This window comes from Cebidichthys violaceus, unplaced genomic scaffold, assembly GCF_023349555.1.
Source record: "Cebidichthys violaceus isolate CVI_PGR_0920_01 unplaced genomic scaffold, fCebVio1.0.p SCAF_10, whole genome shotgun sequence".
NCBI lineage: Eukaryota > Metazoa > Chordata > Actinopteri > Perciformes > Stichaeidae > Cebidichthys > Cebidichthys violaceus.
Window position 1 is genome coordinate 10498943 of NW_027176263.1, and position 287142 is coordinate 10786084.

Genomic DNA, 287142 nt, shown 5'->3' on the forward strand with positions numbered 1-287142 from the left:
TAAAGAACCTTTAAAAAAGTATTTTGACATTGTCTTCATACGAAAGGACTAATCCATCATTACTTGACAGAAACTGTTTGAGATTTTAGGAAATAAACTTATTGGCTTTCTTGCAAAGTCATAGATGACAAAGATTCTTGTCTTCAAGATTCAACGCATTAAGTCTTGTGAGAGTTCGAGAGTTGGTGGCACATGGGAGAAGTTCTTCTTCAGGGCTCTCTGCCAGAAAGGGTTGATTTAAGCCCAAACCCTGATCTTTTCCTGAACCTGACCAAATAGGTTTGTTGCATACCTAAGGAGATTTCTGGCAGAAAGCCCTGAAGACAAACATCTTCCATGTGCAAGTCGGTGAAGACAAGACTCCATTGTACCACAACTTGTCGTTTTTACACTTTGTTTTTGTTTTTTATGGATTTTGTTGCCTTCGGACAGAGCCATGCTAGCTGTTTTCCTCTGTTTCCAGTCCTTATGCTAAGCTAAGCTAATTGGCTGCTGGCGCGAGCTTCTTATTTAGCATACACCAAAATGTTGAATTATTCCTCCAAGTAAGTAGTTTAGCGTGCAAGTGGTTATGGTCATCAAAAAGACTCCCCCACTTGCAGTTATGAATGAAATCCAAAGATATGTGTGTTCAGGGATAACCCTATAACTCAAGCCTCTTCAGAAAACTGACCCCTTAAAAGGCAGCAGTGCCCTTTGAGCCCCTTCACCCTTCCTCACAGGAACATACACACAGAAACACACAGTCCTTACTCTCATTAGCAATTAGGATTCATTAGAAATTGGAAATTCAATTAGTGGTTTCAGTCTGTCTGAAAGCCAACCACACAGGCAGAGTGGTGTCTAACGCCTGTTAGCAAAAAAGAGTTTGGAATGGAAATGCTGTTGTGGCCGTTCTCCACACCCTTCTATCATTTGTCTTAACCAAACCCGCCCAGAAATAAAAATTACTCAAATGCAAGGGGATTTTCAATTATTTTTTTCCTCCTGTCTCTCTTCCACTCTTCCACTTCTTTTTTTGCAAGTGGAAAAGCAGCACGCTTTGCGGAATTCAGTCACCCACGCACTCTGTCAGGACACTTGATTCCAATTAGATATTTTTCTTTGCTTTCTTGTTCTAGCCTGTCTGGGCCTCCTGCTTTTATCCCTCCCTCTGCCCTCCCTACTCCCTCACTGTTGAACTCTCCCCTCCTCTCTCCATTTCCTCGCTTGTGTCCTCATTCTCTCAATCTCTATCACAATATGTAGTTTTGTGAACCTCAGTACCCTGCTTTGCTTTCATGTATTCACTCATACGCAGATTTCTCACAGTCCGACATCCTGTGACCCATTTTAAACTTTGACACTGTCATATACAACACATCAGCGCTGTAAAACACTGCGGCAAAACTGTTACAGCGGACAAAAGGGACCAAATTCCACAATGATAAAGAAGATATTTAGAAGTTGCTTTAGAAGTTTGCAAACCGCCTTTGTTTTTCTCCTAGGCAGTGAATATTTATTAACCTATGGATCCATTTGATTACAGTGTGAGGTCAGCTCCGTACTGTGAAGGTCCTCCCACACATTCACTAATGACAGCCTAACCATGGAGAGCATACAATACATTTCACCCAGAGTGCAGTAGCCACATGTTAATTCATCCAAATTACTGTAATTATAACATTCCACAATCCTTTATGTGTTACTTCTCCCTTCATGTGCTGTTGTTTTTTTGTATTTGGAAATACGTTTAGCGTCCAGCAACATTAACTGTTCAGCTGACTCATATAGACTACACACAGCCCGAATACAGGAAAGTAGAAAGAAAACTCTCTCTGTGTTATTATTAGCTTAAGAAAGACGGTCAGTTACATTTCTGCAAAGACTATAGGGTAAGCACACTGAAAGGCTGTCGTTGTGAACGGCATCTTTCTTTTGTAGCCGACCACAGAGAGATGATTTAGAGGGCATCGCTTCAGCCTTAATTGTTTCCAAGCAGGGGGTTCCTGTGCCGCGTTCAGCCCTTCACTTCACGACTGAGGCCTCGAGTTTCTGCTCCATGTTGCATGGATGTTTCTAGGAGTCAGGCTATTGAATGTGTCAGCCACATCCATCATGTAGTTGTACAACTCTGGAAAATTCTGTCTTACAGTTTGCAATTTCATGGCTAACCACAATAATAGAATAATAAGAATGTCTAGTGCATTTGATATTTTCAGAGTTATATCATTAGAGTTTGGTGATGGAGAGCTTGCAATTGAATTTGTTATTGAGCTGGAAAGGTTGCGTTTCTTATGCAATTGCTTGATGGTGGCCTAAATTAATTTCTATTGGAAAAGCTGAGCTTCAGAGTCACCTCTGGTCGCCCACCTTCAATTAGTCGTGATTCTGGATGGGATTATGTTACTGATGGGCCAGCTGAGGTAGTGAGCTCTAATTAGGGCTTATACTCAGGGGACAGATTAGTACTGAGAATGCATGATGGGGGAGGTATATGCAAGCGTGTTTATTCTTCACCTTCAGTTGAACATACAGACTCCAGAATAGCTGGCGTTGAGCAGTAACAGCTCCGCCGGGCTGTATGTATTGTGCACCGCCCTTAGCAATGAAAAGTACTTACTGCTCACTTGGGGCCAAACCATTTATCACCCGGAAAAGAGGGAAGGATGAAAACATACCCCCTGGTCAAGGAGAGAATACATTCAGTAAGTCAAAAAATCATCAGATTGCCTCCCAAAACCCAAAACACATCCACCTCATCCGGAAGATAATATCTAATGTTGTGCATTTGGGCTGGATGTAGATAGCAGATGGGCCTGCAGATGCACCTCTGTTATGTACTTTCCAGATGACAAGATTTACCCACAGACTCAAAACTCAATCGTACTGTAAAGCAACCTATCTCCAGTTAAATTACTTTTGGAAGATGGCAGGCAAAACTATATTGCAAAGATAGTAGAAAAACAGTCTGTGGTCAGATTTGAGTTGAAAACATGCATGGCAGAAATGTGCAGGGGAAATAAAATTACAGTTATATTCTATTAAATATTCAGGGCATTTGGCTTTCCTTTTAACTTGCTAAAAGAAAATAAAATTCATGAAATCAAACCAGGAATGATTAAATAATTGTGTTCACTATAAAATATTAATGTTCTCCTGCAGCCCTTTATGCAAATAGATGAAGCTAAGAAGGAAATGAGAACGATTCCAAGGCCCTCTAACAAGTCTTTCAGGATTTTGGAAGTCCCAGAGGTTGGAAGTTTGACTATAACTGGATATCATTTAATCTAAATATGGAGCATGTGTCTTTAGCCAACCATTACAATTTTGCCCTAAGAATCTTGTCTCGATGCACTTCAAGCAAACGAGAGAAAATGTTGCACTGACAGACGTGTTATCGGTGAAAGTTTGGACCACACAGAATAATCCTTCATGGCTCTTCAAGGACGGAGCCATGCAGGCATGAAAGATCTACAACTGGAAGAGAAGACTAGCCTTGCATCCCGCCTTTTAAAAAGCACTCGCTCTCCTTGAGTGTCTCCAGAGTGGGGCAGACCTCTTAGAGGGGTCAAGGAAAAAAACACAGGGACGCTTGGGGGGTGGGGGTTAACCTTACTGGAGGTACCTATCATTCACCGAAGATGTTGGCACCTTAGTATACATACACACACATGCACAACATGCATAAAGAAATCACCCACACACACACTTGCCTATCCTCTCTTCATGACAGGAGGTCTCTAATGAATGTGGCACTCCGAAGACCCTTGAGAGGAAGCAAGGCCGCTCTCACTCCTACCACTGACTCTGCAGGGCACAGAGAGGCCCTCGCATGTCTGCATTTTACAAGATAACCAGATTGAAAAGTCGTCTCCAGACAAGTGTGCTCTGTCAAGGGCTGAGGGCCGTTTTTATGTCTCCCTGTCGCTGTCTGACGGAGACGCGGAAGGTCGGCTCTGAAGGAGTGCTTGTTCACGGCTATTACAGTTGCTGGTACAGTGATGGGGCCCTTCGTCTTGACAATACCCACATTATCCATCTCTCTCTTTCTCTGCCTCTACTGATGTGTGCCAGGCACTCTGTCTTGATACCCAACACACACTGTCAGCGTGTTATGGCCCCACTCAAGTGACTATATAAATTCAGATTATGGAAGAATTATTCTGGTCTGTCTGGCAATTAAATACGCTCATGTGTGGCTTGCCAGGGCAGCCAGCCAAGCTCTCATCGGCACCGGTCCCAGTCCGATCTAATTCTACGAAGCGCCTCCCTTTGTCTGTGGTAATGCACTTTTATCAGAAGGGAATGTGTCTCATTGGATTGAAATATCTCTTTCCATTCCTGCTTCCTGAAACCTTCTGTACAACAGCAAAGGCATGGAGGATCTCTTTTGGTCTGTGTGGCCGCGTTGGTAAATCCAAACAAGATGAGGCTGTCTCACGGTCATCTGAAGTTTGTGTGATCTCCAATTCATTTAATTGTTATTTAATACTCATAGTGGCTTATTCCCCTGAAAGATAAAACGCGATGTTCTCCGCCTTGACTCCTCTTTTGCGGAACTGGAGAGAGTGGCTGGCTGTGCATAAAACTGTAAAAATCTATTGAAGGGCCAAGTGGATATTCAGACACGGTGCAGGTTACCCGTGGCCTCTGGGTGTGTAGAAGATACATGTTTAATATGGAGTGGAGTGACAGTGAACACTGGTGGAAGAGGCCCAGACTTCAGAGACGGGAGACATCACGTCAGAGCTCTCCTCACCACAGTGGGAGCCACTAACGAAGGCTCGCCCCCACCAACATGCTCATAATGCGCACTCACTCTCACACCATCACCTTCAGAGGGGACCCACCACCTTGCAGCAGAGCCTGGCAGCTCGCCAGCAGAGAGGGAAGAGGGGGTTTTAAGTGCGGAGCCTGGCCTGGCCTCATCCAAAACGCAGAGACCACTTAAAACACATTCCTGCAGCTATTCAACACAGCGGCTCAATACAACTCAGCAGCTGAGGTCTTCCAAACTCCGAGAGCAGTTGAACTGGTTGGGGTCGGGGTGCAGAAGGCTGATACAGTGCGGGGGGCTGTGGGATTAAGCTATTACCTTAACCACAGGAAGTTGATGAAATACGATACCCACTAATTCCATCAAACCGCTTGTTGAGCTGTGTGTTCCTGAACAGGTCTTTTGCTGAACTCTTATCTCATATCTTAAAGTTTCAAGATAACATTATAGACCACTATCATCTCATTATTAAGGCTTGCAAAGAATCATCAGATGAGCAAATATTGAGGTGAGACACTTTGATTGCAAACCTGGAAGCCGTCCCTGTGGTACATGATGTCCTCGTCTTTAAAATTGAAGCGGTGAGCATTTTAATGATAGCATAAAACTTCTATGTCCATGACAAGTAGAAGCTTGTAACATTTAGATCCATGTGTAGCTTGCAGCCATGTACAATGACACACCTAATAGTTAAGTAAAGTCGGCCGGATTCACAAGCTTTTAAAGGAATCCTTTTTTTGCACCATCTTGCTTCGTAAATACGATAGGGGTTGTATGCCATTGATTTCACAATGAAAAAGTAGAGGATGATGGTCAGTAATACCTCAGAAAAATAGGTACCTCAGGTAGACTATGAAGATTCTTATTACAGTAAGTAATTGCCTATTGTTTCTAATTCTAATTGAGAACAGCTGAGGCTAATGATGGCATTAGTTTGCAACTATTTGGTTACAAACCAAAATAATTGACATTACAATTTTGAATTGAGAGCGCTAGATGAAAAGTCATGGGATCGCCACCATATTCAAATAGATCCTGAAGGGGACTTAAGTTAATGGCAATCCATCATGTTGTTGTCAAGCCCTGTGACTAAAAAACAAAAGTGTCAACCTCATGGTGGCACTAGAGGTAAAAGTCAGGTCATCACCAAAGTCATCCAATTATCATCACCATGAATCTGGTCAACATTTCATTGCTATCCATTCAATATTTACATTGTTTACATTTCACTTTGTTGAAAATCTCTACATTTTTCAATGTAACCGTTTTCTCCCAATGGCTCCCTAATATCACCATTTTTGTGATTTTGTGACTCGTAATGTCTTGTAATGTAGCGGTTAACAACTCACCTCCTCCGCTTGTAGCTGGACACCCCATTGTTAACAGAGACAGGTGAGAACCAGCTTCATGATACCAGTAACACAGGATCCCCAATGTTAGGTTTGATCAAGTGAGTACCCAAAGACCCATTGACTATATTTAATTTTTTCCGGTGTTGCCAGCAGGTATCTGGGCCATGCCTTCCTTTCAACATTCCATTGAAACACCTTTATATGCATTGTTATTTTACCTCCTTATCAAACAAATGGTCTCACTTTGCGGTTTACATAGAGGCTTACATGTTGTCGATCGTCATTATCATTTCTGACGATTAAGTCACATGAGGACACACAGAGAGGACAGTGAAAAATCTCCATCTTGTTAGGGAACCTATCTAATGAACTGATGCGACCACTTGGTATTAAAAGCCTCTGCGATTGCTCACATGAATAGTGCATTCAGTTTGTAAGAGAATTCTTCAGGGCAAAGCATTTAAATGATTCAACCTTGATGTTTGAATATAACGGGAAACTGAGGTCCCTATTTTGAAGCAAAAAGAAAGAAAGAGAGAAAGTCCCTCTGGTTAATCTGACAGGAGTGCTTATAATGAGTAGGACAGATAACACATGGGAGCATGTGGAAAGAATCACAATCACAGACTCAAACACACGCAAGCGCAGGCACACAAACTTCCTGTCACAAACACTTCTTCCACACGCTTAAACACATGCAATATGAAATTCAACCCCTCCAAACACATCCATATACACCAGCATTTATATATCCTGTTTTACCGCACAACTCGCCTCTTACACAAACAAACTCTTGACTCTTTCTCTAAAATGACTTGTTACTTACTGTATAGTAATTTGCTCACACACACAAACAGACACACACACACACACAAACACACATGCACACTGGCCTCCTTTCGTCCTGCACTGGAGCATGGACAGGCCAAAGCTCACTTTTCAAGAGGGGATGCTTTGAGTTCCAGAGGGGTGCACATGAAAGAGCAGCAGAATATAAAGGAGTGCCCAAGGATACACTGCAGTGCTCAATGTGAGGACAATTTAGCCCTGATGGAAAACCCGCATCAAAGGCCTGGCCTCCATAATTGCACATTCCCCAACAAACACTGTGCCATTTGAAGAGTGGGCCAGACCTCCGGACTCCTGAGACCTGTTCCTATGCACAGACACAGGCAGCCCCATTCCTTTCACCTTGCTGTACTCTCTATCTCAATGTCTTGCTAAAAGATTAGAGAAATGCTTTCATTCCAAAAGTGCCCACGATTTCTCTTTGAATGTCAACATACTGCCGGAGGCCGAGTCAAATGGCCCTCAAATGTTCTCGTCTCTTTTGTTAAAGGTCGTTAAGTCATTGTTATCGTCATGGTGAGTCACTGTTCAAAATGACAAGACTCAGACTTAAAGACTCATCAGATGAACTTTACTTGTCGTATGATGTCTTTAAAGCTCTTTTGTAGGGTGAACTTTAGGTTGCAGTGTGCTAGCATCACCAATAAGAACACTTAAGTGTCTTGGTTACATAAGCAGCTCACAAATTAATGACTGCACCACTCTGCTGAGACTCCAAAACAAGTTCCTGCTTTCCTGACTAATTCTAATGATATTATGATGATCTGTTTAAACTCGTGGGTTTAAGAATCCATTGTGGAGTATATAGCTCTCTGTGTACTTGCCTGTAGATGATGGTAAAAGAAATTGTTTTAAAACTAAAGGTTTCTTACTCCCTTGAGCCCTGCCTGCAGGTCATTTTTTCCTCCTGCATGGCGGTTCAGCCACCAGAATGCAGTTTCAGAGATCGTAAAACTAGCTTGGATATCTTTACTGTGATGCAGGTGGGAGACCTCTGGACATTGTGGAATGTCTTGGCTCTGCTGCGAAGGAAACCGTTAGTAAAAGAAAAAGCAACTATCTGTTAGAGTTGACGTGAACATGATTCATCTTCAAGAAAATCAGACTTATACTTCTGTGCACACCTTGTTTTGTGTGTTAAATCCTTTTCATGTAGACCATTTGCATTGTTATCACCAGAAATAAAGTGGTGGATAAGACAGTGACCTGTGTCCTTGTTCTACTTCTGTTCTGGGTCTGCATGTAGTGAACTGGCTTCCTTTTGCTCTGTCACCATCCATTTTGATCAATGTACCGATGTTTGCAATAAATCTCTCCTAACTCTGCTCACACAGCAGCAGAAAACCAACGTGGTTGAGCAGACACTGACAGTTCTGTCCATGAGAGCCTGTGAGTGCTTACTCCAGGACTTCTGATGGTTTTATGTTTCGTCTAGACTTTAATAAGTGGTTGTTTTCCTGAAAGCACACCCCAAATCTCCCTTGAAAGTCCTATGTCGGTGCTTTAGTAATAAAATACTATATGTTGTTGAGCCGGTCTCAAATAAACATGCTCCTAATAGACCCGAGTGTGGCAAACCTACAGAATGTGTCATGTCATCAGAAATGTCACTCGGTGTGTGCGTGTGTGTGTGAGTTTCTACATCCTTGCACATGCTTTGAAGAGGTTTTTTTGAAGTACACATCACATAAGGGTGTACTACAGTGTAGACAACAAAAAGAAAAGGACTTCTTTATTATAAACTTTCTATGTTTTTAACTTTTGAACATTTGGAGAACATGGGGCTGCATAAACAAACCTGCTATTGATATTGAGCAACTGAAGTACGACCTCTGATATATTGTTTCATAGCTTTACAGCAAGACAATGAAACTTTTGAAAGAAGAACTATTCCTCTAAATATTATTATTATTTATATTATTATTATTATCCCATAAGTATCACTTGTTGATGCTTTTCAGCAAAGGTTATAGTCTTGCTTTAATTAGCTTTCATTTCAAAGCAGTTTTGGAAGATGAAGCATGCATATTTTTTGATGACAATGGCAAAGTTGATTTTTTTTTTTCAAAGGTATTGTAAAATGGAAATTAATAGCTAAGACATCCATGAGCAGTTTTGAGAGCAGACATGAAGCTGTGATTTAGAGCAATACTTTTTGGTTATATGTAAAAGTTGTTATTATTCAAATCTGATTATGGGTTTTACTTGCACTTCCTGGGCAATGAAAGAAAAGTAGCTGTTACTTTGGTGCTCAGGTTGAATACTGTAACTGACTGTTTATCTAAAATATAACCCTACAGCCCACTAACAGTAGTTTATAAATCATTGGGGCCATTATAGACACACTGATACACATACTTCTACCATCTGTGGCTCACCTGTGACCCAGTCCTATTGTAGGTTCTAACCAGATGGACCATCAGATAGCCCATCTCCAGAGACTCTGTAAATGTATAGGCCTAGGTCCCCCATTCAGTGCTGACCTATCATTAACCTGGGAGGATTTTCCTCAGTTGTCAATGAAAAGCATTTGAGTGGGTCAGATTGAATTTCTTCTTTTCTGACATTCAAGTTCAAAGCAATCACATCTAGTGGGTAGAAAGGTCCAAGAAAATAATAGAATTTAAGAGCTGCTTTGACATTTTTCAATAGAACCACGATGGGGTTATGATGAAGCATAATGACCATTTCCTTGCCGCTCTAGCTTTAAGGAGAAAAGAAGAAAAAAAACGACTAAGCTCGTCCAAGTTTTATTCCTTCTTGGCTTCGGGGAAACCTGTTGAGGTGCTAACAACAAGACGCAGACTGTCCACAGACTCGGTTTTGACAAGTCCACAGTCTCCATTTCACTCAGAGGTTAGATCACTGTCAAGATGAAAGCAGAGAGGGAAAAGGGGAGGCCTTTGGTGTTAATCGGGTGCTGATTGGCAGCATGGGAGCCTTTAAGAGTTTGTAAAACGTGTAAAAAAAAGTCATTATCCCTGAACACTACTGCATTTCCTTGTTATTGTTGTCAGTGGCAGCACTGAGATCAGGTGAAAGATGTACTGTAGCTTCATCTTTATCCTCTTTAGTTTAGCAACACCTATAGGAAAGATAAGGTGCTCCCGTTTCTTTCAACTCAACAGACTATATATATATATATATATATATATATATATATATATACACACACACGCACACACACACACATCCTTTAGTGTGTTTCCTATCGGCGCCAGTCCCCAGATGTCAGTCAACCATTGCTGTGGGAAACCACCCAGTGGCTTGAAGCTTATGCCGCACTTCCAACTTTTAAATCCCTTTTAAAAACTGCAGCAGGTTAATCAAATTTAAGACTGACTGTGCTGTAGTAACACAGACCTGAGGACTAAAAGGATGTCTTCCTATGCTAAACCAAACCACCCAGCTGAACACTGTGACTGAACCTTAGCGGGGACAGGAAGATCTCACTCCTTCATGCCCAAATAAAGCCCCTCTCCAATAAATATGTCCTCGAGATCTTTTAGGAAACGGGACACAAGTTGGGTAATTGGAGGGGTGGCAGGGGTTAAACACTTCCCTCAACGATTCAATCTGTCACTCCACACAGCTGCATGCTGGGACTAAAGCCTGGACCAGAACGTGGGAGTCCATCAGAGCCTTTCCAAGGACACTAAACTGTAGACACCCCAGAGAGGCTGCCACTGCCGCCTCAGGAGAAACACACAAACCAGCTGTTTGACACACACAATCCATCACCTCAGTCTTCACATCCCTGTGCTGATGTCTATTGAAGTTATCATGCCATTACTATACTAAAATCTCAAATAAAAATGGGATCCCTCAATCAAAACCCCACAACACATTTTCTCAATAATCCATGTCCACCAAAACTAAAGTAATTTACAATCGACTGACATCAGAGAATTTTCCTCTTAATGCTGTTGGGGCCTCACAATGATTGAAGTCTCGTTCTTGTAGCTTAAGTCGGCCTGTTTAACCCCAGGCCTTTGCAGGATATGGCATGAATTACATGCACACACCGCACTGCTCAGATTGTAATCTATTGATAATATACAGTCAATTTCCACCCTGTTATGAACAGCTGATTGGTGCAGAGTTAGTCGAGCTGTCCACGCCTTCCTTCAGCATCACACTACTTAATGAATGTGGTGCAGTATAAACAGTCAAGTAATGAAGCTTCTCATCCAGATGCTCTGCATAGTTTTCTCCTCCCCACTCCTTTGTCTCACCGACTAATCATTGTTTCATTTATAATTAGGCAAACACAGTTCTTTGTATACACAATTATACATTTGTAAATTACAGTTTGATTAGTTTTCCATTGAGATGTCGCAAGAAAGCAATGAAGATGGCTAAGGAGGGAGGGGGCCGTCACATATTTGCTGCTGTCTTTCAACACTAAATGAGGGGTGTTTTCTGTTTTTGGCAGTTTGTTTAACTGCTTATATGATTGGATTGCTCATTAATTCTCATTCTGTCACGTCCCAGCATTAATCATTTATTTTAACTGAGCCTTTAAACTGCCACCCTCAACATCTGTCTAATGATTTAATGTTGACATATTACACAGTGAGTTGTTTTTCTGCATCTGATATATTCTGACGCTTTGATGCAAAGAAGCGCTGTAATTCATTTTTAACCAAATTAGTGCTCCGTGTCATATTAGATTTGATATGGTGACGCTCGGGCACATTGAGGAGCGAGGAGCGGCTCTGTCCAGAAGAGTGTGTATGGCCCTTTACTACGGTTCTTTTGCATTAATAATGTACCAAATCATTGATGGCAAAAGTACTCTCTATTTGTAGGACACACAATGACAAGCCAGACTGCTTAGTAAGACGTGAGAATGTCCAAGATCCTTATCATTATTAGCATTAGCTCCCCCCCCCCCCCCCTTCCCACTGCAGCACACCACTTATCTTGATAAGATGTCAACTATGCATTAGCATGAGGCCGTAGTAAAGAAACGTCAATCTTTGCTGTTTTTTTTAGCTTCGTACTGTTCGGCATGTGTTATTGAGCTATGATTTCCCAACTCTGCGGCCACTAGCCTCAATAGCCACAAGCTGACTGCTGGTCACCACACCTATAGGAAACACGCCCACAGGACGTGCTTTATGCCTCAAAATATTGAAAATGTTGTCCACATTCATGTGTTGGATAAACAAATATTTCACTGGCCAAACTTATGTTAAACATTCAGAGTTGTTTTTGCAAAAGAAATGTCACGTGCTTTGCTGTAACTCTGGCGAAACTAAACATCTTTGTAATTGTAAGTTTACTTTTTGCTTAAGCCAAGTTCACGCTGCATGACTTTCAAAGCCATCCGATCGCTGCGCTGTTCACACGACACAACTTGCTATCTTGTAATCGTGAGTCTTTAAGTCGTTGTGGTTTTCAGGGGGCTCCAATTGGCGAGTGGGAAATCAGTGGTTAAGTCGTGTAGCGTGAACTAGACATAAAATGCAAACTTTCTCTCCTCAACCTTTCTCCTATGAAATGTACAAATGCTCCTTCATTCATCTCACCCCATTTATCTCTGCAAATCGTAGTTATTTCACATGCACTTTTCTGTAATATGCAAACTTTTTGTCCTCACAACCAGTCTGGCATTTCCAGACAGGTTTTGTTACACAAAATTTAAAATGCTCATAAAACAGGTGGAAACTCACTCCATTTTATGGCAGATGAGGGAGTTAGAAAAGTGGACACAGAGTCACAGAGGCACAGCACGTTAATGTCAACTCTGGTTACTAAATATTACATTCATCATCAACTAATTTGCGTTTCCATTTTGTGGGAACGATGCTGCTACATGTTTTATTGTCAAGATGAGTTCTCAATGGTAAAGGAATACTACACCTGCATCGGAACAAAACATCGCCAATGTACATAAATAAAATGGCAAATACATGTATTCTCGTACATTTTTGGCAATGGTTGATAATGTAATGTAAATGCCGTTGATTTGATCATTTACCACTACTTCACGCTTGCATGTTCCAGCTTTAAGACCAGTGCATGAATGGTTTGACACAGGGGGAGGATGTAGGCCAGCTGTGGTTCTGATCCAGCCATTCATTTGTGTGGGTCCAGACAGATCAGTGTGAGGGAGGGTTTGCTGCTGTGAGGCTACTCCACCTAATCCCAGGCTGCATTACTCAACCAGTCCAGTCAAACAGCACACAGACGCGGGGACTTCCCCTTCCCTCCAAAGACGTAGAGAAATACTGTATTGCCTCATGCAACGCTGAGGTAATATGATTACTTCAGCAAAGTCTAACCTGAATATCGTCTTAAGTGTCCAAACCACACTGAGAGTGTACTGTATGAAAAGCTAAATTTTTTGTCCTAAGACATTTTTAAGCGATGATACTTATGATACTTGTATTATTGTTGCATCTAAATACATCTCACAGTGTTGTGTAGCAAAGATTTTTCCCGGTTGTAACATTAGCCTGCTGGGAATTCTCAAACAAAAAGCATTACCTTGACTCTTGCCAAGAGTATCGTACAATGCTTTTAAGTCATTTTCATGTTTTCCCCAATAGATACCAATCAAACCTTCTTGAGGGAAAATCCATCACATGGGTGTGAAGCAGCTCCGCGAGGTACAGTCTCTTGCACGCAACTCTAAAATTACTGGTATCCGCTGTTACTGGCACGCCTTCAACACCTTCAGGGTGTCATTTCTAAACGGCCCAGAACACTGTGGGTAACAATGTTCGTAGGATGAAACATGGCTCATAAAATCCACCACCTCTCATCATATGCAGTTCACAGGGGCATAATTGAACGTAAGTGCCGTTCTTTTACTCTATTTGTAGCTTAAATCATGTGACGGAGCAGAGAAGTCACAGTTGAAAAGTAACCCTTTCCATGAAGAAATGTGACACTTAACAAAACTTCCACATCGGATGTTTTCTGTATCTAATACATGTAATACCTCTTCAGTGGCAGAATGAGGGGAAGAAACTGTGTAAAAAAGTACAAACTGGATCTGCACTGACATATTTCCCTCGATAGATAAATATGAACTTGAAGCAAAGCGTTGGGTCTATCTCTGAAAACAAACAGGGCCATATATTTCACTTGGAATAACAAAGTCAGCTGTATCAACACTGGTCCTCCTACTGCAGCCAGCCACCTCAAGTGAGAAGCCATCGAGTCTGAGAACCGTCCTCTGAGTGCATTTGAGCATTGTCTTTCAGCTGAGTGGGAAAGTGAACTAATCATGATTTGATATCATTGACTATCTGGTGTAATGACCGATCTCAACTCGGCACAAATGAAAAACGTCCAGAGAAAATAAAACAATCTACAAAGAGACACAGCTGAAGAGCACTTTATGGCTGTTATGATTTGATGGCGGTATTATTTTAGTGAGGACTGCTTCACTTTTTACTCACAAATAATCAACTGCTGTTTGCACTGGCACAGCTGTTTGCATTGCCTTTGTTCAGCTGTCTGTGCACTCCCTCCCTTTTTCCCAGTTTGATAACATAATACTCTGAGTATGTTGCTAAAGGGTTATAAAATGAGAGGGAGCCGCTATCTGCTCTTTGATTGAGCAACAGCAGATTCAAACACATCCCATAAAACCTGGAACATTTTACCAGCCAATGTTTTCTCTCTCTCATACATCCTGAAGACGTGGAGCATGCAGCGGAGTTGAAAGGCTCAGAGAAGTATTTTCTTTTTAGGCAGAATCAACCACCTCAAATAGATTCATTTGTTGAGTCTTTGATGAGCATTTGTCATTTAAAAACCATGTCAACCATGCGAAAGAGATACAATCTGAAAAGATACAATTTCTAATTGGCGATGCTTTCAAGGAAACACCTTAAAAATCATGTTAATAGAATTTATTTGCATATCAAATAGCACTATGCTAGATATTTTTCTTAATCAACATAAACATTGGAAAATGTATATCAAACATTTGTGCAAACTGTTCACTTTCAACAAAAACGTTCACTATCGGGGTACCTGTTTAAGGTCTGTCTTTGTGCTACCTTAAATGACCAAAAAAGAGCTTAAAAAACATCAGTAGCAGAAGAGTTTTTTTCTGTAGGCAACACCATAATTTTACGAGACTGCTTTGCATTAAGAATATTCAACTTTTTACTGCGAGTCAGAAAGATTCTTATCTGTCCTATCATTACGTCTCCCCCTTCCCACCACAACATACCACTTATCTTGATAAGCTGTCAGCTTCAAATCAGCATCCAGGATGCGGCCGACCTAAAGGCATGCTAATCTTCGCTTCTTCTTTTTTTTCTCTTCATACTGCTTTCTGCATTTGTTATTGTCTTATAATTTCCCAACACTGGGGCCACTGGCCTTAAGCCACAACCCAGCTGACTGCTGGTCACCACAGCTATAGGAAACACACCCACAGGACATGCTTTATGCCTCAAAATATTGAAAATATTATCCACATCTGTGTGTTGGGTAAACAAATATTCCACTGGCCAAAAAATGCATCAACTACAGTATAATGGGAGTTGCTGACTTCTCTCTAACTCTGGTATATGTCATGACAGTCTGTTGCTGCTCCCCACTTGTTTCTTACTTCCATGTTATAAGTGACACTGACAAATGATGCCATCTTGCTGGGACGTGTTTTGCCTTTTTGTTTGTAGGATAGAAATGTTCACACTAAGCCTTCAGGACGTAGTTCATTAGTTTTTTCCTTCAATATCTACTCCTGCCTAAGCATAACTCCCTTTTAAATGATAATGTTTTGGCACTTGGTTAAGGTCAGGGAAAGATCATGATCTCGGTTAAAGTAAAGAAACAGACAATACTGATTTGAAGCACGATTAACCTTAACCTTTAGTGTTTTAGTAGCCCAAACCTAAAAACACATGGGACACAGGTGTACAACCCCAGTTACCAGAGCCATACTTTGTACCACTTACCTACAAATTCTGTGCTATACAAGAAAATACCACTTCCTGGATTGGGGAACACTTCCAGTGAATGAATTCAAAGTTTGGCAGAGCAAATAGTATAAAAACTTATTTTGTAGTAGACGGGTCTGCTCCTGGATGTGCTTGACTGAGGGGAGATGAGGCTGATACACAGAAATAGCTTTTTATCTAGAAGGTCAAAGAATTGTGACCCAGCAGATCCACCTTTGACCTCACAAAATCATTGTCATTGTCAAGACCGTCTAGTCGTCTGCGTGCCATCAGTGAGGCTGCTGCAACAACATACGTTGATTGATGACAGTGAAATTTATATTATAGAGTCTTTGCGAGTGAGTTGTTAATGTACGCACATCTAGACTAAACACATACTGTAAGAAAATTGGTACAAATACTCAGACTTTGGGGGCTGCTGCAGCCCTCATACAAGCATGACGGCGTGCTTAGTAACAGACCTGCAGGCTATAGTCTGTGTTTTGTTTCAATCATCAAAGCTATTGGGTTGAGGGTCTCCTCTCTGGGCCTATCACTCAGCAACACTCATGGCCACTCGGACCCTGACATTTTACTCCGGGCTGCTGAGAGGAGCGGGCGTTGGGGCTGAAGAAACGTCTCCCCAGCCTTGCTCTGCACTGCCGGGGGTCACTCTGCCATTCTTCTGTTACACAAAAGACTTCTTCAAGTGCCTGTCTGACAATGGCTTTTAGATCACTGGAGCGTAATGATTGCTGGTTAACGTGAATGCACTCCGCATTAATTGAGCCAGAATTAATATGAAGTTTTTAGCGTTTTTTTATGAGTTGGCCAGGAAACTTGTTAATGGTGTCCAGTAACCATGACTAAATGTTCATGTTGCCCTTCATTAATTTATTTTATGCATAGCAGACATTTTTGTGGTGGATGATAGTTAAGACTGAACTGGCTGGTCGCAGACTGGGACTCATTAATGAGCACTACCTCTCACTTTCAACCCAGAGAACTAACATAATGTCACTCCCAAGCTCCTCATAATGAACGGCACAAACCACATGTCCACAATAGCAGTAAAGCATGATTTCACAAGACAAGTCTTTAACTTAGCACAAAGGAATGTCAGATGTGCTGACACAAAAGATCTCCCTTCTCCCCCCCTTGATTTACATAAAGCATAACGCACTGAGGGAGATGAGACTTTCAAGCATTTGCACACCACATTAAAACGCGTTCAGGGATTCTGATTAGGACAGAATGAAAAACATTATCAAATAAAAATAATTAAAGCAAGGTTTGGAGTCTATGGTTTCCAGACTGTTTTTGTTTAGCCGTCATCGTAAACAGAGTTAGCTGTGTCTGTCAGTGAATTAGGAAAACACTGGGCCCCTTCTGCTGCCGACCTCGATTCACAGATCCTGTGAGACTTGCCAGCGGTTCGCTCTCTTTCAGCACAAGTCGACTCAGCCACTGACAGACAGGCACCCTCATGTCAAAACACTGTCTGCTGCTGCCAGCCTATAGGCAGCCCCAGACAGCATGCAGCAAGGCACAGTCACCCTCAGCCTCACTAACATATTAATGTCTTTGTGTATGACAACATATGCAATATATTTAAAAAGCTATATGGCTCGTCATTGTAAGGCAACAAAGCAGCCAAGCCTTGTCAACAGTCCTCTGATATACAGCCTTTATTTCTTAGCTCCTCTTTCCAAGACTACTTTCACTTAAAAGTTTAATCGGTTAACTTGTCACGTTCAGCTCATCAATTTTCACTGTTGGGTTTTTTCCTGTCACGTGTGCTGCTAATTGGAACACTTTGCATTGGTGTTTTGGACCATTTAGTGTGGAGTAACCACAAGAAGACCGAACCAGGCAGAGATGCCAGTTTGTTGCAAACCGACACCTCTTCAAAGGGCCGCGAGTCTGCCATGCATGCAGAGGTATCCTCTTTCTGACCTGAGCACAGAAGGCAAGACTCGCTCTCACACTTTGAGCTGACTGGATGTTTAGCTTGACAGTGCTACAAAGGAATAAATAGCAACATGTTTTAGACACGCTCAAGTGTCTACATACTAGACTTACTTAAGGATGAATTAATAGAGCAGAGTACTGGAATAAATGTGCAGTCTTCATCTATTTTTTTCTGTTTTTTGTACCTGTGTGCACTGAAAGCAGCCAGATAAATGCAGCACTTTTTCTGGGTCTCTATTTTATTCCCACTCTAACCAATGGAACGCTCTGAGGTATAGGAAGAGGGAAATTATGAGGCTGAACATTCTCATTTCTCACTTGGATGCAACTCTGTTGTGCACAGAATTTCCCTGCCTTCACGTGATGTAGGAAAATGATGTAGCCAACATGTTCGACTGCAGGAACATGGAGGATTTGCTCGAGAATAGGGGAATTGGCCATTTTCTATCAGTAACAGTGAGAGTTGAACTCATTTCCAGGCTAGCTAAAAATAATTGAAAAATAAATATGTAGAATAAAAGAAGAACTGGGTACAGGAATAATAGTGTGCTGATATTTTTTTCATCTTTTTGTGCAGAATATTTTTACCCAGAACCTACAAAAAAATTATGTGTGTGTCCTTTAGCTACAGTAAAAAGGTGAAAAACTATTTTTACCAAGTTACATTGAACTATAATTAACTATTTGACTGCACGCCTTTTGAATTGAACTTGTGTATGATTAATAACTACAACCTTGGACTCGATTTAGGTTTTGCTCAGCCAATAAGATTAAGAAGAACAAGACATCGACAGCGGGAAAACTGTTGTAATGTAATACTCCAGTCTAACCAGATAGTTATTTGTTATTTTCTCGTACACCAACAAAGCAAGCAGCCTGCAGACTACAACCCACTGAGCCAAACTGATAATTTGAAGTATTACACATTACAGTACAGTATGTTGTCCGTATGACACCCACGCATGCTTTGCCGACATGCTATTTGTCATCATGTGTGGAAAATATTGCTCCCACTGACAGCTTTATGACTACTTCACACAGCATTTCGAGAGGCATGGCCAAGAAAAAAAAGCGATGGCAATAAAACCCTCCTGTTGCCCATTAAGTTATAGTGAAATTTAACCGTGCTGAGGTTTACCATTGATCGTGTGTCCTGGCTCCTATCGTATAGACTGAACAGAAGCATGACATTTTCTCTGTCTTCACAAACTGTCTGAAAGATATCTAATTTTTCTACAACACAAGATATGGTAACAACATATAAGGTCTAAGTCTGTCAGCTCAAGTAAAAAAAAAAATGAACAGTCAGATGTTAGTATTGCAGCTTCCATAACTTGGCTGAGGCTGCACATTATTCAGTTGCATGCTTGTTTAATAGCTCACACCTGTCTGCAAACACAGTTTAAAATAAAATGAACGACTTTCCTTATTGGCCTGATTAACATATTTGGCCGCCAGAAGACATTAAAACCAGATTATAATTGAATTAGCAGTTTCATCAACTCATTGGGAAACTATGATCGCTGTATCCTGAAAGTAAGTGTGCCAACAAACTAGTGGAGGAACACAAACACACACACACACACTGAGCATTCGTTAAAAAAGACTGGAAACAGTTATCTCACTATACACTTTGCTTCTCATTAACATGGATAAAAGATGGATTGGACAGACCTGGCTAGCTGTTTTATGCTAAGCTAGGCTAATTGCCCGCTGACTGCATAGCTCATATTTAATGCACAGATATGAGAGTGGTATCAATCATCTCATCCATCGCCCCCAAGAAAGAGAATCATCATTTAAATAATTTTTTAAAAGCTGTGACGGATGAGTGTTTCAGTGTAGAAAAGTTTGGACTAAGGAAACTGAGGATTCAATACATACAGCAACAGTCGGCTCTGTTATTACACTTGTATATCAAGTGTCAGACATTTTAAACTAGCAGCACATTCACAATGGGAATGGAAGTAGGCTCATTAGTATAACATTAACAGGTAGTTGACATGCTCCAGTGAAGTGGACCCGTCCAATATTCAGCTTTGCCATGTGTCTCGTAAGTGAGCTGTTCCCACATCTGTCCATGTTCTCTGTGACTGCTCCACTTCTCCTGCAGCACAGTTAGACACACGTCTATAAACAAACCAAATATTGTCCCTCCCTTGTTAGTTGACACTGTATAATCTAATTGTCAGTATATTGACTCTCTAACTGTTGGCATTGGGTCTAAGCCAAGCCCTAAATATGACAAAAAAAGTAGTTTATTGTTGTATAAAATTCACAGAACACACTTCAACTATATTATAATGAACTGCTGTGAGGAAAAGCATGAAGTAAACATTCTGACAGGCTTCCTCTATTGCATTTAAACATCATATTGGTAATATATTTACTTCCGAACACCACATATTACTTTTTAATGTCATACATCCAGTTTCCTGAAATAACATTGTGGCTTTCAATCTGCAAACGTACAAAAACAACATCAATTCAAACCGCCTCACTCAAGGGTGAGAAGATTGAACATGAAAACATATATCAGCTCGCGAATGCCTGTTCTATCTCAAGACTCATTCCTGGTGTGTGATCACACTTTCAGTACGTGTGTGTGTGTGTGTGTGTGTGTGTGTGTGTGTGTGTGTGTGTGAGAGCCGGTGGATTTTGTTTACTTTAGAGGAAAGTGAATTGCCGGGGTCGGCTATATTAAAACTGACAGGCCCATTTGGAAGCAATCATCAAATGTGTCATGGAACAACCGCTACGTCATGGTGCAAAGGACGTCAAGACTTTGCCAGCATCAATATTTTCCTTCAAGACTGGCAATGAGCGTCGTTTTGACTGGGCTTATGAACATCAAGTTCTTCTTGACAAGTCTACAGGTCATTCTTTCTGAGGGTTTGCAATATGAGGAATAATTGTCTCTCTTTCATTCCTCTCACACGTGATCCAAAGTGTAACGCGATCAACAAACAGTGACAAAAAAGAGGAAGAGTTTTATCAGTGTCACCTCCTCCAGATAGGAAGTTCAGGTAATTAGCTACACTCACCTCAAGCGAGGGCCAATATCCTGTTTGAAGAGAGCACTGTTCTGACTCACTGATCCTGGGGGCAACACACACAGGCCCTCCGAACTCTGGGAGACCACCTTGGATGGTGTGATGGCCAAAGGATCTAATCTTCCTGCCTGAATAGTTTGCGTCCTCCCACCTGAGACTTTGTCACGTTGATCAATGACTTAAGCCGTAAACATTCCTCGGCACACCAGCTTGTTCTCGAACCTTTTCCAGTGCAGGGACAAATCTAATCGAACATCCTTTGACTCTTTACAGCGAAACAACTGTGCTATGACATATTGCGCACTCACACGAAAATCTCTTAATCACATGATCACAAGGGTCAGCCCAGCTCTATAAGACCTGGTATTGTTAGCCAGGTGGAAACGCTATGCTGGTGAGTAGAAGGCCACTAGCCTAAGCAGGGATAATCTGATTTGTCTCACTGACTGCAGCCCTCTGGCCTCCCCTCCCTTCGGAGGATCAAACACCTCCCTGGCCATTAAGGATGTGCGAGGACACACACAGACTGATGATCCATTCACAGGTTCGTAACGCGGAGTCCTGATCCAGTCGTCTCTTATGACGCTGTCGATGTGCATGCTCACAAGTAAATCCCTGTAGGCCCCCAGTGTCATGGACATACACAATACCACTTTGGGAAGGAAAAAAAAGAGAAAGAAAGACAACTAGAATAAACATGACATAAATGAGTCACCCGCAGCATCACCACAGCAATTAAGCGCAGTTTGAACCAATGAAAATCAAAACCCATGCTCTCAACCTAACCCTCTATAATCCAATTTTTACTTAACCTCCACATAGCAGCTGGACTCCCTGCACACTAACCACATTGAGGTACTTACCACAAACACACTCAGACATCAAAATACCATCACCTCACAGAAAGGTCTCTCGAATAAATGTTGAAAATAACAAAGCGGCCACCTTTAACAGCGGAAAATAATATTTATCTGAGCGCCCGGTTGCTGATACCATCTGTAACACGCTCTGTAAAAGCAGCTCCCATAAACACGCCATGTAAACACTGTGATACTTTTAAATGGGACGAACACCAAACTACAGGGAGAGCCTCCCGATCTGTCCTCTTCAGATGTGCTTCTTCACCTCACACGTTTTTCACTCACACGCAGATGGACTGACTTTACTATATGTTATAGAGAGCAGCAAATGTGGTGAGGCTCCTTCTCCATCATTGAAAAATCCAGAATCTATGAGTATGCAAATATTTTTCATTTCAAGTTTAACTGCTGGTCACAAGATGTCTCCTACTTCCATTCTCGGTGTCTGTGTGCTGGAGTTTTCAGGTTTCTACATAACTTTTGCTGCTCAGATTTAAGGTGAGCTCAGAGAAATCTCTTCTGTATTCATGCGAAGACAACCTACTAGTGTCAAACTCTGCACATACAACGTTCTGCACAGTGAAGCTGTGAAGATGTAGCAACAAAAAGCAAAACTCATTTATGAGCGGAGGGGGACTTTAAACTTGCTCCCCATTGTTTTCACTATCAACAGTCTTCATCATCAGACTAAATCGAGTCCAAGGTTGTAGTCAGAAGAGGTGTAACGTCTGACATATACATCACTTCCTCCATGTCTCGATGCAGGAAATTGAATTTACCTTTACTGTCACACGGTGCTTTTTCTTGTTTGTCACTGTTGACTGTCCAAAACAGAAGTCCTTGTTGATGCAACATAGCCAAGTCACTTTTGGATATAAGAACATAAGAGGATATTATTCTGTTTTCTGTCTTTTGGAGTCAGACAATAATGTCATTAAAATAAATGGGATCAAATTTAAATAGAAGGTCGGTAACGAAATCTTTTTAGGAGAGAGTTCACCACAGATTTTACTAAAGGTAGGGGTCCTTTGATCGCTAAGCATCTAATCCACCGCATTCTTGTTAGGGGTCCGAGTCTGAATTCAGGCAGGCTTCAATGCCACGCACTGCGATAGGAGGGGTTGCAAAAGGCTGAGGTAATTGGATTGGAATACGGCATTGAGTGTCAGACAACAAAAGATATCCATCTCTCTCATGGCCGTTCAGCTCTTTTGTTGCTGGCTGGAATGTATTTGGTCATTCACTCTAGTCTTCGAAGCCCAGCGAGGACAGAAGAACAGGGACGGGCCACCAGGACTGGCTCAGACTGGTGGTCTCTCACATATGCGGGCCACTGGAGTCACAGAGCCTGTACAGATGCTGTGTGAGGATGTGTGAACCACGGATCCCCCAAAGCCCAGGGGTCATTTGTGTGATCATTACCATAATCACATTAAGGCTGCAGGAGATTAGCACCATGGCCTCAGAGGAGAAACCCTGTCTGTGCTTCATGAGGACTACAGACCATGATTACAGGGAACAGTGAACATGCTGCTTAGATACCAAGTAGCTGTATGATAGACGGGCAAACTGGCAGTCAAGTGGAAGAGAAGGATCAAGCAAGGAGCAATCCTTCCTCGGCTTGTCGTTTGCACAACATGTAGTTTTTGCCAAAATATAGACACATATGAAACCTATTTTAAAAATGGCACTTTTTAAAACGGTGTATGTACATTCTGTACATTGTGTATGAATGTGTAAACCCAGAAAACAACTTTATTGGTTAATCCTGTGGTGCTAAACTGAAGGTCGGGTCAGACATTTTCTCTCTGAAAAACGTAATGTATCTTTCTTGCTGACCAACAGGATTATATTATAAATGGTCCTTTTTCTTGTATTGATGTTCAGCACCACCATCACTCTCCCACCAACCCCATCATCTCAATACAAGCACCACCTCTGGGCAGGTCATGGGGGCACGGCAGACGGGATCCTGTCACATTCCCCCCCTCAAACCATCTACAATCTCTAGACTCAATTTTGGCTTTTGCCATCAAGGAGAGAAAAAAAAAGAATCTCCCAAGGGTAAAAAACGACTCCAATTAACCCTAATTACCCTGAAAGAGCATTTCAATAAGGCCTGTAACCTGAGATGTCTATCAGTTCAGTGACTGAGTCGGGCGGAGAGGAAGCCGTACCTTTCATCTTGAAGTTGAACCACAGGAAACGTGACATTTGAATATTGACAGCAGTGATTGAAGATGGTGGAAATAACACTTAGAGGCTTACCTCTGAATATAAATACATTTTACACCTACTACTACTACTACTACTACAAAACAAGGTATTACAAGACAAGTGCCTAAGAACATCCGGGGCTATTCCTGCAGAAGCTACCATACACATCTTGCTGAGGCATCTAAACTAAAGATAAGATAAGCTATGTGCTTTGCTACTTCGGTGAAAACAGTGAACTAGACCTTGGTTACTTGTACAGTTTCTAACAAAAACAGAGAGGAAAAATGCCACACCTTTCTGCTTATCGGGTCCAAACGCATACAGGAGAGATGCGTGACACCCTCATAAAGAGCTATAAAGTGTGGTGGCGAAACATTACATAGTTACTGATTGATACGGTTTTCTCTATGCAATGCCACAGTTCCCAACTGTGTTTCCTTGATTGTGACCCATTGCATGACCTGTGTAATTGGTCCACACAAATCACTAACCACAGGGGCAGAGGGGGTTCCCATCCTCTCATATGAATGTGTGCGTGTGTGTGTAGTCACTGATCCAGTTCACAGATTACCTTCTTGCAGAGGTACACCCGGCCGCAATTGCCCTTTGACTCCAAAAGGATACCCGGGAAATAATATCTTTCAGCAGTCTGTAAGCGTATGTTTCTCTCAGTTTAAGCTACGAATCTGGTCAGCGGGGGTTTCATTCAGACTAATATCCGCCCTGGCATTAAGTTTGGCTGTAAACTACAGGCTGATGGTTTGAAACGGCCTTAGATTGCAAGTAATTTAAAATGTGTGACATTCCCCTGGCAGGCATAAAACCTGCAGGTCTGCCACTCTGGGGCACTGTTGTGTGCACTCCTGATGACAGCATGTTATTCACGTTTACATTCAGAGTTTATTCATATTCCTAAAATGTTAGTAATTTATGTTTGAAATAGAAAAATATCCAGAAAATGTGCAGATATTAAGCATTTTTTTGTAATGGAATATGGTGCTCTTTATTCAAGGCTTTTATTGCATGAGGAAAGATGTCTGACATACCATGCATTTAACCAAATACCCTTGACTCACTGGCCCACTGGCCTTGCTGCGCTGCACACTCATTTTGCGGTCCCTGTGATTTACCATGTTGCCTAATAACACAACTGTAGAGGAGAGTTAAACTCGTTCTACCCATCTTTTAAAACTGACATAAATCTTAATGAGGTAAAACAATAGCATAAATTGTGGTGAGTATAGCAGGCAACCCTTGCGGGATGTAGAGAGATAATGTATTTTTAGAGGTAAATTGATGCTTTTCTCATAATCTAATTCATTTATGTTGAGGTTTGTGGTCGTGATGACTTATTATCATCAATATGACTGCAAGTCATATTTTATAGTCCAATTTTACTTTCCACCACATCTCTGCCAAAGAGTTCCTACGGTCGATGTTGTGAGTGCACGACTATCCTCATAACGAAAGAGGGGCGGGCTCACTGTGCCCCGCTCATGAATATGGAGTCTGCAGGGCTCCGCAGACACTCCCTCCCCGCTGAACTTGTGTATCCACCTCCAGCTCAGGCCAGCAGTCAGTCAGTCAGTCAGTCAGTGGGCTCGGCTGCCGCGTGGTCACTCTGTAAACTTTCTTCAAACAAGTGGGAAACTGTCGGACAACGAAGAAGAGCAGACGCTCGCACAGTTTGAGGGACATACTAGAAAGAGGTCGTCTATGACTCGGGAACCTGTGCTCCGCTGATCAAAGTGTTGTTTCCCCCACTCGTGCATGTTTAAACCAGAGGAGAGCTCTGGTGCCGTGTGTCGGCCAGACGACCAGTAACGAACGAGTGGCAACAGCAGTCCGGAGGCATGATTCTGAGACGGGGCTCAGTCGTTGCTGCCTTTTTACTCTGCTTTCTGGCGAAGGTACGTGGACTACTTTGGGGGGGGGGACGGGGGGACGACAGCGGGAAGAGGTCACTCAGTTCATCTGTTTGGATGCGCTTTGATTGCATGTGTCGCCTTTTTTTACGTGCACGGGCTATGCTAACATTATATGTCACCATGCAAAAGTGTGTCCAGTTAGCCTGCTGCAAAGTGCGATCCATGTGTGATCAACCTACGGCAGAACAGCTCCGTTTAGTATTCCAACTGTTTGTTTTAAATATGTATTTATATCGAGGTCAAAGTGTTCCATTGCATTCACTCTTCTGTCCTCAACAGGTGTCAGAGGGATCGGGACAATTCGAGTTGCAAATCTTGTCGATGCACAATGTGAACGGAGAGCTGCTGAACGGCATGTGTTGTGACGGCTCGCGGAACACGGCGGATAGAAAATGCACGCGGGACGAGTGCGATACGTTTTTCAAAGTTTGCCTGAAGGAATACCAGTCGAGGGTTTCTGCCGCGGGGCCCTGCAGCTTCGGAATGGGATCTACGCCAGTCCTCGGAGGAAATACCTTTCTTTTCAAGAGCTCTGTCAGGAATGACAAATCCAGGATAGTTTTGGCCTTCAGTTTTGCCTGGCCGGTGAGTTGGAGACCTATAAAAACAAAAAGAAAATCTGTCTTCTTTCTCTCGTTTGTTTGCAGGGCAGTTATGTGCAATTACTGTCCGTCAGTCATTCTCACGCCACGAAAAGTGGATCTTTTGTGAATTATCCTTTTGAGGAAGGACCCCCTGGTCTACTCATTATTTGCGCCAATTAACCAGGTGCAGGTATTTTTCTCCATTATACCTAGACCTGTCCGTGTTTATCTAAATAGTATTTAAGGTGTTAAAACGGCGTTGTACGTTAGATCAATATAAAAAACCTCAGTTTTCACAATGCAGTGGGTAAATTATGTCCTCCAGTTAAATACTACTAGACGTCCATCAATACTAATAACAATAGCCTATTTCAAAAGAGAGATTCATCTAAGCGTATTCCCTGCACCATAAATCGGTTGGACATTACTTTTGACAATGCTCCTCGTAAACAGTTTTCCCTTGTCTGGTTTGATTCAACAAATCAAAAGGTGGGCGAGCTGCGTTCTCCACAGATTTCCTCCTCTTCTTCTTCTTCTTCTTCTTCTTCTTCTTCTTCTTCTTCTTCTTCTTCTGGCTCATGTTGCACAGTTCAGTAACTCCAGAGTGAAACCTCACTTTCTGCTTTCCTTAAGTGTCAGCTCTTCTTCACAGAGTAAATAAATGGGCCTGACGGGCCGTGGGAGAGTCGTAGGTCTGTGAGAGAGATGATTTGCCATGCTGGAGCAACTTTCGATGTAGTGAAAAAAAAAAGGACTGTGCACAGACTGACTGGCCCCACAGCTTGGCCCGCAAACTCCTCCACCGATGGGGGGGGGGCACACAGTCCGCTGGTATGTGTGTGTCCAATTACATCAAGGCCTATTTTTACCTCAATCTGGATGGAAGTTCTTGTTGTAATTTCAGGCTGCGATGGGCCTCAAATTGACCGAATACGTGAAAGACCTGGACCATCATGTGATTGCTTTTTAAGTCGTTCGTTGTTATGAGTGTTACCTGTGGGGCAGATCATTTAGATGCGTGTTCTCGCTATGATCTGATAGCCAGTAAAAACAATGTTCTCAGCAGGGCAGTGTGCAATTTGATATGGTCAGTATTTTTTATTTGCTCTCCACTTAGACGCTGGCGCCTCACACCTTTTTTTTTTTTCTTTTTTTTTTAAAGACAAAGGTTTCTGTTTATGTTCACGCCATGGCAGCACTAACTTGGCATGAACGCTCTGAGCCAGATTAGATTCATCTTTCTGGTTGAAAACCCTTCCTACTTGAAAACAGCACTTGTTGACATTGAAATGAAACCTGGTGCCATTTCAAGTTTTAGGACTCATTTCTTTTCTGACATATGATGAAATGTGTGCTAAATGGCTGGCCTACATGCCCTGTGTCTATGGAGGATGCTGTTGTCGGAGAGAGGGGGTTTTATATCCAAAGACATTTGTAGAAAATGATGCACTGTGTTGTCAATGTATCAATTAAGACATTTCACTTCAAGAGGAATAAAGTGAATACAACTCTAATGTAGAAAACAGGAGTTTGGAGCCTCTCGTTAGATTCTCTCATCCTTCGCTTCAAGTGCTTTACTTCAGTGCACATTAACAATTGTCAGGTTAGGTATGATATCACTCTTTGTCCTTTTCATCAGTTGATTGGCTGTTGTGGACAGATGGCAGTGTGGTGCATTTGGGTTGTTGGGTACTCTGAGTTCATGAAGGTTTTTTTTTTTTACCCCCCTTCATCCTCTCTTGTGAGCTGTATGAAGTTGGCCTCTTGTCCAGCCCAAGGGCTTTGTTTAAGTCACGCTCGGTTGGACCCCAGGCATTTCATCGCTTTAACCTTGCCACCCACAGTAACTGCTGCACTTAATGAGGCTACACACATGTGCTCAGATCAGGTAGGGCAACAGCCAGGCATCCATCCCAATGCCGTCGGCTGAACATCTTTACATTAGCACGTCGTCGGCTTTAGAGCCCTGTATGGATTCGCCAATGTTTGCTTCGTGCTTTTATTCCACAGAGAAGTGAGGGCCCACACAGTGTATCAAGCAGGGACAATGGTGTGCCCTCAGTGACTACAGTGAGGATTACAGAGCATAATAGAAGCACTGCAGCTGTAATGCCAGCGCAGGGCAAGCAACAGGAAGCAGTTGTAGTAGACTCAGCAGTGGTGAAGTTGCCTCTGTGGCTACCTCAGCATATTTGCCCAATGTTGCACCTTCACAAGGAAAGAGAGGACCCTTCTTTATTGGATTGGGTAAATCCTTCAGAGGTTAGATTGCACTTTTATGAGCGCTTGTCTGCTCACTTACCAACTGTTTCTTTCTTGAGTAATCTCTTGTCTTGCATCTCAAGTCCTAGTTGATCCGGCATCCCATAAATCTGCACGGGTCATATTTTAATTATGCTCATGTTTTAATAGCGTAATCATCCTCCATCTTTAACTAAAAACAAGACTGGAGTGTTCTCACAGACCTGAGACGTGTAGGTAGGCATCGCTGTGATCGACTTGTTGACGAGCCGGAGCGGTATTGAGACCTGACATCAGGTGAGTCGCAAACAAAACTCAGCTCAGCCTTGAGGGTAAGCGCTGCCGGCAGCTGTGGGGGTAATGACATGTTTGCTTTATATAGTGTGTTCTGATGTGGCAGTTAAGTGCAAATTACTCAAGTAAAAGAGGGAAAAGAAATGTGTTCTTTCTTTTTTTTCCCCCCTCCCTTCCTCACCCCGTCGGTGTACTTGCCGTGTTGTGTCAGTGTGACGTTGCATAACGGCTTCTTGAAGCCTGAAGCTTTTCTGCGTAACACAGTTGTTGCAAGCTGTATGGAAATCGTGACGTGCATAGGCAATTTAATTTGGAATCACCCGTGCCCCGTTTTTGTTTCCCTCAATGGTAATAGTGACCCTTGCAAAAGACCAATGACTGGCTGCATGTTTAGTTAAATGCTTGATAGGACTTTCATGTTTTGGTCTCTTTTGCCTTCCGAGTGATCCTGCCATGTCTGTAGTTTTAGTTGGCAAATGGTGAGATTCTTTCGTCAGGGTGAGGTTCTATCGTGTCCCTGGGCTGACGTACTTCTATTTAATAGTCTGTTGATTGTACAGTCTTTTTCCAACACTTTGTTGTGATGGAAATGTCTTGCCAAACAATGCATTCCTTCCCTCCCTCCCAGTCCATCAGTGGAGCCAGTGGCTTTGATGGTGATTATGAGAGTTGTCTTTTTATGACCAAGCCTGGGTTTTATGGCAAACAGGGGTGTGCTACCTAGCAGTCCCAATCATTGGTTAGATCTCAGTTTGATACTATTGAAGTGATTGACTCAGGGAAACTGATACAGAAGGTCAACATCCCTTTTGACTGAACTGTTTACATTTCCTGTGTGCTGAGTGAGTGTAGGCCCAGACCAGTCTAATCTGTCGTGCCTTGCCCACATTTGGACCTTTGGCTTTCGCCTGTTATTTCGTGAGACATGCCTCACTTGCCTTGTAATGGTACATCAGATGGCTCCATTTTCAGCTGAGGGCAGGATGTGTGTGTGTGTGTGTGTGTGTGTGTGTGTGTGTGTGTGTGTGTGTGTGTGTGTGTGTGTGTGTGTGTGTGTGCGTGTGCGTGTGCGTTAGTATTGGGAAAATTCCCCTACTGAGAGGATTCAGTAGTGTTCTTTGGCAAGTTATTGTGATTGAAACTGGAATGATCTTTATCGCATATGTTACTTGTCTGTTGGACAGTGTCTGCTTGGCCAGGAAAGATAAGAAGACATATGGCCACACTTATTGGACGTGTGTGTGTGTGTGTGTGTGTGTGTGTGTGTGTGTGTGTGTGTGTGTGTGTGTGTGTGTGTGTGTGTGTGTGTGTGTGTGTGTGTGTGTGTGTGTGTGTGTGTGTGTGTGTGTGTGTGTGTGTGTGTGCGTGCGCTCTCTAGTTCAAAGAGAAGTTGTGAGTCAGCTGGGAGCTTGGGAAAAAGTGAACCTGGCAGTGGCAGACGGTTCCAAGCTGATAACCGCCAAAGAGTTATGGAGTGTTATTGAATGAGGACTCGGGCAGTATCTCACTTTCTGGAAGCAGTTATTTGGTCTGGAACTAAACATCCTAATAATGGGGAGGCTACTTGTTAGATCAAGCCGCGATGACATTAATGTTGGAAAACACGAAGCCTGTGGATCATCAGATGTAGTTAACTTGATGTGAACAGTAGATTGAATGGTAGTTATTGTCTAAGGCTACTATGTTTTTTATGTTTTAGTGTGTGGGCCTTAATCATGTTTATGTGGTGCTAATACGTGATCAGTAGCTTCCATGTTGAGGAAAGGACAAATCGTGGAAGATCTGGGTGTGTTCCGTTGTTGCAGACCGTTAAGCTTTATGCCTTTTCTCCTCAGTTGCTCCTAACGTAACTGCATGTAAACTGATAGTGTGCTCTTCAAAACTGCTCAGATTGTTTGGGAGGTCACTGAAGGCACTTAAATGTAGTAGAATACAAATTCTATTCAACTTCTCCTGATCATCATTTTAGTCACTACATCGATTTTAATGTCGCAATAATGACTAATATTAACATTCTGCGTGTGTTCAGGGATGTTGCCACCCGAGTTCCCGTTTTTAGGATGAGCTCACCACCACGCCCACTGTGCTGTGTCATATACGTGGGATTTGTTTTGGGTGGCTCTCTTGAATAGATTTGCCCCAACCCACAAATGTTTCAAAATTATTATGAAGACACGCAGGTGGGTGTGCAGATCCGGTAGTGATGCATTCAAGTGCAATTGCGCAGGCTGAGGTGAACAACAAAGCCAGAGGTCTCTTTTCATTGGTGTTAATATAACTAGTTGTAGGTTGGGTTGTGATGGTAGGTGAGTAGGAGTCACATTACCGCTGACTCACTCACTCAGTCCAGCTCTGTGTCAAGTGATTGCAGCCAGTTGTGAGTCAGGATAAACTGTAAAGACTGCGTTGCTGATGGGAACTGTCTTTCAAATAACAGCTGCCCTGATTTCAGTGAAACTCTGGCACGGGATGAGACAAATGTCTCCTGGAAAGATGGAAAGTTGAATGGCTGGCAAAAAAAAAAAAAAGGTAAGGCGATGAGAAGTGGTCCAGGAGTGAGTCACACCTCGTTCTCTTTCAGTGGAAAGTGAACAGGGGTTTCCTTCGAGCGAGGTTTGTTTACCATGAAGTCATCGCAGCAAAGAGGGCCGCAGTGGCAATGCAGAATTTCTGAAATGCCTCTACGCTGCTGCTAGGGGCAAGCATGTGAGCGAATATAACAAGTAGGCGGTTTTTTTCTAGTGGCTGATTGAGCACTGTGAGTGAATTGCACTTTCTCACAATCGCATACTTTCTCTCTGACCCTGTCATGCGCGCTTGCAGACGCATTGTTCGCTCCCTCACGACTGTGGCACAGGGCAGCGCGAGCGCGTAAGCTGATATCGGTGTGAGCGCTACCGACCCTGAATCAGACAAAGCGATTTTGGGAGTGCTGAAATCTAAACAGGCCCTCCAGAATGTAGCGCTCATTCAGTCTCTCTCTCTCTCTCTCTCTCTCTCTCTCTCTCTCTCTCTCTCTCTCTCTTCTCTTTCTCTTTCTCTTTCTCTGCCTTTCTGCCTCGCCATCCGACACATGCACTTTTCTGTATTTTTGTACATGTCTTGACTTTGCCTATAAGGCATCCTTAAGCCCTTTGTTTTGATTATTTACCATTCATAGCACATGGCACTTGGGGTTTATAAATTAGCATAACATAGAAAATCCCATATACATTGCAAAGTAGAACTGAACAAGTGCTTTCTCATCCACTGGCTTCTCTCAGCTCCGCATTAAAAAATATGTGAAAAACTGTTTTTTTGTGGCATTGCAGGTTGAAGCAGCCTTTTCTACGTGCCATTTGTTTTATTTTTCTTCCAGTCATTAGTCCAGTGCAGCGCTGCTATTTCTGGCTTGTTTTTGGTGCATCAGTCACCCTCCTGCTGGGTGGGTGTCCAGCTAGGCCAGACCACTGCCACTAATCGTTGAGATGCAGAGACCTCTGCACCGCCGCAAGCTTATCCTCTCTTAATCAGATCAACAGGACCATTGTTATAAGTTAAAAGCTTCTGTCCTAGGTCCCGCTGTTTCTTAACGAGAGGGAGATGAAAATTCATTGGCTGGTGAGGTTGTGGGAAACCTGAATGTTGTGAATTTATTTCTCCTTTTGCCTTTTAAGTATTAAACAATATGTTTATAAAGGAAATCATCCCTTTATCTAATTAAAACCAGACCATAATGACTACCTGAAATGTGATTTATGTTGAAGGGGAATCGTGTGGGAATCTGGTTCCAGTTGGTATAGGCTGTTAACTGTTCTGTGGTTTTCTGCACAATAAGATTTATGAAATATTTATCATCGAATAGTAATGTTTTATGATACAGTTATTGCTTGGTGATCCTGCTCTTGGCTAACCCTCCTTGTATCTCCTCTTGTCTTCCTCAGAGGTCCTACACTTTGATAGTGGAAGCCTTGGACTCAAACAACGAAACCAGCGGTGAGTATTTTGTCCTTGTCTGGCATCTCCATCTTGCCTTCTTCTCTCTTTTCTGTGCCCCCCCCCCTCCCCTCTCCCCCTCTTCCTCCCTCAAGGCAACGTCTGGGAGGAGTCGTGTTGAAGGTCAGAAAAGGAAGTTTATTCTTCCTGAACCCCCTGCCCTCTTCCACATGGTCCACTGGGTGTGTGTGTCTGTGTCTGTGTTAAGACAGTGTGTTGACAGGTGCCTGTAAGGCGGGAGAGCAGGACAGGGAAGCGAGGGGGGAAGAAGAAGAAGAAGAAGTGGGGACAGGGCAGACGGAGGGGGGAGTGCAGACAGAGTGAGGGAAGAGTGGAGAGGTAGAGGAGAAGAGGGGAGGAGTACCGCGCTGCCCCCCCCCCCCCCCCCCCCCCCCAATGAAAATGTTTTCATTTAGCCGATGACTGATGGCAGGTGCTGCCAGCCGGGGTCGGGGTCTGTCTCACCGCCATTGAAGCGTGAAACCCAGAGTTCATCCGGCCGCCCGGCACTGCACCCAGCCTGCAGTCACAATGACGGGGGGGCCAAGGCCTCTGAGCTGTGTGGTCCCGCAGGTTACAGTTACCTCTGGCACAGGTGGGCTGCTGCAGACTAAGCTCAGAGCGGAAGACCTTTGGGTGTCTGTGTCCCCCCCCCCCCCCCCCCCCCCTCCTGTGAACGTGGGAAGACAGCGTTGTTAACATGCTGGTTGCTGGGGGTTCGGTTTCTTTCGTCACCTATGCTGGGATTCCTGCTGGTTGGCGGTCATATTGGCGACAGCATGGTGATTCCAGCTGGGGGAGGGCCCTATGCCATGCTTGTTTATGCAGGTCCGTTCAAGGTCAACAAGGTTTCGGTCTTTTCTGCTGTATTTGCCGCTCCCCAGAGAGCTATTAGGGCATTGGTGTGAAAAGCCCCCTGAATGTACACAGTCAATGCTGGTTAAGCCCCTCTGAGCTCCACCAGGCTAGCTCACTGCTCTGATAGCTTCACAGCTGTGACTATCCTGACCGGTGCTTAGATGCCAACTGGTTCCTAATCACAATTAAAAGCTTGATTTTTTTATTTATTTTTTCCAGACCACTTTTCTTTGAGTGTGTATATCCAGTGTTTGAGAAAAGTAGTCCCCTTTTTACAGTTTGAAAATGTAGATTTTCTCAATACAAAATGAATTTGAGGCTTGAGCATGACCTCTCTAAGCTTTACAAAATGTGTTTGATTTATGTTCAGCTCCGAGCCAGGCAGCAGGTAGTAAGGATGTGCTACTCCTGACACTGCAGGTCAGCAGTTGGTAGAGAAATGCCACACAGCTGAGCTCTGGATTCCAGACCACTGCGAAATGTTACCGGGCACTGTGATTTCAGTATGGCCTGTGCCCCCCCCCCCCCCCATCCTATACACACCACGCACAGTAAATAAATGACAGCAGGTCGTACCTCGCTTCATTGCGTTGCATCATACTCCACAGAGAAGCGATTCACCCAGCGGTCAGCCACCTCTGCTCATGTGACTGCAGTAAATAGCTGCTTTGACATATTTTTCATTCTCTCCCAGGTGGAAGATTTAGATATTGAGTGTTTCATGTGCGAGTGAATGAGTGGTGCGAATGTGTGCATGTGTGCAGTGTAGTGTCTGGAGGCTGGTGTGTGTGTGTGTGTGTGTGTGTGTGTGTGTGTGTGTGTGTGTGTGTGTGTGTGTGTGTGTGTGTGTGTGTGTGGCTCATTACAGCCCTTGGCTCCCAGGTCAGTCAGTCCTTGCCCGTTTGACAGAGCCGTGACCTCTTCATGTTTGAAGAAGTCTGTTTCTGGTCTGTGTGTTTTTTAAGTCTCCTTTTAGTATTGCACAATCACAACCTCAGCTGTGCCTTTGCTCCCCATTCTGAAGTGTAGACAAGAGATTTGTAAGTGTGCGAAAAAGAGTTGACTCAAGATCTTTTTGACTGCTGTTAGGACAAGAATGTATGTTGGGAAAAAAAAAGTGCTGATGGCACACTGGCAGGCTTCCCAGCAGTGACTATGGCATCGGTGTCCTCGCGCTGTAATTTATGGCGGCTGCGGTTCCGTCCTCGCCTGAGCAGATGCAGAGGGCAGCATCTGAGACCAGTAATATCCTCAAGCTGTAAACCTGAGAATCAGAAACCAACCAGCGAGAGTTGGAGAGTGAGCGTGAGAGAAAAAAGCAGTCAAGAGTGCTCATTACAGGCAGCCTTTTCCTTTTTTCTGCATTTCCTCCTTGTACTTTTCTTCCTCTCTAGTTGCTTTAATTACATATAATCTGCTATCTAACAGATCTTCTGCAATTTGTGTCTGAATTTTTGGGGCATTTTTGGGTTCCCACTGTGTGATTGCGGCAAACATCGCAACTCCCAAATGTGTAATGTACAATGCTGTGCTCCACTATTCTCTCCCCTGGCGAAAACATTGAATGAACACTAACACAGTGGAGGAAAAGCATGCACTTTGTTATGTTGATCATGTCAAAATGTATGTTTTAGGTGCAGATGGGAGGTTGATAGAGAAAGCTTCTCACTCCGGCATGATTAACCCCAGCCCGCAGTGGCAGAAGCTGACTCACAACGGCCCCGTGGCCCAGTTTGACTACCAGATCCGGGTCAGCTGTGATGAGCACTATTACGGCTTCGGCTGCAACAAGTTTTGTCGGCCCAGGGACGAGTTCTTTGGGCATTACACATGCGACTACAATGGAAACAAGACCTGTCTGGAAGGCTGGTCCGCACCTGACTGCAACACAGGTAAGCCCTGCTGAAATGGCAGCATGCAGTCATATGTGACATCACTTCAGATTGGAAACGCTGAGCAAAACAGCAGCTCGAGACAGATTAGTATTTATGACTATGAATGAGACTTCTAAAACTAGCAGCCAGACTGTAATCGGTGATTCATGCTGATACGCTGTCTGTTGCGTGGCTTGAATTGAATGGAAGGCTTTGTTTCTGAACTCTCGCAGCATTTTTCCCTTTTCTTTTCCATTCAGATAAATCTTTTCATTGCCTGTATGACCAGGAATAAAACTTGAGTTCCCAGGAATTCAGCAGTAGTCAATTTCTTATTAATTGTTTTACATTGGTTGTTTGTTGACAGCAGTCTTAGTTCTTGCAGCCTGAAATGTCATAGAGGGTAGTAATTACATAATTTATTGCTATCATTAAAACGTGCTGAAAGAAATGGCGCCAAGTTTGAATGTAGTTACCGAGCAGTGATAATTATTCTTCGTCCTCCAGCTATATGCCGACAAGGCTGCAGCACCGAACATGGATCGTGTAAGGAGCCAGGTGGATGCAAGTAAGTGTCTTCATGATTTATAATGATGTTACTGCATTTTTAGATTGTAAACTGTCAAAGTTGGTTTGCTCAAGTGCTTTTACTCACTATGGAGTATGGTGCCAGAGGCCTGTGGTGTGGATCAGTCCGATACGTAGGGATTGTGTCCAAGCACCAGTTCTGTCGTGGCGTGGCTCTTTTCCCTGTATGTGCCCGGTTCTCTGGCCAAGAGATGGTATCAGACATCAGCACCAGGGCTTTAGCAGAGATGCAGGCTGAGCTGCTTGTAAATCTCTCATGGAGCTTTGGACCGGAGCTGCCAGTCTGAGAAAAGGGAGAGGCTCCACTGCCAAGACTCCCATGTTGGAAATGTGTTTCCCCTCTAATGAGGCAAGCGTTATCAGTCTAATCGTACGTAACGTTAGGATGAGCCTTAAAGTGTATTGTTTGTGTAGCTAATGGCTTCCTAATGCTGTTTATGCACACAGCCAGAGGAAAAGCCAGGCACAGATGGATATCAGAGCCGGGGCATTGTGTGCAGTAACCGCTGTATCTCATCCTCATCCTGGAGGAGGCCCCTGCTCTGCCCGGCTTTTCCCACAGCTCAGGCGTTAGTTGCTTTCTTAGTTGTCCGATTTGGCCATAAATCAAGCACAGGGACGATCAGGTTTGCTCATATTCTACAGCTGTGTTGTTGTTTTTCCCAAGCGTTTGACTTCATCAGGTTTCTTGTAAGTGCTTGTGTGGCCACTGGCAGAACAAGAGCTTGAATTGCTTTAGTCTCTGCACAGGTGTGGCCATATTTAAAGAGCTGGGTTTAACTCTGTTTATATGCACTCTGCCAACAAACTCTCCAAGCAAGCTCTACTACTGTTGTAGTCAGTGAGCAGGTTCCCATCACTGAGCTAAACAACAGCCGTACATAGCAACATTGCCACCGCTTATGATGCTCTGTGGGATTTTCTTTTAGTCTGGAGTTTTTAGCGCTACCCGCAGCTTTCATTGTTTCTAATAGAGTAAGAACCGTGCACCTGTGGACCAAGATTAGTAGAAAAATGGTTTGAAAAGCATTAGCTGCACAGCCACAACACATAGATTCTGGAAAGAGGTCCGTTTTCATGTCCAGGGCTAAAATCTTTGTGTTATGTCACATTCCCCAGTAATTTGGCTGTGTAATAACTGTAAATGATTTGGGATCCTGCTGGGGAATCCTGCTCCACTTCTCATGGAGAGGATTAGCACACTTTTAAGAATAGCCTCTTTAATCACAGACCGAGGTTTACTTAACCACGCGTTTATTTTTACAGTCCGTCCGTTTCTTGGGGCTAATCAGCGCGCCGCTCCCCCAGAGGGACACTTGTTTCCTGTCGTAGGCTCCACAGCAGCAACTGTATCGTCACCGCGCCACTTTTTAAAGAGCCTTATCAGTCCGGCTGGATTGCCGTCTTAATTATGAAGCCCGGGAAGTGAAGGTCGGCATTATCGGTGTAATTGTGGACCTGGACATTTCAGCGGTCAGCCAGCTGAGTTCCCCTCCTTGGCCTCGGGGCACAAGCCTGACTCCTGACTCATGGGAACCAGGATGAGCAGCAGTGTAACAGCCGAACGCTCCTCTATGCAAGGGGGCTGCCAAGCCACAGGCAGAGTTGTAAAAGGGAGCGTCTGGCCGCATGCAAATGTTAGCTGTGCAACAGGTCCCGTCGGAGCTGTAATTTAGTGTTATTTTTTTTTCTTTTTTGTTTGGTAAAATGCTAAATTACTCCTCTGTTTCCCTTGTTTAAAAGCTGTTGCATAAACACCCTGCTGCTTAAGATTCATTTGTGGTCTTTTAAGACGCAGCCCAGTTGTTTGTGAGGGCAAGAATAGTGGCTCTTTGTTTGTTTCATTTGTGCAACTCCTTGCTGCATATGCTAATGTTTAGTTCATTAAATTCAGATTATTGCTTGTGAAGGAATTTGGAATAAACAGAAGATCAAGATATTAGCATTTTTTAGATACCGCAGGGATTATCTGACCTGGTTGTGAATGTTTCCCTGAATGTTCTGCATGTATTGCTGTGGCGTGTGTGTGTGTGTGTGTGTGTGTGTGTGTGTGTGTGTGTGTGTGTGTGTGTGTGTGTGTGTGTGTGTGTGTGTGTGTGTGTGTGTGTGTGTGTGTGTGTGTGTGTGTGTGTGTGTGTGTGTTGTATTTGGGCTGATCTTTATTTTAATGTCCCACTTCTGAGGCTGACGGCATGGCTCTCTGTGTGTCTTGCAGGTGTCTGTATGGCTGGCAGGGCCAGTACTGTGACAAGTGCATCCCCCACCCTGGCTGTGTTCATGGCACCTGTGTAGAGCCCTGGCAGTGCCTGTGCGACACCAACTGGGGCGGCCATCTTTGCGATAAAGGTTAATTCTTATCTCTTGTTTCAGTTGCAGTCATTATATGAGCGACCGTGTTGTGACAAAACAAGCTAAAGCTGTGTGAAACTGCTCCTTTTGCAGATCTGAACTACTGTGGAACTCACCAGCCATGCCTGAATGGAGGGACGTGTATCAACACAGGACCTGACAAGTACCAGTGTACCTGCGCTGAGGGCTACTCAGGAGCAAACTGTGAGAGAGGTGAGTGTCTGTGATTTTATGCTAAATTAATTTAAGTTAAATTTCTTTCTTTTTCTTGCCAAGTTATTATTTTACAAATGCAGTTTAATTGTCGTGAGTGCTTGTCAGCTTGTGAAAATAGTTTAACGTCTTCTGTAGCCCTGTGGTCAGCTTTCTAAAGTCTGAGAAAATTTCTTTTAATTTAAATTAAAAAAAAAAATCTCAAGTTGCATTATGAGAAATGAGCGTAACTAATAACGGGGACTGAGAATCAGAATATGTTGTCCTCTGCTGCTTCGACCGTTCTTTGTGCTATGCTGAATCACCTGACTGTCCCTTTAAGGCTTCTACATTGTCGTTTCCTGAAGCAAGTCATATTGCTCTGGTTAAATCTTATTTTTAACATTTTGTTGGCAAACAAAATAGAGGCTCCTAGATTGCCAGAACTTCTCTTTTTTAGTTTATTCTCATGGGGTCCCAAACTCATGCTTAGAGTTATAATAAGTGGGTAGGTGCTGGGCTTCCTGAGCTTACAGACAAAAGGTCAGAGGTGCCTTGAGTTTGTAATCAAAGGAGGTGGTAACTCGGCAATAATCTTGTTTCCACTCCAGCATGAGTGGCCCCCAAGTCAGGTAATCCACCGGTTTGATCTTCAGGGGCCGGTCATCCCTCCGCTCCTCGTGCACTCGAGACAGATGGGTGTGGTGCTAAGGTTCAGCTGCTGCAAACACTTACCATGGAGATGATGGTTTTTCCTCATTAAATCTGAGCCTCGCGGGGTGCTGACAGCTTAACTGCAGAGATGTCAGGAAACCGTGCCCTTCGTAACAGGAGGTCTTCAGATCGGGGGATACGTCAGGCTATTGTAACAGAGGCCCCAGGGTGCAGCGCTGCATCCTCTCCCCACGGCATACTGATCACCTCCAACCAGCTAGTTATTCCCAGAGTGAATCATTCATTTTTGATTCATTTGAGACCCACTCATCCTTAACTCGTCCATAAAGGAGAAACTCCCGGGCAGAGACCCCCTCCCCTCTCTCCCGCTCGCCCTCCGAGTAGTCTCTCATCTTTTGCCGCCTCTCCGAAGAAGAATGGCGGGGAGTCAGAGGGAAGTCACGGTGCGTTGGTCAGGTCAACTTAGCATGAAAGATGATTTCCTGGTGGTGTGGTCTGCCAGGCGGGTAATGAGAGTGAGATGGGGGGATTTTGAGCGGGCTTTTTGGGGTAGGGAGGAGGAGAGGAGCAGGTGACGGGTGAGGGAAGCCGAACTCTGGGTATGATCTGCTGACAGAGGTCCCGGGCAGAGGGGTGCGGTTTTGCAGGAACAAGAGTCGGAATCCGAAATGCATTTTTGCATCTGATTTGTTTTTCTTTTGAATAATGGGGCAAATGCAGTCCATATTGACGAAACGAGTACCCAAGAACATTCCGTCTCTTTCTAGCGGAACATGCCTGCCTGTCCAATCCATGCTCCAATGGAGGGAGCTGTTCGGAAACCAGCCAAGGCTACGAATGTCAGTGTGCGCCGGGCTGGAGCGGCCCCTCCTGCATCATCAGTAAGACTGCACTCTACCTGCACACATTGAATGTCAGTGCCCTCATAGAGAGGATCATTTTGAATAACCAGAATTGACTTCTTCTGCTCAGATGTAGACGACTGCTCTCCAACCCCCTGCAATCACGGAGGAACCTGCCAGGATCTGGTTAACGGTTTCAAATGTCACTGTCCCTCACAGTGGACGGGGAAGACGTGTCTGATAGGTGAGCCACACAGCCTCATTTCCTCTTTCCACCATGTGATACCTGTCAACTGCACATGCAAATGCAACTAACCCTTTCTCCCCCTCTCTAGATGCCAACGAATGCGAAAGCAAGCCTTGCGTCAATGCCAACTCATGCCGCAACCTGATTGGTGGATACTTCTGCGAGTGTGTCCCCGGTTGGACGGGGCAGAACTGCGACACCAGTGAGTTGAAGGCTGTCAGCTGCAGCTGCGGAGCGGGACACCTGTCCTGCTCCTGCTTCCTTTTATTTATTTCCGTTCAGTCAGTGCAGGCTGGTTTAAAGCTGTAATATGAATGCGTAAAGCAAACAGTTGGACAAGTGCAGCCTTTTGCTGCCGTGTAAATAAATCTGCTCTATCATTATTTGTCCTGTGTGTGTGACTGTGGTGAGAATCCCAGGACTAGTTTCAATTGGCAGCCGACAGGATTGCTCAATACTCTTGTGTTGCACTGATTCTGAAGCCCCCATTATCCAACTCTATTACCTCTGACAAAGGCTTTTAAAGGCCTCTGGCATGGGAAACATAAAGCAGAGACTTGTTTTTAAAGACTATTCAGTCAAGCTGTTCAGAACTAATCCTCATATTTGTTTTCCCGTGCAGATATAAACGATTGCAAGGACCAGTGCCAGAATGGAGGAACTTGCAAGGTACGTGTTGGGTCAGAAACCCATCTAGCTTTATCTGGCATGGCTGCTTTGTTTGCCAGCTTGTTTGTGTGTTTTATTGTCTTTTCTTGACGAAGCCCGAGACATCGACCGTGGTTGTATAAATAGCCGCTGTAAACTGTTCTCTCCAAAACGACAGTGGAATTGTTGTGGAATTCCTCTCTGAAATCAAATCTGAGTGGAGTGGGTTCATAAGGGTTTCTAAGGGAGGGACACACAAGTTCCTTGACCACACTAGATTGAATTACCCTAAACATTATTGTGTTGAGCTCGTGCCAGGAAAATGTGTTGAATTATTGCAGAGCTGTGACGCTGTCCCTCCAAAGTTGGCGCGGCCCCCCCCCCCTCTCTTTCCCTTGCTCTTCGTGTTGTTCTCTGGTTTGACAGTTATTGTTTGGACTCCACCCTGTCAACACAGTTCATCAAATGTGTGACAGCATGAGGTTAACCCTGGTTCCTTTTGTCTCTCAGGACTTGGTAAACGGCTATCGTTGCATGTGCCCCCCTGGCTTCGCCGGCGAGCACTGCGAGAGGGACATCGACGAGTGTGCGAGCGCGCCTTGCCTGAACGGCGGCCGCTGTCAGGACGAGGTGAACGGCTTCCAGTGCCTGTGCCTGGCTGGCTTTTCAGGAAATCTCTGCCAGGTGACACACTACTCAACTCCCCCACCCCCCCACGGGTTCCCTTTCTGCTAGCATTGCTGTATCTTTGGGTTTGTTGTAAAGTTTTCCTGCCCCACCCTCTTAAATGGCTGTTGTTCCACAGTCCTCTTATTTTAAAAGGGAGTGCTTTGTTGAAGCTGCTCCTGGCTACAGCGGGATACATTCCTCAGTGCTGAAGCCCAGACTCAGAGGACGGCTCCTAGGTCTCTGCCTTGTTTTCCCCCCCTTCCTCCAAGTGCTCTCTCTCTCTCTGTGTGTGTGTGTGTGTGTGTGTGTGTGTGTGTGTGTGTGTGTGTGTGTGTGTGTGTGTGTGTGTGTGTGTGTGTTGTTTCCTGGCACGGCCTGTAGGGAGGATGCTGCGGGTTTTTGCTCTGCTCAGTGTAGCAGAAATCATGTCGGCTATCAGGTTCTCAACTCTCTCTATTCAATACATTTCTGCCCTAGCTGGATATCGATTACTGCTCCCCCAACCCGTGTCAGAACGGAGCGCCCTGCTTCAACCTGGCCACAGACTACTTCTGCGCTTGCCCGGAGGACTACGAAGGCAAAAACTGCTCTCACCTCAAAGACCACTGTCGCATCACCACGTGTAAAGGTACGTCTGCTGCCTGCCATAACCATAATGTTTTTTTGTAAGGTGATCTGCCCCAGCGCGCTGTAGTAAAATGCTGAATAAGGCCAGGTCTTCACCATTTGCCTGAATACTTTGCCCACATTTTCCCATGAGGGCAATACCTATATTTTAGTTTTGTGAGCTGAAGTTTCTTGGCCAAGGTGAGCAGAGATTTTCTTTTTTTTTTGAGTGTAGCTCCCTTGATGAATCCCCCCCCTCAAACTCCTCAGCAAAGCTTTTCCAATGATTCTCCCCTCCTCGCAGTTCCTTGAAAATCTGGCAAAAGGCTGATCGCACTGTGTGTGTTCTCTGTAATGACTTGGTGGGCTACCTCTTCTTTCTTCCCCCTCAACGAATGTGCACATTTTTCTGTGTGTGTGTAATTAAGTGAATGGACCAACCACGAAGTCAGATACCAGACGGTGAGATTCTTTCTGCTCTTGGCAAGAATTAAGTGATTACGGGGAGAAACTTCACCGCGCTCCCCTAACCTGATCAGACAGGGGGAAAGGAAGGGATTTCAGTGCAGAGTGAAAAAGATCACTCTGAATTGCTTATGAAAGCATAACAGCTTAACGTTGTTTCTCCTATCATTAATTTTTTTCACATTCTTACACCAATACTTTTTTTCTCAGGGGACAGGGATTTTTTTTTTTTTACCAACTTGTTGCCGTTGTCACCTGTAGAGACTAGCAGACCGTTGCTCTCATTGAGTATCAGTGATAAATTAAATTCCATTCCTCCTTTATCACTTTTATGATTTGGAGCGAGTGTTTGTTTGAACATGGTTTGCCAAATGTTTCACTTTCTAACTGTGAATTCTCTTCGCAGTGATTGACAGCTGCACAGTCGCAGTGGCGTCCAACAGCACGCCGGGAGGAGAGCGCTACATTTCGTCGAATGTGTGTGGACCTCACGGCCGCTGCCGGAGCCAGGCTGGAGGCCAGTTCAGCTGCGAGTGCCAGGAAGGCTTCAGAGGCACCTACTGCCACGAGAGTAAGATCAGACTGTTGATGTACACACAGACACAATATAGAATACTGATTGTGATTTACCAGTTTGGCCTCTGCAAAAACACTCTCAATCTCACATTTGTATTGTCTTTTTCTTTAAAAAAAAAAAAAAAAAACAGACATCAATGACTGTGAGAGTAACCCATGTCGCAATGGAGGCACCTGCATCGACAAAGTCAGCGTGTACCAGTGCATCTGTGGCGACGGTTGGGAGGGCGACCACTGCGAGATCAGTGAGTACGACTGCCCGTCTTGTGACCTCAAAACTCACCCACACCTCCCTCGTGGGACAGTTTAACCCATGTTTCAACATAAAAGGTGATGATGTGTTTGATATGCCGCCCATAAATCACACAACCATCCGATGTCTCCACCAGACATCGACGACTGCAGCACCAACCCCTGTCATAATGGAGGAACATGTCGAGACCTGGTGACTGATTTCTTTTGCGAATGCAAGAATGGCTGGAAGGGAAAGACGTGCCACTCCCGTAAGAACCCTTCTTTTTTTTCCACACCCGTGTAGTCTGTCTGTGCAGGTTCATGGTATGTGCTTATGGCTGTACATAATTACCCAAATCTTTTATGCAGTGTGTGTGTGTTTATGCATTGTCATGTGAGTGTAGATTTGTAATGCTCCCTCCAGGCGAAAGTCAGTGCGATGAAGCCACATGTAACAACGGAGGCACCTGCCACGACGAGGGCAACACGTTCCAGTGCAAGTGTTCCCCAGGGTGGGAGGGTACGACGTGTAACATAGGTGAGTCACTGCGGTTTGGTTCAATGTTTCGTATTCTCTCTCACACACACGCACACACACACACACACAGAGGATTGCTTTGTGGGAGAGCTCCGTCTCAGATATTAATCAGATCTGTCAGATCTGCGAGGTCCACAAACAGTTTTTGTCCCTTCACTCTGTCAGCGCTCCTTCTCCTCCCATCTCCCTGCTTGCCCATTTCTCCCGTCTCCCGTGAGTGCCGAAAGATATCCGCTTAAAATGCCTGATTGCACTGACAATACACTTCAAAGGCGTGGAATGCAGATTCCCTCAGAGAAAATGGAAACCCGACAGAAAAAAGTCAAACCAACAACCAGTTTCCTGTCACTGTTTAAGGTTTAGGAGCACAGATTTTACTGATAATCTTCTTTTATAATTGGTGGAAAAAACTCACTGACAGAACTTTTTTTTTTTTTTTTCCTCTCTCAGCCAAAAACTCAAGTTGTCTGCCAAACCCGTGTGAGAATGGCGGTACCTGTGTGGTGACGGGGGAGTCGTTTACCTGCGTCTGCAAGGAAGGCTGGGAGGGTCCCACGTGCACCCAGAGTAAGTGCTCCTTAAATTGTGGATGGGATAAAGGTGGACAGTTATTGCTATTAAATGATGATGAACCTCCTGCTACCTAGTCCTGCATCTAATTAAGTCTGACTCTCCCATCCCATCTGTACCTTTTTTTTGTTTTATCTTTTTCCTCTCTCCCTGGCTGCTGCTGGCCATGAGAGGAGAAAGGGGGAGGGGGGGAGAAAGGGGCTCAGGAAAGTGGAGACAGATGTTTCTCCCCCTCCTCCTCGTCCAACACACACCCGTCTCTGCCCTCTCGTTGTTGCATTCCTGTCCAAACAGTGACATGTCTGCTTGTTCTACAGCCCTCCTCCATATCCCTGGGATCCATGCCCTTGTACGCATGTACTCCAAAACAGAAATTCCCCAATTTTTGTAAGGGAGGGAGAAACAGCCGGGATGGGAATCTGGGTGTGGAGGTGTTGTCGGTGGCGATGGTGGTGGTTGTGGGGGGAAGCTGGAACTCATTCTTGAGTGTGAGAGTCGACTCGATTGTTTGCTCTATGTTGTTAATAAGGCAGAGCAATCAGGCGGTGCATAGTCCAGGCCCGACCGGCCCAACACGCCTTTGCACACACAAGCTCAGACGTGCTCTTTCGCACGTGAGAAAAAACAACAACAACACACTCACTAATTTCTGTCTCTCTTTCCCTGCCTTTCTCTATTTTTTTTTCTCTCTCTCTCTCTCAGATACCAACGACTGCAGTCCCCACCCATGGTAAGTCGAACCCAAACATTTCCTGTAGATTTATACAGACGTAAACAGGGTGCTCCTCCTGTGTCGTAGACTCTCACCTGCAGGTTTTCTCTTTTGCCACATCAATGCTGAGAACCAGGCGCACACCCTTTCCTGTCATTCCTGGGATGCATTCAGCTAACACTCTTTTGTCAACTCTGGCACCGCTGTTATTTAACCAACATACCAGTGGAGCTCACTCCCAAACACATGCACACTTGTCAAATAAAGAGAACAAGTCTGATTGCCTTAATTGCCTATAAGAAGTTATATATGACTGGGGAGAAAATTCCAGCCTGAAATGCGTTGATATAAATGAAGAGATCAGTCTGTGAAACAAGCCTGGGGCATCCTGATATACAAACTGACATCTCACTCCTTTTTTTTTTTTTTTTTTCTGCAGCTACAACAGCGGAACCTGCGTGGACGGGGATAACTGGTACCGCTGCGAGTGCGCCCCAGGCTTCGCAGGTCCAGACTGTCGGATCAGTGAGTATTAATTCTGCCTCCCACTCCTCCCTGATCCCTGTTTGAGCCGTAAGTAAGAGCAGGCTCGGGCCGCGGGACCATCACAGTCGCTCCAAATGGAGGGTCTAGCCAGCCAATTATCTGTGCATTGGGCTGCAGGCCAGGCCGAGCCATTTCGGTGTCACTCCACCGGGCCCTGCTGCTGTCCCCGGGGGAAACCGGCTTAGCAGGCCAACAGCTAATCAGCAATGCTCTCTGACACTGATTACACAGATTGTTTTCCCTCTTAAAGGCTTTCAGATGGCCACATTCTTTCCCATTGCAAACCCTTTGTTCTGCTAAGTCCAGCCTTTAGCTCCAGCATACCTGCTAATGATGCTGCTTTTTAATAAAGCTGCATGGGGCAAAAACGTCCAGGACTGATTTAAAGCATGTTTGCTTGTTTTTTGTTAACTGCCGTGTATGTACTGTTCAAATGACACATGACCCGCAGTGAATTTAGCCTAGGAATTAGATTTGTGTGCCGACTGCTTAACCCAATATTTGTGTGCTGTCTGGCTGTGCTCTCTATTCCAAAAAGGGAACCGTGTCTTACCTCTCGCTCTTCTCCTTTGTGACAGATATTAATGAGTGCCAGTCCTCTCCGTGTGTATTTGGCTCATCCTGTGTGGATGAGATCAACGGATATCGCTGCCTGTGTCCACCAGACAGGACTGGACCCCACTGTCAAGAAGGTAAAAGTCTTCACAAGATGATGAAGGACAAATCCACATTGCAAGCACACCTTTTCTGATATATATTTCTAATACTATGGTTGTGTTTATCACAGTGACAAGGAAACCATGCTCTGTTAATGGACACGTCACCCCTGATGGACTCAAATGGGACGAAGACTGCAACACCTGCCACTGTTTGAATGGGAAAGTTGTGTGCACAAAGGTTTGTCTAAACACACCTTATCCATTAAACGTAGAAGTCAGAAAAGTGAAGTATTTTGTACAGTTGTAAAACACAATGTTGTGGTTCCCTAATGGGAGGATTGCTGTGGAGAACCGTGCGATAAATACTCCTAGACTCAAAGGGTGTGTAGGCAGTTGCACCTCAGACCTCACGATCTTCAGAGATCTCAGGTAGGGCCATGTCGGGCCACAACAACACTCACAGGGAGGAGTTGGCTCGGGAGTGTCAAATTCTATACAGAGATGATTCAGTTTGTTTTGAAAAGAAACACAATGGCACTGTGGGAAATGGGTGTCAGATGACCGCGCAGAATCTCCCAAAGTCACACTTGGTGAAGATTGGGTGATATACAGTAGAGGCCTGGAGTATTGCTATCATTATCATGCCCGTCTAACCACCAGATGAACAATGGCACCTCACTGATGCGGCTCCCCTCGGGGAGAAAATGCATCATGGGGTGAAAATGATCTAGGGCTGTAAGGCACTGGCTACCATGTTAAACATAGTCTGATATGGGAACGCGATTATATTCGGGTTTTGCTGACAGGAGCTCATGTGATTTTACATGGATGACGGAAGCATATCCCTTGACATGCAATAGTGAGAAATTAATCTTTACAGAGTCACTATTATCCTTGACTGGGAGAACTGATGCCATGATTACATTTTTGTAGTCTGTTTAGAGTCTGAACACCAGAGATTCAATACCCAGCCCAAAACCAACATATTGAACTAACAGACCTTTTTCAGCTCTAGTCCTAATATTTCTATTTTACTTTAATACTTTAAAGAAAAGTCTGACATTAGTTAACGTTGTTTGCCCTGTCATGCTTTTCTCTCCAGATGTGGTGTGGCCCTACATCATGCCACCTGGGTGCCAAAGGTCGAGGTGGGTGTCCTTCAGGCCAGAGCTGCATCCCCATCAGGGAGGGCCACTGCTTTGTGAAGCCCTGCCTCGGTCTCGGAGAGTGCTGGCGCTCCAACCCTCCCCCTCGTCCCACCAAATGCCACCCCAGCTCCAGTTACCAGGACAACAGCTGCGCCAACATCACCTTCACCTTCAACAAGGAGACCATGCCTCAAGTGAGTTACCTAGGCACCAGGGAGGGAGAGATTGAATTAAAAGGTTCTGGGGTCATTTTTCATGCCTCTCCCCCACCACCACTCTTAAATGAATGGGAGCAGAGAACTGTGAAAGATCAGGTTTTCAGAAGTGCTCAACCATCCCTCCTGGGCAAAAGGATTTCTAGTCTTAAGACCTCTGAACAATTCAGTCATGTATTTAAATGTGTTCCAGGAGGGAAAAAATGTGGGGATATTTCAGTTTTTTTTCTCTCCCTTTTTTTGTTGTTGACTGCATCCAAGTTTTGTGTTCCTGTGAATCAGGCATTCACAACTCCACGCCAATCCCCTCTTAACCTGACCGCACTGCAAGATTAATTTTAGGATCATATGGATTTGAGCTAAACAGGACCACTGGCGACTCTGTCACCACATAGGATCATCACTCGCCAGTTGCTTAACAAGCATGACAGCAGATTGTGACAAGCGTATGAGCCTGTGGTCTTTAATCTAAATGAGGTGGATCCCAACCATGTTGAACCTCCTGCCAAAATGCAGACCTAGCTCTTCCTTTTTCTTCTTGATTGTCGTCTATTTTTCCATGTGCGTTAACATTTGCTTCATTTCTTCTTTCGTGTCCAGAGCTTGACTGTGGAGGATGTGTGTAAGCAGCTGAGGCGCTTGTACGTAGTGAAGAATTTCTCCTCAGAGCATTCTGTGTCCATAACCTGTGACCCCTCATTCTCAGCCAGCAACGAAATCCACGTCTGCATCGTAAGTACCTCCCACTCCCAGTCTGCCATATGTTTGTCTGCCTCTATTCACGCATACTAAAAACAAATCCCCTTTGATTTATAGCCTGCAGCATGCACTCTTAGCAGCATTAAGACATGCTTTAATGGGATATGTGGTGGATTTAGGCTTTGTTGTTTTCTGTCATCAGTAGACGGCAAGTAAACACGATTAATGGCAGACAAGATAGAGAACTTAAACCAACAGATTTCAAAACTCACTTTCTTCTTGGCCCTTCTAGTCTACGGAGGATCATTGTTTGGACCGGAGCCCCATTAAAGAGATCACAGACAGGATAATCGACCTGGTTAGCAAACGCAACGGGAACAACACCATCATCGCCGCCATCGTAGAAGTGCGTGTGCCAAGCTCCAGCAAAACTGGTATGAACTGCTTTCAGACTTTTGTTCGTTGCCTGTGAAGTTTCCCAGACTTGCACACAGTGGGTGGGAGGATTCTGCTTTTTTGAGAAGATCAGATTAGATAGAGCCAAGCCTTGAATGTGACAGCAATGTGGAGCACTGAAGAAGGACTTTCATGTGTGAAAAATATATCTCCGGCATGATTCGGGCCGCCCAAGTCTGCCATGTCATGTCTGTTGTAATGGAGCTAAAAAGACTCTAGCCAGAATGGAAAAAGCAGAGCTGCTTGGCTACCTGGCCTTAGATTGGCTCGTACTGCGACTGGCTGGACTTCTAGTAAGACTCCCGCATGTGTCCGCCATTCATCAATACGGTGACAGCAGACTGCCGCCACGGCCAAATAGAAGCAGCCTCCTGCCTTGTCCAGGGCTCAGAGGTCAGGTTGCACTGGCAAAAGCATGCTAATAATTTAGCAAGCTTGACATAGTGATTTAATACTACCTTTTTATGAGTATTGTTTGGCTGACAATTAATTATTTTCACTTTTTACATTTGTTGCACCTCCTATAATCTGTGTACGTCTTCTTTTCTTGCGTCAGACTACCTAGTGCCCCTCCTCAGCTCCATCTTCATCGTCATCTGGGTCCTCGTGCTGGTCTCCATTTTTCTGTGGTGCATGCGCCGCCGGCGAAAACAGAGCAACCACAACGGGACGTCGGCCACCGGCTCCGAAGACAACACGACCAACAACGTGCGGGAGCAGCTCAACCAGATCAAAAACCCTATAGAGAAGCACGTGGGCCTCACGGTGGCCATCAAAGACTACGAAAACAAGAACTCCATCATTGCCAAAATAAGGACAAATCATCCCGAGGGGGATGAGGACGACAAGGAGAGGCACTTACAGAAGGGCCGCTTCGCCAAACAGCCAGCATACACACTGGTGGAGAGGGACGAGAAGACGCCCATCTCCAATCCCAACTCCACGTCCAAACACCCTAATTGGACTAATAAACAGGACAACAGAGACTTGGAGACAGCAAACAGCATAAACAGGATGGACTACATTGTATAGCAGACAGCTGTGTTGCTGTGCAACCAAGCCTTATGCCTTCACACCCCGGTGGTGGGTGAAACGGGGGAGCTTTGGCATGTGTAGTTAGCATACTGTCGTGTCAGTCGTGACCCCACAGTATTTTCAGATATTCCCCGTGTTAATTTAAGTTTTGACAAGCTGGCTTACACTGGCAGTGACAGTTGCTTTGGTTGGCTGGAAACACAAGGCGCTGGTATACATTTCACTGTAGAACTAGTTGCAAAAGTGTCCTCCTCTGCATTTCATTTCTCTTCATTTTTTTATTTTTTTTTTATTTAGTGGACACATGGAAAGGGCTCCTGGTGTAATTGTTGTACAATGACTAAAACTACCCGACGTGTTCAACGCTAGAGCTAATTATTTTTAGAATGTGTTTGAGTTCTTTCTAGTTCTGTTTGGAGAAAGTGCCTTTTCAGCTTTAGACTTCAGCAACTGTCAAATGAGAAAAAAGATCAACTTTATTATTTATTTTTATTTTTTTTGGGGGGGGGGGGGGGGGGGGGGGGGTCAGGGTTCAATGTCAGCAGTTGCTGCCAATATGAAGAATTTATGTCAATTTAGAACATGTAGATATGTAAATTTGTTTTATTAATCATTGTGTATATTTGATTTATTAACTTAATAATCAAGAGCCTTAAGATATCATTCCTTTTTATTTATATGTTCTGTCTAGTTTGAAGGTTTTGATAGCTGTGGAAGCCTACAATTTCTTTCAATGACTTAATTTTTCAATGCATTCTATAAAAGCCAAATTTCAAAGACGACAAAGGATGGGCACTTTTGGCCTGAAACACTTTTTTTTTTCTTTTTTTTTCACACGTTTGACATTTCATTAATTGTTGCCAGGACCTTGAGAGAAGACAAGTGAGGTTAGGACAACAAAAGGGTTAGGGTTAGGTTGCTGCATGGGACGGACTTGGTGGCAGACATATTGCTTGCCACTAATGGATAAATACTTAAGGGAACAAAAATCCTTCAGCGGCTTCAGTTTAACCCATTGACATATTTCAAAGGCTGTCGAAATCCACCAACTTGCAAGGCAAGTCACAACAATATGACACACCAGAATTCCCATCTGCTTTAGTCAGCGTAAAATCATAAGCTAGATGGGGAGTACTTGAACGGTAGGGGGGCAATGGGAACACTGTAGAATCGGATAAAATACACTGCCTTGCTCTGCAAGAATCTGCTTCATTTCCGTGCAAATTCGTTTCCTTTTAAAAAATGAGGCTCTTAAAGACAAACATGTTTTATCTCATTTGTTAACCCTTTGAGATCATGGCAACATTTTGTTCTATTTTTGACTTTGTGTTATGAACTTGAGAATTATGTGTTGATCTGGCAATATATTTTTGAAAGTCATATTTATTAAATATTTTGTATGAAAAGAGAATTAAAGTTGTCTTTGTTCTGGAGAGCGAGTGAAGCGTCTGTCTGTGATGTATCAAGCCAAACATGTCAGAGGTTTCTCATGCAGCAGGCGTGGGAACTGCTGCTGGAGAGACATCATAGACGGGATGAGCAAGATCTCTGTCCAAATGTGTTTACAGCTAATTACGTTGTAGCAGGCCATCCTCATATTAAGTCAATCGTGGAGACAAAAATACCCTTCTCCCCATGATCCTCAGACAATGTTTCCCTTGTTTAACTAAAACCTTTTAAACTAGCAGGCCTGAATAGACGACGCTGTAGAGTTGAACTGATGTTAAGATGTACTTCTCCTCAGAATCTGTTTTAAAGGATTAAATCCAAAACGAGAGATTATCAACACCTTGATGTTAAACCATATAAGGACTTAAAATGGTAGGGTCAGCTTCACTAATCCACCATGTTGTCTCTGTCTTGATAAGAACTGGCTCCTGTGAGTGACTCATCTCAGGTTACACCCACTAATGCAGACGGAGAAGCACCGCTTTATTATAGTAACATCACTGCTGGACAGGCCTTCGCTGTCAAATTGCCATGAGCATCAGCCAGTCTGGACAGTATGGGAGGAGAACAACGTGCACAGAAAATTATCCACAAAGAGTCAGAGATTTATTTTTTGCAGGGAATTTTTTATTTATATCATAAAATGTCTTAACCAGTAAAATAAAAAAATAAATCCAGAGTAATGTATTCAGGCAACATCATGTCATTAAGTGGAACATCTTGGGCTTTACATGGGGGTGTGAGCGACCGTTGGCCCCTAGTTGGCCCATGCTCTATCTGGGCCAGGGCCAAGTGAGTGATCCAAACGAGTATCGAGTGTTGGGGCAACGACCGCAGCTGCATTTTAACCTGTGAGACCGTAAACGCCCCGCTACTCCCAAATAAAAACCACTAATATTTCAATACTCTTCATACATCCTCACATATTTGGTCCAAGTTCAATATACAAGCTGCATAATACCCCCAAATTTAAAGATACATTTCAGGTGCTTAGCAACTAAGTATTGAGCAAATTGTATATGAATGAAATCCAACTACATAAGTACATTTTTGAGAATGTGGTGATGAAATAAATCTGGAAACGGCAATCAATCACACCAGAGCTTCAGTGGGGAAACTGGACAGTTTTCAGACACGTAGGAGCCAGTATTTCAGACTAAAAGCCATGACGTACTGCATGGCTCCTGCCTGTCTGAAATCCCCAATCTTTAACACAAAACCAAATCTAAACTCCAATTAAAGGTTTTTGACTTTCATTTGCGAGCCTCTCTTGACCACCACTACTTAAGGGTGGAGGCAAAGTCTGTTTCAAGTATTTGACAAAGCGTAACTCAAACGCTCATGTATCAATTGCCATAATGTGTTCAGCAATTCATCTGTGTGTGTGTGTGTGTGTGTGTGTGTGTGTGTGTGTGTGTGTGTGTGTGTGTGTGTGTGTGCACTAAATGTACAGCACATGCGAAAAGAATAGACATTGTAATAAAATGTGACACATGTACAAATGCATGTCATATGAGGTAAACACGTAGCCTGACACAATATCATCTCTGTGGCGTCAGGCATCTTTACTGTAGCTTGTCTCTCCCCCTCAGGACCTCTTCAGTCGTCCTAATCTAGAGGCTCTGGGCACGCTCCCCCCCTCTCCGAGTGTGGATCTGGAACTAATAGAGGAGCCTGAGGATGCAGGCTTGACAGATAGGCCCCTCAGACTTGCGGCCAGCCTGTTTTGGTTTGTCTGTGCCGTGTTATTGCTTGTGAGGGGGAGCCTCTGGGCCCGTTTTTCTGGAGTAAGCAGCTCTACTTCCAGTGTGGTTTTCTTGCGCTCGGTGACTGGGAAAGCCTTGGACTCTGCCTTGGCTTCGACTAGAGGAAGAGGCGGCAGAGGAAGAAGGTCACGCTTGGATGTTTGTGCGGCGCACTCGGTGGAGTGAGTTTGCATTGTGGCTGGAGGTCTTCCAAGGCACGTCCTCTTGGCCCTCCGCGGGTGAGGGTCTTCCCCTGCATCGCTTGGCTTGCACCTCTTGCTCTTTCTTGTCTCCTGACTGATTTCATGTTGGCAGAAAACTACTGAGGCCCCATTTGGGTTGATGCTGTCTGGAGGACTGTTCTCAGTCTGCTGCTCCTGGGTTAGGCCCTGCTTTCGAGTATTCACAATCTGAGCTTCCTTTAAGGCACTGGGACAAGGCATCTTGTGGTCTGCCTCTGGGAGGGCCTTCTGTCCAGAGCTGGATACAGTCTCTTTGGGGCTTGATTCTGACTCTGCAGCTCTAAGTTCCCCTCTTTGGTTTTCGAGACAGGCTCTGAGGTCAATCTTCTGTTTCCCCACGCTGGAACCATAGAGCTCTTGCTGGACTCTAGCTTGTTTGGCTCTGAAAAAGTTAAAGGACAAGAGGACATGAACAGATACTTGAGTGTCCTCTCTGACCGGTGGGGCTGGAAAGTTCTGCATTAGATCATACTTACATCTTTTGAAGCACAGTCTTCTTTGTTTTTGTGGGGCTGTTTAAAGGCTCTAGGGTTTCTCCCACTCTGGAAAAATATTCCGATCGGCTTTGTTCGCTCAGTTGAGTCTAGAGAGGACAAACAGATCGGTGTAAACAAAAAATATTATTCCTGGCATCCCCTGGAAAGGTCTGGCTTCACAGCAGACTGCTGTCATCATCTGGCATTGTCGGACATTAAAAAACATTCACTGGATTGCTATAAAAATGATAAGATAATGAATACAATTTAAAGTAAAAATATTCCAAAATGATAAACAGATTTATAGTTTATATCCTCTTCTGATTCTCCTAAATTCCAAATAGTTTTGTCTTTTCATTATTGAACTGAACTATGATACATGACAAGAGGAATGTCTTAGTAACAACCCCTAGCTGGCACAAATAATTAGTCCCCTCACTTAATGCTGTCCAAAGCAACCATCTCAAAGGCTTTAGAAAATAATCACCAGCTTGTCATAGAGTGGCGTGTGCTTCTTAGTCAATGCTGTCTGAGTGACGCTTGCAGCCTGAGGCAGGATTACTAAACGATGAAACCATGTTGACAAGTTAAAACAGCGATTAAAGAACGATCCTTCATCAGATGATGGGGCAAGGCAGAGGAAAAATACAACTGAGACATCTGAATTGGAAAATGCAAAAAAGGGGGGTAAAAAGCTCCTCAGAGGACAGAAGATAAGACAAACTCAAGTTAGTGAACGTAGCCTTGTGGCTAGTAGACTGTAGCAGCGCTTTGAGTTGCAGGTTCAAAGTTCAATAAACCCACATACTGAGGGGGCCCACTGAGGCAGAACAGGGAACGGGCCAAAGATTGGATCTCACCAACGTGTGCCCTCAACAGGCCACTAATGAAGGTTAATCACAGGTCTTTTCCTTGGCTGACCGAGAACAGACTCTTGATTTATGAGAGAACCAGAGACGCTGGTGGTAAATTGAGCAGAACTTAAAAGGTTGAGAGCCCGACAATTTATCGGAAATTAATTGAATCAAAATAGTTGGTGGGAGAGTAGCTCTGGTTTAGAAATTGAGCCAAAGTACATGTTTTACCAGAATAAGCAGCATACAGCTGAAGAGCTTCGTGATTTGAGCTACATGCTAAAGTCAGCATGCTAACATGCTCGCAGTGACAATGCTAACATGTCTAATAGGTATGATGCTTACCATGTTCACCATTATTGGCTTGGTAGCATGCTAAATCAAATGCTAATCAGCTCTAAGCATAGGGTGCAGCTGAGGCTGATGTCATTTGCTTTGCAGGTATTTGGTAATAAACCAAAGTAAGACTCATTACTCAAAGATTTGATTTTGATTACATTTTGACCTGATGATGGCAACAGATGAAAAGTTAAAGAGATAGCCAAAGTTATTACAATATTGCTGCGGTTAACACAAGCCTATGATATTGTAATGTTTTGTTCTACAGTATAAAATACGTCAGTAGATACACACTTTCGAGAATTCTGAAGTTTTTACATGTTAAAAAGGCAGTTGCTAACAAGTGGCTAAAAGAGACTACAGAAGACTGACAGACTGTATGACTGCAATGTGCCCAAATACCCTGTTGTGTTTGTATCTGCCGTACGCCGGCCTACACAAGGTGCGGACCCTCTAACTGCAGCAATGAATTGCTGAGGAATGTGTCAATCACGATGCACCTGCGGCCGCCTCGTTACCCCGCCTTCAGCCCTTAATGAGCGGTGCCTACGACTGTCTTTGGAGAAACAAATCAAAACAAATGCAACGTGAAGTTAAGGAAATACTGCGGCTTGTCTAAACTACCAAAATGATCTGAATGATTTAAATCGAAAAAGAGGCGGACTATTGAAGGAGCAAGTACTCCAACAGGGATTCGTTGTGCCCTTATATTGCTTATATAGCGCCGCTAGCGCAACTAACGTGACGGAGGAGACAGCAGGTGCTTTGGCTCAGATGGCAGATGTGAGAAGGTATGTGCTTTATGTGCTCTCTTGTCGTTAAAGTTGCTGTTGAAATTTGCTTCCGCACATTTCCTGAGCATGCGTGTGTTTTTGACGCACATAAAAAATCGGGAGATTTGCATATTATTTCGTTTGATGCACTGGAATTGTATTATTTGGGAAATAGCAAAACATGACGCTGTAAATAATTTGGAGCCAGGTTATTGGAGTTATTTTGCAGAACTGTTTAGTGTGTTATTTGTCCATGGATCAGTGAAATGCTCCAATACTTAAATACTGTTGACATTGTGGGCACACCGGCGTTGCTTTTTGCTTTATGTATGCAATATTTGCGATTTTGTGTTGTTTATGGTATGGTACATTGCAAATAAGTACATGCACCGGTGCTTGGAGTGGATGTTGAGGTATTTCACTAAAGTGAACGATTGGACCTATTGGTGCACTTGATGAAAGGACAGGGTTTCACCAAAGTCATTAGGATTCATCCTCTAGCCACCATGGACGTCTGCCCCGTATGGCAATCCATCCGGTAGTTGTTAAAATATTTCAGTCTAGACCGACAGCCAGTCATTTCCATTCATTGAGCCATGCTTCTAACAAGGCTAACACACTTTGCAGTGGGAAAATACAACCAGACAGAAGTTAAATCTTCAAAATTTTGAGGTTGGGGCGAGTGTGTTGATTTAGTTTTTTTTCAGATCATTATTTTTCCATAAACTGGTTGGTAAAATGATCAATGTGCACTCTAAGGCTAGAGAAAGCAATGTGGTACGCTCTAACCTCCACCAGTTGCTGTGAACACAGAGAAAGAAAATCATGAATGTGCTCTCCCACATGTCATGGTACCAGTGACAACGTATGAACCAACAGACATGGGGGGAGGAGTAATTGTCCCGAGCTGCAAGGGCAAGCTGTGGCATTGTGGCTTTGCACGGGGTGTTGAGACCTATCTGCACTCTGGTGTGTGGAATAAAAAGGCCAGACGGAGAGAGGGTAGTGAATAAGGAGGCTGGGCAACAGGGAAGTAGGCGGAGACGACAAGAAAAAAGGGACAAGATACTAGAATGAATTGGAGAAAGAAAGAGCTTTTAGAAAGGAGTACAACAAAAGAAGAGGAACCCCACAGAGTCATATCGCCTGACCTCCAGCATGCCCACAAACACAAGAATCCTCACACAGGAAGTTCTCCACAGGCTGCCCTTTGTGTAGAGATGGAGTCATGCTAGAGTGTGGGCAGAGGCTCAGTCTTTACGCTCTCTCTCTGAGTTTCGGCTAGCCTTGGATTTGGATTTGGGACAGTGACACACATTCAAAGTTGCATTTGCCTACGCGCTCACACACCCACCCCAACAACAACAATTCTGAGAAAGATGTGGGTGCCATCATTTGCATTGTAATGCCTTGATATGTATTCTCATCTGTTTAATATGAATAAATGCTGTTTGAAAATGAACTTGAAAGAAAAATCAACAAGAAGCCTTATGGGAGGTTCTCTGGGAAAGTTGTGTGCCTTTTTAGTTCCTGTCGGCACAACTTCAAACGAGCAAGAGAGAGAGAGAGAGTGAAAGGACAGAGTGATGGGAAGGAAGAAGCATGAAGAGAAGAAGAGGTTGGATATACATAGAAAGAAGAAGGAGGAAGACGGATAGAAAGTCAGACAGAGAGAGAAATGGGGCATGAATTATTATCACCAGGGGTCGGACAATCTGAATATAGCAACTAGTGAAGAAAGTAGAGCGATTAAACATGGAGAGAGAGTAAGCTGGTAAATGAATAAACATTATAATTATCACAAGCCATGTGGATAAAACAGTAAAGTATTGTGTGGGAACCGAGGTGATCTAATCTTGCATGAAATGATGCAAACTCCCAATAGCTGGAGCGCTTCTCATGAAATAGGAGGGGGAGATGGTGACAAAAAAGAACTTCTACGATTTAACCCGCCCTCACCGCCAGCTAGTCTGCTCGCCCCCACACAAAACGGCAAAGCACTTCGCGTGAAGCAACACGTAGAGCAGACCAAAAGTGCCCTCCCCGGCTGCGGAGCCTCCGAAACAACATGGCTCGACCACGGGAGCTGCAACAAGACGGCACATCTGGATGTCAGATTATAGAGATAAACCTGGCAAAAGGGCAAGGAGAGCAGAGCGAATTAATCATTTGGTTTAAAAGGATACCAGTGATAGCTTGCCCCAACTCTGAGCGACTCCTGGAAACAACTTCAAAAAGATAACCGAATACAGGCTCCATAAAATACAGGGAATGAACAGTTTCTCCTCTATCATCTAAGATTAGGTAGGAACACAGACGGATTATCTAGGTTATCTTTTGAGACCGCTGCTTTTGAAAGTAATGCACTGATAGGGCCAAATAGTCTCTGAGTAGTCTTAAAAAGAGCTTATTTAGTATTTTGTGCGATGGGGACATATAGTAGGGGTTTGCTTTATATCTGCTGCATTAATGCCCATGGTACAATAACAACTTTGCAGGGTGAAAACATTCGGTTTTTAGTAACTCAGAATAACCGTTTTTCTTGCAGCTTGACAACCTTGCATTTTTTTGTTTATCTAATGGGTTTTTTAAGGATTTAAAAAAAAACAAAGAGGTCAGGGATGTTTCTCAGCACATCGTGCAAGCATTGTAAACTTTTAGTTGACGTTAAAGCATGCAAAGCTCTGATCAACCATCAACTCATTTCTGCTTGTGATCTGCCACAGTGGATCATTTGTTCTTGGATTACTCTCTTTGTATCTCATCCAACACACATTAAACCAACAAGATGACATCCTATAAATCCAGTTATTCACTCATCTGTCACAAGATAATGATTCATACCACTTGAAATAATTGAATCCCTAAAAGTATTCGAGTTATACAAATTTAATTAATCTTTCCACAGGAAAGCCTTTGAACAGCTCTATGATGATACAACTAAGTATACAAAATCTTTAAACTGGCACCAAGAAACAACAACGCTGTTTAACTGTCAGGGCAGAAAATACCTCCTGCAGAGATGTTCGTGAAACTAGTTCACAAATTCCTCCCCTCTCCTTCCTCCCACCCTGCTCCCACAGAGGAAACATGCCCTGTTTGTCTAAGCTCACCACATCTTCCCTGAAACAAAGTCAACAAACATGCATGGGCACATACTTGTCTCAAATAGAGGACCGTTCTTATTCCTGAACAATGACAAACGTTTTTGGATCCACCCATGTCTAAGGATTAAGACGAGCTGTTAACTGTTTGGACTAACTTCGTGCAAATCAACGAAAGCAGCTTAAGACAGGATGGAATGAAGGGACATGATCGTGTGCTGTAAAGAGATCTTAGCCATGTATTGGGCCTTGTTGGAGAGCAGATCAGCAGACACTGGAGGCTTGGGAAAGCACTGCTGCTAGCTGTTGCGAGCTGTGAAGAACAGAGGCGTGCTGAGGTCATGAGTAAACACACAGACTTGTCCACAGCTCAGAAGAGGGGGGGGACTGGAAACACATCTGCTCTGCCTTTGATCCAAACGTCTGCGGCCCAGCACGCCGCTCACCTCAGCTGCCCACTCTGTGCCTGACTAGAAAACATCGGTCGCAATCCTAAACACTAGCTCTTCCTTCCCATGCTGCCCTCCTCACTGTTGGCGCTGACTCACAATAGGAGCGACGCTTTATGAGGGACTTTAATCTTCAAAATGTCAAGAAGAAGACAAACATTGTCGAAGAGATGCCTTTTGTTTGCTTCCCATGCAAACGCAGTACTTTCAGTGGCCCCACGTCTGCAGAGCAAGTCAGTTCTAGGTTGTAACAGGCCGAGTACATCAGGCTGATATTCGTCTTTTCGTAGATCAAATATCCTTCATGCTCAAACCTTGTCTCATGGTTGAACAGCGTCTGAAACCTTCTAGTTTCCAACATCGACGACAACAACTGCTGTAACTCTTGGAAACTGACATTTCCGGTACTGCAAGCCCGTCGGCCCGTCTGGTCCGAAGTTGACTCCACGCCAGGCCTAAGCATCGGCAAATGATTTATTCCCTTTAAGGAATAACTCAGTGCGTAGGTTGTGTGCTTAACATTAGCGATATTCAGTGTGTGATCAAGAGGAAGACAGTACCCGTGTGTGTGCACTTAATGATACAACACCACAAGACCCAAAACAAGTTCCCATGTCTTGCTAGTCACTTTCTGATTAAAGTGAAGAGAGTTAGCCCTGAAGTTAGCCTGACCTCTTAAGGGGAACCAGCTATTCTCATTTAAGTGACAAGCCTCTCCTCCAAGTTCTGCTCGACCTCGCCGACGTAGTTGGGCGACATGTTGTCAACACTGGTTTGTTTTGAGCGTACCTCCACCTTTTAAACTGAACTTGTCCACCTCAGGCATCAAAAGCAACATGTAAAACAAAAATTTACATATTATCACTTTTTAAGGTTGTTATGGCGAACGTGTTAGAAAATTAGCTGGTATAAAATTCACTATCCCTTTAGCTCTGTTGATACTGCCATCAGCTCCTGAGGAAAATATCTGTAGCCTCAACCCAAAAATGTAGGTTTCTGTATTGACTTTAAGTACTAAAAATCAACAATAATTGGTTTCCTAGTTCCTTCTACACTACTGTCAATGACTAAATCTTACCATCTCGTCTCCTAACTGAACCACAGCTGAAAATATGACTAATAAGAGCTCACATACTGCATGCCCAAGCGTGGGACCGAGATGCTGGCTTTCACAGCACAAAAGGCCAACCATGATGTCACGTTAGTTCCCTCACAACATAACCCCCTGACCTTATGAGAAGTGCTAACTTGATGAGTTTACATTTCCACTGCGGTTAAGGATTTTTGTTCACCAAGTCACACAAACTAAATCCTAACAACAAAACCTCCTTAAATACAGGGAAATTTGGCTTTTTTTGGGACTAGCAGGCTCATGCTGTCAAGAGTTGTGGAATAAAAGACCCTTTCTTAAACATATGATCAACTTTGACATTGAACTCCAAAGGTCCCATTATTTTTAGACAGCAACATTAGTATGCCTTGCATCAGTTGTGACTCACTGCAAGTTTTTTTTTCATTTAGATTTTGAACTTTCTTGGCAACACTGAAATTGCAAAAACTCAGTTTCTGACAAATTAGAACAGAGCGAAGAATGTAAACAAATAATTGTTTTTGTCGTGTGAAAAACTATAGCCCTGCTGTCTGGTATCTTTCCCCTACAAACCACGTTCGAGGTTGGGCTAGTGAGAGCCCCACCACAAGTCTCCCACCCTCCAGCTCCCTCTGCATGTACTGTATGAGGCCAGAGAACCACATCCTGAGGAGAGGAACGCAATCGACAGCAATGCCTCCTTGAAATGGAAAATTGGTTACACAATCTGAACTTTTCACTGACGACTGTGTTGCTCCACTAAAAATATTACAATCACTGCTTTCATTGGAAGCCAAACTGTGGAGAGTGCAGAGACATTTCAAAGGGAAACAATAGCAAAAAACCCCATAGAAAAACAGCAGCCCACTGATCATGGGATGTGATGGGAGAGATGTCTAGTCCTTGATGTGAGTGCCAAGGTGAGAGGCTCCTCCACCATTTCCTACAATACTCTTGGGAGTTTGGATTCGAATGAGCACTGGCCAAAGGATAGTTGTCCGTAAAATGAATGCACAAAAAAGAACTACAGTAGAAGGTCTTATGACATGGGCAGTGCGCATTAATATAACTTAGAGTCTTGCAGGGAAATACCCAGTGAACCCAATTTTATCTGAATCCAATCAATCAAGGCACATGCCAGTTGATTGCACACAATCACATTAACTGAATTCCCCCTTTAAAATCCCAATGTTTGTTGTTGTAGCTCACTGTTATGCTGTAAAACCGGAGAATAGGATGTATCAATTACATAGTGAATATTAAGTGTTTACACTTGGAGCAAGCTAGTTAAATGATGAATGTTATGTTCTGTTCTGACAATGTCAACATTGACTGCAGTGCCACAATGAGCTCGGATAAAAGTTGAGTTCTAGAAGTATTGAGACTATAAAATTAGTTTTGGCTATATTTTTCGACTACCCATACATTTTGAGGTTTACAAAAATCCCATGTTTGAGAACAACTAGAAATTGTACAGCTGGGGTGAATTGGCAGAATGTGGGAGCAGGAACTTTTTTGGATAAAGGGTGACTCTGCACCTTTTGGACCCCACCTCACTCCATCCAACCCCGAGCCATCCTCTCTTTCCTCCTCACGGGGTCTGTGAACCCCTCCCCCACACCCCTCACGTTACTAAGGATCAGCATAATAAAGTGAGAGCACAATTTGGCAACACATCCCTATAATAACACACAGACCCATGCAGGAATTTTTGCCAGGCGACTGGAAGAGGAAATAGAGGAGTATAAACAGCACTCACCGCGGCCATGCTCAGGTTTCCATGGTGCGCTGCGGCGTCCTCTGGACAGCTCGCACACACAACATAGCGTTCAGGAAACACACGCAAATCTGAAGGCAGGCAAAGAAACAACACAGACCATGCTAGTTAATAATGTGGGCTCACCTCTAATTATGAGTCAAAGTCAGACAGATGGAAATGTGGTTGAGATTTGAATTCACATCTACAAACACCAAGTATTTATTGTCCCTCAGAACAGGGAGAAAAGGGCAGTTTACAGATAACTGTTGAGCTTTATGAGCCACGTAAATAGCATGAAATATTAGACAATTTTATGTTGACAACGGCTCTTGGGAGTAATAAGACTGTTTTATCTGCTTCAAACGCAAAGACCATTTACAACAACAATACTATTACATGTATTATATCATGATAAATAACTGACTTCAACATATCACCTCAACTGGACAGCCAAAATAGCCAATATCTGACTGATATATGGCCCGTTACATAGCCTCCTGTATGTTAATTACTTGCATAGAAAGTCCAAAATTCATTACATTACTCTGTCCTCTGCATCCCTTCCTGTGGGAACAAATTGCGGGACCATTACGACCGACATGCTATAGTATTCTTCATCTTGCATTCTTGATCCACTGAGCTTACCACCCTCTGTTCAAAGGGTTTACAGCTGTGGGGAATCTAGTCCGTAAAAGCTCATATTCCTCCTCAGTGGCCATTTTTTAATACATTGGTTTTGCTTCACTTGTGTGGATTTATAAATGCAGCCAATAGACACACTTTGGTTAAGCAGAAACAGAACTTGCATATACCACACACTTGCATTAGTGTACACACACCTTGTGTGGAGTATGTAAGGAGGATAAAGGGACTTTCACATGTACAATTCTTGTGCCCTCAAATCGATTGCGTTGCCGTCGCGGTGGGCAAGCGTTCCCAAGCGCCTATTTATCACGATTCACATGATCAAAATAGTTCAACTTTCGGAACGCTGCAGAACGCACCGCATGTCATATGATGAGGAACAACTAATCACTGCTGGCAGATATCTTTTCTTTTATCCATAAATATCAGTCTGTAAATAAATGAATGTGAAGAGAATTTAATAATTTTAGTTTAAACACACACACCGTGGATAAAAGGATGAAAGCAGCATGCTGTCTTTTTCCCCATGTTTTTAGACGTAACATGTGAACAGCCCCTAAGGATGTCTATGTCTGTGAGAAGGTTTGGATGTCAGTCGATTGCTCGACTACTTGCGAGATTACCATGACATTTGCAGTATTCTTGGCCTTTTAAGATGATTTCACAACATTCATCTATATAGAAAAGACATAAAACTAACAGAAATTCCCCCTCTACCCAAGTGAAATTCAAAGTTTACAAAAATGATATCTATCTCCAATCTAATTTCAAAGTCTTGAAATTTGCTGAGCACATTTATTCACTGAATATTATAAACCCGCCACCCCGTTTTAATGATTTTATGGCTGTTCCTGTGATGCCAACCGTAGGACAAATTTCATAGTTTTTGTCCCACTGATAATAGCAAAAATATCGGTATTGTGATCATTTGTGTTGTTGGGTGAAATAAAACCAAGCTAAATTAGAAAATACAACAGCATTCTGAATGGCTAATTATAGTAATAGTTTTGGAAAGTCCCAGTGTGTTTTAGCCTCATAGTCTTCCAAGTAGCATCTAAAAGGGTACCATGCCATTTGCCATGTATAACGAAAGATTTTAACCATCTGTTTTATAGCTGATTTACATGACCTGACCACTAACTCAGCTACCTACAGCTAACTCATTGGACCAAATTACACAACCTTTGACCTCAGGAGACTGGGTCTAATTTGATGCGTAACGGACCTGCTGAGAGAAGCCGTCATCTCAGTCTGCAGCAGGTCAGAGCTGCCTTAACATCCAAGCCCCTAGGGAACAGATATTAACTTTACTGACAGGAAGAGAGCCATGTTGGTCCCATGAAAAGGTGGCCACGGGTCACAGGCACTAGATGGGCCGTGGAGATAGATTCTCACTGCCCTCCAATCTCTCTCTCTCTCTCCCACTCTCAGTAGCCTCTCCAGGGAACCACTTAATGGCTGCCTGTTCTCAACATCACCCCGAGCAGGTAGGGACAGGACATAAAAACAAGTGAAGGGGAAAAAATCAACATACAGACCACAGATGACTTGCTCGGGCTGTGGGAAATTTGGCTGAGTACGAGCCATCGAGCCATCTATTTCTGATTAATTTAACTGGAAATTGATTCTTTGAAAAACATGGTTACCTACCCCCATAGAGCTGCTTGGTAACACATCTGAGGTTGATGTGCCGCTTCAGAAAATTGGCCACCAGGTTGAAGTTTTTCCCTTTTTAAAAAACAAACAAAACAGAACATGTGACACCATTTCCAAGACTTGAAGATAAAGTAGAAAAAGTGGTTAATCAAGGGACGCACTATACACACATGTACCCAATAAAAAGCCCTTCATGTGATGAGCTCCACAACTGGTACTACTCCCATCACATACTGTAGAAGCACACTTGGCCATGCTGAACTTTAAGTGAATACAGGACGAGAGCTCAGACTCTTATACAGCCGTTCTACTTCTTCAACACAAAAAAATACTGCTCATTCCTACACATTATTGTGCCGTTAGCTCTATATGGCTCTTTGTGCTTAAAATACATCCCATCAATTTCCTGCTAATCTTAAACTCAGCCTACTACAAAGCCTACAGCCAACTCATCCATGGAGTGAGTAACGACTCATTCTGTTTTAAGTTAACTGACCTCCCAGTTTGGAGCAAGCTGAGAAACCACCTCTGCTCTATTTGTCATGGAATGTTTGTCATGCTATGTAAGATGTGCGGGGCAGAAAAAGAAGCCTGTTGCCTAATCTGGTAGGAATTTGTTGACTAAAAGCAAGAGTCTGGCCAACACGCTATCCAGTGGTTCTTTGTAAACAGTTCTGGGAAGGTGACGGAGCCTGCTCACCCTTTGGTACCGTCTTGGTACTCTTTTCCGCGTCTTGTTAAAGTGAATGTAAAACTATACCCTGCTTGACCACCAACTCTATTATTTCTTTTTCTTATTTGGCATCCTCATAAAGCTGTTGCCGTGTGAAAGCATCATTAACTGCTGACTACGGGGATTTTAGTATTTTAACATCAATTAAAGGATTACATGTTTTCCATAGTCCTGACCTCTTGCACTCAGCTCAGAACTCCCTGGATAATGTCAAATATGCACTGTCATCAAGCTAAAAACGAGGGCTGTCTTTGTCTCTGAAAAGCTGACATTTTGGAAGTGGGGAGGTTTTCACTCAGCAACAACTCTTGACAGTCGCTCATGGATAAAACTTAAAATAAAGCCTCCTTTTAAATGTTGCTCTACAATTAGGACAGGTATGCCCCACACGGTGCGTTCGTTGACGACACACAGAGCAGACGGCATGTTAACAGCATTGGCCCACACACAAATGTGAGGGGCGCCTTTGGGAACATCCCCCTTTTGCCGTGAGATGATGTCATCTCAGCGCCATCTCAAAGCACTAAATTATCATCTTCAAAAAGAAGCCGCCTTGTGATTTTTTGGGGGGATAATGACATGCAATTACAGAGACAGTGTGTCACAAAAGTGCCACAGGTATATACTTATACGTATATTGTGATTAATGTCACCGCCATGGCTTTCTTTGTGTTTGTGTTTGTGGCGGAATTAGCAAACATAATTCATACTTGCAAAAACATAAAAACATATAAATGATTGGAAGACAAAATGATTACAAAAGTCAATCAAATCTATTTCAAACAAACCAACCTCAGTCTGTGAGACTAAGAAAAGAAAAAAAGAACTTACAATTAGAAGTTTAGTATAATTCAAATTAAACTAACGTGAGAACTCAATGGGCTTTCAAAATATGGATACCAGTTTGTTACTATGATGCTATAGGACAATAGGGTAAAATTGGTACCTAGGTGACAGGCTACGCTTGTCAGTTTAGCATTTATGGGAACATGTTTGATCCTTAAAAGCTATTAAATAGAAATTTTGCCTCCAGCTAAATTCCCAATAGACAGCTTTGTGAACATGCATTAAAGTCTCCTGGAGACAGACCAAAGACAAGTCTCTAATCTTATAATTCTAGACATCTAATTAGGGACTGACATTTACCTATAGCTCTGAAGATACAAAACCAGTAGGGCTCCAGGAGCCTTACATTGGACACACCTGCCCTGCAGTAGTAGGGCCATGGGACAGCTTCAGGTGAATGATAAATAGGGATTTATAGGAATCATTTTACATCCTCTGTTTTGTCAACCAATGGCTCAGGTAGCTCAGCTTAATTCTACAGCACAGTCAGTAATGGCTCTGTACCATATCACATTGAAATATTATTGCACTGCAAGAAAACAGTGACAAACTTTCATCTTTAATTTGAGTGTTAACATCCATGTTTGATTCATAGTGTCGTAATTATCTTTTTTTGTCCATGACAATTTAATAAGTAAACGTAAACTAGGGATGCACAGATACCACTTGTCTCCAGACCCAGTACAAGTACTTACATTTGTGTACTTGCCGATACCGAGTACTGATATGTGTACTTAATAATACCATTACAGTTCTAACAATGACTGTGAAAACATGTTTTATTTCTATTAGGGGATCCTCACTTTCTGATTGTTACAAATGTAATATACAACATGATGCTGTTGCTGCCTTTTTAACATTCAATGTGGTACAAACAGAGCATAGTTCTTTGCAGTAGAGATGTTAATAATTATTAAAAACTGTGCTATCAGTTGAACATTTTAAAGAAATATTGAAAATAAAATAAAAAGCTGAGTAAAACTCAGAAGAGCAGCTTATCACTTATTGGAGAGTAGCTGGTCCACCTTAAGGTTACCTGAGTTGTTGCCAACTTTAGGGTTAACCTCCTTCACTTAAAAGCAGCAGGTGGCTGACAAGACACAGGAACTTAGCTTGGGTCTCTTCATGGGTGTTATGGTTCATATTTAGTTTGCAAATCATTTGCTGAAGGACATAATATAGTGGTGCTCTTGCAGGCTTCTTTTGCAGCCATCTTCAGTTTTGGTTGGTTGGGGGGTCTTCGGAGCTTAAGTTTTGATCTTAAGCAAGTGCAACACATGTTGGATTGAATCTACATGGCTACTAAGTGACAATAGAAATGTGTCAAAGTCCAAATTAGTATGGACTGTATGCTGTACAGTGTGGATGTCTTGTTGAACCAGGAGACTTCAGTCAGACCCTTTTAAATACTTGATGTACACAAAGTATGTAGTAATACTGGATAAGCCACCAAGCTTTAAATAGAGGGCTCGATTAATCCCAAAGGGTAATTGCATTTACACACTGCATGGTATGTTGAGCATGTTTGCAGTTAACAATAGCAGCATTCCTTTACTGGAAAAAACCCTTATATTCTATCATTCTTTAAATAGCAAAGAAGTGGTCATCTATCGCCCATTCTGGATATCTACCCAGAGAGGAATGCAGATCTGTAACTCTGTTTTGTTTTCTCTGCCCATTCTGGGTCCAGGAGGGAAGCGTCTTTCATTGCACAGTCGCTTTGATTTTGTCCGTTAGACTCTTGGGCCTCATGTCTAGCGCTACAACTATTCTCGCTGCTTTCCCTGGTGGGCTGAGCTTGCCAATTCCCAGGACAAGTTTGACAGCGATGTCTGGACACAGAGTTGGGAACCAGTGCAACGCCATGGCCCGAGACATCAGCTGTTGCTCCAACTTTATAACGTCCTGCACAGCGCAGAGTTGCTCTTGGCCCGCTGCCCGGGTTCTCTCGTGCTAAGCTTACATTCATGTTTCTCTCACACAAACAGTTTGCTAGTGCCTCCTCTGGGAATGAGTGGCCCCTTTCTGTGGCAACTGTGGCCTACAGTGGTGCAATAACCAAATCTGCAGTAGAGCCTTCAAAGCGTTTCAGTTGTACTTCCTGCAGGAGAAGATGGTCTTGCTTAATTGTTTTGAAACCTGATGCACAACAATATCCTGGCAGGTCAAACCGTAAACAAACCAGCACGGCATGTTTTCAGAAATGTGGTAGATAATAACGTAACCGCTTGTATGGAGATACTTATACCATCGTGTAATACACCGCAGGACAACTGCAGAAAAAGGACACAGACTCTACAGGGCTGGTGCCAAGGCTAGAATACTGTAGTTTTGAGACACACACACACACACACACACACACACACACACACACACACACACACACACACACACACACACACACACACACATCCCTTCAGCTTTCACCGCTTCCTGGGAAAACAATGAGAGGAAAGAAAAGTCAACAAACCAAAAAGGCATCCAGAGTGACTAGGACTGTAAAATGGAACAGACAGGGGTGAGAAGCATTCAGACCAGGGTCAAAGGTAAGGCCCCATGGAACAGACTTCATTAACTTCAGTTATATCCTGAGGAGATCATTAAAACATAGCTTACTTCTTCTCGCCATCCGCATTCCTGGCGGCCCATGCTGTTGTGACTCCATAAGAATTTCTGCTCTGATATGGAGAATTTTCTGGAGTTCCTATCAGGTCCTTTCCTGTATTATCTTGGCCACAGTGGGTCCTTTTTAACAGGAATACTTAAGTTCACTTAAGTTACTCTGAGCTTTCTTCAGTAACCTGTCAAGAAACCTGTTTAACACAGCTAGACTTCTATTGGCTGAAACCAATATCTTGGGCTAAGTCTATGTTGGCAGATGTGCATGGTGATACTTACCACACGCAAGGAAAGTATCATCATGGCAGCAGTACCAACAGATGGAAGGAAAGATAACTGACGTATCGTAGTAATGCAATTGTGTATTCAAAATATTTCATTCAAAAGCCTTTAATAAGCTGGTTCCCACAGATGAATGGACAATTATTTTGAGGAAAAACAAGGAGCCTCTCTTAGTTCAAATCTTTCCACCAAAAATGAAAAAATAACTCTTCAGGCTGCAGTATTATATATCTTCAATACACAAAAATGATGCCAGCACTGTTTAAAAAGCATGGCCCTGAGAAGGAGAGAAATCTGATCACCCACAAACTGCATGTAAATGCAGGTTTTACAGTAACCTGGTTGTTACAGTGCGTGTAAAGGCATTCTCTGATTTCCGGCGGTAACCTGATTTCTCTCATTAACTACGGTTCTAGGATGCATGTAAATGTAGTGACTGTGTGTCAGGAGAGCTGCAATTCCCACGCAACCCCTTTATGAACAGGAGTTGAATCAGCAGGACAGTCAGACATCAGTGCCTGAGAATCCTGCTCTTTTGACATCTCTGCTTTGATGTGGACCCCCTCCCTCCGTCCTCAAGTGTGGGGGGGAGAGTTGGGGCTTAGAGCAAGAGAGAAGGGTGGAGTGGTGAAGGATGAGAGAGCTTGAGGAAGTTACCCATATGTAAGTGGGGGCTTTCCTGGAAGGACATCACTCTCTGTGTAACTACGGCTGTAGCAGAGCACTGTGCCTCATCATCCTGCACAACGTCCACCTGAAACAATATTTGCACATGAGTGTTCAATTTAACATTTGGGTGACCCCTTCATCGCAGTTACAAAATACGCCGCAGCATGGTAGCTCAGGCCAGCCCATAATGCAGCATGTGACTAAAGTGGTGGGGAGCATTTTGGAGCACAGAGCAATTATCGAGAGAGAGAAAAAAAAAACTATTTCTCAGAAACATAATCTGATGAGAGAAATGCAGTCACAATAAAAAAAATGTCATATTTAATCATCATTATATCTTAATTAGCCCAAGAGACCACAAAGTGCTGCCACTGTTTATATTTCAGAGCATTCAGAATGAGGAGGATGCAAACTGCTTATTTTGCATTAAGTTGCAAAATGCAGAGCAGTTTGTGGACTTGAGTTATGCACTGTGCCGGCCTTTTAAACCTCAGATCAAGGTCTCATTGGAAGCAGGCTGTCTCTGCCTGCTGGGCCCACTCCAATTTTGCTAGCCTGTGTTTATAAATCCAAATAGGTGAACCATGGCACACATGGCAAAGCTAGGTTTTGCTTCAAGTGACTAATGATAAACGGCCGGTAAAGCAATGAAGAACATTCTGCGTTGAATTGACTGAAGTGTCAGTCTGAATTTTATCTTATTATTTATTTTATGTAAATGATATAATGCACTAGAGGTGTAGAAATTCCTTGATTGTAAGATGTGTCGCAATGTGGACGTGAAGGATTCCGCATCAATGCAGTGACAGAGCATAATCGGGAGTTTGGTTTCATTTCAGCTCAGTGTGAGTCTTTACTGCGTTTTTTTTTTTTTCCTTCACTGTTGAGCTTGTTTTTCTCCTCTCTCTCTCCTATGATCTCTGTGTTTCACTGAGGGCTGTTATCATTGTTAACCCTGTTGGTAGATGCAGTGACTGACTTAAACCAAGCAATAGTGGAAGGCTAATTCATTCAGTGCCATAGGCATTCAGTCCTACGGCTGCTATGTGAAAACCTTATTTTTATAGATTGCAGCACACTTGTAGTGCACTGTAGAAATATATATGTTTGTTTTTGTTATGTTTATGTACTGAGGAGGGTCAAACAGATACTGGCTTTTTATATTATAGACTATTGTAGTTTGAATTTTAGAAGTACTTTCTAAATAAAAAAAAAAAAGGGAGTTCAGTTTTATATGACTGCTTGTATTAATTAATGGAAAAAGTGGAGTAATATAGAAAATTGAGAATGCAAAACATTAGGACGCATTGAGAATCGTTGTGCATTCAAATCATTGACAGGGCCATCCTAGGCTGGCCTTATCTGACCACTCAAGGTACATTTGGCACACAGCACAACAATGACATCTGTCCACAGGAACCACCACAGAGCTCATAAGAGCACATGACACAGGCCCAGCTCTCTCAAAGTGAGGCAAAGAGCAGAGAGAAACAACAACATCCTCTGAAACCTCTCAGTGATCACTACAACAAGGCCTTCTGGACATGCTGAACACTTAGCATGAGCTCAAGAGACTGTGTGCCATCTCCCAGACCAGATTGTGGTGAATGGGAACAGTCACATGAATGTGATCCGTGCTCAGGCTCAGGCCCTAATTATATGGGAAAAGAGTGTAGTGTGACAGCCATGGTGGGGATTGTGGTTGCGTCCTAAGAGGCTGCAGCTGACCCCGTGGAGAAGGAGAAGGAGAGAAAGTGAAAACATAAAGAGACGACATGAGGAGAGCAGACAAGAGCTGACATGGAGGACAGAGGCAGAAGAGAAGTGGAGAGAGTGGATAAATGTGGAAAAATGCAAAGGGGAAAGATAAAGAACGAAAGTGTGTGTGTGTGTGTGTGTGTGTGTGTGTGTGTGTGTGTATATAGTGTGCAATAATAGGAAGGGGGAGGGTTAACATTGGAGTCAGACTGTCCTATGTGTTGCTGCCGAGTAAGGCCAGGGGCTTACAGAAAGGATTTAAAGAGCCACAGCAACACCACAAAGCACCAGGGGAAAGGGGGTTGCCCAGCAGGGGCCAGGAGAGGGAGGGCGAGCGGGGAGAGGGGAGAGGGGCAGGACTGGCTACTCTGATCAGGATCCATTTTCAGCCTGGGCCTTGGAATTCCTTTGTTCCTGTCACAGGTCTCCGTTTCCCCCTCGCCTTAATCCCAGCCTGCCTCACGCCCAGTAACACAGAGCAGGGCAGGTAACTCTGCCACATGCATGCCTCTCTATTTACAGACCAGTCCCCACATAACAGCGACTTACATAAATAGTAATAGCTGTGTGGTGGCACTGAGAAGAAGCAACGTGGGCTAATACAGGGTTGTCACCACAGTACTTCTGTGTCTTCAGAAAAGTTCTGTGAACTGTCAAAGTATGAGGCTGAAAGGTTGGCATGTACCAATTCTCCCTAAAATGGACATCCAACACACATTTTTTGTCTTTTGTACACAGAAAGTCTGAATAGCTTTTCCAAATTTGCCAAACTGTTCGACCTGGGTGCTGTAGGCCTTCGAAGAGCCAGAGAAGCAAAACAAAGCTAAATCTACGCGGCACTGACGGGGAAGCGCAAAAATGAACCGTCTCCCTTGTAGTCTCTACACATCCTGCGCATTCTTCATTGGGAGGGAGATGGTCATTCGTAAACACATTCTCCAACAGTAAAGCTATCCAGCAACACTTGTGCTTTTCCCGCAATGGCCGTGGCCAGGCCGCCTTAAGCCCCCTTCATAGGGCTGCCAAGAGGAGTCAGTGGTACACTGTGCAGCACTCGCAAAGCCCTCTCCCACGGCTATTAGTGACCATTCATCTGGGGAGCCTGGGAAAATGCCTCTCCAGCCTGCCGTGGCCATGGGGAAACAGGCTGGCAGGTGTTCCCTCCCCCTAAGCCCTGGCACCTGTGCAGAGAGAGGAAGAAGGAACCAGCCCTGCCATGGGCTAAAATGCTCTCTAGGTACCACTTTGCCAGGGCTCCTCTAACTCCTCTGACTGGTAGGAGGCCACTTAAACAACAGGCTAAGCTACACCCGAGCTCTACCTCACATGGAGACATCAATGTGGCTGTATCGATTCAAATAGTAGATGTAAGACATCTGGTAATGTGCTTTGGCAATTTGAAAAGGCGTGCTAACTAAACCCGTGTAAAATGGGCCTTCTCAGTTTACACTCTGCACATACACACAAATATATACCATTATGGAGTACAAAATCAATATCCCCTTGAGGTAAAACAATACTAGACCGAGAGCAAATAAAAAGAGAGCACACAATCACCAGTTTCAGTATCTAATTTAATGCAAAAAGTAGAAGTATATCAGTGAGACAATCGCTTGTACATCATGTCGTGTCTATGAGGGCCATGTCTGATGTGAAAAGGTTTTCTTCCTAGGCTTGTTTCCTGCAGAGCAATGGCATCTTCATGAGGACAAGTGTGACACTCATGCTGTCTTAGAGCAGAACCACCAGCATCTTTACTCGAATATCGTATCAGATAACAAAAAAATGTATTGCTCAAAGCATAGAGAAAACCTATTATCCACTGATTTTCAATCTGTAATTACTCTGAGAAATGTGGGTGTGTTCAACACGGTCTCCCATCAAGAATGCAGCCCTCTCCCAAACTCTCCTTCCCTGTGCTTCTAAAGTCTAGCATGTCCATTCTGCTTGTCCAGAGCCAAAATGTTTGGTGGGAAAAGTTCCCTATGTTCATCTCTCCAAAAACATAAATAAATCACATCACTATGAGCTAATCATGAAGTCTCATGTAGCCTGGGTAAAAAAAAAAGAAAAAGAGGGGGGCTGGGGGTTGACAGTTGGAAATTGGCCACTGCAGCAGAGATACAAAGAAAAGGCTTGGATTTATGTTGGCAGAAGACATGGTGTAAGCCTCTCTGTGACATGTTCACTGGGTGCTATACACACACATATGCACCCAACACAGCATACATACATAAATACAATAACCCATAGGGATAACTCGGATACAAACACTTGCACTGAAGGGCCTTGGAATGCTAAAAGCTGTTGATGGCTCATTGGAAGTGCCAACAGCTGAGGCGGTTACGCTGTTCTTACTGCTGTCTGTTGGCGGAAGCCCCTGTGATTTCACACTGGCACCAGCTCAAACACCGCCTCATACAAGACCCACAATTCCCCCTCTAATACCATCCCACACATAGCACCACACTCCATCCGCCTATTCTTGGCCCAGACATCAGTACCACTCCGCCTGACACCTTTCTCTCAAGTGCAGCAACAACATGAATGAGCACGTGTTTCAGCACATACACAAGTCTCGGTCCAGGATATCCACCTTAAATCTGCTCTCAAATAACGTAATGCTGCACAGACACACATAGATGCAAATAGGTCCACTGCTGAAACAGATACACGCAGAAAACCAGCTTCCACTCCCTGCTTTGGACGGTCTGAAAGTCCTGTGAGGATTAGCATGTTAGCGTTTGACCTGCTTGCTGAATAGACGACCCCAATACTTAATACCTACCCTGAGGTTTGCTGGGCTCCCCTCCATAAGCCTATAGTCCGTCCTTCCCTTTTTATGGCTCCTGCCTGCCTGCTTACTTCTCACAGTCACAGTCTCCACCTTTACTGCTCTGCCGCCTCCCTCACATGGGACAATGAAAAGACCAAGAATGTGATTACACTCACTTAAGACCTTTTAATAGGACTAGAGCACATGAACTGTGTGGGCCTGTTTGAGGCACCATACCTTTTCATGTTCTGAGTGTGGAAAATTCTCCAGTATGGTATGGAGTCATGTTCCACTGGTTACTTTCTTTTTGGCAAAGCTGCAAGGAGCTTAATCATTTTTACATGCATATTTCCCTGCTGAAATTCTGATAGTCCCCTTGTTCCCCCAGTGGAGTGAATGTGTGGGTGTAAGTGTGTGTGTGTGTGTGTGTGTGTGTGTGTGTGTGTGTGTGTGTGTGTGTGTGTGTGTGTGTGTGTGTGTGTGTGTGTGTAGCCTCAGTCTATGATCTCCATCATTAGACATGTCTGTCTCTCTTCAGTCTGTCATGGGGAATATGAGACAGGCTTTTCAGTAACCGTACACTGTCAGCCTGTTCACACCTAGCCCAGGGGGTAGGATATATCTCTCCAACACACTCTGGCAACTTTTGATTCTCACTGCTTCTGACGTGTATCAGCACCTGTGTGCAATGCGCACACACGTGCATGCAACCGGTTTGCCCGTTTATGATGACTATAATTTTGGCAAGAAAATGTCAACGGTTTAATAACATGTACACAAACATCTGTGTATGAAAACAAATGCACACGTGTATGCACAGTTTTAGCGGACGAGAGGAGTAAAGTGGAAGGGAGTAGCGTGAGAGGCAGAGCTGCAGCCACAGGAGAAACTTTATGGAACCAACTGCCCTGTAATCCCACTCTCAGTTAGGCCTGCCCTGCTGAGTGAGCCCAGTTTAACTGCCCTTAACTGCTACCTGTGACAAACCTGTCTGCCTTACAACACGCAGCTGAGGTTCCTCTGAAACTAGACTTTCAGTGCTTCAAAGGAATGTGTGTGTGTGTGGCTGAGGGAATACTTGCATTGGATAAATAGGGATGAATTGAATTGGCTTATTCACAGTGGAGCATAATTTATTGCTTTTTCCTCTCTGTGTAATTGGTTGTATGTGTGTCAGGGCAACTGTTTTTTGGTGTCATCCAGTTACAGATAAACACAGGTGTGCCAACACCACATTAAGGTTCACAAACATTAGCCATTTACGTGGACTTATATTTTGTGCCAAGTTAAACAGTGCAACACAATATGAAAACTCCTATCAGCTCTTGCCTCCAAGTCACACCCTGGGCGTAGAGAGCTGCCACCATGTCCCAACTAGTTATGTTGTCTTTCCTCCCACACTCTCCTTAAAATGGTAGCTATGAAACACTTTTTTTTAGTACTGTTTTGTAACTCCATTCCCATCCTCCTCCGACCTCAGTGAACAATTTCCAGGCACACAGGCATATCTCTGCACTGAGGTCCAAGTGAATTAAAACGAGTTTTGAGTTCATCGCCAAAGTAAACAACTTTACTTATTTAAGAGTTGATGATAGAAACACCTAAGGCATGGAAAGGGAAGACAAAGATGACTACATTCCAAAGGAATGAGCAACAGTGAGTTCAAAACATAATGAATATAACTTGGACCAATAACAATTAAACTAATGCTCAAGGTAAACACATAAAAAAGCAATGTCAAATACAGTAACTGGTCGTAAAGCAATAAACTACTATTAAGACTATTTGGCTCTAGGGCGGTGTAATGAGGGTCACAAGATGGTGTGTTACCTTTCACAAAAAAGGCTGAAGCAGGTGCCAGCTCCTTCTTCTGTTTGGGCTGTCTTCTATTGTGGAGGGACTCTGTGTACTGCTTAACCCTCTGGTCCACAGCATCTCGAACCAGGGCTGTAACCTCCTAAAGACAGCGTGCAGATATTTCAGCACAGCAAATTGTTGTTGGACTGCTGAGACAACTCAAGTTGTTTTTGGACTTTCCAACTAAAGATTAATGATGAACACAGGCAGACAACAGGACAGTAGAAGTCTAGAGTGAAAGGTCAGTAAGGCAACACAAGTGGTCAGTTGGAGAGATTAGAACAGTTTTGCAACAATGAAAACCCCCAAGAAGAACAGGCCGAAGGCTCAAAGTCATTTTGGATTCCACGCTGCTGCTGACTTTTGATAAGGCCCCCAGCTGAACAAAAGCCACATATTCACTAACGCACTTATTCACATGCACGCCCTTCTCCCTGTGTCTGTACCTGAATGTGGTCCGCAGTAAACCAGCCGGCTTCCTCTTGGCCGCCCAGGGGCAGAACGTGGAGATCCACCAGCACAGCAAAGTTCCCACACTGTAACACAAAGAAGAAGGACAGCCACAGATTGCTGAGGGGCATTGAGCTCACAGACAACAAAGGAAATCAGAGTGTGGGTGATTGACAGCAAGACAAACCACAACGACCCCCCGTGTCCTCAAACATCACCCCAGGCCTCTCACAGCAGTCCCCTCCCTCCTGTTTCTCTGTCTAGCTATCTCTTTACCAATCTCTGTACAAAAAAGAGTATGGCCCTCTCTGTCTCCTCATATTTCCCCGCTCTCAGCGTAAAAAAGTATGTTCTTTTTTATAAGCTTACGGTCACTGCCTCAGGTCACAACAGGCTGCACACAAAAAAGTCTGAAGATGTTCTACATAAATTAGGATTATCTTCTTTGTATCAGAGTGGTGGTAAAACTCCTCAGATCTACCATAAAGCACTCTGCAATGTTTCTGCACTTCTGCACTACAACTTTTGAGTGCTGTAGAAAGCTGAGTAGAGGGCTGCAGAGTGGATTCCTGAAGCGCTACGTCATTGTGTCAATGACAATCAGCTACAAGGGACAGGGAGGCCAGAAATGCCGCGGCTGGTTAAGTTGCTGTTACATCTTTCTCATGCTAGCCTGATTATAGTTTACACATGAGCGCAAAAGCTGCCCGCTGCAGAGAGCAAATGGATGTGGGTCTCGTGTGAACTTCGCCTCTCCCTGGACAAGGGAAGTAATGGATGGACTGAGACCACCCACAACATGACACAGAGGAGCAACAAGTACTGCCCTAAAACCCACAGTGATAATGCCGCAAAAAGCATTGAACTGAGTGGGGTAGCAAAAACAAAGTCATATAAAGACAAAACCAGAACCAGATTCCGGGCTCACCGCGTAGAACTGGAAAGGAGTGTGTACAAATAGAAGAAGTTATTCATTTAGTAACAGGGAATACTAAAAGCTTTGTTTTGGGCCAGGTTCGTCCCCTGGGTCGAAGCATTGCAGACAGAATGACTAAACTCTACAATCCAGACTTGAGGGATGTTCCTACGGCTCGTTCTCAGGATGACGCGAGAGAAAGAATCCACAGGGTGTGTAAGGGAAGGCCTCCGCTACTTGGGTCCTAATTCTAGACACAAGCCTACACTTCCAAACTCTCTCCAGTTGTCTCCTCCTCTTGTTTAAAAAGAGTTTTATTCATTGTTATAAAACTGTAGTTGGGCTGGGAACCTTTCATCAAGTGACGTTAAAAGGCTAAATACTGGCTCTGAGCAGATCAAGCTGACAAATGTTTTTCTTCTTCTTTTTTTCCCATGAGAGCATTTTCCTTTGTCATTGTCTTTCTGCAATAATAATTGAAGTGAAGCTGTGTTCTTACTTGTACTTGCAGGTCAACTAAAGGAGAGGGCGCCCCCATATGACTGATCAGTGAATGTTTCGGTAAATTTCAGTCATAGCTGGCACTGTTCTTCTGCGGGATATGTCAAGTCCAAAAGCCCTAATGTGTGCCATCATGTACTTAAGTAAGTCTCTGCATCAGACTTTACCAAGACTAATGGGAAATGAATGTCATTCTAAGTCTCTTATAGGCAATGCATTAAGCTGTGATCTTCTGTTTTATCAAACCACATCTTGCAATATTCTACAACAAAACAGACTACAGAAGTCCAAACATCAAGATGTGATAAGCACAAACTAAGAAACTTAGCAAATTATAAACAATAATTGTTACAAGAAAACATGCTTTCACAAAGACAACAATATGCCATGGACTAGAACAGAGCCCTCCTTTATGTGCAAGCTCCTCATGTATAAAATGTATGCATGTTGCCTGTCAGAATCAGCTCGTCCCTACAGATCAGTATTCTCTCCATCCTGTGCCCTTTGTCTCACAGCGGTCCACGGATGACTGGTGGCCTCAGCTGACTGCCTCCAACAATTACCAGTGTGTGGGAAAGCCTAGCAACAGAGGGTCAGACCTTGTCAATCACAACACAGGGACCGACTGATGGATGAGCCCCGCGGTGGTTTCTTGGGGTTAGACACACACCGGAATGGTTTTGGTATCTTGACTTTATTCTCAGATTTTTGAGACCTCAGAATAGCTTACGGATGAATATAGCAACGCTGCTACTGTACATGAGTTACCAGTTCATCGGGTATAAATTTAAATTTATAAAGTTATAATATTGACAAAGTGTCAGAGAAATGTAAATTTACCTCCATGGAAATGTTGTGTGCATAGTTGATGGTGTTGTGGCATCGGAATGCTTTATAATGAGGTGTTTCTGATATTCTATCCCCTGGGACGGCACTTGTGTAAATCCTGATAAGGACCACAAGATCAGTCTTCCAGGGTACATGGCTCCAAATTACACAAGCTAATGCAAGCTCAAAAGAGCGACACACAGGGTTAATTTGATCAATATCCTGGAATGAAGGGAGCAGTGTAGGAAGTGCAGCCCTTATGGAGACGCAGGAGGGTGAATCCTCTAAAGTGGTTTCAGAGCTTCTGATTGAGTCTGTGTTTTGGGCTGAAAGCCAGACATCTAGCAAGCCTTAGACTAACTTCCTTTTATCACATTAGAGCAGCAGACAAACTGGGAACTGGACATTAATTATAAACATTGGTCTGCCTCTTACACAAAAACAGCATGTGATTCCCTGGGCTTCTAGAGAAATAAGGGGATTTTGTTAGGAAAGCTAATCCAATTACACTAATAAGAAAAAAATTAATTTGCTCAGCAAAACTGTGGATTTGGTGGAGGGCCAAATTTCCAAGGCTGTGCTGTTTATGTGCAGCCATCCGAGCGTCTATAAAGGACGTTTGTGTTGACTGTGGCAGATAAGACACAAAAGCAGTAGAATCTAATTTTACACAAAAGGCTCCGACTACAATCACATCATGTGGTCCAAATTTGTCAACTCCCAACACAAAGAGTGACCGGTGGATCTCTAGTCTGAACTCTGCCATGAACTCTGACCCCGGTGACTCTTTAGTGAGATCTCTGTAAGCAGCCTAACACTTTAGAGAGGCTGCAGTACAGATCACAAGAACCGCGTCTTCCTTGGGCAAAGCAAATTGAAAGTGCTGGGGAAAAAAATCCAATATGCTCCATGAAAGAGTGAAAACAAAAAAATAAAAAATGCAACATTAACAACTTCAGTCTCTCAGCAAATACCACCACGTGCCTTTCTCTATAACACAATCTCTATAGTACCATCAGCAGGACACTGACGGATTTCATTAACTTCATATATTCATTTATCAAATTCATGAGCTCTCCTACTTTGTGTTCTTTGCTTTGACGCATTTAAGGCAATACTCTGCGCAACTGTCGCTGTTGTTGTAAAGAAAGGTTTGATAAAGGGCCGAATTCTAGAGGAAGTTACTCCTTTCATACATGCTAAAGTGGGCCAGCACTGCTTTGTTCTCTGTCTTGCACGGGTCTTTTAGAGTTATGAACAGAGCCTGAAGGCTGAATGAGAGGCGGCAAGGAGCGCTACTTAATACCAAATCCTTTATTGTGCCATCTTTTGTATGCTGTCACACAGGGAATGAAAAGGACCGAGTCTTCCTGCAAGCTTAGCTCAACTTCGCTATCCTAATTCTCCCCACTGCCAATCTGATAACCAAGACCTGTTGGAGAAAAAAGGGTTAACAAAGACAAAAACATGAGAAACATTTGAGACCGAAGCTGCTCACAGTCCACAGCACAACATGAGAAAATTCCTTCATATTTTCTGTCTGTAAATAAACAAACCCTGACTCAAACCCACCGACAGCTACTTTCCCTTTCTGGTCTATATCACTCTCAGTTCCCAAAACACTCCACCTTCCCTTATCTCTCCCCCAGACCCTGCTCTCCATCCTCCCGCCTGTGCTGCTCCAAGTTGGGCACGGGGCCCAAACTCTTTGAGCAGCTTCACCCACCTCCCCACCTTGCTGCCCTTTGCCATTGCTATCGCGCCGTATAAGAACCAGACCTTCTCGGACTGCACTTAGCTCAGAGGCTAACACTAACCAGCCGCAGATGTTTACATTGGGAAAGAAGGGGCAGCAGATGCGGTCTCACTCTATAAAACTTGCATCTCTCCTACTCTCCCTTTGTCTCTCTCTTTTCCTGACTTTCTCTCTTTCTGCAAGTCTGCAAAGAACCCAGGGGAGCTCTTTAGATCTGTCGGTGTGACAATCTTGCTCTCAGGCTTTATTCGCCCTCATTCCCAAGCTCTCACTGTACTGTGAGTCACCTGGGTTTCCCCTTTAAAAAAAGAAAAGAAAAGAAAAGAAAGTTCTCTTTTCCAATTTTTCTAACAGCAAGATACTGAGCGGTGGAGCTTGAGAGTTGATTATTATTGTAGCAAATGTAAATTACAGATAGTTTGCAGAAGTGTTTTGTGTGCAAAGCTCCCTTCAATCAGGTGGATGTTAGCACACCTGAGTTATTTCTATTTGATGATAAAAAAGAGACACAACCCTGGAGTGGAATTCCAGCAGCAAGAACAGACAGGAATATCTCCAAGTAACACTCAGTAAACAAAACTCTAAATTGTTAGAGAGACAAATGTGTTTGGCCACATTAGGACATGCACATTTTGTACAGCAATGTAGGGCAGTGCTGAGATGAATGGTAGCTGTTATTTATTTTTTTTATTCTTGTCACTTTCATTTCCACAAGTTGGAAAGTGTCAAAATGTTTCCAATCAGACTGCAATGATTTTGCACAGAGGCAAGATGTGTGGTCCGATATGAGCTCATCTGCAAAGCGACAACAACACTAAACAGCACATAAACCTCTGACATTAAACTGCTCTGTGATACCTCAATCTATTCATTGTTAAAAAACACTTTGTTCTCCATCTCAGCATACTACAGTAGATGGTTAGAAAGTCAGCAGTGCATATTGCTAATAGAAGGCAGATTGCAGGGCTCTGCAGCGGTAATGTCCTGGCAGACAGCAACCGCTTCAGTGGATCAGTGTTTTAGCCTGCAGGCCCGTTTTTGGGGAGGTCTGAGAAGTGGCGGGTCACTATATAGTCTTAAGCCTATTTAAGAAGGAGCATACCAGCTCCTCCTGCAGTTTCACAGACCAGGGAGGGAGCTGCTTTGAAAACATTTTAGGAGAAAGAAACATAACAAAAACGCCGCTGTACAGCCTACTAAACATGTTTTGGTGAATCCAAGAACTTGACTCATAATTGCAAAAATGATCCTTGCTCTATGCAAACTGTTAAACTGAGTTTGCAACATGCCTTTGTGAAAACAATGTCTCTGTGCAGATGTTTGTTCTTTAAAATTCTTGGAAGTTAATTTGATTATTAAAAAACACGGAAGCAGTGGTGTTTGTTTTGCGAAAGAGGAGCCCAGGGAAGTGCCTTGAATGCTATTGTTTAGACTAATCCCTTCTAACATACTTGTTTGTGGTTAGTTGGTTAAGCATGTTAGAGGCTGTGTCTATTTTTCTCAGGCAGAGTAACACAACAGTATCATTATGTGCCCAGTGGGAAGGAACCCTCCGTGAACCTCCAGGGTTTTACTCTCCCACAACCAGCTGGGGGGGCGGTGGGGTAGCCTGAATGCAGGCATGCATATGAAACAAATAAAGGGAGTGAATGCAATATCTGGTCAACTAGGCACACATGGCATTATGGAGGATGTGAGAGATCAGTGCAAATGTCTGCAGCCCTCATCCAAAACTCTCAATAAATGAAACGTCAACAAAAGAGAGACCAGCGGCTTTTCCTGCACTTAACAAAAACATCTGATGTGCATTATTCCTGACAGAGCATCAGACTGAGGATGAACGGCTTGGCTTTTTAATAGAATGAGTTTCCCCTGCTCTGTATGGCTGTGTCCATTAACAAAAGTCTCTCAGGGAAGCAGTCAGTTGAGATTTGCAAAAGGTGACCAGAAACTCTGAATAACGTGTTCTAAAGGATGGATGACGACGTCAAAATGTGGAGGCAAGACACTTGAAACATGTATCTGTACTTCCCTCTAGTGGCCAAAGAATTACTGAGAAGGACAAAACAATGAACATAGAGGGCAATGCAGCATAATATTCAGCATATATTCCTGTGTTGCATTTTTTTTTCAGCTGGTTTAACACCAGTTGCTGTAAGTAGTATCTGTAGCAGTTGTTAGTAAGAATAATAATACAAAATGTTGTTCATTATGAATGCTGGCAATACCAACTAAAAAGCTTTAATCAAATGCAGATTCATCCTATTTTGTAGGCTTAGAAGTATCTTGTGATCATTTTATGTGGGAAAACATTTTGTTTTAAGTGAGGCTTTGTGATCACTGAAAAGCACCCAACCCTTCTTTGCTTATAGATGTTCACAAGATACCTAAGAATATGACTAAAGTTTTTGATTATGATTTTGATAATAACCTTTGATTTTGGTCATCAGTTTTTGGGGATTTGATCATCTTCCTTTGTTAATGCGTTTGAGCCAAACTGGAGGCACAAAATTGCAATAAATAGGTCATAAACTCTTAACTTAATATCAGTATTTACGATAATGCGTGGGTGCATCAGCGCTGAATAAAATTGACTGAGGAAGGTCCTGAGGAAATAAAATTAAAACATTTTTTAAGTTTTTAGAAGTTGCCAAAAACACTTCAGAAAAATACATTAAATGTAAATGTTGAGTTAAACAATAACTTCTTGAAAATTTGCTTTTTAATGCATTTTTCTCTATGTATGTTCAATCTCAGCTTTATTCAAAAAGGCACACAAAACTAATGTAAAGCCTGACGTTTTAATAGCTGTTGCACATAAATAGTGAACATTTGAATATTACACAATGCTGTTTAATATAGCACTGTAACATACATTATATTACTTTAATTCAACACTGCACTAAAAGAGTCTGTATGCTGTATATTCAATTTTCTCTTACCTTAATGGCAAATTTGAGAGGAGCCATTGAAGTGAACACAGCAGTCAGCTTACACCTGAAAACAAGTTTATAATCATAGATTACACTACACGTGGTAGCCTAGAAATAACACAACATATAATACAGATTAGTTTATTATCTTTGTAAGAGATTAACACGACACTTAGTAGTCTATGGTACTCCACATTGAACCGACCTTACCGTGCTATTCATCACTTTCAGAGATACATTGGTAGGTTTGGTAATAGCAAATGACACGTGGATGACACTACAAATGTGTAATAAACAAATGTGTGGCATACAACGGCATCACAACAGACTTCCTACACATACCGCCAGAAGTTTTGAATCGGTTAGCAGTTGAGGCGACGGGAGATGACGTCACATTTGGTTTTGTAGTCCAACAACTGCAAAATCCAGTATGATGTCACAGCTTTTTTAAGATGGTGAAACAGTTTGGGAAACTGTAGCAAAGATGACTGTCAATCTCTGCGTAGTGGAGTAATAGATTTAAGTAGAATATCTCTCGTGAGAACAGCCATCTTTAAGATTGGCGAGAGAATGCGACTGTTTGTCTAAAAGGACCCCGCTAGAGTGCGACGCTGTTTGTGCTACCAAGGAAACGAGGCTCGCAGTGAAAGAGCCTGTGTTGAGCTCTAAAAAATATGTTGTTTAATTGTATCTATATATTATTTTTGATCATACAATAGCCAAGATAATAGGAAATTGATATTATTTGATGTGTTTTGGTAGAAGATATAAATGGTGCATTCCACATTTGTTTCATTTTTGTCAGGCAATGCAAAAAGCCTTCTTATCAGAGTCGAGGCTCGTGGCAGGCAAAGGTGATTACCATGGAGGATGATTAAGTGTCATTTCCTATCAAATTTCGCTAAATAGCTGCCGCTCAATAAGTAAACGCTAACGTTATGACACGCAACCTTTTGTCGACACTGTCTTGTGAAACTGCTTTGAGAAGTTTCTGCGTCAGTAATGTCTCGAGTCGTCAAGAAATCTCCGTCTCTTTGCACGGATCTACCATTGGACAACACTGTCATTTGTAACAAGCTTAATTTGCTGAGGCAGCTTCTGAAATCGTGCTTCGGTCCAACAGGTAGACTTAAACAAGTTCACAACAACATCGGAGGACACGTTGTAACCACCTCCACCTCTTCCGTTCTCCTTCCAGCCGTTTCCTCCTCGCAGTCTTTTATCAATCTGATAAAAACCTCCATTCTCAACCACGTTTCTCGCTTCAGTGACTGTGGTTTGTTTGCTGCCATTCTCTGTTTATCTCTTATTGAGCAAGCGAAACAGTTGGGTCTCCGTGGCAGTGTGGCTATCGGAGTGAACAAGCACTTGCTGGGATTGTGCACCAGTTACCTGCAACGAGAAGACTGTGGTTGTAAAGTGAAGCTCGACTTCTGCAGCAGTCAGAACTTGATCACATTAGCTTTCAGTATTATCTCCAGCAAACCAGCATGTGTGCTAACAGAGTCGGAGGCGCTTCACATCAGCAAACTAGCTGTACAGGCTTTTTTGCTGACTGTTCCCTGTAACAGCCCAGGTGAAGTCAGTCTTGGCCAAACAGTGACCGTCTCTGTTGAAGGCCACCCTGTGCTAAACTCTGCAGTGTTTCCAGGTTTACTGGTGGACACGCCTGACGTCTTATGCGTCGACAAGTCAGAGAACCAGCATTCAAATCCACTGCGCTTGGTGTTGTTCAGTGCTTCTCTTGCTGGAGACCTTTCTGAACTGGGAGATGGGATAATTGACGTGCACCCGGGTGTAGACACAGACTTGCAGATACTGGATCAGCTCCTGGAGCTCGTGAAACAGGTGGTCAAAGATGAGGTGAAGCTCTTTGTGTGCCAGAAGGTCATACACCCAGTGGTGCAGCAATACCTGAAGAGTCATGGTGTCGTAGTGATAGAAAGACTGGGAATCACTCTCATGGAGCCACTTACTCAGCTGACAGGTAGGCCTCTAAATCTGCTAAGTCCATTGTTAACTATTAATATCATATAAACAAGCTCTTAAGAGACATCCCAACGTTTTCAAAGATGTCAAATAGTTTGAATATTTCACTCAATATGTGTGAGACCCGCAAAAGCTTCATTTAAGCACTGTAACAAGTAGATGCAGAATTTATATGTATGTATGATTTAGATTTGACAACTGTGAAGCTACTTAAATGCTACTAAATGCTTTACAATTTCTGCATTCTTTCACATGTGAAAATGTAAATACGAATATTGTGTTGTCTAGGTATATCTTGTGCTGTTACTTTACACTGTGTGAGGTCATCCTAAATTTCTGTCCGCTTTAACCAATAGGTGCTCAACCTGTGGCCACATTGCACACCACAATCCCAGCCAAGGCCTACGGGAAGGTGAAGGATCTCAGTATTCTGCAGTTTGGATCCAAGACAATGCTGCATTTACAACCTCTTGGGGAGTCGTCAATCTGCACGATGATCCTCTGCCACAGGAACGAGACTATGTTAAGTGAGCTGAAGGTAAGATACAGTGAGGAGTGTTAGAGAAAGAAAGAGAGACTATTTTGGTCACCCATGCACAAGAAGCAGACATTTTTCACCAATACGGACAGGTGAGAAATTAAATTATTCTGCAGCACCTTTTGTTAAAAGCATCCATCAACTGGCATCAGTGTTTTTGTTTATTTAAACGTATTTAAAAATGCATAATCGGTGCTTTCACACACAGACATCAGCTTGGAATGTCCATTAATGTGAGGCCAATGTGACGGATGAACTGATGTGTTAATTTTTGTTTGTGTGACCGTTAAAGGTGGCGTGCCAGAAGACTGAGCATGTGTTGAGGCTCACTTTGAGAGAACCGTCTGCCTTACTTGGAGGTGGCTGTACAGAGACCCACTTAGCTGCTTACGTCAGACACAAGGTGAGATCCAATATCTATGTGTTTTCAGCAACATTTCTGCTCTTGTTTCAAACTTTCTGCACATTCAAAACATATCCTGCATATTTGTGCTCTCTGACAAGTTGAGACTAAAATTCTTATATTTTGATTAAAATGTAATATGAGAATAAAGTCATAATATGTAAAGAAATAAAACTACCTGCCCCTTCAGCCCATCTGACAGACACATAACCTCATGTGGGACTCTTGGGTCTCTGAGTGAGATTAAGTTTAGGGTAATGGATGTCCGCTGCTCGGAGCGCACTGCAGCTGATGAAATGATCATTGGTTGTAGAACGCAAAGATCAAATAGCAATAAATAAGTGCAGAACAGATCATCAATAGTTTTTAATAACATCTTCTAATATTGAAGATATTTCACAACTACAACAATTTTAGTTTTCATATAATTTTATGTTTAATGCCTTCTTCGGCAGTGTAGTGCCTCACCCGACACATCTTCACCACCACAGTTAGCTGTCTTATTGATTTGCTGTCAGTGTCAAGCGGTTTCACATCATTCAGATGCAGAGAGACGGCGACATATTTACTGAGGTCTGGACCTCGGTGACCTCATGGTTGGCCAGGCCCATGATTACAACATGGCGTCATTTTGGTATATTTTCATCTCAGAGCATGAAGGAAGTCACAGAGACCGTATCGGCCCTCGGGTGCTCACGGACGGAGCACCTTCGTGGCGTGGACGGTTTCTGTCGCTCTCTGGAGTCTGTGGCCGCAGCGCTGGAGCACGACGGCGGGGCTTCTGTGATGGATCTGACTCATGCTCACCACTGGACTCACCCTGCACATGTCACGAAAGAACACACGGAGGATAGCTCGGGCTTCTGTGGCTGTGGACTGATGGAAAGTAGCCCAAATCAGAGGTGGACTTACCTAAACACTAATCACCCACAGTTCTCACCTGCACCTCTGTCTAGAGATACAGCTGTGCAGCCACGTGTGCTTGACTCCTTCACGGCTAAACTCAATGCCTTACAGGTTGCTGTAGAAACTGCTAATCTTGCACTGGATGTGCGATATCTAATTCAAGATATGAACTAGCAGAATAGGCATTTTATCCAGAGTGTAACTCTAGTTTGTGATGATCAAAATGAGGAATGAATGCTGTTTTTCAAAAGTAATATTCCATTTAGACACTAGGTGTTGGCATTGCCTTGTGTAAGAATCAGATTGAATCCTAGTGTGAGTCAGTGGAAATGCCTTGGGGTTTACCTCTTTGTTGATGATGATATATGATGTTTGAGAGAGTATACAAATTTAGTGAATACAAATAATTCAGCTCTTTATCAGATGATCAACGTTTCTCTAAAGAGTGCAGCAGGAATGAGTCCTTAAACCCGAAAATGAGAATCAGATCTAACAGGATGTAACTATTTCTGTGCCTTCCTGTATATTATTTGAAGGCTGCTGGAAACGGTCAGACTCATGTGACACAGATACAGGAAACCGACTCAGACAGTTTATGGCCTAACGTTAGCTTTTTACTTCTGCCAATTGCATTAATGCTTCAAAATTCATAAAAGTGGCGTTCATTTGTGAAGAATGTGTAACTATCATAAACTTGTGTTTGCCACAGATCTTATTTTCTTACTTCTGGGGTTATCCTACAAATATACGTCATCCCTGCTCCACTTTGATACAAACCGGCATGTTTCTGCTGCAATTGTCTTTGGTCAACACTAGGAGGTGCTGCAAGGTTGCCACATATTTTAGCCAACATAGTACCCAAAAAAATATCCACCCTTTTTTACATTACATTATGTTACATCAAAGTATTACCAGTCTAAACCTGCTGATTTGGTAAAATCACAACCAGACAACTATGAAAATACAAAGACCAACCTCCGGCAATTATGTTTCACAAATGTCTCCCCGATCTAACCCTAACCCCCAATCATTCCCAACATTCAGACAAATTGAAATCGGGGCCAAGTTACATTCAGAGTAATGCAATTTTAAGTTTTTTTGCAGTTTGCACATTTTGTATCTGCATAAAAATAAACTTGAATATCTTATCACAAAATATATTCATATGAAAACCAAGTGTCAAGCTTCTTCCGTAGCAGTTTTAATAGAAAGAGTTGAACAATTAATCTGTACATTATGCTTTTGGATAATGACTGCAAGCGAAACCAAAACAGATTTTGTTTTGCCGTAAAATGAGCATAATTTCCGTTTACAAATACAATAGAAACAGGAAACGGACTCTCACACTGTGGTTGTTGCTGGTTCGATTTATTGTCTGCCCTTACAAGATGACAGTCAGGTTCTTTGTCTCTCAGAAGACGAATGGGATCAAAGCCCTTCGTAACTTGGGATAGTCTTTGAATTTCTCTTGGTAAAACCTGTAACAGAGGAGCAGAAGATAACTGTCACTCAGATATAGCACGGTAATGTAGGTCATTTGGCAGACGTGTATGCATGTACTGTCAGTTTATTCATGTTTTAGGCACCTGTGATGGTGATAGGCTCTGGGTCCAATAAAACACAGGCTAAACACAGCGAATGAGAGTGCTGGAAGGGACCAGGTGGCTACAGCATAGCCAAACCACTCCACTATCTCTCCTAAGTAGTTGGCACCAGACACGTATTCAAACAGACCTCCTGTAGGAGAGTGAGAAGAGCGGGTCACTACCGGCACAGAGTGGATCAGAGGTTATTCAGGTGTGTTCTCTTGTTTCTTACCTGTAGGTATCTTGTAAACTACTTCCCCTGGTTTCCTCAGGGTGCGTAGAATATAGTCACTGTGTACGTTGATGGCCATTCCAATGTAAAACAGCAGCAAACCTAGAAAATCAATGTATCTTATTGATTTTTAAAATCTCAATCATTTTAAATGTTAATGTTTGAGGCACATAAAATGAAACATGTTTTTAGGTATTTCATATTTAAAACATGAAATATTTTCGAAAGCAAAGAATAAATATTGCTCCTACCAGTTTTATAGCGATAGTCAGCTGACCATTCATTATCAAGCTGGGCACAGTGCAGCAGATAGTGTCCCTGCAGTAAACCGTTCAGAGAGCAGAATAAGCCTGCTGGCAGCACCACACCCAGTGGGAAAGGTTTTCCTCTGGTCAGTAGTGAATAGACAAATGTCCTATGATTGGTGAAGAAATAGTAGATACAGCAGGTGGAAAGAGGAGGGGGATAATAGTGCATTTTATCCAGAACAGGATAAAATGCACTATTATCCCCCTCTCAACAGACATGAGACTTTGTGTGAATGATTTAGCATGCAAGTGCAGGCAAAAAAAAAAAAGGCGCCATTAAGCCTCATTCTTCATGGTTGCCAATATATTTCTCACCGTGTTTTAGCCTTCAGATTATAGCAGCAGGAAATCTCCTTTTAAAACTCCTTTTTCTGTGTCTCCATTTTAAAAGGTTTTTCTTTCTTGGTTCTAGCTTTCACTTACAAACTGGCTGTATACATACTGTACATCTAGCTATACTATGGCAACACGATGATTAGAGATAATACCACATTTTTGTTTCCTGTCAAGTACAAATGTATAAGTTGCAATCATTATTACTGTACATTGAGATCAGGAGGTTTTAGTTATTAAAAGGTTAAAGTTATTCAGTTTGAATCCAGTTTCACTGGTGAATCAGTGCTATAATAAATCAATATGGAGAGTGAATCTTGTGTAAGAATGCCTTTGATGCTCATACTGTACACAAACAATATAACAAGATAATATACTACATGCATAAGACAATATAAAACTAAATATATTAGTAAATATGAGAAAAACTACAAACCCTAAGCAAAGCAGTGTGACAAGTGAACAACTGTGAAAAAGCTGTCCTGACTGTTACAATCTTGTATAGTTGCTTGTATTTTGAATGACATTAATCACGGCTATATATCTCAAAGCATACATCTTTTTACTCTTCCCTTCACACACGATTTCATACATGAAATGGTTAAAACTAGGCTCCCGTCTTTGCTTTTACCTTTGAAAGTAGTGCAGGCAAAAGGTCCCAAGCAGCAGGTACTTTCCCGTACTGGAGGGTTTGTGCCTGGTGAGCGTTAGAAGCAGGGGGATCAGGAGAGCTGGCATCTCCTGGAGGAACCAAGCCAGTCTGGCTGGGACCGTCCTAGCTGGAGAAGGGAGTCCCATGTGGCGCCCATAGGAGGTCTGTGTCTTCTTGTGAAGGACCAATTGTCCGAGTCCAATCAGGATCATCCCACAGCTGAGATAGGTGACCAAGTCCCCATAGCAGTGCATCTCGCCGTGTTGCTACACTATATTCTACAAAGGATGTCTACATCAGTAGTGTATGCAGTGCTGCACTGCAAACATGTTTTACAACCATACAAGGTTGAACATTGCACATTTCACAACCAAACGAATGTGCCAATAAGTAAGAGGCTACAAACCCCATTCAACTTCGGAGGAATAAACATAAATTTAAGGCAATGATTAAACGATGAAATGCATATACCAAGTCAGTAGTTTTCTATGATTGTAAATAGTTGAAGAACAAGACACCAGAGCAGACACGCTTTTCAGTACATTTTACTTGTTTTGTAACATGAATCCACGGCCTTATCTGAAGAGCCTTTTGGGATGCTTTGTCAGTGGAACCTGAGATAAAAAAAACTCCATTGAGGGAGTAGTTAAGTAGTATATTTTAGGTTTGTGACATGTAACTTCCCATTCTCTAAGCAAAAACAAAAACCATTTCTGAAAGACAAAGATCCATAAACAGAACATGAACAGTGTTGAGGTTCAGCCTTTTTCTCTCTACAGGGAGAGAACACCACTCCCTGCTGGAGAAAGGAGATAACAGTTGGTGCTATTTTCGACCAACACATGAGGGGGACAGGTCACACACTCCTGGAGTGCTGGGTGAGCTGGACACATTGTTGGACTCTAGGAAAGCAGGAGGCTACATGTGGGAAAACAAAAACTGAAAGTACACAAACTAAAATAAGACTAAAAGTGAGAATACACTTAATATGTATATGTGCAACAGTGATAAAAGGCACAATAGCACAGTGTGTCATGCTTTACTAGTTTCCCTTGAATTAGCGTCAGAGGTCAAGTGAGTCTGAGGATTCATCTTTCAGTCAAACATCGCAGCTTAATACTAAGTCCCTCTCATGGTGCCAAGAGGGACGAACCAATGTCAAGAGGACTGCATCAGTAAAAGTCCGTCAGTGATATTCAAATATCAAAAGACAGGACAGCAGATATTGTGTGCTGCCTGTCATATTGTCATTGACAACCCATACTGGCACTATGGATCATCAGGTTTTTGCATTCAGCTTTTGTATGCAGTTTGTTAATCTTTGAAAATAATATAATTTCAGGCAGCAGGACCCCATAGCATATTAAAAAAGAAACTTTCTTTTCTTCTGTTCTTAAAAGTGATCCTCGTGCTTGACATTTCATTAAGTAAATATCAGTTTTTTAATAGATGTAATAGTCTCTTTTCTGGATAGATTCCTAAACCTTATAGAAAAGCATGATGACTTTGTGCTGATCTTAAAACTCGGGCCATCTATTACTTGTTTTTATCTTACCTTGTCTAAATGATACTCCTACAGCCTCGAGTAACTGAAGTGAAATCTTATACACTCAGAGGCAAACCTTTAAATAAGGATGACTTATATTTTCCCAATAAGTTTTGGCATTCTTAAATCAAAATGTATCAACACAAAAAGATGTAAATTACTACCTGGTAAACAGATCCAATAACATTTCCAACAACTTAAGCCGATCAGGTAGGACTTTAAACATTTTGGTCAAACCGAAACAAAAGCTTTGCTGCTCTTACAGAACCAAAAGTGTAACAAAAGACATTTCAAGTCTAGCAAAAAAAAATGTTCACTCGAATCTCCTGACAATTCAACTACAGAGATTCAAGGTGACAGTGTAAACAAGGACTAGAGGTGTCAATGTTGGAGTCATTTACACAATATCCGGCTTTGATTACATTTCTGAATTACCCGCAACTGGATTCTGGCCCCCTGCAAAACATATCTCTCATGCTACAGGCATAGAATTGGAATCTGGAAGAAATGTATTGGGCAGATGATGTTGATGGCTTCAGCGCTTAACCGACCACACTGCTTTTGTTCAAATCTACACACTACTTGAGTAAATACTATCACGTCTAATAAAACTACTGAAAAAGGGAGAAATAAAAGGAATAAAATATGAATTAAAGATAATATTTGATAAACTAAGAGTAATAACGTTTTTGGTTTTGTACAGTAGGGGAGTTAGTGAGAGTTTTTGGGTGCAGCCCTTTGTTAGCAACTACAACATGTTGGTTAACTACACCTATGACACTGTCTTCAGAGTTTATGTAGCATGAAGCAGTCAGTCAAAATACTCATTCCATTTTTATCTGGCAAAATTTCAAAATGCTCATTAAGATCCGCAATTTTATTTTCATTCCTTTTTTGAGGCAAATTACATGATCGCCAAGAGCCCAAATGTAATGATTGCATTATTACAACTCAAATCCATTGCTTTGTCAGGAAAACAAAATGGGTCTAAACCCAAGTAAGATCTCCCCCTCCCAACTCTTACTCCGAGACATAATAATAGTCACTCTTCCTATCTTCTCTAACCATTTGCACCTCCATAATCTCAAAACTGCACTTCAAGCTAAATATTTCAACTATAAGCTCTGAGACACACTTCAAACTGAGAGGAGGGTGGAGAAAGGCGGAGGAGAGCTGAGGGAGAGACAGAGAAAGAAGACTATATTGGCTTTGAGTGTCTAGGTCCTTCCTGCAAATAGTGGGCATAACTGGGGGGGGGGGTCTGGGTCAGGTTATGGCGATAGATAGTAAGGGCAGGACGACGGCGGCGCTGCAGTGGCCCTTGCGGAAGTCAACCTCAATGAGCGATGAGAGCCCCAGCAGCGTAACTCACGGAGCTGTCCTGCCAGTTCCTGCACTCACTTGATTGGGCGTAGTTCAGGAAAGAAAAGTTCATTTCTAAACCAGACTTCCTCAGCTCAGCCACAGCCTGCAAAACAGTAACAGCTGCACTTAGTCAGGCAATAAAGATAGAATGTCTCATTCTCACAACTAACCCTTTTTTCTTTACAGTTCTTCACTGACAATTGATTTTTCACTAAACCTGTCCCCCAATTAAAGCTTATCAACTGTATCTATACATGGCCTGTCAAGCTTTAGATTTCCTCACATGTTGAAGCACTGTGCATTAAAGCTGCAGTAAGGGCCGTAACTCTATATATAAAGAGTTTGGACGGTAGTGTCTTAACTTATCCTTTACAAAACCAAAAACACAAGCACAGGAGCGTAAGGCATGGATAAAACCGTTAATATTATTATGAACTGCGTGTGCGAGAAGCTTGACGTAGAGGCGTAGCATCAGTAACTAAGGAAGGCAGAGCATGCAAACAGTCAATTGAACTTTCATCAACGTGTCTACATGACGTTAAATAGGAAAACAACTGGTGAGGCTCTTCTTCTGTGGTACTTACATTTAGAAGCACTCCAATCGGGTGACGCCCACAGATGGTGTTGCGGTACTTCTTCAAGTAGTTGGTGAAAGACATGGGATCCAGCTGTTCTATAATGCCCATCCCCTTCACAAGCCGAGAAAAAGTCATGTTTCGGTTTTGTTATGCCATGTTTCTCGATGGAATTGTTTAGTTTGATTATTTAATCTCTGGAAAGCAGTCATTTAAAAAGAAAATACTATCCATGTCCTCTCTGCCCTTCTGTATTCCAATTTCCTTGAACATTGTGTATTTTTAGCAGATACATGAAGGTAAATAGTCACATTAGGAGCACATGAGGTATAAGAATTAACAATTTTGTTATGAGTGTGGCTCATTTTGGTTTATCTATTTAATGTGTACTTCATTCCCATAACAACTGTGCATGTGGCTGATGATAATCTTTACATAATGATCTCACATTTGAATCAAATACATCTCAGTGGTTACCATTTTATCCAGATGCTCGATAGACCTGTAGATCTCTCCTTGAGATTCATCATAGTACGTGTAGCGGAACCGCTGACCTTCAAAAGAGAAATACAAAGATCAGATCCCAAACTGCTTGGGATATGCTGGCAGAATACTCTTTTCAGAATACTCTTGTTTTCAGTGCTTTTCTTTGTCGATACCTACCCCAGTGGCAGAAGTCGGATGAGATAATGAAAAGGTTGGAAGGGTCTGCCAGGTACTTGCTGAGCAGCTTCCCATATTCCTGTTCCTTAGACTCACTCAGGGCACCCACAAGCACAGGGACGATGCTAAACTCGTCTTTGTGGCTGCAACATCAGATTATTGAACGAACAACTTGAGTACAATAACTGCACCTGCTTGTCAGAATGATGTTCAATGGGCATGGGTGGAAATAAAATCTGCATTAATACAGTTTTATTTTCCATAGAGCATCTATCATTGAAAACGAATGTCAGACTGCCGGCCTACTGCATGATAAGCTATTACTCGGGAGCTGATCCTTTGTACCCTATATGCAACACCTACATTACTAATATTTCTTGTCAGTCAACACCACATGTTTTTGTTCAGTTTGATTATGTCATGCGTTTGATCTAATGTGCTCAGTTCACTTCATACTACCTGGTCCCTGCTTTTCTGAACCAAGAATATACCTTTGACTCCTTCCAACCTAACAGAGGGCCGTTATGCATATCCCACGTCCCATGTGTCCTTCTGGTTAACAATGTGTATAGAAAGTTAATGAAAAGAATGAACAGAACATATGATACACATTTCGGCCAATGATGTCACACTATTCCACCGATCTACAAGTGACTTAACATGCCAAATAATGCTGGAATTTGATAGCAAAGACAGGGAAGAAGAAGAAGAATGCTAGCAAGTAAACATAAACGTCAACAATGCAGGATTTAAAATCCTTCTATAACAAAACAAAAAGAATCGGCTTTGCAAATGTTTTGAGGAAGGAAATGCATTCACCACATTTGTTGGAGCTCAAGGATTCACACAATGTGTTTTTGTTGAGAAACACTGAATGTAAACATAACTTTTGTTTTGTTTAGAAGAAAACTTCACAGGGCACCTTTAAGAAAAAGCTTCCTCCCGTGAGGCCGTTCCCTCTGTAAGTGTATGGGGTTGATTCTTTAGTTCAATGAATGCCACTTCTATATGCATTACCTCTCCATGGCTTTAGCAGTGTAAGGCAAGTGCATTTCAATACTGTGCTCATCTTCATCTGTTTGCAGACTCATCCGCTCAAACAACCCAGTTTTCCAGAGGTCAGCATAAACTGTAAAACAGAGGTGAGTTTCACTTTAATTTGTGCATGTTATGATGACAGTGTCTACTGATTAAGTCGTTTTTTGGAGCTGCACACTCATTTAATTTGGGTATCCTAATAAGTGTCTAGCTAAGAAAAACCTCATCATTGACAAAGCCAATATATTAATAGTGAGGTAACTGTCTGGCCCCTGGTGGATGGCTAACAGTGTATCACCTCCCAAGACGGCTTGAGGCCTGTATGTTGGAGCTCTGGTCAGACTAGACTATATCAATCACAACAAAGAAAGGGTAATTCTGGGTTGTTTTGGGGGTTTTCAGGTTTTTTTAGTGTTACTGGAAAAAAGGTGTTTGTCTCATTCGGTTTTGGCAGCGTTTGGAAACACGCACTATATTCTACACTAAACAAACCTGAACAGCAATCCAAAGTGGTTATGTTACTACCTCACATGACCCTTAAAAGGCTGTCCTAAATAATTAACTCATTAGCATGCGATAACATCTGAGATTGAGCGACACACACACGCACACAAAAAAGTAGAAATCACAATGTCATGAGTGAAAACAGTGAATACCCTTGTGGTCGATTCTCAGGTCATAGAGAGGTGTTCTATAGATCTCTGCAGGTGACAGGGCACAGCGGGAGAGGGGCACATGGTGTGAAGGTCCCAGGATGAACACCCTACGACTGAAGGGCAACAGGATTTTATCTCACTGACTCTATTCACAAAAGGCACACCACCAGCACTATATTCTACTATCTAAACTAACATCTGTGCACTCTGTGGGGGGAAATTTAAGATCAGAAAAAGTAACACAAAGCATTTCTTATGTAAGGAATAGAGATGAAAACTGAATGACTTACGTAACAGAGGGATCAACCTGCTTGTAGGCATGTGCTGCACAAGCACCACAGTAGGTATACCCAGCATGCCTGCAAACATAAACATGTCAAATTAGAATGAGTCAGCATCACAGATGCATTTTTACATGTTCAGATCAAACGTGATCTTACGGCGCTATGATGGCTCTTGCGGGTCTGATTGTGGACTCTGCTTTGGACAGCCAGCCTTCTAGTTGTGCGTTCAGCTGGGATCCTGAAAAGGTAGAATTTAAAAACAAAAAATCAAAAATAACTTTATTTCAGATTACTGGGTTAAAAGGAGCAACTCTTACTGCTCTCTCTGTGCTTCCTTTCAAGACTAAGAATGGCATAGCGGGCCAGCACTAAAAACATAAATGTCTGATAAATACAAATAGGATTTGATAAGACAGCAACACTACTAGTATGGATCACTAAAATCAAGATAATATGTCACTGTAATAATCCCAGAGGGGGTGAATCCAAATGTGGCAAAAGTGGTTGATTTAATCTTGTCATTAAAAATATTATTGTTATTGTGAGTATAAAATTTAGATAAACTAGAATGATAAAGTGTACATTTTAGGTAAAACATCATTTCACTGTCAATCTAGAGCCACATGTGTTCTGGTCCAGGTCAAACTAACTTTATTTAAAATCCCACTCAGTTTTAACCGTGTTACACACTACCTACATCACCAGTGTTAGTCTTTACTGGTGGCCAGTTAACGTCATGTCAACACCAATCAAACACAGCTGACTAACGTATACAATTAAGTCTGCAGGAAAAACAAACAACCGACATGATTAGTGATGTAAAAACGAACACCGTGATCATCGTACATTAACGTAAATGTTTAAGAACATATTTTTGTGTACGATTATCATTAGAGTAACTTTTGTTCAGTCGGAAACGGTTATTACAAACAATGCAATAAGGCCATCTTAAAGGGGGTAAACAGGCAGGGTTTCGGTGTTTAATAACAAGAAATGGGGGAAGGGGAGCAACATGAACCTCGTCTGCCCTGCCCAGTCCTTTGTTTCATGGCAGCAAGTATTCCTGCACCTAACGCTCACTTCATCGGGTCAGAGATCAGCCAAACCACAAAAATACTAGCGGCTTCACTTTGGGTAACAAGCTATTTTGGGTAATGTCTTATTGTGTATATATGTGTATATATATATATATATGTCTTCTTCTAGCCAGACAGCAGGAAACGTAGGCCAGGAAGTTCTGCAATATTAGCCAAGTTCGCTATTGTCAAGTTGAAAGCTTTGATTTCTTGTCAAACATGCTGAGCAGCATATATCTGTTGGTTTTAGAAGATTTACATCGACCAGCCGGGGAGAAGTGCTGAATAAGCTCAACCCATAACAGAGATGAGGCTGTCAATAACAGCTAGTGTCAGCTAGTCGACTTCTCATCAGATGGATTAATCACCTTAGCCATCACTATCAGCTGTGACAATCCACCAATTCGACAGTTTTTTTCATCCTCAAGATAATGACGGTTATAAAACAAAAAGCCAACAAAAGCAATAACACAGACTACCGTGACACAAACAGCTAGCACACCACTTGCTAACACGGACGGTGTTCTGGTGACAGTTACCCGAAGCAGAGTACCAGCTCCCGGCGTGACTTGCTTCTCTGCACACCACTCGATTCGACATCTTGGTTCCCAAGCCGCCTATCTTGGTTTGCTTAACTCTTGTCAGGCGAAAAAAAGTAAAATTGCAAGAGCCAGTGTCAGCTAACCAAGAGGAGACACGATCCCAGCTAGCTGACTTGCTCGTAAAGACAAAGGGTAGTTCAGAGAGACAGCTGAGCTAACGTTAGCTCAGTGTTAGCTCAGTGTTGGCTAACGTTAGCTGGCTAACAAGCTCAGTGGTCCGTCAGCTGGTTGTGTTGATGCCGGTTAACGAGTCAGCTGGAGAGAGAAGCTAACGTCAGTTAGTCAGACAGTCTGGCGCTATTATCATGCAAATTTGGAAAGGCACAAAATACAAATATTTTGAATGTGCCGATATCGTATAGCCAGAAGAGAAATTACAGAAATTACACAACAGCTGTCACAGTCGGAATCAGAGGATTATTGGTTTGTCTTCTTCTTCGTCTTCTGGTTGGCATCTAGTTTATTGGTGCATTGCCGCCGCCTTCTGCTCCGGAGTGAGGAGCAGAAACAAGACTAGGCAATGTATCCCTCTAAAAATGAAAACAAATGAAATAAAAAATAGACCGACTATAAAATGCTAGCCCCTGACAACCACCGTTGCACTATATCCCTGCTTATCCTTCCTATCCTTTAAAAAAACCGTTTCCCTTAAGAAAGATAACAGAACCCTAACCTTTGCTCTCTCACGCATGCTCAGTGATCCTTTTAGTGTGCATTCCTGCACCTATAGTTCCTCTTCATCTCTCTCTTCGTCTCATACTCCCTACAACTCAAAACTACGTGCTCAACTCCTCTTCCTGACATCCCTCACACAAGCCTGTCTGGTGTTTCCCTATAATTTGCAGTGTTTTGTTTAGCGCACAATGCCCCAATTTTATTTATAAATATATAAATATATTTCTTTTCTTTAAAGCCCTGACCTCCCTTATTTGTTATTCTTGTGGCTGACTGAAGGACTTCATACAGTATATCTTGATGACTGTTTGAATGAAAAAACCTTAAACTTGCTAAGGCTGAGAATGAGTCTGAGCCTATCAACTCCTTTTCATGTCTAGTTTTTTCCACCCTTTGTAGTGCAGCCAACACTGCCAGCATCTCCACTGTGTAAACCTCCCTGCAACGTTAGCGGAAGTTTAGGAAAATAACCTCCCAGAAACATTGGCGGAAGTTTGACAAAATAACTTCCCATGAACGTTTTCTTTGTGGTTTTCTCCAGGCCCTGGTAGACTTCACAGACTTCCAGATCTACCAGGAGCTGATCAAGGACCGTCTACAACAGAAGTGCATCAGAGATGCTTCTTCCTCCTCCTCCTCCTCCTCCTCCTCCTCCTCCTCCTCCTCCACGATCACCTCCAGCTCCTCTCAAAGCTCAATAAAGTCCATCAATCTCTGCAGAAAGTTTTGTTGACTTGTGTTTCTTAATTGTTGAACCATTTCAGAACTTATACAATGTATCTTTTGACTAAATGTAAAACCAATTGTTAAACTAAACTCATCAAATCAACTTCTTTTGAGAGGTTGTTCACACACTTCCCAGCATGCATGGTGTGTGGGTTAAAATTCTCCACAGAACCTCGTTCTTACAAATTTGGGAAACGTTATAATGAAGAGTTGTTATTTATCTTTTTCTATAACTGTGACAGGGTTTGGATCAGCCAATCAGATTGCTTACAACTAAACTCAGATCACACTATACACTGTTGATATTTAGAGCTTTACAAAATACAGGATAATCTAGAGGAGGTGAAAATTGTCAAAATAACATTGTTTGTAAAAAAGAAAATAGATTAATAAATATTGATTAAATAGTTGATGAATATAGTGTATACATCAAGTGATGTTATATTTCTTCTCTCTGAATTCTCTGACAAGCCAAAATATAATATTACTAATCTCAACTGATTATTTAGGTTGTGAGTTTTAAGACACAGTTTGGGGCATTTTTACCACAATAATAACAGGGATTAATATATGATAAAGATGTGAATCGTACCACCTTAACAGAAGTAACAACACAGGAGAGTCAGAAGGTGTAAAGAGAGCTCAGTCAGTACACATCTACAAAGTCCTGACAAGAGAACTAATTAGACAACAAAATAAAGAAGATGTGTGGTTGAACCAGACTTCACTAAATAAACCAGAGGCTCATAAATGACAACAAATTACCAGTCTAAGAAGTTTACAATCCAGAAAAGGTTAAAGGGCTTTTTAAACCTCATCACACCTAAATTGAAGTGTCATGTTGCACCTTTGTCATAGATATGTTAACGTCCTCAGTTGTACTTTATCATTAATATACAACATAAGTTAAGTGACTGGATCTTTAAAATGGTGTATTAAGTTTGGCTTGGCTCGCAAAGTCTGGTAGTGTTGGAAAACGACAACGCGCATGCTCAGAGCTCGTTGCAGGTGGACACCATTTTGTTTGTTTTTGTTTTCATTTGATTGGCAATTTGCTCAAGTAAGTGTTGCTGACGTCACCTTGTCACCTTGACAGGTTTGATAGAAAGTTGAGAGTCGTGAGGTCTGGAGTTATTTCTTCTGCAGGACTGAGCTAAAGGGCTTCATTTCGAGAGAGGAGCTTGAAGAGATAACACCAGCTGAGGAGATTTAGTTATGAAGCTAACTTTCTTTTCTTTTTTTCAACACTGCTAATGCTAGTTAGCTAATTAATTGGACTCACTTCAGCCACGGTTTTCATCTGGTCTGCAGACTTTTGAAGCTAGCTGAGGACCCAGAAGGAAAGCTACGAACAGTAAGAGCTAATATAACTACTTCTTATTTGTGTTGTGCTGTGTTGTGTTGTGTCATCTTTGAGCTGATATGTTTGTTGTGACCGTGGTGTTATGTAGACAAATATGAGGTGTCTTTTGCTAACTTTATTAGCCGAACATTAGCATAACACTGAGTATACACGACTTAGACCATACTGACATTACTGACATAGTAATACCATAAAGGAGAGATTCATAGACGATAAAGGGATGACACATAACTCCCTCTTAAGACCCTGTGTAACCTTTTATGAGCCTCTGGTGGAAGAATAGTCAGGTGAAATAAAGAGGACATTTGTAAATGTTTGACAAACGGCCCAACAATGAGAATCTCTCTTTAACATAGACCTGACTACGAGCAATAGAAATAAAGCTTACACATAGTCAAACACCCCCAACAGACTTTACATACAAGAGACTGATTAACCTGCAGGGCATGTGACCCAAAGAGCCCTGAGGACATCATGAAGACACAGACGTGGGACACACATGTCAAACATTTGCAAGATGAACAGAAACTCATCACATTCCTTATTAATGAAGTACAAATTCTCTCTAACTTTTACAGAGAATAAAGTTGTCTTAATCGTGACTGGACTTGAGAAGATGATCTGATATCACCAAGGAGGAACTGTCCTATTGCCTTGAGAAGACCTAAGTGGAGGAGCAGAGGGACACACTCAGTCGGGTCCCAACGGATGAATTCCTTCTGCAAGATCTGAGCATCAGAGAGGCTTCTTCCTCCTCCTCATCCTCCACGTTCACCACCAACTCAACATCAAACAGATTCCTTCATATTTGAGATCGCAGTGGATTTGTGGGATTTTTAACACAATTTTCTCATCAGACACTTTTCTCATTTGTATTATTTGTTTTGCAGTTTGCCAGTAGCTTTCTGTTATTATTAGTTTAAAAGAGGAATGCTAAAGGTTTAACATAGATAAAGATAACAACTTGTTCAAACTTAGAAATATCAATTATCATCATTCAAAGTAAAACCTTTAGTTGTAGCAACAAACCAAGCCAGTCCTCGTACTTCACCGACAGTGATCATTCATAATGTACAACGTCTCGTTTTGATTCAGTACAAAGTGAGAAATAATTCTTGACACTAAAGCTGAACTAAACAGTTGTAGGTTTAACTTCATATCACACATTTTTCTACATTAAACTTTCAATTCACTGTTGATATAAAGCTTTAGGAAATAAAGGAGCACAAAGGACTATTGAGAAAAGGTTAAAAGTTGCTTTATGTGAACAGAAGAATTACTAATTTGAACTGATCATTTGCCTGTTTGTGAGTGTTAATAAACAGTGCCGGCCATTTTGACACATAACATGATGGGTGTTATTTTTTCCACAATAATAAGAGGTTTAATTACTCATAAAGATGTGACTCGTACCACCTTAACAGAAGTCAGAAGGTGTAAAGAGAGCTCAGTCAGTACACATCTGCAAAGTCCTGACGAGAACTAATAGACAACAAATGAAAGAAGATGTGTGGTTGAACCAGACTTCACTAAATAAACCAGAGGCTCATAAATAACAACAAATTACCAGTCTAAGAAGTTTACAATCCAGAAAAGGTTAAAGGGCTTTTTAAACCTCATCACACCTAAATTGAAGTGTCATGTTGCACCTCTGTCATTGAAATGTTGGAGACAAAAGTAGTTCCAGAAACGTATTAATTTTATTCTTCAAATAAAGAAAATATGTCACATTGTGATCCACTTTTAAGCTACTCAGCTCAATATACTGTCTTGGTATTAAGCGTCAGAACAAGCATAACTTCTTTATATTTGAATAACAGATTGTGAATATAAGATTGTTTTGAAAAACATCAACTGTGCATGACTGTGGATTATAACAACTCATACTGAGCACACAGATGTTTAAAGATACGAGATAAAGTATTAATCATTATTGAAATAAGGTTTTAGGTAAATCGTACAAATACTGATCAGCCTTCAACGTTGCAGCTGCAGGTTTTTTTTCATCACTAGATGCCGCTTGATCGTACACCCTGATGACGTCACGTTTGTAAAAACCCAAACCTCTCTGAACGAATAGCACTCTCGCCGGGTGCGGTGGCGCGCGCCTGTAATCCAAGTTACCGGGAGGCTGAGGCTGGAGGATCGTTTGAGCTCAGGAGCTCTGAGCTGCAGCGGACTATGAAGATCGGGTGTCCGCACTAAGTTCGGTATCGATATGGTGCTCCTGGGGGAGCCCGGGACCACCAGGTCGCTTAAGGAGGGGTGCACCGACCCAGGTCGGAGACGGAGCAGGTCAAAGCCCCCGTGCCGCTCAGTAGTGGGATCGCGCCTGTGAATAGACACTGTAGTACAGCCTGAGCAACACAGCGGGACCCAGTCTTTTCATACTCTGTCTACTGTTCAACAAACAGCTGATACAACGACGCTACATGTTACAGCAGTTTCATCACTGCTTCTTTATATTCCAGTTCCAATGAAAACATTCAGAAACCAGTTGTGTTTGTTTGTCCTACAGCGCCTCCACCTGGAGGAGAGGAGCAATGAGCATCAATCACAGAAGTCAGTGCAGCACCACAGATACAGCAAAGTAACGGGGCGCTTTATAACGTTCAATGAACGTTCAATGCACCTGAAATATTCAACCTCAATCTTTATAAGACCTCTTACATTTCAATCATCTAATTTCCTCAGTTCATCCTGTTTTCCTCATATTTACCAGAGACAAGATTCCTGCTGTATTTTCAGCGTCAAACTATGTTTTGTAGTTGCTGTAATCTGGACTTTATCACATCAATTAGCCAAAAGGATCCATAATCAAGGATCATATTCAGAGGGATGTGAGATGTGCAGGAAGGAACAGGAGAGATGAAACAAAGATACCATGACTTAGATTTGGAGACACTGGCCTTAACAGTATGCTTCTAAAGATAGGAAAACATGAAACAGGCAAATGTGACTGTTGTGGGCAAGAGGAAACAATAGAACATATTTGTGACATTGTTCAATGTCACAAATATGAGCAAGAAAGAAGGCAGCTGATTCGAAACCTCGGCAAGATGGAGGTACGTTTTGATGTAGTAGATATTCTGCAAAAGAACTCAATGTTATCAAGTACTATTTCAGTATCCTAGACTAACTAATATTATTAAGAAAATATGAGCCTGTTGTTTTGTTTTGTGTTTTGTCCCTTTTTCTTTATTTTTTTCTTTTATATATATATAAAGTATATATATATATATATATATATATATATATATATATATATATATATATATATATATATATATATATATATACTATAAGTACTAGACGTCCTGATCCACACTCCATACCAGTTGGTGGCGGTAATGCACCAATTCATTGTTTGCCAACCGCCAATAAACCTCAAAAAAGAAAGAAAGAAAGAAAGGTTGCAAAAAGTCAAAATGGCGACGGCCTAATCCAAGATGGTGACCCCCTAAACGCTGAACTCGAGGCTTCAAAACGTGAGTCCACAAACCAATGGCTGACGTCACGACGTCTAGGTCCACTTCCTGTATACAGTCCGGGTCTGAACGGAACGGAATGGCGAGGACAACTACTAGGCGTACACACTTCAAAAGCGACTAACTCTGAACGTAACGAACGCTAATGTCGGCCAAAATAATGACAAGTAAAAGCAAAGACAGCGGTGAAGTTATTAAAAACTACCATAAACAGGCGTTTGAGTATGTATCGAAGGCACTGAGGATCGACGAACATGACACAGGTTTGTTTATAGTGTGACATATTTATTGTGTCGTATGGCAGCTTGTAATAAACACACACTCTTCTATGTAATGCTAGGAGATAAAGAGGAGGCTGTACAGTGGTACAAGAAGGGGATTTCTGAGCTTGAAAGGGGGATTGCTGTAGAGATCACGGGACAAGGTAGTATACATATATGTACATTTGATTGCACACAGTGTGAAATGCGTTAGCCTTATACACCACGTTATGTTGGCAGGAGAGCAATATGACAGAGCAAAAAGACTGCAAGATAAAATGGTCGCCAATCTCACCATGGCAAGAGATAGGCTTGCTCTTTTGGGTAAGTGACATGGTTGTTTATTAACATCGCCAAGTTTAGACTAGTCATCTAAATCTGGACAGAGATGCCGAATATGAATTCTCTTCCTGCTTCACAGAGGCAACAATGGCATCTAAAAGGAGCAGTAATCCACTGAAGACCTCAAATCATGATCTTCCACAACCAAAGCCTGTGCCTAAGAGCCGGCCTGCAGCACGAGGTGTGTCCACTAACACCAGGCCCTCCACTTTTGTTAGACCCCCATCCAGATCCACTGATCCAAAGGTGAGTTTTAAATTCCATTTAGTTGCCCAGTAGTATGTTAGTTAAAGATGTCTGATCGTGATGAAGTGTGTACTGCTCTCTGGATATTTGTGTTCCTGCTAAGGTGACCCCACGGGTTGGAAAAGCTCAAAATGGAAAACCCACAGCCGTGAAACAGCCTCCAAAGAGGGATATGAAAAACTTCAAGAATGTGGACAGCAAACTGGCCAACTTGATTATGAATGACATTGTTGACAGGTATTTAGAAGCAATGCTATTATAACACCTGCACATTGCACCGGAAATTAAATAATTGAAAACAATTCACCTTTGCTGCAGTTTAATTTGCTTTCTGTGTTCATTGCAGTGGCGCGTCTGTTTCCTTTGAAGACATTGCAGGACAGGACTTGGCCAAGCAAGCACTCCAAGAGATTGTCATTCTCCCAGCCTTAAGACCAGAGGTGATCACTCATTAATATCTTTTCTCAGCTTACTATAGTTATACTTTTTCAGATTTACTTTTAACATTTATTTAACATTATGCCATTCAGCTCTTTACCGGCCTGAGAGCTCCTGCACGTGGTTTGCTTTTATTTGGCCCGCCTGGAAATGGGAAAACCATGCTGGTAAGTCAAATGTTCTTTTCAACACAGCAAACACATTCGTCCAGATCAAACTGCTTCAGTATTATGATTTGAAATGCAACCCTGGCTTTCTCTACTAGGCCAAAGCAGTCGCTGCAGAGTCAAACTCCACGTTCTTCAACATCAGTGCAGCCAGTTTGACGTCTAAATATGTAAGAACACACTTTTAGTGCTCTTTTTGTCTGGAGTAGGTCTCCACACTACACTACATTTATTTAATTTTTTTAACCTTTCTTGTCTTCGCCATCACAGGTAGGAGAGGGAGAGAAGCTTGTACGAGCGCTGTTTGCAGTTGCCAGAGAATTGCAACCCTCTGTCATCTTTATCGGTTTGTATTACCCATGTCTATTTATTGACTAAATGTGACCCAAACACTAATTGTATCTCCAAAATTGCAGTTCATAAATAAACCGGTCATTTTTCTAAATTATTTTCTATTCAGATGAAGTTGACAGCTTGCTCTGTGACAGGAGGGAGGGAGAACATGAGGCCTCTCGTCGATTAAAAACCGAGTTCCTCATTGAGTTCGATGGGGTAAGAGCAGCCTCTGAAATGTGATCACTAACCTGCTCCAGAGCGCTAAAGTCACTTGTTATGTCAGAGAGCTACGGTTTTATTTTCACGACGATGCTTCTTGGTTTCAGGTGCAGTCAGGAGGGGATGACAGGGTGCTCGTAATGGGAGCGACCAACAGGCCTCAGGAGCTCGATGAAGCGGTACTGAGGTACATGCTGCAGCTCCACATGCTGCACAATTAATATGCATTTCTTTTGTTACAAGCTCACTACAGTTTTCCTCTCCCTTTAATCTTACAGACGCTTTGCAAAAAGGATTTATGTGGCATTGCCTGATGCAGAGGTATTTACGCTGGAACCGTTTTCACAGTTTTTATACTATGATCAGTGTCTTTGTTCGCTTTGAAATGTGAATGTTGCATTTTTAAAGTTCATTTATATATAGGATGTAACGCTCGTTCCTCCAGACAAGATGCACGCTGCTGAAAAACCTTTTGGAAAAGCATGGGAATCCATTGAGCACAAACGAGCTGTCCTATCTCGCTAAGTGAGTTTGATATTTAAATGCCATACAGCCTTTACAGCATTATTTTTCTGTGTATATGCATTCATTCCTTGATATTTGACTTGATAGAAATAGTGCAGGATATTCAGGAAGTGATCTCACGTCATTAGCCAAAGATGCTGCGCTTGGGCCAATTAGAGGTAATATGTCCTCCAAACATTATGGTATCGTTGGTGTGTATTTCAGCCTCCGTGACGATCTAAATCTGCAGCTTTTTTAATCTGAAAATCCTCTCTTACACAGAGTTGGGTCCAGACCAAGTCCGAAGTATGGCTGCTAGTGAGGTATTGCTATATTCACAATACTACAGATATTTCCTTTCTGCCTATTTAAGAACCAGTATGTTACAGTATTTATTTGTGTTTGTCTGTACACAGATGCGTAACATCAAGATGAAGGACTTTGAGGATTCCCTGAAGCGCATTAAGCCCAGTGTTAGCTCTTCGACTCTTACTATGTATACCAAATGGAACAAAGATTTTGGGGACACAACAGCTTTTTGAACTTGATTTGAACTTGTTCAAAATTAACTAACGTTGATTTTTCTGTTTCGACCTTTGGTTACGGGATGTCATTAACATAAATGAACATAAAAACATGGAACAAACCCAGAACAAACTCTTTGTAGCTTAGTACAGCTATGTGTAAATATGACATTTGGAAACATTTCCTGTTTTTTGGGGAAGGCTTTGCTAGTTAGATTTATTTTTTAACTGTATTGTTAAACTCCTAAAACACTGTTTTGTTATTTGAAATTGTATTATTTATTCTCAAGAATTGTTTTACAAAATTACAAGTGATCTTTCTCTTGCCTCAAGAGGGCAGCAAGTTTATGTAGATCCTGACATTACCGCTAGAGCTAGATCATTTTACACACCGATTAGTTACCTGATGTTTTCACATGTTGATGATATTGATCACCAAGTGCTCTCTGTACATGTGCACATGCAAGTGTGATAATTGGGAGAAGATTTGCTAAATTTGATGAATTTGTATCATAACAATGTTTTTTTTTTTCTTCTTTTCTTCCCATTTGCATTCATAGCTTTTAGATACAACTATTTTTATTGTCTTTGAAAGTAGGAGACCTAATGAATTGTTGAGTTGGCCCACTAGAGTTGTATTGAGCAGAACTGCAATAGCCTCCTGCTTTCCTCATGCATCAATAAATACAATCATTTAAAGTTTCTCCAGCTTTATTTATTTATCAGGTACTAATTGTAATATCGTACGCAGATAAGTGCTTAACTGCTTGTTTTTTTAAAAATAATTTTTTGCCACCCAAAGAGCAAACGCATCACATCGCTCTCTTTTAAATAAATCAACAATAATAGCTTAATACAGTTTTTCAAAACATCCTCTCATCTGTAGGTAGATGGTGCCGCTGGTCTCTTTTCACCTGTTTTCTACAACTCCTTCCTGCAGCTCAAACTCCATTTAGAATCAGTCAACGTTTTGCCTGCAACCACTGATGCGTGGAATGCAGTTAATTGCTATCAATGAGAGTGAAATCTGTTCGGCTGTGTTGAGCAATAGATTGGATTAAGTTTGCAGTTTGGGGTTATGTCAGATTGTTGCACTTTGGAAGCCTCTGGAGTTGTTGACAAGTGAGGTTACATTGTTCAAGACCCCATAACAAGCCACCATCTAATAACAAGGCTACAGACTCAGCTCGGATGGGTCACCAGCTGCCAGGGCATGGTTTAGTAAATGCTTGCGGTATCGAGCTTTATTTTAGAGCTCTCCAAACTCTTCTAATGAAAAGTGGAACATCAATCCCACCTCTCTCTCTCTCTCCCAAAGGCCCTTCCTTTGGTCAACTGGTGGTGTTGCCTGTGGTTTGTGTGGCCCGGCAGCTGCATCATCTTTCCCTGCAGATGTTTACAGACTCTGCAAATGCAAACATTTTCTGCAATTAATAAAGGTTGTCCTATGAGTTTTGTTTTCCAAACCGCTTGACTTTCTCATGCGAAGAAATTAAAAAAGGAGTTCAACATGCAAAACTCTCGCCCCAGAGCTGCAACCACACCTAGGTCTACTCTCTTTTCCTCAGGGGAGAGATGTTGGATGGTGTGTGTGTTTTTTAACTTGTCATGACTGAAGAGCTTCTTTCATGACACCAGACAGGAATGAGAGTGTTGGGGGTTAGGGTTTAGTCATCACCTTTTTTCTCTGTTTGCTCTTCAGTGAGAGCATCCTGCACAGTAAACAAATGGTCTTTATGGCAGACTAGTTGCAAGACCATTTAGTTATGTTATTATCACACCTTTCATCTCACATGTCGGAACATAAACTAAATACCTGCGGGTGGCGAAATGAGCTAATCACATTCTTACAAGTAATTACTTTAAAAATAATCTGTAATTACTGTAGAGAGCAATTATTATATGTACACAATGGGCTTTAAATTTTCAAGTTGACAGAAGACAGAGCATTATTGAGGTGGTTTGAACCTCGGAGATGATTGACAGCTTCCCTTTTTGGTTGCGTGTCAGAAGCCTGCACCTCCACAGTGGCTCATTGATGATTTGACCACTACATCCACTCAAGGGAAAACAGAAAAGGTGATCATTCGATACCTCCAGTGAAATAGCCCACCCTGTAGAGAGTAGAATAATAGTCAACACAATGAGGACCTCTGACTGACCGAGCAAACAGTGTGAGTGTTTCTTCAAGTGGCCCTTTATGAAAACAGCATGTGGATGGGAGCGTTTTGTTTCGAGTAAATGCACGTGTCTCACTTCAAATCTGTTGGGATTATTCTTTGAGTTTGTGATGGTATTATTCATAACCCTGACATAACTTGTCAATTGGCCTGCCTTACAGTAGTATATTAGCTGCTTAAAGACAGACTGTGTGCAGCAACATGTCAGAGGGTGGCTGTGAGCATGGTTATATTTAAGAAAAGCCTGATTGTAAATTGTGGAAGTGGGGGAAAGGGATTTCCTTAAAAATGTTGGATTCGGCCCCTTTATCACCCTTAGTTAGAAGATGTGGTTCAGGGCTTACACAGTGGAAAGCCTTCAGGGCTGAGTATGTCCATTCTCCAGCACTGGCTGCTACTGTTCCACTGGTCTGCACACCCAATACATAACATCATTTACTATGAGAGTGTTATCTTTCTCTCTCAGGGGAAGCTTCAAGCCAAGTCTAATCTTGTATCCAATGGCAACATCTGTCCTTTATGAAAACATTTATTTTCCTTGCTCGCTGTTTATTTATGGTGTGTGAGGGTGGAAAAAGTTGGGTGTTGGTATATATATATATATATATATATATATACACACACGAATGTAGTCCTTTACTAAGAATGTATCTATACATTTGTGGAATTAGCAGGCTCTTAGACTGAGCTACAGGTTACATATTATAAAATTTAAATAATGGTCAGATATGACACGTGGGAGTATTTGGAAGAACTTCAATGAAGTAACTTAAATCACACTTGTGAAAGTATGCCGTCAACTCTCAGTTTTAGACACAATGTATCGAAGCTAAAATGTTTTTGCTGCCTGATTTGTATTCGTGGAAAGAGTTTACAGTAACCACCTGACTCTCTGTTAGATTTTCACTATAGTGGAATGATAGGTTGTGGTAAGGTCAGTAATAGCTAGTCTTACAACCCAGCAGTCTAATTTGGGACGTCAGCACCATTTTACAAGGTGTAGCGGGAAAAGAGCTTGTGGAAAAGCCACTTTTTAAAATTATTGAAGTATGTAGATGATTGATCAGTAGAGGGAGGGGATTATTTTAAGCCACTGAGGATTTTAGATAAGTGTTTTCTTTGTTTTTTAAAAAACCTCTTTAGAGTGAGTTTATCAATGTCTGCATGTGAACCCATGTATTTCCTCTCCCACTGCAGCCTACAGACACAAAGCTGTAAAAGGCAGAGATGGACAGAGTGGAGCCATAACTCTGTCATGCGCAGGCATGACAGAGTTATGGCTCCACTCTGTCCATGACCTGCAAAGCCATTACTCTCAATAACCTCTGAGGTGATACGGGGTCAAACCCTTATCTTTGACATCAGAGAAATTGTGCAGATGTACTGGACTTGATATTAGTCAGTGCAGCTTGTCAACACACTCTCTAAATAGGTCTGCATTCAGTCTCACATCCAGGTGGCCCTCTGAACAAAACATAAAATAAGAATAATTTTTACTAGGACACACTTATGTCCTAGTGTGGACAAATATCCCCCCAGATGGTGCTCAGGATACATATTGGCCCTGGACTGAGGACATGTTGAGACGTGGGTTTGATGCAGGGAGTGGCGGAGAGATGATGCTCAGGGGAACCGTGCACTGTCAAGGTGAGCTGCAGGCTGCCCCACGGTGCATTCTTTCAGCTCGTGTAAAGCAAAAATACTTGATGAAAAGTGAAAGTGCAGTGAGGACTGAGCATTTTGCTCTCTCTGTCATTCCGCTCCTCCCTTGTCCTCCACTTTTTCATCCCTTTGTTGCCCTTCCCTCGGGTCATTCATGTGAGGACAGGAGTGATGGTTCAGCTCCACCTCTGACCTCGGTCAGGTTCACTGTGCAGCAACTAAACAACAAGCCCAGTCCCATCTCATACTCTCATACAGCCTTAGAGTCCAGGATTAAAAACAACTGATATGCAAAAAAGATAACCTGATGATGATGATATTATATATCATCTTATAGTTGAGGATAGTAATATGTGTTACTCACCTGTCTCTCGTTGACAGTGAGGTGAACTTCAACTGCACTTTAGACTCACACAGGACATCATGAATTATCAACTTTTTATACAACCACTTAAAGCACTGAGGCCAGACTGGGGGACTTATAATATCTGAGCTGATATTGTGGATCAGTCGTAGGCTGTGTCTGAATTTCACTTCCTATTTGCTATATAGTGCACTTTATGGTTAACCTTTTTATATTAAGTGTCAAAATTAAGAGTATGGAAATGTATCCACTGCCCTCAAAATGTCCACAATGTGATGAAAAAGTAGTGTCCATAGCATGTACACTGATGACACGAAATGATAAGAAGTAAGTGTCCAAAATCTCAAATTACTGCCCAATATAGGGTGAATGGTTGACCGTCTACCAGGAGTAATGAATGAGTTAACAAGGGAGTTAATATGGATCATGTTGCTATCTTGGTTTTTGGCCTTCGCCATCTTAGCTTTTGGCAACCAGAAGTGACACGAGAGGGTGGAGACCAAATGTTGAATAAAACATTGTTGGGTGACCAAAAAGGTTAACTTTAATGAACTAAAAACACACTGTGAAATGGTTAAGGTTGTCAGACGTAAATATATAAAACTCCCAGATTGGACAACTTTGTGTTTGCAATCTCTCAATCACAACGTAGCCATAAAAAAGCCATAGAATAGTTTTTCAAAAAAAGTTTTGAAAAAATCATAGTATATTATGTTGAAAAGTGTCCTAAAAAGTCTGAGTGTAGTATGTTAAAAAAGTCATAAAAGGTCATAGCAAAGTATGTAAACAAAAAGTCATTATAAAGTCATAGTTTTGTATGTCGTAAAAAGTCATGAAAAACGACTCTTTATTATGTCAAAAAAAGTCATAGTATAGTATTTTGAAAAAAGTTGTAAAAAAGTCATAGTATAGCATGTAGAAAAAAAGTAATAAAAAAGACTCTTTATTATGTCAAAAAAAGTCATAGTATATAGTATGTTGAAAAATCATAAAAGAGTTGAAGTATAGTATGTCGGAGAAATTCATAAAGAAGTCATAGTATAGCATGTAGAAAAAAGTTGAAAAAAGACACTTTTTTACGTTGAAAAAATCCATAGTATAGGATGTTGAAGAAATCATTAAAAAGTCATAGTATAGTGTCGAAAAAAGTCATAAAAAGACACTGTATTATGACGAAAGAAATCGTAGTATAGCATGTTGAAAAATCATAAAAGAGTCATAGTATATTACGTCAAAGAAATTCATTAAAAAGTCATAGTATAGCATGTAGAAAAAAGTTGAAAAAAGTCATAGTATAGTTTTTTTGAAAAAAACATTAAAAAGTCATAGTATAGCATGTTGAATAATGTCATAAAAAAGTAATATTATAACATGTAAAGTGTGAACATTTTTTATAATGAAGTGATAGTATAGCATGTAAAAAAACAAATATAAAAGTAATTTTATAGTATGTCTAAAAATGTCAAAAGGTCATAATATAGTATGTTGAAAAGTCATAAAAATGTTGTGAAAAAGTAAAAGTACAGCATGTTGAAAAAAGTGTTGTCTTATATCAAGTAAGAAGTAGGGTCATTTTCTTATAGATTTACATAGAGAGTAGCCCTGAGGTACGATGTTAGAAGACAAGACCACCAGTCGAATGTTCCGATTATGTCACACCACATCACAACACCACAGCACGAGAGCCGTACAGGCAGTTACATCGCAGAGTTTCTGAAAACAAAAGGACCCAGCCATAGTGACAGACAACTTTACTTAAGGCACTTTATTTCATATGATGTTTATGGCATCTACATGTAAGTTAAGAGTGGTCAGTGGCACAATAAGAAAAGAATACAGGATGTATTTTATTTTCAAATGAAGTTGTGGCAAGTGCATTTTAGTAAAAAAGTGCTCAGTGACACAGTGAGAATACAATATGCACTTTATTTCCATATAGTTGTTTATGGCAAGTGCATTTCAGTTCAGTGTGTTCTCTGCTGAGTGACTATGTGAAATACAAATACATTTTTAAGTAGTTTTGGTGCAATTTTTCTGCTGTATTATCAATATGTTATGTTCGTATTAGACTATCCTGGTGGTATACAGCAAGTTGTATTTCCAGATCTATCTTTATATTTTCATTAAAAAAAAACAGAATATTGCAATATTTATCATGTCGTATCCCGATATATCGCAATATATCATATAGTGACACGTGTATTGTGATACGTATCGCATCGTGAGAAGCTTGCCAATACAGCCCTAGTGAAAATGTCAGATTCTTAGAAAATACAGTGATAGTGATTTTTGGTCATGCAGCATAGCACTAGAATATATATTTTTTAAATCTAGCCTACTCTTGCAAGATTCTCAAGATTACCAAACCTAACTTTAAAGCCATTTTCTCATACCTGGCCGTTAGAGTAAACAGAAATTAAAAAGCAGATTAACAACATTAGATAACGCATTGTGTAATGTTACATTACCATAACAGCAGCGCTGCAGAAATTACTTTTAACATGGGGGCAATGAAGATTTCTTTTTTTTTGAGATCTACTAACAGAAACACGTTCTGTGTGTTGATAATCCCAATATATAATGCTTTGGTGGGGACAAAAAGTAAACAGTCAGAGTCACAGGTTTGCAGATTGCTGAACATGTTGGTATGCGCGTGACCTCAATAAAACATAGAAAGTAAGGTTGTTGATAGATGTGAAATATGACGTGTAATACACCTTCAATCCACTCAAACTTTTTACATTGTTCATTCCCTCATTTAAAGTGATCCCCAGTAGATTTCAAGTATACCTGTTTATAATGGTTTATTCAACAAACTGTGTTCTCAACAATTTCATTACACATTAGTGTCCATTTGTGCTTGACATCAAAATCTATCAAAAACGTCTTGGTGAAAGGAGTCAATGGAGAGGTTGAGTTTCATCATGATGTTTCAAAGCAGACTGTCCTGCCACACGCCAAGGAACAGGCCTGGAGCTCTTTCAACATCTCTGTGTCCAACAGGATCTCAGTGTCTCAAATCACACGTGATGTGTTTTTTGGTAATCTTTACTTTGTGGTACTCTGTGTCACCGTATGCCTCTGTGTGGTAACTTCAAGTGATTAACAAGATTCCATGCAAGCATATTGACATTTGGTTTGTGGAATGCACTCTGTAGTTTGTGTCACCAGGAATGGCTGCCATGATAGTACATCTCACCCCTGTATCAGGGGCTTGAGCCTTGGACTTGAAACTGGACTTGTTGTCTAGGAGGAGCCATCCTTGACCTCTCTCACACGACCTGTAAAACAGAGACCACGAGGTGTGCGCTGGGGGATGGGACTGGGAACGAGGTCACCCCGAGTTGTCGTTTTGAAAATCTATCACGTCATCTTTCACAGTGATTCTGGATTGAACTTTGACACGGTTAACATAGACTGAGGCAAACTAAACTTTCTACATGCAGCATATGTCACTGAGGATAAACGTGTAAGGGCTGAATCACAGGAAAAGCTGCATCTGAAAACCACCTTTAAACTGATGCCATTTTGACTACCTCATGTGGAAGAGGAAGAAAACCTGTAAATGACTGCAGTGATTATTAGATGTCTTAGTTGGGGATTTTGATATATCATAGGGTAGCGCAGCACCAAAGGTTATAAAGTTTAATGTGCACCATTGCAGCATCCTGTGTAAATCACTGTGTAATTAAAGTAAAGTGTGAATTAACCTCTGCAATGTGCCCAGTGGTACTACTGATAACTGCCATCCGTATTGCAGTAATCCAAGCCTGGCAGCCACAGAGCTTGTTACCACAGTGAGAGGTGTATTTAAAGATCTTGAAAGAGAATTAATAAGCATGAATGAAGAGCATGTGTGTCACAAGTGGCTGCTTTTTGTGATTAAGGATTTTCATAACGCTAAACAACATTTCGACGATGTGCAAAAGAGTCGCTTGCAGCGATGAACCTACAGAGAATTATCAAATGAATCTGCAGCTTCCATCGACTTTAAGGAGTTCCCAAAATCTTGCACTCCAACAGGTGTCATGCACGCAGGGAGGAAAGGATCACGGTACTACCCTTGATCAGATAAATAACTGGGCTGATATAACAACAGGGGGCATTATTTATGGGACATATGCCACTGTGATCCTCAAAGGATGAGTGACTTTATAGTATCTTTCCTCCCTATCCTTTCATTACTCAGATTTATTAGTAAATCATAAATTTGAACTGTATTTCAAAACGGATTGGGATGAGCAATGGTTTTAATTTAGACAGTGAAGGTCAGGAGAGCGTCTATTTGGTCTGTTGGCTCATCTGTTCTATCAGCGGCAGACATTGTTAACATACAATACCATGCAGCTGGTATTTTAAGTGGAAGCCCAGATCTTGCCAGGTGTTCTGCAGATGGGCGTTGAACTCTTAAGTGAGTCACTATACAAACTGTCTGGTATGTTGACCAGGTGGTCATGGAAGTTACTCCTTTTAAGTAAGACCAGGCTTTGGAAAGTTAAACCTTCACATCTGGAAATGAACTAGAGAAAGTAGCTGAACACAATTTGTGTGATCAATAAACCAAAATCAAAATGTATTGGGGTTTCCATGACGGAGCACCATGGAAACTTTGGAAATGTATTCACTGACTTGCCAGGAGTTACATGAGAAAATGTATACCACTTTATATTATGAATAATTATGTGTCTGAAGTGTTTTGCTGCCTTCCATCCAAAGGCTGCTGGCATACTCCAACCCAAACTCTCTGTGACCTTAATGTGAATTACTGCAATGTGTAAAGTGCTTTTTAATCTAGGGTAATTTAACTGTTTTAGTGCATTCACATTTATATAATGTTCCAGTTCCTCTAAATATTTAGAAATTCAGTAATTGATAACCACAAAGGCTTTGAAGGGGCCACATTCACCCAGCGGTCAGAAGGTCAGTTTAAAAATGGTTTTGTTCCTTCTTAATTTGGCTCAAACAGGCATGAGTCATGGGTCATCAGAGTGTCATCTCTAAGGATAACTAGCTGAGGGAGAGGATAATGGTGCGGCCCACTAGCTTTCTGCACAAGGGTCAACTCAGCGACCCTGATGGGGCATCCGGACAGCTGAGAACATCCATGCTGTTAACGGGGTCACGCTTTTTTAAGGAGATTTGAAACGCTTGTTTGATATGACTTTGATCCTGACTGACAGTTTCGAGAGTGTTTACCCCTTTCTGCCATCTACAGAGGCACCCATGTGTTACAACACATCAGGTTGAGGGACAGGTGGGCTCCATAGAGATCTGCAGTGTGATAGGTTGTCAGTTTCTCAGGCTCCTGCAGCTGTAGCTCCTCAGAGGAGCTAGGTCACTAATCTCCTCAATCCCAAGGAGGCCAGAGGAAAGAACCCAGAGCACAAACCTTTCACTCAGACCAAGGAGGCGGATGCAAAATCAGTACTCTCTCCACTGTGTCAAACAGGGCTGCTGGCTACTCTAAGTAAGCGTCAGTGGAAGCAGAAGCCACAGCCTGTAAGACGTTAAACAGTTGGCCATGCAGAAAGGATGTCAATTACAGATCCTTGGAAATCTCTGTGTGCGCTTTAGTTCTCCTTAGGAAAAGATCCCCGTTTTCTGCATCTGATTTTGACAAAACATCCCCTCGTGTCAAAACTGATGTGCAGACCCCTTTGGGAATAGTGTGTATTCAACCCTCAATAAGACCTACTTGCATAAGTTACCTGCTTAAACAAACTCTCTGGAGGAGGAATTGCAAACTGGACACAGTGCCCAAATAAATGTTTGCATGTGGTTCAGAGCCAAAGATCTTGAGCCACAAAACCAATCCACATCGCTCATTGGGCTCGACACAGAGCCTGTGTTCACTACTTGCTTTTAAATGCATACTGAACCATTCATCTATTCTTTTCCTATGGGGTATTTTACAAAAAGCATGCCAGACAACAGTGCAGCTCCTTTCTACTGAATATAATAGTTGCAGATAAAACTAATGACACCAAGTGTTCTTTTCCTGTGTTGAAGTTCAACAGGACAGCAAAACAAAAGCTCTGTAAAACCATGCAGTTGATTTTAACACATTTTAAGCAGTAACCTCTTGCTTTGTAAGAGCAAAGAAATGTTAAGGTGCAGGGGGAAGAGGAAAAACAGTCCAGGCTTTGTACTTGTGGTAAAGTCACTGCATGAACTGTGCGCTTCACTGAGGGATTTTTACAAACTTTTCACTTATGAGGCGCATTTCACAAATCTCAGAGCCATAAAAATCTCTAAAGTGGGGTTATCACACTGTACCAGGTCTTACCCCACATATAAAGCCTAATATTCATATCATCCAAATTATATCTGTTGACTTAATAACTCTTAACTTTCCTGTACTTTTTATCTGCAACATCATGCACGTGTTGTATTAATTGCATCATCTGTAGCTTGTACGGTAACATGAAGAGTTGGGCCCACTTCTAAGATCCAATATTTCTCCTAAGGGATTCAAACCCTTTGAGAAGGAGGTGGGAACATGCTGTGGGCAGGCAGAAGTGGTTTATAGGGTTCTGTTACTGGACCTATGCCATCTTCACCTGCAAGCCAGCTGAATGTCTTTAAAACAGGCATTTGTTTTACTTTTTACATTAAATCATCTTATCTATACTTGTGTTGAGCTGCTTTGAGCTTTGTATGTTTAGAAGTCATAAGTCCACCAGCCTCTATAGAGGCAACAAATAAAATAGGCCAGATTTTGACAAACCTCCTTGAACAAACTTTGTCACAAATTTTCTTTTGACAACTGTAGGCCAAAATCTTGCGTCTTTAAATAGCTGTGAACTAAAAGGCTGTATAGAATTTTTTACTGCTGTGAAGGACAAACTTCACCAATATCATGCAGAAGATTGAACCAAAAAATGACAGGCAAGCCATTTACCTCCACACTGTGTGGAGCCTTAATACAAGCAGTCCCTGTGTGTCTCGTTTAGTGACAGGGAGAGAGAAAGTGTGTAGACCGTTTTTAAGCAGATCCTGTATTGGTCTCTTGACCTGGTGTATGTCCTCTGTGAAGAGAGGCTTTGTTGCCCTCAGACAGCTCGCAGCCTTTAACACACACCTTCATAACAGTATCTGTGTCTGTGATTTTCCGTTTGGAAAATTGTGAGCTTTTAACCTCACATCCCAGGCTTCACTCGACACACTGTTACGTCCCTTTTCTATTGGTCCAAGGGAGGGTTAGGGACTAACACGAAGCAACCCAAATGATAAACAAATAGACCATGAACCATCAACAATATTTATTTTGCTCACATACAGTTAAATCAGACTGAGTCTCAACACAGAGTGGGAGAGAATGGGACAGGTGTGGTCATGCCAAACAATTGAAACCAATATAACAAAACGTGGCCTAACTAACCTCTGATATCAAACAAACAAAATGGCTGCTCTAGTCTGAGTCTTCCTGTTTTTATCTTTGGCTCCCCCTCTGCCGATTGGCCAGCCTGCAGTTGGTGCAACCCACCGAGCAACACAACCGGCCCCTACAGGTGGAACCCAATCAACTGATTGACACCTGTTAGGAACATGAGAGAGAGAAAAAGACAGAAGGGCAGGAGGGGATAAAATACAACACGTAACAATCATCATAAGCCTAATGATACAGTGCCCCACTATGGCTGCACTGTGACCGCCAAAATTCACACACACGTGCCAAAGCAGCCAAGCTATTCTTGATATCATCCTGTAGGATGCAAACAGCTGAGCATTGCACGGTGTAGAGTACGTGTAAGGAAACGTGAAAATGTGTAAGGATGGATGTTTGCCAGAAACAGAGCATGTCTGGACGACTATGGTCCTACCTTCACACTCCTTAGCACCTGCTGAATGCAGGTTCCTGCTTGGCCTTTGACCTGTTATCTTAGCAGCAGCATAATCTCAGTAGCAGCTGTCCTCAACACTGGCGGCACGAGAATCGCTTGCTGCCAGACAGTCTAATCTCCTCACTTTCACTGTACAATGATGGCATTCTTAACAACTGTAGGTATGAGGATCATTCATGAAAATTGCATGAACAATGACACCATGACTTCACATTAAAGACAATCACACTTGTCATGCAGCAAAGACTAGCATCTCAACATCTGGCACTGTGAGTTGACATTGCTGTGAGGACTTCTGGACGATACCTCCCACAACCATTATCACATTATCCACTTTGACCAGAAGACCCATACCACAGAGGCATCAGAAAACCTCTCAGTCTCTCTGGGCTGCATACACAGGGATCACTGCAGAGCGGAAGCTGGGTCGTGTGGCGTCTCTGGGTGGTGGTGAGCGATGACTGAGTTTAGTGTTTGCAGTTGTGACAGTTGGGTCAGAGGTTCACTTTCCCCTCAGCTCCGTCACTCTCTCCAGACTGGCTTTCAGAGGCTCAAAGCAAAGGTTTGATGAGGAGGACTCGGAAGCACCGAGGCATCTGGCAGTGCCGGCGGCCCTTCCCTCCACATCCTGAGGGCCAGCAGAGCTGCTCTGTGGCGGCCTGAGGAGGAAAACAAGGTGCACACTGTGATCTGAACACAGACTGAGAGGGGGGCGGTTCAGGTTACCCCTTCTGCAGGTTTGTTGCTACAGAGAAGCTCACTGTGAAGAGGAGAAGGGTGGAGGAGGGGAGATGTGGTGCAATTGTAAGTTTACACACAACAAAAGGGTTTTAAATCAATAAAATTGAATCAGCATGTCTTAGTGAAATCCCCAAACTCTCCTCTAATAAATTATATAATACTATAAATCATATGGGAGGGTTCCACACGCTCTTTGAGTGCCAGGTGTTCTCACACTGACATCAGAGCACAGTGAATTTGACAGTGCACACATTAGCTCACTCAGTCTTAATTAAACTTTATATGATCCTTCTGGCCTTATGTACATTTAGATGAATGTGTTCTAGTGCTAAGTCATCACCTGCATGACCCTTTTTCCAAATGGAAGTGATTAGTTGAAACTAGAACATGCCTCTCCGGAGAGGAGATGTCGGTTAGTGAACAGGACTAATGGTTTGAATGGTTAGGATGACGTAAATTGTTACCAAACTGTACAGCTTGTTCACCACCGCTGCCTCCAGACAATATAGAGTGACAAGATGTTTCTCCATGTTGGTCTGTAGGGCATTTTGGGAAATATGCTTAATGGCTTTCTTGCAGAGAGTTAAATGAGAAAAAGTGATACTGCTCTTATATCTGTACAGTATGAAGCTGTTTCCAGTATTTGTGCTAAGCTAAGCTAAGCTAACTGGATGCTGGCTTTAAATATTTCCATATTTATTAAAATAATTTTAGTAACCCAAGTTGCCTATATCAATACTGAAGTAGCTGATGGTAAACTGTGCTAAGCTGTAGCAAATTTGGACATTTCATATACCACAAATGAGTGAATGACTTTGTTTTCATCAATGTTTTTTTTTTACTTTAACATCCACAGAATGTTACAAATGCCTTCGGTTGAGAATTGCACATAGTGTGTAACTTTAAACCTTATTCTTGAGGAAAATTTAAACTGTGTTTAAACCAACATTTAAACCAACTTCCAAGTTTGCTGCTGAACACAATTACATTCATATACAAATATTATTGGGAATCTGCAGCAGGAAAATAAATGATTAACAATCACATAGGAGGCACTTTTCAATTGGATAAATAGTTAAAGCATCGGTGTAGTTTTGGACTCTGCTGAGGGCCTAATGTGTGTTTGTGTGAGACGAGTCTTAGAGGAACCCCCCCTCCTAAAAATAATTTACATTAGTGGACTGGCTGACTAGACATTTCCCCTTTGGCTTGGATTTTCACCCAAAATCTCTATCTGCTTAGTTGCTAAGAAAAAGACAGGATTACAGGTGTAATCATTTGAACAGTGAGTGGTGAGGTATTAGTGTCTGCGTCTAAGCTGGATTTAAAATGAACTGACTGGACGTTCCCATTGGTGTAACAAAGTTGTGTCTACTGAAAGCAGAGGAGAGCAGAGCTACTGTAGAGGACATAGGATTCATGCCTTAGTATCAAAACTCCGGCCATGGAAATAACGTTGAAGGATTTTCCTGTGAAGGTTGTGAATATTCCATGGAGGAATAATAACCTCAGTAATATGAATACAGAACCCCCTCTGTCCGAACAAGGAGAAACCTTCATTGGAGTCTATCTGTTAGTGTTGGGTAAGTCAACCATCAAGACATTATCCAGTGTGCATCATAATGTCAATGAAACAACAAACAAAAACAACTGTTGTTCCTCATAATTCTAGAGGCCAGTGAACCGCTGACACAGACAGTTTGGTCTGTGTTGGTGGAACTAATGCAGTCGAGGGATTTTGAGTAACACACACTGAATTATAAAAAGACAAGGGATCTCTTGGCTTTTTGCCGCTGTTCTCTAACGAAAGAGTAGTACCGCTACTCTGGTCTCTGTTCTATAATTATTAAGTTTTACTTAGTAGTTTTGCAGCTAACACAATGATAGGGGTCAGGAGCTAGGAACTGTTCGATGCAACATATTATAACATTGCACTCTGCTCGACTTAACTCTACTGCATAAAGCACTACTTTAATGTGTTCTATTATGCTATGCTGTACTGTACTCTCCTCTTATATACCCATTGACTGTACTTTGCTATACTCTATTATACTCTAATCTATTGCTACTATATTACACTACACTAAACTGCACTAAATGCCACTATACTATATACTACACTGTATATAAACTTAAAAACTATGTGGTTATAATTCCAGGTGATACAATAATGCTGTACTCTACTATTCTGCATTATGCTATATACTCTAATTTTATGTAATTCAATATAATATAATACAACATTATATAAACACTTTTCTAAGCTATACTAAAATGTTGTTATGTTTGTACACTCTGATATCTATACAAATCTATTACTATACTATAATATAACTCTACTCTGTTGTACTTTACTATACAATACTCTCCCTGAATTTGCTCTTATACTACGCTGTACTTACTCCAAACAACTCTACTCTGTTCTACTCTTTTTTTATTATACTATAAAGTGATGTGATTCAGATGTATACTCTACACAAATCTGCTACTATACTTGACTATACTATATACAACTCTACTCTGTTCTAATCTACTCTACTTTATACCAAATGATATGTGGGTAACTAAATATTCCCTGAATGTGCTGCATATTTGTTTCTCTGTAGGATGGCTGTCCTGGTTTGGAAACAGTTTAGTGATGTTTGTCCTGTACAGACAGCGAGCCTCGCTTCAGTCAACAGATTTCCTCACTTTAAATCTTGCCATCTCTGATGCGAGCATCTCCATATTTGGCTACTCCAGAGGGATCCTGGAAATTTTCAATATCTTCAAGGATGATGGGTATTTAATCAACTGGATCTGGACCTGCCAGGTAAAAGCCACATTAAGACAATACTTAATTTTAAAGAGTTAAATTTAATAGAATAACTTATTATTTTAATAATATATATATATATATATATATATATATATATATATATATATATATATATATATATATATATTCCCAACCAAATTTTTAATTGCTTTGCCATTTACAGCATTAACAATTAGTCAAATCCCAGGAACGCTGGTTGAAAATGGCCAAATTAATGAAGTACATTACAAGAATCTGTGGAAGTCTTACAGTAAAGTGGGTGAGTGTGTGTGTGTGTGTGTGTGTGTGTGTGTGTGTGTGTGTGTGTGTGTGTGTGTGTGTGTGTGTGTGTGTGTGTGTGTGTGTGTAATGGATTATGCTAGTAGCCATGTGGGCTGGAGGTTAAATCTATAATAAGATTACCATTGTGGAGGCCTTTAAATGGGGAAACTCTTTGAGCAGCATGGTACCTGTCAAACACAAAACAAATAAGAACTGCAGACACGATTGCATGACTTGATCACATGCTCTTATGTTACTGAACAGATGAGTTGTTCCGTGTAATTTAAGAGAATTTCTAGGTTTTTCTCCTCCCACCGTCTCAGCTTGAAATTAAATAGTTGTCATACTTTAGCCTGGAATTCATCCAAGGTATGTTTCTTGCTCAAGGCTAGCTGTGGTGGAAACTGAGATCTCCGTGAGTGAACGAAAACAAGCAGGTGTAACCAGAATACTTTCAGTCTCAGGAGTGTAAACCCCAAAAACTTGGATGAGAGAGATATTGTAAATCAATGTCTGCTGCTCTTAAGTTTCAGTACAGCCACTGAAATGATCTCATCTCTCCGGCATCCAATCTCAGGTTTTTTAGGTGTAGGAGAAATATTGGCATAGCAGCAGTACGCCCCTCTCATTTCACCTTCCCCTGGGAGAGTGTCGGAAGTAAATAAGGGGAAAGTAAGAGGCAACAGAAATAGGAGGGAAGAAACAGGAAGGTGAATCAGACAGGCATGTGAGGAGCATTAGCAGATTACTGTATGGAGCATGATGGGACATGAGCAGTTGCAAGCTGTGCCAGATCCCAGTGTTTTGCACCCACATTATTGACATTATTGAATATGACACCGTCTTATGGGACCTTTTGATGCTGCAAAGTGGAGTACAGGGAAAGGATTTTCAAAGCAGTGTACAAGAGTGTATACAAAAATACTCTGATTTTAAGTCATTACTTTTCTGATACTTATTCTATGATCCAATGTCTTTCCTCGCAAGCCAAGACAGACAGTAGAGGTGAACCACTATACTGTGAGATGATCCGAGAGGATACAATTTCAAGAAGCCACCGTCTTAAATTCTTTCAAAAAGTTTAAAATTTGCTGAATTAAAATCACATTGATTCAGACTTTTGCAGACCAGTAATCTGCCAAATGTGAAGGTGAAAAAAAACGTGATGACTGACAGTAATAGGATCAGGACTAAGGAAGATCAAGAGAGCAATTAGTAAGGGACCTTAAGTGATCCATGTCACCTGGAAATGGCACAGCAAGGACCTGAGCGTCGCACAGTTGGAGCCAGACTGAAACACAGTAGCATAATTCCCTTTAAGGAGAGCTCTGATTAAAAGATAGTCTTCTCAAACAATGAACTGAATGTTAAAAAGCTTCAAGGTTTAATGCATTTGGCAGTCATTGAACTGTTTTCTCTGCCAGATTTTTGTAGAAATCAAAGTCAAATCTATTAACAGCTATAACGAAATTGCCAAATGCTGATCGTGCACGTTACAAAGCTAGCAGCTCACATCAGAGGAAATGCTCTGGGTCTGGAACATATCGGCTAAAAGACAGGAAGCGTGTCTATCAGTCCAAAGCAAAACAATCTCAACAGACAAAGGTCTGGAACTATTGGGTAGACAATGGATCTAAGCCCCGAGGCGTCAAAGACCATTCCAAGACATGATTCACTAACCCCTCTCTCGGTTTTCTTCCAGGTAGATGGTTTCTTCACTTTGCTCTTCGGCCTTGCGAGTATCAACACATTGACCGTTATCAGCGTCACCAGATACATCAAGGGATGTCACCCAAACAAAGGTGAGATCTATACTCTCTGAATTTAACTGAGAAAACATAAAGAAAGCTTCAGACCAGCGTCTGTGCCCGCCTCACATTTCAGCAGTTCTTATCTAACGGAAAAGTATGCTTTTCAGTGCTATTAAAACCTTATTACCGACTTCAGCTGTGGAAATTACTACCACTTGTCTCCAGCAGTTTCATTTACATCTAGCCAACATGTCATTAAGTTAGCTTGAGGTGACATTTTCTATTTTTGGGTGTAAGTGATGCTGAAGAATGTCTTAATTATATGGAAATTAGGTTGAGCAACTGCCTCTTTTGTCAGCATGGCATAAGAGTTTTCACTGTGTTTGTGGCTGATCATAAAATGTGTGTGTTTTTTTTTTTTACATTGGTGGTTAAACTATGAACATTGGTGGGATATCATCAAATGTATTATGTGCCAGAGTGCTGCTCCAACTACTGCAAACAGCAACAGATAGCGATGTAAATCAGAAAAATAAAAAAGCTACATTACTGTATTTTAGGTCCAAATTAATATAATTCAGGCCAGGTAAACTTGCAGGAATCCAAGTAACAATACAAGGTAATTCAGCAAAACAAAGCTGAGTATCCCACAAAAAAAAAGAATCCTCTGTCACAAACTGTAATGCACCTCTTGTGGTATATTGACACAAGATATGTGAGCGCTGCTCAGAAATTGATTTTCTTTCTTGCGCAAAGCTTTGCATACTTGGTCAACAGAGGTCCTTTTCAGTCACAGATGTTTGCAAAGGCTGTTAATATAAGAAAAGAACTCATTGTTCAATAAATGTCACAGTCTTGACATTCATAACAAGTCAAGAATGCTGCATCTTTAAGTGCCTCTCACTTTTTCTGCCCTGCATTCGCCAAAGTCATAACATTTAACCTTTCAAACTGCAAACACTCACAATGTCTGTTCCATAACCTGGGGACATTATGTTGTATTCATGTTCCTTGTTGTGTGTTTCTGCAGCTTACTGTATCAGCCTTAACACCATTGCCGTATCGCTCATCTGCATTTGGACCGGAGCAATGTTTTGGTCTGTTGCTCCACTGCTGGGCTGGGGCAGCTACACCGGTCTGTTCTCACACACTAACCCAACAGAAGTAAGGAGTATACAACTTCAATTTTGAAAACATGGATCTGACCTCTGTGTCTTCTGTTTCTTAGATCGAGGTTATGGCACCTGTGAGGTGGACTGGTCCAAAGCCAATTACTCCACCATCTACAAGTCCTACATAATCTCCATCCTCATCTTCTGCTTTTTCATCCCTGTGATGATCATGCTCTTCTCCTACGTCTCCATCATCAACACAGTGAAAAGCACTAATGCCATGTCAGCTGATGGTTTCCTCACCACCCGTCAAAGGAAGGTGGAGAGAGATGTCACAAGGGTAGGACAAATACAGTTTGTTTCTGAGGTTTTTTTTATTGGAGAGACTTGATTGAAAAATTAAAATGAGACTCTTTAAAGATCTACTTTAAAGTGCCCCGTCTGTAATAATCCTCCTCTCACGGTATTCCAATTGTTCCCTTGTGTTCCTCTCCAGATATCCATTGTAATCTGCACAGCTTTCATCATGGCCTGGTCCCCATATGCAGTGGTGTCTATGTGGTCAGCCTGGGGCTTCCATGTGCCAAGCACCACCAGCATCATCACCCGTCTCTTCGCCAAGTCTGCCAGCTTCTACAACCCGCTCATCTACTTCGGCATGAGCTCCAAGTTTCGCAAGGACATCTCTGTGCTGCTGCCGTGCACACGAGAGCGCAAGGAGGTGGTGCATCTGCAACACTTTAAAAACATCAAACCCAAGGCTGAGGCCCCGCCCCCACCTGCATTACTTTCTGTCCAGAAGCTGGAGGCGAAATATGCCGTGTCCAATCCTGACAGCGACTCAGGTGTAAACAGCCCTCCTCAGACTCCTCCAACTGACCCACAGGGGGTCTTCCACACTGACCTGCCCTCACACATTGAAACATCAGAGTACTGGTGTGATAGGCTTTGAGGACCAATGCTTGAATTACAAGGGGAGATTGAGAGTATTTTTGTATTTTTTGGTCTTACCCATGTTAATAAACTGTATGTGTAACCTATGTTATTAAATTGTTTTCTGAATTTTATTTCACACTTGTTGAAACAAGAGTTTTCACCTCCAGTACTCATTCAATTCATCCAATCCAGCAACATATAGTATGGAGCAACGCATAACTGATTTACCTGAATCTTCACTGAATATCTCCAGCTGATGGGACGTGCAGTAGTGAGACAGATGTAAGATAACATCTGGAAACACTGAACTACCCTCAGCTCAACTGAAGCATGAGATGGCACAAAATTCTACAATACCACCCACTGCCCCTGAAGGCACTCATGCCATCAGATCTCCCATATATATGCATCGTTCCCTGATAAATGCCAGACTTTACTTTGTCCACCTGCCTACAATTGTGTCATTTTATGTCTCTATTCTCTGAAGCATCCTATGTGTTGGTGTGTGTGTGTGGGGGCTCTATTTTTTACAGAAATCCTAAAACTCTTCTACTGTTCCATGGGTGTGGTGGATGTATTTCTGCTTTCAAGCTTTCTAACTCATGGCCTTGTTGAAAGAGAAATGAGTCACCCTGAAACAACACCTGATCTTCTTTTTTTTCTAGCAACATCAAGGCAATTATCTACTTGAGCCATGAAGGCTTAATCTTTAAAAAAAGAAAAAAAAGAAAAGTTCCTGAGGTGGTTTCTGCTTTTCTGCAAATACCATAATCACACGCACAATGAGTTCTTTTACAGCAGCCCTAAAACCTTTAAATCAAAATGGTAATCAGCTTCAACATAAACATCCACATAGTGCATAATAGCAGCAGTTTGTGTGCCAATCTGCATTGACTAACAGTGTGTGTGTGTGTGTGTGTGTGTGTGTGTGTGTGTGTGTTGGGGGGGCTGTGGGGGTGCACATTTAGTGTAGACCACAGCCGCAGACAAAAGCCACAAACCCCAAAGTGACAGTGGATGTGACTTGAAGCATCTGTTTCTCAAACAGGTGTTTATTGGTCTACTTGGTGGAGGAGGAGAGATTACTCTGGTGAGAGTTTACACACTGCTCTTAGTTGATTTAATTCTCAGTCAGATGATGGGATGAGTGAGTTGCAGAACATTTTACCAGAATCATTGCTCGGTTTTCTTCCCTTAACATAACAGACAATATGCAGCTCAAAGTGCCAACAGAAAGCAAATCCATTGCGGGCATGCTGAAACTATGAATAAATGTGTTGGCTTCTTCTGTATAAAAAAAAGACATGTCAAGCAAATAAAAGGATGCTTGCACTGCCATGTTGCTGAGCGCCAGGTCTTCCCTGACATCCTGTCATCCTCTATTGATGGCCCCGGGTTACTGATCTTCTTCTGCCTGGTTGAGGGCTGGGTGCCTGAAGTGGGACGGGCAAAGAGGGGGAAACTCTGGCCCCGTCCCGTTCTCCGCGTTTAATGAGCGCTCCGATCATGCAGGAGTAAAAGTCCAGGTGGAACAGTTCAGCGCCTGTACACACGCCCGCTGGTTCAACGTTGCTTTTCAATGAAAGAGTGAGGATTTCAGGGGAAAACTGCGCAGGGAATTACTTTATTGTAACGCCTGGAGGATTATTTCCCCTTCGCAGGTAAGTTTTACCTTAATCGCTTTACGATGATGAGGAATTTAAACAGACAGCTACAATTCAAATCCACATATGGACTGCGTTTGCTGCTGCGTGGCGTGAATGAATTACCAACTGTTTTTAAATGGTGCGTGATTGCGACTCATTAATATAAATTGCAAGCACATTTGAGTACTTTTGATAATCAGGTCTGTAAAACATTTTAACAAACACAACGCGAGATTTTGGCATTTTTATCACTTTTTATTAACTTTTTCGCAATTTTTGACTGTGGTTTAATATCATCCGACCTTGTGAGATTTGACAGGCTGTCCAAATAAGCGAATCGCTGCTAACATTCAGTGTTTGTTTTAGGCAACTTTCTGTTTATTTTTTCTAATGTTTCCCATTTTTCTAACACTCCCTTCCTCTTTCTTAAAGCTAGGTTTTTAGCTAAATGAATTCAGCCACGTTATCATCATTCATACTGTAGCCTACAGCCTCTCAGTGCTGATTATAAAATATGATCTTTGGGAAGTGATCCAGCTTTTATTTTTTTTATATTTCTATCTGGCTAGCCCAAGCCTTTATTTTTAAATGACTCATTTTGCCTGTGTAATAGTCAGCAAACCGGAGAGGTGAATTCTTCAGCTTTTATTTTTATTTCATGCACATTATGTTTGACAACTCTTTGTTTATTCTTCCTGACATTTCTGCATGGTTTGATGGAGCCTGATTAAGCACAGGTGGTCTCTATACAACATGTCCAGCAGCAGACGACAGGCTCTGGCTTGCAGTCAAGCCGGTGCCAAGAATTAAAGTATTCAGCCTGTTCTGGGCTTGATAAACAAATACTGTCCCAGCAGCCCCAACCCAAAAAGGTACAGAAATGACCTTGTAGAGACATGTTGGCTTTTCGCTGTGTCTGATCTCTCCTATGGTTCTTTAGTGTGCTTGTTGCTACAACACTTGGCACATCAAATATGCTTACAGTACATTTTTGACACCTGTGAATGCTGGGATTTAACACTCCCTGGCACTGGGTGAGTGTAAATACTTGCTCACTGCAGGCGTGCCATCACTCAGGAACACTATGAAACCAAGTTCTACAGGTCATGAATCTTGATACTTAAATAAACCTCAGTCCCCTCCTGTGCTTACCCTTGTTTCATTTACACTGGCCACCCCGGACAAGGAATGTGGGTGCCGCTGAAATGGAGGAGGATCAAAATACAGTCCTTGTGTTTTGGCGTGACGGTGTATGGCCCTAAAGTTCACCATTACTGATGAAAAAGCTGGAAATAATCACATGAATTTCAGTGCGTTATCAGTGCTTATCAACAGCCAGCCTTCAAACACTTCTAAGTGTGTCACAGGTGTGTGTGGTGGTCCCTGCTTGGAGAACCCATTGTGTGCTGTCCTTTGAAACAGGCACAGACAGCTACTGTACATCCTGTTTGCTTTTTAGCCACCGTATACCTGTGACACTCCTGCCAGGCGTGATTTTCACCCTATATTATCAGATTTCTAGTTGTTACGCACCAAAAATCAGCGGAAATTTGCCCTGCAGGAGCTGAAAATGTTCATATCACTTCAACAGCAGTCCAGCAGACTTTGCACAACACTGCTTGGCCTTGTAATCTTAGTAAAGGTTGTTTTGTGCACGTAATCCACAGTTGAGGGAATGCTATTCCGAATTGAATTGCGCATTAATTCCTCAAACTATGTGACCGTCTGAACTGCTGGGTTTGAAAGTGACTGAGGCCTCTGCACAGATGCTTTCATCTTTTGAAGTGGCTGTGCAAATCCCTTTGCTTGTTTTTTTACACAGTTTTTCATGGTTAACAGTTTGTTTGATTTGTGTCCCTACCCAGCAGAAATTAGATGCAGGAGATGTTCAGTTTGGTGAACATTAAAGCATTCTGGCCCTACAAAGGCCAGCTGAAGCTGTGCTATAGATACCACACATGCCTTATCTAAAGTTTAACGCAGGTGTATGCAAAATATACAACACCCACATCGTTTTTGTTTATTGTGGTGGTAAGGTGGTGCGTCTCTGTTTGCTTTATCCTTTAGTTGAATGTGTGTGTGGGTGTGTGTCTGCGAGTACCCTCGGGATCTATTATCTTCTGTACAGGAAACTCCCTACAGTGTTTGTCAAAGGATATCATTTGATCCACGTTTCACTGCTTGGAGAAGGAGGCAGTCAGAGGCTCACACTGAGAACACATATTAAGAGGTCTGAAATTATTGTAATTTTTTTGCACATTTCATGTGGTTCTGCAATGATGTCCAGCCTTCCTTAAATGACACTTCAGAGGAACAGAGTCACAGAGCGAAGGTTTCTTTACACTGGGGAACATGGTGTTCACAGTTTAGATTTCCTCGCAGGTGTATGACAGATCAGTTTTGTAGTTTTCATTATCCAGTGAAGCACGCTGACTCACCTCTCATACGCTGCAGGTCGGTCTCCTGTACTGTAGATGTATCTGTCCCAGCTTGTTCCCAACCTCAGCTTTCTTACCCCGCAAGGACAAATTGTAGTCCTGACTGTGCAGCAGTGATCCATCTGCCTGTCAAAGCACAACACTGGAAAAATCATGTCAGTGCTCATGAATGTCAGATAAATATGTAGAGCTGCTTTGGGGAAAGTCCTATCTCTGCCAACTGCAGCTATATTAATTTCACCTTAACACGATATGTTGGTTTGTGATGTGTATTCACTCACAAAATGCCATCATTAGATGAGAAATCATACACTTCAGTACACAACAAGCACCTCATGCACACTTTATGTACAGTAGAAGCTGCAATAGAGAACTGTGCATGGAAATAACTGATAGCGGTAACTGCAACAAATCATTTTATTACACCGCACACTTGTGCTCACCAGCCTGGCAGGACTGTGATGCTTTATACCATTGTGATGAAGATCCAGCACGGGATGCAGTTTCACTGTTATGATACAGTATGATATATTTCTTAAGTTTCAAAGGAATGGTTCAATATTTTGTGAAATGCACTTATTCACTTTCTTGAAGAGAGTAAGATGAAAAGATTAATATGAATTATTATTATTAGCATAAAGACTAGATACAGGGGCAAACGTATAACCTGGCTGTAGCCAAAGGTTTTTTTAAAAACGGCCCACCGTCACTCTTTAAAGCTGGTCTAAAAACGCTTTTTTACTCCGTACAAAAACCAAAATGTGTAAAAACAACACGCTGTGGTTTTAAGCGAGGTTATGTGCCAGACCATTTCTTGGCTAGGCACAGTGAATTCCTAGGGTTCTGTGGTCACCTCCAAGTTACGAGACGACCTGCGGAGACTGCACTACAGTAAGTCACTGCACCCGGCCAAGTGATAGTGCTTGAGTGAATGAACATAACCTCCCTTAAAACCACAACATGATGTTTTACACTTTCTGTGTGAATTAAAAAAAAGAAAATATGAAGTGTTAATTAGTGAGCTTTAGAGGGGCAGATTTTGTTATAGAGCCAGGCTAGCTGTTTCCCAGTTTCCAGTCTTGCTAAGCTAGGCCAACAAGTTGCTTGCTCTAGCTTCATATTCCACATTCAGACAAACAGAATTTGATTAGTAGAATAGTGATTTTTTTTCACTGCCCCATCTGTGCTCTATTGACTGATTGACTCATTTTATTAGATGATAAATATAGTATGTATAACTAAAAGTATGTATAACTGCACTCCAGCAGTTACAATCGTAGAACATAAGAATGCAATAATGCCTGTGACTCAATGCCATTTCTTTGTATAAAACCTAAAAAAAGTTTTGCTCTATTCACACATTCACACCTGACAACTCACTGGAGCTGTTGAAGGTAAAACGCCTTGCTCAGGGGCATCAGTAGTTGTATTAAGGTTGGGACTCTTCACACCCAGATTTATCCTCCTCGACACTAGCCAGATCAGATTGCCAGTTTCCAGCCCAAATATAACTTAAAACGCACCCAATTTAATAAAAAACAGCCCAAATCATATCTCTGTCTGTCAGAAATCCGCGTAAAACCGTAAAACCATTACATGCCCAATAGAAAACACATCATAAGCATGCAAAGCTATATATCTACATCAAATAACCAGAGAGAAAATGTTAGATGAATTATGAGCTATTGCAACCCACAAAGAATGCCGTTAGATCACCACATACACAAATTGCCATGTCAATGTCAGCGATGATGATGTCGAGTTAAGTAGATCCTCCGTTATCCCTCATGACAATTGAATACAATCAAAATATGTCTCAAATTAAATGAGACAATAATATAAATGAGTGGACACAACAAAGTTCAAAACCCTGCCAAATATTGACAAAAGCAGCCCAAATTTGATCTACTAGCCCAACGCTACGTAATCAACGTAATCAACGTAATCAAAAGCCCAATCTGGCAACACTTCCTGGGGTCAACTGGGGACCTTCTAATCATAGATTGGAAAATAAACAGGTGTATTTCTACATTGCATTTTCAATGGTAGTCTAATATTTCATATTGCTAACAGGCACAGTCTGAACTGCATCACATCTGACCCTGCCTCAGAGGTCGCTGTATGATCACATGTTCCCACTTGATCAGATTGAACCTGCTGGAGTGTGGCGGCAGTGACAGACGTGATGCCGCCCTCGTGGGAGGTACAGCATTCCTCTGTTAACTGGGAGGCCTCATTCATCACCTCCATCCCAGCGCCTCGGCACAGAGCAGGGACTAGGGTTGCTTTCATATTTAATTCATCTTCCAGCCAGTGTAAGACTTCCTCTGGCTGTCTGTTTTAATTCAGACATTGCTGTTTTAGCATTATCATTACAACAACAAACCTGCAGTGTCTGACCCACTTGTGTTCCAGTTAACACAGGCTACCCTTTAAATTAATAACTTTTGAATCACAATGACAGACACAAAAATAAATGTTCTCTGTCTACTGTAAACAGCCTGTATTTCAAAATGGGATCCAGCTTGATGTAGTTGTTAGTGTCAAACAAAGAAGCCATCTGATTGAACACAGGTCCCCATTCCTTACACATTTAACTGTGTCTGTGTGTGCTCTCTAATTGAGTCTGACTCCATAGATAGAGGGAGGGCTCTTACATACCGTTTTGTTTCAGCCCAGATGTTCGCTGTGGAGCTTCTTATTGGCAAATAGTTTCAGCCATTTGTAATCCAAATAATTGGAACAAGAAAGGGTGCGCTACAATGGTGCAATCCATTTTTGATTTGACTGATCTCAAAAGTAGGTGCGACAACGTAAGTTATAATAAATGTTATTTAAATGTTTACTTGGCCACGTTTGGTTTTGTGGATGCTGGAGGAGTCATTCAGCTCCGTGTTACAATCCACAGTCTGTCTGCTATTCATCCAAAAATCTCTGGAAAGTGTATCCCAGAAGCACAAGTTTACTCTGTCTTGTTTCCAGCTGACACTACACTCTCAGAAATGTTGAATAAAGTGACCAAAGTTACTTTCAGCGAGTAAGCAGGAAGCAGGAAATGGGTTTCAGAGGATGACAGTGAAAATTCTGCTGCTTCTCTTCTCTCTAAGGTTGGGAGGTTAAACAAGGACATCTGGCTGACCTGCTGAAGCGCCACACCACCCATCATGATCAGAGCATCCCTCACGGCCATTTGTCTCGGTGAGCAACCCGTCTGTCTGTCTGCAGGAGTACGCTGGTTTTAAATATATCATCCGACACTACAACGTTTTTTATTTTCCCAAATACTCCCTGAGAGTCAGATTTCTGTACATTCACACAGCATCAAACAGCAGCATCCTCAGTCACAGAGGTTTTGTGTGTACAGTGAACACACTGATGATTACATTACTTTGTCTGCTATTATGTGAAACTCCCTCTGCCTCACCCGCAGCACTGCTCCTGTCCTGTGCTTGCTGGGCCAAGCCTAACGGATCAAAGAACAAGAAACCAAAGCAAGGTAGACATCATCACAAGCAAGCCTTTAATCTCCATCTGTCCCGGTGTTATTGTCTCCACTGCAATCTCTTTTAATTCACTTATTCCAAAAATATAGACTTTCTAAATCACGTCATTATGTAAAAGCTTTCAAGATTAATTTATAGGCTGGAACCAGAACAAAAAAAATAGACCTTTTGATAGGCAAAATGCACTTCCTGAATGCGTTTTCATTTTTCCTTGAGAAATAAACAATTCTTTGATTATCAAAATAGTTGCAGATAATTTTCCTGCCAATTGATTCATCAATTCATTGACTAATTCTTCCAGCTCTAACTAAACTTCTATGAAAACATTGTATATATGTCACTTTAGCATCTACACAACTATCCTGACCTGTCTAATATTCTGTCTTCCCCCATCCTGCTCTACTTCTTCTTCTCTCCACAGTTGTTCCAGCCATAGAGTGTGATGTCAGAGCAGGAAAGATCAATCTTCCAGAGTTCATAGCCAAATGTCCCGCACACTGTAAGGAGACGAAGCAGCAAGTCTATGGGACAGGCGTGTTCGCCTCCATCTCCAGCATCTGCAACGCAGCCATCCACAGGTTAACAGTGGAGTGATGAATGTCAAATAAAGTGCTTTATGGCAGTCAAAGTAGCCTTTTGATATATATATATATATATAATATCAAATAAAACATTTTGTGTCCACAGTGGCGTCATCACTAACACAGGAGGAAAGGTGATAGTTAGGAAGATGGCGGGGCAGAACATCTACAAAGGCAGTAATTCCAATGGAGTGCGCTCTCTGTCTCTACCCAAGTGGAGAGAGTCGTTCGTCATCTCAGGTATTAATAATGAAGTAAACCATGTTAAACACAGTTATTTAGAGTCAGCCCTCCAACCAACAGCTGGATCTGCTGTGTTTCAGTGGGGAAGCCCAAGAAAGGAGTGATCTACCCATCTACTCTGGACTACGTCCCCTCAAGACCAACCTACGTGAAAACGAGTGAGAGGACGGTTATTTATACACTCACATCATGCATCTTTCACGTTAATAGGAATTTAGGAGCATTACATTTAGTTTAGACAGTCTGATTAGGATCCAGTAAGCAATGAACAAAAATATTTGCTTCAAACATGAAATGTTTTAAATGTTTTTATCAACAGCATTTCTATTTACAATTATTTAGAAATTTACAAATGAAATGATAGTTATTGAAATGCTGTTGAAACAAAGGTTAAATGTAAAGTAGACATCTTAAAACTTTCACTTTTCAAACAGTTTTTGCTCAGTTTAAACTCAGACATCTGGTACACATTCTGAGAACAAAAGGTTACTACGTACCCAATTGTCCCTGCGTTTGAGTCTGGCATGTTGAACTGCGCTCAGAATGAATGGGGAGCCATAGTGCTGCAGTCTGGTGAAGAATGTCAAGAATGCATTACAACACAGAGGTTACTGTAGACGCTCTTCCTCCCTGTCCATCCATCTTGTACACGACCGCCTTAATCAGTCTCCTTTCAGGTCAAAAGGAGGCCATATCCCCCGCGGTCACCACAGCGCTGCCTATGACTACAGCACCTGAACCCACCACAGCTACTACACCTGAGCCGCCCACCACCACCACCACACTGGCTCCAACCACTACCACCACCACCACAACTACTACCAAGCCTCGTGCTGCTGTCCATAAAGTTAGGGATGCAGGTGATTTAAACAAACACACACTTAAATCATTTTTGCATACATATGTACAAAAAGCTAATTCTTTTCTCTAAGTCAATGGATCTGTGTATGCGAGGTGCAGGATTGTGTATTTAATTGGATGCAGGATGCTGTTAATGATCCAATAATACCGATCCACACAGAAAGATCCACTGCAGCCAGTATGCCGCCTAGCTGACGTCTAACTAACATTAGCAGCTTATAACTAGAAATGCTGTTAGCCAAAACAAGCTTTCATTTGTGTGACACGGAGTGATGAAGACGAATGATTGCAGCTGGTAATTACAAGTCACAACTGCAATTATGACAAATTACAGCTGGTCTGTGATGAAGTTTGCACGGTGCTGCTCAGTTGCTTGACTGACTTCACTGTACACTTGATCACCAGACCTTTCATCACTCTTATTAAATGAAAACATTATCAGACGGTAATCACTGCGAGTCATCGGCCCTGTTTTGGATGGAAATGCAGCTACAGTGAGTAGACAATGCTGCAATATCTTAAGGTATGTGTGTAAATGAGATGGGCGGCGTGCCAGACAACCTCCCGACCATCTCTCTCTTTTTCATTTTCTGTAACATTATCTCTCTCCTCTCCATATTGGCACCCCATTTGTCTTTCTTCTATTCAGGCAGCAGTCACCCATACCTTGCCTCAAGTAAGTGAAACAAAGCAGAAGAGGGGTCAACACTGTTTTTTTTGTTGGGGGGGTGGGGGGTGGCATGAGGGTACGGGGGGTGTTGCTTTGCACTGGGATGTATGCAGGAATAAATGTCTACATCAAGCATGGGGTGTTTGCGGTACATTAGTCATTTGGGAAAAGTGTGCATTAAAATGAATCGTGTATTTTGTAGTAAAGGTTTCGATGTTAGTTTAACAGCACAACTTGTGTATCTAATAATGGAAATCAGTTCACTTGTTTTAAGCCAAAAAACTGAAAACAGAAAAAGCATGACCCGGGTTATTGGTTTATACTTAATCCAAAACCAAGATGTTGTATTTACATTAAAATGTGTTTGTCTAAATTTGCCCACACTCACACTGGAATAGGACAGTCACAGAATGAGCAAGGAAAGAGGCCCAGCCAAGGTTTGTCAATACTTTTACTGATTCTGCTGCTCCTGGAAAGTCTTTCACAGCTCATATAACAAAACTAAACCATGACATTTCTTCAAAGTATTCAGAGGAAGTGCCTATCCAAATAGATTCCCACAACGTGCCAGTGCAGGTAAACCAAGCTTTAAACTTCCTGATGTCTTTTTTTCATTCTACCTTAACCATAAAACCATCTCAACATTTGCTCTGTCTTCCTTTTGTACCGATACATGTAAACTCTGCATGGCATCTCTGTGCGGTACATGCACTGCTGCTTTAAAAGGCTTTTACTAGTTTTCTAACACAGTGCCGGACCAGATTGTTCTATTGAAGTGGAACATCTGTTCTGTTGTCTTTCAAGGTCAATTTTTAACCCAGTGTTTTTAGTGTGCTCCATGTTTACGGTCAGTGCACATACAAAAGATGAGTGTCGTTACATGTTGCCTCGTAATAAATACGTTTGTCTCCACATCTTGGGCCCAGGTCTGCGCAGACCGGAGGCAGGGTCGCCTGTCAGGAGACAACCATCCTCTCCAGTTGGCCCAGGTCAGCCTCATCATTAACACACACAGAAACAGAGTAACAAACAGGTGGGACTGACAGGGAATGTGGGTCAAGGGCTTCAGGGGGGGACAGATGACTTTGTTGGAACAAGAATCCCGAAAACAAAGACTGCTGTAAGTCTGACCCTCGTATCCAAACCCATAAGCCCCTGTGATCTTCACCCCAGGGTCACCACTAATCCACTCCATCAAGCGTCTCATCTAACATTCCTTTCACGATAACCACTGTTCTCTGTCATCGGGCACATCCTCTTGTTCCTGCTTTCATTTTCTAAGATGAAAAGGCAAATAAAGCTGAGTTAAGGCCTGTAAATACGCCCAGCATATCTCCTTTTGTTTTTGATATCATGCTGCGGAGAAAATGCCTTCAACTTCACTCAAAGCGAAACAGCTGGGCTACATTTGTGGATGGAGCACCCGAACTGAAACTCTCTTCTGCCCCCCCCTCTCTCCTTTTCCGTTCTTATTCTATCTGCCTGTTTCTCATTGCTACAAACAGCTTTTAACAGGGTTCAGCCAGCTCCACCCGAGAGGACTCCAACCATGAGCCAGTCAAACCCTGGTAAGTATCTCCAGACCTTGAGCAGGATATCCCAAACTGTCCCAGCAGTTCTCTACACTGACGTAGAGAAGTAGACTGGTCTGATCAAACAGGAACCAGGGCAAAACAAACCTGGTTGTTTCATAAAGCATCACTAATGTTTACCCTCTGTGAGATGCTTTGGTTCAAAGTGTGGTCACTCTCCAGAAATACAATTACATATTTCCATTGAACCCCATATGAAAAATTGAGCATGTCAGTACGCCTCAGAGATGAGCAATGATGTGATATCATCATCCTGAATTCATCTTGCACCCCATCTCCACTATTCTGAGTCACCAGCAAACTCTCAACTCTCTCTTTTAGATAAGACCACGATAAGAAAGGCGCTCCGTCGGTACTGTAATAACATCTTATGACAGATCCCATCTGGGCTGGCTTTTTCCCCTCCCTTGTAAAAGCTTGCAGAGAGGGAGAGAGAGATCAAAGCAGCAGCACCAAGTGGCGCGGTGCTGCTCCCAGAGAGACCTATATGACCCGATCCACAGCGCTGCAGGATCTGGGCCCAATCTCCAGCCTGTCAAGAATAAATAGAAAGCTCTCGACATTCAACCCAGGCTCGGTTTGGCTCGCTGAAGAATACGCTTCTGTTTTTGCTTCTGTGGAATGCAAAACCATATCCCTAAAATTAGACAGGGCTGTATCCATTTAAATGACAGTTGATTGTATGATAGGATTTCTATTATGCAGTGTAAGCTGTTTCAAGCTAGTGCATCATTATTCTGGCTAACCTGTTTCTGCTGAGCATATTTAAAGTATCTGATCAGTGCAGAGAACAACTATTCAGATCGGCAGCTTGTGGATAATAATGTGAGACTTTATAGAACCCCCTAGGGAAATTCTTCAAGCTTAAAGTCAGAGATCAGAGGTGAGGATCAGCTACACAGCAGCACCACTGGAGCCGGCAGGGATTCAATTTCTTTTTCGACGACACTCCAGCAGGGTCTAAGTTTGCCGGCTTTGGAGTTTATGAGTTGAAGGGTTTTCTCCCCAGTTGCTTTGCCACCCGGCAAAGCACCCGGTTCACATTTACTGCTCAGCTTTCTGGAAATGTTATGACCCTGTTTAGCATTTGTAATGAGATATGCCCACTTGACAACCACAAAGATTCATAAAAAAAAACCCTCTGTAACACATGTTGAGATTATTTTCGTTGGTGTGAAAATGTTTTATGACTTTCAGAGAAATTGCTTATTACCAACTCTCCTGCAAACATATGGCAGACTGAGCTGCAACCCAAAGTGAGGATCAGTGTCCCCGATCCCAGTGACCACTGAAGTGGCTATGATCAGGAGAGTTAAACTCAATCCTTTTAGAGCACCTGTTTCATCAGAAAAAATAACACCACTGTCTGCTGTATAGCGCTGGGCCTTGGACCAGCAGCAGATTAGGCTAATCTCTGCGTCCTACTATCTACACTGTCCCTAGTTTGACACCAACTTTAGAATAATACTCTCATGCTTCGCTGAGCCACTGGCTGGTCTCTCCCAGCCCAACCCGGTCAACAAAGGCCCTGCTCTCTTGCAGCCACTGGATGGGAATCTCAGAGCCCAGGCTGTGTGTTTGTGTAAGCTGCCAATCCACCACAGGGAGGGGTTAACTGAAGTGAATTGTCATGGCTCAGTCAGTTTAGACAGATGCCATGCACTGTTATGGTTTTGCTCAGCTGTTTGGGCTTCTGGTGTTCAATCACATTTCGATTAACTTCATGCCATGCAAGAGTCTGGCCAATTAAAGCTCCTGATGTATTTGCCACATTTCAAGTTTAAACTTTGAGTCTGTGTCAACAAACTGTGTTGCCAAGAGCAGCAGGGAGAAAACAGAAACATTTGAAAACTTATTTTCCCTGAGAGGTGGGTCTCCTCTGTCTCTCTCTCTACCTTTGAGAGAGTGAGGCTAAACTTCACTAAAACAACCTGTAGTCAGCTCAGTCACTGTCTGACCGACTACTGTATGCTTAGTGTCAGACTGGAGGCTGAACATCTTGTGCATACCCCACTAATAACATGGCAGGTTTGGTGGAGGTCACAAGTATGCTCCTCCTCTATGTGTGTCCTGAACACAGCTTTCTAATCTTCCCCTGCACAGCTTTTCCCAGAAGGGATTGGGCGCCGCCCTCCTTACCTCGTCCTGATTGGTTCCCAGGAGCTCGACAACCAGCAGGTACACCAACTACAAAATACGATACTCCTTCTTTAATATTCATAAGCTTATTCTAATACAAATGTGAATGTTTTCTTTAAATGCTACCGTCAGCACGCTAACATTTTCACAACATGATGTATTAAGAGAGGTTACTCTTCTAAAAATACATCATTTTTTCAAAATGCCAATGCCAACATGCAGGTGTAATGTTTACCATGTTAAAGTCACGGTTCACCTCGTATCATTGGTTTAAGTCACGAATGGGATCAGCAGAAAAAAAGGGAGCAAATATAACTTTTAGAGATGCCCGATCACAATTTTTTTGCCAATTGCCAATCGTGTCTGGGCCATATCTGCTGATACAGTTTTTGGCGTTGTTTTGTTTTGTTATAGCAGCTGGTGTACAAGGCTCCAGATTAAACTTTTTTATCCTCATCAACTGTTATTCTTTTATTTTCTAACAAATTTGTATTGATTAAAAAAAACCTTGGCATTAGTAGTTTTAAATTGTGCATTACAAGCCGCCTAAAGCTAGGGTGAGTATGTTCAGGTCATAATTCCCTTCCTAATATCTATTTCATATTGCTGTGAAAACTCTCCCTCAAATGACTGTATTTACTGAAGTTTCTCGCCAAAAACTACATTTTACAAGTTTACATTGGAACACATCATGATAACGTTATAATTCAACTTTTCCCAATACTCTCTTTTACTAAGTAAAGCTTGAACGCACCATAAAGTCACTGAGTACGATAACTGTTAGTAGCGCTTCTCTGCCCATTTCAACACAAATTTATTGTTCCCAATGTAACATTATCATAACCACAGATCCGTTATCGACACTCAACTATCATTATTGCCATCTTAGTTAACTATTTTTAACATTTGTTAATTAGCACTAAATACAAAGTCCAGCAGAGGCCTATGGGTGTATCATTGGTCTTAAGTCAGCATTAAATACCTCTTGTAACTGCTGATGCCTCCACCTTTTCTGCTGTACGTTCAGATGTTAGTTACGCAGCTCCAGACTCAGGATACACGTGGAGTGAGACGGACACACCTGAGATTACAGGTAAATCACAGTCTAAGGTAGCACCACGCCACATTTTGGTGTGTGCTGCCCCCCCCTTCATAGCGGCAGGTTACTACACCTTGCGTCCATTTTTGTTGCATGTGCAAACGTAGCATGCCCGTGTCACTGATAGAGTGAGGTATCTGCTGACCATGTATGTTTTGACTTGGCTCCATCTGGGAGTACATGCAATGTGTCTCTCGGGACGTTGTCTTAACACGTCATCTGCCTGCCATGTGAGAGAGTCCTGTGAAGTGCAGAGGAGAAGAGCATTATATTATTATTGTGTGCATGCGGGAGAGAGAGAGAGAGACACTGTGAGTGATAATTCTGCACAAAGTCATTGTTTTCACTGGTATGGGATTGTTTGTGTGACCAATCACAACCATGGAAATGTGTGGTTTTACCCTCTGAGGTTCATTGTGGGAATACTAACAGGTGTCACAACATCCTCCTCTAGCTCGGGATCACAGGCCTGATATCTCAGAATATGAGCGCTGGTTTTATAACTTTGGACCGTACCGTAAGTGCTTTTCTATTCTTTTTACTGGGAACTAACAAGTCTTGGGGTTCAGGTTTTTATATATTGTCATATGTACGGATTGCAATTTTGTAGATGTCAAACCTGTTTGAGTGTTTTCTCTCAGTGACACACATTCCCAGACACGACCACACTCATATTACCATTTTATGTTCTAACACAGGGCTAGTTTAGTTTCTTTCTTGTTTCATTTAGTGATTAAATGGGCCGTGTCAATGTCATTTTGACTTGTCTAACTCTCGGCAAGAAATCAAATACACGTATTTCGCAAAATGTTGAACTATTCCATTAAGTGCCGAAATGGACATCAGAGCAAATTTGATTTGTTTTTAGTCACAGTCTTAACATTAGAAAATACAAACCTCCTACAATATGGCTCTTTGACAAAACACACAAAAGAGCATGCAAAGAAGCCCTCTCTTTCAGATGACCGTCCATGGTTCCATCTGTTTGATGACACAGCCGCAAAAATACCATGGAGCTGATGGGAGCAGGCTGTAACACCATGACGTGTTTACATTTGATTCACGCGTCACGGTCTCACTGACGATGTCTTCACTTTTAGTGCCTCGCTCCACTGACACAGATGGCCACCGTAAAGTGCCATTGGATACAACCCAAACTAGAGGTGAGCAGTGGCTACAAACACCTGTTCATCTCCAGGAAAGCATCAGACACATCAAATAGCATCGACAAAACAATCCTACTCCTTTTCTGTCATTCGCTCTGCTATTCAGTGAGTTGTAAGGTTTTCCTAACTGCTGCAGCTTTAGCCTTCTAATAATGAGTAGAGCTTACAAAAAAGATGACAAAGAAATCAACCTTTCGACGTAGTCACCATGGTGAGTGTCGTTAGTTTGTTACTTGCTGCTTTGTGGTAGAAATGTGTTAATGCTGAGCTTGTATGATATCGTCTATGCAGTGGAGCCAGTGGATGCTTGGAAGCCAGACACAAATCCTTATGAATCAGGTAAGACCGCTTGCACTACTCCTCTCTGTGCACCAAAAGAGTCCCTTTGCCAGTAAATCCTCAGTTCAGACTGTAAGTGCAAACCAAACCGAGGCCATCCAAGGGAAAAAAGCATCTGGGTTTCTGCTGAGCCTGTAATTGAAGGGATTCGGAGTCAAAGTCAAATGGCACAGTTCCTTTTTGGCATACTTATTGCCACAACAGATACAAGCAAACATTTGGGATCTCTAGAAAGTGGACGGCTACGAATGTGTCATGCGGCTCAATGTTAGAGCGGGTCGTCATTCAATCAGAGGATTGACGGTTCGATCCCACTAGTCCATGTCGATGTGTCCTTGGACAAGACACCTAACCCCAAATTGTGTACGTATACGTGTGATTGATTAGATCGTCCTGATGGCAAAATTCGCAAGTGGGAAGGTGCACCTTGCATGGTAGCCCCTGCTATCTGTGATGAATGGGTGAATGAGTAAATGAGTGAAGGACATGTAGTGTAAAAGCACTTTGAGTTATCGGAAGACAAAGCGCTGTACAAGTACAGGTCTATTCACCATTACCATTCATGTTCAATGGAAATTTAACCAAACAAACTGAGACAATTTCGACTGACCTTTTCTCTTACTTTGTATTGAGTGTAGTATATATTGAATATCCCATATAAATGCTGTGTGATTACAAGGGATTGGACTGCAATCATTTTGAGAATGCATATGTCAATGATTATTAAAGGTCCAGTGAAATGTGGGGAAAGTATTCTTTACAGTATAAAGCCTGAAAAGCAGATTTGAGCAGAAAAGCAGACTTGTGTGTTTCTTGATTTTCAGGCTTCAACGTGAGGGAGCAGGAACCTGCACCCAGAGCACCTGAGCTTGTGTCACAGGGAGACCCAAGTATGTCCCTCACTCTTTTTAAAAGCCACTATTCACAAAAATGTTTTCGTTTATTGCATCTTTGGATTTTGACAATCCTGGTGAAAATTGGGGCAGAGCATTTGTTTCATAGTCGCGGCGTCAAATTTTGTGGCACAAATCAAACGCACCCTGTAGAATGTTTTGCTCAACAAACATATATGTTTACATTCAGCGTTCCTCACCAAAACCTATGTATCCTTGAGACCTAACAAATGTGTTGAATGATTTTGTTCTTCATAAAATATTTACAAAGACAATTGCATTAAATACATTGCTTTCGTACATGTTTGCTAGCTAGCAATTGTCTTCCTCCTTGCCTTTGCTAGCTCATTGCTGTGTTCCAACACCGATTGTCAATCAGTGAAAGAGCATGAATCACTCATGTCATGTACCCTTGTGCATGACATTAAAAAAGCTGGTGCCCACTGTAAAACATTGCTCTAAACCTTTAATGTCTGTCACATTGACTTTTTCTTGCTACGTCTGCTGCAAGTTGTAACAAATGTCACGCATTGAACCTATAATAACTGTAACACATGATTTTGCAGATTGTATGGTGGACTTGGCCTTCCTGATGGACGGGAGCTGGAGCATTGGAAAGCGGCGCTTTAAGATCCAGAAGGACTTCCTGTCTGAGGTGGCTCAGGTCATAAGCGTGGGTGTGGCTGGACCCATGATGGGCGTCATCCAATACGGGTAACCTCACTGCTCCTGTCATGTTGCCGTGAACCATTTATGAGATAAGGAAACATAATGTGATCACTCGTTGTTTTTGTCTGAAGGGATGACCCTGTGACAGAGATCAGTCTGAGGTCTTACTCCAACTCCAGAGAGGTGAAGTCAGCCATAGAAAAGATTGGGCAGAAGGGAGGCCTCTCCAATGTAGGTGAGTGACCCGCTGTTAGCTGCCAGATACAGTAAATGCCTCCAAATGCAAGTGTGAAAGTGGTGCAATTATCACATGGTCTACTACCCAGGCGCATTTTCACATGCAGGGATAGAATTAAATCTAAATTTGCCACGAGACACTGTGAGCTAAATTATAGTCCTGCGTCTGCGAGCCTTGTTTTCCCTCTGCTCTGACCAAAAAGCATTTGGTTATACCAGCCCATGGGGGTCAGCTCTCTGAGTGCTGTTTTTCTGCTTTGGTTGGTGCGTCAGCATGATGCATTCACTGCCACATGTGTCTTTATAAACTTGCTAAATGTTGCATCCACGTACAAAAAGTGTTGTTTGTGTCTTTGCCCAGAAGTGCTCTTTAATCATACGAGAGTGTGAGAGGTTGATATATATATATATATATATATATATATATATATATATATATATATACACACACACACATATATACATATATATACACATATTGTGCTTTTGTTTCATTTTATACTCTACAGTCCATGTGTATTTTTATTCATTGGTTGCGTTGGAACATTGTGAACAACAGATTGGTTCTTCTCCCTCATCTTGTCTTATCCTGAATGCATTCCTGCATTTCAACCACAGACTTGTACAGAGAGTGGCTGTAGCATAATGTTAACAGTCTTCCTGCTGCCCCCTGGTGCACTGACAGGAAAGGCCCTCTCCTACATCAACAAGCACTACTTCAGTGATGCCAATGGAAACCGAGGAGGAGCTCCCAACGTCGCTGTGGTGCTGGTGGACGGCTGGCCCACTGACAAGGTGGAGGAGGCCTCTCGGCTCGCTCGCGAGTCTGGCATCAACATATTCTTCGTCACCATCGAGGGCCCCGATGAGAACGAGAAACAAAACCTGGTTGAGACCAACTTTGTTGACAAGGTAAAGTATTGTCACAGAGGTGTGCCTATGCTTTGATTAATTAAACATGCCGGTTTTGAAACAAAGTGTGCCCTTCACCCCACAGGCTGTGTGTCGGACCAACGGCTTCTTCTCCCTGCCCGTGACCAGCTGGTTTGCTCTGAGGAAGGCCGTGCAGCCCCTGGTGAAGAGAGTGTGCGACACAGACCGCCTGATGTGCAGCAAAACCTGCCTCAACGCCGCCGACATCGCCTTCGTCATCGACGGCTCCAGCAGCGTGGGAACCGGAAACTTCCGCACGGTGCTGCAGTTTGTGGCCAACATCACGCGGGAGTTCGAGATCTCTGACACCGACACGAGGGTCGGAGCTGTGCAGTACACCTACGAGCAGAGGCTGGAGTTGGGCTTCGGCCAGTACAACAACAAGGCCGAGCTGCTGAACGCCATCAAACGCATCAACTACTGGAGCGGCGGGACGAGCACTGGTGCCGCCATCACCTATGCAGCGGAGCAGCTTTTCAGCAAGTCCAAACCCAACAAACGCAAGATCATGATTGTCATTACAGATGGGCGCTCCTATGATGACGTCAGGGTGCCTGCACTGGCTGTCCATCGTCAAGGTTAGAGGTCAAGACTTTAGAGACTTTAGGGAGATAAGGTTCAGTCAGGCAGTGATTAATTCCTTGTATTTATCCTTGTATTTAAAAAAAAACATGTGAAGTCTGTCTGTGTAATCTGCTGTCCCTCCTTGTGATCTAGGTGTGATCGCCTACTCCATCGGCATCGCCTGGGCAGCCCAGGATGAGCTGGAGTACATCGCCACAGACCCCGACAAGGAGCACTCCTTCTTCGTGGACGAGTTCGACAACCTCTACAAATTTGTACCCAAGATCATCCACAACATCTGCCAGGAGTTCAACTCCCAGCCCAGGAACTGAGGCCAGACGGGTGGAGGGGATTTACTCACTCTGTTGCCCAGATGGCGGCGCTGGATTGGCTGCAGCGCCCCATATTTGAACAGGGAGGGGTTTTGAATTTAGGTGAGGATAGTGGGTTTGGACAAAACAAATCGTAAAGTGAATCCGCATACGGTGCTAATGGTAAAGGGTTTGCATTCACAGTGACGTATTGACATCTCATGTTTACTGTGGTGCCTGTTCTCTGTTGGTACCATGAAGAGAACAGATTATTACTAATCATTTAATAAGTCATCCTTTAATTAAGGTTTATAAGTTGTAAATAAGGGTTTTTATTAATGTTAGGGTTGTGAAATATCCCCTGACATGAAACATTTTAGCTTTTTATTTCCCTTTTTAGTTGACCCATGACCTTTTGCAAAAGAGCTGAACATCTGGACCAAAGTTTTTAGCAACTTTTAGTTTACTAACTGAATATTTGATAACTTGAATTTGTAACTACAAACATGTAAAAGCGGGCGGTGGAGGAGCCAAAGGGAGTTTTGGCAACCCAAAAGTAAAAACCCTCAACTACGTCTTACAGAACCTTTATAAAGGATGTCTTATTATGAAGTGGTTCAAACCGGTTAACAAACATAAAGCTACCTTACTGGGATATGGTGCTTGCAATTGTAGACTTAAAGCATGCCTAGCACTTCCTCTTCTGGCTTAACATACTTCATAAACTTAATAATATGGTGCTTTTTATACAATTCTCTGTAAAGAGGATACACTTTCTTAGAATTGGTGCATATTAATCTTCCTAATAGGAGAGATTTGATAGTAGGGACATTGTTAAAGTTCCTCTCAAAGACTATGGTGCTGATATTGCTGTTGGTATGAGTGGTAGCTGAAATGAGGATTATGTGAAAGGCAAATCAACAACACGGAATAAAGGAGTGGACTTGTGTGAGAAGTGAGGAAAGAGCTTGTATATCTTTGTAAAGAGTGAAAGCACTTTGTCTCATCACTCTGGTTTTTTAACAGCGTGGTTGCTTCTAACATTGCAGGCATTTCTCAGTTTTGATGAAAGAGTATTTATGATTTTCTTCCTGTCATATCCTGTTTGTACATATGCATATTAAAAGCTTTTCGCTTATAATGTTCATGATTGATCAATATTTTTTTTGTTGTTGCAATTTTTAATAAAATAAATAAAATAAAGAGAACTTAACAGTGTCTTCTCCTGAATGTTTGATGATCCAAAATCGCTCTCCTTCCCGGATTCTTAACTCAGTCGATTCTGGACACACAGACATGATAAACAAATGTTTAGATTCAGCTTGCACTTTCCATGGATATCATTATATCTCATTTAAAATAATTAGCCATTTAAAAATTCATAGGAAAAAAGACAATCCTTAAAACTCACGATTTAAGTTTTCTTCAGTATCAAAGTAATCCAGTGACAGTTGTGTGTTCATCCTTATGTACATTGCAAGCAGCAAATATTCCTAATAGCTAATTTGGCATACATTTAAAAGTGTCAATTTGTTTAAGTGTAAACAAATATAGGATAAAAAAAACAAACAAGGATCACGCTTAGTGTAACACACTCAATCCATGCTGTCGGCCCTCGAGAACCACTGATCTGCACTGAGGACCACATTTAGTTTGTCAAATGACCAACATCAGAGCCCAGTTAACATTTTACAGCAGGTTTTATTTTGAACATACTTTCATATACAAACCAGTGACTGAGAAAATGGCTCATTTGAAGCTGTACTCGACACGTACAACAACTTGATTGAATTGTTTTGCACCCCGGATCGTTTCGTCCTCACAGTTCACAGTAAACTGGAATTTGCCAGGACATTTGTCCCGTCTGTGGAGGATGGTGAACTCATTATTTCAAAGTAGTCCCACAGTACAGAACTAATTTCCTGCTAAACACTGGACTACTGTATATATCTGGACATGATACATCACATTGTAGTCGAGCATGTCCGTACAATTGGGGAAAACTACATACAGTACAAGCCGATCAATTCACACAAGAGCAAACTGGCCAAAATCAATTAGTTCATCCTAAAATGGAAATCTAGAACCAAGTTTGAATTGTAATTATATAACCAAGATGGTTTACTTTGGACACATATGCTTGTAATCTTATTTCTAAAGTGTACAGTTACTTGAATTTAACAAACAGGCATTATACTTAATGGTCTGTATCACTCTACCAGCTTTGCAGTGAAACGCACAAAATTGATTCCCCAACCACACTTATCAAAAAGGAGCACTCAAACTCACGCTGCACAGTAAATTTTAAGACTGAATATATATTTTGTTTATTATAAGCATTTGTAATTTTACATCCAATGTTAAAATCAACAACATTGTGACAACCAGCTCCATTTGTCCACTCCCTCCCTGTTCCCCAAAACAAGCTTGTTAAAATAACATTTTCAAGACCTTTTTTAAAGCAAAGGCACATTTGTCAATACGTGTTTTAAAAAGGAAAATAAAGGCCGGCCAGCAAGCAGAGTCAATCTGGGAAGTAGAGAAGAAGAAGTGAGAGGCTTCCACGACAGCTCCAGCGAGCCTTCAGGCCCCACATTTCTGGAACGACAAAACACAAAAACCTGACTTGGAGTAAAGGGTCCGGACCCGGTTTTTCTGAGCGGGAAGGTCGAGGGCCAGAGGGATTTGGGATGAGCGTGAAGTCACAGGGGCAGAAGACCGGCTTGAAACCTCATTTCTCCACAGCACACTCTTTAACACTTGTCCTGAGCCTCCTAGCTACGGAGGATGAGTTTAAGTCTGTCTGGGGGTGAGGGTGGGGGGGCGCTGTGGCCGGTCACACCCAGGCCTGCCTGGATGGTAGATGGAGTCCTCCTGACTTGCCTCCCTGCCGACCCTCGTTATGGAGAGTCACGCCCCGTTTGAGGCTAGCGGCTACATAGTCTACCAGTCTGACAGGAAACCAGTGGGCTGTGAGAGGTGGGACTAGACCCATGCCTGAAGGTCTTTCCCCTCCTGTGTCTCTATTGGTCCCTGATCGTGGGAGGCGGAGTCAGAGAGCGGGGCTGCAGGGAGACACGCAGCTCCACGTCATACGAACACTTTGGCGAGAGCGTCCGCCCCGGCGCTGGCGATGTAGCATTTAGACGGATGAAACGCCACATCGTGGATCGACTCCTCGAACTTCTTTCTGTGAGCCGTGAACTCCTGGATGCAGGTTTTACTCTCCAGGTTCCACAGACGGATTGAGCAGTCGTGACCTGCAGAGGACATAACGAGTTACAAGTGGTAGGGGAACAGCAATTACATGAGCATGAACCAGTTGCTCCTAAAACTTGGAAACATGACTTGCATTTGTGGCAATATGGTGTCTGGAAAAACCTTATTTACCATATCGTTAAAAGTGAGATGTCAGAATGGCTTTACTTTATTTTAACATGTTAAAAATGTTAAAAGTGGTAGTTTGTAGTAACAATGCTCAGGACTATAATGTAAAAGTGGATCTAAAAATGGTTGAGAATATTCAGTGATGAACATCAGCCTTCATTTTGGCTATGGAGGAGTACATTACATTACAGTCATTTACCAGACGCTTTTATCCAAAGCGACTTACAATAAGTGCATCAACATTGGTAATCAAAAGAACTACTAGTCACCAGAAGTCATAAGTACATTTCCTTTTCCAAACAAGCATCTAAGAGCATGAAGCAGAGCATAACTCAGAGCCAAAGTACAGAAACAAGAAAAACAGTTAGTGCTATAAGTAATACGAATACAATAAGTGCAACAAGCTAGTATGAATACAATAAGTGCTAAGTGGAAGGCTCAGGGTAGCACTTCCTGAAGAGGTGGGTTTTCAGCCTGCGCTGAAAGATGGGCAGCGACTCTGCTGTTACTGAGGAACTCCTTACAACAGATCAGACTGTACCAGTACATGAATGTGCTGTAATTATCAGTGACATTGACCTATACAAGACATGTTCATTCTGCGACTCAATTAGTCATTTCTTTCATACACCTGCAGCAGAAACAAATTATATTGCTACTGTTACACACAAACTGTACAGATAAAGCTTTTTCATTTTTTATTTTTTTTTCATTTTCTTCTGAATTACGGCCTTGCAACTGTGTGCCTCCACCATTCAGTCACATTGCACTTTACATCCATGTCTGTCCAAAATGTTATCACTTCGACATTTTATCCTATTTGACATTTGTGTGAAATTGTCACACAATTAGTTTGGAGTTCTAATCAGCTCATGCCTGAGTGTAAGTAGAGTGTAATTAGAAAGAAATTTGCTCAAGGCGTTCTTAAGATATCACGAGAATGGGGCGGGCGTGAGGTTAGTGACCAGAACCTTTGACCTCCAAAATCTATTAGTTCATCTTTTAGTCCAGGTGACCAAATTTGAAGAAATTCCCCCCCAGCCGTTCTGAGATATCGTATTCGTGGGAATGGACCCGGCAGACGTACGTATCAACAACCTGAAAACAGAATGCCTCCGGCCACAGCTGTCACTCACCATGTCGACACTTGAAAAATAACTATAAACATCGTTAAGAAAAACAATTACGATGACACACACGTCATTGTTGAGCAAAGACTTTCACATATCCACCTACACATGTCACTCACAGTCAATGAACTAACGTATAAAGGGAAAACAGTGATGTAAGACGAAGCACAAGGGGATAGTGGTTAAGAGGTACTTACTGCCTGACATGAGATAAAGTCCATTCGGGTCTACAGCTAAGCTCGTGACAGCATCTAGGTGAGCCACCATGGAGTGAATCAGCTTCCCGCTGTTGTTGTCAAAGAACTTGATGTGTCTGTCCTCTTCTGCAGTGATGGTGATGGGAAGAGTCGGGTGGCTGAGGACCTTATTGATCTGACAGGGAGTGCCTGGTTCAAAACAGCAGCAGTATTAGACAACTGTCAATTTGAATGACATCATTAGCAACAAAAAACCTGATCAGTGGAAATATGATGTATTATGTTATGTATTATGTGTGTGGCTGTTAAGCATGTAAACAGTAACTTCACGTTTTTAAAGCAGTGTGGTAACACCTTAACCTGAGTCAGTTTGTACTTCATGCAGACATGAGAATGAAAACTTAGTAACACTAGAAATACATACTTTACATTGTTTGGATATGCACAGTTAGGCGTTACCACTGAAGTAGTGTATTAGTGACCTAACTGTTAGTAATCAAACCAAATATAATAATAAAACAGAAAAACAGAGCGAGTCTGCTAATAATTTACTTTCCCACAGCTGCCACTAGATGTTACTCAAGAGCCATATTTTCTGATGGCACATAACTGACTCCACTTCAACATCATGATTGAATTCAACAAGTGTTACATAGTGTGTTTTATTATTAGAAGCCTAGAAATCAATAGAGAATTTTACTGATCGGTCTAAATGCTGCAGCCTTTCAATCTGGCAAAACCTACCCGGCTCCAAATTGGACTCGAGACTGAGGACCAGCTGGCGGGTCTCCATGTTGAAGAGGCCAATCTGCCCGTTTGTGAAGGATGTGACCAGGTGGGCTGGTTCACTGCACACCAGGTCTACTGAGGAGGGAACTCCGAGGTCTTGTACACAGAAAGATAAATGTATGTTAACTAGTCAATTAAAGCAAATATTAAGGAAAAAAAGAAGTCGAGATTCAAGCTTGAAGGCACTACTTTTGTCTTCATTGAATACTGCGAGGGCGGGGGAAGTGGTGTTGGCATCCCACAGCCTCACAGTCCCGTCTGCCGAGCAGGAGAGGAGGCGCTGGTGTGCGCTGCTGTACACCAGACCCCAGACGGAGTCGGTGTGTCCACACAACGCTCCGCGCAGCATCGATGGGTCTGTGACAGAAACCCAAGACAATCAAAGTCAGTTATCATGACCTGATTTAAAAAAATCCTCTCTATTCAAACGAAACTCTTGACGGCGTTACCGTAGGAGTCGTAGGGGTCGATGTTGGGATTGGGGGTGTTCCAGCACTGTATAGTCCCGTCAACCCCTCCGCTGAAACACTGCTCCCCTGAACTGCTCATCACCACGCTCAGTACAGCCCCCCTGGGGTTTAGGAAAAAATTATTTAGCAAAACTTCTTGGCCAACACTGAATCTGTTTTTATTCATGTGAAGAGATTTTACCTGTGGGCCCTGAAAGTGTAGATCGGTTCCACATCTAAAGATGCACTCCTGTGGACAAACAATGTGTTCATTAACGTAACATACAGCACAGCAGTGGCAGCTAAATATGTGTCGATGATTCGATTTCAAATTATTGGCGGTGATTTGTACAAAGCCATAAATTGATGTACATTTGCTGTTATACCAGTGATCAAGTTGCACATACTGTATTATGCTGTTCTGTACCAATACCCTCAACTAAAACATCACATTACTACAGACTGTGTGTGGGCTGTTGAATCGTGTGACAGTGCAGCAACAAAGATGGGATTGTAATCAACAACAGAACTTTTCCCTCTAATGATGTTCACTCTGCTGCAGCTGGAACAAAAGGACACGCTGGTGTCAATAAGCCAAAAAGGAAGGAACGACATCTAATCAATACAACAGTAAATTCAAAGCTGTTGATTTTCCTCCTTTCGGCTGAGAAAAAATAAAAACCAACAGTAGGAATCGGTCTGGGTTGTACTGGCGTAGTGTTTTGACATTCGTACTTTTTGGCAGGAGCGGTCTTTTGCAGGTTCCACATCTTGAGCGTGTGATCCTCTGACGCAGTGACCAGGACGGGCTCCACAGGGTGAAAGGCCAGAGCTCGAATCCCATCAAAATGGCTCCGCAGAGTGAATTTGGGGTTCCATGTTTTTCTCATGGCATCCTTATTGTTGCCAATCTGAGGAAGAGACATCTTTTCAGAAACTCAACATCCAATTAACCGTGTTATTACACATAATCAGTAGTCTTTAAACGAGCCAAAGCAGCTCCCTTAGTGCTTAGTGAATTTAGTTTATAATTGAACAAACCAGTAAAACATAAAACATTCATTGGTAGAAAATGGAGATTAAAACACCTAAAGGGTGTAATTTAAGAATAAACATCCTTTAACCACTTTTTCTGTGAAAGTCTGCTCTCACTATCTTAAAGCTATTACAAGGAACTTTATTTTGTGTTGATTTCAGCTTTCTGGTGAACCTGCGTCTGACCCGGTGGCACCGATAACATTAAGAATAACTATATAGAAATAGCCAAGCTTCTCGCTGATGGTCTCGTTCTATACTTATAGTATAAAGTCATCAGAATTAAACTGACTGTTTCATAACCAGTTGTTCCTCACAGTTACTTTGAAAAAAAAAGCATGCTACAACCTACACAGGTGTGTTCTTATAGCCATGTGACTTTGACATTAGTTGTTAATGTGATCTAAACAAAAAAAACTGATATCTTCCTATATTACACTTTCAAAGCAGCTTTCCTGACGCTGCCTATAAAAATAGCTATTTGACACACAGTTGGCAAGATTTCAGCATGTGATGTGACTTGGTAGACTTGCTGTGGATTAGAGGAGGAAGGTGGGACGTTTGTTTTTCATGAGAACATGAACAGAAATAGTTTCCCCCCAGAGAAATGGTCTCATGACATTTAAGCTCTATTCTGCCTCTTCCTACTCACATCGTATGCCAGACTGTCGGCCTCGTTGGCCACGGTGAGTCCGGCAAGCTCCCCCAGGCCCAGCTCACTCTCCATGGCCTCGTCTGCGCCCATAATGAACGACTTCCCTGAGGTGGGCGGGAAGGTCAGCGCCTCAACTGGGGAAAGAACAAATGAATAAATATACAACCAGAGAATTTAAGACCGTCTAACAAAGAGTTGATTGCTACAGTCTACTGGTGTTCTTGTTCGAGCACCTTCATCCGGTCGGTTCCCTTCGTGCTCGTTGAACCGGACCGCGTTGGGCCGGGACTGGGGGGCGGATGGTTGAGGCTGCATGTGGGACAAGTCCTCTGCGTCCCTCAAGTTAGCCAGCATGTCCTGCAGCTTGGACCGGTTCGGCCCTGTTTAACGAGTCAGGTCAACAGTGTTACCCAAGTGACCCACAGTGATGGAGAGCGGAGAGAAATCAAGGAGGCAAAAGTATGAAAACAATAAAATATTTCATTAAAAAGGTGTGAGTACAAGCTGAAAAGGAGATATGGAAGAAAAGCAGCACTGAAAGGGAAGAAAATTAATAATAATAATAATAATAATAAATTATAGTATGTAAAAGAAGAGGAAATAAAAGTCCTTGTTAGATGAATTGAAGAAGTGGAAAAGATGTTGAGATATGTTTATCTCCAGGTGTGTGCTGTATGTAGAGAGTAATATAATATACAGCTGGATTTTATGGGGTTTCAGCCCAAGCAGAATGATTCAGTGAACCAAGTATGGATGTGAAGTTAATGATCACAAGCACTTTAAGACAAGCGGGCCCTTTGAATCAAACATTAACTCAGGTGAAAATAGTAGCGTACCGAAGGCTCAACCGCCCCTAAATAACCAACCTTGACAGTCCTCCAGATGGTCTCCTCCACACACCCACACCGTGTACTGACACAGTGGGAAGACATAAAAAATAGACCTCTACTTAAACCGGAGGAGGAGAAAGCCATATTGAAAACGTGGTGTTCAAATCAAATGAAGAAGAAAGTGAGATGAACAGAGTTGCTGATATCATGATTCAATCACAGTAAAAGGCTCCATCTGAAGTGGGCCGTTATTCTGAGAGCTGCAGTATTCAGCTGAGTCACTTCAATGAGTCACTGAAAAAGCTTGTAATTAATATTAATTTGCAGCTGCAACCTACTGTAGTATCAACATGGCTGACAGATGAGGATGTAGATGGTAATTATATTATTATGACTGGAGAAGATACCGAAAACAGATGACTGTGGTCACTAGCACGAGTCCAGATGTTCAGCACGACTAACTTTCACACTAATCTCTGATATTTGACAGTATGGACAAGATGATGTGTATGTAAATCAAAACATTAAACGGGACAGAAAAAAAACATGCAATTCAAGCATTACAGTTTGTTTGGGTAGGAAAATAAAGGTGACAGACTTTGTATGAAAAGCACATTCACTAGAAGACAGAGGAGACATTCAAGATGGAGTGATAGACAAAAGAACAGAGCAATGCCAAGTAAGAAGGCATAATAAGGAGCAGCTAAAGAAGGAGATGAAAAAAACCAGCCACGATGTTTTGGTTTTGGTTTGAGGCTTTTTGTCTGAACTCAGGAAAGTCAGGCTCTACAGAGAGAGGAGTAGGAGGGAGGCAGCAACGGCTGACAGGACTTACTCTTCACCCCCTTTTTCCCCTTGCGCTCCTTTCTGTACTGCTCCTTGAGTTTGGTTATCATGCCCGGGTCCACCTCCCAGGCCTCAGAAATGGGACCTTGCTCGTCCTTCTCTACACAGGGGGAACAAAACCAGGCCGAGAGGCTGTTGAGACACTGCTCTGGTGGAGGCCCGAGTGGCCCGGCAGGGTGGGCAGGATGCACAGACCTCATCAAGACTCATTCTCTCCCGGGGGTTTCTAAAGCCTCCAGGAGAGTAGTAGGCCTTTAAGATGAGCGGCCACTAACACCTCAGTGATTTTAGACTCATTATAACCATCTCATTTGATCTTTTTAGGATTTCTTTATCATTGGAGTGGTGGGAGGGAAGTTAATGCCATGTGAGGGATTCCTTCATTTGAACATTTCTGAGTCATGACAAATCTAATCATAAAATCCTCACAGTCAAATCTGTGTGATAATCAAATTGTTGTATACACACGACTCAAATACTCAAAAACCGCATTCAAATACGAAACAACACCTCAGCATGACATCAAGCCCATTGTTTTTCTAGGACCAGTGAGACTCAAAGGGAATCGGGTAGATTTGACGACACACAGGAGACATTGTGGTCACGGGCTGGCTATGGGAACACACAGCGGAAGAGATCACAGACTATGGGTTAAACAGAGAAACATCCAAACATCATGATTTATGACCACAGCGTGACATATGAATGACGAGTACTCCATGAACAGTCACCAAACTATGAGAAGACGTCAAATTCAGACGAGCAGGCAAATTATAAGATAACAGCATCAAAATAATTAGGGTTATTTTCAGTGCCTCTGAAACTTGAGCATTCAGTTTGTAGATAAAATAGAAACAAACTCATCATTGTGCAAGATACAAAATAAACATTTAGATATTGTACTATAACTGTATCTGTGGCGTTCTTGTAATTCTCACTCTGCTCTGATCCATGACTCACCCCAGTCTGTGCCGTCCCCGTTGCCTCTGGACTCTGGCGAGGTGTCCATCTCGTCAGGACTGGACAGAAAGTCAAAGCCCTTCAGTGCCTCCTCTGCGTCAGGGTCTTCACTGGTGTCCATACTGGCCGGCGTTGATGAAGACGGGGGCTTCTTCCTCAGGATCTGGAGAAAAATATGGAGGACCATTATTAATAGCACAGAGACAACTTCTTCGTAACTTTGTGTGAGTGCAGAAGACGAGGGCAGACTATTTTCTTACCGTTCTGGATTCCACATTAGGCCTGTCCCTCCCCTCGCTGTCCTCTTCATCATCTTCATCGCTGAAGTCAGCTGCTGCATTCTCGATGAACTTGAAGGCCTCCAGTACAGCGCTACTGTCAGAGAGCTCAGCTTTCCTGAGAAGCAGCAATGATCAGAATCAGAACCATTTATTGCCAAGAAAGTTTTCACCTACAAGGAATTTGTCATGGCGGAAGGTGCATAACATTAAACAATAACAAACAAGCAATAACATCAAACAATCAACAACAATCAAGACAGCGCAAGAAATATAAAATATAAAAAATTACAATAGAATACAAAGGAATATAAAATAAATAAACTAAATAAGTGCAACACACATGCAGCAAACATAGGTGTGTGTTTTAGACAGATGAAAATAATCTGCGTCAAAGCGAAAAAACAAATAAACAGCGATACTTTGAAAGTACATTTTAACGCCACATCGTTTGTCATTGACGATGAAATACCTAATGAGGCGTCAGCTAATTTGAGTTTTAATGTTTTGATGCGCAGTGATGTCTTTGGCCTATATATTAAAAAAAAAAATAAAAAATGACTGTAATGTAATATTCAGTTGATTAATAAAGGTTTGTACAGATTGAAAAAAATACATTAATCGAACACAATTTACACACAATTTAATAAAAGACTAGAAATGTGGACTCAGGGAATGACATTTGCACCTGCCACCTTCCAAATACAGAGTAAATGTTGGCTGTGGCCATGGCAGATAGGTTTTCCTTATAATAAAAAATAAATATTACTTTTAAATAATAGTTAGGGATTAAGGTCACATGATATAGTCCATATTTCTACTGTCTGGTACCGCTGACTCAATTCTAAAGTGTTAGATTTCAGAAGTGGCAGACAAAGAAATGTTCAGTGAAAGGTGAGGAAAAAAACCTTGAATTTTAGTATTGTTGGCAGCCTTGATAGAGTTTATCAATCTAAACTACGTGCGTCTATAACTGTAGGTCTGCGGGGGCTCTCTGGCTCTGCAGGTCGATATTAGATTTAGACCTTGTTATGAATCCCACTGCCTTTCTTGACAACACCCGTCTGTGTAGCATTCAGGCGCTAGGATTAGCCAGGCGTCCACGGTCGCCGAGGTAGCGGTAACCTAATTTGTTCAGGTCCTATTCGCTATGACCAATGGGCTACCCTGACCTCAGCAGATGCACTAGTTGATGACGTGTCCGTTTGTCTTTTTTGATTGTCACAACAATTCACCAGACATTCATTTCCTGCACAACCTGATATGCCTCAACATTACTGTCCAGTCTTAAACAAATTGCAAGCAAGAGTTTATTAGACCCCTCCCACACAATGTTACATGCAATTAAACTGCAATAGCGTCGTTGTCGATCAGTCTACGGATAGCTTAAGAGGGGAATGCTTACCCTCTGGTGCCCAACGCCTTTGATGAGTCTGTCCCATTGACCAAAGGCTCAGTACTGGTCCGTTCCCCCGTCTTTCCGCCTCCGTCCCCGGCTAGTCCTAGCAGCGCTCGGACCCGCTGGGACTTCACGTCTAAGATGGTGTCTGTGTAGCCCACCTCCTGCAGGTACCTGGAAAAAAAAAAAGTGTAATTTATTGTGAAAGGAATACGTATATGTATGTACAGTGTCGTGTAGTATGGAGGAAGTTAGGATGAGAAGATGCAGAAAGATGCAGAGACATTGTAAAGAAGTCTTTAATAATGCTGCAAAAGCCCATTGAATGAACTTTTCTTAACAATAACTTAATTTCCTACAAAGACTTCAACATGATTAGAGATGAGGAAGAGTCGAGTACTTGTTACTGTCAAAAGTGCCATGTCCTCTGGCAGTTGTCTAGTTGATGGTATCGGCTCTGCTGAGGCAAGAAGAGCTACTCATCAAATATTACACCTACTCTGTGGGGATGCAGAAGAAGCTCTAGCAAATCGAGCGAGGCGACTGCCTGAAAGGGAGGGGTGTCTTTGCACATTGTTGATCTGTCCCTCGACACAAAGTCAAGAATAAATTGGCTGCTTCATTGGCCAGCATGTTGGGGCAGACGATGCGTGAGGCTGCCTGATAGTGTCTGGGCCGAAGCCTGGTTTATTTACACATACAGACTGTAGAGTAGGGCGACATGATAACCAAACACAGAGCAGGTAATGACTGCCGCTGACCATGTGAGGGAGCTCTTTCCCAAAGGTTTCCTGTAACGTGAAATGTAACTCGGACTCTTGTATCTCGATACAGTTAATTTTAGTGCAGCGATTTAGTTTTCTGGGTTGAAGACTGTCACAGAAGGAGTTAAGAGTGCACACTTACTGTCTGAGGAGCTGACGTCCTTGTTTCCAGGACAGCTGATTGTTGAGCGATCCAGAAGACTCATTCTCGTTGGTCTCATCTGCAGGAGAAGAGGAGGACACAAATCAGAGCTCCACAAACGGCACAGCCTCCGACATTATTTCCACTCTGTAGACACGACCAAAACATTCCTGCATCACAGCATCCTGGCAACTACACCAACTACACACATCCGGGGCTTAGTTTCTTTCTGCAAGTCAGTGGATTAGAGTTAAATGGAAGAGGGTATTGCTACTTTTTAAATTGTGCCATTGAAAAATTGAAAAAGACACTTACATTTTATTGCACAAATAAACAAACATTTTTTGAAACAGCCGTGGCCATGAGAATTGCCAAATTTACGCTCCAACCCATTTACCTTTTCGCTCATGTTTGGATTTGGACCGAAGTTATCATTTGTCAACACGTGTAACTTTAACAGCTAGCCTCAGTCCAAATATTTCCATCTCAGTCTGTAATTATTACCCTATTAAAACTGTGTACTCAACAGCACTAGCAGTAAATAGAGAGAAGAGATTTAAAACTCATTAGCAATGGCTTGTTCTTGATGCTACAACAGGACATTCGATATTTAATGAAGCATACAGACACCTTCAAAATGGCGGGTCTCTGCTCCAACTACTTCCCATGACTTACTAGAAAAAGCACAATGTGTGTCTGTGGCCGCTGCAACCAGAACATCACACGATGTGTATGAAGGCTCTGACAAAACAAGCAATGGTGGGATTCAAAGCTCACTTTGATATCAAACATCAGCGCTCCACTCGCGAGTCAGCTGGGAATTTTGCACGGAGCAGAGAGACGTGTTAATAAGATTTCGATGGGGTGTGAGTGTGAGTGTGTGTCGAGGAACTTGATTTGGCGGGGCAGAGAGACGACGGTGCCTCAAAAAGTGGGTCATGCCTAATTCAGGAGGGTGAGGAGCGGGCAGGTGCACCACCATGCGAACAACACCCCCCCCACTCGTCTTCTCCTCTTCTTCCACCTAACACCTCTCCCCTTCGTCCCCGTCCCCCCCCACCCCCCAATTCATCAACACTTCAAGGGCTCGGGTTCTTTGAACAGCCCTCATGAATAGAGATGAGGAGAGAGGAGAGGAAATGTCGCAATCTGATTTAATGATGGCAGAGGACTTGAACATGAGAGGGCCAATTAAACTACAATAACATAACAAGGAGCAGGCAGTGAGCTGACACAAGAGTGATACCAAGGTAAAACTAGGTACTGTGGTGGAAAGGGTGAACACTAATAAAGTGAGAGCAACATTTAGGATGTTTAAGATTTGAGTGGGTGAAGTAGTTTAAAGCCAATTTAAGTAAAATTAAAGTGTGTGCATTTTATTTACTTACATCTGGTGGTATTTAGCCATGCAGAGAGCTATACTTTTATTTTCCTGAGTGTCTAAGATATCTGATGAAGATAACACACAATCTGTAGTCCATTATGTAGCTGTCCTGGAGCCTTTGCGATTGAGTTGTCATTGAATTGTAGATTTCCAATTTTTCTAGGCTCATTTGGGATTTCTCATTAGCGATCACATTTATTTTTGTGCGGGGGGCTTTCAGAGTGCAGACGTTAATGTTCTGATTGCTCAGAATTGAACTTCACTAGTAGTTCTCACAGCATTAAACATTTACATTAACCTGCAGATTGACTGTTGGGTCTGTTAATTGTCAGAAATGGTGACAAATGCTTATCAGAATATCGTAGGTCCAAGGTGATGCCCTTATATTGGCAAGAATATGTTTATGACATAAGAAAAATGAAGTACTCACTATTGAGATGCTGAAACTAGGTCATGTTTTAGAATATTTCTGAAAACACTGCTGTTGAATTTTCTTAAATGCTAATTTCCAATGTTTTGAGCACCACATGCTTAGCTGGAAACAACTATTTGCATGGCTAGAGGCAAGCGAAATTTACATTTTATAAAAGGTGAGCCTTTATATTGTGTGTCTTTGTCAGAGATCAAAGTGAAAGTATGATTGTCCCAAACATGGCCATACAGCCATGAACGCTCTCAATCTAGAATACCTTTTAAATCAATTGGATCGCAGTTCTTCTACATTGCCTCTTCAAGCAGCTCGATGTTTGTTAAGTACAACTGTAACAACAACTGCTTTCAGGAAAGGACAGTGAGAGGAACGTTATTGTGGCGAACAAGATTCAACATGAATGCAGCCTTCGAACGCTGCATTCATGTCAGTCCCGTCACTCGAGGTATGTGAACTCAACAATCGGTGACTTAGCGTGAGAAGGTAGCGTCACCGTAGACTTACCAGAGTCGTAGCTCGGAGGTTTGACGTCACCTTGATTCAACTCGGTCCCATATTTTAACTTGTGGTACTTTGCTCTGGAAGGGGAAAAAAAAGAAAAGAAAAACAAAAGGTGTCAGCAGATAAACACAGGGTTGATCTGAGAAGAAGCTATTTTAAAAACCTCATTATGCATGGCATCTGCGTAAGCTTTGAAAGTCATCCCAACACCAACAGGATCTACTTCTCACAAACACGTTGGCTTGTTAGACAGCTTCACTTGTTTGTATGGCTGGGTTCAAATCAATATCACAACATTGAATGGAGTATTTTTTAGAAAGCAATATGTATCATAATATGGGAAACAGAGCTGCAGCTAACGGTCATTTTTATCATTGCTATCAGAAAATAGTAACATTTACTATAAAAGAACACCAGCAAATATTCAGTTGTGAATTTTGGGCATTTATTGCATAAAAATGACTTTATTGCATTAAACAGTTACTTTCTCTATTAGTTAACCAACTAATTGTTTCAGCTGTCTTTACACATGTATGCACCATCACATGAATGACAATCAAATTGATGTTCATGCAAAAAACTTTTATCATCAGACTCTTTACAAATGTAAAACAAAAACACTTAATCTGTTTGTTAGTCAAATATTAGACCTGAAATGTGTAAAAGAATTATAGAAAATATCATCACAAAATGATTCCATTGAAAGATGATTCACAAAAAAGGAAATTCATCTACAAACTAATATCAAATGGCACACGCATAGAACAAAGCAATAATACTGAGATTTCTTCCAATGACCGCACGCACGCACGCACGCACGCACACACACACACACACACACACACACACACACACACACACACACACACACACACACACACACACACACACACACACACACACACACACACACACACACACACACACACACACACACACACCAGTGGTAAAGAGAGCGCTCACACCTTTTAGTTCACACATAGTCCCACTAACACTACTCCCACTGTGATACAGAGGAAGCAACCCCCATCCAAATCAGATTCATCCAACATTCAGAAAGACATTTCTCATATTGCTTTCAGATACCCTAGGAGACATGACCTGTTGCTTAGCAACCGGGGAAAGTGGTAGTAATTCTGGGATGAGCGTCGCTCCCGAGGCAGAGACTGCAGAGATTTCACCGGAGAAAAGTAGATAAATATACACTACAAACAGCCAGAGGCCAATTCCATACTTGCAAACCTAATGATGATGATGTTCCTCACAGAGCACAGGGTGGGTAAATGTAACTAACCTCTGAGCTGACTGGAGGAACCACAAGAGCACTAATACATTATGACACCTGTCTACCTCAGTTGTGTTAAGGCTCTTAATAGCTAAAGAAAATCTTGTAGCTCCTAGCTCAAATTAAGACATCTGCACACAATAGTTTCATTTCTTACCCATCTCACTTTTCTATAACCTCTACTTATTCAGCAAGGACTTGCTGATTACTCGCACTCATGGAAACAATGCTTTACTTTGCATTCATAGAATTCCAAACATTCCCAGTTTAAAGTCGTCTGACAAAACCAGAGTTGTCTACTGTCGGCCACAAAGCAGTTCTTCCTCTGTGGTTGTTGTTGAGGGTCTGGCTACACAGAGACACTATTACTGTGAATCACAAGGGAGCGGCCAAAATGTGAGCTACATCTCCAGGGTTCAAGTGTCTTCACCACTTTGTCCACCAGGTTACTCTCTAGTGCTCTCATCAGAGACGTGAGGGATGCGAGATTGCAGGTTTAGTGTATTTAAAGAGCACATTTAAAAACAACAAAAAGGTGCTGTAAAGTAGAAAATAACAATACAAGATGGCTCACTCCTTAGCTACTTCCATCATCAGCTCTGGAAAAAACAACATATTTAATTCTGTTTTTACCACTTGCCCAATTGTGCAAGTCAGTTGCTACATTGACTAGCAAGCGGGTGAAGCCTTTTTGTTGAGCCCAGATAATAATTACATTGATGTTAGAAGGAAAATTCAGATTTCTTACAAATTAAATCTGACGGGGAAAGAAACACGAAGGTAGGTAAAGGAAGTAAAACTGACAGGGAACGCACCTCTAACGTTGATAGTCCCTGACCCCTAGGCTATACTGATAGAAACACAAAATAAATGAGGATGATTTCTTCAGGTTTTGTAGAGGTCTACTGCTTCACAGTTAGAATGAGAAACTCTGTGGCTTAACATTGATAGAGACGTGTTGAAATCAGCGATATACCTCTGCAACAAGGTGCAACCATGCGTCAAGGAGGAACGAAATGCAAAGGGCATCACCACAGTTACCACAGCTACCACAGGGACCTTTTGTGTGCCGGCGACGGGCTGAAGCACACGAGAATGAGAACAATGTCATTCTTCTGGTTTACTGGAGAAAGAAAGCTGCGACGGTGACCTCGTCTTGGGTGGTGAGAGAATTCCTCTCTCCTCCTTTTGCCGCCGCCCCCCCCCCCCCCGAGTCGTCAGCATCCGACAGCAAACAAAGCCTTCATGCCAACACATGCTCTTGTCCGGAGACATCACACCAGCTGGACTCGGGGGGGGGGGGGGGGGGGGTTCTGTCACTCTAATACTGCTTCTGCTGACATCAGCTGAGACATCAGACTGGTGCGCATAGAATATAAACAAGAGGAAGCTGGAAAACCTTTTAAAAAAAACACCAGCAAAACCTTTTACACATGATCAAAAAACTGTGCAGAGAGCTGCGCTCTGGAGTGTGCTAGGTCTGTGCGCAGGTGCAGCAGATGTTGATTTGTCAAACAGTGAGAATCTCATCTCACACTCTTCTCCTTTTTCCATATTTCTCAGAAGCAGGAATGTATTTTTAGGAGCGTGCAAAACATGGAAATACTGCAGTTGTTGCAGGATAGCTGAGGTATCCGTGTGTATTGTGGGTGGGCCGAGGCTGGTGGTGGGTGTTAACTCACCTCTCCTGCTTCAGTGCATATTCCAGCATTTTGATCCTCCTCACAAGGTCTTTCTTTAAGTTCTCCTGGCCTTTCCTCTCGCCCTGCAGGAAGGCGATCTGGGCCTGAAAACACAAAAATAGGATTGTCAGGTCACATTTTAAAGTAGTAGAAGATTTAAAGTAGTTGCTTTTATAAATAGAGACCAGTTTCCGGTGTTTTGGCATCTTAGATATGAACTAGCTAGGAACAAAGACTTAAAACACAACCTCCATGAGGCAGCATCTGAGAAAGACTACTTCTGTCGAGACTAAAATAGGATGATGTCAAATCAATATGCGTGGCATGATGGGGAATAAAAGCCAATTTGTACCATTCTATTTTAATCTAACCTACTCACTCTCCCACACACCAACAATCGCCCCTCCCTCCTCTAAACCCCCTTCTCTCTGCACACCACAGTCTCTCTTCAGTAACAGGCAGCAGCTGTTGACGCACTCAGTCTGAGTCAGCATTACATTACATTGAATTGCTGCGAGTGCCACACACGTGCGTGTGCACACATGTACACTTGGAATGACAATGCTAGAGGCTAGCTCACAGTGAAGCTGCATCAGATAAATCACAACAGAGTAGATCACGATTGCGCAAAACTGTGCCCATCTTACAGCAGGTCTTGAAATTGTGTCATTGTAATCATTGCAATATCTTTCAGTCACAGGCATTATGCCCGAGACAGACACTGGACCAAGTTAGTAGCATGACTACTTTATCTAGTGTTACCATCCGGGGTGGGAATCTTTGGCATTTTCACAGTTCAATTTGGTTGAGAATCAATTTCAGATCGAAAACAATTCTAGGTAGTATATTATGACCTTTCCCATAATATTTTTTGTATGGTACAAAATCATATTCTGCTCTTAAATAAATCATAACCAAACATGTAGTTACTGCCCTACGGCTTTGTAAGGCAGTACTGCCAAAAATGCTTCTAAATTCTGATTAAATTTGGTTGGAAAAAAAATATTGAATTACTCAGTTAAGTAATTAATCTAAGTGCTCTGTAGTTAGGAGTAGACAACCAAATTATTGGAGAGCAATGATCAAACTTATTTTGGATGAACACAAATGGAAAACAAAATCTGAAACTGTGTAAACAATAAGCCCACTAAAGCGTCCTCATCACTGTGGTAGACCCATTGAAAACAAGGGTGGAGAAAAGCACAAAAAGACAGATTTCACCTGTCTAAAACTTCAACAAAAGAATTAAATTAATTAATTTTCTCTTGGGAATAATTCAAATTGTAAAACTGCACTTCTTCCGTTCTTAAAAAGGAATGAATATTGACTTTATTGCCTGCATATCACTCTGCATGCAGAGGATGGTGCGAGTTTGAGTGGGCTGGATCACAGTTTCACACGGATAGCAAGTAGCGCCGTTTCTGCCTGCAGTAATGAGTCATGACAGCGCTTCAATCTGCCTCGTATTAACAGCATTCTAACATCCACCGTTCTCCGCAGAGGAACTCATAACAACCTGCCTGCTGCAGTGCCCTTAGGATTTAGACTACTGGTCCTCTGCTCGACGTTGTAAACAGCACTGAGTTAAGTTGGCACCAGTCTCGTGCTAGCAGTCTGCATAGATGCCAGCAATTGATGCTCTTGAAAGGTGGGTCGGCACCGCATCACTCTACGTCTGTAAAGTCTCCAGTTTCCTACTCGCCCCGTTTTATGTGCATTCACCCTCAGCTGGATCTATACCAACGCATTTAAAGATTGACCACAATGTTAACGTTTAGTATGCAAGCACTTCAAACATTCTTGAGCCAGTGTCGGTCAGCATTAAAACAGAAAGCAAAAACTATAAAGAACGGTTACAGTAACATACAGGAGTGGGTCAGACAGTTAATAGAGAAAATACCAGCAAAGCCCCAGTAGTCATAGCAGAGGGAGTCATCCATTCATTTTAGTCAGATGAAAAAGTATTGATTTTGGGGTGGATTAAAAAGAAGGTTTTCAAAGACAACTTGCTTACATTCCAAAAAGTAGACACCAATAACTTTGTGTTGTCTTTGGAGGATGGGAGACGAGACACATACAGGGCCACAAATAAGGCATTAGGAAAATATTGCATATGGAAAATGATCAGCGTTTGGATTGGGCCAGACTGTGTGGCTCCCAAAATAACTAGTTTAAAAGTGGCTCCAACCCAAATATCAGAGGAGATCACTGCCTCGGGGCGTTGAAACCGTATCACATGCAACTGGGCTGCAGAACCTACAAATACCTCATTAGGCTAATTGCAGAGATATTTTCCATTAAAAGTCTCTTGATGTCCAGCTGAGTCTCAAACGCTGAGTATGATTTCCCGTATTTCAACGATCAGAGTCACAGCATAGCCACACAATAAAGCTACCTCGAGAATGTCATATCCAAAAGGAACGACAGTGTCAGACCAGGCTGTGAATTTGGACGCCCCAGATGCATAACCTCACAGAGAGAAAACTCACATTGACTGATTTCACTGCGGATGAAACTGTACATCTGCAGTGATTGATATAAACGAGTGACCATTCACTTCCTCATCCACATGAAGCGCTGGCCCAGGGACCCAGAGATAGAGAAGAGTGCAGCTCTGTGAATCTCTCCTCCATCAAACATTAACCTTGGGAGGAATGCAATGAGTCAACTCGGGCCATAAAGACACACAGGAAGCATTTAATTCCCGGCCTCACACTGGCTGCATTATTGGGCTCCTGGATAAGGGCTCCATAGTCTGCCTGAGTAAGAGACACGTAGAGCACGGCATCCATCTAGAGCACAGCGCCTTTCAGAGGCAGGAAAAGGAGGCAGAAGAGAGAGGAGAATAAACACCAGCCACTGGCTAGAATTCTAGTAAGCTAAGGTTAGAAAGTCAGTCACAGTACCTTCCGCTTGGAATAAAGTCAATCCTAGTTTGGTTATCAACTTTCTACTCTTAATCAAATCAGTAAAATGAGGAAAAATGAAGCAGCTGCCAGTCCTACTTTATCACAATTTGAGACACATTTGAAGACGGCACATATAACTGCACAAATATTCACGCATGTTGTGTAGTACAGTAGCGTGGCATCATGGGAGATGTTGTCTTCACTGTTAAACAACCACCATTGCAGACGGAAATTTGAAGTGACTCAGGCAGAAATCACGTTCATGGACGTGGTAATATATTCAACTTTCATTTGTGTTATATTCAGTCACGTTTACTCACCGTGAGTCATTTCATTCTAGTGAAGTAGCTGCGTTAGCTAATGCAACATTAACTCACTAACTTACATGAGTCGTCTGCTGCGGTAGCTAACTTTATGTGACGAATTTAATCTAAAAGAACTTGTAGACGTGTTCAACGTTGTTGTTACGTTATAACGTTACCGTACTCGTCAGCTTGGTGGCTGGCATGAGCCACTTGTCATTGTAGCAAGCTGAATCGATATGGAAATATAACAATAAATTAGGAATCTACTGGATTACTGTGTCGCAAAATGGCACTCAATGGAAAAATGATGCTGCGTGGCAGGAAAAGGTAATTCTGTGGCATTGTCTGAGTTACACTTCGAGCATGAGTAACTATTAAGTTGTTAAACAGAATTATGTTGAAACAGTAAACGATATAGTGGCTTCCTCACTCTCTGACGTATCAGCTGGTGTTGTTTCCCTAGAAGTTTGGACATTCAGTAAGCACATATCGCTGGCGATGGATGACACAGCAGGAACGAGAGGAAAACGATTCCACCAAATCCTTTATCTTCTGTTCAACTTCACTTTCAGTCAATGAATGTATGATGATTAGAAATGATATCCCCTCCATTATAAATGAGATTAGTGAATTCCAGACATGTTTCCTTCCAGACTTGTTCTGCATCATCGCCGAAGACGTCTTCAACACAATGAGGCCATTTAATCCAGACACAGTGAACACTGTGAAAAATCCATCTCAACAGCGGCAACACTGAGCTCACTCCATTTGTAAAAGAAATGCAGCAGATACTCACACAACCTCAGGGCCTCACCCAGCTGAGGAAGGGAAAAGGGTGTAAATCTCACATGTATAATGCAAACAATATTTCTTTCAGTGAACATGGGATTTACTCTCACAGTTACTGCAAACCAATGAGCACCAGGATGGCTGACCTGATGACTAGCCAAGTGCATTCCACACATGCCATTACACTAGTAGCAAGAGGAAAAAAAAAAAAAAAAAAAAAAAAAAAAAAGGAAGAAAAACAACTGAAGCACGACAGAGGGGCTTTGGACTTCTGTGACGTGGCTTCAGCAGTGTACTTTCTATTTGTTACTCAACACAGATCAACATAACCTCTTCATGGCTCAAACAGCTCTATTCTAGTACGTTAGATCTGGAATATTTAAAACCACACTCATCACTTTAAAAGGCTAAATTTACGCAGAAATATTTAGAAGTGTGGAAATTTCTCGATTCTAAGACGCATCCCCCCCCCCCCCCTCTCTGATCCCAGTGTTTCACCGAGGGTGGGGCTTATACAGACACTGCACATCGATCCACGCCGCTCATGTCCACGGGCTCAGATTCAGGATTGCTCTGAGGGGTCAGGGGGGAAGACATTGAGCTGATTTAATAAAGATTTCTGCTCAGTTATCTGGAATGAGCCAAATGGTGCCTTTTCACCTCTTGTACAAAAACCCATGAAACATAAGAAAATCCCGACACTGCCAGAGATGGCTCACAGTCAACATCTCCTCTCTTTCCTGAACCTTCACAGAGACACAGATTTGTTATTTTTATCTCATCACGAGTTTTCAGTTAACGCTTCGCCGTCAAGGTGACACTGCAGTGCTACCTTACGGGGGGGGGGCAAACAAAGGCAGCATGCTGGGCCTCTTCAGGACAAGGGTGCTGCACCCCATGTTGATGTATTAATATTAGATAAGGCCCAGAGAGAGCACATGCACACGCTCACATACTGTATGCAGGCAAAGAGCTAAATCTTTCAACATCAGCATTTTCTCTGACAAATAGGTTGTGTGACTGTAAGGTGTGGTCCCGGCAGAACCACGTCGAAAACAACATTCACAATCTAGAGTAAAGATGCACTGCGGAGCGAAGAAAGGGGAGGAAGCAATTGAACATTTCTGGCATTTCGTCTGTTCAGATATTAGCCGTCAGAAACAATGTGTTTATCAAGACAGGGAACTTATATTGATGCGGGCAAGCATTTCAGACAGAGCTAGTGAAGTGCTCTATTGTGCTCTAATGTGTAATATAATGATTTAACTTGGGTTAATACTGCATTAAACAAGTATGGCTCTGACATATGGGTTTTCCAAATGACAAGAAAAGGTCCCCAGCTGTATCCAGTTATAACAGGTTAAGATATATAACATTCAATATAAAACGTAAAGTCACATCCACAAAGAACCAAGATACTCAACATACTTAAATGCGTAGACATAGATGTATCTATAATATGAAACAAATATAGCTCTAACCATTTACTTTAGAGGGATAACACTGTTCAAAATGTGGGAAAACAACAATATCGTCACCACAACACATCGAGAGCAGCAATTTGATCGGGTGAGAACACCAATTTACAACTCTGACAGACTGGGGACCTCGGATTTACTGTCAAAATGGGGGAGGAAGGCAACTTTGTGGCACAAGCAGGCAGCTGTCCCGCACACCCACGTAGACAGATGAAGGCTCTAAGTGTGAATGGAGGAAGAAGAGGGGAATTAACAGGCCGCTCTCCAGCAGAGAGAAAGGCTCTGGTGCGAGTCCAACAGGGACAGTAGAGCAAAGCTCACAGGACCATGCTTCAGTTAATCAACAAGGGTCCCTTCAGGCTCTACACAGGGAAACACAAACTCTTTTAAACTACTCACTGTTGTCTCTACAGTGAATATTTTACATACACTACAATGACTGTCTTTGTGGTGCTTCTGGTGAATGTTACTGCGGTCTGTCGTGAACCTGTGACTGAGAACGGAGAGACGTTCTTTGAGGTCGACAGCCTGGTTACGCGAGGAAGGATGTGAGCTTTGTGAACTGGTCATTTCTATAATTTGCGGAGCCTTAAGTTTTTATGTCGTTAACCGAGAGCAACAACGTCGAGAAAATGGTATATACTTGGCGAGGAAGCATGTACTTTTTTTGTACTCTGAGGCGCACACTGGGAGGGCAAGCAAAAATAACTGCAGCTCGGGGGTGGACATAGTATCGACTGAAGGAACGGCGGTGACACCCATTTCTGAATGCCGTGGAACGCTCATGTGTATGCTTGTGCATTGGTTCGGTCCATTTTATTGCCGCACCATTGAGCTAAGCACGCCTCAGGCTTTGTCATTCGTAAAAGTAAACATGAGATCACAGTAATAAGTCATCTAACTGAGGCGGGCTAATTCTAGGTTGCTCCACAGTTAGCTGCAATCCTCTCCAACATGAAGATAAGTGACAGAACAACATGAGCCACACAATAATCCTGCTCACGTTAAAAGCATTTCCTTTAGAAATACAGGAGACGCTTCTATCCAGATAAGATCAGTGGGTCCACGTTTCAGTCTGCACCCACATGGAGCCACCGTACACCCCGAGTCACCTTCAACCTTCTCCTGGTGTCAAATTATGGCTGCTGACAGATACTTCTGGCACAGAGATATCCTATGGAGCAGGGATTTCCCCATAACTGGAGGGCTGATGAAGCACACTGGAGCACCGCCTTGCCTGTACAGGGCGTAGCTCCACTCAACTTCTTCTGGCCTGGAAAAGATCTGTGCTAATCAGTACGGCCGAGGGACGACAACCAAATCAATACCACAATGTACACTACCGTTCAAAAGTTTGGAATCAGCAGTTAGATTGATGTTTTTCCTTCAATAATGGTTATTTTAATAAAAAAAAAACAGCATAACTCAAGACACCAAATGTATTATTTACATTTAAAACTGTTTTAAATGAAGAACTAAATAATTCAAACGTCTATTTAGTCGATGTCCCAATCGTGTTGCATGACAAGGGAGAATACAAAACACATTGATATTGAATTTGTTTTCCAGTCCAGAAAAGCATAAGTGATCCTTGATCATTATAGAACCACAACGGTGCAACTGGCCTTTGAATATTCTCTGGAGTCATTTTGTCTTTGGGCCCTCTGCAGTCCACTCAGTGGGTACATTGAAGAGGCCTGAGATTTGTCAGTCAGAGGGATCTTTGTGTCCTTTAATTGTAAGTCTGCTTGAACTATTGTAGAGCGTTTTGTTTTCCATGTACAAAACATGACTTGTTTTTGCGAACCCTTCATAAGAAACAACTCCTACATGTAACGAGGATTTTCTCCGGCCTGAGAGCATAAGAGACCCGTCAGAGACATAGAACAGTCTTCTGACCGTAACGAATCAAGCTGCTTTCTGTGGCAGGAGATTTCAACGGTGATAAGAATATGTTTCTGATAGAAGTACTGCAGCTTACAATATGGCAATGCGATGCATGACCTATTTCAGTTCAATACAAGGATCGTCTTCCACCGTTAATTACAATTAGCTTGACATCATTTGGACTAATATGTAGATTAGAAGTTTGCTAAATAACTACAAAAACACATTTCAAGTTATTGATGCCTACATTTTTTTAAAGCATAAAGAATGAATTGATTAACTGGTGATGAAATAATCATTAGTTGCATCTGTAGTCACTTTCATTACCAAGAGAACATACTAGAGACTGACTAGATTTCTATCACTAGCTAAGCAAATCAGCTCGATGGAGTTAATCAATTGATTATCAATGGCCACTCAACTAGAGTTTAATCCTGTATGACAGCAGCCTTTGCATTACACAGACAGCACAGCAGCAGGGGAAGACGGACATGTACAGCAGAGCTGCAGCTCAAAATTATTTTCACTTTTGATTATTTTTTACTTGATTAATTGACTGATTAGTTAATTAGTCGTTTGGTCTATAAAATGTCAGCGAATGGTGAAAAATGTGTCTCACTGTTTCCCAAAGCCCAAGACGACTTCCACAAATGTCTTGTTTTGTCCATAACTCAAAGTTATTCAGGTACTGTCACAGAGGAGTACAGAAACCAGAAAAACAACTCAAAACCAAATAATCGTGAAAATAGTTGCCGTTAATTTCCCAGCTGACAACTAATCGATGAAACCGTTGCAGCTCTAATGTACGGTACGGTTTCTGTGCTGCTCCAGTAGAGAGGAGCGGCTCTGAGCATGACCTAACAGGCCGGCTGGACCACATTCCTTCAAGCCCTGGTTTTAGCCTTCTTCCCAAACAGAGATGTAAGACACAGCTTCAACTGTCTTCCATTCAATGCCTATTCAACCAACAACAACAACAACAAAATCCTGGGAAGAGAGTATTCACTGGGTTGTGAAATGGCTTTACATACATTCTCAATGGTCTTAGCTCTGAAACCTTATATGTAGCCTTCTTAAAACACGCACGATAACATGTCAGCTTGGATTCTGTGCGGACGTGATGGCGAGCACTTGGAGCAGCAGCATGTTGCAGAAGGATGAAGTGGACCAAAAAGAACATACGGTACAGAAGATGCTGCATAGCGTCCATTAAGGCTCTATGCCCACTACAACTTTTCATTATTCATTCGAGTCTATTCAGGTTCAGCTAAATGACTTATCTCTTCTTGCTCACTGCGGTCTCTTCACTCAAGGCTAATCAACCAATACCTTCTATGGGTTAAAGTACTGCGTATGTTTGCAATATGAACACATCGAGGTTACATAAGAGAGACCACAGTAACTGATCACGGCTGACTAAACAGAGAATTCATTCTTGAAACATCTATTCAGATCAGTACTGTGCTCCAGAGATTAGAGTAAAATTGCAACTAAGCCACACGTTCTAATGAATACTGTATACTGCGGGTTAAATCATGTTCAAAACATCAACCTGCCTCACATTTAAGGTTGGGTGCGAGAAAAACAAGAATTCAAATTGAGCGCGCACCGTTTTGCCGCCACAAACAAACCACCCAATAAACCATTTAGCAACCTCACTGCGCTTTGCCGCAGTTGCTGCTGCCTGGCTGAAAAGCTTGCTTCATGGCAGCAAACAGGAAGCTTGATACACGGGCCAGATGAGTCAAACCCCTGGTACACTAAGCAGGGTGTACGTCACCAATCTGAAAACAAAGCAGTGCCCCCCCCCTCGTCTCTTTGTTAGCTGAGGTCAGTCTGCCGGCTGCTAGACCCAAAAAGTCAGTGTTGGCTCTTGTGTTCCAACAGTTATGGCTCCATCACAACAGGTCAAAATGATGGAAAAAGAAAAAAAACTTTTCTTCCAAACGTTGGGCACAGAGACTGAAATTAAATAGTGAAAAGCTCTAACAATGCCTTCTTAAATGCTGGATAGGAATGGTCTGTCACGTGGTGTCAGAGGTCATTTTCCCTACTGTAGCTATGTAAAGTCAATCATGTAGGCTGGTGATGATAGTTAAAATCTTATGAACATTACAGTCAGCCAAATTCACCTGCAAATATATGTTAAGATGGCTGTTACAGCACTGCACTTCCAAACAGTGGAATCAAAACAAGGAAAAAGAAGAAGTTAGAAGTCTAGTTGGACCAAAACCACAACAAAACAAAGACTTTGGGTATTTGCAAGACATTTTCTTCTGGTTAAAGCAAACTAAACATTTGGTATCCCTGTTTGAGTAATGTTTGACTGGTTCACAGCAGGAAAATCTACATACAGCCTTATTATATCTTATAAATAGCTGAATAATTAAGATGTTTGAACATCAAGTGAGGGTCAAATGTACTATTAAAAAAGTGGACCAATTAAAAGCGCCGGGGCCTTTATCAAAGGCAGACACGACAGCATTTAATATTTTCCCCTCAAAAGTGGCAGCATCAAGGCAGCTAGATTATGGAAAGATTCAACAACACGATACTGACTTGACAGTCTGAGTGTGGTAAGCTGTGTGTCTTCACTGACAGCTCTCAAAGAGATCAACGCACTTAAGAAAACTACTACCTTTCCCACACGTCGGTTTTTCCAGGCTTAGAGGTAAAATGCAATCAAAACCAAGGCGGGGTGCATTACGTTTAGCTATAAGAAGGCAGGTTGCCGTTGTGTTTCTACACGTTTATCTCTAACGTTGCACATTCATTAATTCGCAGGTAAACCTAGCTATTAGTTATATCTATGTTTCTGTATCATATAAGCCTAACATTACTCTAACGCCTGTCCTCCAACTCCCAATGGAAGCAAGTAGTGGTTTCAGTCCCAGTAAAGAGGTCGCAAATAGTCGTCGTGCAGTCGGGTTAGAGAGAGAGAGAGGGGGGGGGGGGGGGGGCGCTGCAGCTCCTTTTAGCTTCTCTGCTAAAGCTAACAAGCTAGCCTAGTAACCAGAGCAATCACACAGAAACTCAACGCGATTCACCAGAAAGAAGAAACTCTATGCCCGGGTAGTGCCACTAATATACGGCCGTGTTTATATAAAATGTGACGGTTTTCACCTGTAATTCGGCCCGCTCCACCTCCCATTGTGCTCTCTCTACTTCGAAACGGGCCCATTCGTGCTGCAGGAAGTGCAGGATCCCCGGGATACTGTACTGCGCTCTAGCCGCCTCCGCAGCGTCGCCATCGGGCAGCGGTCCTTTCCCCCCGCCGGGTAACACGGAGTTGTTGTTGTTGTTGAAGAACACGCCGGGCCCCGCCTGCTCGTCCATGGCCGGGCTCGGTGTAAAGGTCTGTCTTGTTGTCTCGCTGATTAGTGGTGCTAGATATCAACGGAAGGGCAAAAAGACTATCGCCTGCGCTCTGTCTCCTCGGCTCGAGGGAATGAACTCACTTTCTGACAGCTAGCTGTCATAGAGTGACGTCAGTCACAACGACCACGCCCACAGCATGTTGGTTGGGGGCGCTCGATTCACTTACCCGGGCTACCCGAAGGAACATCCTCCCTGTTTATTTTACTCATTTTACTAGAAATGTAAAAAACTTGTACATTCTGTTACAGATCCTGCATCATAATGTGTAACCAGATACAGGCATAAGCACAGTGAGGTCAAAGCAACTTTATTCACATTTCAAAGAAATAAGGGTGGAATGTTACATCGGACCATTTCAAACAATCTGCCAAGTTATGGTGTTAGCTGAAGCTCACCGATTCATGTAGCAATTAGACTGATAATCAATTATAAGCAATACAACATCCTGGATGATATGAAGCACATACTGTAGTTTACATGATGTAGTACCTGCCCATTTATCAGCAGACCAATTAATTGTCTTTGTTAGAATTACATATTTTGCTCCAAAAATAATTTGAAAGCATGATGCGTTTAATATTCAATGGACTCTAATAAAATCTCATTCTGTTTAAAATAACGATGATCAAAATGAATGTTTACAACATAATTATGGAGAAAAAACAAACAAAAAAAGAAGAAACATCGGTAACAATCAGCAGACCCTAAGGTCATGTACTAAACCAGCGCCATGTAACAAACATGCATGATTGGAATCAAAAGGACATGGTAATGCAAAAAAAAAATCACAGAAAAATGGCACAGTTAACATCAACTTCTGGATAGTGAGGGATGATGACCAGACAAAAAGGACAACATCAGGAGAAAAGATGTAAATTGTGTCCCTTTGTAAAAGTCCACAAATGATACATTCACACAATCAAAACTTCCTACAAATTTTAAAGTGAGCTTTTTAAAAAGTGAACATTCAAATGCCTTTTAATGATATTTACATAATTTCCTTCATGACTTCAAGAAGAGTTCTCAGCCGTCAAAAACAACGATGACATGTCGAATAAATAAATACACTTAAGAAACTGTAGCTGATACAAACACGACATGTGGTACTCTGCTGACAGACAACAAAACAAACCTAAAGAGACAAAGTTAATTTAGGCTGCAAGAGTGTACGGTTCATTTCGGGGACTTCAGAAGAAGCTTGTCTTGAGTTTGATGGTTGGTGCAGCTTGCACAGTCGGCTGAGCTAGCCTGGCTGCAGCTTTGGCTCTGCTGCTGGCCTGGTTGGCCCGTATAGCAGATTCCAAACGGATTTTAAGCTCAGGTGCAGCACCAATTACTATCTTGAACGCAGCTGGATAGAGGGGGCCAATCCGCATCAAGTTCTGAAGGGCAAAATCATGCAGGGCTCTGGAGACTTGGGGCGCAGAGGAGATGGCATTTTCATCCAAAAGGTAGGAGACAAGAGTTGGTACAAGAAGAGCCAGCAACTGCACCCCTATTAAACAAATAATAAAAATGAGACATTAAAAAAAGATAATCACTTAATCATTTTTAGGCCAAGAGATTCATCAATGAATCAAGGAAATAATCTGCAGATCAATTTATAATGAAAATATCATGTAATAGTAGCCCGAAATATGCGATGCATAGCACAAGCTGCATATTAAATAGAATATACCACAAATATGAAATAAATCAACGTTTTTATAGCATTTTCTGTCAGTACGCCGTGCAGCTTGCTTTACTTAGGAAGTAAAAACAAGAGGAAGCAGGTACAAGATAATTGGGGAAACAAAATACAAAATTTGAATAGATAATATAGAATATATAATATCACATAATGTTGGAATCAATAGTTAAATTGACAGTAAACCAGAGCAGGGATTCTAAATTTAGCATTCAATGCTATATTTCTCTGATCTTTGACAGCGAACATCCAAAGGCACAGAGCTAAACACTTTAAGAAGCCTCCTTTAATGGAGCTAAACACTTTAATGGAACAAATACGGCACTTTATTGGTCCATTAGGCGGAGGCATACTTACGGTTCTGCTCTTCACCCATGCCGACCAGACTCTCTAGGACCCTGATGCCCTCCTGCACTGCCTGCAGCTCAGCAGCAGTCCCTGGCCGACTGCGCTCCACTGCCTTCAGCTTCTCCACCATCACTGGAGCCAGAGCGTGGATGTATGGAGTAGACAGCGCACGGCTGGAGTGCTGAAACACTGACAACAGCAGCTGGTAACACCGTGCCTGAACCTGTGGCAAAAAGAATGAAGTCACTCAATTAAGTTGACCACACAGATCTGGAATACACCTTGTGATCAGGCATTCAGAATGTGTCCAGGTTGAGATTCTCACCATATCTCAGCTGTGTTTGTATTCATAGGTGCTTACCCAGGGGTCGCTAGAGTTGAGGGCATTTCGGAAGCGGTCCATGCAGCCTTTCTGCAGGACGGTTACTCCTACAAGTTCATTGCTGGCAGACAGCAGGAAGAGTGTGATGGCTGTTAACATACTGACCTCGTCCATGTCGGGCCTGGACTCATCTACAGAAATACACAAACAAGCATGCAAAACTGTCAATGAATAATGATGTCATACTGTTTTCTTACCCCCTCCGTAGAAGGGCCACAGCTCACGGTGAAACACAAGTGTGCATTTGCTTACCTGGCTGTGAGTGCTCGAGTACAGACGCCAGGCTGCTCCTCACAAGGCCGGTCCACTGTGTCTGCATGCTCTCCACCCGGGCCAGTGGGGAGGTGATGATGGTCTTGATGCCCTGCAGGGCGGCGGACACGGTCACAGGCACCGAGTTGTCAGCAGTCTTAACTGCGGCTTCCCTCAGTACCCCCGTGATTAGGAAGAGCACCGTGGGAAGGATGGTCATGCTTCCTGTAAAAGGTGAAGAGAAACTGTGAGGAATGGGTATTTCACAGCGAACTCCACATTGCTATGCTAATAATATTCACACTTACTCTTAATCTCACACAAATGCAAAAAGCTAATACCAAACGGTCATTGAAAGGCAAAAAAGAGACCCCGGCAGAAACAGCCTTTGTCAGCTTGAGTTTAAGAGTTTAGTTCATCAATAGCAGACACCAACCTCAACAATGCAGGCCAAGCAGGCTAATAATTCTAAATAAAACATCCAAGTTGGAACAGAGCTTTGCTCTCAATGTGTACTGTGAGTCTACAAATCTGTGCCTTTTTTCAGATTTTGCATGGTGTGCGTGTGTGTGTGTGTGTGTGTGTGTGTGTGTGTGTTGTTGCAGTTTGCTTCAGGCCTCACCAGCAGGAGAGCAGAGAGAGGGCAGCTCTGCCAGGATGGATACTGTGTTTGCCACCAGGCGTGCGCTTTCTTCAGGTAGTCGCTGAGGCCTGAGAGGCACATGGCTAGGCGACTCCTTCACTCGTGCATTTAGCTGTGGTAAGTGGCGGACCAGGACGAACACAAGCAGCTCCATGGCTGCAAACACCAGAGACTTGCCGGGTACGAGCTCCCCCGTGTCTCCTCCTTCCCCGAGGCTGGGCTGAGAGTCTTTCTCGCTTTCTTCCTCTTTGCCTGAACAAAATATCATAGTGACCTAGATCACTCAAACAGTCACACAATGTGAAACAAATTAACTATGAAGATAAAACTCAACAGACTTAAAATTGATATCAACACACTTTTGTTCAGTCATCTTTCACATCATGGTGAGTTGTGTGTTTTCAGAATAAAACAGTGTTTGCAGTGTAAAGTAAACAAGGCTGAGTCTTTAGAGTGCATTAGTTCCTGACCCTTGCTGGCTTTCTGTCGCTGCAGATGGTTCTGTGCAGCCCTGATGGTCTCCTGTACCACAGCAGTGACCTGGAGCTGTACAGCAGGAGGATCCCGGGTCAGCAGCAGCCTGTGGAGCACGTTCAGCAGCTCCACTGCCAGCAGCTACAACAGAAATAACATTTACAGTAATGCCCCTGTGAATCGCCGGGAATATGAACATCGATGTTCAGAATAATGATCAACACATTATACTTACCATCTTGGCTCATTGCCAACAGGTCCACAAGTAATTGTTTTATCAGAGTTTGTCAAACGTTTCAATCCCAATAAAAACATCTTCAAACACCTTCATACTGTATGGTAACAGAAATCTTTTTTTTTTTTTTTTGCTATTCAAAGAACAGCAAATCTTCATTAATATATAAAATACGCTAAAGCGAGAAGGATCTCCCCACTACCAGGCACACAGAGATGGTATGTGTATTGTAATGACTGTGTGGCAGCAGGAGAGAGCTGAAAAAAAAGAGCTTTTTTCTGAAATTGTAGAACACAATCTATGTATTCTTTGAAGCTCTCAGTATCCCAACATCTATTGTGTGGCGGGTAATTGTTTAACGGTGCACTGGAGCGATCCTTGTTGTCTTGTAAAGCCAGTAAATATCACGTGGTCCTGTGGTATTCACCACATATTTGCACTAAGGTGGTGATCAGTCACTGGTAAATATATCACTTGAACTAGACTAATGAAATAACTAATGCAAGGTGTAAACAACGGAGGCCATGCATACAATCCACTCTTCTTACTTTGTAAAAGTAACTATTGTGTTTCCCAAAATGTAGATACAAATTGCAGCACACGGTTTTAATATTTATCTATACACTATATATTATTTAAAATACATTTTTATATGTATATATATTTCTATTAAAGTAATACAAATCTTCTACCATCTCTCTCTTCCTGTTATTTCTGCACTCAAACTTGTGTCTTTACCTGGTCCTCTGCGATATGGATCTTAGCACTTGGAGATTCCAGCAGAGTGAATAGGGCTTGCAGGCAGGACATCACATGTTCCATGGGCTCCTCGGGCCGGGGGAAGCAAAGAAACTCTATACTGACACCTGAGAGCCAGAACACACAAAAGCACTTAGGATGTGTTCATACTATTCTCTTTTTCTATCCGTCGCCACCGCTGTAACTGTCTGCAGATGTTTTTTTGAAGAATACCTATATTAGGGAGTGGCAGGGCTTAATAAGAGCCAAACAGTAAAAACACAGTAACATGAATACTATATACCACAAATGCTGTGTGTGTCTATTTACCCAACATGAGATGCATCCTGTCTTTGACCGACTCCTCAAAGGTCTTGGTGGTGGGGGAGGGTGCTTGAGGGATGGCAGGAGCCCTGGAGAGAGATGAGGGGACCTCTTCTTTCTCTTCACCAGCGCCGAACCCGGTGCTGCTCAGCCACAGGGCCACAGCATGCAGTACAGGGGCCCACGAACTACGATAGTGGATCCTTGCTGTGTCTATAGTCTCTGGAGTATAAAATGCTCCACCTGAACACGGACACACAACAATGGGAAATGCCTTGGGTTTAACCATATTACTTTGAAACGCTATTGGAATTGTTTACAAATGCACCGTATTCAAATACATGCCCCTAAATTGTATATTTGTGTTAAGTTCACCTGAAATATTCAGTAAATGTGCCCCATAACATCTCCAACAATGTGCTGGAACATCAAACAGCTATTTGACAGTATGATAGTGTTTTTGTTGACATTTTATTATTTTTGTAATGTCTCGAGTTGCTCTCTAGAGAATAAACTCACAACTTTTATTGGACCAAAACGAGCAGACTCAAAGGCTAGTGCTTGAAGTTGGCTAAATATCCATGTACTATTAGAAACACTGCAAGTCTACAATGTAATGTACAGGTGTCCATGCGTATGAAGAGATTTGACAGCAATGTGATCTTGGTAGGAGAAGAATCTGTCTTGTACCGTCAGGGGGCAGCTGACTGGAAAACTCAGCAGGCAGAGTGAGCAGAGCGTAGTCTCGCAGCATGGCCAGCCACAGGCGGCTCAGCGAGGGCAGCTCTGGCTGCACCAACGTGATGAGGCTGTCGGGTGGAAGCACGTTGGCGCCCAGATCGTCCTCATCCTCGTCGTCGTCTCCATTTCGGACTGGTTTGGCAGGCTTAGACTCTGCGTCTTTCTTGATCTTCATTGCCACCACATACACCTGAGAAAGAAAAGCCAGTGTGTATAGTCAGCCTAATTCTGTACATCATCTCTAATATAACAAATACGTGACAGTACTCGGACCGAGGTCCTCAGTCTCACCTCAGCCCACGCCTTTAGCACGGCCAGTTTCTCCATCGTGGTGGCACTCTCACTGTACAGCTGACTGGATGAGCCTTTCCCAGCCTGCACCTTGTCCAGCGACGACACCAGCAGGTTGTGGACTCGCCGCAGGTCATTGAGGTCACTGACTACGCCACTTCCAATCCACGTACTACACACCTGTGGTCACATACAGGGGTCAAAGTAATGAATGATGAAACAAATTGACCATTTACAGCACCCACCGCCTTACAACTAATAGATAAATGAAAAAACCTGCATTACATAACAGAGGGTTCAAGGTGGATTAGCCCTCATACAGGGGGCTGTATGACACCCCCAACCCCAATTAAAGGGGTTGGGGGTGTCAAAGAGCAGTTATTAATAAATAGGGCGGACATGTTTGGGCTGTACAAGTGGAGCAGACATTATAAGATTTCATCATTCTGAGGAGAAGTGCTATTAGAGTGTCTCACGGCCAAGGGCAGAAGAAGGAGAGCTACAAAAGATGCAAATGTACTTAGCGAGCCATCTTTTTTGCTTATTTGAACTACAGTCACATTTCTCTCTAGGTGATGTTACCACCTTGGGGTGGTACCAGGTGTTATGGATCTATATTTTGTTTTCTATGTTGTTCTAAGTTCATCTTTACCTTTAGAAAAGAGAAACCCTGAGATCAAGATCAGAAAAGGTCTGAGAGAGAACAAACCCTAATCCAGAGAAACAGATAGAAAATGTCAAAGAGAGAAGGGTTTAATAATACTGCTGACATGTTTGTTTTTTCCACTGTCACTCACTCTTCACATCAGTCAAATACGTCGAGCAATTAAGGCAGAAAACACGACACTGCTGGGTTCTGAGGGGATGATGAGTCACTGCAGTAGCAATTAACTATCACTGTCAAAATGCAGTCTATAACTATTTGTAAGGCTGCTTATTAGAATTAATGTTACAGTACAAACAGAGCTGGTTAGGTGCATCCCTTCAAACAGGGCTATGGAGTGAAATGGTTTACAGCTAATAGCTGTTAGAAAGTTTCTTCTAAATGTTAACAGAGCAGGGTTTCTTACCTGGCATGCCTTCGCTGTTATGTCAGACGGTGTATCAGGTGAAAATGCAGGTCTGAGGGCAGCTCCCACCTAAATGTATACATGGTACAATGTTGACTTTTTAAATTTTGTTTTTGCTGTGTCATTATCATTTTGGGACTCTTGCAGCATAATGCAATCTGATGTGTTTCCGACTCACGTTGGCCTGGTATTGCTCCAGGATAACGTGTCCTGGGAACTCGGGCTCTGGTACGGACGCAAATTTTTTAATGATGTCCTCCAGGGCCTGCAGGCCGGCCATCCTCAGCTGGTTACTGTGGTCTGTGGCCGCCATGAAGGCCATGCGGATGAGGTCAGACAAATGGAGCACCAACGGATCTCCTAGATAGACAAAGATGGAACAACAAGGATCGAGTCAGGAATAGAAACAATTTTAAAATCATTGTAAGGAATGTGACCTCAGTGAGAAGCCGCATTAATCAATCAGAAAATAGAATCTAACAGATTTATGTTCATTTCAACCGTTGCCAGTCATTGTATAATATGTACTTTTTTTGTTCTTTGATGATGGTTTGCACGTCAGCAAGACAGTAGAAATGTTGCCTCCTCCAATGTCACTGTGTTTGCTTTTTCCTGAGAATTAATTGAAAAGATTCAATACAGAAGGACACAACAAATCAGATTTTTGAAGGCTGATTCAAAGAAGCCAGATATTGACCTTGAGGCTTAGAGTTCATTGAGTTTCAGCTGAAGTGCACCTTTCAAGGGATTAGTTGGACACACCAATATGCAGACCAACCATCCACTCAATCCCAGTCACTAAATTTGTCTTAGCTGCTTCCAGAGCTGCAAAATCACTACACTGTGTCATTACTGTATGGTCTGTAGAAGGCTGCTTTATTTCACAGAGGAGCTTATATAAATACTGGCTCCTCTGTCTGTCATGGGGGGGGGGGGGATCACTCCCACATTAGCTTACTCATCTCTAGCTTTCTTCCATCTTGACATAAAAGCACATGAATGAGCTTTATTCAGCAGCAACACTTGAACTGCCTGGAGGTCACAAAAATATATAAAAACCAAACAAACAGTCTGTACTAAACAAACAGCTGGACCATTGGTTACTAGAAAATATGTTCTGTATGCAAGCAACAGTTTTAATATTGGTATATGACTTTAGAAAATCAATTTGAAGCACAGACACAGATGGCATAAATCAATCTCAAGTCCTTGAGGTGAACTCTGAGCTCCTCTGTTATGGCAGCATGGTGGATCGTACCTTTGGGGTTCTTGGCTTGTGCAGAGCGGGCAGCTGCCAGGTCAAAGTGTGCTTTGTCATTCTCACACAGCAGGATGATGCGGCACAAACAGTCCGCGGCAAATACCCGCGTCACCCAGCGTGGCGCCACAGAGGGCTTTGACTTGTCATCTTCACCCAGGCCCGTGAACATGGTGTCATCGTCCATCTCGTCTTTTTTCTCGGAGTCTTCCTCATCCTTTTCCACCTCGATTACAACAGCTCCTCCTACATCTGAAAGAGGAAATGGACACAGTGACGATACAAGGATTTAAAAGAAAAGACACAAAACATTTAAACTGGTATTGGGTTTTAGACTAAACCTGCTATGACTGTTGTGTGATACATTGTTTCATGTTCTAGCCTTAATTTTGAAATCTTAACTTCTTTAAAGATTTACCTGTAGTTGCTGCCAGGACGTCCTTGCAGAGTTTCAGCCAATGAGAAAGCTTTTCTACGGCAAGAGACGACAGCATGTGGCCCAGTGTATCATGGATATCAGAGCACAGCTTCCTGTCAGTCTCCCGATCCAGCATGCCAAACAGAACACCCTCCAGACCAGTTTCAGTGATGTTCAGATGTTCTAATCCAGGGACAGCATCAACACAGTAAGAGTCGCAGTGTCTCTCTAAGGTACGTTTACTAAACAAAATGCTCTCGTCAGGTTCAAGATTTGCACTCACTGATTGTAGTGTTGTCTCCTGCTCTCTTCGCCAGGCTCATGGCATACTCACAGACCTCTGCAGCCTCTCTCTGAGCGAGCTGCCTCAGGCAGGCAACGGCAGCACGGCGCAGCAACAGGTGAGAGCTGCATAGGTGCACCTGCAGGGACCCCAAAGTACAGCAGGAGATTATGATTACGATTAAGAAGAAACTACAACTACTATAGCCTGGAACTCATAATGTCTCATCATGTCTTACACAGAGACAGGGCACCAGGCTGGACAGGTTGACATGGCGTGGAGCGAACATGTGCAGCTGCTGCAAACATGAGATGGCAGCTGCCTGCACAAGGGAATCAGAGTGGTCCTGCATTATGGCACAGCCAACCAGGCAGGACGAGCGGATGGTGGAGATAGTGGCTCCATTTCCTAGCAAACCGAATGACACAGATTAGAAAGAGAGACAAAAAGAATCAGAATTTTAGCAGTTGGAGGATACACGGTATGTCTTCAAGGCTACTTCAGCAGCTATTAGTGTGATTACACTGCCACCTGCTGGCCAGGGAAGGGTATTTCATGTGAATAATATTAAGTGAGAGTCGAGGAGGTTTGTGATTCTATTTCTGCCGCAGTTACCCTGTAATTCTGGTCCCACAGTGGTGATGAGAGCCCCTAGGCAGCGGCCCAAACACTGGTGCACCTCTGTGTGAGACGGTGGCACAGTGAGGAGCAGGGTGAGCACCAGGGACAGCGTAGGCTCCACGTAGCCTCTGTACATGGGACCACTAGAATCCACAATCAGAGCCAGAGAATGCAGAGCCCATGTCTGTCGAAAACAATAAATAGATGGAGAATTTCTGAATAGTGATGTATAAAGCACAAATAATGAGTTTTTTAATTTAAAAGTTGCTAAGACATTAAAGTACAATAGAAAAACAACACACATTCCTCCAAGTAAACCAAACTATAGTAATTCAGTTTAGATGAAAAACAAAGAAAACATTTTCCTATTTTTTTATCAATTGTGGTGAATTTTAAAATTCATTCCTCCGGCGTAATTCACTGTACCTGGACCTCATGAGAGGACCCATCCTGGGCCAGAGCCAAAAGAATGCTGACACTGGTCTTTAAGTGCTGGCCTGAGCCAATCCCTCCAACATATCGATGCAGACAGCCGAGAGCCAGTGAATGACCCGTCCTTGATACTACATCACGGGCAGACTTCAGTCTGGAAAGAGAGGAGAAGAGATATAGATCACATGATTAAAGCAAAGGATAGAGATGTAAGCTAGATTCAGATCAAGATACATTATGAGGACAATGAAAAACTGAATTTTGTATCTTCCTGAAAACATACTTGACTTCTAATAAAATGTGAAAAAAACATTATTTATTTTCTCTGTAACTGATTATAACAATGGTTTGCTGACCAAGTCACCCTTGATCTTAACATGGAGGATAATAGAATAGAGAGAGACTTAAGAATAAAGAAAACACAGACAATACAGATATAAAATGCGTACTTATCAAAGCTGGTCTGTGCCATTCTGGCGATGAAGGTAGCCTCCCCAACCACCTGAGCCATCCTGCCCAGAGCCTCTCCAGCAGCACAGCGCAGGATGGGGTTGGGATTGTCCAACGCTCCCATCACCAGGGCCAGGGCCGACTTACGCACCTCCTCAGGGCCCAGAGTACTCTTGTTCTCAGCCAAACCCTTCAGTCAGGAGGAGATACATTATTTCTCATTGTATATTACCTGAATAATAAACTTTATATTCCTGTCTTAAGAGGTTATGAAACTCACGTTTATTAACTCAAGTTATCTCACCTTGAGGGCACTAAGCACTGCAGTGAAGATGTTCAGTTGGACTGCCTGCTGTCGAACTCCTTTAGCCTGTTTTATGCACTCTGCAAAGTGGTCCAGCATCTGCAGCCTGAATCATATAAGTCGGGTAGAATTTATTACAAACAAGCATGTAAAGAGCTTCACAATAAGACATTAAATATAAATACATAACAAAAACCAACAAGAGAAACAACATATCACAAAAAGACAAAACGCAAAATGTTGACATGCAGCAAACATGTCAATATGTCCGCAGCAACAACTAAACTCCTCACCTGTGTTTGAAGGAGACATGTGGAAAAACCACGCCAAACAGAGCCACTGAAGCGTCAATGACAGACACACCCAAAGGGAGAGGCCCTGGGATGGCCTCGCCTACGGGAATACGCAGGTAGATTGAGGAGGGATCGTGCTCCAGAGCGCCGCTGCCAGACGCACTGTTGGGCTGCAGCTGTTTAGGAACAATCACACAGTAGAGTCAACCGTGACCAAGACATCACGTAACAAGAGAGTTATTGTCAACCAATTCACAAAGGAAATGAGAATTTCTTTATTCTTAGAACATGTAGTAGTATTTGGATTCATCATGTCTCTGATGGTTTTTTTCACCTGATCCTCTATACATTTGTGGTCGGTCTCCTGTAGCCACGAACCCATGAGCACACTGTCGTCATAGTGACAGAGAGAGCGCAGCAAGGAGGTGGTAGTGTTGGCCGAGTTGTCTGTCAAAGTGAACTCGGCCACCAGCTCCCTCAGGAGGGCATTGAAGCTGCCTGCACAAGAAGAACGTTTTTAATAAATAAGCGCTTCCTTAAACGTTAATAACATCTGTGAAAAATAAAATGCAGAAGTGACTGTGTTACCTTCATAGGTCTTGGGAGGCAATAGAGCCAGGATGTCGTACAACCGCAGCCTCACCATCGCTGCACTTGCTTTCAGATGAGCACCATGGACCTTAATGATGGCAGGGACACTGAAAAAACATTACAAGCATTAGATGTATAATCTGGAAACAGCAAAAGAGATGCAGGAAGTAGTTATCACACAATGAACAGCGTGTCCAAAAATCCTGAAATTCCTGCAGCAAAGACAACAATCATACTTAAAAGCATCCCACTCACTGAGACATCATGGTCATGGCACATTCAATGGGTGTCATCAGTCTGCGGATCACATCTTCTGTAAGCAGCTCGGGACAATGGGCCACGAAGCTGCGCATGGCTACAGAAGAAAAAGCAACAGGCGTGTTGGTCAGAAGTGTGTCTCCTAACATTACAGAGCATGTGCAGCTATACAGGGTGGTGTGTTGCTTTACCACACAGCGCTCCAGCTCGGCCCTCCAGGGTGACCTGCCAGGTGAAGGAGTCTCCTCTGGCCTTTTCTGCCTCCAGCTCCTTCTGGGAGCGAGGAAACACGTTCCTCCACAGCAGCAGCATCTTGGGAAGGTGATATCGCACGAGGGAGGGACCTGGGAACAAACGCAATGTGGTGACAACGTCGTCAGCAAGAAGAGAGGGAGACAGTATTGTTGACGAATCAAAGCCAAGAACTAAGAGAGAGCAGGCTGGCAGGCTCACCCAGAGTCATGAGGGCACCCAGCAGCAGCCATCCAGCCTGCGTGCGCTGCAGGGACAGTCGACTATTCTGAGCAGCTGTCCTCAGGAGGTCTTCAGCTATACTCACCACCAACTACAAGAAAAGAACACAGATGACCCTTCAATTTCTGTAGGGCAATCAGTGAGGCTGGTACAGAAGGCCAATCAGGGCTAAAATAAGTAGAAAGACCTAAATGACAGATCTACAAGAGAAGGAGCCAATAAGATGAAATTCCCAGGCCACACACCTTGCCCTTGGAGTGGGGGATACCCAGTGGACACTGGTGTACGCCTCCCAGTAGAGCAGCCATTGCGAAGCTGTAGCCGCTCACAGCCTCAGGTGAACTCTTCAGGTTGTTGATTCTCTCCGCACAGCGGTCCAGCAGTGGGGTCAACTGATAGGGCAGCGCCACGGCGACACAGCGCAAGCACCATGCAGCGGCCAAACGAGCCGCCATGCTGGGGTGCAGCAGCACTGAAGTTACAGTCTCAAGGAGTCCTGGCGAAGAGGACATGGAATATGTTATGAGGTTGTGAAGGAATCCAGTCCAAATGAATTCCCTCTGGGGGGAGATTCCAACGTATTTTACTTTGAGTAATATTTGACAATTGCACATACAGTAAACATTTTTGCAGTCCGGATAATAAGTGGATGTAAGATTTACATTGCTGTTAGCAGCTAATATTCTGCTTAAAGGATAGTGAAATGTTAGAATACATAACCAAAGTTAGAGAAGATGCTGGCCAAATTTATACAAGTTGGCTTAGTAAGCAAATCTTCACTCCAGTTAGGAGCATTATCCTCTAAATAATCCCAGTTTATCCCACTTTATAGACACTTAAGAGCACCGAAACACATGTCCTATCCAATAGTTTGTCCGTCTCACCAATAGAAGGCTCCTGAATGAGTGGCGAGGCTGTAGCACTCAAGCTCTGAACCAGACTGCCCAGCTCTTTTAGGGCACACACCATGACATGCTGACTGGCGGAGACATCAGCGGCCCCTGCCTTGTTCTCTCCACTGATGTCATTCACGACTGCCTCTGAAAAAACAAGCGGCAGAGAAAGAAAAACAAACACGATTGGTTTGTTAGTATAAAAGGCAGTTGATTAAGCTCTAAAATCCTTAATAATATGGTAACCCGTTACTGATCAATAATGTGTGCAGCATTGATGGATAAGGTGACCTGCACTGAATTGCAACTTTGTTTGAGAACTTTCTAAAAAAACAAGGTTTATTATAATTCTGACATGTTACATAAAACGCATTGTAACAACATAACTGGCTGTTCACATTAGTCCATGTGTTGCTGTCACACATTATGAATGTGCAAAGTTTTTCAACTGCAGCACTACAATCCTTCAACGTACTGAGGAGCACGCTGCTATAGGCCACACTGCTCTGAGGATTGTTTTTAAAAAAAAAGATGCAATGCAGTAAACAATGATTATAGTTGTATTAAAGAATAAATGTGATGAGAAAAATATAAAAAATGTCGAAATCAGAAACATCACTGATTAAAATCCTCAGAGCAAAAATAGACAACAGTCAAGAAAGATCACACAAAAGTAAAAAAAATAAACGACTTTCAGAAAATATTTAAAGCTGCTTCTTGAACTTCTTGAGTCATGTTATCCATACAACTTAGGACAGCAGGAACCAACTGTAGAACAAAGAGGGGAACATACACTAGGGGGTCCCACTGCCATCATGTATCCAGGATACATTTTTTAAAGTTACTTTTAGCATAAATATTTCACAAAGTCTAATTTCAAGAAGTCTCACAGATCCAACTGAATGGAAAAGCTACAAGCAGCAAGAACAGTAAAGAGCACAGGACCACATCTGAAGAGACACCAACATTCAACATCATTTTCAAATTCTGTTTCAACATCAATATGAACGAGAGAATGTATGTTTGACATAGTTTACATCAGTTTAAAAGGTTGCAAAGCAAATCAGAGTAAGAATCATCCTTTTTAAATGAGATAAAGGTGATTTCAAAAATGATTGATGTACAGTACTGTTATGCAGGAATAAAAATGATTTGGAGGAACTGAAATCAATAAAACTTAATGATGGACAAACGTGCAAATGTTGTGTCTTGTTGCTGCGGGGGGGAAATGGCTTGTTCCTACTAAATGTGTCTGTGAATTTAGTGGCACATGCAGTTTTTTTCTGCTGGTGTAAGCCAGACGTCAACAATCAGAGCGAGTTAGGTCATGCTCCTTAGGGACTGTAATGCAATAAGAGAACGCCAAACAGCCATGGAGGCTATGCAATAATGCAAGCATGAGTAAGTTAAACGCTGAGCTGGCAAGGGATAATGTTACAGACATTATGATGCTGCTTGTGGTTAAAAAAAAAAAAGAAAAAAGTAAGTAAAGAAAGAGGAGAGTGATCCAAAAGAAGCAGAGGCAGAAAGCAAAAAGGAAAGCAGAAAAAGGGAAAGCCATCTCCGCACACAACAAAAAGAAAAAAACGTCTCTGTATACAACACAAGAGCCAAGCATGCAAGAATTGTAGAAACTGAATGAAGGCTGAATTAAAAGTGATAATAATGGATGAGTACTTACTCTGTAATGCTCTGAACCGTGATATTTCCCCCCCATCCTCCTTACCCACAGCCCTCATTTGTTTGCTGATGGCTTGGCAGAGTTCTTTGCCGGCTGCAATTTGGGCTTTCTCTCCAAGTAAGCCCCCAAGGGTGGCGCGTAGCATGAAGGAAACACAGCGGCGCGAGTACACAGCCTCGACATGTGTCTGCGTGGCCCGTGGGTGAGACACTAGGTCCAAAACATGAGACAGGAATGTAGCAAAGTTGCGCTCCAGCCATTGACCACCAAGTGTAGTCACAAACACGACATAGGCCTAAGGGAAATATGAAGAAACATCATGTGTCAAGTGGCTGAAACAAGATAATGCAGGCTCAGATTCTTACGCTTTAAAGAAGTCACCTCACCTGTGTGACACCCACTCGCACCTCCCTGCTGACAGAGCCTCCCCCCTTCAACATCTCCCCTCCGCTCTTCAGGAAGCCGGAGCCACCGCGCAGGAAGCCTGTGGCCATTAGCTCCAGCACCTCCTCCAGAGTGGCCCGCTTCACGTTCTGACGCATCACTGAAGAAAGAAGCATTGAGTGGAGTTAGTGTACTCAACACGAAAGTAGCTGAACGTGAACTACACAAATGAACTCTTTAATGTACCAGCTGCTTGTTTGGGCATCAGGGCAGTGGCCATGACCGTCCCCAGCAGTTTGGCCACGGCTACCCGAACACCATAGTTAGATCCTTCCAAGGCCTTGAAGCACAAAGTGGCCACGTTCTCCAGTTCTGTGGTCCACATGAATACTGCCTCATTCTGCAGCTCCAGCAGGCACTGATCAGACGAGCACAATAAAGATGGAGTCCTGTTAGTAACGACTACAATATGCATGTACAGGACACATTTCAGCTATTATAGACAGACTGATGATGCATATCAACAATTTGGATGCTTAGTTTATACATGTCTGCAATATACTGGCCCTACAGCTTGTACAATATACAGTTGCTATGTATTCTAAACAGGAAATCCGTCTTTTACATGAATGAAGGAAGTTAACGTGGACCCAAGCTGTTGCCTGACGATGCAAAACAGTTGAAGTGGTCTGTAGGGTGGAGATTTGCATGACACGTTTGAGTTTGGTCACCATAAATGACATAGCAAAAATATAGTGTAATCTGTAACTCTTTCACAGATCGATTAGAAGTGTTTCTGAGACCAACCTTTGCGACAGCACAGCGTACGGCCATGGACCGGTCTGTGAGAAGAGAGCGGGCATTCTTGTAGATATCTCGGTGACATGAGGCTGCAGCTCCCCCCAGTCCACAGAGCACCTTCTGCAGACTGAGAAGAATCTCTCCTCTGCCTTGGGACTACATCAACAACGTATGGGAAAACAGGAGGATTTAAATCAATGTCATGTGTTTCTGAATAGTAAATCTATTTAGTTATTCATCTCTGTTCCTATATTCCAGTATATAATGTGACCTAATACATTCTTGATATAATAAAAAAAATATTTTCCAATATTGTACTCTTAAAAGTCCTACCTCAGCACTCTTTAATGCCTTCAAAAGATTATTAATGGTGTCTGGAAAGGAGCTTCCCAGCATCCTGCCCATCTTCTCATAAAAAGCTCCAACACATGCCACGGCAGCACTGGAAGAAAAATGCATTAAAATGAAAGGACACATTATAGTTCACTTTAAACTGATAAACAATGCAATGCAATAGTTGAAGAGAACTTAAATGCACATATAAAATAGATTATCTCTTGAAATTGATCTGCCATAACTGTGTGTTTCTCTTAATTCCAGATATCGTCACATTCAGAATGCAAATCTCCTCTTGGGAATATTCTGACTGGCTTAATATCCTGTGCCATGAGTTAGATTCAACCTCAAAGCTCCATACATATTAGCATCTATGGTAAAACACTGCAGGACAAAACTGATGCAGCTTCAACCACTGTGATTCCATTCCATTCCAACAGACACATGGTAATATCTGGTCATGTACACTTAATCCCCCCCCCCCTTTTAAACATGAAATGCCATTCTGCAGATTAACATTGGGTTTAACTGCTAATACCCTTGAAGGTGGGCTACAGTTTCGCCTGAAACACTGAGAGCAGTGCTGTGCAATATATTAATGCAAATGTCTATATTATCAAGCAGAATATCTGACGGTATTCTAAATACACAGTGCTGCGATTAAGTGGGATCTTACAGTTTTGTTGGCAAGTACGCAGGCGTGTCATCCTTGCTTTTGATGATGTCATTGCATTTATCCAAAGTCTGGAAAACAGTGAAGGTGTCCCCGATGCTGTAGAGGGTAGCAAGGTTTTTGGCCAGCAGTTTCCTTGTTGGCGGTCCAGGGGCACTGCTGATTAGGCCAGTCAGCTGTTCCACCAGCTTCTTCTGTTTCTCCTTCACGTCCACCTGCCACGCAAATGCACGACAAAGTCACAAACTGGCGCAAATGAAACCCATCCAGAAAAACAATGCCAAAATATGTACAGGTCACCTTATTCGCTGCCACGAGCACTTTATCCAAGAAGCGGAGCCATTCAAAGATGAAGACAGGCCTCTTTGCTTCGGTGATCTGGGCCAAGGCATCTTCATTGAGCAGCAGACTGTGAGCCAGCTCCATGGTCAGGACCTTTAAACACAGTGCTGTACACCTTTGCCTCTGCACAGTTATCTCGTGTGCCTTGTCAGTAGATGTCTCTCCTCTAATATTCGCCCTTTCATCCGATCACCTAGACAGCATTAAAACGGTACTTCAGTTACTAGAGATCTGACATGTATCGTCCTTGTAATAACTTGATTAGGTTTATGCAAGAGACACAGATATCAATTACAAAGTTATAGCAGCTTTCACTGCTTACGACGTTTATAAGTCCGTGCTTATTTGACGTATTAAGTGTAGCACACTGAACTGTCAAAGCTGGGTAGCGTTAACACTGAGCTGTCAGCTGTCTGCCTGCAGCTGTTGATAGACCAGCTCGTTAGCAACCTAAGCTAGCTGACGTTAGTTCCTACGAGGAACAAGCTGAACTCTACACACACTCACCCAAACTGAGCGTTATCTATCCATCATCATCTCTTAAAACACTTAGCTGTTCAAAAACACCTCAGCAACAACAGTTTTCGAAAATATGAGATATATGTAGGCAAATTGTTCATCCTACCTTCCGATGCCCAGGATGAATGACGACGATGACGACGAGTGTCGGCGGTGTCGCATTAAAGTTTGTCCGACTTGAAACCAAAAAATGAATGTGCAGAACATAATGCTGTAACATAATCAACAACAAAATGTTCCACATTATGTGTATGTAATTCCCTCAGTTGTCTATGTTTATTGCAAATAAAAAGCTTATTTTTAATTATTTGTCAAAAGCGCCAGAACTGTATACTTGGAACCTTGTAGCTACACGGAATGTATCTCTGACGAACCAAACATCAGCGAAGCAAATACTAAAGAAGACAACCGGATTATTTATTAAACGCTGTAGCGGTTTTCTACATTGTTTCACTTTTTTCGCGGTCATAATGTCTGATGAGGAAGAGGACTATATGTCTGATGCATTTCTTAGTAAAATGTAAGTGTTTTGTTTGTCCTTAGTTTATATATTAAAACCTGAGGTTGTCGAGATTGTTACGTTACATTATATGATGTAGTTTATTGCCCTGTGGTGTCAGTCTTATCAAATTATAGCTAATTCGGGGAGGAATTTCCAAAGGAGTGTAAATTGTGTAAATTTGGAAGTGTGTGTTTAAAGTCGTGCTCCCATAATAGCTATAACGTGTTCTTCTTTGACCCTCTGTCTGTCAGACAAGATGTGAAGCCAGGTGTCAGCATGGTGAGGCGGGTAAAAGAAGCAATAAAGAAGGAGACGCAGCAAAAGGAGACGAACGTCAAGAACCGTCAGAAGACTTATAAGGAGCAGGAGACGGAAAGTAGAGAGGCAGCGTTAGAAAACTCCATTTGCAATGAAAACAAGGGATTTGCACTTCTGAAAAAAATGGGTTACAAAGCTGGTCAAGGCCTCGGGAAGGCGGGTAAGTTACTTTTTTTATTATTATCTTATTTTCATTCTGTTTTGCATTTGTTGCGTGTATTCATGTTAATCTCTGTTACCTCTTTAGGAGCAGGGAGGGTGGATCCAATTCCTCTAAATATCAAAACTGGTAAGCAATTCATTTTTCAATTTAAATTGTGGTCATTTATTTGACATTATTTTGGTACCTGGTAACAGCATGTGCAACCCAACTGGTGGCTTACAGTGTTTATGTACTTTCCTCTGTATGCTAAATCAGACAGAGGTGGCATTGGAATGGAAGCGGTGAAGAAAAGAAAAGCCGAGGAGGAACTTCAACATTATCGTCAGAAAGTACGGGCCAAACAACAGAATGAGACGAAGTCTCTGGAAGATTTTAGGTGACGTTTTCAGCTGTCTATAAGATACATTATGCTTCTAAACATTGTTCCCCACCTATAATACAAACGTGTCACAGTCTGTGAGTTTAATGTCATTGTTTTTAATTCCAGGTCTCGAGTAAGGACGGAGAGAGAGGAGCGAAAGATTGAAGGAGATCTCAGAAGGAGTCAGCGAGCCTGTGAGCAGCTTGACAGTCAGAAGGTATGGCCCTAATGAAGGCTCATCATCACAGTTCAGCCTCTCTGTACTGAGAATACATACAAATGTGCCAGAAAAATTACCATGCCAAAATTCTATATTTTGACAATTCACACCACCTCAGTACAGAATCAGCACTAGAGGTTTTCTGTGTGTGAATCCTTTTGGCTGAATTGTCTTTTCAGGGCATCACTGTCCCCAGGGAAGACTGGTACTGGCCTAAAGAAGAGACTGATGATGAGGAAGATGATCTTAAGGAGGAGGAAGAGGAGGAGGAGGAGAAAAAGGAGGAGGAAGAGGAGATCGTGGAATTAACCGTTAGTGTTTAGTTTACCTTGTTCATACAGTGATTTAATGTGTAATGCTAATTTATGATCCCAAATCAACTTTGTTGTCAAATAAATGTATGGAAATATGCCATAGTTTTGGTGTGACGCACGATTATGAGTGTGAAGTATAAAACATGTTGCCAGTGTATTGTACAGTTATTATACTGACATGGTGCGATACATTGATCTCGTTGGATTCTGTGGTGATGAATCCAGAGTAAAATGAATGTATTTGATATGTCCTTCTCTGTTACAGTCCTTTGACAAACTGCAAATTTTGACATCCTATCTGAGAGGAATCCATTTTTACTGCATATGGTGTGGAACCACCTATAACGGTAAGAGTGATGACAACATGCCTGTTGGTTTTATTGTTGTTTTTATTGACTTTGCTGATACTTTTTATTTTATTTCATTGACAGATGAAGATGACTTGTTCTCCAACTGTCCTGGGGATACAGCAGCAGACCACGAGTGAACGGGATAAAAATAAATATGCTCAGTTGTTCCCAGTGATAAAGCAGTTTCATTTTACAGTGTGGGATTATCACACTTTGCTTTGATAAGCAGTGTTGGCAATGAGGTGATCATAAGTGGAGGAATATTTGTTTATCATCCCAATTTGAATCCTTTGTCCATCTCTGGAAGGTCATCACTGTTTATACTGTTTGTAGTTGGCGGCCCTGAATTTTTCTTTACATGTAGGTATGCTGTGGGAAATTTAGGATATCTTTCATGTATATATTTTTAAAAAGATGCACTAAGATTTTTTTAGACATGTTTCAAGAGCGATTGCATACCTGTGTTTTCATTAAACATTTAAAGAATTATACCTTGTTCCCTTATCTATTGTTTATTAAGCTAAATAAATCACTTTGGGTTGAATTTACTTAATAAAATGTAAGATGTCGTCATACTTTCTAACGCTGTAATCTGATATTATAACTGCTATTTTTCCTTTATGTGTATGTGATCCTCAGTTGTGAGTTTATATGGGGCTTAAAACTATTATTATTATTTTAATATCCTCTGGTGTCACCCAGTATTTCAATTCCTTACTTTTCTTTCTCACCACAATATATAAGCATAGCAGCAAATGTACTATAGTTGCCTTTTTTGCTTGTTTGAAGGGTTCCATTGAAGACATTAGAAAACTGTTTCCTAAAATCATTTGCAAGATGAAGAAAGTGTTATGTATAAGACTCTGATAAATGGATATGAACTATTGCTGGACAAAAAGCCTCTTCAACGATTAAAAAAAAAAGAAGAACATTAACAACTACAGTTCCCATGAGTCTTAGAGGTTGGCGCGGTAATAAAGCTTCTTGGGAACTGCAGTTGCTGAATGGTAACAAAAAAAAGCGTTATTTTCAAGGTGAAGAATAGGTAGGGATACATAAGAATCAAGCAGACGTTAGTTAAACGTTAGTAAGAGTATATAAATACCCGTCAAATTATTAATAACCGAGTACTTAACATCAACATTAACTTAACGGCTACTTGCCCAAAGATACTCAGCACATTCACTGACTATACCAACGTTAACACTTTCTCCATATACTTTTCACAGTGTTACGACTTATCCACATCCTTCACTGCTAAGTTCACATCATCTGAACCAGCGTTGATATTTCAGACAGCACGTGAAGGTGCCATGTGTGACGTTTACGGAGAAAACGAAACTTACTGAGGGTGAGGCTGAATTAAAACAGCTCGCTGGTACGTGGAAGTAGAGATGAAAACGAAGAAAAGATATCGTTAGTTAGTATTGTGAGGTTTACTCTTTGCTGTGTTGTGAGGGGACGTTGTGACGGTTGAGTTATTTATAATGGCCGTAGCTAAACTAAACGAGTACACACAGAGAAAGCGCTTAGACCTGAGATATGAGGACGTTCGGTCTGTTGGCCTGGATCACATTAAAACGTGAGTTGGACACATTCTCTTGTGCGATTTACGACACGAAAATAATTAAATATAGTAGGATTTGAAGAGATGTGGGACTAAAATATGACATGTTCTTATTCAATGGGAGGATATGCTCCTATGTCCCTTGTTTTTTGTTTTTAGAAAAAAAAAGAAAAGGAAATGAGTGTATTCTATATGTGTTGCTTTAGGCCAATCAGTGTCCTCAGGTATGTGTACACTTTGCCCTGTGTTACTACATTTGAATCACACGCCATTGATGCTAAAATGAACTTAACAGTGCATACCTCCAAATTTGAGTTTGGATCGGCCTATTATTCTCCTGACCCTCTTAGACCCGCTCGCATGAGGCACTGGCACCACCACACTGGCACCACAGTGGCAGAAGCCCATATGAATGGTATGAGTTTAACCACTTCAAAAAAGACAACAAAATAGATCCACATAGATGTCATAGATTCAGGGGTGTTGAACCTCAATATTCTTTAAAGGTGCAATGTGTGAGTTCTGGTCACATGCTCCAAACATATAGGGGGTATCATTTCACCTCTACTATTCGGTCTATATAATCATATATTTAAAAAAAAAGATTTTTTTTTTGCGCTAGCTGAATGATTTTTTTCCAATGTTTAAAACATACTGGCCAAATCTTTCACATCTCACCTTTTCTTCACCCTTTACACCCATGACTGCACCCCCATCCACTCCTCTAACACTATAGTGAAGTTCGCTGATGACACCACTATAGTAGGACTGGTATCTAACAACGAGGAGGCGCACTACAGAGAGGAGGTACAACATCTGGTTGAGTGGTGTACTGATAATAACCTGGTCCTCAACACTATGAAAACCAAAGAGATCATCGTGGATTTCAGGAGAACCAGGAAGACCACACCTCCCCCTCTCCACATAAACGGTGAGGAGGTGGAGAGTGTAAGTAACATCAAATTCCTGGGACTCCACATCACTAAGGATCTGACATGGGCTCGTAACACCTCCCACCTGGTGAAGAAAGCCCAACAGAGGCTCTTCTTCTTGAGGAAACTCAAGAAAGCCAAACTCCCCTCTCAGCTCCTAGTCAACTTCTACAGGAGCACCATAGAGACAATTCTCTGCCACTGCGCCACCGGTGTGGTACACCAGCTGCACTGCAGAGAACCGGAGAGACCTGGCCCGGGTAGTCAAAACGGCGCAGAGGATCATAGGAACCGAGCTCCCAACTCTGGACACGGTATATGCTAGCCGTCTACACAAGAAGGCTAGCAACATCAGCAAGGACCCAACCCACCCAGGTTACAGTCTGTTCGTCCCCCTGCCATCGGGGAGACGGTACAGAACTATAAGAAGATGTACAAACAGACTGAGGAACAGCTTCTTCCCCAGAGCTGTAGCCTCCATCACCCCCCCCCCCCCCCCCCCCCCCCCCCCCCCACACACACACACACACACACACACACACACACACACACACACACACACACACACACACACACAGTCACCACTGGAGCTGTAACTAAGACCTGAACAGCTAACACCACCCCCCCATCAAGCTGCTAAAAACTCTGTTTACACTGCCAAAACATGTTTACACTGCACTGTTTGCACAGATTTTATTACTTAAATTGTATTACTTACTCATGTTCTTATTCCTTTTATATTTTGTATTTTCTTTTGTATATAATCTTGTATATTGTATATTGTTGTTATTGCTACTGTTTGCTGCTGAGAGCTACCAAACGAAATTTCGTTGTATCACTACAATGACAATAAAAACCTCTTTATCTTTATCTTATCTTTATCTTAAGTATTGACTGAACCGTGTCTGAGGCATTGAGTTAGATATTGAAAAAGAACGCTAGTTGTTTGGAAATAGATACCCAACTCAGGTATCATATTGACACCAGTAGATAAATATTTAAACATTTTAACCAGTGTTGTATATAATGGTAATGCACATGTCACAGTATTGTTCTCATGTTAAAATATAATAATGTCTTTTTACTAGCTTATTGACACTAGTTTCCACGACAGTTATCGACCTCACCTGCAGATTCATGTCTTTGTGATGCAACCTCTCACCACATTGTGGTGTTTCCTTTCCTGTTTAACAAAGTTTCATAATTTATTCTCAGATTCACCGTGAGAGCAGTGGTGAATGGTAAGGCGTATCCTGAAGGTGAGGGGAAGAACAAGAAGGAAGCCAAACTGAATGCAGCTGCAAATGCCCTGAGTGTCCTGTTGGAGGAAACAATAGACTCTGTAAGATTATTATACCTCTTTATTAACTCACTGCTTGTGGGAATTTTAGTGTTCCAAAGTATGGAAAACTGATTCATGACACTCGTCTCCTTGATGTATATTTGTTTTTATCCTGACAGACAGAAAATGGAACAGAAGCTTCTACTGCATCAGCTCATCAGACAGCTTTCACTCAAGCCAACTATACATGTTGGCTCAATGAATATGGCCACAAGAACAGGGTGACTATAAGGGCTGTGGAGTCAACCAGACTGGGACCAAATAGTGCTACTCCGTAAGCCTCCTAAATACATCATCATTTGTAGCTATTTTGTCCTGATTTGAAATTAAATGCATTAAATAAAAGTTCTATGATATTAGATGCTGTAGCTTCGTGGTTGGTGATAAGGAGTATCCAGCTGCCACTGGGAAAACAAAGAAGGAAGCTAAGGAGGAAGCAGCCAAGCTTGTATATCACGAGATATGTGGCAGTAAAACTACAGAGGTAAGTAATGATGCACACTAGCTTCTTTAGACTTGATGGAAGTCCTTGAGAAGTGCAGAGGGAAGAAAATGATTCAACCTGATTGTCATTGACGGTAATGTTGTCATGAAACTTCGATTAGGTTTTTCATATGTTACACAAGTCACACTCCTATCAGTGAAACAATATCAAATAATACTTTTCTTTGTTTTTTAAAGACTGGAGAGGAGAAGAGCAGTGGCACATCAAGCCAACAAAAAGAAGAATTGAATCAAAATGCGTCGGACATCTGGTGAGCACAAACAATGGAGCGGCATTGCTTCTGTTTGGGTTGTGAAAAGTTTTAGTGTCTGACTTATCTTGGTGTTACAGTGATAAGATGAAGAGCTTGAGTGTGATCACCAAAGACAAAGGTTTTACGGAGACAAATTTCATAGCAGTCGTCAACCACTACTGTAACAGAACAAAGTGCTCCCATGACTACATCTTAGAGCGAAGATGCGGTCCAGATCATAGCCCTCAGTGAGTATGAAGAGACACCGCAGACACGGTATGAAAACTCTTGATAGATATGAGAGAGGATCTAAATAGTTCCTCCCTACCAACACAGGTTCTTCTACAAACTAGTGATCAACAACAAGGACTACCCTTTGGGTGAGGGAAAGACTGCCAAGGAAGCCAAACAAAAAGCAGCTCAGCTGGCCTGCTCTGTTCTTCAAGAGCAGCCAGACTGGGACAGCAAGGTATTTCATATTTTTCTGTTGTTTTAATATGATCTTTTCTTGATATGTCACCTCAGTGTTTCCCCTAGGTTTACAGGGTTTTTTTGTTTTTTGTTTTTTTTGGGGGGGCGGGGGGCGGCTGACACTGACACAAACATTTAAAGGAATCATGGTGTTCATGTGTTTCTTTTAATGACAGCAGTCAATATAACAACTGAACAATTATTTGAACTGTTCATTGAACTAAACATCGGAACATTTCTTTTTAGGACAATTATCCACAATTTTGTCACTGCAGTGTATCTTTCTGGGCTTCCAGAGCCTCTTGATATGTATTCATGCATGTATGTATGTATTTACTTACTTACTTACTTACTTACCAAGATCAGTCTTGTACAGTCAGGGGGAGTATTTCCCCTCTGTCAGCCAAGCTGGGTCAAAACCTGTCATCTGGTGGTGACTGGACTTTAGCTGCTTGTGGGGGGGGGGGCAGGGCCTGCAGCACTTGGGCTCTTTTCTGTACTTGGACCCGGAGCAGGAGAGCTACTCCGGCTGCTACTCGCAGGAGAGTGAGTGTTGTCAATTTTGTTTAATTTTATTGTTTTAAAATTTGAGCATGTAATCAAAAGCCTTTTAACCATGGCTGTGCATGCAAACAAATTTACTATGCAGTGATCGATCATAATGACATTTAAGATGTGTTCGCTATGCTTTTGCTTCCAAATGTGTGCAGTAGATAACTGAGGTTAAAGTGACACTTGTTTAAACTTGGTTGCACCGGCCTCTCTGATTGTAAAACTGTATGTAGCTGTGTTGTCGCGTCCCCAGTGATTCCCAAAGTATCTTAAAGATGAGCCAAGCGTGCTGCAAGATGTATTTCCATTCTTTTATTGTACAGTTTCCACCACATAAACACTTAGTATTTTACATTAACTACTTTTTTATGTTACGCTTTCAAAAATATCAGAAGAAATAAGCAATAAACGGCAGGGCTGAAATTGGTGACATGACAGCTCATGGTTACTGCTTGTTTTTGTAACAAAACACTCTTTCTGGCACAGGATTTTTCCAGGTGCACAGCAGCTCTACAGTTTCTGTAGAGCTTGATGAAAGCTGATACATGTCACTCCTCCACAGAGGCTGTGTAGACTGAACCTGAGCTGGTCATCAAAAAAATATTAATAACAGCAGATTACCAGGCGAGGTTCTTCTGAACATCTGAGGTTTAACATCATAAAACATGACAATGGTTCCCCTTTAATTAAAATACCACATTAATAATATTCCAATGATTATTACAACAATGTTACACCACAATGTCAGAGAGCATCAGTCACTACAAAACATGGTCATATGTGACAGTAATGAACACTTCTTTTGTGCTTTCAGGTGTCTCTTTGGTCAGCTGTGTCCGATGATGGTCTGTCCACGCCACCAAGCACACCGTAAGACACTGACTGAGCAGTAAGACAGACGGTAAAGTTTGATGTTGATCATGTTTTACTAAAGCGTCTCATTTTAATCTCCAAGGGAGTCCCACGGTGCAAAATCTAAAAGGGTGCCAAAGGCTGCAAGTGACTCGGCTGTTTTCACCAATTCATCAAATCCTCCTGAGGATCAGGTCTGTTATTTCCTTGCAATCCTCTAAATATTGTCATGGTTCATCAGTTTGTAATGCTCAGTCTATTGCAGAAGATTAGTTACTTTAATTTAACATTTTAGGTTAAGTCAGTTTTTCTTCAGTGACCTGTTACTCCAACGACAGAAAGTGACTTAACACATTACCAGGATGCTTTTAGGGTAACGCATGTATTTGGTGAGAGCAAACAAGTAAGTATAGTATTGTACGACCCAGAGTGTGACAGTACTTGCTGCCAAGTTAGTTTAGTTCCCAGCACAACATTGCTTATTGTAAAGGAAGACTTATTTCGGACCTCGTATAATAGATTTTGGATGGAGGCATGCTTAAATATAATTGGCTATATTTTTCTGGTTCCCATTACAAAGATTAAAAGTCCTGATGTGAAGCCCAAAATAAGGTAAGGCATCTTTTGAGACCCGCTGTAAAGCTACAGTACATAATATTTCACTGGAGGTTATTGCTGACTGCAATATTTTTTGTGTAGAATCGCAGCAAATTTCCAAAATGCCCCCAGAAACAGCAAAGAGGTAAAGTAAAAAGATATTGATCATGTTGGTTAATCTTGTTGGTTTTTGTTTAACATTTTGATCTCTACATCATGACTTTATTTTATTCATTCAGGATATAATGCCCAATTTCAGTGGCAAGAATCCAGGAAGTAGTCCAAGTAAGAAAACAACAAACCAGATCTCAAGGTATGGAAAATGAAAACATTGAAGTACAATACTGGCATTATTTTTATCTCTGCTATGGCCTTTTATTTGTGAAACAAAATATAATGAAGATGTTTTTATATTCATAAAACTTCATATATGTATAGTTCGGTTTGCCTCAACAATGACTGTGTTAATCTTAACAGGTTTACATCTGAATTTGACTCCATAGTGTGCCTCGGCAAAGGAACCTTTGGTCGTGTTTTCAAGGCAAATCAAAAACTGCTGAGGAAGCATTATGCTATAAAGATTGTCCGTTGCAAAGAGTAAGTCAAGTATGAAAGATGTTTACTGTTGTTTGCACTTATGTGCAAAAAGTTGAAAGTTTCATTAACTGAGTCATGTTCTTGTTCTCCTTAGGATCAAAAAAGCTCTACGAGAGGTGATGGCATTATCAGACCTCCATCACTGCAATATTGTTCGATACTACACATGTTGGTTGGAGGATTCAGGATACCAATGGGACAGTGCAGATGACAGTTCCAGCAGTTCACAGTAAGTCCCATCCACTTATTAAAATCCTTACGGCGCTCTACTTATTTTACTAAACATGAAAGACTGTCACACCTCAGTTTTTCTGTTCCTACTGTTCTAGGTCGACTGGCAATTCATCTGTAAAGTACCTGCATATTCAGATGGAGTTGTGTAACCCCAACACACTTAGAGTGTGGATAGATGAGAAGAATACTCAGAATGTGAAGAAATCTCTGCGAGACTCCAAGAGAAGAGAAGAAAGTCTAACTATTGCTCAGCAAATAGTGAGTGCAGTCGAGTACATTCACTCCAAGATGCTCATCCACAGAGACCTGAAGGTGAGAAGAAGTGGATAAAAATCATCATTCATAACATCACTTCAGTCATGATGCTACATGTTTTGTTCATTTCTTCCCCACGGTCAGCCTGCCAACATATTGTTTGGGCAAGATGGGGAAGTGAAGATCGGAGACTTTGGTCTGGTCACTGAGGAAAACAATGACGATGCTGAGAACCTCCTGGAGAGAACGGTGTTCAAAGGAACCCCATGTTACATGGCTCCAGAGCAAGTGAGAGGGTCTACACTGACAGTAACTTTGGATTCTTCTGTTTCATTAAACATTGGTTGCTAAAGGAGACCTGTAGAGCTTAAGGGCCTTTTGTTAATATTGTGCTCTTGTTTTATGACAGAGGAGCAGGAGCACTTATGATCGAAAAGTGGACATATTTGCTTTGGGGTTGATATATTTTGAACTCCTTTGGAACCTCTTTACCGGCCCGGAAAGGAAAGCGGTGAGTTGTTCAAAATAGTCCAAAGTCAATTCGAGTCAATATTAACTGTGAACTAATAAATGCTTTTTGCTTTTAGTTTGTTTCAAAGATGGGTACCAGACACAGATAACAGATGTCAACTGATCGATCCTCAAATTTAAATATTTTTCACAGCAGACATTTTTGACTTGTCATAGCAGGAATGCCATCTGTGAAAGAAAGCAGACAGCTTATCAATTTGTATCACACATATTACATGTTCTTGCTTTCTTTTCTCACCAGATTTTGGATGATGCCAGAATCCAGAAATTTCCTGAAAAATTTCCACACAATTTTCCCCTGGAGGTACACCAGCATCCTTTCTTTCACTCGATACATGAAACAGTGTTTTCTACAGGGTGGCAGACACTTGTGATGCTCTCCAACAGTAGTGAGGCGGAGACATGAGGGTTTGCACTGTTACAACGGTTCATCTGTGAAGCTTCAAGGGATAAGAAGCCAAAACAGGACAAAACCTTAAATGTCAAGCAGGACAGATGACTGGTTGGGAAAAAGATTTACTACGTCAATTAGAAGGAAATATAGTTGAGTGGAGCCTCAAAGACACGGGCAGCATTCATTGATATCACAGAGATCACAATAGCTGTTCTTTTTGTTGCAGATCAAAATCATAAAGTCAATGCTGTCTGAAAAGCCAGAAGACCGACCCGAAGCAAGTAAACTAAAGATGGACTTGGAAGAGTGCTCTCGAACATATACAATGCTGAAAGATATGCGGCGCGACAGTAGGACTGTCTGATTATTACAAGGAAATACTTAAACAACAGGCAAAAGCAACAGTCATCACAAGCATGACTATTAATTCAGCATCATATTCCATAATACCTTTATTTTCAATTTTTTGATTGCTAAGGGGATTGTCTCTTTAACCGTTTTCATGATCTGATGTGACAAAATGCATCATAATTAAAGTACTGATGGGCACATAATCTCGTGCAGTTTATAATCAGAGGATTGGGTTATTCCGTGTTAAATCAGATAAGTGGGTTTGTATACATTTTAGATTTTGTTCATATAAATGCTATTTGAGACCAAAACATATTTTCACTGAATTTTAAGAATTGCATATCTTTTATAGACATTTTTAGGGTTCAATATCTTCAGATATTTAACTCCTAAAGCCATGAAATTTGGTAGTGGCACAAACAAAACCAGAGCCACTCACAAGCAGATCTCATATTCTTTTATTACTGACCCTTAAAAATGGAAAAAGTGCAAAATGGGTAGTTTTGGGACCCCAGGCAGTTCCTTTAAGTACATATAAATGGACATTTCTATACTTCTGACTAGTAATACAGTATTTTATTGATGTTTTGCCAAATTTCAAAGGCTCTAACATCATCAAATTTGAGATATGGCAAGAATGGCGATGTGAACTCATTCTTAGGACCATGAAAATGTATGTGCAAAGGGTGTCTATGTGTGGCGATTTTGTAAAGTTACAAGTTCCCTCCATGTTGTCTTCATTACCAGCCGCAACAGTGAAGCTGGTATTGTTTTCAGCTTGTGAGTCTGTGTGTGAGTCATCATGACAAAATGTGGTCCAGTAGACGCCTACTGTAGCAGGTACTACAACAAAAGAGGTTTTGAGTGCTTTACTGGGTGTTTACATTTCTGTCTGTGGACAGACATTTACCACGATAGGTAAATGAAGGCCGAGTTCAAAGATGGGTGTGGTCCGAGCAAGGGCGCAGGAAGTAGGGTTGTCAGGGCTGGTGTGATCCCATCGTAGAGGCCTATTAATCACCGTTGACTACCCATGAACAGCACTAACAATAAGAAGGAAACTGGGACCTCTCTGGTACATCTGATTATTACTGTAGTCTGTAGTGTCAGGTGTGATTGATTAAGGCTGTTGTTCTCCAGGAACAAGGTTGGAGACGTAATTCAAATTATGTCGTTGGATATAGAAGTGAAATGCAATTTGTTTAATGAAACATTAACAGTTTAACTTTAACACAAAATGCCTACATTTTCACAAGAAATTCATGGTCCTAGGAACGAGTCCACATTGCAATTTTGGCATCTCAAAAACAAATTGCAACCTTGGGTTGTCATACTTGCCATATATTGATTCGGTTTATTTTAGAGCCCCTAAAATTTGGTGTAACATCAATTGAAGACTGTATTTCTAACAAGAACTATGGAAACATCCATATGTATATACTTAGGGGGACTCACTTTTTCCATTTTCAAGGGCCAGTGATGAAAAATACAACATCTGTATATGCCTTTCAATCGCTTGGATCTGGTGTACATGGTTTTGTCTGTGCACCTACCAAAGTTCATGGCTCTGGGAGTTATATGTCTGAAGATATTGAACCCAAAATATGGCTCCCTGCCCAAGATGTTTTTAGGGCGAAGACATGACAACATTCCCAGGGCCAAAAAATACGAAATTCTCAAAGTTCTGCCAAAATATTTTACCAAACCTAATTATTTTTGGTGTCAAATAGCATATATACTGTGTGTGTGTGTATATATATATATATATATATATATATATATATATATATATATATATATATATATATATATATATATTTGAACAAACTGTAACATGTAAAACCATGGAATGACCTGAATGCAACATTATTCACTTTTAATAAATAATCATGTCCTGGGTAATTACTTTGACAACTGATAATGAAATAATGCATTCTATGCTGTAAATGGATAAATGTGTCTTAAGTGATGTCATTACACCCTTTGCTTTGTAATATATAGAATGAATAGGGAAATAAAACATTGACAACCAGGGTGTTATTGTCATCCATGCTCTGTAAAATTTGTTGTATTTTGCACAATTTGTGAATTTTAGTGGGTGTTGAAGGATGTGGGTTCCTCTATGATCTGCTTTGTGTTTACATTTAGATGAGTCTGTATCAGGTCTGAATTAGGAAATGTGCCCCAGCTCCAGAAATCACCATCTACCAAATGCATGTACTTAATGATTCTGTCATTGATTCCCAAACTGTAAGTGAAAGACAACTGTGTTCAGATATGATGACATTTCTGACATTAATGAATTGTACTTAACATGTGAGTATTCTGTCAAGATCAAGCTGAGCAATTAAGTAAAGAAACTGCTAAGTGGTAAGAACAATGGAACACTGAGTATTGTTTGGTGTTTGGATTAAGATCACTGTGAAATAAAAAGGTAGGTGCAGGTAAGACAAATTCATCATCCTAATCCACTAAAGATTATAAGAGGGTGTCTAACGAGTATAAGCAACCACTGCCAGGCTGTTCAATATGTAATCATATGAATGTGACTGCTGTGCAGAGATCAAGAACTGAGTAGTGACTTGAAAGCTTGTTTTACCCATGATGGCTTGCTGTAGCTACTGTCTATTATGGCTATAATGTTAGCATTAAGATATCCAGTTCAACCGTATCATTTGACACAGGCATGTGTGTTAGTGTTACACATAAAAAATCTGTTTCTGCAGCTATAATCGCAGTAATAGCAACGTCCCTCCTTATCTATAATGTCCACAGTCTAACCCCAACTACAGCCACAACCTGTCACAATCACAGAGGAAGCAGCAGCCAGTCTTAATAATGAGTTATTGTAACATTAACATGAGCTGTAATAATAGGTGGTGCAGTTGCCTTCAATGACCATGATATACTTAGCCTACAACAAACAAACAACGTGTAAGAGGTGCCTCTTTCTAGAAATGTGCCCCTCAACTCTGAGACGTTGTTTGCACACCACTGGACAGTTCAATCCTAAACGAACTATAACAAAACAATAACTAGTAATTGATAACTAATGCCCAACGAGTCACATTTCTGAGATTTTGCCAGTCGTCGTTTGCAGGTGTAAATTAAGTTAATCGGAGCTCAGTTTTTAATTTGTATTGTTCAGATAAAGTCAAGCCACGAAACGTGAATGACGTTATGAGGAAATCGAAACTTACGGGTAACCAATGAAAAGACAATTTAACATCCGCTGAATTGAAGCGCTACGCGGATATACCCAACGCTACGAGACTAATTACTTAGAAGTATTGTGAGCTTTGTACTTTGTTTTCAAAGTGTTTTGAGCTGATATTCCGGCTACTTCTTTATTTAGGATGGAAACTAGAGACTATCTTTCTGAACTACACGAATACAAACAGAAAACAGGCTCTGAACTGCACTTTGAGGGACGCGAGGTTGGCCCTGACCATGATAAAACGTGAGTTGAATATAATGTATGTTACTATTAACCGTGGGTTGTAACTTTGCACATTGTTATGCAGTAATCGATGAGAGTGACCGTCTTCAGTGTCAGAAGATGGTGCTCCACCCATGTTGCCTGCACGATTAACTACGCAGTAAGGCACTGAATGTCAGTAGTAAAAGAGCAGACATTAAATAATGAGAAAGCTGTACTCATGTCTCTCATTGTATTCCCCTAGGAAGTCCCATGAATCATCATCAGAAAGCATGTCAATGGGCACAGGAGGCTCAAATATATTCACTGATTCATCAAACCCTTCTGAGGCTCAGGTCTGTTCTCTCACTAATCTACAGTTATATGTACAGACTGTTGCACACTGGTAGCAGCCTTGTAAGTGCAAGAAAGTTTAGTTTGGGTCCATAGCTGTGGTATAACCAGATGAAAAATGAAAATAGTTTGACTAAGGTGAAAATTACATTAAATAATTGAAATTATTAAAAAAATTGCAGGGTTACAGGACAGTACATCATTTGGAACATGCTACATTATAACATCTTTTTGTGAATTGTAGATTCCCTTTAGGTCAACTGATTCTGGAGATGATGCCTCAACCAGGTTGTCAACACCTACTTCACTGTAAGGCACTTATTGACCCTAGTATTAGAAGTCAGTCAGTTTGTAGAAAGCTAAATATTGAAAAAACTGTACTCATGCCTCTTATTATCTTCTCCTAGGGAGTCTCTTGCATCATCACAAAGCAAGTCAACGGGTACAAGTGGCTCAGTAATATTCACAGATTCATCAAACTCTTCCAGGGATCAGGTCTGCACTTTATATCACATCTCATCTTAAAAGCTGTAAAAGTAAATAGAAAAATCCAATTTCTGTAACTGCAATACCAACTACTTGTGATCTCACCCCACCTATGAAGGGAGTCACTCCAAAAGACTACATGCTACTTGGCTGTTTTAATGTAACAAACGACACATTGTATGTCCTAGTTCTTAAAAAGTATACAACTTAATAATCAGAGCGGGTTCAAAATTTTAAATCCATTTATTCCTTTATTCTCTAAGGATGCTGTCAAAGACCAGAATATGGGAAAAAGTCAGAATGAGACATCCATCCAGTCGAGGTATGAAAAACAACATTAATTTGACCTGTAGCATGTGTTTTATATACTGATATGGTCTTAAACTGATCTCCCAATACTTCCCAATCTATGTTTTGCCTAAAAATTGCGTTAATCTCAACAGGTTTACTTCAGACTTTGATCCCATGGAATGTCTTGGCAGAGGAGCCTTTGGTCGTGTTTACAAAGCAAGACATAAATTGCTGAACAACGATTATGCTGTAAAGATTGTCTGCCGGGAAGAGTAAGTATACAGTCATAAGGCTCCAGTGTGCATTGTGCCGTATTTATGCAAGTATTTTGTTTGCTGATTCATCCTCTTGTTCTCCTTTGGATCAGGAAATCTCTTCGAGAAATGGGGACATTATCAGAACTCCTCCACTGTAATATTGTCAGATACTACACATTTTGGATGGAGGACTCAGGATACCAGGGGAATTCTGAATCAACGTACAGTTCAGCTGACAGTTACGGCTCTTCCCAGTGAGTCCATGCATTTAACTTTGGTCTTAACCTTTTGTTTCAAGTTAAAGGTGAGTAATACAATCAATCTTCTCTTCTTTCTTTTCTAGGACTTCAAGTAGTTTATCGGCAAAGTACTTCTATATTCAGATGGAGTTATGTGACACCAAAACACTAAAAGATTGGATTGCTGAGAAGAACACTGAGTCTCTGCAAGACTCCAAGAGAAGAGAAGAAGGTCTAAGAATTGCTCAGCAAATACTCAGTGGAGTCGAATATATTCACTCCAAGAAGCACATCCACAGGGACCTTAAGGTGAGACCAGACTTTGCAGTGTTTGGCTGAGGCAAAGCTGATATAGATGTTACCTGTATGGAACTGTAGGTGTATAAGCATTCAATATGTCGTCCAGTTTACCCTGACGAGGCCCAGCCAGCACCCTGAGACAGATGCTGGAGCAAGACGGGAGTGAAACTGGTCAGATGGCAGATAACAGAACCAGTATATTGTTCTGGTATTCACTCGTACAGAGTAGCAGCACCACATACTAGACCTTTGCAACTCACTACTATTTACCAATGAACACATGGTTGTTCTAAGTATTAGGCTAGATCCTGCCCCAACAAGCCCCAAGTTGGTGGAATTGTGCTGCTGCTCGCCTGCTGTTTGAAGTCCAGTATACAGTTCAGTACATCATAGACTTTTGTGCTTGTGAACCACATTATTTCTTAGATAATTATGTGCCATTATAGCACAGTACAGATGTGGAGACAGGTAGAGGCAAGTGGTTTTTATTGACAATATCTTCCTTTCAGGCAGGAAGTAGAAGTCAACCCATATGGTGTCATGGCTTAGTAGAATGGAAAGTATGAACTCAGAAACACAAACAGGTTATTTTTTACAAAAAGCAAGCAGGGAGCAGACTATCATGGAAGGTAGAATGAACCGTTAAAGGCAGAGGCAGACAAACACTGGGTTGATGAACTTGGAGATTGGAAACGGACCCATGGACCGGGGAGCCAGCTTTCTGGATTCTCTCCTGACAGGAAAGTTGCGCATGGACAGCCTTTATGACAGAAGAAGACAGACCCTCTGTCCAGAGGTGTAGTTAGGGGTAATAATGTGGCGGTGATTGGTGCTCCTTTAGTAGCGATCGGAGGTGTGGAGGACAGTGGAACAGCCTGCATCCAGATGTTCCATAAGCAACAAATAAAAGCCTACATCAAAGGGACGTTGGCCTTTCGTTCCTTGTCTGGAAAGAGGGGGTTGGTAATCCAGCACTTGAAAGGGGAGAGGCCATTAGCTGGGAAGGGTGTTGTGGGAGTATGCGACCTAGAGGAGTTGTCTGGACCAGGAGCAGGGATTGTGGGAAGAGAGTAAGTGTCCATTTCCTTGTCCATACGTTAGGTCTGGCCCTTGGACTAGGGGTGGACAGTTAGCTCCCAGGAGGCTAAAGAACTCATTCAAGAACCAAAAATGAATTGGTGCTTCTGGTCAGTGGGAACAGGTCGAGGTTGTAGAAGGCCGGCAGGAGCCTGGTGGGTGGTGACAAACTCCTTGACTTTCATTCCATTGAAGCCCACTAGAAATGTTGTTGCAGGAGTGCCAGGGTTAGCCAGACACGGTTAGTGGGACGGGCACTGGGATCAGGGTTTGTGGTTAATAATGAGACTGATTTGACCCCATAGTTGAGGAGTGAGAATAGTAGCATATGTGAACCATCTATTTTAACTCAGCAAAGGCCTTACCCGCTGCAGGCGACCACAAGACAGAGGTTCTGGCGGTTAAGGACAGTGCCACAGAGTTGCGGTTCCTGATGGAGCGTTGGTCAAATTATTCAAACCCCAGGAAGCAGTGCAGCTCTTTGTGAGAGGATGGAGTGGGCCAGTCCAAGACGGCCTTGACCTTGGCGGGATTCATCTGGATGTTACGCCTATTGACGATGAATGCCAGGAACGACACCTTCAAGACATGAAACTCACATTTCTTCACCTTGAAGAAAAGTTGGTTCTCCAGAACTGATTCTGCTTGGATCTTGAGAAGAGGAGAATGCCACTCAGATATACAAAACACAGATGTTAATCAGGTCCTGGAGAACATCATTGACCAATACCTAGAAAACAGCAGGGGCATTGGTTAGGCCAAATTGCATGACAAAGTAATTGAAATGTCAACTAGGGATGTTGAAAACTGTCTTCCACTTGTCTTCCTCCATAATCCATATCAGATGATATGCATATTCAAGATCTAGTTAGGAAAAGATGATGGCCCCATGCAATGGTTCAAAGGCTGTAAAGATGAGAGGTGACACCTGATCTTCACCAGGGCTGGGCCTAGGTGAAGGGCCGAGGTTCTTGTCCTCCTTCTCCGCGACGAAAGACTTCAGAAAAAAAGATGAGGAGGATCCAGTGAGTTCCAGGAAATCTGGAGGGAAAAGACTAGGAGTGGAGGGCAAAGCAGATTTTAGACAGCATGGCGATGACGGCTCTATTGCAAGATGGTTCCCGTGAACCAGTCAATATGTGGATTGTGCTGCCTGAGCCAGGGAAAACCCAGAATAACAGGTAGTTAAGATGCGTTTCCAGGAGGACTAGAACAGTTCTGTAGGTGACATTGGAGGAAAATGGATTGATCTGGAATGGAGTTAGTATGTAGCAAAGGGAACAGAGCAAAACAACAGAATATTATGAGCTGGCTGTAGTTGTGATGTTATTTTTCTGCCTCGTAAATGTTTGTGTACATAAATTCATTGTGTGTAATATCTAATAATTATTTCTTGACTTAAAAGTATTTTTTTAAGGCCAGTATTCAACAATTCCCCACCAGAATATTATTCTTGGTAGGATGGAGGAAGCTTTCAACAGTATTTGTGACATCTGGTTATAAAACCCTTGAACATACTACTTGTAAATGGATGGTACTACATTAGATTTAACATAATAATAATAAAATGAACAAATGACACAATAGAATAATGTCACATTATTAGATTTTTTTTGTACCTAGAAATGGTCAACTAGATAAACAAGGCTGTTAGTTGATCATTACACCAATTATTGACCCAATAAAAGCCACACATGCTGACTGTTTAGATTTAATGCTGGTTTCAAACTCAGGTACCAATTTTAAATCCATTCACTAGTTCAGGTGTTGACTGCCCATCGTGTGAGGAGCTAGATTTGTATTTGTTTAAATTTGTGTTTCTTCATTTCAATGGTTAGCCTGAAAACATCTTGTTTGGACTGGATGGAGAAGTGAAGATTGGAGACTTTGGTCTGGTCACCAGAGATGCTGATGATGACGATGCTTTGATGGAGAGAACAGAGGAAAGAGGAACCAAAACTTACATGGCTCCTGAACAAGTGAGATGGTCTATACTGACAATAACTTCTTCTAAATTATTGTGTTGACAAATGTATTCTTCTAATGGGCTTCTAATTAGGTAGACTACCTGTATGCCTGCCACACCTAATATTGCTCCTGAATTTCCTGAACCTCAACCTCACCCATCTTTACTTTTGGCAGTGAGAGCTGTAAAATCAAAATGTTTACAGCAAATGTCTTTTATGCCAATAGACCATTATTTAGTTAATAAGGATAACATGAAGCTGCTGAAGTGCCTATTGTCAATACTGTGTTTTTATTCTATCACAAAAGAGGGAGAGGAACTATGACCGTAAAGTGGACATATTTGCTCTGGGGTTGATCTACTTTGAAATCCTTTGGAAACTCTCTACTGGCCACGAAAGAGGAGCGGTGAGTCTATACAAATAGAAAACCAGCTTCTGTCGTTATACACCACTAGTTGATTTATTTATTTTCAGTATGGTGTGTAGCAAAATCAATGTACTGTAGATCACAGATACGTTGGAACTTCATTCTTATATATTTATATATATATATATATATATATATATATATATATCTTTTTAATCTGTCTTTTGTAATTTTTTAAGTACCGTATTTTTCGGACTATAAGGCGCACTTAAAATCCTTAAATTTTCTCAAAAATTGACAGTGCGCCTTATAATCCAGCGCGCCTTATGTACGGTTACTTGTTGTGCTTATTGATCGATTTTATGTGGTACAATGCGCTCAAAAATCTGTCGAAATGTGTAAGTACGACTTTGGCGAGCAACGAAGCCGCTCTGCTCAATAGATATTCGGCGCATTACGGTACGCACGGGAGGCAACGCCGGGATAGTTACGCCACTATCTGCCACTGGATTGCTGACGCGTGGGCTGGGGTGTCGGTCGCAACCGTCGTCCGAGCTTTCACGAAAGCTGGAATCATCACTGAACAGCCAAGTACCGATAACGGCAACAAGACTGACTCGGAAAATGACGAGAGGGATTCGGGCATTCTTGATGCCGAAATCGCACAGCTGTTTCACTCAGACACTGAAGATGAAGAATTCGATGGATTTGTGGAAGAGGAATGAATCGATAAGTGAGCGTATTTTTCTGTACCGGTATTTGTTGTTACAACTGAGTTGAATAAAGTTTGATTTACCGGACTGTGTTGTTTTGCTTAATGCGCTTTATAATCCGGTGCGGTTTATGTGTGAACATAGACACGTTAATTCACAGTGCGCCTTATAATCCGGTGTGCCTTATAGTCCGAAAAATACGGTATTTGTAAATTCGTGGCTAACTTGTTCTTTTGTCACCTTATGAATACCAGGTTTGGAATGATGCCAGAAGTCAGAAGCTCCCTGAAGGGTTTGGACTGACCTTTCCACAAGAGGTAGATACCATGGACAATGAGCATCAGGGTGCCAGATATTCATAAACAGTACAAATTGGAAGTACTACTTCACTTGAGTATTTTCTTCTCATGACACTTCATACTTCAATATTTCAGAGGGAAATATTGTACAATTATTAGACAGCTTAAGTTAGTTAGTTTACAATTTCCATTTTTTGCACACCAAACATGAAAATGTTATAGTACAGCTGAAATGATTAGTTTATGAATTGATTGACATAACAATTTAATGTGAGGATTTAAAGATTTTTTGTTTAAATCGTTATGAAGGTCTTACTTTGGACTCTGGGTATTTGTAACAGCATCAAAATCTATTTTCAGAATTTTTACAAACCAAACAAACAGTTAATTGATGGAGAAAATAGTCAGCGGATTAATCCGTAATGAACCATCTCTAAAGCCTCAAAGGATTAGAGTGAAAACAGGGCTGCTGCCGTCTGTATGTGAATAATGTCAAATATCAAACAGTGTTTTGAGTGTTTCAAAAGTTCATATATTGTATGTATATAGGTGCATATATTGGATATACTGTGGAAAGGAGCTTCAACAATATGACATTTTCTATTATTTTTGGTACAAATATCTCAGTTGTTTTTGTTCTTCTTGCAGAACCAAATCATTGAGTTAATGCTGCGTGAGAAGCCTGAAGACCGACCCGAAGCAACTAAACTGAAGACAAAAATGGAGATGTGTGCTCAAACATTAAACGCACAAAATATGCATCAGGAAGATGCAACTATCTTAGCAGTCTTTAGCAGGATATGGAAATGTGTCTGTTCTAATGTCTAATGTTACCAATATGATTTTGGAGGGACATGGTTCACGTATTGCACTTGTACAGCTGAGATCAGTCCAAAGCGCTTCACAAGGCCTCACGTTCACTCCCTCAAACACACACCATGGGAATGGTTGTGTGTTTGTGGATCAAGGACACGTCAACTTCAAGACAGAAGATCAAATGATTAACCATTCAAGTATTGAAGAAACTAGAAAGCAGTCATAGTAGTATGGGTTTTAATAATCAGGGAATGAATCATGAAATCAAGTTTATTGTGATTTTAGAAAATCAACTTATTGGTTCTAAATAATCATGTGCCGGTAATTTCTGTGTCTGCAGTTGACATTTTATTCAATGCTGAAAATGGTTGATGAATTTAAAGTAATGTCACATGATGTCACATTACAGCCTTTGTTTTGGAGTGTGTATGTTAATAATGGTTATCCTGGATAGAATGGTCAGATATCTATACACTAAATGTACACATACTATACTGTACATATAGACAAATACTAAATGTTATCTTCTTCCTAAGCCAATGTATGTGTGCAACACATTTTTTATTTAGCCAAAAAAACCACAGCATTACAATAAAACGTAATTACATGAACAAAAGACTTTCATTATGCCGTTATAACATTGTGCTTGACAGTATCATATGACATGTCAGCCAATGACATTATGAAAATGGCACAGCTAAGACATTCTGGAAAAAAAACAGCCCTTTGGCTAAAATAGAACTTTTCTTAATGCACATCCCAGCATTCATTATATAAATGAGAGGAAATTATATTAAGCTCTTTCTAACTTTTCCTGTACTCCCTCTGTGTTTTGTTATGTTGTGTCATTGCAAATTGCGGGTGGGTGGACGGAAAGTTCACCAAAGTTGAACTCCATGAAAATGTAAAGATGAGAATTTGCTTCACCACTGGAAGCAAATGTTTTAATCGCCCCTTTGCTCACAGAATGAAAGTGAACAGGAGGTAAATGTTAATAATGCGCATGGGTATCAGTGGCTTTAATGATTTGATCACATGCATGTTAAAACACAGTGTTTGATGATAAATTAGAAAATGTGTTTGTTTGAATTTTGTCAACTAGCAAGATGATGACTGCACACAACAGCAGCAGAGATGTGGAGAGAACATGCAGTGAGAAGAGTGTTTATGTGCCCACACGGTTAACGTGAAACACCCACACTGTGATCCAACGTGAAACTCATGCGATATGTTTTGGTAGCCTATCATTACTTTTGATACTAGCATTGATACTCAAATCAAGACTCAGTATTAGTAGTATTAATACTTAAGTTATCAGCCATTTCAAAATTCTGGTTGATTCTGGTGGATTGTTGATAGTTATTCTAAGTAATTATAATGTCAAGTCCAACAGTGGTTGAACTTGCAGTCAATGCCTTGTGTCCTTTCTGGAGCTCATGAGGTCTGAAAATAAAACAAAGTAAGATAATAACAAAGCATTGTTTGTTCTATCATGGACTGCTGTAGATACAACTTATGAAACAGGAATTTAGGAATGCTGGAATTCAACATTTCAATAGAAAGACAATAATGAACATGGGAAGTGTTTTAAGCAGCTGAGTTTCTTTAATCGTATTCCACAGACAGGTTTAATGGTTGCAGGAGGCAGTAATGCACCTAAAACGCTGGTTGCCAACCGCTACGTGAAATCAAGATTAGTTATTTAGTATTAAAGGAGTTAAGGTGAGACATCACCCCATTTTGTACAACACTACACAACCAAAGTGCAAAGGATGTAGTCTGAAATGAATTTGATCACATTTGAAGGGAACCAGGCTGAAGGTACCTGAACAGAACAAGCTACTCTCATCTGGACAAAGCAGGCAGCACTGTGAGGGCCTTTTGATCAATGCCTTCAATACAATCGTAAGTAGATATAAATGGCTCATTCTACGGTAGCATAAACACAACGATTCCTATTTCCAGGTGATTAAAGAAAATATACTTGTTATATTTCATTTCTGCCAATTCCCCTAATTGCTACACACTGTACCTTTAAAATAGATATCCGTCAAAACAATTATTGACAGAGAACATTAGCAGCTTCCAGCTACCATAACCCAAAAAAACACCTCATTTTTACTAAAGGTTACTTACACTTTCCCAGTGTTACAATCTATGGTTTTATTTTATCCACAGTGAGTTCCCATTTACACAGCGTTGATATTTCAGACAGCACTTGAAGGTGCCATGTTGTGTAGCGTTTACGGAGAAGACGAAACTTACTGAGGGTGAGGCTGAATTAAAACAGCCCGCTGGTACGTGGAAGCAGAGTTGAGATAAAAACGAAGAAGAGATATCGTTAGTTAGCATTGTGAGGTTTACTCTTTGCTGTGTTGTGAGGGGACGTTGTGACGGTTGAGTTATTTATAATGGCCGTAGCTAAACTAAACGAGTACACACAGAGAAAGCGCTTAGACCTGAGATATGAGGACGTTCGGTCTGTTGGCCTGGATCACATTAAAACGTGAGTTGAACGTTGAACTGGTGCGATTTACGACATGAAAATAATGTAATATAGGATTTGAAGAGATGTGGGACTTAAATAGGACATGCTACTGAATGGGAGGATAGTGTTTTCTCCTGTTTTTTCGCGTTAAAAATAGGAAATAGGTGTTTAAGCCAATCGTTGTCCTCCTCAGGTATGTGTAACGCACTTTATCAACGTTGGTCAGGTGTTACTACGTTCAAAGAACACATACAGTAGGTGTAACATTAAATAAACAGTGTATATCTTCACAATTGAGTGGGATATTATGTATTGTTTTCTGCATATATTGAAAAAAAGCAAAAGGAAAATGTTAAGGAATGTGGCATAATATGATTGTAACATTACTTTAAAAAAAGACTAATAGGTTCAGGGGTGCTGAACTTCAATACTTATAAGTATAAGGTTAAGTATATATTTACTGATCTCTGTCTGCAGCATCGGGTTAGATTTTGAAAAATAATTGTTTTGGAATAGATACCAAACTCAGGTATTGTGTTGACACCAGAAGTGAAATATTAGAAATTATAACCATTTCTAGTGGTGCTAATATAATGGCAATGCACATATCACAGTGTTGTTCTCATGTAATACAATTAATAACTTTTTAAGTTACCATGACAGGCTGCAGGGGGTCGAACACTACCTCAAGTAATCTACCTCACCTGCAGATTCATGTCTTTGTGATGCAACCTCTCACCACATTGTGGTGTTTCCTTTACTGTTGAACAAAGTTTTATAATTTATTCTCAGATTCACCGTGAGAGCAGTGGTGAATGGTAAGACGTATCCTGAAGGTGAGGGGAAGAACAAGAAGGAAGCCAAACTGAATGCAGCTGCAAATGCCCTGAGTGTCCTGTTGGAGGAAACAATAGACTCTGTAAGATTATTATACCTCTTTATTAACTCACTGCTTGTGGGAATTTTAGTGTTCCAAAGTATGGAAAACTGATTCATGACACTCGTCTCCTTGATGTATATTTGTTTTTATCCTGACAGACAGAAAATGGAACAGAAGCTTCTACTGCATCAGCTCATCAGACAGCTTTCACTCAAGCCAACTATACATGTTGGCTCAATGAATATGGCCACAAGAACAGGGTGACTATAAGGGCTGTGGAGTCAACCAGACTGGGACCAAATAGTGCTACTCCGTAAGCCTCCTAAATACATCATCATTTGTAGCTATTTTGTCCTGATTTTAAAATGCATTAAATAAAAGTTTTATGATATTAGATGCTGTAGCTTCGTGGTTGGTGATAAGGAGTATCCAGCTGCCACTGGGAAAACAAAGAAGGAAGCTAAGGAGGAAGCAGCCAAGCTTGTATATCACGAGATACAAGGCAGTAAAACTACAGAGGTAAGTAATGATACACACTAGCTTCTTTAGACTTGATGGAAGTCCTTGATAACCATTGTGTTTTAGGGTGCCACATACTCAGCGGGCCACAATCCACTGTGTGATCCATCATAAAAATGTTACTTTTGTATTTTCAAGACTGCTATAGAGAGTAACAACCCTACATCAGCTCAACAAGAGGAGGTTTTGGATATCTGGTGAGTAAAACACAATGGCAGTTTAATTTCCATGACTTCAGTGTAAAATGTTACTTGTTTATTACAGTAATGAAGCAAGACGCCTCAGTGTGAACGTTCAGAACAACAGCTGTACAGAGACAAATTTCATTGGAATGGTTAACAAATACTGTCAGAAAACAAACCGCTGCCATTCATACGTTGAAGAGAGGCGATGTGGTCCACCTCATAAGCCTCAGTAAGTATGAACCTGAACCTCTGTACTCTAAATAGACACTGCAGACACTCTGTTCTAACTCCTGATTTATTTTATTTATTAAAATTTTAACACAATGATTTTAAATAATTTCCTCTTTTTCAAAACACAACACAGATTTTTCTACAAATTAATAATAGACAACAAGGACTACCCTGTGGGTGAGGGTAAGACTGCCAAGGAAGCCAAACAAGAAGCAGCTCAGCTGGCCTGGTCTGCTCTCCAAGAACAGACAGACTGGGACAGCAAGGTATTTCATGTTTTGTACTTTAAATCATTAAAATATACATGCAGTTGCCAGTTTATTATAAACACCTAGCTAAAACTAATACAACAGTTCCATGTAGCACCTAATAAATTGGCAGATTAGGTTAGTTTGGTAGAAGAGTAGAAGTTTAATTGCAGTCAAGATCTAAATGTACTGCTCAAAGACCATATTTACCACAACCTACGTGCTTTTATTTTGGAAAGCCCTTCCCATAAAACATTTAAGCAAGACTTCTTTTTTCATTTGAGTGATTGCACTTCTGTATTTTAGCTTCAGGAAATGGCCTTTTATTCTGTGCTGGTGTCTAACATTATGCCAAATACCTTTTCTGTGCGTTGCAGGTGTCCGTCAGATCAACCGAGGATGGTGGACCACCTCTGTTACCTGCCATGTAAGTCACTTATTGTCATTAGGAGCAACCCATGGAGTTAAATAATGAGAAAGCTGTACTCATGTCTCACATTGTATTCCTCAAGGGAGTCCAATAATTCACCATCACAAAGCACGCCAACTGGAACGGGTACCTCAGAAATATTCAGAGATTCATCCAACTCTTCCAAGGATCAGGTCTGCACTTTATACTGTATCCTAATCGTACACATTCAATCTTAAATCCACCCTCTTCCGTACATTCTACTTTCTCTGTATGTGGAAAAGGGCAACATAGTAATAGTAGTATTATAAGAGCAAGAATGTTTCGTTTGTCTAATCAAGGAAAATAGAGAGCTGCAAGTTAGGAGGGAGTCCTTCCAAAAGACTCTAATGTAGAGGACAACACGTTGTTTGTCCTACTTCTTTAGGAGTAACAACTTTATAATCGGAGCAGGTCAACATTTTTAATCCATTTATTGCTTTATTCTCTAAGGATGCTGTCAAAGACCAGAATACAGGAAATAATCAGAATGAGACATCCATCCAGTCGAGGTATGAAAGAAACAACATTCATTTGCACTGTAGCATGTGTTTTATACACTGATATGGTCTTAAACTTTTCTCCCAATAATTGATGTACAATCATGAAGACATTGTTATGTTTCTTTTTTTAACCTTTTGCCAAAACAATTGCGTTAATCTCAACAGGTTTACGTCAGACTTTGATCCCATGGAGTGTCTTGGCAGTGGAGCCTTTGGTTGTGTTTACAAAGCAAAAGATAAATTGCTGGACAAGTATTATGCTGTAAAGATTGTCCGCTTTGAAGAGTAAGTATACAGTCATAAGGCTCCAGTGTGCATTGTGCCGTTTTTAGTAGTATTTTATTCCTGCTAAGTACTTTGTTAATGATTCTTTTTTTTAATTCTCTTTTGGATCAGGAAAGCTTTTCGAGAGGTGGGGACATTATCAGACCTCTTCCACCCTAACATCGTCAGATACTTCTCATTTTGGATGGAGGATTCAGAATACCAGGGGGATTCTGAATCAACTGACAGTTCGGCTGGTTACAGCTCTTCCCAGTAAGTCCCATACACTCACTTTTAGTCTTACCTTTTTATTTCAAGTTAAAATGGAAACAGACCACTTTTCCCTCCCTGGCGGTGGTATTAGTGGTATTATTGGTGCAAAGACAACCGTATCGCCTTCCGTTTTCCTCAGGGCCTAGCAGCTACCGACAACACTGGACTATAATAAAGACAGAGGAAAACACTCGGTAGGATAAACAAGTTGGCAGGTTTTGTTACTTACTGGTCTAGTAGAAGGAACGCCACCTGAATGCTGGCTTGTAACCCTCTCAAGTCCCGAAGCTCCCTCCACTGAGCGAATGCCCGTCCGAGGTTCGCTGTTGTTTTACCTCGTTTTTTTCATTCTCCCTCTTCGCCTCTTTTGCATCCTCCATCAATGGGGTTGTTTTTCTTTTGACGGGTAGAGTTTCCTGTAGATCATACCTGGTGGCAGAGAGAATTGAATCGTGAAGGCGAGGCTTATAAGGAACCAATCTAAATGCGGATGGTGTCATTTTTCTATAGCCATTACATTGTGCAATCAACATTTACTTCATGATGATGGGTTAAATGAAGAAAAAAAAAACGTGTCTGTTACCATTTTGATGGAGCGTTGTTCAAATTGTTTTTCTCCTTTCTTTTGTAGCTCTACAGATAATTCATCGGCAAAGTACCTCTATATTCAGATGGAGTTATGTGACACCAAAACACTAAAAGATTGGATTGATGAGAAGAACACTGAGTCTCTGCAAGACTCCAAGAGAAGAGAAGAAGGTCTAAGCATTGCTCAGCAAATAGTCAGTGGAGTTGAATATATTCACTCCAAGAAGCACATCCACAGGGACCTTAAGGTGAGACCAGACTTTGCAGTGTATACAGTGTGCAAAATACCCAGTTATGTATGTTTAAGGCAAAGTCTATATAGACGCTACCTGTGTGTAACTTTAGGTATAACAGCATTTGATATGTCGTTCAGTTTACCTCTACAAGGCCCAGCCAGCACCCTGAGACAGATCCTGGTGCAAACCAGTAGCGAAGCTGGTCAGAGGGCGGATTACATAGAACCAGTATATTGTTCTGGTGTTTACTGGTACAGAGGAGCAGCACCACATACTAGAACCCTTACCACCATTTACCAATGAACATGTGATTATTCTAAGTATTAGGCTAGATCCTACCTCAACAAGCACCAGGAGGTGGTGGAAATGTGCTGCTGCTCTCCTGCTGTTTGAAGGGCAGTATTTACAGTTCAGTTCATCTTAGACTTTGGACTTTTGTCCAAAATTCTCTATTATTTAATCCTCTGCGCTGATGTGGAGACAGCAGATAAGAGTCAGATAGGTGGTAGCTTTCATCGACGAGGTCTTCCATTCAGGCAGGAAGTTGAAGTTAAACCAATAAGAATTTGCTTAACTAATATGTTTCCGAATATTATTCCTGGTAGGATGGAGGAAACTTTCAATAGAATTTAGATCATCAGGTTTTGAGACCTTGGAACATACATTCAAATGAATAATTATAAAATGAACAAATAAGAATTAGCAAGAATAAGGAATAAGGTCTAGGATGGGTGAAGGGTGAAGGATCAAACAGAACATGTTACTAGAATTTTAAAAAAACTGTTGAGAGGATAATAAGATTTTTGTTTGTACCTACAAATGATCAACTAGATCAACATTAACAGCTCTTACCAATGAAAGCCACAGACTGACTGTTTACACGTTTTTTTATTTGTTGCCTTTTAATTGTTTCAATTTGTGTTTTTTCGTTTCATTGGCAAGCCTGACAACATCCTGTTTGGTCTGGGTGGAGAAGTGAAGATTGGGGACTTTGGTCTGGTCACCAGAGATGATGATGACGATGCTTTGATTGACAGAACAGAGGACTGTGGAACCGAATCTTACATGGCTCCTGAACAAGTGAGATGGTCTTTCACTTTGAATTCTGTCGTATTAGTTTTAAAGTCCCAGTGAAATGGAAGTAAGAGCGTCTTTAGCTTTTTTACTTTGACGTACGAGAGGGAGTTCAACCAAATCCTTCGCATTTGATTGGATGTAAAAAGTGGGCGGGCTTAGAATAATGTCACTAAAAGTTGCAGATTGATTGATGGATTGATGACACGATATTATTGGTTGAAATTGGTTGTTACTAGCTTACGTAAGCACCAACATATTTTGTTTTACAGGAATAAAAGATCATTAGATTTTGATATAAAAATAAGAAGAAATGGATTTTTTTGTAAAATAAAATGTTTGCTTATTTTGTTAAGTGCTCAATATGACAGATCTATCTACCTATATGCCTCCCACTTAACAATGCTCCCATATATATAACCCTGAAACTCAGCCTCACCTGTCTTTACTGTTTGCAGCGTCAGTTGTCAAATGAAAAAGTTTACATCTAAGACATTCATTTTATACCAACAGAAACATATTTTTATGATTCAAGTTCAAATTTATGCAGTTCAAACTGAGCTGAAAGCTAAAACTTCAGTTGCCTCATGAGCATAACTAGTTAGTCTTTCATGATGAATAATGAAATGATAACATTGAACAGCTCAAGTGCTTTTTGTCAATACTGTGTTTTCATTCTATCACAAAAGAGTAAGAAGAACTATGACCGTAAAGTGGACATATTTGCTCTGGGGTTGATCTACTTGGAACTCTTTTGGAAAGTCTCCACTGGCCACGAAAGAGGAGCGGTGAGTCTTTCATAAACAGAGCGTTAACATTGTGTTTTACTATTAAAGTTTGGAAATGTATCATATTATTTAAGCCTATGTCTTTTAATCTGCCATTTATATATATTGGTATACCATATATGTATATATTTGTAACATTCAACAGACTATAATTTGAATTGTTAATATGTTCCAGGCTAACTAACATTTTCTTTTATCACTTCATGAATACTAGATTTTGAGGAATGCCAGACGTCAGAAGTTCCCCAAAGAGTTTTTACAGACTTTTCCCGAGGTAGATTACAATGTTCTTATTATCCTAATGATTTACTTGCCACATGAGACAGACAACGGTTGAGGAGTCAAAACAGGACTATTGCTGTCTGTATGCGGAACCTATGACAGTGTTTTGAGAAAATATTAGTTTTCTTCAGCAATATTGTAGTATGACAGCATTTATTATTGTTGGTACAATCAGTAGTTTTTTTTGTTTTTTTTTGCAGCTGCAAATCATTAAGTTAATGCTGCGGGAGAAGCCAGAAGAACGACCTGAGGCAAGTGAAGTGAAGGCAGAGCTGGAGAAGTGGGCAGAAAATGTGCCCCAGGAAAACGCAACTGTCTGATTGTCACAAGGAATTCTGATCACTTAGGAGTGTATGGAAACCTCTCTGTTCTGGTGTCTTTTTTATCAAATGATTTCATCTACTGTTGCTAATATGATGTTATTAATATTTGTGGGTAAACGGTTATCGTACTGCACTTATATAGCGCTTTAAGATTAGATCAGAACAAAGCGCTTCACAAAGTCCAGGAGACCGCTGTTCAAGAAAACCTAAATGTTGACATTTCGTCTTTAGTCAGTCCAGTTAACGTCAACCACACTCTTTTCATGAACTTATGTAGTTTTGTTGCATAAACCTAACTTCCTGTGAAGACAAAATGTTTATTTTGAAGAGACTCCACTGTGTGAAAAGTGATTTGTCTCTGCCTCGTCCAAAACTGACCCTAGACAAGAGGTGCCTAGAGCGGTTTGAAGCTTAGGGCAACTGACCCGGCGTTGGTATTTGATGAGTTGGCATTCCCTCACACACCTACTGTATGTCCTGTGTTTTGAACTTGACACTTGAACATGCAGGCATGAGGTCAAACTATTAACTATGAAAGTAAGGAGCAACTTAAAATGGGGACCTAATTTTATGAGATTCATTGAATTCATTATTTTTATCATGAAAAATGTACTTTTACATTCATTCAAATCCGTTTAGCTTTTGTTTTTAACTAATCATGTGCCTTCTCTGTCCAGATTTGACATTTTATTCCATGTGGGGGAAATCACCAAATGTATTTAAAGTGGTGTCATATTACAGCCTTTGCTTGGTATTGAATAGGTTACGTTTTGAAATAAAACATTGGTTACCAACAGCAAAAAATATATGTAGCAAGATATGTAAGGAAAATCTTTTTTTCCACTTTTTGTTGCAATTTTAATATTTATCTTATCACTTTATGAATTCTACAATGCTTTGCACTATTTGTATACTGTTTACGGTTTACAGAACGGTTTCACATGTGTCAACACACTTGGCCAATAAAGACGAAAGACGATTGTGATTGCTAATGGCTTATCAGATAAATCCCAAAATGACTGTTGCAAATGTCCTCGCTAACAGTATTAAAGTCGAGTCACCCCGTTGTACCTGTTGTGGAAATTGGGAAATAAAATAACCTTTTAGCTCTGTAGGCAGTCTGGTGTCATGGTTGTAAGATGTACAGATTGTAAAGACCTCTGAGGCAAATGTGTGATTTGTGATATTGGGCTATACAAATAAAATTGACTTGACCTGAGTAAAGTTCTGTTTACTTGACCTCTTTTTGGGTCCAGAAAATAATTACTAATTTTGTTGATACGTTGTTTAATTTTAGAGTCAATTAAAAAAAATTGTTTAAACTTACCTGAGACTCCTTATGCCAACCAGCCCGATCCCTCTCAGGTTATCAAAAGAAAAAAAAATCATGGGCATCTGTTTTATATCATATCCAATACAGGTTGATAGATGTGTTGTTCTAATACCAAAAAATAATTTCCAGAGTATGTTAAATACTGGGGGCTGTTTTAAACAATCAAAACAATTTTGAACAAATGCATGGGGACTTAATTTTATATCATGTCTTTGTAACAGATGTTTGGATTAATGCTCTTTAAATATAAACATGTTATCAGTCCCTCTGTTGAAAAGCGTCCTGTGTCATTTTACTTACGTTACTGTGCAACATGTGTCCTAGGTACCAAACCCCCAAAAATCTGCCCATTTTCTGACTATAACAGAATACATGAAAACTACCTGCTGTCTTAGCTCCACAGTCTCCAGAATCAATACAAACGGGATAAAACAGAATATAAAAAGAAGGATGTCTCTCCAGCAGAACTCCTTTCATGGTTTAGAGCGAGAGATTATGTGTTAGACCTTACAAAAATGATACAAGTCCCAACTGAACGTAAACTCTGTCAAATCACACATTAAGTTTCCAGAAGCTTGTTGCTAAGCTCTCCTTTTAATAATGTAAAATTTACTTCAACTCCAGTCCAGATGATGTGAATTTCTTAAAGGTGCCATATGACATTTAAGCTTTGTATCACATATGATCCCAGTCAATCTTTTTTATGGGAAGATAATAAAGGTAATTAGCATTTTCTAGTATAATTTAAAAAAAAATATGAAATACTACTGTCACAGTAAACAGCCATGGGTCAACGTTAGTTTGCAATCTTCATTTTAGAGTACAGTTAGTACACAAGTAGACTGAAGAAATACATTTAGATTTTTCATGTGGGCATATATTTCAGTATGCTCATAATGTGCAGCTGATTTTAAGCTTAATGTCAAATTCTGTCATTGCCGACAGTCTTCCCATGATCAAGATAGATAGATAGATAGATAGTTACTTTATTAATCCCTCAAGGGGAAATTGTTTCGCTACAGCAGCATTTATGGTACAGATAAAGCAATAAAAATAACAGTAAAAAATATTAAACATAAAAATAATGTCCATTTAGAGTTGAATACACCACACGAGGGCAGTCTTGCCCCCTCATTTCTTTCTCCATTCATTTCACATAATTCTCAATTTTCCAAGATTGCTGTTTGATTGATGATTTTCATGTCTTGATTAATATAACATTATGAGAGAAACAGGAGAAATAAAGGCAACTGTAGTGTAATAACTAAGACACTGGAAACAACAATTCAATTACCACTGCCCAAACAAATAGCTAAACATTTGAAAGAAATGACCGAGGCTCAGTTTGGGCTGATGTAAAACGACAGCGTTTGCACACTGGCCTGATTGTTGTTGTCTTTTGTGGTATGACCTGCAGGGGGAGCTGTGGCTCTGTGGAGCTCCGCCTGTTCCTGCTGCAGACTGCAGGCCACCTCAGCCGGTGGGTGAGGGAGGTTTATTCACAGTGAGAGGGCCAAAAACCGAGGGAGCTGTGTGACATTTAATCATGCCTCCAGCGCATGCTTGATGATTAGCATCTCTGTGGAAAACAACAGTAACAAGTGCCAAATGCAGGATCCCACACAATCACCTGGCCGTGGTGCCCACAGTCCCAGAGGCCCGTATAATCAGCACAAATCAGCTCCTGTGGCTCAGTGTGTTCAATTATCACACTGCAAAGCTGAAATTTGCTTTGTGCCTGTGGATTGAGGCCATAGGCAGATGATCCGCCTTCATGTAGATTGAATAACCTGTTTAATTTCTGTTTTATCAGTCATGCTCTACCTCATCGACTCACTGTAAAAAAATCTGGTGGTGACAGCAGCTATAAGGAGGGGAATAGCTGCAGAATTTAGCAGATTTCAGACCCAGGATTGTCTTATCCGTCCTTGGTTCCAGGCCTGTAGAGACCTCAGACTATTTTGAACCTTGCTCCTGATATTCCTTTCAGATCATTGGAAGTTTTATTAGGATCTCCAGTAGGTCCCTCTGATTTACTGATGTAATTGGTAGCTTTCCTTGTTGACTCAAAATGTTCAGTATGGTTACTAAATCATTTAAAACCTGCATTAACTGATCTTTTGGCCTAGCTATGTAAACAAAGCAAGGAGAAGCTTGTAAAACAACAACACACAGAAGGAGAGGGACTTAATTCTCTGTTCAGGCAGACATTACTCCACTTTATCTGTACATAGCAGGTAGTTGTTTGCTGCTATATTAATGCTCTGAATGTCGTTTATTCCTCCTTTAACCAGTTGATGTGGTGAACATGTTAGCTAACTGTCACTTATTTACACGTCAAGCAGCCATGGACGAACAGTAGCGTATATCTGGAGTCCTGTTTGTGTCTATCTGATGAATGTAGGTCCAATATTCATGGTCTCCTGAGGGAAATATCTGGCTCTTTAGTTGCTAAATGCTCCACTGTGTTCAGTAGCTTGTTGCTAGCACCAAACAGCAGGTGGTCATTTCAACCAAAACAATGAGTTAAAAGCTGATAACGCTCCATAGAGCTGAGGAGACACATTCACTACCAACGACACCTGTCACACCACAATAATTTGATCAATTGATTAAGAATATGAGAATATCGCATTCAGCTAGCGGGATGAGAAAGGAATGAAATTGTATCTATATTTTATATTATTGGTTTTAGTCAGCATGGAGAACCATGATACTGGTATTTCATTTCATGCCCAAGATAAAAGAGTGCCCGGTTTTGTTGCTATATGTGATACTATTTATTATGATTCAATTTTATCTAACTTCCTCAATAACAGTTGGCAGCTGAATACTTCTTTTTTTTCTTTGAAGATGCCATTTGAATCATTCTTCCCTTGACATTTACACCACCAAAACAATCTACCCTCTCATTTTGGCCGTGTGTAAGATAAGAAACCCCGGTATGTTTCCAATCTTCCACAGCTGTCGCGCTTGTGCGAACAGGGTTATTGGATGTATTGAGGTCACTTCCTCTGAGAGCAGTGTGGGCACTGAAGCAGCGCACTAGTCGGTGGCCTGGACCATGTAGCCCAGAGTAAAATGGACTCCCCAGTCTGGAGCACAGCAGCAGAGTGTCTCCCCCAGAGTCCCAGGGGTCGGAACAAACGATTATTCTGTGTGCAGGCCTCGCTGCAGAAAGCAGCATCCAGGGTTTGTTCTGCTCTGTGTGTTTTAGGAAACGGCCTCGCTGCAAAGACAAAACTGTCGGCCACCAGCAGACATCAAAATCAACATGACAGTTGAGGATACACGTGAGTTGTCAGATAGTGTGTAGTTATCTTCCCAGCCTGTACATACATTTCAGAAGTTTCTGTTAACTTATTGCCTACTTAACCTCTGGTGGACTCCAGTTAACTGGAGCATGACTGCATGCTGTTCACTCTGGACTTTTCAACTCTTCAGCGCCACATACTGCCACTGTCCACTCCACTAAAGAAACACTGCCTGTGTTGTTTGAAGGACCACACCAGTGATTGCTCACGGGATTTTTACATTACTACTGACGTTTTTGGATCGTTTCAGCTCAGTGTTTTGGTTTTACAGCCCGTAAATCTACTGTTTTGGTTCACTCTAGCTGCTTATTTTTATACGCAGCAGGCAGCTTTACACTAGAGTGCTAAGACGCTGAGACTTAACAGTCCAGGGTGTAGCAACAAAATGTTAATAAGTATGATTTATTTGAATCACCTGAAACTAAGAATTGTTGCGTTTTTGTTACATTAGAATGAGCCGTTTATAGCTAAATATGTCGTCTTGACGGAGTCTGCATTGTTGCACCGCCATGGTTTGGCACAGCAATCTTGCAATCAGCAACCACACGGCTAGATGCCACTAAATCACACTCTGGACCTGAAAGGACATTTTTGCGAATGTATTCACCAGTTATAGTAAGTTGGTTAAAAAAATGCTGTGGTCCTTTAAAGTAACAGAAGGCTGCAATTCATTTAACTATATAGCAAACAGGGACATAGCTACCATTGGGGACACTGAAGACATGTCCTCTACACTTTTTCTGGGAATTTGGGTGTTTCAGAGGGTTTGGGAATTTACATTCTTCAATATAAAATAAAAAATAAAATAAAAAATGTTCTACTTTATGTCTGGTGTCCATTCTGAGGGCGACCTTGAGTTGTGGGACTTGGACTCATGATCTTAGTATTTCTAAAATCCTTGCTGATGTCAAATTTACATTTACCGCAGATATTTTTCTTGCAAATAAATATTACACTAAAATCTACATTATGACCACAGTCAGCAGAAAATATTGTTTGACTTATTTCACATTGTACTCTTGACAGACTACAGAAAGACTGCTTCACCAGACACAGTTTGCAGTGTTTTTTTCTTCCCCCTAGAGATTATATTAAATATAGGACAAAAACACCCGCCGTCACTTTTCCTTTCAAGCCATTACAATCAAGACGGAGCTGTGTATCTGAGCTCCTATTTCAAAGAAAAACACCTTGCTCACATCCATCTGATTCAGCAGAGTAGATCAGATCTTCTTCACACCTACAGCACGTCTTTCCGCTATAAAACTCATTTCATCACAACTGGTCTACATTAAATGCACCGTAAATCAGAGACAACACACTTTGCCCCACGTCAGCCAAATATTCCTCCACATATTACAATATTCATTCTCACTTCTTATATTTACTCCTCAAAAATACCACCCTCTGTCTCTCGAGAGTAGGCCTCTCGGATAGAAGATGTGATATTTTCACATCACAGGATTTCTTTGGTTAGGTGGTGTTGTTTATCACAGCTGCCTCTCTGCCTTTTCTTCTCAAAGTCCTGTCCCGGTTTGTCTTGTTGATCTAAGTGATGTAAACTAATTTCTCTCAACTGTAAGATATGTATACTCTAAGTCATCTCTAAAGTAACTCTAAAGAAGAAAATGGTACTGGATTGGAGAAATAAAATCAAACATTCAAACCCCAAAAGTATGTTTTTCTGTTTACCTGAAGTGAGTCTCTTCAAACAAATAGCATCCTTTATTTACTTGCATTAAAAGCGTATTATATAAATCTTGTACTTTACATAAAATGGATCGTCGTGTGTGTGTTTTGTTTTGTTAGTATTATTGACACATGTGGGTAAAAGCGTGGCACTTGTCTTCAGTGTGTGTGCAGTTTTCTTGGCAGACGTGCGCTCTGCGTGGCAGCTGAAGGAGCTGTCAGAACAACTTGACTTACGCTGCCTTGTGTCACTTTGTGTGGGCTGGTAATTTACTACAAATGATATTGCATTCTCTCCGTTGACAGGCTGCCAACGCCGTCAACTGGCAAAGCCGGAAAAAGTCATTTGTCAACCGCCTGCCCCCTCAAATCTCCAAACTGCTCCAAGTCTTTGTGCAGTCGCTGCCACACCACTCGGCCTTAAAAAGGGCAAGGGCACGACGGCAGAGGTAAATCTTTAATAAGGGAAAGAGTCCGCCCCATCTGGAGTTCAGCAGTTCATAGCGGAGCAGCAGGGGAGGCGGCAGTGTGTCAGGAGGATCCTCTGAAAGCTTTTGCAGCCAGTTATTTCTGTTTTCTTCTGCAGAAATGACACCTTCTGACAGCCCAGCTGTTTGTGCCGATTTCATGCCCACCGGAAAGACATGTGTGAGGTGATGCAATCATGATGTTAAAAGCGGATTACTGATAGATGTTGCACTTAAACGGGGCTCTGAAGAAGGAATATAAACGACACACTTGGTGTCAGAGCTTGTGTCTTTATCTGTGACGGCTGTAGGAGAGCTGAAGGTTACAACATGAACCCACTGCAACCACCAACGCTAATGTTGTTTACTGCTCGACGGATCCTTCCAAATCAAGGACAGAGACATCTGAACATCCTCCTCATTGCTGTCATAAATGTATCATCACTGTGGTTAAAAACTAGGCAACAGTCCTCTAAAAGACTGTAAAGTAACAATTTTATTTGCTTTTAAATAATTCACAAGGAGGCGTCTACTCCTGCACCAGCAGACTGAAGCTATGCGATAGGATTCAAGTCCATGTGCTATTAAAGGCTTTATATTGAAGTGTTTATAGTCTGGAAATTAGAATATCCAGCACTGGCGGTATCAAGCAAGGTGACTTCACGGCATAATTTAAATGCTAAGTGACAGTAAATGCGGGTAGTTTGATGGCAGCGGTGATTGACTGAGCCCATAGCACGAGGTGGCAGAGAAAATAAGACAAGCTAAAAAAAAGGCAAGCTCATCACACTGGCAGTCGGATTGAACAATAGAGTGAATCGACAGGAATGAATTACTTTTGTAATGTTTGTGGATTCACGTTTGCCTCTTCCTCTTTGTGTCAGTAGTAATCACGCAGGCACCTATGGGAGAGGCAGGGAGGGAGATGAAAGCGCTGTGAAACCAGGACATGAACAAAGCCAGAAACAGAGAGAGGGGGCCAGCGCTTGAACACCGCGCCATGACAGACAGCCTTTGGGGCTGTTTTATTCAGCTGCCAGGAGCTTTTTAGGATTCGTTTTATCTGCTCTGCCTTCCCACCCACCCACACGCCCACCCCTCTGGATGGTGCTCCAGATGATTTGTGTCCAGTTTGGCTTCACTCGAGCCAACACAGCCTCTAAAAGCAGACACTCTCTGCCTCCTTCTCTGCAATCAGTCCGCCTGTCTTGTATAGGAGAGCTGCTAAACCTCTTTTCTGCCCGAGTGGGTTTGTTCGCATTTAAGTGAAAGGTCACTTTAGGTTGTACGTTTCAAAGATGAATTTAGAATACATTTTAATACTTTATTTGATCTTTTCTAGTGAGAGCAGCAGATCATGTCTTGCTTAAACATGTCACAGTCCATAAATGAAAGAGTCCAAACACAATAGGTGGGATTAGACAGAGGAGGCGAAGCCACCAGCTATTTCCATCATTCAATGACATACTTTACGAAAACCATTTTTTCCTCTTTTTGCTCTGAAGATCTTTTACGAATAAAGTTAACCCTTCTACGTCGTGGATCGTTCTCATTGATTCGAGCTAATTGTTGTAAAGATGATTATTGAAAGTCTAAAGCCATGCTAGCGCCTCTGTTTGGCTGCTAAATGCTAACGTCAGCATGCTAATATGCTCACAATGACAACGCTAACATGAGGATGCTAAATGGGTATAATGTTTACCATATTAACCTTTTTAGTTTAGCTTGTTGGCAGGCTAATATTTGCTTATTTGGTGGCATGAAACACAATATAATGACTTAATTACAAGAGTTGAGGAGTTGGCGTGGATCACAGCTCCATTCATTGACGACACTGTCCTAGACACCTGTATTGATCCTTATTGGAAAAGGCCCCCCCCCCCAAAAAAAGAATCAATACCAATCAAAGTGAGTGAATCCTTTGTAAGGAAAAATTGGTGTGTCAGCAGTTCACAAACAGGCAGGTAGGGTTTTAATCAATGGTGGAAGATAAATTTCAGATCTTTTAATAAAAGTAGCGATACCACAGTGTAGAAATACTCTGAATACATGGATTTAACTGACTTTTCTAAATATTAGCAGCAAGTCAAATCAAGACAAGAGGCCTTGGCAAGTGACACGAGATACAACATCTATAATACAGTTTAAATCAGCCAAAGAAAAAAAAAAAAAAGAATAGAAAACATTGCAAATAATCCCACATTTAGATGCACAACTAAATAGAATTGAAAACATCTGGGACCAGTAGGCTAGTCCCAGATGTCCCAAGGGTGTGGAGGTTTACGTAGCACAAGCATATCAGAGATGTATTTGGCCCCAGAGCCCCAGAGCCCCAGAGTGATTTATAGGAGTGAAGGGATTTTTAGAACTGGTGTTCTTATTTCTTAGTTTGTGAAAGGGCCACGACAGTGCCGTTTTGCATAAGTTGGAGTTGCCAAAAAGCTTTTTTTGAAAGCCCTATGAACCCCATCTACTGTAATAAAAATAAAAATTCAGCTTTTCTGGATCTGGCTTGGACAATACTCCTCTGATTCTATTTTTAGATATTAAGCAGACGAAGTGACCGTTTGAGTCTAACTACTAATCGCGAAGCTTTCTGGCTCGACAGAGAGAGGGTGCTATGGTGAGAGCTGATATTCTGTGTTTCTTTCTGTGCTCCAAAGTCAATAATCTGTTTTATCTCTATTTAGTTGGAGAAAGTTTTGCCTCATCCAGTCATTGATTTGTTTGATGCAGTTACATAAAGACCCAGCAGGTCCATAGTCACCTGATGTTATGGGAAATGTAGATTTACATGTCATCTACATAATTATGGTAAGCTACTTTATTAGTTTGCATATTTTGGCCTAAAGGAAGCATATAGACGTTAAAAAAGAGAGGTCCCAAGATGGACCCTTGTGGAGCCCTGCAGGTCATGCAGTGTCATTGCGTTGTAGTGGAGTAGAAGTATAAAGTAGAAGAAAATGGAAAGAAAAGTACAAGTACCTCAAATTTGGAATAAAGGAATAAAGGGATAAATGCCCTTTGTTACTTTCCACCACTGTTTATATATTGTCAGTGTGTGATTCAATATTTAGGTGTTTTCAAAGCTTGTATTCATGCTGCTGGTGCACTGACACAGTACAATCACCGCAAAGATTTCTTTTGTGTATTAAACTCTCTGTATATGGTATATAACCTGATAAGATGTCCTTTTAAAAGCTCCTGTAGGGATAAACACAGCTGAATCAAATTCAGTGCACGGCACATCTGGGCTCTCAAAAATCCTTTTAGGGATGGTTGAAAGTCCCCATCGCTGGCACTCGTCTTCTGTGTTACTCATCAGACCCAAATTAGTGGCACTACACTCAGAGAACCATCTCATAAATGGATTTCTTGTTGTGCGTGAAGCCTCATAGGGGAATCGATGCACCATGTGGCCATCTGTCTCCCGACTTCCAGCCTCCTGAGACACTTTGCTAGAAATCAACTATGGTCTCAATCACCTTTGCCATCCTGTAGTCTGCACCCCCCCCCCCCCCCCCGGATCGAGGTCTGTAAGCACTATCAACAGCTTTTTTTCCAAGTCGTTACAGGCATGTCATTCTGCAGAGGACTTTACAGATAATGCCGTCCCTAAGAGCTTTTCCTATGCTGTACATTATCTCAACTGGAGGACATATAGCAATATGAGTGGGAAATGCATGCACCTTCTGTCATAACGGGGAAAGCTGTAATCAGTGGTGGCCTATTGATTACTGACATCACACCCATTTATAATATTTCGAGGACCAGTGCATCTGGACCTTAAATTTGAGTGTTAGCTCAGCATCGTCCTTGGTGTGGGTGGCAGATGTACAGTAGGTGGCTGATGCTGCGGAACGCTGACGTTTCTCTCCATTGGACATTTGTCCACTGAAGCCTTGCACTAGTTTGTATTGTTTTAATAATTGTATTTCATTTAGTAGGAGCCAATGGAAACAACAGCTCATGAGCCCATCTTTTGTGCTGATGCAACAACAACAGAGCCAGCAGTCAGTTAGCTTAGCTTAGCATTAAGACAGGAAAGTGGGAAATAGCTTGGATCTGTCCAAAGGTAACAATATCAACCTACCAGCACCTCTATACTCACTAATCTCTTTTAAATCACCTCTTAAAACATATTTTTAGAAACTGGCTTTTATGTGACATCGTGGCTTTTCTGTTTTATTTGTTGATTTTACTAAATTATTTAATTTAATTTATTTCATCGTATTTATTTCTTAGCTTATTTTTATCGTATCGACTGTCTCACTGAGCTTTCTGTTATTATTGCCTTGCTTTTGCCGCTTTGTCTGTCACAGCACTTTTTAAAGGTGCTATATAAATAAAGTTATTATTATTATTCATAATTAACATTTCATATCTTGAATTATTGTGTGTATATCTATAATCTACACCTAAACCTTCATATTCATATTAATACATCTATAGTCATTGTTTCATTAGTCACTATTTTTCACAAACACATTCTGCGACAAAATATAAGCTGGCAGAGTCTAATAGACAGCCCTAGTGATGAAGCCGGACTTTGTCAGATGTTTTAATTTCCAATCATGAATATTTATTAATACTGATATTATGATATCATCACTCCATCAGCGACTGCTCTTCTCAGCACCTGCATGGGCACATTTCTCTCCCATCTGGCGTCTGCCTTGGAGGACAATGACCGGCCTCACGCGCCAGTGAAGTCACTGGCCAAATTGGCCGACTCCGTTTAGATCCACAGACCAAGTTGGTCTCCCTGTGGAGTGGCACTTGGATAAGTGGTGTGCCCACTGTTCTGCTGCTAATTGCGTGGCAGCAAAGGCCACGCCGGCAAATGGGTCGCGCCGTCACTCCATTGTGTTTTCCTGTTTTTGCCAGTACCATTGCCAGCCTGGTGAAGCCAAGGCTGGGTCACGCAAAAGCACATTTGGACTGCAGGGCTTCTGCTACTCTTTCCCATTGACACATTTAGCATTCAGTGTAGCATCTAGTAATTAGACAAATGTTCAATTAAGTGCACTATGGTAATTACATTACATTAACATTATATTCTGAATAATGTTCCGTCTGTAAAAACACCTGGATTTGCCCCTGCTGGCTCCAAATTCTCACACACACACACGCACGCACGCACGCACGCACGCACACACGCGCGCGCACACACACACACGCACGCACACACACACACACACACACACACACACACACACACACACACACACACACACACACACACACACACACACACACACACACACACACACACACACACACTTTGACTGACTAAAGTGTGTCCTCTAGGGGGCACTGTGGTATCAGGCTACATCCCGCTGAAAGAGCTGAAGGAGGAGGGACGTGGCAAGGCTGTCTGCCACCCTATCTATGTTTGTGTTCTCACTTTGTAAGACAATGGCACTATATTCTTATCCAATCTAACCTCAACCTGGAGAAAGAGACGGATTGCACGACTCTTTCCCTCCTGCTGCAAATTAAAACTGAATCCCATTATAGAAAAACAGATAACACACACACACAATTCAATACCACCATTGTATGACCATAACAGGAAATGTGGCACATGTTGACTGCAGGATATATATCATTTCACAGTGGAATAATTTAACAGTTCACAACGAGGCGAGTCCATTAATCGATATCGTGTGTGAATCTGAATGATAGCCACTCTGCTATTAGAGCTGACAAGCTCATTTGAATTACTGGAGGAATGTTGATCCCAGGGAGAACAATAGGTCGGATCCCAGCCCAGGGAACATAGCAGTTCTATAAGCATAATTAGTTAGAGGTCACATATTTTGTCTTTTTTTTTCTTTTTTTTTTTTTTAGAGACAAGCATTCAGATAATGCATGATGTGCTGCATAATTTCTTTGACCTTGCCCTGACTATTTTATTGCATCGCTTTGCTCAAAATCTTTGATTGGCCTGCCCCTCACATCTCACCTCCACTGTCTTTACTACCAGTTAAACCCACCGGCTCCTGAGCTATTTAAATATGGATGCCATCTTTCACTGTGTTATTGGCCTCCTTCTCGCCTCCCGTCCTTTACAAATGATCTCTCAGCACTAATGAGTACACGTCTAAAAATACCCGTCTTGTCCAGAGAGCTGGATGTGTTGTGGTGCGTATATGGCTTTAACAGATGTTAATGGTTATGGAACATCAGAGTGCTGTAATGAATGGGGGCACGGCTACTCCGGCTTCATTTACAACGAATATTTTAATATTCAACATGCATCCGCACCCACCCACTGAAATTCCGCAGCCATGGATTCGGTTTTGGCGGCCCCTGCACCCCTCCTGGCTACCTTCTTAACATATCGGTGGTGTTCTCTGTTGCCATGGTAACACTGCATGACCTTTCCTGCGAGGTCGAGTTGATGCCAGTGTGTTGCTCGAAAGATTTCATTCCAGTCCTCTACGCATTGGTGGTCTTTGCAGTTGGAAATGTTCCCCAGTTTGACGGATGAGGGAAATGTTCCAACTGGACTTGTCTCAGAGTGAAAGAAAACGTAAGGTGATGGATGGAGCCGTCACCAGCCTCGTCTAATTAACTGACAGGGTCCCCTCAACGCCTGCATGAAGTTCCAATGACTCAATTCATGGAGAAACGTGTGGGCACGGCCATATTTGCTTTTGCCTGACCTTCTCAACAGGGGAAAAAATGAAGAATACTTGAATAAAGTTGATCTCCCCTTGAGACAGATTGCCAAAGGTGACAACAACTACTACTGTAGGTTATTATTTATTTAGTAGTTTTAGCTGTGGATAAATTTATTTAAATTCCATATAACAAATGTTAGAAGCTCAACTTCAAATGCTTATCAATTACAGAAATAGTTACACATTCTAGAAGATCTCCCCCTCGAATTGTTTTTCCTATCTCGCTGCTCTCCGTGATGGGTGTTAAAGCTCAATTCAGGTTAATATGAGGTTAAGATTAGGAGTTAAGAAGATGACTAGTTAGTGATAGAGCTAAAATTGGGGTCAGGCACAAAACAACACAGAAGATGACGTGTTTGGGTTAGGGTTACGGTTGGACGGGGGCCTGGAGCCTGGAGGCTTTTTAGTCTAGCTTAGCAAAAAGATTGGCAGCAGGGGGAAGCAGCTAGCCTTGCTCTCACTATCACCAGTTGACGTACTGTGTTTAGTTTATTTACTAGATGATATAAAATACGTCAGAAGACTACTAAACGTCATCACGCTGACGAGTCCGCCTTTACAGCCTCGTTGTGTTTAGACTCGTGCTCATGCGACCGTAGTGTAGTTTGTTTTATAGCCCAACATTATCTTTTTACTTTTGCTGATTGCTGGTGTTTATTTGTGATGATTATCTTGCCAAAAAAAAATGTGTAAGCATCATAACATCTGTTTTCTACAATAATCCAAAAATCAAATGGAAATATCCCATCAACTTCTTGTAGAAGGAAACCGTGTGATGCCAACTTTCGGGTCACCTCCAAAAATACATCATCCCTGCAGCACTCCATAGCGACAAAGAAAATGGCCACAAAACTAGTGACAAGAGTGGAGGAGACATAGCTCCGTTGTAAGCCGATTTAAAGAAATAAAAGCTCATCAACGCCAACATTTTGGAAAATGGGCTGACATTCAACAAAATGTTGATCACAGACACGACAGTGATCAAAGCGGTAAATGATCCTTTTTGGCCAGAGTGAGAAGGCCAATGAACAAGATTGAAACCATCAACAAAACATCTGCTGTGGATAAACTAGTCATGCCTTTATCAGGCTCAGTTAATGAGTCTCTCAACCTTCCACAGGCAGACTGCAATAATGCCGCCTCACAATTGTGGACTTTACGCAGTGATGCACGATGACTGTACGGCAACGTGAGGATAAACTCTGGGTGATTTCATGAGGCCCATGAGTTCATCATGACCAGATCAGAAGTGCCAACCCAGCAAAATGTTTGCAGCATGAGAGTCAGCTGTAAGCGAGACCCCACACCCTTTCCTCCGGGAGAGACCGGGTGGGGGGGGAAGCATGAAGAACAACCCCCCCCCCCGTTCCTGCCCAAGGGTTTGAGTCTAATTCAGACAAGATGTTGGATGTTCAACAGCCCCCTTTTTCTCAATTGTGGTGCAGATCTAGATGAAAAGGTGGCGAGTGGCAGCAGCAGACCTCTCTGGAGGGGTTTCATTAGATATTACAATCTACGCTTCCTCCAAGGCCAGGGTCAAAGATGGCTCTTATTTGCACCTTATTTCATGGCCAGGAAGATAATTGACCCACGCAGAGTCCATCTGGTTCACATGGAGGTCTTGTTCAGGAATGGCCTTTGTAGCACGCAATGCAGCACAGCCGCTGTACAAGAGGCAAAAAGGGACTGCAAGAAAGGAAACAAAGGAAAGTTTTGTTGTATCTTGTAGAAAGTAACTTCAACTCCAGCATTGTAACCAGATCAAGTCGGTACTTAATTTCTCTCAGCTTAGTGGGTTCAGGTTTGCAGACTGCAACATGTGACAATCTCATGAGTTTCCAGTTCCCGGCTATCAGTTAGTCTGTTGTCTTTGTACAGTCTTGCCGAGCGTGATAATGGCAGCGTAACCTCCCCTTCTGTCCTCATGGTCTGCTCTGTGTCCTTCACAGGCGGTAATCAGATACAGTGGACTGATTGTGGAACAAACGACCCGGGGCAGTCCAGCTGCACAGGAGTACGGTTTCAACCCCTTAAATGATGATGTCACCCCTCCCATGTGACGGGCTCGGTTTCACTGTCAGATCAATTATTCACAGCGTTTAATTGGATCAGCTGAATCCAGATCGCTCCAGGGATCCATTTCCAGTAACAGCAGCTGCAAATATACCCTGAGCCAGCACACAAGACATAAGGCTCCAGATCAATATCCGCAGACTATGGCACACCTCGCTGACTTTATAAAAAAACTAGCCAAATGACATGCAAGTTTGCTTCAATGGAGGCGAAAAATCCATATGTTAAAGTATACATTTCCTTTTTTAGATTACTCTCGGCTGCTCCACACTGTAACGTAGGAGCAGGAGCGGAGGTGATGACCTCAAGAGTTAGAGCGTTGGGTCGAAGGCCAGTCTGTGATGATGCTGCATTCATTAATCACACAGTCGTGTACGATGGCGTTCGCAGCCTCTTAGTCATAAGATATTCCCCTGGTCTCTGCTCGGCTCCCACCTCCAACTCATTATAGGACTCCCAGTCAAACGTGGCCTTTGTGCGGGGAGGTCAGAGCCGACCAAGACAGTCCTACTGCCCCCATTAGGGCTGAGTTTCAGGATACAGAGCCTAGTGTAGCGAGCCTTCCATTCACAAGGCGGGGATCAAAACACAAGGCCTATATATCTCTGTGGAAAAGGAGAAAGAGCAGCCCATTCATCTTCAGTCTAAGGATAGTAGTTACATGGGAAGGTCTCTGCAAAGTTGCTTTTCCAAATTAAACACAGCCATCTCTGTTATTACATGAAACGCACAGTGTTTACCCGCCTTGCAAACTATTTATTTAACATTTGTTCCATTGACTCTGTACCTGACTCTATCTTATCAATAAGTATACTCTAATGGAGGCAAATAAGCTATTCCAATATACATACCACTGAAAGGTCATGTTACTCATTGAAAGCCTATAGGTTGCTAAATGAAAAGATTTATAAGGCCCCAGGTAGCCATGATTATATCAAATTACCCTGGAGGCATGAATACGTCTCTTTCATTCCCTTCATGAATGCAGTCTTACGCCACCTATGGAACAGAAATCACAAAGTCCTGGGTGTCTTTTGGTGAGTTCTCAGACATGTTTTGGGGTAAAAAAAAAAAAAAAAAGGTAACAAAAATGGGTCTGGCTGTGACTCCATTCATGTCATGTCCTTTGACTCGAGAACATTGCCTTCTTTGACCGTCTTAGACTCGCCATCAGCTCGCACCTCACTGCTCAGCCTCAGGCGCCCACAGAAATAGCCTCACAAACCTTATTGCACTCATTGACCTTTAAAACATTAGTAGCAAATGTTAGAAGGGGCTTGTTGTAAACCTTTTCTTCGGCACACATCTTTATAACTACAACTCCAGGAGCTCAAGCGGTTCCTTCAAAGATTAGCATTGTTCCAAAAGGGAGCTAAACATGATTCAAAATCAAATGGGATTTCTGCATGGATCAGAACAAGCACAGAGAGTGATGATCAATGTTTCCCAGAGTCTAATTCTATTAATCATATGTGCTGGAAGGGAAAGAGGCACCTCAGTGTGTACAACCAGCAGCTCCACTGAGCAAAATGACCTTGTGTCTAGTGACCCTTTCTGTGTTTCTCTTCAACCTGGGGGGACATGCAGTGGAGACTCAGCTAATCTGCTTTGTTCACCACTCAACTGCAGCTCTAATAAGCCTATTGATCTGGATACGCATTGATCCAGTGTTCAGGCTGGAGCCGGGCTAGGTTAGCAGGTTATGTGAGTAAGTGGTGGGGGGAGAGATGGGTTTTAATCTATCATTTAACAATCAGGCCTTTCCTTTTTCTGCGAGTTAGTACTTAGGTTATTTTTAAGGAACAAAGGACAGAGTCTTCTCTGAGGATTAGCTTAACTTTAGTCTTAGCCTAAACTTGTAACAAGAAAACATGGGCTCATATTAGTGCTTTGCATCACGTACAATGCTTTTATATATTGGGCCTTGTGTCCATGTCATTGTACCTGTCTCTCTGTATGCAAGTGAGGACCAGTGATAAACTGTGTATGGCTTTCACATTATGGAAGATTGCTGAGGATGGGAGGCGTGGGACAGTTTACATATTCAATATGTGTATATGATGAAAGGGGCATTATATTAGGTCAGCAGAGACTCCGCTGTGGAGTTTACTGGCTGGCTCTGCAATAACAAAGCGCTGTGTGAAATGCTGCGTTCGTCAGAAGCTGATGTTCATTCATGTTATGAAAAATGTTATTCAATTTTGCGCTTGACTTGCCACAGTATGCAGTATAATGTTAAGTTAGTCATATGGGACACCATGTATGCGTTGGTTGGCTTGTGCGGGTGTTGCAACATTGCAGTGTGAACACTTTCCTGGTTTAATGCTCTGACTTGCTTGGGTTTTTAGCTACACTAGCAGGGTAGCTCTAGAGATTGACTTGGTTTATTATTTGGTTTATTTAGAAATTTCTGTAAAACCGATGACATTCCTATCACCCTAAGCTGTACTTTGTGTTTAGTGCTAATTAGCAAATGTTAGCATGATGCTCAACTAAGACAGTGAACATTTCACCTGCTAAACATCAGCTGTCTGTTGCACCAGCTATTTAAAGTAAGGCTGCAAAGTCTTAACACAAGGTCTTAACACAAGGTCTATCTTAGCTAATCGGGTGTAAAGGCTACACCAACCAAAATATTGTAGCAGAAAATGACGTTTTTACTTCCTGTGCTCAATAACTGTGTGCAAAAACAGGTCTCTCATGCCCAATTTTCTTTGCACTCGTTGTTACGCAATAGTGAAGAGCCTAACGGATAAAATTAGCTTTCGTTAATCACCAAGCAACAACAAGAAAGTACGTAAACAAGGACAAAGCTTTGTGATTAGGTGATAATATACAACCTGAATCTAGAGCAATGGAAAAATACATTGAGTGCGAGTCAACTACAACATAGAGTAATGTACCTGGAAAAGATGAAAATGTAACGTTATCACAAGCACACAATGGTAGCCTACACTGGCAAACTGTTATGAATTAATAGAAAGTTATCTAATCCAATATATTGGCCTGCCAATCCCATGATGTTAGTTTTGCTTCAAAATAGTGTAATGCTACGTTGACGTTAGCTTGTGCACTGTTTTAGGGATTTGGCCGTGTCTGATTCTAGACCAAGAAAAAAACCCTTCTACTGCCAGCAGGTTGGCAATCCTGTTTCTCCGCACATGGAAAACGAAAGCGCGAGTATAAATCCAAGTCATCATAAACGTCCAAGGGGTGTAATCTATCCTAGAGAACGTGCTGCAGACCCAAAACAACCAGTATAGTTCGCTCCTACTCATTCCTTTAAGTAAAACCAGTGTCGACAGCTAATTCACAGAGAGCTTTGCACCTACTAAGGGCTAGCTGTAAGATTTAAGTTGTAAATTATGACCGCATTGAAAGCATTTAAGCTGGTGAAACCCTGTAAATGTTAGTAGCTGCTACACACTTTACATTCAAACTAGGCTACATTTGAACTAGCTGGTGCACCTAGTGCTGCATGTTAGCATTGTCTATGTGAGCGTGAAACATTCACGTTACATTAGCATGCTGACCCACTAGCATTGGCTGTAGACTCTTAGACTTATTGCTTAGAAAAAGAAAATAGAGGCATAGAGGCACATGGTCCTTTGATGCCGTGCTCAGAGAATTGGAGAACTCATGACTCACATTGAACATGACAAAATGTGCTTCCTATTTTTGACCACTTATATAAACATTCTCTGCTGTGCCCTGAGCCCTGACAAGTCTATTTCAAAAAGAATCCTGCCCACACACACACACACACACACACACTCACACACTCTCACACACACACACACACACACAGTGGGAGAATCCTCAAAAATAGAATGACTCAGAGACTGATTGGTCAGGGAAATGAATTTCCTCAGAAAATCATCTCAACGGAGCCACACCTTGTTTACTCATGATTGTGCTCCCTTCTCCTGACCGGCATTCAGAGGGACAATGATTGCTGCCTCACATAGAGTAACTCATTCATCATCACAGCTCTGATGTGATCAGTAATTATTGTTTTTTTAAATCACTCAAGTCTTTTGTAACAAACGTGACCTGGCGTGAGTAAAAGCTGAGGGAAGAGAGCGAGGGTAGTCAGAGCCGACATGGGGTTAAATACATTCGAGCTGCAGAAGTGAATTTAGGGCACAAAGAAAGCTCGAATGGAACAGACAAGCCTCGGTTCCTCCAGGGCGATTACGAAACTATAGCCTTTACAGTGAAACGACTCTCCATTCCAATGTTTTCATAAAACATTTCTATTTCTGGACTATCCTCCCCTCACCCTCGCTAAATCAGGCACACAAACATCAGAACATACTCAGCACATTGGACATCACTCCGAGGGTTACTGTGGATGGCAGATGTAGTCAGCCACACATGAAAAAGAGCGCACAAGACTGTGTTCCTCTGAACATGCATGCATGCACAAAACACTTTCTGAATCGGTGAGATTGAGAGAAGCCGATTTCTTTTTTTTCTTTTTTTTTTGGTGCAAAAGCAGATGTCCTCCACATTTTCTGTATTCATTGCACATGTACACCAGTCTTTTCCCTGGTGTTTCCATGAAAGACCGTAATCAGGGTTGAGTAACAGTTGCGTTGCGTAAGTCTTCTTTGTTTGCTCCGGGACCGCTGTGGAAACTGTACTGAACAAAAAGTCATACAATAGCTATGTCTAATTCCCACTCCCATCTCCCACAAAGCACAACAAATCCCACCCCCTCATGCTGATGCACACACTCTCTCTGGGCCCTGTGGCAACAAATACTTCATGTTCGCCTTACATAGTGAGATCACCAGTCTGTGTGTGTGTGTGTGTGTGTGTGTGTGTGTGTGTGTGTGTGTGTGTGTGTGTGTGTGTGTGTTGCAAATATTCTCATCTCCCCCAGCCAAGTCTGCCCTGCCCCCGTCAGACGGCAAAACGCTTGCATGTGTAATTTTTGGCCCGGAGGGTTGACGAACGAAAAGTAACAGTTGGTGTGCATGTGTGCGTTCGTCTGCTTGTGCCAACATGTTCTCTGTTTCTTTTATTTGTGGATGTGTGTGAGCCTGGAATGCTTTGTGTTTCTGGAGAGCGAATCTCCGAGTGCTCTTTAGCCGCCGCCTCTGAGCAGGGTCAGAGGTCACAGTGCATATTGTCCCAATATGGAAGCTGCTCTTCCAGCTCTGCAGCACAAAGGCTGGCCACACTGAGCTCTTTGTCACGACTGCCAAGGACGTGGCAACAACACTGTCTCTGAATCAATTAAAGAAATTCTCTTTTGTGTCTCTTATACGAACATATAAGCATGCATTTAATACACTGGTTGCAGTACAAACGTAAAAATACCTCGATCTCTTTCAATGTTTTGTCTGTCTGTAATCTTTAAAATAGCATCAGAACCATCTGGCTAGGCTCCAGCTGTTATTAGTGGATGGACAGGAAGAGATGGAGTTGCTAGGAAGAGGGTGGAGTGGGGGTGCATAAAAGGATGGAAATGGAGGGAGAACCACAGAGGGGGGGGGTCTGCTGCAAAATCCTGTTATGCAACCCCTTCACCGTGGCTGGCGTATTGCATCTGTTAAAAATGGAGGAGAAAAACAGCTTTGCAATTAGTGCTCTGTGTCCTGAGGGTCCTGGTCTCCCCCAATCACATCGCTCTGTCCTGCTGTCCCCAGCGTGCGTGTTGCTAAGCAGATGATGTGACTCAGGAACACACACTGCTATTCTTATAGCGTCAGCGTGAAGCAGACACACTGATAGCAACGCTCAGACTCTGCCGGCATGCGCGGGGATGTTTACTGGAACAGACCAGTCTTGCAAATTAAACCAAGCTGGGTCGCCGTTTTCTCCGCCTCCGCTGCTCCCAAAAGGGCTGTGAGAATCGGAGATTTGGACAAAGCTTTAAGCTCCCTTTTTTCCTTCTATATTTTGGGCACATTCAAGGTTTACAGCAACGTAGGGTGTGGTCTCCATACACGGGTGCTTCCTCTGCGGTGAGTGGGGTGTTTATGGGTCTGGCCCTGTTTCCTGAATGTTTCAGATAAGGACCACCCACCAAGGCCTCATCACTCCAAATCCGTCAGCAGTTAATGATCCCTGGAGAGGCTCTGACATTCTTATAGTGGAGCAGTGATGTAATTACTCAGCATTTATCAAAGTCTCCAGTAACATGATCGTCATGAGAATCATAAACACTCATATATAATAGCAAGAGAAGTGTTGCTTTTGCTAGACGCCTTGTTAACATACCGTTTTATATACTGCGGTAACCGTTTTCGTAAATACACCATGTAAGTATGCGTCCCCTCAGGCCACGAAGTTAAGAGGGGCAAAATATGTCACGTTTCGACAACCTAGCTCAGACGAGGCCTTTTATCTTCATTGTTCCGCTAATTGTTATAGAGTTCTTTGAGGGGTTAATCCGAGCCGAAACTAGGCGGGTTTGTAATCAGAGCCTGAAAAGACTGGATGTTGAGGTTGTTAAATTAGGTCAGGCAGCACTAAAATGATGCCTCGCAGAAGCACTCAAGAGAAGGAAAATGCTCTATCTGCTGGTTGTGTTAAAAGAAAGGAAGACGCAGAGGCTGTATTTCATTGTTCCACATGGCCCTGGCTAATGGCCTCCATCCCTAGTGTGAATGGGAGGTATTTGTGCGAGAGTGTGATGCATTATTTAAGAGTAAACACGGTGGAGACAGAGAAGCCCAGCGGTGGTGGGGTAGTATTGATTGTGACAGGCCAGGGGAGACATGCACACCTCTCTTAAGTGTCTGGGGCTTCTCACAATGCCCCCACAAATCAACTTTTATTGCTCTGGCTTTGGAGTCTCCACAGTCAGCAGCCTATCAGGCAAAGCAGCTTAGCAGAGATAGCCTGCGGCAGCCCCACAGTGGGCCTTAACGCTATCAATCGATCATTCATCACCAGTCCCTAAGAAACAAAAACAAGCAGCCAAAAGACAACCGGGGGGGGGGGGGCGCTGAACTGGACTGTGTCACACAGCTCTCGGCTGGGTGGAAAAACCCTGTCGGGTTTTATTTGGGAACAGTCCACGTCCTGTTCTGTGCAGCCCAAATTGAAACATTTGAGGAGGAGAGGGAGAAGAAAAGTAATGAGAAAAACTTTCTGAAAGAGGTCGAATGAAATGTGGCCCCCCCCGGTGCCCCCCTCCCTCCCTCTCCCAGCCCTCCTGCACATTCCTCTCCCCTCAGCAGATCTGGCATGCCCCACAGGAGGCGGCGGCGGCAGCAGCACAGTAATCTTTTCAAAAGGGCGGATTTGAGCGGCCGCCAGGGCAGCCGGCCAACTATTTCTCATTTGGAGTTGGCCCGGAGATGACCCTCCTGTTGGAGCCCCACTCTCAGAGAAAAACAAAAACGCCAGCACCGAGTAAGGGAGCGTCTTGGCAACGCTGCCGAGCCGGGAACAGACTAGCGAAAGGAAAACAGGGAAACCGCAGGCCTGCTCTCAGGAACATCTGCACCGCCTTCCTGTGTAAAAAGAAAAAAATTAAACCCAATACTGTCTGCATGAGCCCAAGAGACTTAACAAAAACATGGGAGGGCTGTGCTTCATTCTTTTTTTTTCTTCTTGGAACTCTGTCTGCCTGTCTTTTTTTCCCTTTGTCCATTTCCCTCTCTGTCTAACAATTTCCCAACAACCCCCCCCATCCTCTCTTCCCTCTCCGCAGCCCTCCACTGAGCCCCGGCCTCTTGCTCTTCGAGTGGAAGCCCACCCTTGGCTTGGGAGGAGCTAGTCTGGGTCCCTGTTATGCTTGCTCAATGATGGATGGACAAGAAAACTAAGAATCCAAGTCCAGCATTCCTGCTTTTACAGTGGGGTGAGCAGGCGGAGGGGGAAAAGTGAAGGGGGGGGGGGGGGGGGGGGGGGGGGAATTCCAGAGCGTCTTTGTAATCACTATATGTTTGACAGCGACTGCAGTGACCTTCATCTAAACTTGCGGTCAACCCCCAGACAGGAGTGCCCAGTAATCATCTGGGTGTTTCTTGCAAAAGTAAAAAAAAAAAAAATGTCAGCTTCCAGAAAAAGTTAAACAGAGAAAACGAAACACTGGACATGTGGAAATGTTTGGAGGATTAAAGGCTTTGTGAGTCAGACCTAAGACATCAAATTCCACATGCTGGGTTCAGATATCGTGTCTGTATGCAATGTTTACTGCCACACTCGGCCCTTACTTGGCCACTGGGCCAATAAGACGCCCCTGTGGCCAGCACTAGGGAGGGTGAAGGGGACAACAACAAAGGAAGCCCTTATGTTTTCCCTCTAAAAACCTGTCTCTCACCCCACGCACACATACACACCACTCCAAAAAAGAAGAAGAAAAAAACAACAACGCTCCAGTAAAAACTCATCACACATCTGCCAGATCCGCTGAGGCCTGCCTCCAATTATCCGCCCACCACGCTGGAATCCCAGGAAGGCTCTGTCCGGCCGAGCGTTTGATGTTGCCACGCAACATTTGACAGAGAACAGAGCGGCTTTGAGTGTAAACTTGCCTGCCAAGTTTGACGTGAAGAAAGAGGGGATGGTGGTGGTGGAGGAAGAAGAGGAGGGAGGGTGGGGGGGGGTAGACAAGGAAAATGCCACTTGATGGAAAGCAGCTGCTGACGGCTGGGGAAACATTGCTTTAAATGGGCCCAAATGTGGTGGAGGCCCACCAAACCTCTGCCAAGTGGTCAGCATTAAAACCCTCTCGGGGCCTTTTGCTGATGTGTGCAGAAGTAGAACAGAAGTTGCGAAAGAACTTGTGAATATTTGAATTTAGAGGTCAAGCTCCTCACACAGGCTTCAGCTATGTGTTATGTTTATGAATGCAGCGACAGGAAATGCAGGAAATCAGTGTAAAAGTGCTGTTGGCACACTTACAAACAGGACCAATATCACCGACTTTATGCGCTAAGTTTGATTTTCGAGTTTGGTGTTGGGCACGTGATTAAATGGTTTTGTCTAATAAACGTTTAAGCAATAAGATCCTAATCATTTCTATTAACTAAAAGGCAAGCTGGAGCAGCTCCATCTGATTCATCTTTCACACTAATTATGGTTTCAGAGCACAATGATGAATGTAAAGTGAAACCACGGCTGCACGCTGTGAACCTCCCGAAGGCAAATGAGGTCACTCCGGCTCCGGTTTGTTTGGAGTCTTTCCCCATTACACAGTATCAACACGACGATCTAGAAAGGTGACACCTGGACTGTCATGAGAAGCGGTGGCGGGCCCGGGCCACGCCTCCGACACAAAGGAAAACAAGTACAGTAGAGGAGCCGCATTCTTTCCCACGATTACTGGTAGAGCGAGGTAAGGCGAGCCAGATTAGTTGCAGTGTAAACAAATGCCAGATCAGGCACGCACACACACACACACACACACACACACACAAACCCACACACACACACACACACAAACCCACACCCACTTCAGCCTTTGCCCGCAGGTTAACGTGTCGTACATTTGTGAAGGGATCATACTGTACCTTCTGTGGTGATGTTTGAATGTCAAGATATTAAATAATTTGTTAGAAATTTCCATAAATCTTGAATGAAGTCAAACTATATTAAGCCCAAACCTTAGTTACACACGGACACCCCTTTTCCTCAGGCTGTTTGAAGAGTAAACAGGCGATGACGATGCCAGATACTGTACGTCTCACCCTTACTAACATGAATTCCAACAGCTGTTTGCAAAATGAGGATTACAAGAGTCAAGTCCCCAGCGTTCAAACAAACTCTGCAAGATCTCGCTATTTCTTTAGTATAATCAGCTGACGCAAAACCAAGTTATAAGGCTGCACAACTTCAGTCTAATCTGGCTCGTAGCATGATATTCACTCATAATAAGGCAATCACATATATCACTGAATATAGTTCAATCATGAATATCATTCATGACTTGCACAAAACAGCAACTGGAGACGGAGCGATGGCACCCACCCACTGTTGTCTGATACATGACGATCCCCTGACTCTTTGTCTCGCTCCATTTAGGCCGCAGATAGTGTTACACACTCTCTTCCGGACCAGAAAAGATCCCATTGTCCCCTTTGACGTGCTGGGCCACATCATCTGTTCAAACAGGTCCAATTCGCCACCGCTCGCTCACTCACTCACACACACACACACACACACACACACACACACACACACACACACACACACACACACACACACACACACACACACACACACACACACACACACACACACACACACACACAGACGTCGGCCTGTTCGACACAGACGACACGTATAACACATGACATGACACGCTGAATACATTAACATGGAGTGTAACGCAAGGAAATGGGCGCAGATACAGAGGGGCTCTTTTCTTCCTCTTCTTTTTTTTTAGGGCTGCATCTGATTGATCGTTACCAATTTAATGTTGTCTGTAAAACATGAGAAATAGTGGAAATAGTCCGTCAAATGTGTTGTTTTGTGGGACCAACAGTTCAAAACCTAAATATATTGAATTTACATTGATGTGATAAAGACACGTAAAGAAAATACTCACATTTAAGAAGCTGGGACCAGCAAATGTTTGACACTTTGCTTGAAAAGTGACTCAAACGATTAATTTCTTACCCAAATAGTTGCTGATTAACTTTCTCTCAATAGTGTTGCATGATATTTTTGAGAGTCGGAATTTTCGATTTAGATGTAAAAAATGCTTGTATTTGTAAGATATTGTAGCTTTCCGCCTACATCTTCTCACTGGATACAAAATGGAGGCGATTTGTGCGCCGTGAGGGGCTTTCTCTTAGCTGAAAGAGCAAATAAATAAATAAAAGAAGTAAGCAAATCATGTTTGAAAGGATTTACCCAGAGGGCATCAGCTGACTGTCTACAGCTGCTTTTGGCCATTCCAGTGGTCTCCATGGCAACAGTCCTTCCAAATCTGGCCACTGCCAGTCTCGCTCCATCATAACAACAATCCCATTGATGCGTCTCTGGAATGCGTTGGCCTGCTTCTGGGGGGGAAACCTGAGGCCGTTTGTGCAGCTGCTGAGTGCTGAGTGAATGTACAGATTCAGCGTGCACAGAAAAGACAAAAGGTGAGCCTCCGACAGTCTCACCGGCATCTTTGAAAAGTTCAGACAGAAACTGTCTCTTTAAAGATTTCACCGTGTCGGCTGCCCTTCCGTCTTTAGGTTTTAAATATTGCTCTTCAATCATTTATAAAACACATAACTCACTCGGCACAGACTTCACCGCCTCCACATAAATCACATCCTGCACGATAATGTTAGAAGATGAAAATGTGTATTTAAGCTGCGCATGTTGTCACTATTGGCTTTTCTGGGAGCTTAAAGGCTATTAAAGCGCCAATCCAGCTGCATCTCAATCATTTGACATTAAGCTTTTCAATCATTAAGATGTAATTGCTGTTGTCGAGCAACTGGCACATCATAGGTCAAAAATTAATTACTTCTCTGCGTAAAGCAGCCACTTAATAATAAGTCGGTGTGTAAATAAAGACGGAAGGGGGCCTTGAAGTAAAGACAAGTCGGGGCGAGGTACACACTGTGGATCCACAAAAGGATGAGTGACAAATTAGGGAGCCTAATGAGAGAAAAAACGGCAAAGCAAGTCAAAAATTGACTTGTTTGACGGCCGTGACACGTAGCAATTTCTGTGCATGCAATCAATGAAACCCGCTTCGGATCTGAGGGGAGAGCACATTAAAACTCTGTTGCCACCTTTCAGTGTGAGCTATGTGAGCTAGGCGAAAGGTAAATATGTGTCACTGGGATTCCCGTTGGGAGCAATGAAGTCAATCCTATGTTTAGGAGTTTATTCGTCGGCGGTGATTCTGTCTGCTTGCATGAGGGATAGACAGAGAGGGCCCGATATGGCTGCTCTAAAAGCATCTCTGGAAACTGAAGTCGTAATATTGAGTTACTCTAATCAACTCCTTCATGCCATTGATCTTGCTTCCCTCACTGGCTGCTGGAGCAGTGAATGGATGTGCAGAGAACAGTAGGGTCTTTGTGTGAAGTCGACCCCCCTCCATCCGGCGCGGCTAGTAACCCGAGCTTCGAAAGTCACGAGCTCTCCTCATTCCCCCATAAGCAGGTAACAAGACCATGCTGTCACCATGGTTACCAGCCACAACCAGTCTCAAGGGCGGGGGGGGAGCAGAGGGAGGCCGGCTTCCAATCACAAGGACGACTCAATCACATCCAGCATCAGCTCGGCTGCACACAGGCAATCTCTTTCTCTGTGCAACATGTCTGCAACACAAGATTTAATCATCTCGCCGCCATTCTGCTAAACGCCGTATATCAGGGGAAAGGGCTCAGAATAGCATGATTAACAGCCTGCAGTGAGGAGCAGAGCCTTTCACTACCAGCTACTGTGAGTCAGCTGTGGATGCACACGAGGCCATCTGGCTGCTAACACACTAGCAATGCTAAGAGCCAAAAAGAAGAAAAAAAAAATAATGAACAGGGCGTCATGACATCATGAGTGTGCAGCAGCAGCTTCACGAGATATTGCTCCACCAATCACATCGTTTGTTTCCATTGAACCCATCTTGATTAGATAAATACTGTATGCAATACACTAAGCATTGCTACGTGGAATATAATCATTTACTATCATTATAGATTGTTATTAAACATTTATTAAATGTTTACATACTGATTCTAAATGTTAAATAAGAGGGGGTTAAAACAACTCAATAAGGGGGACTGAAAAACATCTGCAGTATGCATCAATGTTCCCTGCATTAGTCCGTCCACCCGTCCATTCATCTATCCCCAACTCTGTTAGACTGTTGCCATAGCAACTGGGAGAGTGAGCGAGCTTTGAAATGTGATCCCTCCATAAAATTACAATGCATCCCATTGATATGGATCCCTCACCGCCACCACGGCGTGTGACTCGAATACACATCGGCCTGTATAGGTGATCTATATTGAGGGTGTACGTATGAATTCCTATCAGCTAATTATCCAGGTGTTAAGATGTCATAGCTGGAGCCCCTCACATCCACCAGCAGCCCTCCTGCAGATGTTATGATCTCCTTAACATTTAAAAAATAAATCATAGAACAGAAATAAATGAGGCATTATGAAAAATTAATCAACTCTAAGAAGCCGCCCTTCTGATTAGAATTTATTAAACCGCACAATTAGCATCGGTTAATTAGCATCGGTAACATACCTCCATCAATCCTAATAACAACAATACAGCGGATTCCCTTTGAAATGCAAAACCACTGGAAATGCTTTGTCCCGAACATGAAAGACATTTAGACAGCGAAATGATGAATTCTCCACAATGCCTGTCTAATCAGTATTATCATTATTCTTGTGAATAAGGAACTCGAGCGGTCCCTTGCTGACGTATGAGGGATGGATCACTTCCATTCCCAACCCACGCTTCCTCGTGCATAAATTCTCATTTGTTCCTGCATTAGGGTCACTCTGCAGTAATTGTTTGTTTTACTTCTGATGATTGAATAACAACCTGGCGGCGGTGCCATGCTGTGTTTACCACATGTTGCTATGGTTCATGGGATCCTTTAATTGGATTTTGTTGTTTCCTGGGAAACAAGGTAACCCACTGCATTGCTCAGCAACCTTACCAATTTACCCCGTGTGTGTGTGTTCAGATGCACACTGATGGGTTTGTATTTCAGATTCTTCTAGCTGATCTTAAATAAAACCAAAAAAGGAGAGCAGAAAATCAAAACTCAGAAGGGAAATGCAGCCCAGCGTTTGTGACACTGAGCTGCATGTACAAGGCCGCGTCCGTGCATTTCAATGTAGCCGTGTGCAGCGTGGGGGTGAGCGTTGGTGTGCAGGGAGACAGGAGAGTGCTGTGTCCATGTGAACCGACGGGTGAATCATTACTAAGATAACACACAGGCTGTAAGCTTTTTGCTGGCGATGGTAAGGGCAGAGAGAGAAAGCGCTGTGACGAGTGGCATGTAATTACCATGGCTCACTGCCTCGACTCGGCCCCCAGGACCTGGACACTCTCACGCAGCCCCCCCCCCCCACCCCCGACACACACATAAACAACTGCAACAACCAGCAACAACAACACTAAAACGTCCTTGAGTTTGTCACTCGGGCTGCGAGCGGTCCTCTATCAGAAGCTTCCAGACTCTTGGTCCACTCGATGCCTGAGTGACTAATCGCTTTAGAGAAGCGGGGAGCAGCAAAGCCCAGGGGCGCGGGGGGCTAAAACTACTAGCTTCAATGCAATTCTCGAGCTGGAGGTGAGGGAAACACAAGGCTAGTGTGCAGCGTGAGTGACAGAGAGGCTCTGAGAAATGAAGGGCTGGCAGGAGGACGGGGGGGGGGGGGAGGGGGGGGGATGAGTGGGATATGAAAGGAGGGACTGTTGGGGGTGCCAGCAGCATATCAACACCCACCTGACTGCAGGAGGTGGTATCTGCACATGTAGGTGCTCAGTGCCTCCTCACTCTTTTTTTTTTTCTCCTTTCCAATAGTGCGCAGGTGCCACGATTTGAGATGGGTGCACTCTTTTATAAAGAACAAGAAGTCTGCGCAGCGTGAATCATGCAGGACAAAATCCATGCAAAATTGATGCCGCTGCCTGCAAACTCCTCAATTATATAAGTTTGCCTGCATGTATGAATGTATTTATGTGTCTGCAGTGCTCTGTTTACAGCTCCGTGTGCATGTGTGGATGTCTCACGGCTCTGCACAGCTGGTGTTTTCGGAGATGAAGAGGAGTCTGTCTCTCCCCCTTTATCTGATATAGGAGATGATTGGAATATTAATGGGCAACGCAGAGCAGAGCCCAAGCAATGCCCAGGCACATTTATTCAGCAATCAAGAGGATGTGATGAGAGCGAAGAGTGAATGGGAGTAAAGTCAAACAGTGTTGTTCAAGCTAGTAACGCTGGGTTTGGTGTTTCTATTTGAGCATATTTCCCAGAGCTTCTACTTCAAGTTGAGAGGTAAAGGACCAGATGAGATATCCCACCTGTTCCTCAGGGCTCTTTTTATTTGAAGATTGTTTTTGGCCTCAGTGGAAACACAAAAGAAAAAAAGGTAAATAATGAACCCTTGAGGTAGGAACAGAAATAGTTTCCCTTCAAAAGGCCTCGTTTCATCACCTATTCGTTCATCACATGCCACCTCTATCATCTGGTGGCCTCGCGTTCTCACTGCTCCGCGCTGCACCGGAGCCGCCGGCCTGCCGGTATCAATCAGCCAGCCTCCCACACTCGTCCCTGTGAACCCACCCTACATGGGAACAGGGGGACAGGAGTGCTGCTGTCGTGGCGGGGCGAGATTAAATGAAGGGGGATGAAAGAGTAAAACCTTCAAAAGAACAGGCGCGGACAAGTCGGGCAAATGAAACTCCTGACATGGATAGCAGGGCTCGGTACGGCCGCGCTGACAGGGTTTCATTTGTTACCTCAAAGTCAAACAACATGGTGCGATGCTGGTGATGATGGAGCACACCACGCATTGTTAAAATGTCATCTGCTTCTAATAGTTCTGTTTCATGTGCTGCTTCACTGCTCAATAAGCTAATCACACACACACAGGTGGTGGATGTATAGACTACATACATGCAGTGAGTAAATGTGATTGTTTATCACGCTCACATACTGTACATGCTTCTGTGTGTCTGCGTGTGCCAGAATCTTCTCGCTTCTGCAATGCATTCAAGAAATGATTCGTCTGTCTATTTCTGTATATATTTGCACATATTTTATTGCTCCGAACAAGAAAATGAATGATGTCAATTATGTCACGAGTCCTGCACACAAAAGATTCTTACTCCTGTGAGTGTGTTCACCCTGGCAACCGTCTCCTCATCCTGCTGCATCACTGCCGTCAAGTGACCACTAACAACAAGAGCTGAGAAAACCATCCGGAGAATACATTCAGCCCAATTGGATTGGGGGATATTCGGTAAAATATATTTTTTCAACACAAGTGAGCCCAGCGATTTCAGCCTGTTTTATATTCACAATGCAAACTATATCAAGTTAACGTTTGAAGTGTTCTTGTCCAATTTCACAGCACCAATCTATGAAGCAATCAGCTCATATTACTTGACAAGTTCAGCTTCACATTTGACATCAATTAGTGAGCTCTCGTCAGGGGTATTTTTAGCCATGACAGACAGTGACCGCTGCGGAACATTAACAGCTGTGAAATTATACTGAATGGCAGAATTTAACCACAACACAGTACTCAGCCGCAGACAGGGAGTCAAGCATTGCTGTGTGTGTGTGTGTGTGTGTGTGTGTGTGTGTGTGTGTGTGTGTGTGTGTGTGTGTGTGTGTCTGCGGTGCAGAGTGAGCTAGCTTCAGGGATGCTAGCCACTGCACTGGTCTTTGCTGGATCTGGGCCAATGTCATTTCACAGTGCTAAGCCTTGTAAGATAAGATGGGGGACATCAGACCCTGACCAGCTCAAATGAATGGGATGTCACTTCTGCTTACAACCACAAGCCTTGTCCTCCACACCGGTGAGTGTGTGTGTGTGTGTGTGTGTGTGTGTGTGTGTGTGTGTGTGTGTGTGTGTGTGTTTGTGTAGACTCTAAACAGAGAGGACATATCCAATCCTAAGGAAAGGGTTCCACTCTCCGTACCCAGCCTGGTGAGATGTAATAAGATCCCTCCCCCCTGTACAGGGGAAAAGAGCCAGGACATCTGCTCAATGATAGTTGATTTTTAATCTGGCCCGGGTAATTGCCCTGAAACAATGGTGTGGCCTGGGTCCTGCAGGATTTCTGTGCTGCCTCGGGCAGCCGCAGGAACAGGTGGGTACGCTCTTTTGCCTTCAGGAAATTGAGCCCTTCTAATTTTTCCCCAAACAGATATTTACACATTAAACAGGTAGAATGTGAAACCTGGCAGAGGCGCAATTAGTCATGTCATGTGGTGCCAGCACAGCCTCAGCCTGGCCACAGATCATCTAAAGGTTACCCTGCTCAGATGAGGTTGAAAGGTTGTTTATTTCAGACTGCGGGGCCTGGGGTGTTGCCATGGCAACCTTTCATGGGTCTGGCACTGGCGGGCACTGGGGGGCGGAGCTTGGCGTCGGCCCGGGAGGCAGCAGGCACACAGGTGCCCCGGCCCGAGCAGCTGCCTCCCCTGTCAGATAAAGAGCGGTTTGTTGTTTTCTCCCTTTCCCCCCCAACACGCACGTCAATCTCCCTCTCGCCCTTTTCACTTCTCTGTCTCCTCTCTCTTCTCTTCCCCTTTTTTCTCCTTGGCCTTTGATCAGGGATTGGATTTGCTGGTAGAATGACAGAGGCAGGAAGTGCTCCGAGGCACAGGGGGGGCTGGGGGGGGGTGAGGCGGTCCACAGTGCTCTCTGTTTCCCTGGACCTGCGTCATCCCTGGCCTGGCCTTGCAGTCACAGAGCCTGGCTTTCAGCCTTGACTCTCATCATGGTCTATCTGTCAGACTGGCCCAGTCACAACAGCCCAGGCCCCCTGATCACAGAGGGGGAGGGACGGCCGTAGATTGAAGTCTTGCATGGATACAGCCCAGGGCACAATACCATCATGTATTTATCCACAAATCACAAAGATGACCTTCTCTGTGTCCTCGGGCTGGATCGTGACCTCTGACCCTGTCCAGTAGGATCGCAGGATTTTACTTCTCTTCACATCCAACCTCTTTCTCAATACTCTCGACTAACTTAAAAATCAGTAGCTGGCATCACAGACAACAAAAAGAAGATCTAAATTAGACACTAGCAGGGACTCGACTTGACTGTAACAACCACAGGGTAAATTCAAAATAGTCTCCAACAATTTCTAAACTCTGGCTCAAGCTTAGAGCAAAATAAACTGTAATTAGCTTAACTGGAGCTCACGTCCTTCAGGATTGTCCCCCTAAAAGATCTGAAAATAAGCATCTAATTATCACAAGATACTATTTTAAGATATCTAAAGTCAGCCAGACTCAACTGCCTACAATTGTGGAGAAATACTAGCATCTGCAAAATAACTTAAATCCAAGTTGCAGTGTACCTCAGAACATTCTATAGGTCTACAATTATGTAACAGTGTTCTTCTGCTCAACATTTTATGAAAATTCAAGAAACACGCTTATTTACATTCTTGTCAAGAGTTAGATGACGATATTAATACCAGTATATTGAGTATGGAGCCACTGTTTGCAAAGCTTTCTAAGACTTAGTTGTGATCAAAATATAGCAACATCTTTTTGTATTAACAGGTGATAAATCATGAAAGTGTAACACCACGCTTCTTGTTCAGCTTGTGTACATTACAGTACATGGGGGGCCACTGACAGCACGGTGGCTGACCTACACCACGTTCAGCCTCAACGGTGTGGGTGGAGCAGCACCTGTGACGTCCTGCCCTCCTTCCACCGTTTGCTGGCCCGTTTTTTTCTGTTTATTTGATTCGATTACAAAACACTCTCTGTGCCTGATCTGTTTAACGTGGCTCGTCGCCAGGGAAAATAGTCGTGTTCCCAGCGCTTCCAAGAAACCTGGCAAATCGGTCGCGGAGGCCACGATGATGACATGTCAGCGCAAGGCTAACACAGCACGACCCTTATAGTCACAACTCAGCGCAAACTGTAGCCTTGACTGTTTGCACAAGCTGTACTCACGTGTGCGTTCACTTTTATTCAAGTCAATAAGAGATAATTGGCAGAACATGACTGGATTAAGATGAAACACATGAGGAAATGGGAGAGTAATGTTTGACCGTAGAGCCTCACTTTGTCTAATTCTACGTTTATTTGAGCCTCTCAGATTCTGGCAGCAACAACGTCTCTGTTTCTCTTCCCTTCCTCTGAGAGAGGGTAAAGTTCAGTTGATCTCCCTTCAAATCGCTCCAAATATCTTTGGCGCCACTTCAAAATAAGCATGAAGAATTCCTGCTCCAACGTTGTAAAAATCCAAGGCAGCTTTTAATTTTGTGCTTCCAAGGCTTATCTTAACCATGTAAAGACATCTCGCTACAAACACAATAGCCAGCTGTGGTCAAGTTGAGATGGGGGAAAAAAAAAAAAAAAAAAAAAAGAAAAAAAACGACAATTTAAGCTCACATAATTACTTTTCTGTCCCCTGCAAAACTCTCTCCGACAGAGCGAGGAGAGAACACTTTAGTTTATACGAACATAACACCATAACTGCGCAGTAATTTCTTTGGCAGCAGCCGGAGCTGGCGTGTTTCTGAGAGCCATCTAGCTGCTGAGGGATTACAAGCTGTTCAAAGCCTCAGTAGGTATGTGGGTTTGGACGGCTGATGTTTTTCCACAGCAGTAAATGGTATTGCAGTTAATTCTGTATTTTGGCACCGATCCGCAGCTGGAAAACAACTTCTCAGTGCCAGAAGCTGTTTATTATTGCAGAGTGCTTTTACCCAAAATGGCCATTCAGCTACTGTGGTGTCCATGTTGTTCTGACCTGGTTGCGTAGTAACCGAGCACGAACGTGGCAGACTGGAGGATAAACCTGAGCATGAGCACTGGGCTCACGTCTGCACCCACACACACACACACACACACACACACACACACACACACACACACACATTGTTACAGTCTGCAGACAAAAGCAGGTCATATGCATTTGAGAAAGTGTGAATCTTTACAAATAAGGAGAGGGGGATGTGAGTTCTAAATTCATCTGACACAGCATTTTCCCAGTGAAGTCATACATGCATAAATATCCCATGCTGCACATTAAGTAGACCACATTTATTATCCTCAACTGGGGCGCAGCTTTGTCACTGTAACGCGTTTGGAGCAGCTGAGATTTGCATGTATTTTTATCTCCTTTCCTCCGTTAATACTTCCCCATACCATACCAGAAAAGAACGAACATGGTTACTGCCTCCTGATATAGAAACAAATCATCATCAAAGCATGGAAACAGAAGGAGGAATGCACACAATAGAGGAGCACAGTCCCAGGAATGGGTTAACAGTGGACTCAGAGCTTTCATTTCCTCTTCTGTTCCATCTGAACAAACGAGGCGGGTGACCTGACAGAGCTCAGAGGGGCGGGGCGGGTAGGGTGGAGGAAGAGAGGGGTGTTGGGAGGGGGGGGATGGGGTTTGCCGTGACTGGAATATAACCAAAGAGAGAGGGGGGAGGAAGGGGTGGGATAGGACAAGCGGACCACGTGACAGTGAAAAGCCTGCAGGCTGCTGTGCTGGGAAAGGCAGACAGAGACATCCCCCCATATTGACGCTGCCGTTTCACCACAACAACAATTCTGGGAAATGGCCGCCGTCTGTACTGTAGCCACTATTTACATGGGACTGATTCAGCCCGCTTATCGCTTTCATCATCAGCTACGGTGGCTGGCCTAACCCTCGCGCTTCACTCCTCCCATTGATTCCCTTCCTTCTTTCTCTTTTTTCTTCTTCGCGCTCTCTGTCGAGGCTTACAAGGCTTTATCTCGCATGAATGAAAGCACAGGCGGAGAACTGCAGAGCAAATAATGAAAATATGGAAGGTGAGATAAACAAAGCGAGTAACGGGGTAGAAAAAGGCAGTGGTGCTCGGGGATGATGAAGGAGGGAGAGAGCGCTGTCTGGACCAGAAGCACTGGAGACATGAGTCACGGCGAGCAATCTCCCAGGGGGCTCGTTGGTGCAGTCTATAAATGGAAATAGCAGAAAAACAGCGGCTTCCCTCGCCCACCCAGGACTAGGTTATGCCTTATTAGAACTTGATGGCTTATGACAGCGGCTGCTTTGTTTGGCCCCAGCCTGTTCTACTTCTGCTCTCAACATATGTATATATAGATATAAGTATATACACACATATATACACACACACACACACACAGATATATGGATGTACATATCCATATATATTATATACATATACATATATATATATATATATATATATATACACACACACACATACATATACATATATACACATATCCATATATATTATAAAAATGGCTACATATATATATACACACATATATATATACACACATATATATACACATATGGATATACATATCCATATATATTATATACATATATATACACACACATATATATATACATACACACATACATATTCATATACATATATACAAATATATATATATATATATATACATACACATACACAAATATATATACACATATGGATATATACATATATATTATATACACATATATATATATATATATATATATATATATACATATATATACACATATATATATATATATATATACATATATATATACATATATATATATATATACATATATATATATATATATACATATATATATACATATACATATATATATATATATATATATATATGTATATATATATATATATATGTATATATATATATATACATACAGTGTATATATAGACATATACATACAGTGTATATATAGACATATACATATATATACATAAACACACATATCATAGAGCATGAATGTATTGCTGAAAGCAGGTCAAGAAGTGTTTTTAACTAAACTCTTCATGGAAGTAGTTGCCTTATTTTGTCACAGTAAATGAAATCTATAGCTCTTATAATAAGTTGATGAGTGACATGAACCAGTTAACTTGGCTCCTTAGTTTCCCCTTGGCTACCCTGCTGTGGAGCTGGCCTAGAACATCAAACATTGCCAGATATCTGGGACAACGTTCACAAAATAAAGAATGTCTCATAAAGTGATCTACAGGGAAACATTGCCTCAAAAAAAAACACAGTATATGTTCTTAAATCTGTAACATATCAGAGGGAAATATGTTTACTTTTAACTCCTCTACACTTATTAAACACTTTAGTTACTAATTACTTTTAACTTCAAAATATTACATATGAAACATTGGATATGTTTATGAAATACAACACATTGTCAAGGACTAAACCAGTGATCCCCAACACATGTCTTATGTTTTATTTATCAGTTTTCGTGGTTCCACTATAGAGACATTTCTCCAATTCAAATAATTGTTGGGGCCCCAATACAATTTTTTTTCCCCAAAAAATTTAAATTCATTCAAAAGTTGAAAACAATGAATTCAGATATGTATAGTAGAACTTTGTGACGTCACAACCCTCTCCGATTAATTTAGCTGGGAACCACATTTAAAATATGTCCTAATAATGTCAATCACTGGGGCTGATTTTCTGCATAATATCTTCTTTCACTTTTGATTCTTTAAGTATTCTTTAAAGGATCTGAATATGTCTGACAGCACTGACATATACAGCTACTAAGAGCACATGGCAACACAAATATTACATTATATGTTTCAGAGAAAGACCCACAAGAAAAAGGCACTGGCCTGGAGCACAGAAGGGCAGATGGTTATCTTCAGAAAAGCTCTGAAAGGACGTGTTTGGACGATGTCAACCCTCTACATTTATGTGGCATGCCTTTGTCTCTCCAGTTGAAAAGGTTACAGGCTAAACTAGATGTCTGCGTGATTTCGTCAGCTGCGTTGTCATATCAACCTGGCGCTCCGTGGCGGCTGGGGGCGAGCCAGGAGCACCACACCACCTGCCTCCACCTCTGAGTGCAATCTGCCCACCAGCTTCCATGGTAAGCAGACACACCCTGCCCACCGTTCCTCCCTCCTAGCCTGTAGCTAAAGTGGAGCTAGTCTGCACAGGAGCACAGGAGCACAGACGCAGACAGCGCTCCAGCATGCCTGGCCACCACACCAGAGGAGGGAGGGATTTACATTGCTCTGGGCCTTTGTTTAGCTGCCACCACTAAAAAAAAAACTCTGCGCCAGGTCGTGTTTGCTCTCCTTTTTTTTTTTCCTTTTTCCACCTGTCGTCACATTGCTCTCTTTCATCTGTAGGGTTCATCCTAGAGATCATCCCTCGAGGCAGGGAAGACATTATCTCAGTGGTGTAGAAGCGAGAGGTAAAGTGACGGAGGTGGTTGTAAGTGCCTTGCTGAAAACACCACCGAAGCCCTTTGGCTGTGTCTTTGTGGGGCACAGTAAAGTTTTCAGGTGTGCAATGAAGAGCAGAAGGGGGATGCAGGTGCAGAGGGGCCGTGGCTTTCCGCTGAAGGCTACCCCTGTGTTTGTAGTTGGGGTTGTTGTTTTAGTCATAATACTGTGTGTTTATCTGGAGATGATGCTGATGTTCCCTTGGTGACTGATATTGGACAGCGCTGCTGTTTCATCAGCAACTGTTGTAACGTGTTGGGCAGAAATATAATAAATGTCTGGGACAATTTGCCAATTTCTTCTGTGTGTATTTTTTTCATCCTGAATGCATTTAAAAAGGGAATCCATCTTTACTCATGCATACACATTTCTCATAAATAATAGTAGTAACTGGTGTCTCTCAACATGGCTACGGCTGAGCCGGATAGAAGCTAACAGTGCACCCAAAACAATTATGTATTTAAATGTCTCAATGAACTTTATGAAGTTTATGGAATAACTAATATCTAGCAAATTACTGAAGCGAACAAGCAAAATTAGCTGAGCAGAAAAATAAGGTCTTTAAAGCTGAAAATTAGATTTATTACATTTTTTCAATGGATTGTGATAAAACTGTGACAGAATGTTAAACTAAACACAAAAATAACAAACTCGGCTATTAACAGCTCTTCACATAGAGGCCAAGACATAATATAATATATAAATCCAATAAAGGTTAAAGGAAATAAATGTGCACATTTAATAAAATGCCTCCATTTTGCAGCATATTTCGCTCTGTCAGATCGCAAACACAACTTAATACAAAACGACACAGTTTGTTTAGTGTATGATGCAACTGACGGCAACTAGTAATAATACAGCAGTATGCAGTAATGATGTGTTTTTAGTTTCAGTTTTTAAGCTTTATTTGTTTTTCCTCCAGCTAGATGAGAGTACTGCTGGTTCAGCACGGCATAAACAGCCCACAGGGGCTCATTCTTAAACATAGTCCTCCTCCATACACTGATCTCACCGCAGGGCTTTGGCTTTCCATCCCAGCAGCCCTCTGGCCCACATGACAACGGGAGGCCTGTTTTCGCCTGCAACATAGCAACACCGCCCTGAGCTAACGCTGACCCTTGACAGTCAAAACATATTACGGGCCCAGGTGACAGAAGCTTTACACTAAGCCATACAAATACTCAAGGGGCCGGACGCTGTTGAGCTAATGCCACGTCATAGGGGGAAGATTTAAATATACAAGCCGAGTAGATGGCACATATTTGCTTGGTTCAATAATAGTTTACCAAAGAGGAATTGTCAACAAAAGAGCTCAGAGTGTGAGCTCAGGGCCGTGAGGGAGAGCAGCAGAGCCAGACGTTGGAATCTCATATTTCAAAGCCACGGAGACAGTTCAGGCCTCAGCTGTGCCACATCTACTGTAAGTCTGATTCATCTCGACATCTTTGCAAGGTTAAAGACTCAGGAAAACAAATCTACAGCCCCTTACACCAGAGCATTATCCAGCCGATCCATAGCCGCAGGAAGATGGAGTTGTTCTTGTTTCATTATCGGCGCAGGGGTTTGAGTCATGGTGGAAGTCTTCTGGTCCACCCACTGTGGCGCCGCTGCACACCAGCATAAGTCACACAGAGACAGAAAAGGAGGCAGGATGGGTAATTCACCGCCATGTCCTTACGTCTCCTTCGACAAAGTCCGTTGCCTCGTCCTCAAAGACGATGTGCTTGTGTTTATATGCCCTCATACATATCAATTACTTTACGATTTGGGCAGTGTCGTCCTCAAGGTGCTTGAAAATTAGGTTTCAATGTCAGCTGAGAGACAAAAAAAAATGACAGAGCTTTCCCCTTCAGGCTGTTCAGCCACCCCGTCAGCACGCAGTGACTGAAACCGAAACCCTCCCATCTAAATAACACTGAAATCCAGGCTTACACAAGCAACGTATTCCTCTTGCATCAGCAAACGAATTTCTTTCCACATAACAGTTCAGCTGTCAGCAACTATGTCGAGTGTTTATGAGGAAATAAAAGAGGGGAAGTGAAACCTCTCTGTGCCTCTTTGTTGGTCGAGCACATGGAGGATTGGGATTCCTGAAAACTCAGAGTGCAAAAAAATGGCGTCACCCTTGCTCTGAGTCAGAGACGCAGAATGTGCCCTGGATGAACTTCCTGTTTCAGTCTGCCACAGATATAGGGTTTCTCCAGCCAGGCCACACACAGGAAGTTAGTCACACTTATTCACCAGTCGTCTGCACACTGCAGACTCTTCCAGCCCCAGAGTGACAGGCCGTGGAGGGGGCCAAATTAGCTTCTGAAACTTTAATCTCCTGCAACTCAATTATTTAATATCTGAGCCACCCACTTCAAAGGAATACCTCGGCTCCCTCCTCCCTGGCTGCCTTGATGGGAGGCTTTCATTCCCGTCTCTGAAAGGACTCACCCATTTTATATCTCTACCCTGCGGTTTGAATGACGCTCTGCCGAAATCTTACAGTGCTCCCTGAAATCAGCGATATACTGCGCCAATAAACCGCAGTGCTTCAGGAGCTGTGGTAGCTGGAGGTAAAAAATCATAGTATGAATTTTTGTCACTAGGTATTCACACATCCTAATTTTGGATCCCCCGTCCAATTGTAAAACAATAATTTGCAGCTGCAGAGTGTAATCTCTTCAGACTCAAAGAGGCAAGGGGAGGAAGCAATTACTGTGATTTGGAATGGCAAATACAGAACCCTAATGGAAATATGCATAACAAGCTTATGTAATAAACAGGAGATGCATTTTAATGCTAGCAACAGTGAGAAATACATTGGACAGCTGCGTTTGTGAGGCAAAGTCACGTTTTCTGTACAACAAATGTCCTCTGAATGTGAATGACGTCCTTGTTTATGTCAAGATTCATAATGGAGATGGGGTCATCGAAATAAATAGGCAGCAAAAGGTAAAGAAGAGAAATAACCTTGAGATGGCGGTCATAAATTATTTTGGAATTGGCCTTGATTTTTTGTCTCACCCAGTCACATTACACATTTCCAGACCTGCATAGCTATTGGCTCTGTGGAAAAGTGGATCAGAGAAGTGGAAAGTTAATCCCCAAGACCTTCCCAGCCAGAGACGAGAGGGGGGGGCTGCTGCTGGCAAATACGAAGAGGCATGGGGGCTTTGTGTCTCTGCGGATTCGCATGCAGGCACTCACATCCTGCTGCAGTGACACATACACACACATACAGACAGCTTTAAAGATGACACACAGACTTACGAAACACCTCCTGATACGTTAACCAAACTTAATTTGACATTTAAATCTCATTTAGTATTTTTGAGAAAATATAGAATATATCTCAGAAGCCACACACAGATGATAAAACCAACTGTAGCCGGCACAGCTAGGTCTTTGTTGACATAACATTTATAGTCTTTAGACAATAACGTTACAATTACTAGGGATGTTCATCATTTAACGTTTAATCGTCAGCCGACAATAAGAATTAAGACCCAATAGTACCGTCACTTTATTCTATTTATTATAAGCAAAACTCTGAGGAGCTGCTTGTCACTAAAATGAAAATAGCTATTCCACCTTAAAAAGGTCAGCCCACCTTAAGTGAGCCTGGGCCGAAGTTGTTGCTAACTTCGTTGCTAACAATACAATCAGCAGGTGGCTGGCAAGACATGGGAACTTGGCTTTGGTCTTGAGGAGTTGTAACATTTATTCACCGATAAATATACTGCACACATTGCACTGCTACATTCAAAGCTATATTACTGCTAACTTCATACTCACATTCATACGCAAGCCCGATACACTCTGCATTTGGTTATCGTTGCACCACAGCACACCTGCATGCAAGGCACTATTCTTGTCAAAGATTGATGATCTCTTAACAATGGCTGGCTATCGGTCAGGAAAAATAATTAAAAATAATTAGCATGTCTAACAGTAATGTTAGCAAAATGAGAGATTACCCACACAGCATCCACCCTTTCTCTATCTTACCTGTACGGCTAATGTTAGCGAGCATCAATGTTACATCAACCTACTTTCTGGAAATACAACATTTGGTTAGAGGGTTTAATAATTGACTGGCTCAGTCAATACTGACATTTACACTGACATCTCATGGATATTTAGGAGCATAATTTGAGTCATATACCTTCTTTTGCAGTGGTCATGCTAAAGAAACAGGTGGATTAAGTGCAACAACAACAAAAAAGATCCTTGTTTTGGGGGATCGAACCTTTGGGTTCCTCATTTAACCTTTTAATGAGAGGACTTTTGAGAGCATAGTCTAGCCTCACCACATAGCAACCGTCTTCCAAAATGGTAAACAGGAACAACCACGGGTGCCAGCATCATATCATATCATATCTGGCACCATCCGTCTGGAACAGATGGCTTACCATGCAGACTATATGAAATGTACCTAATGAGCCACAGCATGCATGATATCATGCTAGCCTACTTCCATTCTTAATCTCCCTATATCATGCACGTGTGTGCGGGTGTAAGCCAGTGGTCTCGCCACTACGCTAATTCGCCGGCTGCATACATACAAATGCAGATGTGTGCTGCCGCAGGATATTCTCCGTTCTCTTAAACGCCTTTTCGAAGTGGAATGACTCTATCAAGGGAACAATGGGTATTCTGAGCCCGGCAATGTGACAAAGGTTCACGCTGACACGCTTTCCTAAATTAGACTGTTCATGCACAGGAGGGAAGTGAGCCCTGCTCCTATTCTTCTCTCCTACTCGAAGGTCATTGTGTAGACAGGAAAGGCTACGCAGACATATGACTTGACATGCTCACTAAAGTAGGTTAAGGGCGCTCTACTTGCGAATGTAAAAAATGCAAAAGATTGTGCATCAATGACTCTGTGGCCTGTTTAAGCTAAACGATTCCTTTTATTGTGATGAAATCGATCCCTGAGGGGTTTGGATACATTGCGGTTCTTTGTTACAGAGGGATATATTGTCACAGTCAGACGCTTACAATTACACTTGACAGTTTAGACATTTAGTTGATGGTTCTATTCAATGATAAGCTAATAATTCCCAGATCACCAACAATGCCGGCAAGCTAAAGTGTGCGTAGTCATCTATCTCTGACAGCTGGAGAAAGAAACCCTCCCATCTCCACTTCACCTTTTCACCTCCAAAACACACAGGGACCTTCAGCATGTTAAACCAAGACCTAAGCTGATGTCATGATGAGATAACCTGCGTTATGTCAAACCCTGTTTCTTTTACAATGGATGTTTTCCCCTTCACGTAAAACACAGGCAGCTCATGAAGACTCTGCCACATTGCAGCATGGAGCTACAGATGTGAAAACAGCAAGCCCTTTAAAAAGGAGCAGCAAAGTCCTGGCCTCCTCGAGTCCACCACCTTCCCTTCCTGGCCCGAACTCCCACCGCACTCGTCTGCTTCCAGGAAACCAGCTGTTGGACTGGGGAGAAGGAGGAGGTGATATTCTATATCAGGGCTGTGAATCACAGTTCCATGCTCTGTGTTTTTCCAATGGTGGTTTGGCTGCCCGGCTGGCAGGGTGCACGAGGAGGAATGTGTTGTGGAGCAGGCCCCAGCACCGAGGGGACTGGCTTGGAGACTGGGACAGAGGGGGGTTGCTGGGTTATTACGTGGCCCCGGGGGTGCTTATTTAAACCAAAGTCTTGTCTGGACTATTGCTCTCAAACACTGTTATTGTGCTGCAGCTGCATAAGACATAAAAGGCAGAGAGTTGGAAATAGGGAGGAGGATGGAGAGAGGGAGTCCGAAAGGGAAAGAGAGAGTTATCATTGGAGGGGGTGAAGCGGAAAGAGAGAATGGAGAGAGGAGGTCTGGACAATGTCATCCCTCCTTCCCAGGAAACGGCACAAACAATAAATGAAAGAGCCCAGTGGAGCAGAAGAGGGGACAGCACAGGGACAAGCCATAATTAGGCACTGGATGACAAACGATCTCATGTTAGAGTATAAAACTGGAACTAGAACAAACCCACATTGTGAAAGTATCTGTGAACTGTAAGTGCAAAATGTTGGAGGTAAAAGCAAACACTGCAGGGTTGACAGAGCATGCATATTTAGGTGTGACACACATTTCGAATAGCATCCGCTTCGGAAAGATTCATCATTCAGATGCAGAACAAAGAGCAACAGCTAGGCAATCACTTTAATGGGAGGAGAAGGATCCGTTTAGTGATGGAAAGTCGCACGTCATGGAAGAGCGGTGAGCTGCGAGCAACCGCGGGGATCTGGGCCTCGGGTTCGTGGAAAGTGAGAGGGGAAAACTCAAAGAGTCTGGCCCACGCTGTGGAATGGCGGAAATCCTGGTCTGATTGTGCGGCAGCTTTTGCTTGTGTTCAGACAGCTCCTAGGAAAGGAATGTGTGGCCTACATTCCCTCTCGAAGCCCCCGCCTCTGTTTCTCCAACACTCACTGTCAACACGGCAAAGAGGCTGCATACCAAAAACAACAAAGGACGGAAACATTCGAAGCACATGGTCCGGATTTAAAGGCATCTTCCGAGGGGGGGGGAGGGTTTCGACAGGGAGGCAGGATATAAAAAAAAAAAACATACAGCCATGAGACAGTGTTTGCTCTGCAGGATTTAAAGCACTGCTATGCAGTCATTTAAGTCTAACACAGGAGGCAGGAAAGGGTTAAGTCTACTGCAGAGAGAGAAAAGGGAGAGGAGTGGTATGGGGAGACAGAGGGGGTAGCGGTGGGAAAAGAGTGCGTGTGTGTGTGTGTGTGTGTGTGTGTGTGGCGGTGATGGGGGGGGGGGGGGGGAGTCTGCGCTGCATTCAGATTAAATTAAATGAAGGCTAAAGTGCTGACTCATTGCGTTCAAGCCCTTTATTACCTGCTCCGTCACCCAGGCTTTATGGGGTGGGCTGCCAGAGGAAGGCAGCCCTCATTTACAGGAACCCTTTTGGACGCAATAACACTGCAGTCAGCCAGGCAGCCCCGAGGCTCACCTGCACTCTACAAAAGTACTCTTCAGGACAAAACCCGCTTTAAAAAAAAAAAAAAAAAAGAGAAAGAAAACACACGCACATCCCCCCACCACTCTCGTTTTTAGCTAAACAGGAGGAAGCCTGCTTTTGCTGCTAATGAGACATCAAGGGGAGCTGGGGAATCTGGGCTGGCTTTGTACAAGCCGGTCTGGTAGGCCGGTCCGTCACGCTGTATGTCTGTGTGAGTAAAGAGCATTCGTGTGCTTTTCTGTACTTCCTTGTGATGGAGTAGTACTGTGGTTTACACCACAAGCAATGTGACAAATAACATGCCAAAAGTGCATTAATCTTGTACATCTAGAAAAAGTGTTGTGTTCGAATAAAAAGAGTTGGCTGCAGCTGAACTCGTGTGCGTCAGCGTCCCGTCTGACAGACGTGTATATGCTGTCACGGCAGCATCATTTGCATCGCAGCTAGCGCACACTGAGCGAGGTGGCAGAGTTGTTAGTGGTGTGAAAACAGAGGTGGGATGGTGACACAAAACACATTTTGGGAAGTGGGCATGTTTTCTTTTAACGCCGTTGAAAACTTCAGTGTCTTCAGTGTTAGATTTCCTGTTAGAATGTGATATTCCTGGATCGCGATTGTCACATCTAGTCCACGTGTGCACGCCTGCAGTCGCACTGGATCACCGATGTTGACACTAGATAAACAGACACAATATAAGTGGTTATACAACGTGCGTGATATATGGCTGCGGCCAGCCTGGAGCACTCGCTGGCTGTGGAAGGCACTTATTGCTGCTGATCAGACGAAATGGACTCCAGCACTGTCAGGCTCCAGTTTGTCTCAAATGGTCTGGGCAATCAGAGCATACAGCCAATAAATGGATGCATTCTCTCTGTCCTGGCTCTGATTCTCCATCTCCCTCATTACTCTCATTACTCTGCAGCTTGTGGGTTATCTAATGCTCTCCCCGTGGCTTACGGTTTGGCTGGGGATTAGACTCATTTTTCCAAGGGCATTTTATAAACAACCCCGTGTGCCTCCCGGTTCCCGTGGGCTGAGCTGATGTAGCAGCAGAAATTTACGACCTCAGAGGCCTCGTGGCCTCACTCCCATTGCAATACATTATTCAAATTCATTCTCTCTCTCTCTCTCTCTCACACACACACACAGAGCGGAGGGCAATTATTTGAATATCCGCAGGAGTGCAGCTAGAGTGCCGCGGCTCATCTTCAACTGCAAAGACGGCGAAATTGCCTCACTCCAGTGGATCAAGGTTGGAGGCAATGAAACACTATAATTTATGACACAGTTTGATGTTTCAGTGAAGTCATTGATTCCCTCGTGTCAGACCTTGGCAAGGACGGCTCCAGAATTCATAGAATGTAATTCCAATTCTGCCTCAATGAGGAAATCTTTTTTTTTTTTTTTTTTTTTTTACAGGACTAATTGGACACTTGGCTGGCTGCACATGCTGTAAAATGGATTTTTTTCCCCCCTGAATCAACAGAAACAGCCCTCAGAAATTCAACATCATGCCCCTGCCCTGCAAATTATTTCCACGGCTTCTGTTACAGAGAGTAGTGAATGAAAAGTCTGTACTCAAGACTAAATTTGTGCACAGCCTGAGGAAAAGAAGCGGGGTGATATCATGTGTGCGGTACGTTATTGAAGCTGTCCCACTTTCAGCTGTGAACAGATGCAGTGTCCTCGTTTCTTGTACAGCAGAGCCCTTCTCTGTCACACACCTACACCATGATGTAAGTGTTGTTCACACCACCACAACACATGCGTTTGTACCATTCACAGATCCCATTACAGCACCACAGAGACAGACTATAAGTCACACTGGATTACTCACCTCATCCCGCATGAAGACTCGCTAATACTGTACAATTATGAACAAAGAGGAAGGAGGTGCTTTTCTTTTGGACATGTTTGGCCTCACCCTCCCAAACTTCATTTGATGAATTTCTGCTCATTAATATTCAACTCTTTCAGACTCCTCTTTTTTCACACCTCCTTTTCTCTATGTTTTGCTTTGTTTTGTTGTGCTTTTTCCATTCTCAGCATCTGTCTTGATGTGCCTGTGTCCAAAGACCAAACTTTAAACTGCATTAATTGTTTAAGTGATAAGATTGACATATAATCACCTTTTTGGGTGACTGTGTTGCACATCCAGCAGATATTAGCCACATTAGACGCTTGACAGATTTTAGGTCCAAACTTTTTTTTTTAGCTCCATTTTGGTCTGCTAGTGCTGGTCAGCTAGTGTAAAGTGGATTTATCAGAGCCTTTTCCCCAAAAACAGCTACCTGTTGCGCCAAATAAACGTTGAGACTGAACCAAAACAGTAAAGTTACAAGCTGTAAAAAAACTAAATAATGACCTGAACGACACTAAAATGCTCCTTGGAGCTGAGGGGAAGTGCAGTCGGGTTACAATAGTCTGTGGGTTCTTCACTAAAAACAACAACTTCCACATCACTCATAGCCATTTGATACGTTGTTTTTTGGAAAATATTGATTAGTGCAGCTTTTTATGTAGCTTGACGTAAATTAAGTGACAAACAGATTCTGCAATAGACCAGAACTCTTGTCTTTTATCTCGCTAGTGCGTGGAAATGTGCTCCTGTGTGAAAAATCTTGTGAAAAACGGATTTGTCACTCAGTCCTGACGCCGTGTCTAATTGCTTCTTTGTTCTGCCCTTTTCCTACCACACCTGTCAGAAATATCAGTACACATTAGGTTCAAAGGTCAAGTTTAGCACAGGAAGTGATACACTGTCCCGCTGTTGGGTCTCTTTTCATTGAGCTCTTTAAATTCCTTTTTGTGACGGGTGTGTGTCTTTGTGTGTGTTGGAGGCCGGGATAACGTTTCCAGTAGCATATCTGCCTCAGAGGAGCTCTTGTTGTTGTATCCACTTCCTGTCACTGATACCATGAAAGCAATCGCGGAGATAACAAAACCTCATTCAAACACTAAAAGCAGGACATGGACAGGTAGGAGCCTGCTCACCATCTTTACCGCAAGCTCAGTCTTTAAAACCCCTTTGGGTGTGCCTTTGGTGTAAAACTGATGAAAAACCACTGTGATGCAACTGCGTCTTAATTCATGACAGCACACAGTGGGAGGGTTTAGCTGCGAATGCCTGCAGCTTCGTAAATAAATCATCTAAACTCACTGAAGAGAAAAGCTCCAACAATGAAAGATTTTTCTTCCCCCTGACGGGGTGAGTCACCATTCAAAAAGGAAAAAAGAGGCCCAGATTCTCTGCCGTCAAGCATTCAGGCTCCTATCTCACTAGTGTGAAAAGCCATCTGACAATAGAGCTAATTGATGAGGATTATCCAGCAGAAAAAAGGAGGAAGCCTCGTGATGTGACTCACCGCGGCCATCTGTGCGAGTCTACTGTATTTTCACAAGCAAGCCTTCGAGAGCAGAACGACTTCCTCTTTGGCACAAAGCCCCAAACGAACATCAGCCTAACCCCAACTGGCTCTGCCCGGATAATACTTTCACTTGCACCTGTGCTGAAAAACGTCCGACTAGTTGCTGCTGAGGGGAGACAAGTACGCCCACATGAGTGCGATCTATTGAGGGAAATGTGAGTCATAACGAACATCAAAACACTTCCATCTGAATGCCGAGACCTGAAGTCACACACATTCTCTCTCTCTCTCTCTCTCTCTCTCTCTCTCTCTCTCTCTCTCTCTCTCTCTCTCTCTCTCTCTCTCTCTCTCTCTCTCTCTCTCTCTCTCTCTCTCTCTCTCTCTCTCTCTCTCTCTCTCTCTCTCTCTCTCTCTCTCTCACACACACACACCACACGCACACACACAAATCCCAGAGAGTCGACTGGCTAATGACATTTCTCCGTTACCAGCTAATCCGCACACAAAGAGCTGAGTCCTGCCTTCTACTACACAACGTTAATGAAAGTCGGATTGAACATGGAGTGTGTGGTCAGGACTCACATCTTTGTCTCGGTGATTAATGCTCTTACATGCTTTTGTTTTCATGCTCTCTCTCTCTCTCTCTCTTTTTCCTTTCGTTCTCTCTCGGGGCTGTACATTCGATCTCCATCATGCTGCGTCTCTGTCACTGCGGTGAGGTCCTTTGGCTTGAGAGAGTGATGAGTCTCAGTTTCACAAACATAAGATCATCCGACCATTATAGTAAATATATACTATAAACGTGTACTATAGACGTGTAGCAACACAGCTGGCGCTCCCTCGCAAGAGGGGAAAGTACGGTGGTTTTTCAGATCCAGTCAAAGCGAAAATGCCCTTTAACGTCAAAGTTACCTTACAGGAAGATCAAAATGAAACAGTGGAGGAGGACTGTGTCTGAACACTTACAAACCAAAACACACACACACACACACAAACACACACTTGAATCTAACGTGTCGGTGTGAATAAGGGAGAGTGATGAAATAAGATGCATGAAGCTGCTCTGGCCTTCCCCGCAGACGCACACACAAACATGCCTCCCCTCCCCCCCAGCTGGTTCCCTTCTGACTCATGGGGGATTACTTGTCTGATCACTTTGATCTGCTCGCCGGTGCCAAAGCTATTTTCTCTGCCCAGCGAGCAGTGTGAAGGCAGCTTTAGCCCACAAGCAGGAGACATACATTCAGGTTAGAGTTTCATCTGCCCACCGACACCCAGAGTGCACCTCCTAAACCCATGCTACGCAGCTTACAGCTAACAGGAGGCGGAGTCGAGTCAGAGCCAGTTTCAGCTACACGATGGCCAAAAAAAAAAAACGGTATCTGGTTATTGGAGGATGTTGCACAACGGCGATGAATAACAGTCACTTCTAACCACAAACAGTTTGCTCCTGATGCAACAGGATCTCCCACACATGTTAAGGGCTCTGATATGAAAAGAAGGTCAAAGAGCTGACACACAGAGAGTTGCAGGGGAAAATATGGGTTGTATGGCCACTGCCAAATGATTGTAAAGCATGTGGCATGTATGCAAAAGAGGGGGGGAAAGTATTCTGACACATTGACATTTAAGAAGTAAATAAAAGATGGTGGTGCATGAGCTTCCCTTGAAACAGGTCTCTTCTTATCCTAAATTGTTTTCATGAGACAACATGAGGCATGTGAATCACACCGGCCCTGATGTGGCTGACAGCCGTCTCTACCACACCTCACCTGGTTCACGGCCTGCTTTGGTGCCAGGTAAACCGCTTCAGCTGGGGAAAAAGTGGAGGTGTGCTGTGGTTACGTGACTCGGTTTCTGGGAGAAATAATTGTCTTCCGCTTTTCTCTTTCTCCATAATTTGTCTCTGCAAAATCCACTACCGCCACCCACCCGCTCATCCACCCATCCTCCCTCTCGGAGACTCGGAGGAGCCAGAGCTATCAGCGGGTGTCATTTCATGAGAGCCATCATCAAAGGCTGCTGCTGCCTGGTTTCCATGGAAACAGCCCCACTTCAGGGGGAGGTGGATCGGAGGGGGCGTGCGTTAGGATGCTGCGGGTTGCCATGGAGACTGGAGCGCCGGCTTACATAAGTATTCACCGTGTGCGTCGGTTGCACCAAGGCACATTCCACCGTATAATTAATGCTCAGAGTGTTTGCTCGCTGCTGTCGAAAATTACAACAATGTCATTTCAAGTGGCAGGCAGCGGCGCTCGTCGGCCGCGCCGCCGCATTCAAGGTCAGGCTAATTTCCCCGCCAATTAAGCTCAGCTTGTGCATGGAACAGCTGTCAACTGCCATCTCCCAAGGTGACACGTCAAATTACTGTTTTTTTACAAACCAAAAGCCACTCACAAAGACTTTACCCACAGTCCCAGATGTGTTTCATGTTAGCTTTAAGGACTACCAAAAACTCCACTGAAAACACCCTCCACTCTCGTGTGTTCATGCGTACGGAGATAAGATGTGTTCTCTGAAATGTAATGTGAGAGCACGAACCATGAAAGGGCTCTCGGACAGGAAGGGAAGTAGGAAGTTAAGGTTGAAGTCAATGTGTTTTATTGGCCCCGAGCTATTCTGCCAATAACTAATGGATCCTCTCTGAAGACAAACACTGCAGGCAAATTGCCTTGAGTGCCTGGACTCCAAATGGAAGTAGACAAATGATGTCCGTCTCATCTGAACTGGGCGTGATGCATTTTCTCGATCTCAGATGTATGCGCTCATCACATCATACTGTATATTCCACTGAGCTGCAGCCTTTTTAAGTCCTGATTGCAATTAGGTTCTGTATGTGTGCTTCACTTTCATCTCTGTTGTGCACAGCTAACCAGTGTTCTGCTGCAGCTGTCGTGACAGACCAACCAAACAGGAGCCTTATTTGAACGGTAAGGGATCACAACATGAATAAAGATGGCTCCTCGCCTAAGCCTTAATTGGTCTCAAGTGAATATTTATGATTTGAAATGTAATGATGAAGGTTTCTTTAGTAACTAGGGTCACATGAAATTAAAGAGCACATATTTAGAATAGTTTCACTTTCGTTTAGCTGTTACCATGGTGACATACAGTACTTGGAAAGATAATGAAAGGTAATTGAAGCTCTTAGCACTACATTTCACCTTTTACCCACTTCCTCTGACTCACGTAACCGTGGTCACATGTGCAGACACGTCACCAAACACAGCCGAGCATTTGCAAATACATGGAGGCAGCGTCAATGCGACTACATGCAAGACTGGAGTAAAATCTGCGGGGTTTTAATACCTTACACCCTGCTTATGCTTATGATTTGGCCCTAAAGAAGCTGAGTGTATAGCCTGTTCAAAATTTACATCCTGGCTGTAACCGAAACCATGTGCGTACCATGTGGTGCCTTCTCGACTGCTTCTGAGGCTGATGGAAAGCGGGGGGGGAAGTTATGAAACCGCAACATGACAAATGTTGTATTACTAACACTGTCACACCAGCCAGCGCCAGGCGGGGAAGACTCTGCCACAATATCAACATTGACCGCCACATATTGATTTTTTTTGTTTACTACTAGTGCAGTGCCCTTTACTCTTTGCTTGTTGAGCAAAAGTGAACTGCAGTCAGAGATGTCACAAGAACAGATACTTGTACGACATAGATACCATCAGGGCGTGAGACTAACGGCGTCCAGTTGTCCAAGGGAAGATAGAAAATGTGTTTTGAACGCAGTAAACTCACTGCAGATGTGTCTAGGGCATGAAGCCCATTTATTCCCTGATAATGCTACGTTGGGAACAACAAATCCGTGTTGAAATATGAAGGACGAGAGCTAATTAATGTTAGCCGTTAGCAGCCAATAAGCACAGTCCTGCACGGAGCTAATAGCTAACTTTAACTTTAAGGTGCGCTCAGGCTCTATTCAGTTAAAATGAGTATTTGGCGAAGGGAAATTCTAACGTTATCATGATGTGTTCAAATGTAATCTTGGCAAACTGTATAAATACAGTTGTTTGAAGACGTTTAACACCAATATAAAATAGATATTAGAGAGGAAATTATGGCCTATTTAACTTCCTAACAAAATCTAGTAGGCAAACGGAAATAAAGGCGTTCATGTTGAAGTACATGGTATTTGTTTAACTTTTGGCATTTTCACCAATGGTATTGAAGTCGACAATTGCGGAATTCCCCTGGTACCAGTATCGACTACTAAATGTATGGCCACAGCGCATCTACCGCCACTAATAGAATCCAACTCTGTGGGAAACACTGTGAAAACTAGCCGGTGTTTCTGTTAGCTCAATGTTAATAACAAGACATATCAACCTTTTGACTGTGACTGTTCTCATGCAGAATATTATGAGGATGACAGATGAAGACTATCAAGTGCTTAAGGTTGTTTGTATGTCTTATTATAACTTCCAGCTGGCATTTTTCCATCATAACCATATTCAGGATGTTCAGTGGATTGAGTTAAAAACCAAAGATATTTTGGACAGTTAAAACCTCCGCCCTAACTAATAATCCGGTCGTACTCATTCAATATTAAAAAGAGAAGGCTGTTGTTTTTGTGGCATCAGCATAACACAGTAAAACGTGTAGCCAGCTCAGAGAAAAGCTTGAACCTAGGCGACTTGAATAACTATCACATGCCACTGTAACAGCGGGGACAGATGGCAGGAGGGGAATGCCGTCTTGACTACGGCAACCCGGAGTGTGACAGGGACATGCTCTACTAGGTGAGAAGAATGCGTTGTGACACTCCTCCAGGGCACCTTGTGAACAGCGCGACAGTGGCATGAAAGCCTCAACATGCCAGTTTTCACAGTGCAGCTCTCTCCGCGCGGGCCTGCCAAGACTAACGACACAGTTCAGTTCAACTTCCACACCACGGGAGAAACTTGCACTGATGCCACTGGAAGTGTCGCTGCAACGTTTCACCATCGGGATGAGGATTCGTTTTTTCGCCCCGTCTTTTGCTCACAGAATATGCTTCTGTGAGCAGCGGGACGGCAGAAAAGCTCATTAAGTTGCCTGAGGTTGTTGTTGTCACTGAGGGCTGTAAATGGCTTTTATAATTTAATCAACTCCACCTTGGCTGCACAGTGAGTCAACACTCTGCCCTCCACGAACTGTGTCAGAGCAGCTGTTGCACCAGATCATATTCTCGATGTTACGCAACGACCGCAGCGATAATGTGACTAGCACACAATGGCATTTTAATGTTGTGCACCAACAAAACAAAGATGACGGTGTTGGGTTGGCCCAAAAACCACCCGCCTAGCCCAGTTCCACGAAGTGTGCTCAGCCACTGGTAGCTTTCCAAGACCGGCCCTCTGGAGTTCAAGGCTGCTTGTTTTGGCAGAGGGACAGTATTTTGGCAGACAGAGACAAACCTGCTCACCTGTAATCAAACCAGACAGGCCCACACCCTTCTTTCATGTCTCTATCTCTCTGTCTCTTAGTTACATAAGTGCACTATTAGCACAAACAATTTCTAGCTTTAGTCAATCATCAGTCCTGCGCTGCCGTTTTTTGTTTTTTGTTTTAGTAGGGAAACAAAGGGATTATCAGTGCCATTCACAAAATAATGAAGCTAGTAATTTCCTTGTCTTTCCTTCAAGGGGAGTGGCTCATAATATAGGCTGCATTCTCTCCTGATGAATTATTACCATTCATTCTGACACCCTGCAGGCAGCTTTCACATCACAGAGGCCCATATTTCTTGGCAGCAAACATCTGAACCTCTGTCATGCCTACTCTGCACCCTTACTGATACCCTGTAACCACCTCCAGTCATAATCAGAATGTCAGACTGGTGTAGGGAGGGTGAATAATTAATGCTGTGTTTTTTTGGGTTTGCTTATTTCACTAAGCATAAAAAAGAAGTTTTTTGCCCTCAGCACCTGCGGCAGAATACTTGCCTGGCACTGTGTTCGGCTTCTAAAAGGATGATGCCTTGCTCAGAGCTTCTTTTTTGCCAAACCATATCATAAGATTCGACACGGGAAAAACAAACTTGTGCAGAAATAAAACTCCGGATGAACTCCTATTGGCTGCGAACGAGAGAGAGACATCAAAGCAATTTTCCCGACGAGCGGAAAACGCTAATAACTGTGAGGCTAAATCATGTCATTAGCATGAGAGCTGACATTTTGTTGTCGGGGAAAACACACAGTTTAGTAGGTAGAGGTGGCTGCGGGGCTGAAGGGTGTTGTTGGCAGAGTCTTCCGTGGCGTGACACGTTTATCCGGACCACCAGACAGCAGATACCGGCTCAGAGCTGAGAAGAGCGGGGGTGCCCTGTTGTTTCCATGCTGCCAGGAAACGCTGGAGTGTCCTGTGGTCCGTCCCTGTCAGTGTGTCCTGCAGTCTATCTGCTTCCACTTTGGGAAAAAAACACTATTCACACACACACCAATCTCAGAGTGGCAAGATAAGAAGGGACATTAGCCATGATGTCATCCTCCATGATGATGGAAATGTACCAATTTACCATTCGCTAAGCCCTGTTGCCGTTAGTTACTGTTGCTCTGTCAAGCTTTCCATTTGCACACGGCTCAAACGCACTTTACATTGGCAACGTGACAAACGAAATTCTAAGCAATTTAATGGGTCTTTGATGTCAGACAGAGGTAGACAAAAGCTCATACAAACAACTTCCCACTCAACACGGCACTTCCTTCCTTGGGTCCTCAGCAATACACCTGCCATGACATCGCTGTGTCATACACAGAGCCACACACTCTTGTTCACGAGAAGAAACACCAGGAGCAGACTTCACCATTAGTCAATGTAGACAACTGCCTGTGGGCCCTACTGAAAGGGCCCCAAAAAGCTACAGATGTATTATGATGTTTGGATATGAAAGCACTTGTAAAAAAATATGCAACTCGACTATACTACTTACTGTGTACTTCTACTTCAGAGGATAACATAGTACTAATACATTTAGCTGACAGAGAGATGTTAGTGGTTATGTTGAGATTCAGATCTTACTCACAACATATAACAACACAAATATGATGAATTATCATCCATTAAACTAGCCAGCTTTATATTCGAATTGAAAGCTCCAGCTTGAATTGTCAAACTCTGTTTCCCCCTTCTTAAACTTGGACATCATTTTAAAAGGAGGACAACACTTTCCCGACGGGGGTACAGACTTCACGCAACACCTGTCGCGCTTTGCCTCTACACACGGCTCTCAACATGGCGACGGCTGTTCTGGTGGCTAGTAGCTAACGCTGCTAACAGCATGAACAGTGCAAACAGCAGCAACAGCGCTGACAGGGTTAAACGTGCTAACCCTGGGGGGGGTTACGTTATCAGTTAACTGCAGAAGTAGCGCAGTGCAGCGGAGCAGCTAGCAGCTAGCGTGACACACAGAGGGACTCACATGCACTAACATACACAGCTCGGCAGAGTCAATTTGCAACGTTATTAGTGATAGAAATTAGTATGGCAAAAAACGTACTCAATTTAGGATGCAGGGTGCAGTTGTTCATGTAGGCTCTCCACTCCTGCTAGTTGACGCCAGAGAAGGGAGGAAAAGTTCGGTTGTATTTCCGTCCGGTGAGCGTAGAGTGTCTATATTCACGAAAGTTTAATCTTAACGCGCTGTTCGTTGCAGTATTCTCCGAAACGCCAGAGGGCGTACGTGACAAGATACACTGAGATGAAGCAAGAAGACAACGAGTCTAACCTGCGAAAAAGCCATAAACCAACCAAATCTCCTTCACAATGCAGAGGGATAATTGTAACTAACTGTAAACTCATATCTCACATTAATGGACCACATTATTTCCTTTATACAAGCTCTGTAAATAAGAAGTCAATTATTAAATGCATTATTATGAAACAAAAGTTCAATATCCTGTCCACAATTTGGCAAAATATATTCTCAAATGTTGATTTGAGACCTCCTTTTTCAAAAGCGTTTAAAAAACGAATTGGCCATCTTTAGAAAATCCTCAGAAATGTTAATAGTACTTTTATCAGTTAACTGTGACTTTCATTTCTGAAATGCTCCAAGCGCAACCAGCTAGCGCCTAGTTACAAAAATTCAGAGGTGCACGACATAGCACTGCAACAACTTCGCGCATGACGCCTGCATGCACACCTTGCGCCGACTTCACTACGCCGAGTATAAACCGAGTTGTAGCATGCTTTATCCAGCAGCGAAAACATGCAACATGCTCGACTGTCGCAAGTTTTTTAATTCTTATTGTCGCATGTCCAAATTGTACCAAATTCTATCATTCGTGTTCTTGGGTCCCCATCAATACATCCGCAAAGTGCTAAGTATATTTGACGAACGGTTCTCGAGATATACAAAGGATGCCTGTGATAGAGCAGATGGATACACTGTGTACCTAATCAGTTTTTTACACTTTTGGTCTTCTGACTTTTGTTTTGGAAAGACACCAGCCTCTAAACTGCAGGAAAAAAAGAGACTTTTATAACGGCACCATTCCCACTGCTTCAACATGTAGTGAAATCCAAAGCTTGACGAACCTGCTGCAACTGGTTGCTAAGCTATAATTTGACAATCACTGTTTGGGGGGGGGGGACTTTAGCAAATGGTCAATTGTGTTCTTTTTGACCTCTTGTCTAAAGCTGACATATACCCAGAGAGGATATGTTTTGTATATCATCTCCATCTCTGCAGCCAATGTTCCAGAGCAACAGCAATGACATCTTTTTTTCTTTCTCCCGTCTGATGTTAAAGTTAGCCTCGGTAGCCTTATCTACAAGCAGCACCGCACCTGACTGTCTTTAGCCGGCCCTATCTCCCTCTCTGCACGATCCACAGCACCTGCTGCCTGTCACAGATAGACTTAGCCGGGACTAAATCCACATTAACGCAAACACACCACAAAGTTCAGCAGCATTATATGCTGTGGCAGACAAATCGATCATAAATCTCAGTTTTGGTAATGAAAAATGTTCAAGGGAAGTGCTTACTGCAGAGCAATAATACTGAGGATGCGTTATTGTATTTTCTCTATTGATCCTGCAGATTTATGCAGCCACACTTGGATTTGTTGTCTGTTGCTGAAAACAAATAAAATCAGAGTGAGATATTTACACAAAGCCTCTTTAGTTCCTCGCTTGATATTAGCTCTTAAAATGAAACATCAATTCATTCACATCATCATATTGTCACTGTCCATCAGAGAGAGAGAGATCCATGTATTTAACTGTGTTAGCCTTACAGTCGCAGGTATGAAAACACGGCCTCAGCATCAATTTGTCAGCTTGTCTGGATGGGTCTTAAAATGGTGTCATTATCACAGCAGGCGCAAATCCCCTCGCAGATTGCCTGAGGTTGCACTGCTTTTAGGCCTCCCTGTAACTTCCAGACATTCAACAGGTTCAAACTGCTGCATCCGCACATCCAGTCAGAGGCTTGTGCTGACCAGGAATCTGTGGCTGTGTGTCTGACTTGCTTGCCAATCGGTCACAGCCCAGTCACACAGAGCTTATATGCAGTCATATGATCTGGACTACGTGATGCTTTTAACCTACATACTGAATAATCAGAATTAGACCTGCAGCGTTTTCCGTGAGAGAAGTCAACAAGTAACTGGAGGGAAGCTGGTGTGAAGCCAAATGAACAAAGGTTAAACAGTTAAATGTTTTATTGTCTCCCGTTTGATTTGCTGTCACAGAGATGAGTAAATACCACCCAGCTGTTTCCTCCAGCAGTAGAACATGTATGGAAGTCCAAGCCCTCCTACTGAGGACAACTGAGTGATTAGAAACTAAGCAAACGGTGCTTCATTCTGTAATTTCTCCTATTATACTACCAGCTATGGTGGAGTCAGCTTAGTGTCACATGACTGGTCATCCGGTGGAGATGACGCCTGCTGCTTTGTTCAAAACAGAATTTGAGTCATCAGGCAAAGCGTTCACGCCTTAGACTCTCAGTTTGGTTTTGTATTCTGATGACCAAGACAATTTTTCAACAGAATAACTCACAATGAACCACAATAAAAAAATAAACCAACCTGATTTTATAAATAATATGTTATAATAGATCAAAATAAATGGGGTTGCCTTTGATTGTCATTTTCAAAATAAAAGTTCCCTTTTCTGAACCACTGCTTTTGTGTTGTAAAATTCCCCTGCACAGTACACACCTCATTATGTGTGCTTTTGACTCATCTCCACCAAAGCCTGCCTGCGTTTCTGGAGGGCACTGTATGGTTCAAGACGAGGGTAGAGTGGGTATAGCTTTGTGTGTGTGTGTGTGTGGGTGTGTGGGTGGCTGGTTTTGTGTGTGAATGAAACAGCATGGGAGAAGAAGGGAGGAATGAATAACGTGTCAGGCTTTTTAGTTGAGAGACTTCTTGTGTTGATGAATAATTGAGCTGTAGTCAGGCGGAGAGCTGTTTCATGAGCCCCTCTGTCTCCAAGTTAAAATTAGACCCCTCTCTCCATGCAGACAGTCTCTCTGAACTGCTACTGTCTCAGAGCATCACTCAGATCTCTCTACAGCCCACTTGGGCCTTTCAGAGCAATATGCCTCAGTAGATATGAGGAGAGACATAAACATGCCTGGCGGACAAGGGGAAAATCTGCGTTATACAAGCCAGGAAACAGCACTATACCACTGACGTGATGAGGGAAATTTTGGATTATACCGGGCGTTGTTTGTGTATCGGAATATATTTTTCGCTAAAATGTATCCGAATAAAAAAAATATGAACGCACAAAACATTTTTCTTGTGTTGATCGGGGACTCTAATTTGATATTCAAAGCTCCTCTCTGCGGCAGTTATAATGAAGTTCTGTCTCCCCTCTGTCTACCTGTCATTCCAAGATCCCACAGGCTTTCCTGTCTTCGCCTGGCCTCTGAGTACCAGCAGCCCGTCTCAATCTGTCACGCCTGTCAGGCCAACAACGCCACCAAAGAACCCGGAAAGTAGGACGCCGAGAGCTCGTCACACACACACATACACACATACACATTGAGGGACATGCTTTGTGAAATGTAGTAAAAAATACACATTTTGCGACAGAGGCCTTCGAGTCCGCCAGTGTAATATCTGCTGTTATCTATGGGCAGCCAGCTCTAAATGGGGCATTCAGTGACTCTTCAAAGCCCCCATTTCTTCAGGGCAACTCGGGCTGCATTGTTACTGTTTTAATTAGAACTGCTTCTCGCCTGCTCCGTGAGATCCACCCAGCCTCAACATCAAAGCGCCGCTCTGAATAATGATGTACCCCTCCACGCCTCAGGTACAGCCTGAATCTCAGAGCCCCCACCCTCCTTCTCCTCCTCCTCACCTCCATCCAACCCTCCCTCCACACCTCTTTGTACCTCTCTGCTTCCCGCTTTACTGCTGTTTTCTGCGCGCTGACATAACACTATTTTCTAGTGTTCAGGGCAGCAAGCTGATGGTGTACTCTCTCTGTTTGTGCTCCACTAGCCGGCTGCCTCAAAGGACAAGCTATTTTCATTTGTGTATGAACACAAATCAGTTTCACTTAGGTTTAAACATTTCAACACTCTGCTGCCCAGGTGCCATGGTAACGCCTGTGAAAGACGAAATAGGGTTCAAATTGAAGTACCAGCCAATACAGACTACCATGTTATTTATCACCATGCTATTTATTCGTTCATCCCAGTTAAACCGAAACAGTATGAACAAGAAAAGACAAAAATATTTTTTAGATACAAAACTGCATGCTCCTAATGTTGAGAGTAAACATAAACATAAAGCCTGTTAGCATATTTGAATGACAGAACAAGCCCATTATGTTGCAATAGGCCCTTTATATCACAATAGATAGGCGTGGTGGTTTGTGCAGTAGTACACTGCAATGGAGGATTGAGGTCAAAATAAATCATAAGAAGAAAATGAATATGTTGTGGTAAATTAGAAAGGAAAGAGGTCTAACTCATTACGTAAACCACTGCTAAGCACAAAAGTTCCTTCTTGTAGTTTGACAAACAATCCCAACTGAACCTCAACCTATAAGCTCTTCCCAGCGCTTTCAACCATATGATATGGTCTTCATCTGCATATGGAGTTTGCTCAGTTATAATGGGGATGAATCTGTTAAAGCTTTTTTAATTGTGTTCTGATGTTATGTAGATAACTCCACAGTAACTGAGCAAACTGATGCAAAGACCATGCAGTATGGGCGAAAGCTCGGCAAAAAAATATCAAAT

At 42.4% G+C, this 287142-nt stretch overlaps 14 protein-coding genes and 1 long non-coding RNA gene across 27 annotated transcripts; 10 read left to right on the plus strand and 5 right to left on the minus strand.

The window, feature by feature from the left end:
- Positions 1–25574: 25574 nt before the first annotated feature.
- jag1b (jagged canonical Notch ligand 1b) lies at positions 25575–50898 on the plus strand. 2 transcript variants are annotated; one of them, XM_068724938.1, is made up of 26 exons: positions 25575–25883; positions 26181–26486; positions 32944–32995; positions 35488–35745; positions 36235–36295; positions 38531–38661; positions 38758–38877; positions 40299–40412; positions 40504–40617; positions 40709–40822; positions 41243–41289; positions 41779–41952; positions 42415–42565; positions 43415–43579; positions 43716–43829; positions 43974–44087; positions 44243–44356; positions 44807–44923; positions 45629–45656; positions 46078–46163; positions 46763–46876; positions 46972–47081; positions 47946–48185; positions 48807–48938; positions 49198–49339; positions 49918–50898. In XM_068724938.1, exons 1-26 carry the CDS (start codon positions 25827–25829, stop codon positions 50391–50393), a joined length of 3651 nt encoding a protein of 1216 aa, XP_068581039.1. In that variant the 5' UTR covers positions 25575–25826; the 3' UTR covers positions 50394–50898. The 2 variants fall into 2 exon arrangements, with proteins under 2 accessions (XP_068581039.1, XP_068581040.1); XM_068724939.1 differs by having other exon boundaries at positions 35494–35745.
- A 1603-nt stretch (positions 50899–52501) lies between these two features.
- slx4ip (SLX4 interacting protein) lies at positions 52502–84179 on the minus strand. Its single transcript, XM_068717939.1, has 8 exons — positions 84112–84179; positions 83911–83965; positions 76964–77053; positions 76491–76617; positions 64972–65049; positions 62677–62765; positions 54309–54415; positions 52502–54214 (listed from the first exon to the last, which is right to left on the minus strand). Exons 2-8 carry the CDS (start codon positions 83935–83937, stop codon positions 53434–53436), a joined length of 1299 nt encoding a protein of 432 aa, XP_068574040.1. The 5' UTR covers positions 83938–83965; positions 84112–84179; the 3' UTR covers positions 52502–53433.
- Positions 84180–84743: 564 nt separating this feature from the next.
- Positions 84744–88895, plus strand: mkks (MKKS centrosomal shuttling protein). Its single transcript, XM_068724940.1, has 4 exons — positions 84744–85888; positions 86247–86428; positions 86721–86831; positions 87483–88895. Exons 1-4 carry the CDS (start codon positions 84904–84906, stop codon positions 87909–87911), a joined length of 1707 nt encoding a protein of 568 aa, XP_068581041.1. The 5' UTR covers positions 84744–84903; the 3' UTR covers positions 87912–88895.
- A 21-nt stretch (positions 88896–88916) lies between these two features.
- Positions 88917–91293, minus strand: srd5a2b (steroid-5-alpha-reductase, alpha polypeptide 2b). Of its 2 annotated transcripts, none has more exons than XM_068724944.1 (5): positions 90828–91293; positions 89807–89943; positions 89556–89657; positions 89324–89474; positions 88917–89215 (listed from the first exon to the last, which is right to left on the minus strand). In XM_068724944.1, exons 1-5 carry the CDS (start codon positions 91100–91102, stop codon positions 89149–89151), a joined length of 732 nt encoding a protein of 243 aa, XP_068581045.1. In that variant the 5' UTR covers positions 91103–91293; the 3' UTR covers positions 88917–89148. The 2 variants fall into 2 exon arrangements, with proteins under 2 accessions (XP_068581045.1, XP_068581044.1); XM_068724943.1 differs by having other exon boundaries at positions 89807–89970.
- An 84-nt stretch (positions 91294–91377) lies between these two features.
- memo1 (mediator of cell motility 1) lies at positions 91378–99200 on the minus strand. The gene is made up of 9 exons (XM_068724941.1): positions 98591–99200; positions 97132–97213; positions 96982–97050; positions 96692–96804; positions 96015–96126; positions 94998–95140; positions 94812–94888; positions 94344–94448; positions 91378–93862 (listed from the first exon to the last, which is right to left on the minus strand). The coding sequence occupies exons 1-9, from the start codon at positions 98649–98651 to the stop codon at positions 93731–93733; spliced, it is 894 nt and encodes a 297-aa protein (XP_068581042.1). The 5' UTR covers positions 98652–99200; the 3' UTR covers positions 91378–93730.
- On the plus strand, positions 91637–100028 carry LOC137883452 (uncharacterized). The gene is made up of 4 exons (XR_011104561.1): positions 91637–91726; positions 95900–95958; positions 96083–96139; positions 99870–100028. It is a non-coding gene; the product is annotated as an uncharacterized lncRNA (long non-coding RNA).
- Positions 100029–104875: 4847 nt separating this feature from the next.
- On the plus strand, positions 104876–108644 carry LOC137883460 (spastin-like). 2 transcript variants are annotated; one of them, XM_068724950.1, is made up of 16 exons: positions 104879–105168; positions 105246–105329; positions 105406–105489; positions 105587–105753; positions 105857–105990; positions 106100–106193; positions 106284–106358; positions 106457–106528; positions 106629–106704; positions 106819–106910; positions 107021–107100; positions 107192–107234; positions 107359–107438; positions 107526–107596; positions 107700–107740; positions 107834–108644. In XM_068724950.1, exons 1-16 carry the CDS (start codon positions 105051–105053, stop codon positions 107957–107959), a joined length of 1437 nt encoding a protein of 478 aa, XP_068581051.1. In that variant the 5' UTR covers positions 104879–105050; the 3' UTR covers positions 107960–108644. The 2 variants fall into 2 exon arrangements, 1 of the variants encoding a protein (XP_068581051.1); XR_011104576.1 differs by lacking the exon at positions 107834–108644 and having other exon boundaries at positions 104876–105168; positions 107337–107438; positions 107700–107719.
- Positions 108645–122176: 13532 nt separating this feature from the next.
- On the plus strand, positions 122177–127626 carry LOC137877809 (opsin-5-like). Its single transcript, XM_068717952.1, has 6 exons — positions 122177–122315; positions 123339–123544; positions 125514–125613; positions 126593–126697; positions 126791–127014; positions 127171–127626. Exons 1-6 carry the CDS (start codon positions 122177–122179, stop codon positions 127624–127626), a joined length of 1230 nt encoding a protein of 409 aa, XP_068574053.1.
- A 1504-nt stretch (positions 127627–129130) lies between these two features.
- vit (vitrin) lies at positions 129131–148712 on the plus strand. Of its 5 annotated transcripts, XM_068724960.1 has the most exons (23): positions 129131–129271; positions 134802–134892; positions 135125–135190; positions 135619–135775; positions 135885–136018; positions 136102–136179; positions 136699–136881; positions 137532–137558; positions 137951–137989; positions 138078–138128; positions 138479–138541; positions 139058–139120; positions 141248–141322; positions 142311–142376; positions 142837–142899; positions 143483–143545; positions 143840–143887; positions 144712–144777; positions 145347–145494; positions 145581–145684; positions 146372–146598; positions 146684–147197; positions 147337–148712. In XM_068724960.1, exons 2-23 carry the CDS (start codon positions 134859–134861, stop codon positions 147513–147515), a joined length of 2448 nt encoding a protein of 815 aa, XP_068581061.1. In that variant the 5' UTR covers positions 129131–129271; positions 134802–134858; the 3' UTR covers positions 147516–148712. The 5 variants fall into 5 exon arrangements, with proteins under 5 accessions (XP_068581061.1, XP_068581070.1, XP_068581076.1 ...); XM_068724969.1 differs by lacking the exon at positions 142837–142899; XM_068724975.1 differs by lacking the exons at positions 137532–137558; positions 137951–137989; positions 138078–138128.
- Positions 148713–149175: 463 nt separating this feature from the next.
- On the minus strand, positions 149176–176467 carry LOC137883505 (striatin-like). Of its 2 annotated transcripts, XM_068725005.1 has the most exons (17): positions 176129–176467; positions 165638–165741; positions 162674–162747; positions 160356–160434; positions 159456–159623; positions 158033–158168; positions 157773–157935; positions 156802–156912; positions 155370–155516; positions 155134–155270; positions 154182–154357; positions 153649–153696; positions 153447–153568; positions 153187–153354; positions 152953–153093; positions 152209–152397; positions 149176–150754 (listed from the first exon to the last, which is right to left on the minus strand). In XM_068725005.1, exons 1-17 carry the CDS (start codon positions 176339–176341, stop codon positions 150585–150587), a joined length of 2346 nt encoding a protein of 781 aa, XP_068581106.1. In that variant the 5' UTR covers positions 176342–176467; the 3' UTR covers positions 149176–150584. The 2 variants fall into 2 exon arrangements, with proteins under 2 accessions (XP_068581106.1, XP_068581116.1); XM_068725015.1 differs by lacking the exon at positions 156802–156912.
- Positions 176468–176674: 207 nt separating this feature from the next.
- On the minus strand, positions 176675–194730 carry heatr5b (HEAT repeat containing 5B). Of its 3 annotated transcripts, XM_068725028.1 has the most exons (37): positions 194686–194730; positions 194019–194253; positions 193722–193933; positions 193043–193151; positions 192716–192865; positions 192155–192326; positions 191911–192068; positions 191525–191819; positions 189835–189990; positions 189196–189446; positions 188930–189041; positions 188668–188820; positions 188474–188573; positions 188216–188325; positions 187962–188125; positions 187628–187803; positions 187335–187440; positions 187030–187220; positions 186575–186734; positions 186143–186332; positions 185766–185935; positions 185528–185666; positions 185245–185427; positions 184827–185078; positions 184097–184180; positions 183747–183928; positions 183569–183637; positions 182499–182678; positions 182157–182397; positions 181473–181709; positions 181143–181270; positions 180166–180310; positions 179675–179947; positions 179053–179277; positions 178780–178931; positions 178428–178641; positions 176675–177878 (listed from the first exon to the last, which is right to left on the minus strand). In XM_068725028.1, the coding sequence occupies exons 2-37, from the start codon at positions 194142–194144 to the stop codon at positions 177571–177573; spliced, it is 6273 nt and encodes a 2090-aa protein (XP_068581129.1). In that variant the 5' UTR covers positions 194145–194253; positions 194686–194730; the 3' UTR covers positions 176675–177570. The 3 variants fall into 3 exon arrangements, with proteins under 3 accessions (XP_068581129.1, XP_068581148.1, XP_068581139.1); XM_068725047.1 differs by lacking the exon at positions 184097–184180 and having other exon boundaries at positions 191570–191819; XM_068725038.1 differs by lacking the exon at positions 184097–184180.
- Positions 194731–194952: 222 nt separating this feature from the next.
- gpatch11 (G patch domain containing 11) lies at positions 194953–197504 on the plus strand. Its single transcript, XM_068717966.1, has 8 exons — positions 194953–195099; positions 195333–195559; positions 195647–195688; positions 195818–195938; positions 196050–196140; positions 196323–196454; positions 196723–196804; positions 196889–197504. Exons 1-8 carry the CDS (start codon positions 195050–195052, stop codon positions 196942–196944), a joined length of 801 nt encoding a protein of 266 aa, XP_068574067.1. The 5' UTR covers positions 194953–195049; the 3' UTR covers positions 196945–197504.
- A 644-nt stretch (positions 197505–198148) lies between these two features.
- eif2ak2 (eukaryotic translation initiation factor 2-alpha kinase 2) lies at positions 198149–208254 on the plus strand. 2 transcript variants are annotated; one of them, XM_068725059.1, is made up of 19 exons: positions 198149–198389; positions 200522–200648; positions 200768–200922; positions 201009–201132; positions 201330–201403; positions 201484–201633; positions 201722–201854; positions 203223–203278; positions 203364–203454; positions 203841–203872; positions 203960–204002; positions 204097–204170; positions 204335–204454; positions 204549–204683; positions 204784–205000; positions 205088–205252; positions 205353–205454; positions 205716–205778; positions 206095–208254. In XM_068725059.1, the coding sequence occupies exons 1-19, from the start codon at positions 198295–198297 to the stop codon at positions 206230–206232; spliced, it is 2094 nt and encodes a 697-aa protein (XP_068581160.1). In that variant the 5' UTR covers positions 198149–198294; the 3' UTR covers positions 206233–208254. The 2 variants fall into 2 exon arrangements, with proteins under 2 accessions (XP_068581160.1, XP_068581168.1); XM_068725067.1 differs by having other exon boundaries at positions 205088–205231.
- A 1202-nt stretch (positions 208255–209456) lies between these two features.
- LOC137883554 (interferon-induced, double-stranded RNA-activated protein kinase-like) lies at positions 209457–218261 on the plus strand. Of its 2 annotated transcripts, none has more exons than XM_068725087.1 (12): positions 209457–209679; positions 209903–209993; positions 210236–210300; positions 210399–210486; positions 210741–210799; positions 210921–211040; positions 211136–211279; positions 211369–211573; positions 214480–214620; positions 214916–215014; positions 215943–216005; positions 216636–218261. In XM_068725087.1, the coding sequence occupies exons 1-12, from the start codon at positions 209576–209578 to the stop codon at positions 216813–216815; spliced, it is 1359 nt and encodes a 452-aa protein (XP_068581188.1). In that variant the 5' UTR covers positions 209457–209575; the 3' UTR covers positions 216816–218261. The 2 variants fall into 2 exon arrangements, with proteins under 2 accessions (XP_068581188.1, XP_068581196.1); XM_068725095.1 differs by lacking the exon at positions 209457–209679 and adding an exon at positions 209710–209818.
- Positions 218262–219019: 758 nt separating this feature from the next.
- Positions 219020–227357, plus strand: LOC137883545 (interferon-induced, double-stranded RNA-activated protein kinase-like). Its single transcript, XM_068725076.1, has 17 exons — positions 219020–219309; positions 220084–220210; positions 220330–220484; positions 220567–220690; positions 220829–220887; positions 220955–221104; positions 221240–221372; positions 221732–221781; positions 221867–221957; positions 222256–222314; positions 222471–222590; positions 222702–222842; positions 223474–223678; positions 224609–224746; positions 225430–225528; positions 225743–225802; positions 226011–227357. Exons 1-17 carry the CDS (start codon positions 219215–219217, stop codon positions 226128–226130), a joined length of 1926 nt encoding a protein of 641 aa, XP_068581177.1. The 5' UTR covers positions 219020–219214; the 3' UTR covers positions 226131–227357.
- The last annotated feature ends 59785 nt before the right edge of the window (positions 227358–287142 follow it).

Coding starts and splice junctions, on each gene's coding strand:
- gpatch11 (XM_068717966.1), top strand. CDS start 195,050: ATGTCTGATGAGGAAGAGGACTATATGTCTGATGCATTTCTTAGTAAA. Junction 196,141..196,322: donor AGCAGCTTGACAGTCAGAAG/GTATGGCCCTAA, acceptor TTGTCTTTTCAG/GGCATCACTGTCCCCAGGGA. Junction 196,805..196,888: donor GTGTGGAACCACCTATAACG/GTAAGAGTGATG, acceptor TTTCATTGACAG/ATGAAGATGACTTGTTCTCC.
- heatr5b (XM_068725028.1), bottom strand. CDS start 194,144: ATGGAGCTGGCTCACAGTCTGCTGCTCAATGAAGATGCCTTGGCCCAG. Junction 189,447..189,834: donor CATTCAGGAGCCTTCTATTG/GTGAGACGGACA, acceptor CCTCTTCGCCAG/GACTCCTTGAGACTGTAACT. Junction 183,638..183,746: donor TGGAGCAATACCAGGCCAAC/GTGAGTCGGAAA, acceptor GTATACATTTAG/GTGGGAGCTGCCCTCAGACC.
- mkks (XM_068724940.1), top strand. CDS start 84,904: ATGTCTCGAGTCGTCAAGAAATCTCCGTCTCTTTGCACGGATCTACCA. Junction 85,889..86,246: donor GCCACTTACTCAGCTGACAG/GTAGGCCTCTAA, acceptor TTTAACCAATAG/GTGCTCAACCTGTGGCCACA. Junction 86,429..86,720: donor CTATGTTAAGTGAGCTGAAG/GTAAGATACAGT, acceptor TGACCGTTAAAG/GTGGCGTGCCAGAAGACTGA.
- memo1 (XM_068724941.1), bottom strand. CDS start 98,651: ATGTCGAATCGAGTGGTGTGCAGAGAAGCAAGTCACGCCGGGAGCTGG. Junction 97,214..98,590: donor GAGCTGGTACTCTGCTTCGG/GTAACTGTCACC, acceptor CTACCTTTTCAG/GATCCCAGCTGAACGCACAA. Junction 97,051..97,131: donor GCAAGAGCCATCATAGCGCC/GTAAGATCACGT, acceptor TTATGTTTGCAG/GCATGCTGGGTATACCTACT.
- jag1b (XM_068724938.1), top strand. CDS start 25,827: ATGATTCTGAGACGGGGCTCAGTCGTTGCTGCCTTTTTACTCTGCTTT. Junction 32,996..35,487: donor CTCAAACAACGAAACCAGCG/GTGAGTATTTTG, acceptor TGTATGTTTTAG/GTGCAGATGGGAGGTTGATA. Junction 41,953..42,414: donor TTTCAGGAAATCTCTGCCAG/GTGACACACTAC, acceptor TTTCTGCCCTAG/CTGGATATCGATTACTGCTC.
- LOC137883545 (XM_068725076.1), top strand. CDS start 219,215: ATGGCCGTAGCTAAACTAAACGAGTACACACAGAGAAAGCGCTTAGAC. Junction 221,373..221,731: donor AGACAGACTGGGACAGCAAG/GTATTTCATGTT, acceptor TGTGCGTTGCAG/GTGTCCGTCAGATCAACCGA. Junction 223,679..224,608: donor ACATCCACAGGGACCTTAAG/GTGAGACCAGAC, acceptor TTCATTGGCAAG/CCTGACAACATCCTGTTTGG.
- srd5a2b (XM_068724943.1), bottom strand. CDS start 91,102: ATGCACTGCTATGGGGACTTGGTCACCTATCTCAGCTGTGGGATGATC. Junction 89,475..89,555: donor AGTTTACAAGATACCTACAG/GTAAGAAACAAG, acceptor ACTCTCCTACAG/GAGGTCTGTTTGAATACGTG. Junction 89,216..89,323: donor AGAGCCTATCACCATCACAG/GTGCCTAAAACA, acceptor CCTCTGTTACAG/GTTTTACCAAGAGAAATTCA.
- eif2ak2 (XM_068725059.1), top strand. CDS start 198,295: ATGGCCGTAGCTAAACTAAACGAGTACACACAGAGAAAGCGCTTAGAC. Junction 198,390..200,521: donor GGCCTGGATCACATTAAAAC/GTGAGTTGGACA, acceptor ATTTATTCTCAG/ATTCACCGTGAGAGCAGTGG. Junction 200,649..200,767: donor TGGAGGAAACAATAGACTCT/GTAAGATTATTA, acceptor TTATCCTGACAG/ACAGAAAATGGAACAGAAGC.
- LOC137883460 (XM_068724950.1), top strand. CDS start 105,051: ATGTCGGCCAAAATAATGACAAGTAAAAGCAAAGACAGCGGTGAAGTT. Junction 105,330..105,405: donor TGTAGAGATCACGGGACAAG/GTAGTATACATA, acceptor TTATGTTGGCAG/GAGAGCAATATGACAGAGCA. Junction 107,741..107,833: donor GAAGTATGGCTGCTAGTGAG/GTATTGCTATAT, acceptor GTCTGTACACAG/ATGCGTAACATCAAGATGAA.
- LOC137883554 (XM_068725087.1), top strand. CDS start 209,576: ATGGAAACTAGAGACTATCTTTCTGAACTACACGAATACAAACAGAAA. Junction 211,041..211,135: donor AAGATTGTCTGCCGGGAAGA/GTAAGTATACAG, acceptor CCTTTGGATCAG/GAAATCTCTTCGAGAAATGG. Junction 215,015..215,942: donor CTGGCCACGAAAGAGGAGCG/GTGAGTCTATAC, acceptor TATGAATACCAG/GTTTGGAATGATGCCAGAAG.
- LOC137883505 (XM_068725005.1), bottom strand. CDS start 176,341: ATGGACGAGCAGGCGGGGCCCGGCGTGTTCTTCAACAACAACAACAAC. Junction 153,697..154,181: donor AAGACCGCTCCTGCCAAAAA/GTACGAATGTCA, acceptor GTTTGTCCACAG/GAGTGCATCTTTAGATGTGG. Junction 152,398..152,952: donor CGAGTCCAATTTGGAGCCGG/GTAGGTTTTGCC, acceptor GTTTTGAACCAG/GCACTCCCTGTCAGATCAAT.
- LOC137877809 (XM_068717952.1), top strand. CDS start 122,177: ATGGAAATAACGTTGAAGGATTTTCCTGTGAAGGTTGTGAATATTCCA. Junction 123,545..125,513: donor ACTGGATCTGGACCTGCCAG/GTAAAAGCCACA, acceptor GTTTTCTTCCAG/GTAGATGGTTTCTTCACTTT. Junction 127,015..127,170: donor TGGAGAGAGATGTCACAAGG/GTAGGACAAATA, acceptor GTTCCTCTCCAG/ATATCCATTGTAATCTGCAC.
- vit (XM_068724960.1), top strand. CDS start 134,859: ATGATCAGAGCATCCCTCACGGCCATTTGTCTCG. Junction 141,323..142,310: donor AGGAGCTCGACAACCAGCAG/GTACACCAACTA, acceptor CTGTACGTTCAG/ATGTTAGTTACGCAGCTCCA. Junction 146,599..146,683: donor AGACCAACTTTGTTGACAAG/GTAAAGTATTGT, acceptor TTCACCCCACAG/GCTGTGTGTCGGACCAACGG.
- slx4ip (XM_068717939.1), bottom strand. CDS start 83,937: ATGGCTCCTCTCAAATTTGCCATTAAG. Junction 65,050..76,490: donor TTCAGCCTTTTTTGTGAAAG/GTAACACACCAT, acceptor TTTTTTAAAAAG/GGAAAAACTTCAACCTGGTG. Junction 62,766..64,971: donor TACCAAGCAGCTCTATGGGG/GTAGGTAACCAT, acceptor GCCTGCCTTCAG/ATTTGCGTGTGTTTCCTGAA.